The sequence below is a fragment of the Gallinula chloropus genome (assembly GCF_964237585.1).
Source record: "Gallinula chloropus genome assembly, chromosome: 2".
Lineage (NCBI taxonomy): Eukaryota > Metazoa > Chordata > Aves > Gruiformes > Rallidae > Gallinula > Gallinula chloropus.
Genome location: NC_140086.1, coordinates 36,981,522 through 37,233,985, shown reverse-complemented (window position 1 = coordinate 37,233,985; position 252,464 = coordinate 36,981,522). Strand labels below are relative to the sequence as shown.

Sequence of the window (252,464 nt, the reverse complement as noted above, 5' to 3'; positions counted from 1 at the left end):
TTGGTGCAAGGTGGTCAAGCATAGTGGAAAGAGACAGTTTTGATAGATTCCCATAAACACAGTAGTGCTGCACTCCTGAGATCTAACCCTGGCTATCTGGCAAATACCATACAGTTTCCTTTCTTTAAAAAAATCATCTCGCTTTGAACTTTGCAGGTTTATACATACAAAGTGATATACATCTTGATTAAGACTGCATTTTAACACCTATGCCAGCCAGTAAGACACTTGTGATGAGTAGGCAGATGTCAATGTGCTTTTGTGTCAAGGAAGCAATGTGGGAAGGAAATTGGAGAATTAAGAGCCACAGATCTTACCAACACTTGTGGTGAACGGGTTATATAACAGGCAAAGATCACCCACAAATTACTCCTTCCCCTTTACCAAGGGGAAGTTGGAAGAGGTTTGTGTCTAGACAAAGCCACAGAGTCTTTCTCAGGCTGCTGTTGAAAAACATATTTCATGTTCAAGTCCTTTCTCAAGACCGTCCAAAGACAGATTAGGAGCAGCTCTGTAGGAAAATGATCAGCACTCACTTGTTTCTAGCCTGTGACTCTTAGGTGCTCTTAAGTCTCTGCTTGACAAATAGCTATTATTTGAATTGAGCTGCAAATGGATTGTTTTTGGGTTTATATGGCAAGGTTGGGGGGGGGGGCTAAAGGGGTGGCTTCTGTGAGAAGTTTCCCCTAGGTCTGATAGAGCCAGTAGCTACTAGCACAATGATAGACCAACTGCTGGCTAAGCCAATCAGTGATGGTGCTAGTGCCTATGTGATAACACATTTAAGAAGGGAAAAAACAAACAATGGCAGTTGTTTTCTGCCAGAGAGAGGAGTAAGAATGTGAGAAACTCTGTAGACACCAAGGTCAGTGAAGAAGGAGGGAGAGAAGGTGCTCCAGGCACCAGAGCTGAAATTCCCCTGCAATCCCTAGAGAAGACCATGCAGCCCATGGAGGATCACATGCTAGACCAGGTGGAGATATCTGAAGGAGGCTGTAACGTTACCTGTCGGAAGTCTGCTCTGGACCAAGCTCCTGGTAGAACCTGCAGCCTGTGGCGGGACAAGTCCACACCAGAGCAGATTTGTTCTCAGGACTTATGAGCCCATGGGGGACCTACACTGGAGTGGTTTGGTCCTGAAGGGCTGCACCATGTGGAAGGGACCTGTGTTGGAGCAGTTGAACTGCAGCCTGTGGGAAGAACTCACGTTAGAGAAACTTGTTGGGGACTTCCTCCTGTGAGAGGGGTCCCATGGTGGAGCAGGGTAAGTGTTGAGGAGTCCTCCCCCTGAGGAGGAAGGAGCAAGGTCTGATACACTGACCCCAACCCTCATTATCTTTCCCCTATGCTGCTGGGGGTGGTGGGGAGAATAGTTAGAGAAATCAGGTGTGGAATTGAACCTGGGATGGAGGAGTGGAAGAAGGTGTTTTAAGATTTGGTTTTATTTCTCATTATCCTCATCTGTTTTGTTTGCAGAATAAAACAGATTAAGTTTTTTGTGAATTGTCTGTTTTGCTGGTGATGGCAACTGTTGAATGATCCCTCCCTGTCCTTAGCTCAAACTGTGAGCTGTTCATTCTCTCTTCTCTGGTGTGCAGCTGAGGAGGGGAGTGACAGAGCAGCTTTGGTGGGCATCTGGCCTCTAGCTATGGATACACATGTGTGTTCAAACTGAACTTCAGAATCAAAAAGTCCATTGAAATTGGAAGTAGGATGAAGACTCTTTTGGTATTTCCTTGGTCTAGCAGTGGACAGGCTGAACTCTGACACCTTCTGCCCATCTTGTTTACATAAAACAAAATTCACATTGACCCATTAGATAGTGCCTGGCATTTAGAAACAGGATACATCTCTCGAATAAATTCTGTGGAAAAGGTGTAGCAAGCATTTGACAAGGTACCACTAAATCTTCTGGTTAATTTCCAAGCACCTGCACTTAAATCTATTTCCCTTAAATTAGAATGATGACAGAGTGCTTGGCACCTGATTTAGCCTATATATGATGAAGTCCCTGTGTAATTTTAAGCAGAAGGCTGGTTTCAGTTCTGTGTATGTGGTATTTGCTATGTTCAGATGTTTAGTGTGTGAGAAATGAGTTGGTAAAAAGTTGTTCTGAAATTGCACTAGTCACCTCTGGCAACTATTTTTTTCTTGAACAGTATTTAGTAGCCTTGTGACACTGGAAAGAAAATCCTCAAAACCAAAGCAAACAAAATGCCAAAACTACATTACGTTGGAGATCACCTTGTCAGCTGCTCTAAGAACCAAAGAGCACGTGCTGAGGAGGGAGCAGCATCGTGATACTTTTATACCACATTGCTAGCTGTCAAATTAATTTTTGCTAGCTTCTTAAAAAGGTTTGCTGGAGAGTAGAGTACTTGCATTAATCCCCATGCCTTTGGTTTATCTCTTTATGGGAAACTTTTAATGTAACTGAAGTGTCTTAACAGGGTGTTTGGATTACATGAGCAGGACTTTTACAGGGACTGTGGAGCTTTAAAACCAGGAAAAAAGTAGGAATATAAGTGATGTTGGAACAGGATTCACCAGTGTTTCTTGGTTGCATATATATTTTTTTCCCAGAAAAGATGTCACTATCACTGAAGGCAAGGGATTTGCAGAGAAGATGTGAAATGCAATAGCAGAGAAAGGTGGGAATGGAAGAGATCTTTTTTTAATTCAGAGGTCACTAATGTCTTGGCACCTTTGTAATCTTATCTTTGACAGCGATGGAGCCTGCTTCAGCTTTGAAGTGATGAAATATCAGTTTGCTAAGCTGTTCAATCACTTCAAATGATCTGCCAGAGAGAACAGACAGCTATATGTTATCACATGCTGAATGCTTATCACGAAGGAAAAAACAAGCAATCAATGTGTGAGATCCTAGGAATCCTCTTGTGTGAATAGGATGAGTAGGAACCCAAATGAGGAAAAGTTGTCAGACTTGTGCTTCATGTTCTGGTACAGCCAGGGGAACATTGCAATGGCATTACAAATTTGCATTCCTCTGCAGTGCACTGGTTGTCTAGAAAGTTTAGAGTCAATGCATGGAATATTTCCAGATAGGATTATTAATTTGATATGAAAGAAGGCTATGTCTGAGTGAACTCATGGTGATGAAAATAACAGAAAAATTCCACTTTAGGCTGCTTCCAGTGAATTATAACCCAAATTATACATGAAGGCTGAGATTTTCCCCTTAGAAGGAGCCAATTAAACTTGCTTCTTGCTCTGTAATGCGTAATGGGTTATCACTTGACAACTGGAGTATATCTTAACTCTGATATATATGGGAACAATTCTAAGCATCATGGGAATATTTTAAGACAACAGCCATTTTATATTCCTGTAAATACCTCTGCCATTATCATAAAATCACTCAGACCACAGCTAAAAGTTCTTGCATTCCACAGACGATTAATATATGATGTGCACACGCACATCTTGTACTGCCTACTTTGCAGTAAGAGCTATTTTGATTCTGTATCACTTTAAATGCTTCTCATGGAGAAACTTGAAGTGCTTTGAGGAATGTGTGTGTGCATGGTTTGTGGCATCAGGATGTGGTAGCTTGCCATCCTGGCTTGTATAGGTCAGCTTTGGTGAATGAGTGGGATTAGGATCTGGTCAACTATGTTTTAACCAATCTGTAATCACATTATTATAAATGTTTCCATTCAGTTTTGTCATTATGTATAAAGAAGTACTACTGTTTCAAAATAATGACATCCATTTTGGGTTTTAGAATATGCTTAATTTCTTTAGCTATAAGCACTTGCACTAGAAAAATAGTTTTATATATTCTCCAGTATTAAAAACAATTATGTCTCAGGTATTTACCAAAATTGAATTTGGCTAGATCTCAGGTGTCCTCCCAGCTGCTCTATCATTCCCTCCCTCAGCAGAATAGGGAGGGGAGAAAAATAAGATGGAAAAACCCCCTCAAGGGTTGAGATAAGGACAGGGAGAGGATACTCTCCAATTAGCGTAAATGGCAAAACACACTTAATCTGAAAAAAATTTAATTTTTTACTAATTAATTTACTAAAGTAATGAGAAATAAAAGCCTCCCTTTCACAGGAGACAGACTTCTCCAATATGAGTCCTTCCCACAGTCTTAAATAAGTTATTCCAGAGGTGCTACTGCTGTCTCTGGGCTTGGTCTTGGCCAGGTCTATCTTGGAACCAACTGGTGTTGGTTCTGTCAGACATGGGGGAGATGTCTAGCACCTTCTCACAAGAGCTACCCCAGTAGCCCACCTGCTACCAAAACCTCATCATGCAAAACCTATACAACTATGAATAATTATATACCACTAATTATAAAATGGCTACTGAGTGATTCAATTAGCAACATTTCACTTCAGTAGTGTAAAGCATTTTATTAACCACCTTTTCATAGATCATACAATTTCTTTATGTGCATCTCTGACTGGTAATTTCTAAATTGGTTTTTGTTTTTTCCTTCCTCCAAATATATGAGAACTTCCATGCTGTAATCATGATGATCTAAGAATATTAGTTGTATTGTTATACTCTGAGTCAAAATATTAGGATGACTAAGCTATTGCAGCTTAATATGAGATTAATTACTTATTGTGATTTAGTGACAGAGTGGAATAATGGAAACTTGTAGAACCTTACTAAATGAAGGTGTCCAAGTGTGGGTGTCTCTGCAGTGGGGGATCCCACAGAGCCTGCAGTATCCTTGTGGAACTACTGAGTGCAGGCATGCTGTGCTTTTTCTTCCTCCTCTCCTTTGTTTCTTGCCCAAGACTTATGTTTACCTAACAATAGAGTTAATTGGCTTTCTAGTAGCTGGTATCAGGCTGTGTTTGGGACTAAGGATGAGAATCATGTTGATAACACACTGATGTTTTTAGTTGTTAATAAGCAGCATGGGACTTTTCAGCTGGTCACACTGCCCTGTGAACAAGAAGTTGGGAGGGCACACAGCCGGGGCAGCTGACCCAAACTGGCCAAAGGGATATTCCATACCATTTAGTATCATGTTCTGTTTATAACTGGGGGGGGGGAGGGGCTGAGGGGCAGCAGGGGGTCTTGTGCAGCATTGACTTTGGGGTGGTAGCTGAACACCTCCCTGCCAATGAGAAGTGGCAAATGAATTGTTTTGCTTTGCTTGTGCTTTTTGGGCTGAAAGGGTGGGCAGCTGGCGGTCTTGTGCAGTGGCTGGGGATTTCACCTAGCATCAACTTTGGGTGCTGAGAAGCTGTGCTGTTCATCACTTGTTTTGTATATATATTATTAACATGTATTGTTTTTTGTGTGTTCTATTGAACTGTTTCTATTTCAAGGCAAGAGTTCTCTCACTTTCATTGTTCCAGTTCTCTCCCACATCCTGCTGAGGCAGAAATGAGTGAGTGGCTGCATGGTGCTTAATTGCTGGCCAGGGCTAAACCTCAACAATCTCATATGCCTGTAACCAAACACCAGATCTTTTATTAATTTATTAATATGGTGTTCATGTCAAAATAGGTGTTACCTTGTTCCCTAACTCTTGTTGCTGCATTTCCCTGCAGATGTGTTGTGCTGTCAGACCGAAATGGCTGCTGGTTTCAGGGGGTGCCTGGGGAAATAGCAAAATCACAGAGGAAAACTCAGGGACGTCATACCCTGGGGTATATCCAATAAAAAGTGACATCTTTCCCTAGAAACTTCTCCTATATAAAAAAAGATAGTGTTAATAATTCAGAACTAAAATTTTATGGGTCTGCAGAATTAGAGGATTATTTTTGAGCAGTCAAAAATAATATAAAAAGAAAAAATCCCATAAAACCCCTGTTGCTTTTACTCTACGAAGTGCCTCTAAAAGTGTGCTAACTTAAGCCTCTGAAAATGAATAGCCCTAGGTCCAGTGGGACTCCTTTAGAGAAGATGCAGGGTGGCCTTTTAGGCCTTTCATGGCCTAAGAAAACTTCTTTTCACTGCTGAATAACAAGGGAGCTCGGAAACAGTAATGTTTGCAGGATAATTTTAGGTTTCAGGCAATCTCTTTGGATTTCTTCCTGCTGTTTGCAGAGTTTTAATTGCTTTATGGAATAATTTATCTACTAATATCAAGGCCTGAACATCTTGCTAGGAATAGCTCCCTGAGCTGTCTTTAAAAAGATACTCATATAGATGCAGATAATGGTCATTATGGACATAAATCAGTTAGGAACACATTCCAGGTTGGATAGATAATGACCAATTGCCATCCATCTACTGTTTGGAGAGCTGTGTTGAAATGTGCTGGTGATCTTGATTCAGCTGACCATATCAACCCAGCTGCCAACATTGCAAGCCTTGGCCACCACAGAAGCTGCTGCCAGAAGTGGGTTTAAATGGAGGTCACTGTTGGAAGAGGTCACTGCAAGCCAGGGCTGATGGATGTTGATAAGACAGTGTCGGGAGGTTGGTGCCAGTTCTGCTCAAGCTGAACCTTTTTGTGAATTCACAAAGGAGTACAGTCACCAGGGCTGTCATTCACACTCTTGTCTGTGATCCGAACTTGACTAAACATGAAGAGATAGAGAAAAAAAAACTCAACAGATTTAAAAACCCAACAGATTTCTGACAGAGTGTCAGTGCTCTTGTTTCATAACCATCTGGGAACAAGGTGACTTGTCACAAGGGAGGCTTCTGGCAGTGTAGTTGAATCATTGACCTTGTAGAATTAAATGCCTGGAGTATACAATGTAAGCTAGGGTATGTACTAAACTGCAATGCTCCTTGAAAAAACCTAACCTTTATTTATATGCTTTGAGCAAAGTTTTCTTTTTACTTCACACTGTGTGCTGAATCACTGGTATCTCTGGTTGCATAGGATCTAAATCTGTACAGAGTATGTGCAAATGTGCATCGTGCTGTTTTTTAATTTGAATTTCTCTGGTTCTGCTTGAGCACCCTGCTCCAAGTGTTAAAAGAAGTATTAGATATTAATTTTCCCTCTCAACTGAAGCTGAACTAAAACCTTAGAATTTTACATTGTTTCTTTGCTAGATTTTTTCCCCAATACTGCCAAGATTTTTAGATTTAATATTCTAGGAAAAAATAGAGAAAATATTAGCTGTATTGTTGTAATCAGTAACCTCAACCATTCTGTGATTTTTGTGCAATGTGACTGGGCAAAGCTGGAGATGAAGGTTGCTTTACAGTCAAGCTTGTAGCAGCAGCCAGGGAGATATGGGGCTCTTCTGGGCCAAGAGATAAAGGAAGTGTTGGCCTGCGTCTGGCACCAGGTCTCACAGCTCCCACACTCTGCCCTTGTCCTGGGTGGGAGAAAGACAAGGACAATGGGGCCAGAGGGAATAGCCCCTGTGTTGGGCATTGCACTGCACTTCTCTCCCCCAACATCAGTAGAGAGAGTCAGGACACTGTTGTAGTGTTTCTGTGCTCTCTTCTCCCTTGGGAACCTCTACCTAAAGCTGAACCTGTGACTTTGCCATGGCACTTTTCTGTAGAATTCATGTCAGATGCACAGAAAAAAGAATAGATTTGGAAGATGTATGCATGGCTACACAACAGCCTTTAAATAATCTAGCATCTTTTTTTACCACCATGCTTGCTACTAAACATCCCAATCCAGATCACTCACATCTTCAGCTGCTGACCTGTGACTTAGGTAACATGTAAATTTCTCCTACTATTTTTCATGTATAAGCCTCATACAAACATTCTGTTCTTCAAAAATACAACTTTAGAAAACAGGTGCCTCCTCAATGCTCCTATGGGTATTTTTCTGTCTTCTGTCTGAAGACCATGTAGAAATCCCAGAAGTTCTCAGTTTATGGAGAGGAAGAAAGAACTGAGGCATTGGGTGAATAAGAGGGAGCATAGCAAAGAAAGCAGAGAGAACCTACAGAGAGGGCACTTGGGGTCCTGCTGGACACCAAGTTGACCATGAGCCAGCAACATATTCCTGTAACAGAGAATGGTGTCCTGGGCTGCATTAGGAGAGGCATTGCCAGCAAGTGGAGGGAGGTTATCCTTCCCCTCTGCTCAGTACTGGCAAGGCCACACCTAGAGGATTGGGTCTGGGCCTGGGCTTCCCAGTACAAAAGAGACATGAGCATTCTGGAGAGCCCAACAAAGGGCACTTGTGATCAAGGGACTGGAGCATCTCATATGAGGAAAGGCTGTTCAGCCTGGAAAAGCAAAGGCTCAGGAGTCTCTCACCAATTTATATAAATACCTACAGGGAGGGTGCTAAGATGATAGAGCCAGGACTAGAAGCAACAGGCACAAGCTGAAACACAGGAGGTGCCTGCTGAACATCAGGAAATGCTGAGCACTGGCACAGGTTGTCCAGGGAGGTGAGGATACTCAAAAGTTGTCTGGGCAGCTCTATTTATGTAGCCCTGGTTGAGTGGAGGGGTTGGAACCAATGACATCCAGAGGTCCTTTTCAGCTTCAACCATTCTGTGATTCTGTGAACCAGACAGTGTTTAATCTGACTTTAAAAAGCCATCAATATGAACCTTTTTTTTTGCTGATCTAACAATGCTGCCACAAAACTTTCCAGTTAGCATTTTGGAGCAGAGCTGTTTTATGACATGAAATAGAGGATTAGCAACTCAGAGTCTCAGTAAATCTGTAGACCTCATTTCTCTGGTGTGCTTGTTTGTTTCTCTTCACAGAAAATAGCTTAGTCACTGTTTTCCATGTTTTGGCTAACACTTTCCAAATTGCTTGGAGCTCTCATCTGTGCAAAGCACTCTCAAGATTTTTGTCACAGCCTGCTTTTCTCAAAACTCCTGGGAACATCACAAGCTATTCTGATCACTATTCCAGCACTTTTGTGAAATACCCACTTGGAATGCCCTTCACTTCTTCATTTATAGGTGCTGATTTACTGGTACATGTGCAGTTGTTTTTACCCTGCCATATTTTCACCTCGGGGACTTCATATTTCCTTGCAAGGCTGCAGATCTCTATTGCTCTGAGCAGTATTGCCAGACAGCTATGTAGGGCTTGCTTATGTTTACAAGAGAGGATTAACAGTTCTTTAAAAAGAGCCCCATTATTTTTTATCTGTCAGCAGGACATAATATGATCTACATTTTTAATGAAATAAAGAATGTGTTAGTTTTACACAATTACTGTGATTAATATAACCTTCCCTGAAGATGTTCCTACTTTTTCTTGTCAAAAATGAAGTATTAGTTCATTAGCACTAGTGACTATAGCGTTTGAAGAGCAGCTTCCAAGCAGGAGGGCTTTCTTAAAATCAGTGTGAACAGCATTGGTATATACCAGACACTTGGAAGAAGGGGTTGAATTTTTTCAGCTGTGTGATTGAAATGAAAACGATCTACTGCTTTCAGCCATGGCACCTCACCTTGGTGCCATGTTGAACTTGGCAAAAGTTAGTAAATTGTCCTGTGTAGCTCTCAGATCTCATATTTTTTTTTTGTCACAGCCTGCTTTTCTCAAAACTTCTGGGAACATCACATGCTTTTCTGATCTGGTTTTCTACTTGATAGTGCTGTTCTGTGATCTTCGCCTACAGGCTTGAGGTGGGTGCACCTGGCCAGTCCTTGATTTCCTTCAGAGGAAGAGTTTCCTGTCTCTGAAGAAGGTGTTTGCTAACAGGATACTGTTGGAGAAAGGATGAAGATGATGATGTCTGTGTGTCAAAACAGGGTTAAAAAGCAATTATGTGTTCAGTGCTCTACTAAAGCAGCAAACATTGTGATGACTATGTATTTTTTTCTCTCTCTCTCTCCAGTGCTGTGTGGTAGTTGTATGGATATTCTGAGATTTGAATATGTACTGCTGTACTTACCACCTATGCTTCTTTAGTTCTTGCTTTCAGAACCCTCTGGGTCTCAGAACTGATGTTTCTCCTCTTGCCCACAGATAAATGTTCTGGTTGAGATAGTTAACTTACTTTCTAGTAGTTATTCTAGTGCTGTGTATTGGATTTAGTGTGAGAATAATGTTGGTAACACATTGATGTTTTCAGTTGTTGCTAGATAGTTGTAGTGTCTACACTAAATCAAGGACTTCTCAGCTTCCTATGCCCTGCCAGGTGCACAAGGAGCTGATTGAGCACAGCCAGGGCAGCTGAGCCAGACTGGACAAAGGAATATTCCTTAGCACAGAATGTCATGCTCCCTGTAAAACTGGGGAAGTGAGCTGTGATGCAGACCTGCTGATTGGAAAGACTGGGCATTAGGGTGTTTCCCCTACACACCTTTTCACTTGTGGTGAGCAATTGCATTTATGCATCACTCTTATTGTTGTCAACAATGTTACTATCTTCCTTTGTTATCCTGTTAAACTGTCTTTATCTCAACTCATGAGGGTTTTTTCCCCATTCTTTTCCCATGCAAGCAAGCAGCTGCATGGTGTTTGTTACTGCCTGTGGTAGAATAGGCCACCCCATATTCCTTTTGCTCACCCTTTGCCTCTGGGTTTCCCCTCATTCTTCAAGGTCCTCACTGAGAGCATGTCTGGATACTGTTCCTACTCTGTGTGTTCCTTGTCTGCAGAAGATGATTCCAGGATGTGTGTTCCTGAAAGCACACAGGTGATGGGTGTCTTGACCTCTGTGCATGTACCTGAACTGAGACCAAACAGAGCCCTCAGCAGCCACCTGCTGCTATTCCAGAAATGCTTTTAAAGCATGTGGTTGAAGGTGAGTTGGATGGAGTAATAAGATGCTGGTATTTTTGCCTCTGATCAGGATCTTCGTACTACAGTTCTTGGGGAAGGTAAAACAGACACAAATTTGTGTGGCTTTTTCAAAAGGATGAAAAAAAACACATTCCTGATGCAGTGGCTGGCACACCCCTTTCTTGTTTTTACCCACCTGAAATTCAAGTCCCTGCTTCAAAGAACGAATTGCTGACACTTTTAACAAAAGATTGCTTTAACACAGGCAAACCCAGCCTCAGCTGTTTCTGACCATCCAACTGAACTATTCATATTGAATTCTGTTCTTCTCTTGTCTATCCTCTCCAGATTTCAAGCTGACATGATATTAGGCCTGGAAACAATATCTATGGGCAAAACTACTGATACTTGGTAAAGATACAAATAAACCAAATATGTGTGGTAAACTTCATAATAGGTGCTTCCAGCGCCACCTACCATAGAAAGGAAGCAATGCACCATAGAAGAATAAATAACGGCAGATCTTGTTTTCTGCTACTGCCATGGAAATCAGTGGAATCCACAAGTCTGTAAAGCTCTTTATGGAACCTTTCTTGTGCTGAATCCTGCTTTTTTGCTCTGGTTTTACTACTGAGAGAGAGATCAAACAAAACCACCAGTATTCTTGGGCTTGGGCCTCTTGTGCTAATAGGAGAGTAGAGAATAGGCGCAAACCAGAATCTCATCAATGCATGGGTATGAGTCTCAAAGGGAAACAGAAGGCGGCTTTCCTTTCTGAAGCTGACCTACTCAATTTGATTGGATGTCTAGGGAAGGAAAACTTTCCTGTGCTCATTCTGTAGTGTTTCTAGTTGGCTCTAAAAGATGCCCGGATAAAAGGACTGAAAGCTCAAATAGACCTCTGTTGAACTTGAAATTCCCTGAAGTGCATTTCTTTTCTATCACTTCTAAAATCTATAGCTATTTACTTGTAGCTGCTTCTGAAAGTTAGCTGCAGTGTCTGATGCTGATAAAAGGTATAAGAGCGTTCTTGTAAATTAGAAATACTAAAATCTGTCAGCTTGCTCCATAGAGAATTATACTGCATGGGCATGCAAAATTGTCATCCTATCCATCTGTTCTCTGGTGTGTATTTAAAAATGGGCAATGCCACAAAAGCTAACTCTCAAATGAAGCGATTGAAAAGCACTGTGCGTTCTGGTTCCTGGGAGTCAGAAGAAATGATTGCAGGCTCAGCTGGGTAACAGAAGGGCTACAGTTTCCAGAACTGTAGGAAGGATATGCTGCTTGCATGGGACAATCAATAGCCTTGATCTGCCCATAGGTGTTGGCAATGGATAGACTATGGGTAAAATTTTCAGTTTCATTACAGGATTGAACTCTGAATGGTGTTAATATCTCATCGTGGTAGATATTGCCATGCAATGTAACTGTCCATCTCCAGTACAAGCTTGACTTTATTTCTTGTCAAGGTTGTTGGCAAAGATCCCTTGGTTTTAGTCATAGCAGAGTTGACTACATGGATTAAAATCCTAGACTATCAGGATTTGTTTTTCCTGTCAAATGTCCATCTGCCTGTTGGGAGTGCATTGTGAAATGCAGACATTTTGGTAGGGAAGATGTAAAACTAAGTGACCCTGTTGTGAAGTCTTAATTTCAAATACGGTGGAAACCATGTATTATGTTCCTTGATCAGTGGCAGGGCTTGTTCTGTCATACTGTAGTAAACCATGCTAATTAAGAGTTGCTGATCTTTCAGATTTAGTTGTAAATCAGTTAATTGGGGAAGGAGATAAAAGGGAATGTGGATTTTTTTTGACTGGGCTGAATGCATTTATTGAGACAGACACTTAGTCATAAAGTTACAGACTAAAGCACCCTTCTTGTGGCATGCCTTTGGGTACACCCAATTTTGCCTTGAAAAAAATTCAGCCAACTAATAAACCTCAAATTCAGAGATAAATCAGCAACTTAGATTGAATGATTAAAAAAAAAATTCAGGAATTTGTGAATTTCAGGAGCAGACTGAGTTGTAAATAAACTCCTATTTTCACATGGAGTGAACAACAGTGTTCATGCTCAAAGGATTATTTTTTTAGTATATTTGCAGATCTGTCTTGCTCAATGTGTCAGCTGTATTGAAGGGACTCTATTTTCTGCAGCTTGTATAAAATGTTCCTTTTGGTAGCCAAAATTTGGATGTTTTGCCAGGCTTGGTTTAAAATGGTGTATATCATAAATTTACATGAGTTCTACATTATTTGCATTACTTATAAATGACAGTTAAAAACTTCTGTAGAGTTTGATTTCATTTTAAAATACTTGATTCTGAAGTAGCTTAAGGCCTTCATTAATTAAAGTGTTTTTCAATTTTAATGGCTACAAAGAGGAGGATTTGTAGCTGAAATTGTCAAGTTCCACTCAATGAGATATTTTGACATAAAACCCATGAATAGGTATGCACAAAACAGCAGAATCGTGCAGGATGGTAGGGGTTGAAGGGACCTCCAGAGACCAAATCCAAACCCCCCACCCAAGCAGGTTGCATGGTATCATGTCTAGGTGGGTTTTGAGTATCTCCAGAGAAGGAGACTCCACAGGATCTCTGGGCAGCCTGTCCAGGCGCTCTGTCACCCTCAGGGTGAAGTTTTTCCTCATGTTCAGACAGAACTTCCTGTGTTCTAGTTTGAGCCCATTGCCCCTGGTCCTGTCACTGATGATCCATTCTGTCTTCTCCAGGGTAAGCAGACCCAGCTCTCTCAGCCTTTCCTCACAGGAGAGATTCCCTGAAGACAAGAAGAGATGTAATTTCAATTTAAACTATACAAAATGGAAAGCGGCGGTTGTTAATACATTTATCCCCGCTTAATTAAAGATCCGTTCGGGAAATGTACGCCTATGTGAGAATTCCCGCGAATCCACTTCTGTGACCGAATTCAAACGCGTGCAGAGTTTTTACAGGGCCTGGGAAAACAACCGATGCTCTTCCCGAGCTGGGTGTCTCCTTGGGTGTCTTGCCCAGCGAGCCCACGGGAGGGCACTGCGCAGCAAGGGTAGCGGCGGGCGCTGCTACTGATGCTGCTGCTGCTGCAGGCGTCTTACAGCTGCACCCAGACGCACGGGAAGAATAAGGAGTTCCGTCCCCAGCATCTTGACTCAGGTCTGCAAAACTATGATATTTGGTGTAATTTCAGGCTGACACTGTCTTCTGACGGTGGAATTTATTGTTATATTTGGTTTCTGTTTTCACAACTACTGGTTATATGTATTTACTGAGTAGAGGAAGAAAGCTGTGTGTTTGTGCAATTAAATTGATTTAATGCTAATTTATGCACGATGTATTTACATACACGGTTGCAGGGAAGGATAAGAGGTGGTGGAAACAGTCTTTGGTAGTTGAATGTGAGCTGCATGAGCAGACCTGTGCTCTCTCTGCAGTAGAACAGCAGTGGTGGAGAGGGAGCCTTCAGGATGGGCATGTTAAACTTTTAGGGAGAAACATAAATGCTTTTCAGAATCATATCCTCCCTCTGTAAAAAATCCAGCATCAGCCACACAAATGTTACAGAGGAAACAGACTGAAGGATGTGTGTAGTGATCCTGACCAGAAGTGTGTTGTACGCTGAGGAGTCAGTGATCCACAGATCAGTCAACCTGAGCAGCCCAGGGCTGTGCTGTGCTGCACATGTGACTTTGCATTCAGGCTGGTGCTGTGATACCCGAGCCCCTTGGCTTTGTGACAGACTCGGCCGACTCCTTGTGAAAGGAAAGCCTGCTGGCAGTGCCCACTGGGTACCAGGGGCTATGCCACTTGTGAGGCCTTGTCTTTATCTAAAAGAGCAGCAAGAAGTTCTCAGGTGAACACGCTTTTTGTTTGACAGTAGAAATGATGAATAGAGTTGTTTTCTTGCAATAAAATCCTGTAATAGCTTGAATGACCAAAATTTTATGGATGGGGTCTGCATGACACATGGATCAGAGATGCATTCAATGCTGCACCACTTGTAGATGCATGTAAGATTCCCTTTAATTTTCTCTCATTATATTGTTATCTCTTATAAACAGAACTTTAAATGATACCTTATAGAGGCTGAGTGCCTTTCTTACTGTGCTTGTAAGAGACCAGCATGTCCTGGTGCGAAACAAAGTCTCAGGTGACTCTCAAGGTGAGAGACTGGCTGTACTGGCTGGACTTTCTGAATATCCTCAGCCTTACCAAGCACCAGAACTTTGAAAGGTATGGCTAGACTCTTTGACAGCTCTTTGGGGTGCTTATTACAGAATGATGTTGCTCCAGGGTACTAGGCTAATTTCTTTATTTTTGCTGGTTTGTGACAGAACTGAAGACATAAATATTACAGCTTCTATACATCACGACTTGAGAAGGAAGTGTTTAGCTCCAGGTGTCTTTTTTAGTCACAAAAGGACTGTATAGGGCTTGGGGTCAGCATAGAACTGAATTGTTGCTATGAAGTACTTCTGCAATTTTTCCATAGAAATGGCCTCCTTTAATTAGAACAAGATCCTCTGAAAGCTTTAGTAGAATTAATTGAAATTGGGAAAGAATGAATGACCTTACTAAAAAACAAAAGTAAGTTTTTCTTTGATTTTTTTTTGACCCAAAAGACAACAGTAGGCTTGTAGTTGAGAAGTTTACTTTTATAGCTTCTTTGAAGGTTCTTATATTAATAAGGATGATATTATTAATAATGTAATATATGAATAATATAATGATTAGATTAATAATACTTGGTAATTTTATATTTATTTCCAAGATTAGTTTTAATTCACTTTAATCTCTGTATAAATAACTGACCAGTAGCTGTTATATGGTGTCAGTCCAGTAGAACTACCTAGCGTATCCAAACTTTTTGCAGGATGAGCAGTTCTGTCAACAGAAGGTGATTAATAAAAAGAAATTATAAATTATGTATGATGCTTCTTTTTCCTTTTCCTCAATAACTTTTCAAGTGACATTAAATGAGTGACATTTTTATCAGCAAAGGAGAAATAAGTTGATTTAAGATGTCCTGGTGAAAATCAGATAAAATAGAAGCTAAAGTAGGGTATTGTATTGTTTGATACATATAGTTTAAGCTACAGACTGTTGATGGAAATAATTCTCCTAATCATTATTGGTGGAGTAAGTAGAATGGCTGGAACATGTTCCAGAAGAAAAATATTTTTTTTGAGTCAATCCTACTTGAAGTGAGTAAAGAAATTAGTGTCTGGGGGAGAATGTGTTCAGGTGCCAGTGTTGTTTTTAATCATGCTTTCTGTTTGAGACACGTCAGGTTAAGACAAAAGAACAGAAGAAACCAAGGCAGATCCTATGTGGAGTCGGGAGCAAGGACAGGACCTGAGAGGAGTGAGACCATAGCCTCTGATGCCTTACTTGTAATAAGTGTCACATCAATGATTATCCAGGCTATCAGGAAGCAATGGTTGAAGAGGAAAAGAATATATCATGGCTGATATGGCTGGAAAAGGTAAATATTTTTTTTTTTATTCAGGCACACTGAGCTTTTTTCAGCTGTTTTGTTCTGTGGTGAAAGGAATAGCACCTCTAGCTAAAAACAAAACCTTCATTACAGCTGTGAACTATTAAGTCCGTTCACTTCTAGGTACAGATTAAGTGAAGAACTTTACTTAAAGGCCTTTGCACTAAATGGTACACAGAAATTTTGTATTGCTTTGTTTTTCTCCAGGTGAAACATCTCTCCCTTCAGATTCATAACACAAATCATTCCTCCAGCAGTTATGCGTGAAAGGGTGTTTTCTATCTCCTTGGATGGAACTGTTCTTCCAGCTATGCAGATCTGTGTGATTCCTTTCTGGACATGGGGAGTGTAGGGGGTTCTGTTGATGGATCTGGAAGTGAATAGTGGTTTAAAACTGCATTCAAATCAGACTCTGCCTGTTATTTTTGTGGTTTGTGATGTAAATTTGAACTTTTTTCGCTTAAGGTAAGAGATGTTGGATTTAATGAAGTCCTAAATCTATATAAGGACCATAGGTGACATGGTATAATATGGTTACAGATGCATATAATAGCTATGGAGTAGCTGAGTCTGCTAGTGCTGGTAGGTGCACAGTCTGGAACTTTATGGCTTATTGGATAAGCTCTGATTATATTGCTGGTGTAATGGATGAATGATAATTGTGGGCTGAGTGAATAATTATGGACTTAAGAAAGATGTGAAGGTAAAGAAAATGTTCTTAATGGGGTTAGCAAAGAACTTGTTGAGTACATTGTGATACCTGTGTTAATAGATAGGCACACCCATTGGCTAATTTTGTATCCTTTACCAAGGGCACCAAACCCCTGAGTTCTCCTTTTAGTGGTGGTGACTAGCAATTCAGCACAGGAAAACAGCCCACCTGGTGAGATCTGAGTCTGACTTGTTTTTGAATTTACCAGGGCTTCATTTCAGAATACTAAGAAAAGTTGTTCAAAGGAAAAAAAAAAAAACAACAAACAAAAAACCCAGGACTGAATAGACAGTAGAATGCCATCTTCTGCCAAAAAAAAATGTTAATTTTACTATTCTTGTAACCAACTAACTTAAAAGTATACAAAAATTAACTAATCTGTTGTGTTCTTTCTAGTTCCTCAGTGCCTTTTCAATAATTAAAGGGCACATGTTGAAAAGGATGATTAACACATGTTATACAGTGAACACCTACAATCACTAAAATTGAGTTTTCTTACAGGTTGGTTGGCCTTCCCTGATTTCATTGATTTTTCCCTCTTTAGAGTCTTCTCTTTTTTTTTTCTTCATGAATTACTTTACCTAAAGATTATTTATAGAAAGCATAAATTTGTAAGACTCACACCACTACTTCCTCTTATTTGAAATTTTAAATAGGAAACTCCAAACTTAACTAATCAAGTGCTTATAAGATACAGGGGAATCAAAACTACTGGAGAATGATATAATTTTCTCCCGTGTTAGTGATGGGGAATCCAATACTTGCCAGCCCTCCACCCTTAAGCCTTTTAGACTTTCCACAAGAGATTTGTTGTTGTTGTTTTGTGTGGGCTTTTTCCTTTTTTTTTCCCTTGAGATGCTGTACTAGAAAACATATTAAAACATTTTTGATTGCTTTCAGAATTAGCAGTTATTCTTTGCTTGGCATAGGAGCTCAATTACTTGGGTGAGCTATACAGTCTGAAAGATATTTTACTGTAAATTAATTGAACATATCTCTTATTCTGCTAATAATTATGTATCTATTTAACTTTACTAATGTGAGTAGTACTTTTAGAAAACAGTAGTGCTACTGTTTGAGACAGAGATAAAACTGTATGGATCCCCAAAGTCAGAGCATCAGTCTCCAGGTGTTCTTTGAACCCAAGACAGTACAGGGCAGTTTAAAACCATAGGTAAAAAGATGACTCCTCCAGCTCAGATGGAAAGCATGCTTCAACAGACAGTCATAGCATGGTTTGGGTTGGAATGGACCTTAAGAATAATCTAGTTCCACACCCTTTGCTATGGGCAGGACCACCTCTCTCACTAGACCAGGCTGCACAAGGCCCCATCCAACCCGGCCTTGAATGCTACATGACATAATACTGTAATATCCAAACAGTGAAGAACTAGCAAGATGGTCTCTGCAAATGGAAGTGTTGGAATAAAAAAATATTTAACTAAATCTCTATGGTTTTTGAAACTTAAGAATGTCCTTGAGCTATAGAAGTACAATTTGGAATTTTCCCATCAGGGGTCACAGACTCCTTCAGGTGTCTCCACCTGCTCCAGTGTGGAGTCCTCTATGGGCTGCAGGTGGAATCTCTATTCCCCATCATTTTCCATGGGCTTCAGGGGTACAGGCTTTCCTACCATGGTCTCAAGGGATTGCAGGGAAATGTCTGCCTCAGTGTCTGAAGCACCTCCTCCTCCTCTTTCTTCATTGACCTGGGTGTCTGCAGGGTTGTTCCTCTTGTATTTTATCCCTCTTCTCTCTGGCTGCACTTGCTCTGCTCCTGGTGGTTTTTTTCTCATTCTTAACTATGTTATCCCAGAGGTGTTATCACCATTGCTGATGGGCTCGACCTTGGCCAGCAGTGGGTCCATCTTGCAGCCCTCTGCCATTGGTTCTGTTGGACAAGGGAGAAACTTCTAGCAAGTTCTCACAGAAACCACCTCTGTAGCCCCCCCTGCTACCAAAAGCTTGCCATGCATATTCTATACACCCTCCTAGTGTGATGGGAGAGAAATGCAGAATGGCAGAGGCGAGAAGATGACTCATAAGTTGAGATAAAGACAGTTTAATAAGGGGGGTGGGGAGGGTGGAAGGAGAAAAGAAAAATACCCCAAGCTAAGTAAAAGCAATCTCTCATCACACAGACTGATGCCCAGACAGTTCCTGAGCAACAGCCACTTTGGAAAAACTCCCTCTCAGTTTTATTGCTGAGCATGACATCATATGGTGAGGAATAGCTCTGTGGTCAGTTGGGGTCATCTGTCTTAGCTGTGTCCCCTCTCAGCCTCTTGCCCATCCCCAGTCCACTTGTTGAGGGACAGTGAGAAAAGGAGATAACTCTGATCCTCTGTGAGCACTGCTCAGCAATAGCTAAAGCATGGTTTGTTATCAACACTGTTTTGGTCACAAATCTAAAACACAGCACCATACATGTAGCTGTGTGATATTTAACTCCATCCCAGCCTGACCCAGTACTCCTGTAAAAGCTGACAGCTGTCAATGCTTCAGATCCTGTGCATTTATGTGTTTGAGGACTCTATGACCTAGCCATTTAAAAAGAAAATAAATGAGATATGAGCTCATGGTTTTATTTTGCTTTTATGTTGAAAACTTGACTGTTATCTGTCATGAAAAATGTGGACTTAGGGTGTTATCTAAAGATTACAGGTAATGTCTACTTCTACTTGCTCTTCAGCTGTTTCTGCTATCAATTTACATTTATACACAACTAAGGGTTTTTTTGTGAGGAAAAAAATGCTTATTTGTTATTTAGGTATTTAAAATGTTTTAGTCATCAGTTTGGAAATGTAACCAAAACAAATACATTTTTTTTTTTTTAAATAGATGGTTCATTTCCCAGATTAGACAACACTGGAAGATCTATAAATACACTGGATGTGTCTATTCCTCTACTGGGAAATCAAATAATGCTAAGATAAATTTTGAAGAGCTGTGATGACTATGACTGATACCTAAAATGCTGTGAGTTAAGTTCCTACACAGTGTAAAGCAGTCCAGAGAGAGGCGTCATCACCACTTCACTTGTTTTCAATACTTAAAATGCCCTCAAGTGTTATTCTGTCCTAATCACAGTTGCTACGACAATATTACAATACTGGCAGTGGATCGACTACATTTAAGACATATTTTCCAGTGGCATATCAATGAGCTCTTGTTCCTTCAGTTGTGTACCACAAAATGACTCAACTTGTTCTGTGATATACTCAAACGTTTCTCATGAACATTTTTCATAGTTCTCATGTATTTTTAGTTTTGTGAAATTCACTGGTAATCATGACAACTGTTTCTGCTTCAGCTCTACTCTTTTGTCACTTTCTGGCACCACATTAGAATCTCTGGGCTTCCACTTCCCCAAACTTTTTGTGCATACAAGGGAGTCATATTTAAATTTTTTAATAAGCAGAAAAATAATTACATTATAAGAAGTGCTGTTTGCCAGCTAACTGATAAATGACAAGGGGAGGGGGAAAAAAAATAAAAGGCTGTATAGCAATGGAACAGAGAATAATTCTTCTGCTCTCTGCCATGTGAAAACTTCTTTACCATAAGGGTGACTGAGCACTGGCTCAGGTTGCCTAGAGAAGTCGTGGAATCTCCATCCTTGGAGGTATTCTAAAGCTACCTGGACATGGTCCTGGGCAACCAGCCCTAAGTGGCTCTGCTTGAGCAGAAGCAGGCAGACCAGATGACCTCCAGGGTTACCTTCCCACCTCAGCCATTCTGTAATTCCGTAAATGAAAATATATTCACCTCTACACACAACCCAACTCCAAACTAAAGAAAAAACTCCCATCAAAATGAAAATTAGTGTATTCAGCATAACTCTGTGATAAAATAGACCATACTTCTATAGCATTACAATACAGACCAATTTACATAATTTTAAATTGTGTAGCACTTCAATGTTGTAGTTGAATTTTGTTTCTCCTCTAGAAATATACTTAAGATACGTAAATGTGAGTTATGCAGGCAAAATCCATGGCCTCTGGAACCATTGCAAAGATTTATCTTGACAAAGCCTTAAGAAAACTCCCAGTTGCTAATCTGCCATGGCTTAACCCAGCTGGCAGTTAAAACAACCACACAGCCATTTGTTTACTCCCCCTCCACAGCAGAGGAAACCCCTCACTGAGAGGGTTGTCAAGCACTGGAACAGGCTGCCTGGGGGACTGCTTGAGTCACCATCCACAGAAGTATTGAGAGACATGTAGATGTGGTGCTTAGGGACATGGTTGAGTGGTTGGATGTGGCAGTGTTAGGTTAATCGTTGGACTCAATCTTAAAAGTCTTTTCCAACCTAAATTATTTTACGGTTCTGAGGGTTGTGTGACTGGGTCCTTAGTGACTTTAAAGAATGATGTTTAGGCATGTCACAAAAGTATTGATTTAGAAGTTTTATGTTTCTTTCTTTAGTATAGTTTGAGCTATTTTTATTTTGCTTGATTTACTATTTTAAATAAAAATTGAGATCTGGAGGATGCTCTGCGTCTGTATGAACTGATATTCCTGTTTTCTTCTGTTTTCTTTGCATGTGAACAACAGTAATGCACAGAATGGCTATGGTGCGTGCAGCCAAAAGGGAAAAGTAAGACATTTACCTTTGTTTATAAACACAAGGTACAATCACATTTTTAGAATGGTAAATTGTTACTATTTTAGCAGATGTATGACTGGCAGGAGAAGTAGCAATTATGAAAAAAAAAATTCTAGAAGATGAAATATGGGTAACAGCAAAGTAGAGTGACCGGTGAAATTAGGCTGGGAAAAAGGTGATAAAGAAAAAGAAATTATCACTGCAAGGCAAAAAAGCTCTTGGAGATAAGCAGTCATTTAATGAACCTTTCAAGTCAAGCAGTCTTACACATGTTGTGTGTTACTTTAAGCTTCTCAATGGTTTCTGTTAATTGCTGTGATCTGGACTAGTGCTGTTAAGCACTCACAGATTACTCAGCGCAGAATAAAGATTGCTTTTCAAGAAAATGCAGACCCACCCACGAAAAACACACTGCAGTGGCAGCATCACTGATGTTTTGAATAGTTCAGGAACAGATACAGAAAGGTATGGAGAGGGAGTCTGCAGTTGAGTCTGGTGACCTCTAGGCAGGGTCATGGTGCTGGGGCCAGGTTGGGGCCAAGCTGGGAGTCAGGATCAGGTCTGGTTAGGAGAACAAGGATCAGACATGGCTGAGCAGTGCCATGGGGATGGGCAGAGACCAGGCTGGGATGTTAGTGCACAGCTGGGCCTGGCTCGGTGGAGCCCATGGCCAGGTGGAGCTGTGGAATGCTGCAGCTACATCACTGGAGCAGGGGCTGATGGCCCCAGAGAGCTGACATGGGGTACTGAGCTGTGGGCAAGGCCAGCGGAGACTCAGGGAGACAGGTCAAGGCTTTTAGGACTGTTAAGTGCCCCCAGGGCCCTGACAAAGTATCTCTGTCCTCATACTTGACGGAAAATGTATCTGTTTGAATAGTCAACCTGAAGTTGCTGTCTGTTAATTTTTTAAGATTTAAATTGCAAAGTAGCGTCCTCATTATGAGTTTTTACAAAGGCAGCCACACAGATTCACAGAACAGCTGAGGTGGAAAGGGACTTTGGAGGTCCTTGGGTCCAGCCCCCTGCCTGGACAGGACCACCCAGAGCCAGCTGCCCAAGACTGTGTCCAGACACCTAATAACCAGAAGAGGATACTATACCTTTCTTGCCTCCAAATAAAAAAAATGGATGGGTTTTTTTTTTGCCTCAGGAATCCTGTGCTCACTAAAATAACTAACTGGGCTGTTTCAAGCCATAAGACAGCCCTCAGGCTGCATTTCAGGCACTGATTTTATTCACTGTCGCCTTTGTAATCTCTAATTGATACAGGTATTGATTTGCTGCTGTATATATGATTTTTTTTTCTCTGGAATATGTTATATTCCACATATATTTTTATTCTTTAAATTATTATCACAGCTGCTTTTATTATGTACATGCATTTTTAGGTGAAGACACCAGGCACTACTTTATTCTAAAGGCTGATAATTGCTCTCATAGTCAAGTTCCTTCAGAAAAAGTTTTTTCTCTGGTTATTTTAGACTGAGAAATTGTTCAGGTAGGTGATGTACCGTTAAGTCACACAGCTGCTGTGTCGTGTTTAGTTTTTGAGATACTGTGGGGTTTGTGTTTAGAAGTGCTGCAGTTAACATGGTTAAATTTTAGGTGAAAATCAGAGCAAGTGTATTTAGGGATGCTGGGGCAGTTTGGGTGCAGGTTAAGTGAAGTTTTGAGGTTTTGCAGGAAACAGCAGGGTGAGACTTCTGAGACGCTGAGGGGGTAGGTACTGCATGTGTTCACTTGGGGAGAAGTGTCAAGGGGGTGCTGGAGATGGGGTATGGCTGTTACAGGAGTCAAAGGGCAGTCATTGGCAAGATAGATTCCAGTTGGAGAATTTATTGCCAGCTGACATTTAATTACTGATGTGGGTATTAAGAAAGAAAATAAACATTGAAAGACTTGGCAAAAATACCTTTTATTTCATTTTCTGAGGCTTAACTTCACTCCAGATACCTCTCTCTCCATCTTCCTTGTCTCCCCTTGTTATGCTCTGTGGTGATGGGTGGCACAAGCCATTGGGGTCAGTGTGGAGGAGTTTTCTTCTGCTGCTCCTTGTTTCTTTTCTTTTGCTGCTTCCTTCTTACATTTTTCCTCTGCTCCATGTTGGCCTTATCCATGGGACTGCAGTGCATTGTTGGCTCATGTTAATCTTGTCCATTAGAGAATTCCCTGGCCCTTCCCTGCAAAGCTGTCTTCTAGCTGGTTGGCTGCCAGTGTGTACAGATGAGTAGAGCTAATTGTTCCCTGATACAGGACTTCACATTCTCTTTTTTTGAACATCATGGGTTCTTTACCTTTTTCTTCAGCCTGTTGAGGTCTTTCTGAATGGTAGCCCAATGATCTTGGATATCAACAACTCCTCCTGATTTTATGTTGTATGTGAACTTGCTGAGGCTGCACCTGTGTCCCATCATCCAGATCATTAATGAAGCGGTTGAACAGTATTAGAATCATAGAATGCTTTGGGTTGGAAGGGACCTCAAAGCCCATCTAATTCCAACCTCCCTGCAATGGCCAGGGACACCCCTCGCTAGATCAGCCTCCCCAAAGCCTCATCCAACCTGGCCTTGAACGCTGCCAGGGATGGGGCTTCCACAACCTCTTTGGGCAACCCTTGTAGTAAAGAATTTCTTCCCAGCATCTAATCTAAACCTATGTTCTTTCAGCTTGAAGCCATTACCCCTTGTACTGTCACTACATTCCCTGGTGAACAGTCCCACTCCCACTTTCCTCTAGGATCCTTTAGTTACCCCCTAGTAACTTCCCACCACCTGGACTTCGTGCCAATGATCAAAACCCTCTGATCAACTCTGGCAATTCACAGAATCACTGAATGGCTGAGGTGGGAAAGGACCTCTGGAGGTCATCAGGTCCAATCCTCCTGCTCAAGTAAGGCCATCTAGAGCTGGTTGCCCAGTACCGTGTCCAGATGACTCTTGTAAATCTCTAAGAAGGGAGATTCCACAACCTCCCTAGGCAACCCATTTCAGTGCTCACTCATCCTCACAGTGAGAAAATGTGTTTCCTGATGTTCAGAGGGAACCTCCTGTGTGTCAGTCTGTGCCTATCGCCTCTGGTCCTGGTACTGGGCACCACTGAAAAGAGCCTGACTCCCATCTTCTTTAGAGTCCCCCTGTATGTGTGTGTATACTCTGATGAGATCATAGAATTGCAGAATTTTAGGGGTTGGAAGGGACCTCCAGAGATCATCAATCCAACTCCCCTGCCAAAGCAAGTTCCCTAGGACAGGTCACACAAGTAGGCATCCAGATGGGTCTTGAATATCTCCAGAGAAGGAGACTCCACAACCCCTCTGGGCAGCCTGTCCCAGGGCTCTGTCACCTTCACCATGAAGAAGCAGTTCTGCATATTGGAGCAGAACTTACAGTGCTCCAACTTGAGGCCACTATCCCTTGTCCTGTCCCCACAGACCACTGAAAAAAGGGTGACCATTTCTCTTTGTGTCCCACACTTCAGATATTCATAAACATTAATAAGATCCCCTCTCGGTCTTCTTTTCTCAAGGCTGAACAGTGCCAGCTCACTCAGCCTTTCCTTGTAGGGAAGATGCTCCAGGCCCTTAATCATCTTTGTGGCCCTCTGCTGGACTCTTCCCAGAAGAAAGGATCTTCCCCCCTTCCCAGTCCACACCTTCTTTTCTTCAGGCTATAGAGTTTCAGCCTAGTCTAAACAGTCCTAGATATGTATAGTAATGATTCAAGATAAAGACCCAAATGTGTCATGGTATGCAAATCTGCGGTAACTTGCTGGGGCAGCAGATCTTACAACTGTGCTACTGTTGTACATGAACTCCTTTGTAAAGTAGAAATAAAATTTTATTTATTGTAGGTATTTGAAAAATAATGGATAAATATTGCGAAAACTTTTTTACTCTAACAAATTCTGTTGTCTGAGAAGGGAAAAATACTTCCAGCTTACCATGGCAGCAAATTTGTTTCTTTTTTCTGTGGAAGGTACTTTGTGGAAATGCCACAAGGTATTTTTGAGATGAAGTGAGCAAGGAAGCATGAGTTACAAAGGCCTATGAAAACATAACAGCTGCCAAACTCCACCCTCCCCCAACCCACCTATGTTGATTTGAGGGTTAGTGGTATGCAGGTGTGTAAATGGAGCTAATAGCTGGTATGAACCCAGAAGGGCATGCAGTGGAATGACTTCATGGTGCTTACATAACAAATTAGTGGTGCACTCCAGATTCAGTTCTTAGTTTACTGCTTCCTGGCCGGTGTGCCATGTGTCTTCGCCAGTATAGTGAAACTTTTAAAAAACATTTTCTTAAATTGCGATTTCATGTTGTTGACAGAATGTGTTTGTGTGCTGTTGAGCTGCACAAACATTTCTGCAGTTCCTCCCAGCTTTCACGGACCACCTGTACAGGAAACTTTCTAGATTCCAAACAATGTCATAGCAGCTAAGTGGGAATTCTTACTGTGGAAAATAAAAACGCTACTTCCACAGGAAATTCCCCATCATCCATTCCCATGGCTGCCTTACAGCACTTATTGCTACACAGCCTTTATGGATGGCCATAAATGGTTGCTGTTCCAAACCGAAGTTTTATTCAAATTACTGATTTTTCAGCACTCATAAATCAGTGTGCTGTCACTGGCCGGCACGTTTATATCCTGCCTCTAGTAAGCTTTTGTCTCTGAGCGGCATTATACCGCTGCTGACCTTTAACACTTCTGTTAGCCATAGAATGATGCTAAACTTAGCTAATAACCAAGAGGAGATTAATATTGAGACACTGCTTGGCTCTCTTTCAGGTTGTATTGCTTCTTGGCAGAATAAACGTGTTTTAAAATCAGCAGAGTCAGCAAGTCCTGCATTCGCTCCATGAGGAGAAGTTATTCAGTGACGGATGTCACACTGGACTGAGTATAAGAACAAGAGTTTAGCCAGCAGATTGAGGGAAGTCATTCTTCCCCTGTGTGCAGCACTTCAGAGACTGCTGCTGGAGCACTGTACCCATTTATGGGCTCCCCAGTACCAAAGAGACACTGATATATTGGAATGAGCCCAGCAGAGAGCCAACAGGAAGCTTATACGGCGGGACAACATGATATATGAGGAGGGGTTGAGGAAACCACATGGGTTTGTTCAACCTTTAGTAGAGCAGGTGGTGGTGGTGCTGCTCTCTAGCTCTCTAAGCAGCAAGGTCTACAGATATGTAGCCAGAATCTTCTCAAATTCATACAGTGGAAGGATGATGGGCAACAGCCACAAGTTGTAACATGGAAAATACTGACTCTATAAGGGAAAGAAACCCCACAGGAACAGTGAAATACTGGAGCAGTTTGCCCAGAGTAGTAGATATTAAAAACTTGATTGCATAACCTGCTTGAACTGTACTTTCTTTGAGTAGGATGTATGATCTACAAGTGCTCCAGAGGTCACTTCCACCTGTATGATTGGTTATATGTTACTGTAACAGTTCTTGTACTTCCTTCTATACTCCTGGTATAGGGACTGGGCAAAAGGGATTTTAGAGCTGTAGATAAAAACAAGCAAGTTAGAGGAAACCTGTCTCTCTTACTTGGCTAGATCCAGAGCTGGTTATTATCCAGTCCCATGGTGCATGGAAAAGAGATAGAATCTCAGTGTTTAGATTTAGCTGGCCAAAGTATTTCTTAAACGCTTGTATTATTAGTTGTAAAAAATTAAATTTTGTCATAGTCTCAAAGGGCTGCAATTACCTTGTCCCAAAACGAAGGACTGTTGTTTTCTTAACCAGTTTCTGCCTGAAGTGCAAGGGCTGTTGCTTTGACTATCCTTCTTCCATTATGACTAACAATATTACCATGTTGGTACACGATTTTTTTTTAATCCCAATTTTATCAGGTAACAGCACAGGCCTTTTTCTCTTAAAAGAAAGGTAAGAGAGTAAGCGCCGACTAGATCCCAGTCATGTTGTTTAACGCCTGAGTGGTAGTCACTTGCACCAAGATCAGGCAAAAGCCTACATAGAAGAGTTTTCTAAAAAAATAAACACAGTAGTCTCAGAAGTGTGTTGGGAGTGCAGAAAACTGGGGAAAAGTGGAAAAACTTATGGTTTTGTGTATCAGTGGCTTTGAAGGAACATAGAATCATAGAATGTGTTAGGTTGGAAGGGGCCTTTAAAGTCCAAGCCCCCTGCAGTAATCAGGGACATCTCTACTAGGTCAGGTTGCTCAGAGCCCCATCAAGCCTGACACTGAATATATCCATGATGGGGTCTCCTCTACCTCTCTGGGCAACTTGTGCCAGAGATCTACCACCCTCATATTGAAAAACTCTTTTCTAACATCTAACCTAAATCTACCTTTTTCTAATTTAAAACCATTATCCCTTCATCCCTTGTGAACAGTTCTTCCCCAGCTTTCTTACAGGCACCTTTAAGGTACTGAAAGACTGCTATAAGGTTTCCCTGGAGCCTCCTCCAAACTGAACAACCCCAACTTTCTCAGCCTATCTTGAGGTGCTCCAGCCCTTTGATAGTTTTTGTGGCCCTCCTCTGGATGTGTTCCAACAGGTCCATGTCCTTCTTGTGTTGAGGGCTCCAAAGCTGGACACATTATTCCAGGTGAGGTCTCACCAGAGCAGAGTAGAGGGGCAGAATCACCTGCTGGCCACACTTCTTTTGATGCAGCCCAGGATGCGGTTGGCCTTCTGGGCTGCAGATGCATATTGCTGGCTCATCTTTGGCTTTTCATCCATGTGTACCCCCAAGACAAGTTCCTCAGAGCTGATTTCCAGCACATGATCTCCTAGACTGTACTGATAATGAGGATTTTCCTAACCTAGGTGCAGGACCCTGCACTTGGCTTTGTTGAACCTCATGAGGTTCACCTGAGCCCACATTTCCAGCCTGTCCAAGGAGGACAGCTGTGATTATTGATAGGCTGAGATCCTTCTACCCCCAATATGACCTGGATTTGTAGTGACACATACAAACAAACTGTGGGGTAAAAAGTGAAGAAACTTTGGAGTTTGGTCAGTATGACTAGATCTAGATGTTTATGTTAAACTCAGGTAGAAGTTAGCATAAAATGGAATATTTTGTCTTTCTACTGTATAAAATTTGGTTCGTATTTATACCTTAGATCTTAATTTTTGCAAGTAAATTGAAGTTTTTAAAGTGATATATCAAAATGTTTGTGTTATGGAAACAAAGTCCTGGCAGACAGAGGAGCTGAATGAAGAAGTTTGGCTTTTTTTTAAAAAAAAAAACTATACAGCCTTGTTCAATTGGTCTTGCTGAAAGAAATTTGTTCTGGTATAGTTGACATTTTATAGCTCACTAGGGGCAAATGATATGAATTTATTGATAATGTAATATATGTTATTATGATAGGTAGAAGTGAAAGGGAAGGTTGAAGAGAAAGTGACTCAGAGGAAATTATTGTGCTTTATTTAAGTATTGTACAAACATTTAATATCAATGTGTAACCCTTTTATGATTGAAGAACAAAGTATATTTATGAAGGAATCTGTGTGTTGTTTAGTTCATAGAATTTTTGACAGTGATTTTCTCTTTTGTTTCTAACATTTTCTGTCCAAGCTTCTCAGAGAAGAAAAGTCTATTAGGAACACCATGTGAAATAGCAACATTTCTGCCTCCCAATAACTGCTACAAGTCCAGCGTTTGTTCTTTTTCACATACACAGTTAAAATAAATGGGTGATAGTTCAAGTAGTGTTAGGCTGCTAGTCCATATTTCATTTGAGTCTTTAATGGTCAGTGAAATTAATGGAATTATGGTGATTTATGTCAGCTGATGATATAACCTTGTGTCATGTTGTTTCGTGGTTAAAGCACGTGGCTTGGACTGCAGAGACTAGGCTTGTTCCCTGTTTGGACAATTGAACAGAGACTATCAGGACATGCAAACTGTAATTTGTAAAATAGCTTGCTATAAAGAAGTAAGTTGCCACAGTGGTAAACATGCCGTTCAGATTTTTAAAGAACCTGCTTTTACACATGGAATGGTTTCAGTCCTCCATACAAAAACCTTCTACCAAACGAATGCTGTAATCCTGCACTGTACTTGGTTATGCTTTTTGGGCATTTCTAGCCTTACTCTGCTTTTCTGGTAATAATCTCTAATAGAAAAAAAAAAAAGATTTTTAAAGGATTCATTTTGGCAGAAGCTTCATCTTCTGACAGTACCAATCCTACCTAAAGAAGAACATATTTAGATTTCTCTGTAGAAGTTATCATTCTTTCAGTTCCTTAATAAAGAAAGTGCGTCAAACATAATAAAATTCAAATTAATTTTTCAGTTTAGTTTAAAGTTTATCTTTTCTTCATTGGCAGGTCTTGCAAGAACCCCTAATTCAGAACGGTTTCAAAATACTCCTCTCTCTGATGATGTGTTCTCCGAAGGGTTGGAAACATGAAATATCAGCTTTGGGTATCATCAGTGTTAAAACCTCTGGAGTATAATGGCAGTTTGGTCTGCACTTTCAACTTTAACTGGTGAACTCAGTATCTCTCTCAGCTGTTTTTTATTATCTATGCATGTTGTTGCGGGGCAAAAGAAACTAGGAGAAAAAAGAGAAGCTCAGCTGCCATTTACCTTATAGCACATCATAACTTGAACAGTCTGTATTTACTCTTGCTTTGGCAGAGACAAAGAGATATAGTACAAGTATCAGTTACTTAAAGCAGAATGGAAATCCTGAGGCTGGTCAAATGCTGTTTCGTTTATGCCCATGTTACCAATGTGCTTTTTGTTCTGGTTACAAGTATGTATAGCTTGCTTCTGGACATCTGCTTGATGTTACCTCTCCTTGCCTGCTCCCCACTCTCCCACTCAAACACATTTGCGACATAAATAATTTCCGACAAAGTAGGAATTGAGGGTTTTCTTTTTATTTGTGTGGTTTGTTTTGTTTTGTTTGGTTGTTTTTTTTTTAATTGGGCTTTTATTTGATTGATACTTAAGGCTCCTGTAAGACTTCATCCAGCAATTAAACTATTACAATTTTATATCTCGCTTTAACCACTCATGCTGGAAACCTATTGATGAGTTACTGTCTTCTGATTAACTATAAACAAACAAACATGCTATTGTCTTTGGAGAACTCACTGTACCTCAATTATTGTTTCTCCTGAAAGCTCATAATTAGGTTCTTATTATTACAAGATTGATTTTCTTTTTACCTTAAAGTAAACTCAATGGAAATTCATTACACATTTCTTTATATCGAGTTTTGTTTTCCTTTGTCATCCAACAGTCAAAGAAGTGGTTATTTTTCTGTCACTGTTTTGAGATTAAGCCCTGCTCCTCACTCTCTGGTTTGTTTTTCTGCAGAACTCCATTGAGCAGATCAAAAAGGTGCTTTAATTGATCAGGTATGGTTTCTTTCCCATGAAGAATCTACAGTGACAAAAACCTGGCTAGCAATATGGAAGACCTCACATTCTCTGTTGTTAATTTGTTTTATTTCTCACTAAGATGTGGGAGGTTTTTTGAGATTACTGTCATAAATGACATTCAGCTTACTCCAGTTCACATGGTTTAGAATTAATTTTGATTCAGTTTCCTATCAGCTTTTATAAAAGTTACTAAATGCCTTGTGTGAAGATACTATAATCAGATGTTCTCTTTAAACAGAGGTGGGGTAATTGTCCACAGCTGTCCATTGTGTTCTTCTGTTTAGGTACTACAAAAGGTGATGGTTTAGTTTAGGTAACTTACATCAAGGTACACTAAGCTAGTGTTGAACCTCACAGAGACCATTTTCACTTTGTCATGCTGGTTTTGTGTAAGGTCTGTTTCTTCCTCAGCTGATAAGAGTTTCCTGAGGAGACCTTGCCATGCATTTGTGTTAGCTGATGCTCTTTCAATACCGATTTAAATTAAAAATGTATGTGAACTAATGGTGTTCCTGACTTGAGGTTCTGGAGATGTACTAGCTCATGCTTGATAGCCTTCTCAAATAAACCCATCTGTAGTGAGCACTTGCTGTTACAAGACTCTGATGCCTTCTTGCTGCAGGATTTCTTAAAAGTACAGTTGATTCTCATGGGGAAAATCAAATGCACTCCTTTAAGTGAACTACAAGTCATCCCTTTTCTTAACAGTTATATCATGTTAGATTTATTTTTGAATAAACCAGGTTTGGATCATGCAGCAGTTCTTTACATGCTCAGTAAAGCTGAATGTTAAGGTTTTGTTTGCTGCAAACATTTGCTGTGTCCCTTGTGCTGCTGGGAATAAAATGGCTGGAAGCCGTGCAGCTAGATATGCACCACTATTAGAGGCTTCTGAAAAAAACGTGTTGTGAGAGTGTGGAAAGTAATATTGTGGCAGTTTGGGGTTAAAAGGTCTGGTTCCTTGAGGGGGGACACCAGCTGGTCTTCAGAATACCTGCTGAAATCTTTTGATTACATGAGCTCACTGTCAATGTTATGTTGATACTACATTGCCTCCACAACTTAAAGTGCTTGGGACCAGTTAAATGTTGTTGTGGTTCAAGTACCTCCATCTGCCTTCAAAAATGCCATAAAGGAAGATTACAGAATTGATTCTTTTGGTCCATCCTGTACAAATAATGACTTCTCTTTAAAACCTGTGACTGCAAAGCTGGTCTTGTGTAAACTCTGTGGTGAATGAGCACACAGCAAAGTGTCAAAAGGGAGCTCCTTGATTTAATCACCCTCAAACACTTACTTCATAGCAGTTTACAGCTAGTCTAGTACTTATTAACCTTTTCATTGCTCAGTATGGTATTAAAATCACTTGTAAACAAACTGGTTTTTTTCCAGTGAACATTTTTAGTGTTGTTCATTGATCATGTTTCTTGGATGGGTGTCTGAAGAATTTTTTATGTGGTTTTGTTGTTTGGTTTTTTAAAATTTCTGTGAAATTCTGGTAGTGAAGATTGCAACAGGAAAATAGCTAGTGCTAGCTTTGATAGCCATTTCTGCATTGCACAGACCGCTAAGCTTAGAATGAGAGAAATAACTGCATTATCAGTATCACCTGGAGAAAAGGGACCCCCAGTACAGTTTTCTACAAGGAGTAGAAATGGCTGGTTTATGTTAGTCTGTCCCTGTTTTTCTTACTTGAGGAAGGGTAACCTAGGAGAGAGAAAAGCCTTCAGTGGTGGCAAGCAGCCCGCAAAGTAAGCTGTCCTATGTGGTGTTACAGCTTCAGAAAAGTATTTCAGTTTTCTCTGAAATTAAGACAATTTGAAATTCCCAGCTGGACTGAAGAGTCCTTCACAGTGCTGTGATACAAGATAACATGTCCTCCTGAATGTTTGATTTCATTCACATGAGATACTGGAGCTGTCTTACACTGATAGCCATTGTTCAGTAGCAACACAGAAGCACATCCATGTGGTTTTCCCATAGACAATGCAAGTGTCATGGCAGATCGTTGAAGTTTAATTATTAGATCTGTCATACATAAGGGGTTTAATATCTAGAAACACGTGCCAGGTCATCAGATAGGACTACAAAGATGAATAAGGGAATGGAAGATCTTACATATGAGAAGGGGCTGAGAAAGCTTAATGGGATAGAATGAAAGGGGAGCCAGACTCTTCTCGGTAGTGCCTGCTGACAGGACAAGAGGAAATGGGCACACATTAAAGCCCATGAACTTCTGTTTGATCACAAGGCAAGGATTTTTTGTTTTCCTTTTTTTTTGGTTTTTGTTTTGTTTTGTTTTTTACTGTAGAACATTAGTCAAACACTGGCACTGGTTTCCCAGAGAGGCTGTGGAGTCTCTGTCTGTGCAAATACTCAAAACCTGGCTGGACAGCCTGTCCTGTTGCCTTGGGCAGAATGCTGTAGGTGACCCTGCTTGACAGGAGGGTTGATCTTGAGAGGTCCTATCCATTCTCAGTGATGTGGGTTTGTGAATAGGACAAAAGTTGTGTGGTGCCATATTTTTTCAACAGGACTCTATTTATTCAAACCTGGGCCTGAAGTACTCTTGGAATAAAATAGTTCTTGTTGCTTTCCAAAGTTAGAGCATCCTATGGGGACAATATGGGTTTTGCAGTTTCTCCAAACCTGTGGCTTTTTTCATAGGGAGCAAGAATTGCTGTCTTTCACATGCTGACATATTCAATACACTTTTACATGACTTGTTTCTGTATTTAAGACAGGTAGTACTATCTAATAGTCAAGTTCCCTGATACATCACAGTGTAAAATCTGCTCTTTAGTTGCTTATTTTTTCTTTTAGGCTGAAATTTTTCATCTTCTGTATATGCTCTACCTTTCTTTTGTTTTATACTTTATTTCCCCCCTAATTTTGGTGTAGTGAAAACTACAATTGCAGCAATTCAGCTTTTTCCTGAATCTGGGGGAAAAGAGTAATTTGTCCTTGTCTTTAGTACTTCAAGTAGGTTGTCAGGAAAATTGGCTAAGCTTGTATGCACGTATGTTTTTCATAGATTGTGTCTGGTACTTAGAACTACTTTTCCTATCATTGCACATCTGTTGTGGGCTTTGCTGGGTTCAGTGGCCTTAAGTGAGTCATAAAAACCTCTTCTATGCTGTCAGTAATGCTTTTGCTGGCCCAAATCGCTGGAGTTGCCTGCCTGAATGAAGAAGCAAGAGTCAGTTGTGTGAGGGCAGCAGGAGTGTAAACAGAGACAAGAATCACTTCATCTTTAAGGTCTCCTGGCATAAGATGATGACCGTGTGAAGGGAAGGGATTCTTACTGCTATAGATGATGGGGAAGTAAAAGTAAGCTGGTCTTCTTGCTTCTTTTAGCCTTCACCTTGGTCTGTGAGTGTGCATATGGGTTGTGACAACTAAAGGCATGTGGCTGAAGCCAATAGCAAAGGGGAATCCTGAAATCAGAAACTGTAGCAGTCCCTTTTTTCTGCTCTCCTAAAAGAAAGGGTGCTGGCTCACAGAACGTGTAACTACTTGGCGGCATCTGGCCATGCCTGCCTGAGAAAGGGCATCCACATGCATTCAGGAGCAGGAAAGCTATAGTTTGGTGTTCTGGTCCAGTGTCCTTGGATCCCCCAGTGCTGTTTATTGCTGAGGAAACGTCATCATAGGGTTCAATGGATCAGTTACCCCCCCACCACCCTTGGTGCTAGTCTAAGCAAGTGTGAAGCCCTTAACCTCCTCCATAGGATCAGGGCAGATACCACTTTTGGTTCCGTGCCTCACCAGTGAAATCCACCTGAGACGGTGAAGTTTTGAGCTAATCATCAGACATATCATCTATTTTAGACAGCTTTTCTATGGAAATGAGCTTCAGTGATTGAACTGTGTTGGTTTTTCTGCCCCAGTCTGTTTTCAACCCATCAGTCCATTCGAAACAGATTTGTCAGGGGATTTGATCGTTAAAAACATGAAGTTCTGATTTTCATGAAAATTAGCGTCTGCTTTTGGAATGGACTAGTGTCCCATCAAAGAAAGAGCTACAGGGAGGTCAGTAGGCAAGCTCGCAGGCTAGTCTGCCCATGCATAAATGGCCAAGCAGGATACGTGTAGCAGAACTGGTCCCACCTTCTTGCTTAGGTTTTACTTGAGGGAGCTGTGTGTTTGGGAAGGGGCGGATGAAGGGACATAGGACTCATTAAAGAAACAGGCTTTTTTATTTCTGCTCTTTCAGAAACATCTTGTGGGAACTGTATTTTCAATTTCCTAGAAGATGTCTGAAGCGGACAGCTCAATGATGTCTAGTTACCAAAACACAAATGACTTTGCTTATTTTCTCCCAGTAAGGGCTCTTCTCACTGCCTCAGTTTGTCCTGCAGCTGTAAAAGAGTTTTACACTCTGGATTTCAATTTATTCCTTCCTTATAGGATGTTGCAGGTTTAGAAAGATATGGAATCTTTAGGTTGAAGACCTGGATTTTCTTTCCAGTCACAGATCAAAGAGCTAACCAGAGAAATCTCTAGCTTTCAACAGTGGTCTCAAAATTCCCATAGTAATGCCCTAACATTTTCAAGAAGCTGGTTCCTCTTGTATAAGTAGCTATATAGTACTTTTTGGGTTTTTTCTTTTTGCCAACTGTTTGTAAAGGTTACTGAATTCCTTTTTTACCCTTTTAGTGTATCATGCAAATCTGAACTTCCTCTGCAGACAGGAAAACTGGGGGGGTTTATAGCATCTCACTTCAATAAACAAACCAACCTTGGAAAAAACCCCAATCTTGGCAAAACTTTGTCGTTCCTACTGTAGAATGTACCATTTGTACCTGCTTAGTACACATGTGTGTGTGTTCAGAAGGGTATCAAAGCACCTCTCCGTAACGCACATCAGTCGCGATACACGTCGTGATGTACGCCTCGTGGGAAGGTGTGGAAGGAGAAGTTGGAATGGCTCTTTTGTTGACGATTAAACCAAAACAAAAACAACTGCTGGTTCCCTGGCCGGCCAGCTTGCTGGGACATTTTTATAATTCTTGTGCTCTGTTGTTGGAGATCTCCAATTAGCCTCAAACCGGAGCTCGCAGCTTGTGTGTGAAACAGGCAGCTGCTGGCACGCAATCTTCCCTGAAGTTGTTTCCTTTCCTTTTTCCTGAGATTTAGCGAAGGGGGGGGGGGGGGAAGGGGGGGGGGGAGGAAGGGGGTTGGAGTCACATGGATACAAAGCTTTTGATTAATGTCCAAGTCTGTGCTGCTGCGGAGGCTTTCCACCCTCTCAGCTAACAGGGCGAGCTGGGAACCAGTGACCGCTCGTTTCCTTCAGGCTGTGTCCCCTTCCTGACGGGAAAGGAGAACGCACCGGGGTGGCTCCTCGCCTCCGGACCTCGGGCCGCTGCTGGAGCTGGGTGAGAAGAGGCTGGAGCTGCTGTGAGGCTGGGGATCGGCCGGACCCCGGTCCCGCTATGTAACTTAGCGGGGTCTTTTGTTGTCCTTGTCCGCAGTGCCGCCGGGGCGCTCAGGCAGTGCTGCCTGCAGCCGGGAAAGGCGCCGGGCTGGGAGCACCGCTCCTCCTCGCTGCACCATGACAGAGGAAAGCAAAGGGGAAGGCAAAGGGGAAAGCGGGAAGGATTTGGAGAAGCAGCTTCGTCTGCGCGTCTGCGTCCTCAACGAGCTGCTCAAGACCGAGCGGGACTACGTGGGCACGCTGGAGTTCCTGGTGTCGGTGAGCAGAGGGGTGCTGAGCGGGAGGGGCGTCGTCTCTCCTCGCCCGCCGTCCCCGCGGGGCCGCGCTCACCCGGCTCCGGAGAGCCGGCGCCCACCGCGGGGCGCGGGGCGGGCTGCCGGCGGCAGGACGGCGGCACTCGCAGCCAAGAGCGGGTTTTCCGCCCCGAGCGCCCTTGCTCAGAAGGGAGGGAGAGTAACAGGTTTTGAAATGGCTGGAGACGCGTTGTATCTTTCCCCCTGCTCCCCAGCCGCCCTCCTCAGAGACCCTGCACCGGTGAACTCACTTCATCACGGTTGATCTCACTTCTCGGGGCACGGAGGCGAAGGGGGGGTAACGTGTTTGGGTTGAGGTCTGCGTTGGGTGTGGGAGCTTGCGGTCCTTACAGGGCCCCGCAGTTCCACTACTTGCCATACCCCGTGAAACACGGCGGTGCAGAGGGGTAAGGGGTGGACGCAGGGGGTGCTGGTGTGCAGCAGCTGCTTGGCATTAAAGCCACATGTGGCATTCACTCCTGTCTTGTGACACAGGGTCAGCTGGGAAGGTAGCGCGTTCTGGGGAAGGCTGTGTTGCAGCACTTCTAGCTTCCCTCTACGTCTATCGCTGCTGATAGGATTACTTGTGCCGGGTAATACCCTAATCAGAAAGCCAGGACTGTTCAGTCTCTCAAAGCCAAAGGGACAAATTACTACAGAGTGGACAGTGTTTAATTTCCTCACGGTACCTGTAGCATCGCTGCTGAGATACATATGTCCAAATCAGCTGCTTAGGTTTGCAAAAGATTTCACAGTAGCCCCTTCTTACTTTTCTCTCCTCTCCTGTCCTGTTGAAGAGGGGAAATCCTTCAAACTGCAAACTTCCTGCCCTGCTGCCTTGAGATCTGTGAACTTTCTGCTTATTATCATGAAAGAGGAAATTCTCAACTTGGCTGTGACAGGGAGAATAAAAGCACGGACACTGGAGTGAAATAAGATATATGGAGTAGCTTATTTTCTCCATATGTTTGTCCTCAGCAGAACCATGAAAAATGGTAAATGGTCCAGTGTGTTTTCTTCTTCTTTTTTTTTTTTTTTTAAAGAGTTTAACATGCATGTTTGAGACAGTGGCTGTGCGATTGTGTTTTACTTGCTTCCATTTAACAGTCAGATTTTATCTATTGTAAAAAAGATATCTCTCCTAAGGGAATGTTTTTCAATACTTTATCGTAAGCCTCAAATCTGGTGTATGTCAGAGTCTTAGATAATTTCACAAATTTAAAGAACTGGTAATATCCTTCACCCCTATGATTTAAGGCATAACAGACATTGTTGTTCAATCAGTTATTGCTCAGCTCCTTCTTAAGAGCAGACTCTGTACATATTTCAAGTTGTATTCTAGTACTGAATTCAGTAATAAGTCTTTTTGCAGTTTGGGTTGAGGTAATCCAAATAAATCATATGGAGAAAGGGAAGAGCACTGGAGTTAAATACCTGGTTCTGCATCAAAGTTTTTGTATTTGTTAATGGTTGTGAACTGGGTTCAGGTGATGGTTCAGAGACATAAATGCTTCACAGGGAAATATAATTTGTTTTAATTGTACCTCAGCCTTGATTTGAGGAAACAACTTCTGAGCTTCCCTTTGGCCTACCTGCTAGGACTGCTGTGGAGAAAAACTGTGGTGGTGGATTTATGAGGGCCATGGGCCTAGGGACAGTATGGAGACCATTACATTTATTTCACAAAGGCAATCAAAACCATCATTGTACTTGTTCCTATGATTACTTTTTTATCAGGAGGCTATAACCTCTCATTTAGGTGTCCTATGCTTATGGTTCCCTTTCTTTTTCATAATACCATTATCAGTCCCAGGACTAGCTCTTCTGGGAGACACCATTCCAGTTTACTCTGTTTCACATCATGAGGTGGTCTTGGGGCACACAGCCTGGGTTCCTTTTGAATGGAACGGAACTTGGAGGTTTTCTGTAGGAGCACATTGGCTGCCAGTGAGCGTGCAGTTCCTGAGACTAGACTAGAGCTAATCTAAAGTAAACCTCACCAACCAAAATCATGAGGTCCCAGCACTGACTATTTCATTGACTAAACCCTATGCTATTTTCTAGGACATCTTGTTAAAGTAGAGGGAGCCTGAAGGGTTAAAGGTCCAATAAAAGTTAAGAGTTAGGCTTTCGGGTCACCTCATCACCTTCAGTGGAGCTCTCTGTGATAGAAACCATGTTTCATTTGTGACTGAGAAGCTGAAGCCATTCGTAGTCTTCTCAAGGGTTTGCATGGAGTACCTGCATTGTTCACTGTAGTTAATAGGAACAGAGTATTCTGTTAGGAAAACAAACCAACAACCCTGTGGTTTCAGGCATAGAGCCTGCTGCTTCTCCAAGGTTACAGAATGTAATCTCTTATCATGTCTATTATTCATATGGAAGAGGATATCAGCTCTTGGGTAGTAGTGATGGGCACAAGACCTAACTTTTTACCCATTTGGATGATTTCCAGTTTGTGTATATGCTCTGTTGAGGAGGCAGTTTAATTACAGAAAAAATCAGTCTTCTTCAATCAATTGTTCTTGTGTAGGAAAGGGGCAGTGTGTAAGTGGGATTTGTGTGGAAGTGTAGTGCACATCATGCCACGCCTAACTCATCGTCCCGAATACTTCATGATATCTTGCAAAGTCAATAGGTTATGTCTACAAGCACTTTGGCAGGCACAAGGGAGAGCGTATAATACAAACAAGCGTGAAAGTAAAGCGTGGGACTGGAAGAGGAAACCCCAGTTACTGATGCGGTTGTGTTGGGGAAAAGGGGCTTTGCCTGGTACACCTTGTTGCTGGCTGCAGAAATGAAGAGATTACGAGGAGGACGTGACCTTGCTGGTGTGTGTCAACATGGGAAATGTTCTGCTGGTTTCCCGACACTGGCAACATGTATATTAGATGTTAGATTTATTTAGGTTCTTCAGTTTACATTGGCATTAAAGAGCTCATTGAGGACAAATTTCTGTATGGTTATTTAATGTATATTTGTTCCCCGACTCGCCTGCAATTCTCCATTCTACAGAAAACTACAAATGGAGTTTTCCATGAACTACAATATGAATTGTCTATTACAAACTATTGATAGCTTACTGGCTAAATTAGGAGTTAGTATATTTTTCCTGCTGGGTGATCTCTGTGGTGATAATATCATCTCCTATGGCAAAATCTTTGTTTTCTAGTAAAAGATACATGAAAGGATAGAGGAGACTTTCTCTTTTCTTTTTTTTTTTTTTTTTTTTTTTTTTACAAAAATGTACTTTCTGGAGGGGAGAAACAGCAAACATTGGTGAATATTTACTCTGTCTAAAATAATTAGGCGTCATGCAACTGTGTAACTGAATAGTTAATATTACTTTTAAGTGTTCATGGTAAAGATTTTTTAAAAAAATAAATTATGACTTTATCAATATGTACCTTACCTATTTCATTCTTTACAGCAGATGGCAAAGTGTGTATATTTGCTATGCTCTGTGTAACATTTCCTATTTAGTCTATAAGCACAATTAGCTAGCTAGCGTAAAATCACATAAACTTTTTCAAGATTTTCATTGGTCCATGATTTTATGCTGGGGAATGTATTTGATTTAATGAATATTTTCAAAAACATTTTTTCTTAAATTTCTTAATGTCTTTATATAAGTTTTCATTTACTATATAAATCAGGATATTCACCTGAACTCTCAACATACACCAGTAGTAAAGAGACCAGTAAAACTGTGAATAGAAGTTGGTGAGAAATTAAAAAGCATTTAATAGTAAAGAGTTGCCAAAAAATGGCTGATCTAATTTGTCACCTTGTAACTTGGCATAAGGCTTAGTTTTTATGATTGTGCTTTATGCTGTTTGGCCAGTAAAGGTAAACCAAACTGTGAAGGGATTCAGGACATGGATAAACTGCAGGGAACTAGGATAGGTACAATAGTAGGTAAATATATGTATATAAAATTATATAAATGTGTATAGATATTTTTGAGAAATAAATTTTACTTTGCAATAGAAATTGGAAATGTAATAGATCCACTACAGTTAGTACTTCAGGGGATATCCGTTGAAGTAGAGTTTATTTTTCTGTGACAGGGATTGTTTTTCTGCTGCAGTTCTGTGTTCTGGCAAATTGTATGTTGATGGGAATAGAAGCAGATGTTGGCATTTTTGTAAACCTTCCAAAACCCCACAGCCTCAGCTGGGGTGACTAGTAAGGTCCTCAAGCAGCTGGGGGAACCCACATCACCCCTAGTTTATTATGTAGACCATGGTATGGTTTACAGAGCCTCTTCTGTGAATATATATACATTTCTGCCAGTTATCTCTCAAACCTCAGTTTAGTTCCATTAGATCCTACTGCACTATCTCCTCCCTTCTCGTCTGCTTGCACTAAAGTGAAAGAAGAGTTTGTTTTCTTTAAGCTTGTGCCCTGCTAAGAGAAGCTGAATCCTTGCTTTTCAATGGGAGTAAAGAGGTTTTGTTCTTTGAGGTTTATTGCCCAGCCTTCTCAATGGCAGCGAGTCCTCAGGGCCTGTATTGCCCTGCCACACTGACCCGTTCCTTTCTTTTGGCTCAGCAGGTATCTCTCTGATTACTGAGCAGGCTAATTAGTTGGACAGGTGATCAATAGTAATTGAGATTCTAGGTAGTCTTTAGTCAAATTCAGTGTTAACTAACCCTGACTGGCAATAGAGGTTTGTGTCCTGGATTGAAACTCCTTGAATGGTTTCCCTAGATGATGAAATTAGGAGGTGAGCCTTTCACAAAAGAACCATTTTTAAATTATCTTTTGTGGCTGTAGTTTGATAACAACGTGTGTGTGCTGTGTGTATGTGTATACATCGTAGACAGTCTCAAGTTGGAAAGGAACCACAAGGATCATCGAGTTCAACTCCCTAAATATGTTACACATATATTGCAGTGATGATTAGTGACTTTGTAATGGTTTGCATAATTGCATTTATATTTAATAGAAGGGATTTAAATGAATGGAAGGGAAGGGTTTTAGCTGGCTGCAATTTTTGATAAGGTTCTGTGATTTCCTTTCTCTTCAGGAAAAGAAAAACAACATTCTATGGCTACTTCATCATAAAAAGTCAAAAGGAAGTGCAAACACAATTACCATAGAAAGTCAATATCTTTTCCATTCACCTCCAATTTCTGCTGTTTTTAGCTTGGTTCGGTGTTACAAAAAGCCCCCGTGAATGTGGAATTCTATTCTTTTTTGACTTTGCCTGACTGTATCAATAGCACCACCTGTGGTCTTTATCAGAGAAAGGGTGACTGCTTAAAAGATGTTTATGTCTTTGTAACCCTCACCCCCAAGGTTGAATGCTTGCTTTATGGAATGGATTAGCAAGAGGGATTATTCACATCTCTACCAGCTAAGCACAGAGTTCATGCAAGGTGTGACAATGGCAAAAAGAGTTTTTCAGAAGGATTTTAAAGCACACATCTTACCTTGTTTGGAAGCATAGGGAATTATACTGTCTTACACCCTAGACGGATGTTTTGTACTTTTCAATGGGTTTGGTCTTACTGCTCTCAGATGCACTCAGACTGTATTGTGAAAAGCTGCTCATTAAGAAGAAATGTGGTTTGTTTCGCTGTTCAGTGAAAAGGGTAAAATACTGAAAGGAGGAATCATTGTTTCATAGCGTTTAAGAAACTTTTCCCAAAACTGATTGTAGACTAAGATGAACTGTGCTGAAGACCATGGTATACTTAGGGGTGTTGTACAACGTCTTATCTGTATTTATAAATAGCATTGTATTTGCAGTGCTCCAGATATTCATTTGCTCTGTCTTACACCTCAAGCCTAACTCTTCTGCCACATATACTTCACAACTTTGTAATGTGAGCTGCTAATTGAGAAGAGACTACTTGGTGGGGGACCATCAATCAATATGTTCAGACTCAAGTTATCCCAAGCAGCCTAATGGTGTTGAGTAGAATGCCCTTTGCAGTGCTTTCCAATTTTTATGTAAACATATTTTTAAACCCTCTTTAGTAGCAATTTTTGTCACCATTTGAAACCACCAAGGGTTTTGAAACTCTTCTTCCAAGACTGGTTTATATTTTTGGATTGTATTTTGGGTTACCACGAAGAACAATTTTGTCGAAGAAAATAGAGTGAAAGTTAGTAACAGTATTACACTATAGGAGGAACTGAGAAGTTCTTTGCATTGGAAACCAAAAGGAACTGTATTTTGGCCAAAATAAACAAATCCAAACTGGCTATAGTTGACCTAAGATACTGGTGGGGGCAACCAGCCGGACTGTAGCAGGCTATAACTATATGTCTGTATGTTAAGTATATGTCCCTGTTTGGAATGGAATTGGGCTGTCCATAAATGAAATATAGGCTTCAGTAAGATAATAATTTAGAGTAATAGCTACAACAATTTAGGCTCTACCTTTTTACACAGGTATCTTGAATAACTTTGTGTGCTTATGTACTCGTGTATGTTCTTTTTCAGGAATTTTGTTTAACTGTTTTTACTTGAATTCTAAATTATGTGCATATTCAGTGTTCTGTGTTGAACTGAGCAGGATTTGGTGTCCTTAGTGAATAGATTGTGTGATTTACTTTGGGACTCCTGAGCGAGCTTGGGGACAGGCTACTCGGGAGGAATGTAAAGACACACAGGAATGGAGATAGTAACATCTACACTCAGCTGGCATTGAAATTGAGGATGTGAAGAGCAACAGAAAGAACTTGGTAAGTACATTGGTAGCAAAAGGAAAGCTACAGAGAATGTGTGCCCACTGCTCAGTGGGACAGGGAGCCATGGGGGCCATAGAAGAGACTGAGGTACTCCATGCTTTTTTGACTGGAGTTTTCACCACAGGCCTCTCAAAGCTTACTTGGAAAATTTTATGAGAATGTGGCATTACCTACAGTAGAAGGAGGCACAATTACAAAGTTCTGAAGACAATAGGATATACACCAGAGACGAGGTGGGGTGCTTCTGAGGAAGCTGGCTGATACCAATATGAAGCCTGTCTGCTATCTTATTATTTACCTTGATTTAACCAGTGTCTTTGGCATGATCTGACATATTATCTTTATATCTAGATCTCATCAGTTTGTACTGGATAAATAGGCAGCAAGGTGACTAGGAAATTGGTGGATCTGTTAGACCCAAGGGACAGTTATCAACAGCGCAAAGTACAAGTAGTGACCAGTTAGTGGTGTCCCTCAAGAACAGTACTGTAGCATGTCTTCAGTAAAGTTCTGGATTACTGGTGGAACAGTAAGGTGTACTTTGAGTGGTAAGAGGGATCTCAACAAGTACTGATGGGACCCTCATGAAGTTCAGTGAAGGTAAACGTAGAGTCGTGCATGTGGGATGGAATAACCCTGTGTACCAGTACAGGCTGGGGTCTAGAAAGCAGCTTGTAGAGAGGGTTCTGGGAGTGCTTGTGGACAAGAGCTGATACTTGAGTCAACATGGCACTCTTGCAGCGCAGAAACAATCAGCTTGCAGAAACAATCAGACTGTTTTAGCAAGGTTGTCGCCAGTAGGTCAAGCAAAATTACTCTTTGCCATCTGCTTTACAGTTGTGAGAATTTGTGACTCAATTTTTGGGCTCCCTAGATAAATTTAGCTACTGGAGCAGGTCTAGTGAAAGGTCCAGCAAGATGAGGAGGGGCCTGGAGCATACTGCTGAAAAGAGAGAACGAGGTTTCTGCAACCTTAAGAGAAGGCTCAGTGGAGTTTTTATTATTGTCTACAAATCCCTGATGGGTAGATATGGAAAGATGGAATATACTCAGAGGTGCAGACTGGAATAAGGAGATGTAATGGAAAATGGGAAATTCCAACTCAGTATAAGAGGAAAAATATTACCATGAGGATGGTAAAAGACTGAAGTATGTTGCCCAGGGCTGTGAAGAATCTTTATTTTGTTCAACACAAGACGGGGCAACCTGTTCTAGTTGATACTGGCTTGCTCAAGCAGTGGGGCTAGATGACACCTTGAGATCCCTTCTAACCTACATGACTCATTAATTTTGATATTTATTGGTATGATGGGGAAATAGATAACTGTCTTGACTTTTCAGCTTTCAAGGAGAGCAGATTTTTCAGGATTGCATTGCTACTTTGTTTCCTTTATCTTCTGAAATAGCAGTGCAGATGGCCAGGCTATACTGTTCAGCAAACAAATATTCAAAATCCAAGAGGAAACTCAGATTTTTTTTTTTTCAAGAGTATTATATTTACTCAGGAAACAGATAACCTGGCACTCCTGTAATATTTTCTGTTCAGAGATCTCTCAGTGCATTGCTGTCATTAATAAATCAAATCTGAGTAGTTTTACAAATGGGAACCTGAGAGTCAGATCTTGATTTTTGGGTCCCAGTGGAAGCATGTGGCAGAGCCAGAAATATAATCTGATGTCTTGATTCCCAGTTCAGTACTCTGACAGCAAATCAGCCCTTTCCCTTTATATATAATTGATGTTAGAAGAATCGTTGTCTACTTAATATGCCTGAGAAACTGCAAGGATCATTCTTCAAAGCCAGCTTCATTTTGTGCAAGCTTTATTGCTCCTGTGATTCTCTCACAGACTGTTCACAGCTGAATTTATCCTGTTGTAGGAACAGAACTGAGATATTAGGGATTGACATTTATTTTAGGTCCTGTGAGACCTCCTGATTCTCCATTGTGCTTTTGGCAGCCTGGCTGCTAAGTCATCTGGCATACCTCATGAGCTTTCAAGTTCAAGGCTGAAAAGCATGAGTTTAGTGTCGGGGAAAAGACTGCTCTCAGGCTGTTTAAATGGAGTAACTCTTCGAGTGAGGATGAATGTGTTGCTACATGTTGACCTAACAATCCTGGCCACCTTATGCCTAAATCAAACATGATGCGAGAGAAGAGCATCAATGGAGACAAGTCTCAGAAAATAACTTGTTGCCCTGCTGAGTATCTGTGTTAGGGACGTGTTATAGGCGATCCCAGCAGGAATCTGGTCATGTATGGGAGAGCTGAGTTGCTTGAGGTGTATACACAGTGTCTTCTGTGATATTTAGAGATAAGATCTTAAGAGCTCCATCAGGAATATAAACCAATTTGAATAATATGGATTAGGCAAGAGCAATCAGCTGGCAGGATGAACAGAAAAGGAGAAACAGGCTGCAGACAGGGAGAATATCTAGGCTGGGAAGTTATCCATGAGATTTATGCAGTTAATTCTCATTGTAGCTGGTTAGGTATGAGCTGGGTCATAGGAAATTCTCTGTACTTGGGACTTCGGCCTCTTGGTAGATAATAAGGTTGTCTTTATTTACATCACAAAAAGCAATTGAGAAAATATAATTGGGTAGTGGCTGGCCAGAGCTTACAGGCTGGCCAGGTCTTCTTGGCTGAGGGACAGTGGCTAGTGTCATGTACTCAGCAGTTGGAGGAACAAATCTGAAGGTGACACGTGGAATATATGTCTGTGACCTGTGAGTCCCTGTCTGAAAATGGCTGGGCATAGCTAATGAAATGCAAACCAGAAAGGCTAAACCAGAAAAGTTTTCTCACTTGGGCTGGAATTGTGTTTATACTTGTTATAAATGTCAATTTTTTTTGAAAAACTTAATTTCTTATCCTTACTAACTTAATGGAGTTGTGCTTACAGGTAGCCTTCAGAAACATGTCTCTTGGGGCTTATCTAGGAAGAGTTTACTGGCAAGCAGTGAAGGGCGAGTTCGGTAGCCAAGTATATGTTTTAGAAAGACTGCCTCCTGATTGGCACAAACTGGTGAAGTAGGTGAGACACTTTCAGACATGTCCAGTGGTGAACCCTTTATAATCTGTATTTGTGTCCTCACTGCCCTTCACCCCCAAAAGCATGATAGTTCAAAAAGTGTATCTAAAACAAAGGTGGTTTTATGTTACTACTCAGGTAAAAATTCCAGATTGGGAATTGTTAAACACTGATTACTAGGTAACAGCATGAAAGTGAAATACCCCTGAAATAGCAAATTAGTTTGTATGTTCTTTAACAAAAGATAACATAAGAATCATCAACTTCCCATTTTATGTTACTCAAACAGGGTAGAAAGTACTAGATTAAAAATGGAAGAATGCTAAACAAGATTTCTATTCCCTGGCCCTTTATACTCTTTCAGGATGTTCTCAGGTTCTTCTGTAAACTTAATTGTCCATGTTTTTAATCCCTATGGTGACATTTTGGAAGAAAAAAAAAAAGGAGGGGGGGAGGGAGAGGGCACTAAAACCACAAAGCTATAAAGTGGAAATGATGAACTATATAACAAAGTGATTGATCTCTGGGATGCTATGAATTTGTGTAACCAGACTGGAAAATCACTTCATTTTATTGTTTAGTATGTGCTAAGTTACCTTGCCCAAGGAATTTAAGCATATGGTGTATCCAGATGCCTAGATGAAATAGCATATATGACAGGATGCTTTGAGACAACATCCTCGGATTCTGTAGTGTGAGCGTGGTAAAGAGACTTAGCTGTCAGGGTCATGGAGGCATTTGGGACTTAAACAGATGTGGAAGCAACCGATGCTCTGCATTGTATAAGATGCTTAAAACAATACCAAAGCCTTACAAAGTGGAGGGGAGGGAAGGGAAAGTGGCACATACCAGTAGAGTTAGTGTTCTGTCTCTTGTAAAATGTTCACTGCTGGTTAGTTGCTATTTATCATTTTATTGTCTGTGGGAGAGAGTTATTTTGCAGAAGCCATATAAAGCAGGCAGACAATGAATGTGTCCTGATTCACAGAATGCCTTTGTAAAAATGGCCACCTTAAACTTACAATAATAGCTGCTTCCTTCCTACTCATGTCTGCTGATTTTTTTTGTTGTTGTTTCTGAAAGCTTATAAAATACCGCTGAGAAATGAACTTGCAGTAGAAGATAAAGACCTAAAATGAGGTGTTGAAAGGAACCTGTGAATTGCTGTGATAGATTTAATAATAGGTCTATCACAGTATTTTTTTTTATTTTATTTTTTTTCGTAATGGTGGTTAGTAGCGTTAGGTAAGGAGGGTTTATCCTTCCCAGCTTCAGGCATCAGTGGTTTTGGAGCTCTCTGTACTGGTGATTGTGGATGTAGGGCCTGCATGCAAACTAAGTAATCTCGGAGTTTGCCTACTTTATTTTTGTACAGTGTGTATTTTTTTAGCACCAGTAATTTCTGAATGTGCTTCCCACAAAATAATTCCTTTTGCTCATTTCAAGTGTCCTGCCTGAAAAATTCACGGAGCACTTGCGTCACTATTTTTCTTGTTTAAAGTCCAAGTCTAATTATTCCTGTTATGAAAGCTCTTTCATACTTGTGATCAGTTTTCAGACTCCTTTGGGATGAATTCTTCTGGTGTCAGTGTCATTGTTCTTCAACCTGGTTTCACGTCTTTAGCATGACAGTTTTCAAAGGGTGAAAATTAAAGCCCTCAGATGTGTGTAATAGATGTTTGAGGTACTGAATTATGATTTTTCTTCTGCCAGAGATGATAGAGAATTCTGCTTATCTTTCTATTGCAAAGTGTAGTTAGCACCTTACTTAGGCCCCGCTTTCCTGTCTTTATTGGAAGTGGTATTTTTAGAGGTTGGGGAAAATGCTTGAAGTATGAGCTGCAGCTGCAGTTTGCTCCTCCTTCTTACCATTCTGTTCTGCGGTGTGAAGTGGTGTATGTGGAAAAGGTGCGGAAAGAGTGAAATAGGAGGGGGAAATGAAGAGAAACATTCATGAGCAAGAGAAAAAAGGAAAAGGGAATGGTTACTGGTTCTAAGAAGCACCCCCCTTCCCTTTGAAGTATGTGATGAGATTTCCTCATTCTGTAGTATTTGTGTTAATAGGACAAGCATCAATGGCTTTTGCAGTGTTAAATTAGGTACCACTTGTTGGTCCCACAAGTTATCTGTGGTGGGTGGTTGAAGCGTGTGTAGCTAGCAATAATGTAGAAATGTGGTTTCATAAATACCTTCAAATACAGTTAGCTTGAGGTGTGAGAATGCTGCTACCTTTGCATTTGGTTCTTGTCTACTGATTTTCATTAATTTAAGGATAAAATGTGAAGTTTCAATAATTAATGAGAGGTAATTGGGAATTTCGTTACTGAAGGGAGCAAAACGTGGGTTCTCTTTAGTTGATCTCAGGCTTCCCAGTAAAAAAGACTCATGGGGTTTTATGCTGATGCAACTGATATCACACTTTACAAGTTTCAAGTTGTAGATTGCTTCACAACATTGGAAATACTCTTGGCAGAATTGAGATCTTTCTGTGGGTTAGAATTACAGAGACCTCTTAAATAGAAGAATCGCATCAGCTATTTTCCCGAAGTTGAGAGGTTCATTTTCAAATAAGATGATGATTTTATAGTTCAGCTACACAATACAATATGTAACTACCATTGATATTAATATTAGAATTAATTAATAGAAATGACAAAATCAGTTGGATACCGTTACCATATTTAAATACATTGTGATATACCTGGAAGCATTCTTAATGTGGGCAGAAGCAGGATAGCAACAACATTTTTCTTTTTTCTTTTATTTACTTTATGGTTACTCTTCATTCATTTATCTCTCTGACACTGTGTGAGATCCTGTTTATTAAGAATAATGCCTGGAAGTTGGCAGTTATATTCCGTATGAGAGTGTTAATTTCTTCCCATATGCTACAAGGTTGTCCTGACAGGAAATAAAGGGACTTTTTCCCATGTTTAGTTATACGGGGCTTCTACAATAGTCAGACCGGACAGAAACAATGGGAAGGAAAGTTTCCTGTTTTCTGCAGATATCGAAGAGGTCTTTGGACCCAAGGAAAGCAAAGCTAGCTTCAGTCTCAGTGTGAGTGCACAAAAAACAGGTTTTCACTAGCGTATGAAGGTGCTGTGATCTCTGTTGAAAAGCAGTGATTTACTCACTGAGTTGTTTTACAGGGAATCCACTGTCCGTTCTACCTGCCTTGATTACATTTCAGTACTTGCATTTAGACATAGTAAATTGAAGTAGAGAAAGCTTAAATTTCCCTCTTTGTAAACACTCCAATATATTGTGCTGTGGTTAGAATGCTCTTGGGTGGCTGATGAAATAAAATTATATTAAATAAGCCTCACATTTGTGTGCCTGCTACAGGCCTGGCTCTGGCATCCTAAGAAGGGAATCAGAGAAGAATATGACTATGGTAGACTCAGAAGCTCTTCAGGATAATCAGGATTTGAACGTAAAAAAAAAAAGTACACACCCCTTCCCTTTTGCTTTGGTTATATGGTTATGGCCTACTGTGCTTGGACAAAAATTGGGGAAAGCTGTTGAATCAAGGTCTCAGCAATTAGTGTTGAAATTTTAATGTGAAGCTGAGGGTAAATTACACTGATACTGCTACAATATAAGCTTTCACTTTTCCATATGTAAGAAAAGACAAAGGGTTTGATCCTCACAAAAAACCCCACCACAAAACCGCTCTAAGACAAGATGCAGTCTGAGTTTGTAAGAAATTGCTTGGCTTTAAATTTCAAATACATATATTACAGCTCGTTCCTGAGAGTTGGGGGAGATGACCTTCATCCATGATTAAAGTTTATTTTAGTTGAAATACAGGAAAATAAAGCTTAACAAGAGCTGTAGTACTGGTACAATTGATTCACCATTTTGTTCTGTAGACCAAATGAAGAAACTTTTGCCAATTATTATTATTTTAAAACCTAATTCTATTTTAAAATTTATCATCTCCTACGCTATCAGTTTTTAAATAAATAGGTTGACTAGTTAGTACTCAATCTTGGTAAGTTCTTAACTTAGACCTGTAATGCAGTTTTAAGTGTACAAATCAGTGAAACGTGTTCCAAAACAGTTTTCCAAATTTGTTCGAAGGACACTTCTCTGATTATTTTGATAATGGGATCCTTTCAGATACTTTCTTGGATCTGAATCAAAATTTTCAGGTGAAGTGGTAAAAAAGAATTGCCTTTTATCTTCAGAGGCTTCTCCTATTTCAATGTTAAACCTATTTGGTATACAAGTGCTACTTTACAACAGTTCTCAATGGCAGTGTTACATAAAATACTCGGTTCTTCTGACATTTAAACTGATTTTATGTATGTTACTGTATGGGATGTGTGAGTAAGTGTTGTTTTCTGCTGGCAATTGCTGTATCATTAAAAACGAAGTTAATTTGGGCATCTTGTGAGAAATGCATGCTGGAAATATACTGGTTTAATTAGGTTTTGTCTTCCAGCACAGAAAGAAGCAATGAATTTTTTGCACTTTTAACTTTTATTAATAAAAAAATAATTAATAGATAGATTTGGACTAAATGGTATTACAATATTAAAAAATACAATAAAGTTTGATCACCACGGCTACTATTACGCATTTGCGTATTGTACATCTTTGTACTGAAAGATTGCCCATACTTACTTGCCAAATACAATTGGCTTTTCACTGCAAGAACTATTAAATGTAAAACAGGATTTTGGCCAAACGTGTTTTTGTGTCTAAGTGGTTTGTTCTTTGTATGCTGTTGTCTGTCTTCATGTGCCATGGCTATAAAGGCTGTAATGGCTATTCCATTCCAGTTCCTGTGGTTTTGCAGCCACTGCACACCTGGGCTAACACAGTTCCTGACTTTCCCATTTGTTTTTAAACTTTTTAATTGCACATAGTAAACATTTCTCATATGCTGGGTAGTAGCAACAGAATAAAGCATTCACTGTAGTTATCCCATGGACATCCCAAATGCATTTACCAAATGGTTATGGACCCTTTATTCTCACATATTCTTCTTCAGATTTTATTTCCTTTTTTTCTTGTGGGAAACTCTGGAGTTCTTGCTAGATAAGGACTTAAGAGATAGGTGTAACATTCAGTGGCATTAGAGTGTCTGCAACTTTACTGTGAATATTTGCATCTTGAGTATTCCTGTTGCTGTACAAAGTCTTGTACAGTGAAAGATTTGAGGGTTTTTTCTGGTAATGAAAAATGTAAATGAACTGCAGACTTGCCACATGCAACCAAACTTTAAATTCAGTTCAGTTCTGTGATTTTGAGAGAAAATGAATTATAACTGGTGCAAAGAGAAAATTAGAATAATAGTTTTAGCCTCTAAAAAGCCCCCGCTAATAAAATAAACTTTAGATGATTACTGCCTTTCTGAATTTTCAGTTAGGTGGGTGCTATCAAATCTCGACCATCTATGTAAAGGCTTTCAATATCACTTTATAATTTGGTTTCTACTTCAGTAGGCTGTCATACAGAGATATATGTAGCCCGCTGTTCCAAGTATGTCTCTAATTCTAACTTGCTTGCATCTCAAAATGTTATGTGGCTTGTAAAACCATGATGAGGCATGACCAGACCTCATGTATGAGTAAAGCTGTTTATGATATTTTAATTGTTACAGAAACATATTACTGAAACAAATTCTAAACTATGTTTTCTCCCTTTATTTTATGTCAGTTGTATATTACATGCATAATTTCTTCTCTGGAAGTTTGTCTTTTTTTTTTTTTTTCTTTTTTTTCTGTTCGTTGGGGTTTTTTTAAAGAGCTTTGTCAGTCTGTGCAGTTTAATAACTTCTCATTGATATTTGAATACAGGTCCCAGATTTTGTATCCATGGAAAAAGTTGATATATTATAATTTTTATCCTTTTCATTAAAAGTGTACGAAAAATTGTTCCAAAAGCACTGCTGACCAATGGTAACTAATCTATTTGAGCTTGGGAGCTAAAGGCAGTGCTTCAAAATATTTACGGGCTATGGCCAATCTTGGAAGAATGTTCTCCAATAAGTGGTGTCAAAAGCTTTTAAAATCCCTATGAAATCCCTAGCTGGTATTTCCACAGTGGGCATCAGCCTGTCGTTGCTGGTTGTGACACGTCTGACCAACTGTAGGGGCATGTGTGCAGGCTGCGTCTGGGGTACGGAGGAAGAAAAGTCAGCACTCCAGGTGAATCTTCTCTTTCTAGGGGATGATTAATATCCTGTTAAAAAAAAAAAGATAATTAGCATAAATGATGATGTAGCTTGATGCCATGCCCAGGCCAAGACAAAGACCTGAGGAACCAGGCTGGTGGTTAAGGTTCAGATTCTCCTCAGTTCTCTGAAGAGAATGAGTTTGCAGATTGAAAATGGTTTGTCTGCCAGTGTTCATGCTACTCCCAGGTGTTCACACGGGGACAGAATTTAGGCAAAGCACTTCATCTCAACCTCGGGGTGCACTTACACTTGGTAATTTCATTTTATTTTTTTTTTTTAATGCTCTTTTATGGACTGCTGTTCAGGACTTTGCCACCTGGCCTTAGTGAATTATAATCTGCTGCTCTTGCCCCACAGAGGCTCTGATTTTTACATTAAAAAGTCTATGTCTGTCTTTCCCCTTAATAAAAAAGGGAAGTGATAAGTACTGTGGTGAGGCAAGAATGAAAATATGTTTAGATTGCCCCTAATTTTCTGTAAACAAACTTACGCACAATAAACTAAATTTGTATGCTCATGCTTAATGTAAGTCCTGTTAACTGGAAATCACAAACCTTAGATTCTGGGGTGAGGTAGGGAAAGGACTCCTGATCCCATATCTGTCCAATATCAGGTTTATTTCCAGGTTCTGTTTAGACAGAGGGATACAAAGTAATGCTAAATCAGAATAACAGAAGAATTATGGTTGTGTAATATGCAGATATGCAGATATGGACAGGGGTCCGTCCTAACTTGAGGCATCTACTAGAGATGCCTGTTTTAGGAGTTGTTTATCTAGGTGATTAATGGAGGAAGAGAAATTGCCTCAAGAATTAATTCAGAGCACCTTGGTTAGGAGGCTTTCTGTCTCTTTCTTTCAGTCAGTTACCATGTTAAATTAAATACTCCTAAACGCTGACCAACAGATTTTTCCTTTGTATGATCCATTTTTCTTTATTGGTGTTACTGGAACAGCCAAGAGTGCCATCAGGTTTGTCTGTAACTTTTCAGCTTTAGATTTCCTTTGAAAATTGTTCTTATTCCTTTATTCCTTCCTGTCCCTAGTATGGATAAAAGATGTCAGTCTCTATCACCTCTCTTTGGAAACCGCAAGTATGAATTCCTTAAGTGACCATGAATAAAATACTTAACTTTCCAGAAGTGTACTTAGTGTCTCTGTTTCTAAAGACTTTTATGGGAGCTACTGTACATACTTCTAGCTCAAAAAAATCACCAAGTAAACATTATCTTGGAACTGTAGTGATGAGGTGCTTTGTTTTAGTGTAACTAAATATTTACTTTGAAAGTCCGAATTTACATTGGCCAAAAGGACTTTTAATGTGTATTGTAGACTGTGTATGTTAGTAACAGCGCTGAGTAACACAGGATAGGTAAATGGTCTCAAAAATGCCACAGTTATTCTGAGATTTGGATGTTGCTTATGGTACAGTCAGGCTTTCATTATGTGGAACAACTGGAATGCAAACCATGCTATTCCTGTCAGCCGTGCCACTTCTTGCTGCGGGTGGGTACTCTAGTGATGGGCATCTGGATTCGCTGCGGCAACTGTTAGCCCTGCTAATAACAAATTGCAGATAAGGAGACTTGAGTGTCTGGAATTTTATTTCCTCAGCTCAAGCATTTTCATAATGGTGGGTAACTTTAAGTGTGAACCTGTGCCTATGGCCTCTGGAAGCTTTCTATAGGTCTCCTGGGTTTGGTTAGGGAAATAGCACGAAGGGTAAATTTAGCTGTCTAATAGTGATGTGTGTGAAATACTGAACCTCTGCCTACTTCTGTCCAAGCTAGATTGGTCTGCTGTAGTGCAAGAAGACAGGATGTGAACAGCTGATGGGCTGTCCTGTTAAAAAAGGATAACTGGTATGAGTAGCCATCAGTACTGCTGGGACAAAGAGCAACAGGCTGTGGGAATGCGGTGGACATGAATCTCTTTTGGAAACAGATAAAGGAGAAGGCTCGTTAATTTAAAGGTACTACAGGGAAAACATAGCAATGGGATAAGAGAAAACATGGTCCTTCAGGTGATAACAATAGCTTACATATAAACTGTATAGGGTGTGGTGGTGTTCAGTGATACGTATTCTGTGTTAGCCAAAGGTAGCTAGATAGATAGTGCTTTATTAATTTTATTTTAATAAAACCCCACTCATATGATCTTGGGATATAATATTTAAAGTTTTAAAGGTGAAATGAAGTATTTAAAGTTTTTATATTTTAATAATTTTATAGTTTAGAGAAAATAAGATGGTGCTGACTTTTTATAGCACACTGGTAACTTCACTCTGCATGTATTTAAGTACTCAACACAAATGAAAAGCTTATCTATTGTTTTCTGGCCAAGTCAGTAAAGGACAGAACATTTGCCTTCAATAAACAGGTTAAAATGCAAGAACAGAGTTCTGTGTGTGTTTGGTCAGGAAACTGGCACCTTCATACTCTGCAGAGCTTTATTAAACATGAGGGGGAGAAGGAGGGAAAGTGGTGGGAGTATTTTCCTAATGTTGGAGAATTGGCTTTTACTCTTCTGTGTGAATCCAGTCAGTTCAACCAAGTGAAAAGCTCGGAAGCACTCAGTGGAGGCTAATTAGAAGCCTCCACCATTGCTGCCCACAGAATCTGTTTGCACTCAGTGTTCTTGGCACCCTGCACATCGCTGCTCTGATTTCACTCTTCATCTACTACCGCTGTGCAGCCTCTGAGCTTATTACAGACCAGAGCCACTGGCCTGAGCAGGATTTTCTGAGCAGTTACATCTCTGATAGCTTGGATCCTTTTGGTGCCAAACCTTAAAGCTGAATTGAGAGAGACACTCAATGAACGTGTCAGTAAATGCAGGATCAGGGAGAAGGAGCATAAAAGCAGAAATCAAGAGAATCAGGAGTAGAAATGGCAGCGAGGAATGACAGGCAGGAAAAGCCAATAAATTGTAAGCAGAAATCAATGCATAAGAACACTTGAGTGCACTCTGCAATAAATCTTGGACTGAAATTCTGGGTTCACAGGTCTTTCTGCTTGTACCTTGGCTGTTTGGAAGTAGTTATGAAACACTAGAAAAGTGCAACTTTATGCTCTATTAAGCTCTGAGGAATACTTAATCTAGTATTATTATCAGTTAGTTACCAGTTTGTCTACTGAAGTAGTAGAGATTTCTGCTGTGAATGTAAAGGCTAATGACTTATGCAGAGGTATCACTTTACATGGCAGAATGTATGTTTTTCAGTTTAGCCCCCCACCCCCCCAAATGATTACTGGAGGTTAGCATACTTCACTGCTCACGTTAAGTGAGTTGGACAGAGAGGGGCAGGGCAAGATCAGCTTTTGCTTCAGTGCCAGTGGCTGTTGGCCACTGATGTTCTGCTCCCTCATACAACTTTTTCTTTTTTTTTTTCTTCTTGTTATAGGATCTACTTGGTGTTGTAGATAATTTGTAATTTGTGCAGCAGTGTTATGAGATCAAGGACAACTAGGCCAGGCCCAGCTCTTTCACTTAGGCAAAATATGAATTCTGACTCTGCTTCCTGCCATGATTGTCTCTGCTTGACCAATCCCAATCTTTTGTAACAGCAAGGGAATATGTTTTATCCAGGATCTGTCATGGGACATGGAATGGGGGCGAGCACAGAAGTCCATTGTTTTTATCCTCTGTATCACAGAATCACAGAACAGTAGGGCTTAGAAGGGACCTTTGGAGATTAAATAGTGCAACCCCTTGATAAAGCAGGATTACCTAGAGCAGGTTGTGCAGGATTGCAGCCATGTGGGGTTTTGAATATCTCCAGAGAAGGAGACTCCAAAGCCCCTCTGCGTAGCCTGTCCCAGTGCTCTGTCACCCTCAAGTAGAGTGGTTTGGGTTGGAAGGGACCTCAGAGATCATCTAGTTCCAGCTCCCAGTTACTATTACTGTGGGTTACTTGAGGTGCACTAGAGTATTCTTTCCTAGTAAAATGAGATGCTTTTTTCAAGTAGTTCAGCAAAGTGGAAGTGTTCAATAATGAAAAATGCAAAAGCCCAAGGGTTTAGTAATATTTACTATTTGAATGGAAACCTATCTGCATAAATTGTTTGGGCAGAGATGTAAAAAGAACTTTTCTCTGGGAACAGGAAAACTTGGATAGTGTATCAAAAAGTTTCAGAAAACTTAAGCAATAAGCTTGAATTACGTGCTAGGAAGTTTAGAAAATTAATATTTTTAAATGACGGAAAACCACTAATATTATTCTATGGAAAATGGTGGTATTTTATATTTTACTGTTTTAAGTATATCTATTTAAAATTGTTTTGAGAAGTGTATTACTGAAATGGTTCTAAGTAGTATGTGAGCATAGTTAAAGGCTATAGATGAGAGCTAAGAAATGCACATCTGCAACAGACATTGCGTTTGGTCTTTGAAATTTTTAATAGCCTGTTCTCCAAGTCTTAAGTCAATTAAACACATTACTCGATGGCAGCTGGTTCTGTATCCAGATTCAGCAATATTTTATATTTAAAATTTAGCATGCTCTGAACTGTTTTGTTTAAGTGGGACATCTATCACTAATTTTGAAACAAATATGCAACTCCATTAGCCTAAATGGATTTTGCATTATTTTGTATCTCCTGAAAAGTCACCGGCTGCAGTACTTTAATCAAAAACATCTGGCAGTTCTTTGGAGTGAACAGAAGAATAGGGACCGTCCTGTTAGAGTACTTGTATGGTAATAAAGTTTTTTTGGTTTGTTTGGTTTTTCCCCTTGATCAGTGTGTCCTGACACAAAAACAAAGTCAAACCTGTATGGGCAGCGGGATGCAGAGTCTCTGGGGTCAGAAGAGACTTAAGAAAAGTATGCAGAGAGGTCAGAGATCAGTTTAGGGGCCTATTTATCAAGGGACTGACTGAGTCAGGAGGATTGCCTCGCCATCAGTTCACAAGTTGATTCAGAAACCAGGAGTGAATGCCGCAGGATGGAAAGCGCAGCTGAGATCTCTCAAGTGGGCGCATTGATGGCACTGAATGCCTTTCTGGGTCACAGTTGTCTCACCAGCAAAGGGTTGGATCCCTGTTTCCCCGGCAAAGGGAAGGGCGAAGGGCCCAGCTCGGGGTGGGGGGGAGGAGGGCATGTGGCTCACGCCGAATCATTCACAAGCACAAGCATGGCAGAGGGCCCAGACTCTTCATAGAAGTCCTGCGCAGCGGCTTTCAGTCTAAATTCATGCCACTGATTAGATGCAAAAGTTTCTTTTCATTCATAGCAGCCAATTCGTTCCAGCGAGCAGAGAAACATAACATAAAGTATAGAAAACACAGCAAGCGGTTGCCAATTTCTAGGCAGATTAAAACCTTTTTTCTGTAGCTGAAGTATGCTTTCCATGTAGGTTTCCCTCATCATGACTTGTTTTCAAGTTAAACACAATAGCAGAGTGAGCTCTAGTAAGCATTTGGTATGCTTTGAAACTTTGCTGCCTAGCTAATTAATGTGATTTCGGTTTGGAGGATGGGCGGTGATGCTGTTGCTCTTGTTTTTCTGAAGAAGAAAACCTCTATGGAGAATTCTGAATAAAGCTGTAACGATTGGTGTGACTGTAATCAGCTTTTTGTCAGGGTTTTTAATCTTGAAAACTATCTGTACCTGTTTTCACATGTAACGTTTTTATGTATGTCTCTAATTAGAACGGTATAATTTTTAATTTGTGGGTTGGTTGTTCCACTCCCTCTCCCCCCCCTCCCCCAGTTATGTTAATGACTGAAAACTGTTAATTGAAAGACAAAACTGTTTCCAGTAAGGACAAAGAATTCTGTGGGTAGCTGAAAAAATAGCAAAAAAAATCATTCCCACTTATTAGCTATTAAAACTTAAAAGATGAAAGTAGTCTCTGTGACTTAGAAAATGAATTTGCTTACCAGCTCTTGAAATATGTGGAGTAAATAACCTTCTGCTGTACTGCCATAGCGTTGCGTGGTTTGAATAGCTCTGCAGAGCTAGACTTCCAAGCAGAATTTTTCCCTATTGTTACTCAGGTGCCCAAGTAACAGCCACTCTTCCAAACACACTGTCTTTTTCTAGACTTGGAGCTTGTTCTGCATGATCAGTGTGATGCATACAGTCAATTACAGGGTTAGTTTATGTCTCAGTTGTTTTTAAAAATTAAATTGAAGGCACAATTAGTTCATTTTTTGGGTATGGAATGAGCTTGGACCATCCTACTGGCTGGTAGGTAGAGGGTCCAAGAACTTCTTCCAAACCTCATGGTCAGAAACGTTCCAGTAATGGTACAGTTTTGGTTCAGTGTATGAGAAAAAAAAAAAGAATTAAAGCTGATGATGAACCAGAATAAAAGATTTTAGTGATCTAAATTCATAAGATGAACTTAGTACTGTCGTGCCCAATCATTACTAGGTCTGACCAGAATAAAAAGTGTTTGTTTGTTTATTATTGCCATCTGAGGGCATTTTTCACCCTCTGTATTGCACTAGGCTCTCTGCAGTTTATGATACTTAAAAATGGAAATAAGTCTTTGCAACTGAAGTATTTGTGCAACTAGTTCATTTAGCCCTTAAACACATTCAGCTGCACTAAAGCACAATCGAGAGGTGGTATTTAAATGATTTGCACCCAATAGAAAAGATATTCAAGAAAATAGGAGCCTGAAAAGTGTATGAAAACAAAACTGGTTACAACAGTGTCCTGGATGATGATGATTAGAGTAATATTTCTGCCTTATTTTTCAAGTGGTAAGAAGCGTTCTCATTGTTAGTGGGACCCAATTAAAAATAATTATGCTCTGGCATTTTCCTTTCTGATACAATTTGGGTTGCAGTGATTTTCTGTTCTCTCCCTTGAAGTTTAGGGTATGAATCAGAGTTTTGCTGGGTTTTTTTCTGGATGTGATGTGCTAAAGATGTCTCCAACATGTTAATATATTTGAAATGCAAAGCATTATACCTCACGTTCTGTGTCTTGAAGGTCAGAGATTTCAGCAACCATGTACGTTGACATATGGAGCTCAGAATGTTAGTAAAATTACTTGAGTTCAATATCCATATGAAATCCAACAGGCAGTTGCAGAATTTCACCATTTTCATATTTAAAAAAATATGAGCTCCGTAAAGCCAGAATCATTTGAGGATTTTTTCCATTGCTTCATTACACCCAAATAATTATGTCCTTTGTTTCATTTCTGCATAGTTTGACAGGTATAAATGTAAGTTAAAAGAAAACAGATTCTGATGCGACTTTTTCTTTTTCCTCATAATGCATCAAAAAGATACAAAGCTTTCTTCCAGTGCTGCACAGACTACCTGGCTTCTTACCTATAGACTGGGGAACAAAAATGCCTGTTTTCAGTATTTGTAAAAACTCTGAACCCCTGAAATGCTTATTGAGTGGAACACACAGAATTTGACAAAGAGACTGTATTGATTGTCCTTGATGGCAACACTGTATTTCTTATTTTATTAAAGGAATAGTGTCATTCCTTATGCTTAATTTCATTGCTTCTGAATGAAGCCTACGTTTTTTTGAAAACGGTCAAGAGAGTCTAAGACTGTAGAACTGAAATTCAACGTGAATTAGAGATAAGATCCATGAGATGCCTGACATTTTGAACTGGAAGACTTTCAGACATATGTGTCTTATCTAAACAAAGTTAACAAATGACTCCTCCAGGTCTCCCATACTCTGCAGTTGGTGTAATTAGGAGTGCAGTCTGTTCCTGATCTTTATGCTCTCTGCAAGCACCAAGCCTTGGTGCCCTGAGATACAGGCTGCATTGCAATGATATTTCCAGACAAACCAAAGCTCTCAACTGTTTCTCTTTCATCCTACCTCACATCATTGTAAACACCTAGGAAAACAGAGGAAAGTCTAGGGATGCTGAAAAGCTTAAATATGCTGAAACTTTATTTTGCTTCTACAATTTATTAAAAAAAAATGTCACATGGGAAGCTGTATTTCAAATACCTTATTTAGGTTATACTAAGAAGTAATTAAATTGCAGAAATCTGTTGTAATGATGTGCAGATGCCCTTAAGTTTATCCTGTACTATCCAGTACAAGAGTAGGATGATCACAATAAAGTATTGTGTTCTTTGGGCTTTAAGTTGATTTTAAATGACAAAAAACTCTGGTGGCTGTCATAGTGTTGTTACCAAACAAAATCTGGCAATAGTAGGGGTGTGTTCATTGAATTTATGTTGTTGTTCTACGTCACTGTTTTTCTATCAGATGACAGTCCAGTCAGAGAGGCAAAGACTGGGAAAAGTTTTGATTCTTCAAACTTTAAGGATTTAAAGCAATGCACACCAGCAAAAGTATTTCTGTAATGAGATACGCTAATAAATTCACTTGGAAAAGAACTCAAAGGAATTAATATTTTATATTTAAAAGATCAGTTCATGCTGCAATAAATGAAGGAAGTCCATATTTATGGTTAAACTTAATAATCCTTGGAATTTGGTCCGTAGGCAGAATATTAACATTTGTAAGTATTTATTTCCTGTCCTAATCTTTCTGTAACTGCTCTTACAGATTTTTTGACTGAAAGTGCTCTTAAATATATTGCTCAGTGGCTGAATTCCTCCACATGTTTCCTTAAATTGAGTTCAGGGCATGTGTGGTATGTGTTCAACTCTGAAATTTCTGACTTATATCTGCGTACTAATTAACAATTAACTCTAGATACTGAAAATGATAGTGACTTTAGGAAACAAGATGTTTACATAGTAGGTGTTGATGAAAATGCTCTTTAAACAAATTCGCTGTTATAAATTTCCTCAGCTCTGAGGTGGTAATACTTTTTTTCTCTAGCTTGTAAGGCAGTATGGAAATGTTAGTTTTAATAAGAAGCAATTAAATCTTTGCAGCACCATCTTCTTGTGTCAGCTGGTGGGCTCTCCTGTAAAGGAGTATATCAGAGATAATACCATATAATACCATATAGCAAAAGACTATGTAGATATCAGAAGGAAGATGGAACTACTAGTACTTAAGAATATGTTAAGTGGTATAAAAAGTCTAAGACCCAAAGCAGCTGCTGTTAGCTTCAGACTTTAAGGATCATCTATTGTAAGCCAATAGAATTGTTTGTTGGAAAAGACCGTTACAAGTCCACCACTAAACCATGTCCCTAAGCACCACATCTACAGGTCTTTTCAATACCTCTGGGGGTGGTGATGTAACCCATTCCCTGGGCAGCCTGTACCAGTGCTTGACAGTGGTTTTGATGAAGAATTTTTTTCCTAATATACAATCTAAACCTCACCTGGCACAACTGGAGGCTGTTTCTTCTTGTATCACTTGCTACTTGGGAGAAGAGACCAATCACCACCTGGCTACAGCCTCCTTTCAGAGAGTTGTAGAGAGCAAAAAGGTCTCCCCTCAGCCTCCTTTTCTCCAGGCTAAACAACCCCAGTTCCCTCAGCCGCCCCTTGTAAGACCTGTTCTCTAGACCCTTCACCAGGTTTGTTGCCCTTCTCTGGGAATGCTCCAGTACCTCAATGTCTTTCTTGTTAGTGAAGGTCCCAAACTTGAACACAGTACTCAAGGTGTGGCCTCACCAGAGTCAAGTCCAGGGGGATGATCACTTCCCTAGTCCTGCTGGCTGTGCTGTTTCTGGCATAAGCCAGGATGGCATTGTCTGCCTTGGCCACCTGGGCACACTGCTGGCTCATGTTCAGTCAACAGTCAATGAACATGCCCAGGTCCTTTTCCACCAGGCAGCTTTCTAGCCAGTCTTCCCCAAGCCTCTTGCACTGCACAGGGTTGTTATGTCCTAAGCACAGGACTCTGCACTTGGCCTTGTTGAACATCATCCCATTGGTCTCAGCCCATAGATCCAGCCTGTCCAGATCCCCTTGAAGAGCCTCCCTGCCCTCAGGCAGATCAACATTTCCTCCCAGCTTAGTGTCATCTGCAAACTTATTGAGGGAAAGAATAAAAGGACTGACGTGGTGCCTGGCTCTCATCGTGGAGTGTCTGTCAGCAGTTCCTGTTAGAATTCAAACCTAAACCATCTACGCTTTGACCTCAGGGCGGTGGATTTCTGCATTGTGTGGGAAAGCAAATGATGACTCTTCCTGTTACAAAGGCAGCTATTTCTCGTAACGTTCTTACCTGCAGTGTTGTCTGTAGGGTAAATAGATGTACTTCATTTTTCTTTAGTTTTTTTAACTCCCTTAAAGCAAGGAAACCTCTTCACATCTCAGCTTCATTTACCATTGCAATAGATGATGGCTCTTCTGGACACCTGGAGGGAATAGTTCATAGGAAGAGGATATGCTTCAGCAATAGTATCAGAAATACTTCTCTTGGTTACTGTCTCCAAAAAGGGTTATTTCACAGCCTCTTGACATTAGGAATGGGTGGAGACAAATGAAAGGAGAAAATAAAAGGGCGGAAGTTAATATATCTTGTTACGTCAAATACATTATGTGTGGGACAAAATCATTCCTGTGATTATTTTCTTTTTAGATTTACAGAATTTCTGTCTTGGCCATATCGATGTGTTAAATGTAAGCCACGGTGGGCTGGTGTCTGTAGGACTGCCACATGTAAATTCAGGAAGGGCCCGTCATACTGCCAAGTTAACTGATAGCATGGTTAAGGTTTATAATTCTGTGACCTTTTTTTAAACTATGGCTTTTCAGTGTAAGTCAGTAAGTATGCATTAAAAAACCCAACAATGATCTCTCCAAGCTAATGACTTAGGAATTGCTCTAGCTCAAATCCTTGCTTTGAAATCTTCATTTCTAAAGCAAAAATCTTGATACAAAAATTCGCTTTAAAACCTCACAGAAAAAAAGCCTGGGATATTTAATTTTTCTGGGTTTTTTATGCAGTTCAAAGAAAAAAGTTGGCAATTGGTAGGAAGTGGACTGGAAAGTTTTGCATTTTGGACTTACTACAAATTTTGTAACAAACACATACATCGAAAACAGACAGACACAACTTAACTCTGGTGCAAGAATTAAGGGACTTCTTCCAGCACTTTATATGGGCACACTTAAACACAAATTTTAAAAGAAGGTTTCAAAGCTGTATGCTTCTGAAAAACTTGGAACGCAATGGAAATTCAATGTGTAGATCAGTTGTAAAAGTATTTCCTAAAAAATACTCTTCTAGGAGAGTAAGAGTGCCCTCGGGCTTTTAGCCCTATGCAAATTGTTGTGTCAGGGACGTTATCAAGAATGTCTTTCCATTCCACTTCCACAAACGATGTGACTAACATTTGTTGTAGAACTTTGCTTTTTTCATCTTTTTTTTGGGGGGGAGGGGAGGGGTAGGGGATGACAGTGGGAACCATGTGCACTTGAGTGTTTTGTTTCAGGATGGTTATAGTGGGGTTTTTTGTTTAAATACTTTGGTTGCCGTGTTTTTTTTAAGGGAAGACAAAACTAACATGTTCTGCAGTTGAAGCAGAAGGTGACTGAGACAGTGATGTGCCTTTTTCCTGTAAGAACATTAGGGAATATTTCTTGTACCACCACTGACTAAGCTGCTTCATTTACTATTAATTAATTAGACCATTTGCAGAGAGCTGCATGAAGCCTAGGGAGCAGAAACATCCAACATAATGATGATGCTGAAGTTTCACTATCTTTTACATCACCAAGGCCCTGTTTGTGTGGTTTTTTTTAAGTCATACTAAAATTTTGTGGAGAAAGGGAATAGATGTTGATGTTTCCAGTTTACTTTGCTGCAGTGTTGTGTCCGAATTCTGCACTACTTCCTGCCAGGGTACATTTACAGTTACGTAGGTCTCTTATGGGAATACAGACCTTAATAAGTATTCCAGCTGAACATAAGTGGATTTAATGAATTAGATGGCTTTACTCCTCTCAGTTTTGGTTGTCGTTTGTGGAAACTAAGTATTTTAATTCTGTCTTTTCAGAACTCGCTTTTCTTTGCCAAGCATGCCAGTCATACATACGTGTAAGTTGTGCTTTGTTGCAAATGTGTGGTAGCATCTCTTTTTCGCTTCTAGCTTCTACAGCTACCATGTACAAAAAAAAGTTATTTGATGTTGCAGGTTGTGGAAGTTACAGTGTGTTGGGAAGTGCTTCCATACACCTGGATAACTGTACCGCAGCTACACAGGCATAATTACTGTTCTCCAGATACTGAGAAGCTGATGGTTTTATGGTTTTCCACTTGTGATGCTGATAATATTTTAATTTTTTTAAAGTAAATTAATGGGAGAGGGAGAAAAAAGCTGCAGTAAACACCAACTATGTACAATGTGTCTGTCAGGTTTAACCTGGCAGGCAGCAAAAACAACCACACAGCCATTCACTCACTTTCCTCCCTCGGTGGGATGGGGGAGAGACTTGGAAGAAAAAAGGTGAAACTCATGGGTTGAGATAAAGACAGTTTAGTAGTACTGAAAAGGAAGATGATGCTAATGCTGATACTGCTACTAATGAACAACAAAACAAGTGATGCACAGCACAACCACTCACTACCTGAAACTGATGCTCATCCTAAAATACCAAACACAACCTGACACCAGCTACTGGAAAGAAAATGAACTCTATCACTACCAAAAAACAGGACAGTGTGGAAACATCTGTAGTACTGACAGAATGCTTCTTGGGGTCCATTCAGAATGGAAACCACAGAGCTCTTTTCTGTCTTTGATGGACACCTTGAAGAGCTCTTTGTGTTGCCCCATCCCCACTGCCTGGACAGCAGTGTTGTCCTGGCTGGTGTAACAGAACCCAGGGAAAACATCCTGCATCGAGCACAGCTTCAGATTCAGTCCTCTGGGACTGTGGACGTGTTTCTGAAAGCACTGTTTGTAACTAAGTCATGTAAGGATTCTTTTTTTTCACAGGAGTAGGAATCTCCTGTTTAAGATGTAGCCTGGATATTCTATAAGCCCCAATCCAGAATTCCACATTTCTGCAAACGTAATTAACTAATGCAGGAGAGGACATAGGAGCACTAATTCCCTGATGTTGCCTCACTAGCACTGGGTGTGCAGTAGTGGGGCACAGTAAGGAGACTGCCCTTGAGACTGTCTCAGTCTGGAATTAGCTACCACCCTCTTACCTTTGAGGTCTCTGACTTAATGCTCAGAGAGGAATGTTCCTCTACCATGAAGAAAATAAAGGTTTGAGTTCCTGCTTACATTAGCACATCCTTATTGTTCTGGTTGCTTTCTCCAGCTTTCTTCTGTGAGTGATGTTGAGCGAAGTGACCTTCGGGGCTTTGTTTCCGCAGAACTTAGAAGAAAGTGTTGGGCTTTGGAAGTTCCTACAGTCTGACTGTGTTGTGGTAGGGGAAAAAAGAGGCAGGAACATACCACTGGTGTCAAGTTAAATTAATACACTCTATGACAAGTGGTTCTTTTTCCAAAATACAACATTAAATTCTGTGGAGAGACAGTTCTTTTTACTTCCCAAATACCTAATCAACCAGCCCTTTGTGAGCTTTTGAGACTCTGATCTGACATGTTCATCATGCAGTCCTACAGATAAGCAAAGAAATAAGAGTAAAATGTCGATGCTGGATTTTGCTTTGCATTGGCTTCAACTGAAAGTTCAGGTCGAAGAATAAGTTTCAGTGAGAGCATCTATCAATTAGAGAAATAGCTTGATCATGAGGTTCTAACCCACTATAAACCCAGCCAGATTCTTGGAATCATCTAAGTAGAAAAAAAATATATGGCCATTTAAATAAATTTCTTAAAAAAAAACATGTACCGTTCTGTCTGTGCACAACGGAGATGAAAATATTCAGGCAAAATCCAGCATTGGCATTTTACTTTATTTTTTGCTTAGAATAGCCTAGTTATAGACCATAAAGGTAGCACACTTTAAATGGGTAGCATGACATATTTATGGAAAGATATGTAGCTGAATTCAGTTATTTTCCCCTGAGATTCATCCCATACTGTAAGAACTATAGGAGTAGGACTAGACCATACAGGAAAATGTGTCAGTTGTTAAAGTGTCCAAACAAGGGAACAAACCTGCTACCTACAATGTCAGCAATGCCACAAAACCAAGAACCAGTAACCCAGAACTGAATATCCCCTCGGTTACACATCTCTTTAATAATATCCTGACTGATTTCACTTGAAGGGCTTCTGTGTGTGAGACAGTGCATGTGTAAATCTGTACAATGCAAGAGTCTAGCCTCCACATACTGTGGTTTAGCCAGTGAGAGGTTACTCCACATTGTAACAGAGTTGGTTATTTCAGACTAGGTAACAAGGGCTTTTATACTGTGATTCTCCTGTCCCATGTATCAGGCTTTGCTCTGCTCCTCTGTACTCTTTTCTTCTTTGGAAAGCTCATTCAAACAGTGATGAGGAAGTCTATAGAGATAAAAGAATTCTAAAGAAAGTGATTATTTCTTGGATTTAAATAACTGACTAGGCAGGAAATGTGCTGTGGCCTCCTGAAGCCTTACTCATTGTTACTCAGATACCTGTCTTTCTGACACGTCTCAGGTCACTTTTAAGTTGCTGGAAACCCCGTTGTTATTTTGTGCTTAGAATGTGTTGATTTTATTTACTGTCGTAGTGGATCTGGCAGCAGTTGATATATTTGACTTTCTATCAGTTTTTGTGAGTGTGAAGCCTTCTAGCAAAGTACTTTGAAGTGATAGCCTTGGATGCATACTCTGAGGCACAGTGAAAAGTTGGCTTTTAGCAAAGTCTGATTCAAGTTACTTATAAAGTGGTCAATAAACAAATCTGTCAACTCGGGATAAACAGTGCAAAAACTGATGAACTGATGAATTTTAAAGACATTTTCAAAGTCATTTTTCCATCAAAATCAGTGACTGGGCACATAGAACTTTTTCTGAGAGCAAGAGTTGGTTCATGAAAGTAAAGCAGAAGCAGGTCCTCCTTCTAATCAAAGATGTTGCAGTTTTGCACTCACTCCAACCAGAGGCAAACAGTAAAGCTGGAGATGGTTTCCCATGGTCAAAAATTAATCCATTGGCATTCATGGGGATTGCAAAGCACTTACATAGTCTAAACACAGGAGCTGGGAGGATTGTGTCTACTTGGCTTCTCTGTAGTGCCCAGGAATCTTAGAAACTAGACACATCAGACCTTTGTGCAGATTTTCACAGCACTGGGAATTGTGAGATCGAATAGCCTGAAGGAACTGCTGATAATTTTCTTCTGGTGATCACGAGAGCTTTCACATGAACATTTCACCCACTGGTCCAGTACTGTGAGTCAGGCTGATTCTGTTAGTTTATCTGAATTGTGCAAATTCTACTACTTGATCTAAAAAAAGTTTTAAGTAGCCCACAGCTCAGCAACCTGGCTATGTACAAATTGCCAGGAGCACCTCTCTCAAAACCAGCTCTATGCACTGGCTTCCCACTGCATATAGAGGATGTTTTGGAGTTTAAGAAGCCTCCATCTGCCCGTTCTATGCTATATTGTCTGATCCAGTGGAAAACCAGTGATCCAGTTGATCACTGAGAAAGAGGCTTTGGGACACAAGATGTGAACTTTGGGAGCTTGATCTAGATCATGGAACTAATGGAAAAAAACGTAGAAAGAAAAGTGCTCCTTACAGAAGCACGAGCAGAATTTTGCTTCAGTTTCTCCATTATGTAGGACACAAACAAACCAGGGCAAATGCAATAAGCAAGCAGGTCCTTTGTTCTCCCTTGGAGGCGGGCGGGGGGAAGCATGCATTCAGTTCCAATAAATACTGACCACTTCAGGAAGAAGAGTGATTTGTATTGTGTTTTCTCAGAGGATTCTCTGATATGTTAGTCTGGAAGGACCATGTAAGAATCTGATTACATAGGAGTGGGAGGCCCATGTCAGTGGGCCCATCCTTGCTCTTTAATTTGAGAAATTTCCAGATCTCTGCATGCTGCGCATGTGATGGGTGCAAGACTGACAGCATTGCAGAGACATGTGCAAAGTGTGTTCAGAAACTGTTTGGATTCACAGTGTGCTGTGAAGTTCTGTAACCCAGAAGTTTTCATGAGCAAAAGAAATGTAACAAAAATGGGCATTGTGGGAGAATATGGCTGTACAATTATAATATTCTTGCCCATTTGCTGAATGGGACCAGGCTATGAAATCTTTTCAAATTGATGTCTGGTTTTGGAAGAGAAAATAAAAATACAGAATATTGTGGGGTATTTACAGAATGCTTTCGCAAACATAGTCAAGATAGTAGGTAGACATAGTCACATATGGGGACCTGTGGGGCTCTCAGTATAGTCACTGAGATAGTAGGTAGATATATAGGTAGATACTTGTGCAAAGCCATGCTAATAAATGTTACCTGTTTACAAACCAGCTATGTGACAGACAGGTTATGTACTTTTGATTAACTTCTCCATCTCATCTAGCTGCTAATCTGACCCTTTTGTTGCCATAGCCCCTGAAAAATGGTCCATGGCCAAGGCCCCTTTCTGTATGAAAATGCACAGTCCTATGCTACATAAATACCACACAACCAGGAAAACTACATTGGCCATTAAATCCTCTGTGCATTGTCTTGCAAAGCTTGCTGAAGTATTAAGCTGGTTGGGTGAAGCTCAGACAAGAGCGGCTCTGTCTTCACTGGGGATTTGGGTTCAGTCTGCCCCACCTTTGCTGCACATGGAGACTTCTTTTTTTAATTTGTCTGTCAGACTTTTTTATTTGAGTGTGATCTGTTTGCTCTAAGTGTGATCTCGGCATCTTACAAGTGTTGCCTATTTCAGAGCAGCTATTGCAGTTCAGAAGGATGCTGTGGTTTTGGGGCCTCCACCCTCTGTTCCTTAGGTGAACTCTGATCTTTCAAAATAGACAGGAAATGGTGCTCTTTTCCTTTGGTTCGTTTCTTTAGATGACAATGAGAAAGAAGTATCCTTGCTGCTTAAAAGAATAGTTGAAAAACAATATGTGGATGTCACCCATCCCTTCAGAAAATGAGACAAGCCTTTTGGTGCTTCCAGAAGGGATCCTGTGTCTATGAGTTCCCCCGCAGCTATCAAGTACTGGAAAATTCCACCTTCTTGTATGAAAGCACTGTGTACTGAAAACTTGCCAAATTAACACTAAATGGAGGATAGATGGTTGCACTCAGATTGTTGCTGCCAACAGCTCGATGTCCAAGTGGAGATCAGTGACAAGTGGTGTTCCTCAGGGGTTGGTATTGGGACCAGTGCTGTTTAACATCTTTGTTGGAGATGTGGACAGTGGGATTGAGTGTATCCTCAGCAAGGTAGCCAATGATGCCAAGCTGTGTTGTGCAGTTGAGACACTGGAGGAAAAAATGCCATCCTGAAGGACCCTGACAGGCTTGAGAGGTGGGCCTGCAAGACCTGCATGATGTTCATCAATGCCATGTGCAAGGTCCTACACGAGTCAGACTGCTCTTTTTAGTTGTTACTAGGCAGTTGTAGTATCTACACTAAGTCAAGGGCTTTTCAGCGTTTCATGCCAGGTGAATAAGAAAGGAGTGAGTCAAGAGGATGGCCACAAAGATAATCAGAGGGCTGGAACACCTCTACTGTGAAGACAGGCTTAGAGAGTGGGGCGTGTTCAGGCTGGAGACGAGAAGGCTCTGGGGAGACATTACAGCAGTCTTCCAGAAGCTAAAAGGGCCTACAGGAAAGCTGGAGAGGCGCTGTTTACAGGCAATGTTGTGATAGGACAATGGCTTCAAGCTGAAGGAGTGTAGGTTTAGGTTAAACATTAGGAAGAAATTGTGAGGGTGGTGAGGCCCTGGCACAGGCTGCCCAGAGAAGCTGTGGCTGCCCCCTCCCTGGCAGTGTTCAAGGCCAGGTTGGATGGGGCTTTGGGCAACCTGATCTAGTGGGGGGGGGGTGTCCCTGCCCAACCCAAACCATTTTATGATTCTATCATTTCCAGAAGGGTTTTCTTTTATAAGCCACATTATATTTTTCTATTATACGTGACCAGGATGCTGTCCATTCAGGATTTGAAAGGAAGGCATGCAGGTCTGTCTTATCAGACTTCTTTGAAATTTTATTTCTATTTAGTGTTCTTTGTTCTGGATGCTGCATTTCTTTACACAGAGAGTAAAATGCGCTGTGTGCTGCTTGTGCTTTGTAGATAATGGCAGAGACTACAAAGGAGAGAAGGAAATGGTCCATAATACCAGTTTCGGTTTTCTCTCATTTGAACATTTGAAGTCATGTTATTCAGCTGATTTATTTGTAAGGGAGCTCGGTTTTCTGTGATGGTTACTGTATTTCAATAGTTGCTGCTTTTGAGTTGGTCATCGAGAGAAGGCTTATGGAAAGAATTAAATCTCTATCAGTGATTCTTTAGGTGTTGTGTGGTAAGGTAAATCCCATTATCCTAAATTTAGAATGGAAGCGTCAGTAAACTATTTAAATAATAGGAAAATACCCATTATGTAGCAAGTAGTGTCCCGTGTTGTTCATCAAAGAGTTATTGTGTCTCTTGTGGCAGAAATGGTTGTGGCAATCAATGTTAGGGCTGAGTCTGTGGTTTTGTGATTTTCTTCTGCAGACTTGTTGATGGTAATAGTGGTGAAGTACTTATATTAGTGGAAAGAAAATTCCATATAACTGTTAAAAATAAGATTAAAATCTAATGTACCATCTGGAGAATAGAGGCTTAATTGCAAACTTTGATTTTTTTAAAATTTTTTTTTTGACCCACAATGGTTCTCTCTTTAAATGACAATGGATCTTGGAATCACAGAAATACAGAACAGTAGGGGTTGGTTGGAAGGGACCACAGATAATCTAGTCTAACCCCTCTGCTAAAGCAGGGCCATCTAGAGCAGGTTGCATAGGATTGCAGACATACGGGGTTTTGAGTACCTTCAGAGGAGACTCCACAGCCTCTCTGGGCAGCCTGTCCCAGTGCTCTGTCACCTTCAAACTATTGTTTTTCTCTTATTAAGATGGAACTTCCTGTGTTTGTGTCTGTGCCTGTTGCCCCTTGTGTTGTCACTGGACACCACCAAAAAGTCTGGCTCCATCTACTCTTTAGACAGAAGTATTGGTAAGATCCCATCTCAGTCTTCTCCAGGCTAAACAGACCCAACTCTCTCAGCCTTTCCTCATAGGAGAGATGCTCCAGTCCCTTCATCATCTTTGCAGCCCTCCACTGGACTCTCTCCAGTAGTTCCCTGTCTTTCCTGAACTGGGAAGCCCAGAACAGTGTATTGATAAATATGTTGAATAAAACTGGACCCAGCACTGGCCCCTTGGTCACACCACTGGTTACAGGCCTCCAACTAGACTGTGCCACTTATCACAACCCTCTGAATTTTGCCATTCAGCCAGTTCTCTGTCCACCTCGCTATTCACTCATCTAACTCACACTTCCTAAACTTACCTTTGATGATGTTATGGGAGTGTCAAAACCCCTACTGAAGTTGAAGTAGACAACATCCACTGCCCTTCCCTCATCGACCCAGCCAGTCAGTGGTGCATTTCTTTTTTCCTTTTTGAAGACTGGTGTGACACTGGCTTTCTGTCAGACCTCAGGCAGCTCTCCTGTTCTCTATGACCCTTCAAAGATGATGGAGAGTAGCATAGCAATAACATCTGCCAGGTCCCTGAGCACTCAGGTGTGCATCCTGTTAGGGCCTTTGTTTTTCTGGGTGTCTGCCTAAATGAGATCTCATCAACCAGGAGAAAGTCTTCCTTTTTCCAGACTTTCTCTCTTACCTCCAGGCAAGGGTATCCCAACGGCTGGCCTTAGCAGTAAAGACCAAAGCGAAGAAGGCATTCAGTAACTCCACCTTCTCTTTGCTTTCCATTACAAAGACACCTGTCTCATTCAGCAGCAGGCTCAAATTTTCCTTTTGCTGCTGATGTACCTGAAGAAGCTGTTGTTGTCCTTGACATGCCTTGACAGATTTAATTCTTAGTGGTCCTTAGCTTTCCTCATTACATTCCTACATACTCTGACAGCATTCCTATATTCCCTTTTTCCACATTCTGTAAACTTCCTCCTTTTCTTTCAGTTTTTCCAGCAGCTTCTTGCTCATCCATGTAGGTCTCCTGGCTCCTTTGCAGGAGTACATTTTCCCTTATAGGCTTCTCAGTGCTTTACAAGAACCTCCTGGACTGTGCGTGCCTGACTGTGTTGCCTTTCTAGCAAACGTTATGGTGGTTGATGTCCCCCATGAGAACCACAGCCTGCAACCATGAGGCTACTTCCAGCTATCTGTAGAAGGCCTCATCAAGTTCCTCTTCCTGATCAGGTGGCCTGTAGTAAACACACACAACAGTGTCACCTGTATTACCCTGCCCCTAAATTCTTACCCATAAGCTCTAGACTTGTTCGATATCTGACCCTAGGCAGAGCTTGATACATTCCAGTTGCTCTCTCACATAGTGAGCAACTCTACCACCTCGCCTTGGTGGCCTGACTTTCCTAAAAAGTATGTAGCCATCCATGACAGCATTCCAGTCACGCAAGCTATCCCACCATGTCTCTGTGTTTGCAATATGATCATGGCCCTGAGACCGCACACAGACCAATAGTTCTTCCTGTTTATTCCCCATGTTGTGTGTGTTGGTGTACAAGCATTTCACAGAGGTAACTGAGCATGCAGGTTTCCCTGGGGGGGTGCAAGAGGGCCACAGCCATACACACCCTTGAGGTGACTTGCGTTCAGTTTCTTGTCTTGGAAGGCAGCAAAAGAAAAGAACATTTTTTACTGCTTTGGCTGCCCACAGTTGGATGTGATGGTGTGAGCATTGCCACTTTGGACCTTTTCCCCCCCACCCTGAAGTCCTCCAGTTGAAAGCCTGTTTCACCAAGTTGAACACCCTGCTGCCAAATGTTCCCTTGCCTCTTCTAGACAGGTGGCTCCCATTCCTCCCTGCCATTGTTACTAAATATTTCTGTTGTATTTGGTCAGTAAATATCCTGTATATTTAGGATGCCTTTCATGTAGGTGTGTTTTTGTTACCCTTCTGTAGTCAAATAAGCCACTGGTCTACTCATTTCTACAGACTGGAGGGAAGATGTGAAGCCGTTTCTGCCCTACAGCATTCCTTACAGCATCTCTGGGATGAGAAACAGTTTGGAGTACAGGCAGTGAGACTCCAGTGCTTGCCCAGTTTGGAGGATGTGAGCTGAAGGAACAGGAACGTGGTATCAAGCCAAATTACAGTCAGCAAACAGGATGATAAACTTCCTGCAAGCTTGTAGTTTACTGCTCAAATTGATAAAACAATGATAAGTTGGTTTGTGCATTTTTTAGCTCCTCTTTTTAGTTAGAGCAATAGATTCAGCAGTATACATACTACTGCACCACCATTCAGTTGCTGGCATTTGTTTTCTAACAAACATAACTGTTTTAGTTGTATATTTTATTCCTCTACTTAATTTCAGTCCCTTGCAAACTTGAAAAGTCAAGACTAGCACTTAGTTCCATAATTCAGTCAAGCATATTTTAAGGATGTGGGCTGCTGCTGCTATGTAATTGGCCATACTATTTTAAGATGGAAGGTGAAGGTCAAATCTCTTGGGAATGATGGTTTTGTTTGTCTATAGAGATAGCATCCCTTCTGTAAATCATTGCACTGCAGTCTTCACAGTAGAAGAGGCTAGAAACAATATTTTGAAATGAAACCCCGTCTCTTCTAAAAAAAAAAAAAACACCAACAAAAAAAGCTTGTGGAAAGTTTCAAACTCTGTGGATTTGGCAGCTTTTCCTCTGTACTTATCCCAGTTTCTTTCACATGCCACTGGAAAAAATCAAAGTCTAGCAATTAGTAACTTTTTAACAGGCAGTTTGGGGAAAGTAAGATTAAGCCTGAAAGGCCAAGCAATCTACTTTTCTTTTTGCTTCCTTCTGACAGAATTTCAGCTTGTTAGTGTAGTGTCTGCTTCATTTGTGTGTGAAGTATTTATTCCTCCTCTGAGCTTGTACTTCCTAATTTGAAGTGAACTTGGATTCCCACATATTTTGCTTCTTTTTCCCTTCATTTTTGGTATAATTGTAAGCACTGCCCATCTAGAATGACACTAGTAGGAAACATCTTGCCCTGCCCTTGCTGCCTCACTTGCATCCCTACTGTTGGTTCTTCCTATGGGAAGCATCTAAGGAAGAAGGATGATGGAAAGGTTTGTACCAAGATCATGTCATGAAGACTATCAAATTTGATCTTCGTGTCAGCTCTCCTCCTAAAGCTGCTCCCTAGCCATGGTATTCCTTCTGAAGCTATTTTGCCTGTATTTTCAAGCTATGTCTACCAATACATTTATGCAGCACCATGTCACAGATGGATGGGTCATGTCCAAAACAGCTGGACCCTGTTCCTTAAAAAGGGAAAAGTCAGACTTTGTAGTTGAGGAGCAGCACCTTATTGTAGGTGACAGTGGCTTTTATTGCCCAGAAGCTGTGTCTGTGCATGGCTCACCGGCTGCAAGTTCAATGGTGTGAACTTTATTGCCCAGGTAAGGCAAACTATAGTGGATGTGAGTAAAACTTGCAGAGTCATCATTTCCTCACTCAGAGGAAGGACTGCAGAATCCAAAAATATCGAAGATGCTAGAAAACAATACTTCATTTATGGTGTCTTCATTTCCTGGTCCCACTGACACCATGGTTCCATTCTTAGAAGTCTGGTATCTGGTGTTTTTAATGGTTTTTAAATTTTTTTGTTGTTGTTGAGCTCTTTAACTGAAAGCATTTTCCACACAGCAAACTCCTAAATGAAAATGTTCCATATCCTTGTGTACCCTTATGTAGAAAGATTCTGTGAGACTTCAGTTTGTGTGATCAATGGGAGTGTCTTGGTAAGGAGCAGTATGCCCCGGTATGAGGAGTGCTGCAGGTTGCAGTTGTCACCAATGTGCTCTGCTGGTACTTGTCTGATGGTGCAGGTAGTTTGGTAAGAAGGATTATTTGACTGGTATTATGACAGCTGAATATTCTAATTTTTTAACTTAAATTGTGCTCTTAAAAACTGTCTCTGTGGACTGATTTGGGGTGTTGGTTTTTCTTGTACTATTTTTTACAAATTTAATATCTAAAATATCCCCAAATCCTCTCTGCTTCAGATGAAGCATGCTTTAAAGCTTTTGATTATAACATAAAAGAATGAGTCTCTTATTTCAGGAAAAGGTAGTAATAAGCTCTCTCATCTTAAGGTCCCGGCATTCAAACAAAAAATTTCATTAAGGCGGCAATGAAAATTGTACTGTAATCAGGTTTTGTCTTCTGTTCCCTTATAAAAATTAATGAAAGGAGCAAGAACAGCCATCTTTGTGTTCCTGAAGAACACATGCTTCACAGACTGTTCAGTGAAATCGTGCAATTATGCTGGGAACTCATCAAAGCCAAAGACAAGCCATAGACCTACATAAGACCTAAAAAAAAAAAGGAGTTCAGCTCTTGAATAAGGAAGGGAGAAAGGAGAAAAGAAAGGACCAGTGAGAGAAGGAAACCTGTGCAAGTGTGTGGAGTTATTCCTCTGCAGCATGCATGTAGAATCCAGGTCCATAATTCTTGAAATTATGAATATATTTGACAGTAAGGCAGTCCAGCTAATGTAGATAAATTCAAATGGCATGGCTTTATTCCTGCAGCTCTGTTCAGGATGTGAATGTGCTCCGTTTATTTTTCTAAAATCATGTCCTTGGTGACCATTGTGTCCTCCAAAATATGAAACCTCTTTGAATTATGTAAAGTGAGATTAGCATGTAAATATCCTGTGATATAATTAATGTTCAGCAGATGGCTAGATGGTAGCATAAATAAAAAAAAGACAGCTAAATTTTTTTATCATATACTCTTTCTGATAGTTATTAAGCCAATAAAGAAATAAAAGATGAGCTGTTCTTTTAATTTGTACAGTTGAAGCATCTCATGAAGCAAATATAAGCCAGAAAAAATATTGTTGATGATTACATTTCCATGGAAATTTTCTTGAAACCATATAGGCAGATAAAAATTCATGAGACCAGTTCATGGTAGGCAATAGGAGATTTTAAGTGTGTTTTGTTTCTTTGAAGCTGTGTGTAAAAGGAAATCATTTAAATTTTGGTATGAGTGTACTCTTGTTGGAATGCAGTTAAGACAACTAACTGGCATCTAGTCTTCAGAAGCCAGTAATTTCCTCATTTACTGATTTTATTCTTTATATTTAAGAACTGGTTTGAAGTAAAATATCAGTTTTTCAAGCAAGTTTCGAAGTCTTATGTAATTATAATTATTCTTTTTTCATGGATGATAGAAGAAATGGATTTCTTTTTCCCAACACGTGAACATATTTGTTTGTAAAAAGGGAGTTTAAAGTCACAAATCATCTAAGTATATATGCTATTAAATAGTTTAAAAAATAAAAGGATAATAATTAATTGCTTTATAGTTTTTCAAGCTGAATTGTAAGTCCATTTCATGTCAGAATATCTTCGGTGGAGAATCAATCCTGGTTGTAGTTCAGTTCTTTAACACTGCAATAAGATCCAGTTGTATGGGGTCATTTCACTGAATGTCTGTGACTGGCATTTCCTGGTTTGGGATGAGGGAGGCATTCCTACCACACTGCTACATTTCATATAAAATTTGATTTTAAAAGTGTGAAAACTAGGAGTGAAAGTAGGAGTTTTGAGTTTAAACAAATATTGAAGATTCCAAGTTATTTTATACGAGTGCAGTAAGACTGTGTTTGTCTGACGATGACATTTTGTACTACATGATGGTACGGCAAGAATGGGTATAATTCTCTCTGTAAATTGTTCTTTTACATATGTATGCATATATGAGCAGGCATGTGTCTCTGTTTTCTGAAATACCCACCACTACCACTAATATTATTTTCAACAATAATCTGTCACTACATTTACTGCTGGATAGAGAAACAGCTGAAATGGCTTTCTGACCTATTTACAATGGGATCCGGTACTCTGTGTTTGAATTCTTTTGTGAGGAAGATCCAATTGTCGATTGATTTTTTGAGAACTTCATGGTCTTAGAAAATGGTGGGGGAAAAAAGAAATTTAAAACTGCTAGCCCATGCCATTTTACCCAGGCAGGCATATACGGCTTCTGCTTGGTCTCTCTGAATGTATATTTATATAAATTCAATCTGAATTTAAATATGCCATTGAACATTTGCATCACAAAGTAACTGCTCTACATGTCTGCTTATAACGACAATTGCTGTTAAGATAATCTGCTGTGAGAATGCTTCTCTTGGTCCAAAGTGTGGGATATATCATCTTGTACTTCAAATTAAGGATCAAATTCATAGCGATGCTTCAGCTACTCTGTCCATGGGGGGGCCCTTTAAGGACCATTCTGGCTGCTTTGGCTATTCTCATACATCGTTTCTTTGAATTGAATTGATTTATAGTCAATGCTGCACATATAAGGCCAGTGGAAAGGTTGCCAGTTAGTATTCTCTTGGAGTTCAAATAAACTCTGGCTTATTGTACATGAAATTCTAAGTCTTTTTTCCTCTGTGATTTCCAGAACATGAAAGCACATGAATGCAGCCGAGTTGCTTGAGCATGTGAAAACTGCTTTAGGGACATTATTTCAAACGAATCTGAGAATGCAAATGTTAGTATTCTTAAAAGTAGTGGACTCGTTATGTGTATATTTTGCCATTTTCTGTCAGGGTCAACTGTGTTTGGGCTAACTGTAAAAGTGTGGATTCACTTTGATTTTTGTTGTATTTCTTGGGAGCACACTCTCTCCATGATGCATTTTTTGTTTACCCTAGCTATTGCTGGCAGTAGTAAAGCTTTGCTTTTGGTCTGGGATTATTGGCTGTTTTCGAGGCCTTTCTGTGACTTAGGGTTTGTTTGTATGTAATAATTCTGCAGTACTGTCTGTGTTGCTAAACTAGTGGCTCAAATGAGTTCGGAAGCCAAGAGCATCTTAATTCTCTGTGAAATAAGTAATTTAAAGTAGCACAGTTTTCTTAAAACCTTATTTTGCCTTGAAGATAAATGTTGTTTCACAATGCGTTTAAATAGCAACATTGTCATAGTAGAGACCTGGATTTCTTTTGATTATGCAGGGTCACGGGTTGGTGTGTTTTTAGGAGATGCCACAGTATATGTCATTGTCTGGGAGTTTTTCCAAAATAAGACTATTAGTAGGGCTTGGAAATGTGACACATGACTGTTGCATGAAATGAGGCACCATTGCATACGATCCGGTTAACTTTGTACCATTTGGTTATCCCAGGACATATATAACTGTCAGTTAGGGATGCACATCCCAGATGTAAGAGAGGTTTCCCTGTGTAGGGAAGTGTTCTGATTTCTACTGATCAGAGAAGAACTTAAGTGGGATGTTTCTGCTTTCTTTTCTGCGATCAGGAGGGCGTTTTTTTGAAGTGCTGTACTCACTACAGTTTCCCTGTAGGCTTTGTGAAGAGCTGAAAATGGGATAGAAAAGCGCTGCTTCGTGCTCTTCCCTGCTTCATGTTTTTCTTGGCATAAGTGTGCAAATACAAATGGCAGCCAGAATTGGCACTGAACAGGGTTTGAGAAGTACACTTTATTTATACAGCTCTGGCAATAAAAATTGTAGATCTCTCAAACACTCTTAATTCCTAATTAACATCTAACCACATTAAACATTAAATGAGCTCATAACTAAGGACTCTGCAATCCAATACTGGGGAAAAGTGCTATGTGATGAAAACTGGGCATGTATAGAGGGTTTGGTGGGCTTCCCTTATGGTCACCTGTCAGTAGTTTCATGTTGTCTCAATTTATAGGTAAAACAGTTGGGTTCTTTTTAATTAGCTGCCCTAATCATTGAGGACTTAATATTTCATTTTCATTGGTATTGAGCCAACTTTCCTCCCTTATTCAGACGTAGTAGGAATTAAGCTTTAGATTTCAATCCTGAAAGTGGAGATGTGATGTGTTATTTCAGGTTTCTTTCTCATAATTGATGATAAAGATTATGTCTCTCTTAATTCTGGTGGTTATTTTTGAGTGAGAAATGACTCAAAGTTGTTTTCAAACATGTTAATAAATTTTGGAAAGATAAAGAGGGGAGAAGATGAGTCGATAATGACTTTGTAATATTTTTGCAATTTCTAACATTTCTCAAATTGAGAAATATTCTTTCTAAAATATTCTTTCTAAAATATTCTTTCTAAAATATTCTTTCAAAGGGGTCATTTGTGACAAATGTATTACTCACCTTGATCATTTTACACTTTCTGAAACTCATGAGCTGCTAAAGAAACATAATTTGATGTGTAGAATTAGAAAGTTGTCACAGAAATATTTTGCAAGTGATGAAGTTTTCCAAGTCAGTGTTAAACTTAAAAAAAAACCACAAAAAATTTAGAAAAATCATCTCAAAAATTAAAGGAAAAATCAAGATTTTTATCTTATTTGAATAAACAGATGTGTCTGTGTAAAAGAAGCAGAAACTATAGTATGAAGAATAATGTTTCAAACGTATGAATTGTTTTCTAATGATGATTGCAGTTTAATGGGAACATACTGTTACTTCCACATCTACAATTGCTCAGAGATTTCCTAGTTTTTTGTTTTGATTTGCTGGTAGTGAACACAGCTGAATTCACTGAGATTTCCCAGTCAGAACCCAGTGTTCTGTAAATTCTGGAAACTGCTGACTTTTTTGAGAGGTAAAGTTTGTTTGTAGGCGTCATTTGTTTTCCATTCCCACTTGAGATCCAAGATCAGCTGTATGATTAGCAGTATGTTATTCACTTCGTAACATGTGCCAACAAAACCATAAGATGTATGACCAGAGGGAATTCCACATACATGTGAACATTTTTCAATCCAGAGTATCTTCTTTGTTATCAGGAAACCTTCAAAATACAATGAAGATTAATCCTGTACCTTCACAAACAGGCTGGAAACATTTTATTTATTGGTATACATTCCTCTTGTTTGGTTTATCTGTTGCAATCCCAGCAGTCTGTTCAGAAATTCACATGGGGCTTTTCCCCTTAGCCTTCCAGAAACTCTCTGTTGGTGATGGTGAGACCTGATTCTAACCTGTTTGCATTTTTCATGGGATAAATCCCCAGATACCAGCAACCCATGCTACATCAGGCATTTGCAAAAAAATTTTAGGCAGAGTCTGCTTTCGGCTCAGCTTGCAGATAGGCGTTCAGCCCTTATGCCAATGGATGGCCTTTCTCTAAAGCTCTAGTTCAGCTGTATTTTACCCAAGAAGAAAATGTAGATGATATTCTAGCAGCTTTCTGCACGTGGCCTCAGATCGCAGCGGCGTGTGTGAGCCAGCCTGACATACAGCCCCTGATTTGGCAATGCACTCTGACATGATGTAAACTGCAAGTGTGTGAGTAACTCCGTTGTTATTCATCAGCCAAACTTGTATTGACCACCAAGAGCAGAGCTAGTTTCCCAAAATGAAGATGTTAGATATGGGTGGCAGGGTTCTTGACATCTGGGAAGAAGAGGGAACAGATATCTTCCGATTTGGGCCAGGAAAAGGTTGTACTAAATCTTTTTGAGAATGGCTTCAGTACAAGGAAGAGGGTGGAGACATCTGACTTCCCGCCTGGCTGCAGGGAACTGGACTTTTGACTATAAATCTCTTGCTTTCATCTGCTGTGGAGCTGATAGGAAGGAGGGGTTCAGAAGTGAAAGCACAGTCATAGCTCAGGTGATTTCAGAGGTGGAGGAAATCAGTTTAGGGGGCACTTCTGTGTTAAAGGAGGAAACTTGAGCGAAGACTCTCAGTTTACAATGAAAGGATGAACAAGATGAGAGGTTAAAAAGTTGAAAAATAATGTCAGTGAGTAAAGAAATGCAGAAAAGGTGAGCGAGGTAGAGTGCAGGGTGAGGAAAGGTTTTCTTGCTCTTTTCTTGCAAGTTTTCTGATAATGGCAGAGGAAAACTTTAGAAGAAAGTAAAAAAAAATGACATGATGGAGAAAGATTTAAGATTATCCAAAATGTGGAAGTGTATTAATCATGTATAAGGAGATTATGAAGATACATGTTTCTTCAATGCTGTAATTTTTGTGTGTGTGTGTGTTTACTTCAGAGTTCGTGTTTATTTTAAGGAAAGAAGCCAGGGATGCTCTTTGAGGCAGACTGATGCCCCTCTGGGTCAGATGAACAGAAAAGGGAATAGTTTGGTTAGTCGTGAAAGGAAATTAGCGCTAGGATGGAAAGTATTGCAGATGTGGTCCATCTATTCCCCTGTCTTTACAGGCAGCGGGATCTGAAGCCAGCTTTGAAAGTGATTCATCCAGTCCTGCAGGCAAGATGGGAGAAACAGGTGGTGCCTCAGCTGGTGAATTACTGGAGAGGGAAGAAGCGGCTTTTGTTCAGTAGCAGAAGCCAGCCCGAGCTGCTACCGCCACTGCTGCTGGCACAGGTTAATGGGAAGAGGAGGGTAAACCCACAGAGCTTACCACAGCTGCTATTGAAATGGGGGGGTTTGTAGCAAAATCAAGCAAAAGTACTTCAACAAAGTGTTCTTCTGGGACCTGGAATATGACATACATTAATTACTGCGGGCAAAAACTCTCCAACTGATGTGCAAAATACTACCTCAATGTTTATGAGCTGAATTAGCCACGATAAGAAAATACATTTGGCTAGTCATCTATAATCTCAAGCAGTTTTCTTCCCAAGTATAGGTCTCTGTTTTCTCTTTAGGATCATTTTAAATACTGTGAAAAGAGAAAAGCATGTATCAGCATCCAGATGCCAATAGATACACACTAAGAACATAATGAGAAAACACACAAAGAGCAGAAGTATTTCAGCTTTGTGTTTCTGGAAGAGAGAGTAGAAGAGAAGCCTATTATCATAGACACTTTTAAAAATCATAATCTATGAATATTTTCCTTGTTGTGGGGTTCTTTTAGGTTGTCTTTTGACAGTGTAAAAAACAAATGTTACTGAGTTTTCATTTACATCTTGCTAGCCTTATTCATCAGGCTTTGATATGGTAGCTTAGGCTCTTCAATTGAACCGGTTTTCCTAAAGTGAAAATACACAGGAAATGACCTTATTAAAAATATGTATGTTTTTGCAGTCCACATTGGTTTTGTTTATGACAGCACAGATTTAAGACTAGAAACAATGTTGAAATAAGTCTGAGGGGGGAAATAAATAAATTCGTTTTTTTAAATGAGAAAAAATATTTCTTTCTATGCTGACAAATAGAGGATGACTGCTTTCAGAAAAATATTTACATATATTTTGCGATCCAGGTGCTCTGACATAATTTCAGAACTTCACTTCTTATCTGTCGAGAAGGGAAAAACTCTTTGTGCCCTGGGAATCTTCTGCAGGCAGACTTCTTTTGTCTTCTCTGGTTTCATTCCAGATGTCAGAGAAGTCATTTGTGCTGTTGGCAGCTTCTTGTGTTATCTGTAGTGGTGGTGTTTTTCTTTTTCTTTTTTTTTTTTTTTTCTTTCAACAACACAGAGCAACTATGGAGAAAAAAACCCCACCCCAGCCCTCACCAAACAACCCGACAACGCCACTTTTATTTTGGTAAGACCTGAAGTAAAAGCCCCATAACAGGAACTCAGTGTGCGTTCTCTGTGAGGCACACTGCCTCCCAAAATGGCAGCAGATCAACAGGCAGGCAAACATGTTAGCGTTTATTCGGCATGATGAACAGATTTCTTTTATAATTCTTTTTGGATTTTCAGTCTTTGTGTTTGAATTTTAAGCCCTGGTGTTTCCTATGGTGTGCTACAGCAGTGTGAGCCAAAGGGTAGAAGACTTAGGACAGGGACTGGTACAGAAAGTATGTCAAAATATTCTACAGGTAATAAGTACACAACCATGAAAAAAAGAAGGATTTAGTTGTCTTCATTGATTAGTATGGAATCTTTTCCAAATGTTCTGTGTAATTCATTGCCACGTTTCTCTAAGGTAGAGGTGAATTATCCTCCTCCTTATCAGTGTGGCCCAAACACCCTGAATCCCAGCCAGAAACAGTTTTTATGTTCCCAGTAGGACCCGAGTGGAGTTAGGGAACTTTACCCTAAACTGTTATCTTACATATTTTACACATAGCTGCACCCCGTTCCAAAAAGCTCAGTAGGTACCCCATGTTTTGGTCTGCAAGTTTAGAAGTTTGACAAATTTGGTTGGAATGAGGTGATCTTTGAGGTCCCTTCAAACCCAAATCAGTCTGTGATTTTTGATTCTCCAAAACAGCTTTACATTGGTCATTTAGATGCCATTTTGTGCTAACAAAGTGCTTGAAGAAGTTGAGGTTTATAATTTGAATTTCAAACATTGTGGAGGCACTTGCTCCTCAAGTGTTTCAGAGAGATCTCTTTTTGGTTCTAAATTTAGGACATCTGCAAGAGTCTGGCTGGCAGGCAGTGCTGGGGCAGGGGATCTCCGTTTGCAGTGTTGCAATCCCTGTACCATAGCAGTGTAGCTAAAATGCTGGTAGCGTGAGATAAAAATTTGGAAGATGATGTTATGTTTAAACCATATGGCTTTCCCATTACTTGAGCAAAATAGGGATTGAAGGTAAGTTAAGGGAAACTCTGGAATTCACTTAAGAAGCTTTGGGAAAGTTGACGATCACCATCTAGGTGACGATGGTCTGGAATCCTGGAGTGCATAGAGATCTGTGTAACTCCCTGTGCGTGATGTTGGGCTAAGAATCATCTACACTGATGTAGATAAATCCTGAAGTAACCTCAGCAAGACGTGCAGTATACAACAGGAAACAAAGATGAGTCATGATTTACTGACATGTGTGCGTGATAAATGAAATTGCATTAAGTTTGAGCTGATTTTTTGCTTTGGTTGGTTGGGTTTTGTGTGGTTTGTGGATTTTTTTTTGTTGTTGTTGTTTGGTTTGTTGTTTTTTTTTGGGGGGGGGGGGGGAGTGTGCACAGCCCAGTAGCAGGGGCTATTTAGGTGTGCCTGTGCAACTTGTAATTCTTTGCTTCTTTGGGTAATGTGGTGCTCAGTAATGAGTCTGGACTTTTGAGCAGCAGACTTGAAGTTAGGGTGGAATTTTTAGAAACAACTCAGTGCTATTTCAGAGGACATTCTGACTTTTTTTGTGTGTTTGCTTCTTTAGTGAACATAAATTGACTGACATGTCCATTTCACATTTCTTTCATTTTTTATAGGTGTGTTTTTTCTGTGGTTCACACTAGTTTATGTAGTTTTGTCTTCAGAAGCTTCCATAAACTTTTGTGTTAGCTCAGCAGCTGTCAACTCCTGAGTAGTTTCTGGGCATCCTTGTATACTTTCCTTTTAAGGTCTTGTTATTTCTATGTATGTTGTAGTCCTCCTAAAGCTGTGTCTACAGATGACCTGTTTTTTCTTTTTTTAACAATTTTTGAAGAACTTTCCTTCATTGTCCTCAGTTGATGTTCAAATAGTTCTGGAGTCTTTTAAATAGACATCTCTGCCTCAGACCTACTGTGTGTCATAGAAGTTCAGAAATGTTTATCTTTCCTTAGTCAGGGTGCTGGATTAAGGTTATTTACACTGCAAAAACAATTACTTCTCTATCCTCCTGCCTGATGACGGCTGTCTGATGTCCCCAGCAAAGTCCCAAAGCAGAGGGGTTGTGTGTATGGAGTGAGCAGTGTCCCTGCGGTCCACAGAGGAAGTTGTTGAGGGCATTTGGCATCAGGAAAATATGGGGAGAAGCCAGCAGTTTCACCATTGTTTTGCATTGCTCACTGCACAGCAGCTGAAGACCCCAAGGATGGGTCTTGATGTGGTAGGTGACCAAGCTAGACAGCTTTATCCCTACCTGCACTCTCCCAAATTCTCTTTCACTGCTTTTCTATTCCAACTACTTGGAGATATGTGTGTTTTCATGGTGCTCTCAGGTAGGCGCTTTGCAAGATTCAAATGGTCACATCCATTGCTTTGTAGGGCATAGTGTTTGTTACAAGTCTTTCAGGAAGCAGTCTGCATCGAAGGGCACAACAGGTGTAAAGTCTTTGGGAAAACCTGGTATTGTCACTATACTACCTCTGCACTATGAGTACAGCAAACTAACATACAGGCCTGTGCCAAGTTGCTGGAAGGAGCCAAAGTCATCCTAGGCCTCCCTACCTTCATTAGCAACTTATGTCTGGGTTCTGTGAGAGGTTGGATTTTCCTGGATTGAGTTTCTGATAACCTCTGCAGATGCAGGGTCTGGAATAGCGCCGCCTGAACAAATGAGGACTCTGTTTATTGCAGCTGATGTATACTCTTCTTGACCTCATGGCTTTTGGTTAGTGTCTTGAATCACTTGAGTATAACTAATGCCTCAGCTCCCATATCGTTTTCTGTTTTGCCTTCAGCCAGCTGAATGTTCACCTTCCTTCACAGTTACAGGAAACGAAGATCTTCTGGGATAACATGAGAGCAGATGAGCAGTATGTTTGGTCTACAGGGAAATAATGTGAACAGAGAGATTACAGATAGTAAAAATAGACATGAGTTTCAGAGGTAGTTTTTGTGATTCCCCTCCGCCCCCAATTCTAAAGTGTATTTAATACTGTTGGCTGGTTTAGCGAAAACTTTCAGAAATTAATTTAGTCATATAATTAAACAGGCTTTCACTCAGTGTGGGGTTGGTTGTGTGTTCTTCAGGCAATGTGCACAGTAGATTTGCCATAACCCCATGGATGTTTGCAGCAAGGAAGGCTATTAAAGGGCTGTTGTCCACCAACAGTTAACTGCTGCAGATGAATTAATGGCTTTTTTTTGCCATCAATAAAACATTAGAAAAAAAGCATAAATAGTCAGGAAAAAGGAGGGTTTAAAGAAGTAGAAAATCTACTTCACTGTAAATATGCTGGCAATATTCCAGACTTAATTCTGTTTATGTCCTGGATAACTAGATTTGTTTCTTTGGTAATAAAAAATATGTAATGCCAGCTCCATAGTAGTCTTCAGCAGAGAAAGGATCACTGCTTGGGAATGAAAATGTTTAAATCCTAGCAGAGAGAGAAAAAAAAAAGGGGGGGGGAATGCTGTGACTGCTATCTTTCCACACAGGGGTTATTTATTGCCTCTTTTATGGAATTTGCACCACAGTAGAATTTAGATGAGTTTGTGTACAGTGTACAATGCACAGTGACTTGGAGCTAAATGGTTATGAAAGACATGACATTTGTGCACTTGTGGTGCCAGTTTTTAATAACTAAAGAATATGCGTGGCTGTGTGAAGAATTATCAGTGTAAGATTTCAGTCTACATTCTGTAGATATTTTCAGAACATATCCAAGTCTTTGTAATGGAATGAATTAATAAAAATTAATTATGTCCTTTGTACCTGAAATGTGATGTATTGCTTTTTGGAATGACTTTTCTTCTTGTTTCCAGTTCTCGAATGTGAAATATAAAACTTACTCTTTCGGTATTTCATTAGTGGCATTACTAACTTCTCATTTGATCCCCAAGGATGAGGTTCTTAGGGAGGGAAGAATGAACATTTTCATTAAGCAAAGCCAGGTGCAGCTGACTGTTGTTTAAGCCAATTTACAATAGGTTTGATTATTAATACGTCAGAAATCTCACTTGCGGTTTCTATGGTAAAAGTCACGTTTCATAATAGTATCTCCCAACAAGCTTTTATTTAGAAAGTAGGGTCTTATTGCAGCTTGCCATGTAGTGAGTTTGTGCAGTGCTAGAGCAAGAGTTTGAAAATGACTCACTTTGCTCTTGCTTGATTGTAATATGAGTGCAGGGTGAAAGTTGTACTTCGGAGAATTTTCTGTTTCTCAGCTTCATTAATATTTCACTGTTTAACTCTTTAACACTGTAGTGAGGGATTTATGTCATGTTAGGATAACAGGACTACTAAATGCTTTATAAATAAAATACTTGTTTTGGATTCCAAATAATACTCTGATGTGACTCTGTATCCAAAGCATAAGAAATTTGGGAAACAAATTCTAAGCATAAAATGCCAAAAGTTGTTTGTAGCTTCCTGAAATAACTTGTCCCTTAAATTTGTCTTGTGTCATGCAGGCTTTCCTTCACCGAATGATCCAACATGCTACAGCCAAAGTGGATAAAAATGTCACGGAAGAGACAGTTAAGGTCAGTTTCCTAATTGCATATTTCTTCTGTTTTGTGTCTGATGTTTTATTTATGTATGTTTTATTTTTTTTGCAGATGTTGTTTTCAAATATTGAAGATATTCTTGTGGTTCACAAAAACTTCCTGTCCCTGGTGGAGGAGTGCTTACAGCCAGAGCCTAATGCGCAGCATGAAGTTGGAACCTGCTTTCTTCATTACGTATGCTATCTTTTTATTGCAGCCTTATTTTACCTTTTTCCCTTATTAATTGTCTTTATTAGTTCCTGTCATGAGGACAAAATATGCCTTGATTATATAGTTTGAGGTCATCTCTTTATTACACTAAAAAAAAAAATAGAAGAGAAGGGAGGGGAATGAATAAAGAACTTATCAGATGGGCCAGCTTCTGTTGTTTCATCATTTTTTTATTCGCCAAGCTAAAAACGGAGCCTGCAGCATGGGTGAGGCTGGTGCCTATACATAAAATGGACGTACACAGAGCAGGGCTGTATGAAACTTTATTCCTCTTTGATGCTAAGCAAAATTTTGAATATTTAACAAAGAACTGTATATGCTGGCTAACATATCTCCCTAGTTATGGTCTGTGAAGATATTTTACTTTTCAGAACCTCCATAAGTATGTTTGTATGTCCTGTAGTAATTGTTTTCAAGTTGTATTAGTTTTCTTGTTGGAGCAAAACAAGGATGACGGTATTACAGAGTGCTCTGCAAAATCAGGACAAGTTACTTTGCTTTCAGTTGTTGGCCTAACAAAAAGTCTAGGTGTTATTGGTTAAAATCCCATTTGTTTGTTAAGTCTTTGTTTATTCATTGTGGGAGAAGAAAATTATTAATGGCTCCTGGAAACATTTTACAGAAGTTGAGTAACATCAGTTTTTGACTGCAGAATTCTAGATCATATTTGCAAACAAGTGGTTGCAGACAAAATAAGCTATGATGTCTGCAAATAAGCCACTCATTTTGCATTTTCTTCCTGTTTGGGTTTTTTTTTTTAAATTCTGTGTTTTGATCAAAGGACTGGGAAGCCTTCCATATGAGGAAAGGCTGAGAGAACTGGGGTTGCTTAGCCCTGAGAATATGAAGCTTAGGGGGAGACCTTATCACTATCTTCCAGTATCTAAGGGGTGGCTACAAAGAAGATGGAGACTCCCTTTTTACAAAGAGTTACGTGGAAAATTTAAGGGGCAGTGGGTAAAAGTTACTCCTGGGGAGGTTCCTATTGGACACAGGAGGAACATTTTTCATGATGAGAACAAAGAGCCATTGGAATAATCTCCCTAGGGAAGCATTGGATGCCCCAACATTGGACACTGAAGATTTGGCAGTACATGTTGCTGGGCCATCTTGTCTAGACCGTGCTTTTGCCAATAAAGGTTGGACCAGATGATCCTTGAGCTCCCTTCCAAACTGGTATTATATGATTTTATGTTTGAAATTCCCAAGTGATGCTTCCAGACTGTTCATAATTGTAATTTGAGACTGGACCTTAATAAACGTGGGAGGAAGTCTTCCAAAATGAAGACTATATTAGTTATTCAGCTTTGAAAAGTGTCCATTCTGTGTTTTATTAATTAGACATTTTAGAAAATTTCAAAATGGCAAGTGAAGAACAATATATTTCTTTGTTTCTGCAGAAGGAGAAATTCCGTATCTATGATGAATACTGCAGTAACCATGAGAAGGCACAGAAAGTTCTGCTTGACCTTAACAAAATAAGAACAGTGCGGACATTTCTTTTGGTAAATAAACTTTCAATTGGTGCTCTAACTTCATATTTTTTGACCAGGCAATGAATTGTTAGCACTGTTATCTCCACCATGCAACAACTACAAGCAAACCTGCAAGTGGTTAGCAGGCAGTTTCAGCTGGGGGTGGTGTGTCCAGAGGAAGGGGTTGCGTACATCGTATTTTCAATGCTGCACTTGGATCCCTGCATAATGATACAGCATTGGGCAGCGTGCCTTGAACTTGCTGGCCAAGAGACAAGAGTGTAAATCCAGCTGTGCCTCTAGAAAAAAAAAAAGGATAGGGTAAGGTATATGAGGAGGGGCAGCGAAAGAATTTAGAGAAGGGAAGCTGAAGGACTCATCAGAACTTCTGAAGAGAAGGTCCATGTTCTGGTTCTGTAGCCATGTCTGTGCCAAAAAGAAAAATGTTTCGTTATGGGTGATAGAGTAGCCATCCTGATCTTAGATGCTGATTTAATCTGAGGTCAAAAGAAACAGCTGCACAGTTACAATTTACAAGACAAATAAGGAGGGGGTTTAAAATGTTAAGTATGACAGTCCTCATGATTTTCCCACAGCAAAACTGGTTTCCATGTAAATACCGAGTTTCCTAATAGTTCACATTAGTTCACATCAGTATGGAATGATTTTTGTGTTTTCCTTCATGGTGTCCTGTTATAACTCTGAAATGTGGGGCCTACTATGTTGTAGCTTAAATGCCCTCAGGTAGGATTTCAAATTTCAGCATGATCAGATCTGATTATTGCATTCTAGGACTAGAGAGTAAATGACACTATCAGCAAAGTATTATGGATATGGTTTAAAAAACCACATGATGCCAATGCTGACAATATTAGAAATTTTATTTAATTTTAATAATTATTTTTAGCACACAGTAGGCTTTCACTACTTCTGTTTATGGAGTTCTTGGGGAAGCTGTCCTATTGCAGCTCACTAAATTTTTGACAGATACTGGGTCTGACTCCCGTCCTAGCTGCATTTTCTTACAGCCAAGTTAAAGAGCAGTAGGAGGTACTGGGTGACATGATGCTCCATCTTCCTTTTTGCTAAGAATGTCTTATTTTGGCAGTGTTCCATTCATAGTTAAGAACAGTTTCAGAGTTGTCCTATTTTTCCTCAGTGTTCAACATAGTATCCCTCACCTTGCCCCAGGCTTGAGGAGCTGCACACGTGATTCTTGTATTGGGAGCAGCATGTCCGGACTCTATAAGAAAGGGTGAATGCTGACTACAGAGACAAAAAAGCGAAATATTCCAGTGAATGATTGCAGAGAGCTAGTTTTGTGAGGAAAGGAAGCCAGATTTGCAGTGTCAGTTCATGATGTGTTTGCGTCATGTACCCCTGGGTGCAGGAACTCAACTTCCACATTTTCTGTGGGTTCCTCATAGATGCAGGACATGTCTGTAGAATACGTGGCAGCAGCCTAACCTAGAGACCAGGAGGTCTGTCTGTTTGATTTGAAAGTACAGTTGAAGACTTCTAGCCAGACAGTTCAGGTCATTAGGGATGTGATTATCTGTAAATAATCGGGAGCTGAAAACAAACTTTTGATCCTTTAAGTATAGAGAAGGTCATTATATAAACATGTAGTCTGCATTGCCATTGTTTTGCTTGGTTTTTATCAGTAAAGCTTTTTTTGTGGGCAGATTAAGCGAGATCCTTTAGGGTAAAGAATCCTTTAGGATCACACAGAAGCTGGTTAACCATGAGTACAAAGCAGAGACCTAAGAATGGGTGTAGAGATCCCCCTGCTCATGAGGCATGTGCATCATGAATTATGCGCTGAGTGGCCACCCAGTTGTGTAGTCTCTGTTCCATCAACAATGTGTCTCCACCTAGATTTGTGGCCTGCGTCAGCATACCATCTGGCTGGGTTCAACTACTTCTGTTTAGTGTTCTCAGTTTAGGCATCTTGCTCTTTGAAGCTGTAGATTATCTCCTACCATTGCATCAGTTCCTTCTGATCTCTCTGTAAAATTATTTCCAGCATTGCTTTAGGTCTTTATGTACTTACACTTTAATTCCTGGAATTTCAAATATTTGCTGCGATGTCCCTTGCATACTTTGTTATCTCAAATAGCCCTTACTTGTTTTTCTGTCTCAGCTGCTTTTTCATGGATGCTTCCACCCAGTATCTCACGTATTCTCTGTTTCCATAGTTGAATGTCATTATGAAAACTCGCATGTTCTTTAGTCCATGACTTAAGGATATTTTATTCATTGCGTATCATGTTTAAATATAGAAGCATGCATGTAAACAGAAGGCTCTGCGTGTGAGCTATTAGGATGGCCATATTCAAACTTTCTGAAGAATCCTTGATGCTGCTTAACTGTCACGAAGACACATTCCGAAAACAAGAGCACCTGTAGTAGTCACCCTGAATTAATTTTAGTTTTGATCATTGATGTGTGAAAGCATGCTTTTAGCATTTTATTTACTGTATTTTAAAACTTTAAGAAAAGGCCACGCTTAATCAGACTGTCTGACAAAGATACCTGCGTAACACCATTGCAGCTTCTTTGTCACGTATGATGATAGTCAGTTTACCTGCCTATGCACGTGTTCAAGCCTCTTCTTTTAATGCTCTTGCAACCCCTGGTTATCACATATATGTACATATAGCATCTACATCTAAGATATACGTATATAATTTGTGTGTAGACTGTAGAACCATAGCATCTACTGAGTTGGAAGGGACCTGTGGCTTAGCCAGTGTTGCTGTGTGCTCTTGTTGTTATTTCTGATAATTTTCTTGGGATTTTTTGCTAAATTCTGAAACTGTTGAAACTCTAGAATTGCATGCTCCTTGGAGGACGCAAGAACACGGATGTACCATTGGAGGGATATCTAGTGACGCCGATACAGAGAATATGCAAGTATCCCCTTCTTTTGAAGGTACTTACAAGATTTTTATCTAGGACTATCCGCTTCTATGTAAAACCGGTTGCTAAGTGTATTTCAGAACCACAGGAACAATCTCTCTGCCCTGTGAATAATCTCTTTATTAGTTATTGGACCCAGACTTGCTCTCATTAAAGCCAGTGGCAAGTCTTCTGACATCAGTATTAAAAGGACTGAGGAGTTTGGCTGGGTCAAGATGATTAGCTCCCTTCTGTATCTGTCTTAAGGTTGCCTCTCCATTGATGAATGGAAGTGGCCTTTTAAGAGAGTTTAATGAGACTGATTTCAGCTGGATTTGACCATGTGCTTGCTTACAATGCTTGGGATAGCTGAGTTTGTTAGTGACATGCTTTGATGATTCTAATTTACCATCACCAAACTGTAAATGGAAAATATTTATGAAAAAGATTAGTAAGAAAAACTGTAGAGTAAGATGCTGCAGGTGGTTCTGTACACATTTGTTTATTCTGCTCTTACTGTTACAACTTAAAACTTAATGAAAAATATTAAATGTGCTGGGAAACATTAGATATTCAAACCTCTGAGTAACTGAAATTTTTTGCGTGTTAGGAAATAAAATAATATAATCATCAGAAAAGTAAATATTTAAAATTAATTTATTCTTAACAAAATAAGGTTTGATATTGTTTATTGTTTCTAACTGTGAGAGAAAAGCCAGGGGAGATTCTGCTCTAGAAGCTATTTGAAACCTGATTATTGGACAGAATTTTTCACAATGCCTATGTGAGTTCAGATCTGAAACATTGCCAGTTATGAGGCATATGCATCTCACTCAGCTAACATAAAAACCTAAAACTAATAATGATCAAGTGAAAGGTTTTTAAAACAAGTTAAACAGTATAATAATTGCCATGAGGTTTGTCATCCTAGATACCTGTGGGTTTGCAGTTCCCTCGGCCTATTCTAAAATTATTTTTGTGTTCTGCTTTTTGAATGAAGTATCTATGGACAAAGCAAGGGAAAATGACTAATGAATTACTTCAGGGACACATTGAAATAAATGCATTAATGATAAATTTAAATACAGGATGTGGTGCCAGCAGGGTTAGGGCTCTGGGAGGAATGTACCCACGCCTCAGTCAGGGTGTGCACCAAATGCTGTCCACAGTCGGTCCAGCTGTAAATGGGTGGTTGGTAGTTTGAGATGGGAAATCTCAAATGAATACTGGCAACTCCACTTTTGTTTTTTAGCATGGCTGCCATTACCAGTAACCATCTGAAATCAGTGAGTCACCGAAGCTATTGTTCGGTGCTCTGGTGTACCGCAGTAGATTAAACAATGATGTGGAGCTAAAGGAACATGGGTTTTGCCCAGAGTTGCAGGAAAGGCAGGTGTTAATTTTGACGTCAGTATGCTAACATTATTAAACAGAGTTGTTATCCTTGCTGTTGAAAAGTTCCATCCTGTGGAATATATAAAAAAATCCCCCAAACCCAAAGCAAACAAAACCCAAAGGTCAACGTGAAGAAACATTGTTGGGAAGACAAAATGTCTGAAATGCAAATTTTTTGCTAAGTAGTGAGTATTTTTATTGTTTGTAATTTATTATTGAGTTTTAGCACCCTAGTAGGACACAATGCTGGAGGGTTTATTACTTTTCCACCTAGTAAAAGAAAAGTCTGGCTACTTTTTGATTTTGTATGCTAGTCAATTTAAGCCTCTTGTAATGCACATTTAGAGATCAAAGACCGGCTTCTTTTTTTCTTTTTTAAAAATGTTTAAATAGGAGTTACTGAAGCGGACTCCAAGGAAGCACAGCGACTACGCGGCACTAATGGAAGCCCTCCAGGCCATGAAAGCTGTCTGTTCCAACATAAACGAGGCCAAGAGACAAATGGAAAAATTAGAGTTTTTGGAAGAATGGCAGTCTCATGTGGAAGGATGGGAGGTACTGTCATAAGATTTGTCGCTTTCTATATTGAGGAGGGAGTAATGGTTTTCAACAAGCATGTACTGAACTGGTTTTGTGATTCTGAGGTACTGCAAACTCTTCAATTCTGTGAAATCATAGCTATTATTTTGGATTTATCCCATAAATGAAGTGTTGTCCATGACTAAATACTGCTGTATGAAATAACAGACTTCAAGGAAAGATAGCAAATGTTTAGTGTTTGACATACATGTTGATGTAAATTACCAATATTCTATGTATGCACACAAGACTTCTATAAATCCTAATTTAACTGCTGCTCAGATTTTACTGTTGCCAGTGTCAGCCTAACAGCATTTCGTCTGGTTGAAAAAAAAAATTGGTAATTACTATTTTTATGCACTGAATCCATTAGTTTTTGTCAGCAAACGGAAGAACTTTAATCCTTTAGTTTGGTGTAGAAATTAGATGTCTGTTCCTGAGTTAGTTTTCATTGGTACCCATAAAAGCTGCCCTTTCCCTTAGATAACAACAAGATAAATCAAAATCTTCCTTTTGTATTGTTTTGAGCACTATAACTATTTTATATGGAAAGATAAATATAGGTACAGGTGTATCTTTAAATTGCCTTGGCTGTTTAGTATCAGTATTGCTGAACTGTCTGCACTGAAGTGGGAGGGAATTACAAGTGAAGTCCCAGTAAAAAAAAATAAAGCAAGTAAGGTAAACATTTAAAAAAAAAAAAAGGCATTCTGAATCTATTACACAGGGGTTGTTAAGGCATGAATTCCAACAAGGAAGTAGTTCTTTGTTGTTTTGAATACTTTACTCTTCCTGAGAAAGCTGTTTAAGAACTAGAGGAAGAGATTTTATCCTTTTAAAGCTTTGTGGAAGGCTTTCTGGCTGGAAAAGGAAGCAAGAAAAATGTATTTTTGCACGTTAGTCTGATAGACCGAGACCCAATCTTTCAGCTATGTAGTAGGAAATGGCCTTTGGATGGTACAGAGAAAAGGTTGGGGATGCTGATGGGACACTGAATCAGAGAAAGCTTTGAAATAGACCTGCCTGAACTTTAACTGACAGAGATCCTCAAGAAGTCTGACAAGTAAAGACTAGAATATTGACTAGAATACTAGTTTTTTAAGGAGATAATTCATAGTAATAGATAAAACAGCAGAAACAAACAAAATGTTTGTATACAGCTCTGTTCACTCCCCACATCTGGTGTTACCACACATGCTGTTTTTTGAACTTGCTGTGCCTAAGGCTGTGCTCTGCTTCTGCAGCAGTGGGTTCAGTCTCCCCTTGCCTTCCAGGAGGCTTCGACAGAACCAGCCACGATCTGAAAGGAGCATAAAAATGACACTGAACAAAGAACCCTCTAAATATTGCCTGTGACACAACAGTTATTTCCTGTCTGCTCCACATCAAATCTCCTGATCTGTTGATTTACACAAACCTGTGGTTTGTTGTAAAAATCAAGTACTGTGGGAAGATTTGATTCGTTCTGAATGTGGATTAAGCATTCAGAATGTGGATTTTACCTTAATCAAATTTCTTTTTCCGTGTTTCTTCAGTTGTGGGATTTGAAATGTATTGCTTACGGTATTTTTCCTTTTCCTGTGTAGCAGCATTTTCAAGAACTGCTCTTCCATTTTTGTAATCAAGAGTAGGTATAATTTAGAGCAGAGAAATCCTTTTCTGCCAGAATTCAGGGCACTGTAGTCTTTTGGTACAAGACTGTCATTATAACACATTCTGCAAAATTCACTGCGACTCATGAGAAGAAAATTTAGAAGAAATAAGCACAAAACTGTATAATTGCTGGTCTGTATTCAGACAAACCTTTCTATGTGTAGTTGTAATCCTAAATCTTAAATAAGTTAAAAAAAAATCACTAATGGCAAGTGACAGGGAGTGTGTACACATACCATGATATTGTTTGCAGGATTTTGAAAAAGAAAGGACTATTTAGATAAACTAAATTTATAAGTGTTGGAATTGAGAGGAGGTCTAGGTGACATAATGCTTTACAAATGAAGCAACTATCTTAACAGCTGCTTGTTTACAGTAGATGAAAATAAGTTTCTTTTTGTAATTAGCTGGAACTTGCTGTCATCAGCAGTAACTTGAAAAGATATATGTGAACACTAAAATGCATTAGATATGCTTGTGTAATAAATTCATGATAGAGGCAATAGCAAGTTAAGTGCTTACGTTGTTAAATATTTTATGGCAAGGAAATTTGTTAAATAATCCTTATTGCTTATTACCAACTTCATTCCTCCTATTATTTCCACTTTTCAATTAAGTCTTTTACTGCCCTAAAGTGATCAAAATTCTACTTGCTCTTAGTTCCTGAGTTCTATATTTGTCAAATGCATCTTAATGAACACACTCAAGTGTATTATTAACTCAAGGTGTTATTAGTCATGTAAGTTGGCTAATAACTGTTTGCAAACTTAGCCTGAAAAGGGAATCCCCTGTCCTGCATTAAGTTTCTTCTGAATCCCTAGTAAAACATAGAGTAGTAAATATGTTTGATGTTGAAAATATATGAACAAGCAAAGATAACAATAAGGAAGGGTAACAATATGGACAGGAGCATGCAAAACCTTACACTCTCTGTGCTCAGATTGTATTCCATGAACCATAATTTCATAGAACCACAGACTGGTTTGGGTTGGAAGTACCCTTCAAGACTATCTTCTTCCAACCCTCTGTCACGGACAGGGACTCCCCCGACTAGACTAGGCTGCCCAAAGCCCAATCCAACCTGGGCTTGACCACTGCCAGGGAGGGGGCAGCCACAGCTTCTCTGGGCAGCCTGTGCCAGGGCCTCACTGCCCTCAGAGGGAAGAATTTCTTCCTAATGTTTAACCTAAACCTACCCTCCTTCAGTTTAAAGCCATTACCCCTTGTCCTATCACTACATTCCCTTGTAAACAGTCCCTTGCCAGCTTTTGTGTAGGCCACTTTAGGTACTGGAAGACTCCTCTAATGTCCCCCAGTGCCTTCTCTTCTCCAGGCTGGAGAACGCCAGCTCTCTCAGGCTGTCTTCATAGGACAGGTGCTCCAACTGTCTCATTATTTTTGAGATCCTCCTCTGGACTTGCTCCAAGAGGTCAGTGCCTTTCTTGTAGTCAGGCCCCCAGGACATAGTACTCCAGGCTGGGTCTCGCCAGAGCAAAGTAGAAGGGGTGAGTCACCTTCCTCAATTTGCTGATCATGCTGGTTTTGGTGCAACCCAGGATACAGTGGGCTTTCTGAGCTGCTAGTGCACATTTCCTTCCAGCCGTGGGTTTTATCTTCCCTCCATCTCCCCACCTCCTGGTTCATTTTTAGGATTTCATTTGTGTTTGAACTCTGAAATACTGCCATTGTCTTAAAATAGTTTGTGTTCAGTAGACTTATGTGGTGTTTATTGTAGTGTAGCTGATCAGATTTGATGTTATCATACAGCCACCACAGGGTGCCCAATCTGGCCAAATTGCTGTGATCTTAATATATGCATCCCTCTCAAACCTAATATACAGTTATTCCTTGAAATTATAAGAATGACAGAGCATGTATTAGAGCTAACAGTATTTTGAGTGATTCACAACAACTACAAAAAAATTCTGAATGCAATGTATGAGAGTGGATTTAATTAAATAAACATCTGGTTTTCTGCATTGCCTAAAAATAAGGAGGCAAACTTGTTGGAGATTTCCTTCCAGAAGGAAATGCTTAGCACATTGCTTGGCCCTAACTAGAAGGAAAGGGGAAAAAATAAAGACTATTTTTAGAACCTGATCAAAGCATGATTTGAATTCCTATACTTAAGTGTCATATAACAAAGCTTGTATTTATTATGATAAAAATACAGATTCATGGAAAAAATGGAACATCTGTTTCAAGAAAGAAAATTTTGAGTATAATGACTTTCTCACTTAATTTCCTAAGTGGTTAAATTTTTTGGCCTGAACTCAGTACTTGTGTAGGTGGCTGTCTCAGCTGGAGAATGGCTCAGCAGCTGAAGGAGTCTGTCAGTAATATTTGCGTGGAAGTTTCAGTGAGAGAAGAAAAAATAAAATTCTTGCATTTGTTGTAAGCTGGAAACCAAACAACCCAGTCTGAGTCACAGGCCACCGTAGTTACAATAGCATGGGCTATTCTGTTCCTTTCCATTTCTCCATATCATCAAGTAGTATTTTAATAGAGACTTCTGGTTTAAACTACAGGATTTTAGCCATTTCCCCTATTTTTTTTCTGTTTCCTATACCCATATGGAAGTTCTGAAGAGTAAGTTAATGTCTGTAATGTCTGATTTTTTTTCACTGGTAACATGCTGGCCACTGAATCAGTATGGTCAGACCTCCTTGTTTGACTGGAATTTGCCCAGAATGTAACAAATAAACCCAACAAATGTCGCTTCTCTTTTCCAGGTAGAAAAGGTAAATTTTTAATGTCAGTGGTGGGTATTTAATGATTTAAGGAAGAGGGGAATATTGGTTTTAATTTCTTGCATGTAGCGTCTCTCCTTCCAGGGCCTTTTAAATGCATTTATTTTGTGATGCGGTCATAGTAGCCCACATTTCAGACCCCTTGTCTGAGCTGTTGCCTTAGTGGAATGACAGGTGATGGACTGGCAGCCCAGCGTTATTAGGAGCTAGAGTTATCTAAATACCCTGCAAGCTCAGAGATCTTATGGGGTTTTAATTTCCACACCAGCTATCCTGAAACACTGGAGAGTCCTGGCCCTGGTGCTACCTACCCACAGGAAAGGATTGCTCTACAATGAAATGTTGGGAGTCTGCAATGACTCTGTAGGACAGGTGGAGGAAAAACCAGTCTGGAATCACAGTATAAGTCTGCTTTGCAGGTCAGTTTTTTCCAAGTGAACCCTTTAGAGGTTTTGTTGGAAGATGATCAAAACAGGTTTATTTCTACAATACATGGCATTTTCAAATGGACATATTACAAAGATACTGGTTTGGCTGAAAATACCCAATCAGCTCTAATTGCAGATCCTTTAAATATATAGAAACATGAAGTGTAGCGGAGTTGTAGTGATTTTACATTTAGGTTGAGCAAGTCCATGATCTTCCCTTGCAAGTACTGAGTGTAAATGTATGTATTCATGAAAACTTTGAAATAGTAAATTACTTTTCAGCTTCAAATTGTTCGTATTTGCCATTTCCCTGGTAGTTTCAATCCAGACATCTAGTAAAAATATTTTTGCATTAGATAGATTTGGTAATATTTGTTCCAAAAGCATTGCTTGTAGGTAGTGTAGTTCAGTTGTAGCTGTGCAGTAGGTAGCCTCACCTGCTTCTGGGTCAGTGGTGACCTCTTGTCCGTTGCTGTAGCCTTCAACCTTCCCCCGTGGGAGGGGCAACTTGTAGTTGGGTAAATTAATTATCCTACTGGGCAGGCTTGATATCAACTGTATGGCGTTCCTGATGTAATCCTATGTGGAGGCCCAAGGTGCAGCTACATCCCTCATGAAAATGTCGTTATAGTTGTCGGTCTTCCTTTCAATTGCATGGTGGATGTGGCAGTGCTTGTGTGCTCTCTGCTTTATCCTTCTTTGGGCATGTTTTTCATCCCTAAGGGATGTGGTGGAGAGGAATGCCCACCCCAGATGTAGAGACAGCCCTACTTTCACACAATATGCCCTTCCTCTTTTGTCTCTTTCAACTCCATGCCCACCCAAATATTAGGAACAGGCTGACCCTAACAATGTTATATGGGCAAGGGATTTTTCTGCACTGGTAGTGTTATATAGGACAGCCAGCAGTGATTTTTGATCCTGTTACCTTATTCCCTTGGACTTCAGCAAATAAAACAGCAATAACAAAATTCACTGACCTGCGGCCACACCAGTGTGGGTTGTGATCTTGTCAAAAGGCATCCGATAAGTGAAGTTAACAGTGTTCTGTATTTGGACAGGAGGTCTCAAAGGGAAAAAAATATCTTTAGAATGGACTTTTTTCATCATCTAGCAGTTTATATTAGAAAAGGAGGAAAATGAAGAGGAAAACAATAGCAAGGAGTAATAATGTGATAAAGATAATACTCAACGTCATTGCAACGTTGAACTTGAGTCATCAATGAGGCAAATCTTGGTAATTCAGGTAACCTGAATAATATACATTTACAATACTTAAAAAATGTGGTGTTTTATGATGTCATAATCACACAGTAGCAGATCTTGCTAGGGCTGTTGGTAGAAGGTTGTATTTTTCTACAGTCAAAATGAAATTTTTCAATAAAAAGAGACAAAATGTTTTCATAAAACCCTCCTATGAAAAAATACACACTTTTGTAGAGAGTGGAAAATGCTGATACAGTTTTGAAGCCTTAGGCTGAACTCTTTTTTGTCTTTCCAATGAAAAATAACAGTTTTCCAGCAAAGCTGAAGTTTTCTGTAAAAACAAAGCAAAAAACCTTTAAAAAGTATCCAGCCTTTTGAAATGCAAATTGTTCACAAGTACTATTCCTGCAAATTTTAAAAGCAGCATAAGGTATAGGTTACTCTTTTTAATAAACAAAAGTGATGAAATAGAAAGGAAAATCGAGCTGCTTTTTTTTTTTTTGTAGTTAAGTGCAGCCATAATTTATGCTTAATTTATATTAGTGACCATTCTTCTAACGTGTTTCAGTGTTTGGTTTCAAAGTGCAAAATTAGCATGCCAGCTCCTGGTCCTTATTCTGTCTTTGGAAGGGCAGTACTGTCTAATGGCTATAGATGACATTCATTTTTGGCTCATTTGATCCTAAATGGAAACAAGAGCAATTAGTTAATACTGATACTGAAGCAGCATTATTTAGAGACCTGAATTGTGTTCCAGTGTGATGGTTGTGCAATCTCACTTACCATCTCTATAAACAGACTGTGTTGTCCTTAGAACAGTGTCTGAGCCATTGCTCAATATTCAGTGCTGTGACGTAGAATGAATGAATGGCAAGAGGAGAACAGAACCTAGGATTGCTTCTTGGATCTTAATTGAATGCATTTTTCTTTGGGCTACTGTGGTTAGATCAAGAGGAAGTAACTGCAGCTCTCGCAGGCACAAGTTATTCAGAACATGTGTAGATGAAAGTCCTGTTTTCTGCAGGTTTTCCAAGCTCAGTGTTGCCTGCCTGGAGTTAGGAAACTCCTTGAGCTATGGGTGTGTATGCTCAGTGCGGGCAGCACACATAATTATCCATAAGATCGCATGGCTGGATGCATATAGCACATGGACAGGAGCTCTGTCCCTGAGGAGCATGTTTTTTTATAACAGCAGAATACCTCGGAATTCAAAGCAGGCCTCCTTGGGAGGTAAATTTCTCTTTATAAGGCTTTCTCTTTATATGACTTTACAAATGCCATGACTTTTTCACAGACATATTTTTGGGAAAAAGTTATCCTTTGTTAAATTTGCTTCCTTTTCATTAAGCTGTATGAAAATGTAGGCCTTCTTTTTGCATGCAAGAATGATCTGCCTTGAAGCAAAAGTGAGGCATGGGAAGTTTCATCCCAAATATTTACAGCTTAGCAAAATTCTGATCTCTTCAGACTGTGTTAGGAGGAAGCATAGGAGGTCTTATTTGCACGTGCTGCTATTAGCTTTGCTTGAGTTTTAAATCTGGCTAGTTTTTTATTTTGATTTTGGGTTTTGGTTAATTTAGTGTAGAAGTATATACACCTTTAATGATGTTCGGGTTCCAAATTGCTTTAGATACCAAGTTGCTCTTGACAAAGATTGTGTCTTGTGGAGCCCCATTTTCAGATGTTTCTGGCTAAATAGTATAGTTACTGAATATAAAAGTTACTGTATAAAGTTGGCCTGAATTTTCAGGAGAGATCTTATGCACAGATGTAAAATAATCTGGAAACTTTAGTGATCAAACTTTATCCATTCAATAAAAGCCTCCAGTTAGTGGCAATACTAAATAAATACAAAGCAGGTGTTAAGCATCATTAGGAATTATAATTTAATTACAGTGTAATAACTTACTAAAAGTTTTATTCTTGCTGTTTCTAGAGAATCATTATGGTTGTGAGTTTGTGTAAAAAATTTTCCTTAGTTGTTGCAGAATTGTTAATTGTTGTATCACGGAATATAAAATAATCTCTTTCCAATTGATTTTAGGGGTCGAACATCACAGATACGTGCACAGAAATGCTGCGAAGTGGACTACTACTGAAAATTTCAGCAGGAAATATCCAAGAGAGGATATTTTTTCTTTTTGATAACCTTTTGGTCTACTGCAAAAAAAAGCACAGGTAAACGATTAATTTATACTTTCAAAAATAATGTATTTTTCTCACAGTAGAACTAATCCTGTCTGTAGTTTCATAAGAATATTTGAATACCATCAAAGTGTTTACTGCAGTTAATTGCAATATAAAAGTCAAAATTTTTAGAGGAGAACTATCATCCAAAGAGAATTCATGCAAACATTGGGAAAAAAATATACAAATGCAGAATCCAAATTTTGAAGTGCAGGGAGAAAGAATCCATTTTGTCAGTCTTCCACAACAGGTGGTATGTGATGGACTCACTCTTGTAGGAAGGGTAAACAGACCGAGGTTTTAATTCAAACAAGTTGCTGTTGTAGCTTATGCTATAAATAATTCTCTACTAGCCTTGTATTTCTAATCAGGGGAAACTGCCAAGAATCTGCTGCTGACTGCATTGCAAGGAGCAATTCCTTAGTTCACCAACAAGCTTCTGCAGTAAATGTTCAGTGCTCTCTGCTTCTGAGAAATAAGAATTCTCCTACATGCAAACATCCCTCTTGAAACTGCTTAGGTTTGTCTCTTTGATACAGAAACTGGTTTTGAGTAGCCACTGAATACATATTACTAGATAAATCCTTGATAGATTTATAGATACATGATAGAGCTTGAGTATAGCCTCTAATAGCACTGCCAAATACCATTACCTTTGCCTCTGCACACTGGTGGATGGCGTCAGAGGAAACTCCACCATCGACCTCAGTGACCAGCCAAGGAAACTGTCTGCAGCTGCTGAAACTGTTGCTTCATAAATCCATGTTCTACTGTCATCACCACAGCCGTGTCCATCAGATCAGTGGGAGTGCTGTAAGATTTTCAAGGGTTGTTCCAGATTCGATAGCCAACTTTCATCCTGTTTTTCCAGATGTCTTTTAACAGTGCCCTGGATTGCCTGTAGCATCCAGGTGAAAGATGCCTTTCTCTGTACCTGTAATATCGATTTGTTTTGACCAGTGCTCTGGCTTGGTGGTGGTTGTGTCCCTGTTAAAGGATGGATCCTGGCCCAGCTGCTTTTGAAGATTGCACATGTGAGGAAGCTCAAACACAATGTATACTTGGTGCATCTGGGTGAAGGGAGCTGGCCATGCAGCCCATCGTGTGGGAGCACCCTGTAGGTGTCTACCCTGTAGGATAAAAAGACTGATTGGGCAGCCTGATGCTGTAATGATTTCCGCATCCTCCATTGCTTTAGGTGTGCCTGAGGAACAGCTTGTGCTCTACTACCTGTTCACGACAGGGGTGGATGAGAGGGAAGGAAATAAGAGTTGGGTAATAGAGACCAGAACTAATGTCTATGTGTTGTGTATACATATATACATATGAGGTATACATATATATATATGAGGTTATAACTATATATATATATACACAACTACAGCCAGCAATAGCATATGGAAATTCCTGCATAAAAATGCTTGCATCTGAGATCAATTTTGGAATTGAAGCTTTACAATCTTATTAGCAACCCTTATTTGCTGTTGCGTATAGCTTATGAATGGTATTTCACAGATGAGTTTTTGCCCAGGAAACCTCATTCAAAAGTATTGCTTTCAATATTTAAAGTTACCTTTCCAAATAAGTTTAAAGGCCTATTGATTTTGCCGTACTTAAGAACAGGCGGCATGGGGGGATGGCTGGCCCTTTTCTCTCCTCCTGTGCTAATTATAGAGAAGAGATTGTCCACCTGTAGGAGTTGGACTTGATGATCCTACGGTTTCCTTCCAACTCAGTATATTCTATGAGTCTGTGATTGTACTCAGCACTCGTGAGGCCACACTTTGTGAGCGCTGCATTCAGTTTCAGGCTACTCACTTTGACAAAGTCACTGATGTGCTGGCGTGTGTCCAGATAAGAGCAGTCAAGCTGGTGATGGGTCTAGGCAACAAGTCAAGCTATGACTGGCTGAGGGAACTGGGGTTTTTTGGCCTTGATAAAAGGAGGCTGACGGGAGACTTTATCACTCTCTCTACAACTCTCTGAAAGGAGTTTGTATTCAGGTGGGGGTTGGTCTCTTCCAGTGATAGGACAAGAAGAAATGACCTCTAGTTGCACCAGGGCAGGATAGTTTGGATATTAGGAAACATTTCTTCACCAAACTGGTTGTCAGGCACTGGAACAGGCTGCCCAGAGAAGCGGTTGAGCCACCATCCCTGGAGGTATTTAAAAGAAATGTAGATGTGGTGCTTAGGGACAAGGTTTAGTGGTGAACTTGGCAGTGTTAGGTTAAAGGTTGGATTTGAAGATCTTAAGGTTCTTTGCCAACTTAAATGATTCTTAAATCTAACTTGTGGTTAGATTCACTGTAGAATAGAGCTTCTTGCTTAACCAATAAGTGGGCAAGATCACAGTCATCAGTATGTGTCGAAAGTGAAAGTAGTGCAAAGTAGCCATGGACCTTGTTGAAGAGAGTCTTACAAGAACTTCTCTATATTGTAAAGATGCTGAGCTTGTTCTGCAAGAATCTTATTTAGACTGGACTGGAAATGCTGTTTGTTTCCAGTGGGTTACTGCTGAAGAAGATGCTGTCTGATTCTGAGGGAAGTTTAAAAATCATCTTTGTCAACGCATATTGTTTTCTCCTATAGATTACTCTTTTAACAGGGAAGCATTTGCATGTGAGAAGATAGGTCATTTATATTAACTAGCTCTAGTGAATCAGTCCTTTGTTTCTAAGTTTCATCTCTTTCTTAGGTTGCAGAACTTCTGGAACAGTTGAGTATGTGCAATTTAAGAACCTTATGATTATATCTAGTGCTGAACATTAAATGTATTTCAAGGATATCCTCCTGCAACTGCTCAGTTTCATTTCTACATCTTCATTTATGTAGATTGGTTAAATGTAAACTCATACTTTTTTAAACATTTATAATTATTGCTCTATTTTGTTGTCTGGCGATTGCAATTAAATTTCTGATTACATAATGTCTTTTCACCTGTCCACCACTAAACTGCATATTTTTGTAAACATGTTCTAGCTAATGTGCACTGAAACACATGAAAGGCCTGATTTCTTTAGTTTTGAGCAATCTTGTCCCACGTGTCAGGTACTGTGGTGATATTTCCACAGACATAAGAGTAACTCTATTTAAACCATTGTTTCAGAGTATATGGCGGGAAATTAATTGATTGTACGACAGCAAGATACTTTGATTATTGATCAGCAAGTACATCAAGAGAATGAATGTTGCTCACAGGAGGCTTATAATTTGGAAATTTTAAAAAAATTGGCCTATTTTTATTATATGAGATATTTTAAGTAATTTTTAAGCATTGGTTTGCTGCAGGGTTGTATGAAAGTGGATTGCTGAATTTGGGTTCATAGGTACAAAAGCCATTAGAGTTATTAGATTTACCTCACTTTGGAGAGAAAAAATATGTGATGCCAAACCTTTATGCTTGCTGCTGGATTTTTGTTGCTTTTGTTTTTCTAATACGTTATTCAGATTTTGAATAAGAAACAGTATAGTAGAGTTACTCATCAGATAGTAATGGTTATGGGGCAGGTCATTTTCTGAAGATCACTACCTCTCTGTAGTGAGTGAAGGTCAGAATTCAGATGATCGTTAATTCTCAGGAACTGACCTTTGTTTGATATATAGTATAAATTATCATTACAGGCAAAAATGAACAGAAAGTTATCCCTGTCTTATGTGAGGTGGGAAAATCTGCCTAGTACTGGGATTCTCAGAGGGCTTTGACTTCACTGGGAACAGGGTTATAGGAATGCAAAGTGCTTTTGGAATATATCACTGTGAAACTGTTAAAAAAATCCAGCAACTCTTAATTATAATTCTTGGTTAACCCTTATGTAAGGAAGAAAAAATGTCATCTTCACTCTTCCACACATAAATCCCATTTATGAGGCTAATGTGTATAGGTCAAGATTTATATCCAAACCTGTCCTTATTTCATATTTCCGTCATCCCACCCTTGTGTTGAATTTCTTGGCTAGCTTAAGGAGGCAATGTCAGATAGGAGGAAAGATCTACCCAATGCAGTGTTTTTGCTTTGATGGCAGACTGGAGCATGCATATACCAAAGTGTTGGAACAGAGCTTTTATAGAGGGAGACTTTCCCAATAAACTCTCATGTCAGCCAGCAATTTGCAGCTTACTCTTACCGGAGTAAGAGGTAGCATCTTTGCATTAGCATCAAGTGGTGTCCCATTCAGCAATGATTTCTGCAATTCATTTGCACATCTGTGAATGTCTTGTGATTCTTAGAGTAATCTTTAAAGTCTTTAAATGCTGCATGTACAGATAGCAGTGCAGAAACACATAAAAAGGTGGCAGATTACATGCTTATTTCCTCTTCTTTTGTCAGACGATTGAAGAACAGCAAAGCATCCACAGATGGCCACCGTTACCTTTTCCGGGGCAGAATAAACACAGAAGTGATGGAAGTAGAGAATGTAGATGATGGAACAGGTGAGTGTATTTGTATTGGTCGTACTTCTTTCAGCAGTACTTCGAGGTGCTGAAATCACATGCAGCTTCAATATTCCTTTGAGAATGGAGGGTACTTGGATAGAAGATGATGCCTCTTTAAAAGCTCTATGTGTTGATATCAAAACTCTGCTGCTGTGCTGTGATACATTGTTACTTTCACACATTATTAGCTGGGTGGTCTTATATTACTGTTTTACACTAACATGAATAGAGTAATAAAATAAGGTGACATTTATTGCTCAACTGAAATCCTGTATTTAACTTCACTTTACAGCATTCCAGCACTCTTAAAGAGGTTATCCCTATCCTGTGATAGATTTGTAAAACCAAACGTAAAAGTTACCTCTGTTGGAATGAAACCTCAAATTCTATGAATGCTGAGATTATAACATAACTGTTTAAGAAAAAAGGAAGGTGTTATTAATGCCTTTAGGGATATAATCCATATGATTGCTTGAAATTTTTTGACATTCATTAGAATAGTGAAAACCCAAAATATTCCAGCAAACGTCAATTTTTGGTTTAGAAACTTGAGTTTAACCTTTGAGCATAACAATATTATTTCCTTTCAATTAATAGAGAAAACCTGAAACATTTTGGACTTTTAATGTAAAACTGAAAAAGGAAATGTTATGGGAAAGTTGCACTGGCATTGCATATATGTAGGTCTGGTGGAAATTTCTGAGTTATGTATTACTTCTGCCCTACATCTACTATGGATTCCAAACATTTCCTTTCTAAAATGGTGCATTAATGCCAAGGAATTTATGTCTTAAGTAAGCTTCATAGAAGTCTTTCACAGAAGTTAAATATTTCTTTAAAATTCTTTTTTTTTTAATCTTGCGTTCCTTGTTTTTAAAATAGCTTACTCACTTCTTGTTTTAAGCAGTAGGTTTGGAGAACAGTTTTACTATTCCTATTGCAACCAGCTAGTTTGTTGGAAGGCTGTTGTATTTCTCCTCCATCTCTTTTTAAGTCTTTCAACCTTTTGTCATGTTTTTTAAGTTTTTATTACTTTTTGTATCCTTTGGAATTTTGGGTGTGTTACCCCCCAGTTTGTTTGCATCTTTTGCATTATGGTGTCCAGAGCTGAAACTTGGCTGGTGCCAAGTAGTTTAAATTTAGTACTTTAGTGCTGCACGTGGGATGTCTATCTGATCCCAGGTTGGTTTGGATTTTCTAAGAGCATTATTTTAAAGATTTTTTTGGTTTGTGTCCAGTTTGTGTGCCTTTCCCATTATCCATATTGATGGATACACGATTGTGAATTTCAATAAACCTTATTGATTTGAATGTAATTTATCCAATACTCTGTTTCTTCACTTTCCCTTTTCTGGTTTGTATTACTGCCCAGTTGTTTATCTGTATGAAATCTCAGTTAGTGACTTGTTTATGCAAAAGAGTTGAGTCTTTCAGTCTTCTGTCATGTATTATTTGACTGCCTTTCATTTGTTTTCCTTCTTTATATATGCTTTAGAAATAAAATACAGTTTTACTGTTTCCACTATGTAATTTTCTAAGGTGGCATCTCTTTACTTATAACTTTTGATGTTACTGTGGCCACAGAGGCTTATACACACTATGTTCCTCCTGATGAGTATTCCAGCTTTTTTCTTTCACTGGTTCCAGTCCCACATATTGCCAAGCTTTGAGTGTTGGCTTTAGCAAATATTTCTTCCTTTCTTTCTCCTTCCATGTCTCTTCTATGTTTCTCAAATTTCTCAAAGCTTGTTCTAGCTATCCAGTCCATGATCTCTGTCACACTGTCCATTTTCCTTCCTGCCCCTTTGTTTTCTTCCTCAATGAATCTTCAAGTATAATTTAGCTAAGCACAAATTGTCTTCCTATCCACTCCAGACACCAGTAGTCTAATTTCCTCCAGCCACAGGAAGTTTTGCTACCATCCCCATTTCCTATAGCCTCACACACAATACTGGAGGCTATCATGCTTCCTTCCCACTTGATCTCCTGAGCTGTATCAAATCTTGCCACTGTTATATATGCAACATTTCTACACTGTTCTGACACATTGGCTTATAATTTAGTTACTTTGATTTCTAGATTCTTGTTACCTGCTTTTTATTTCCATATACCCATGTACCCTGCCTTCACCATTTCAATTTGTCCAATATCCTAAAATAATCTTTCCTTGTAATTACTGATTACCCCTCCTTTCTGTGGTTCTCTTTGAAATGTGGAAATGCCTGTTATTTGCCTGACCTGTGGCACCTTTCTGCCCTTTTCTTGCCATCCCCTTGCCCTTTTTTTCTTTTAAAACTCTTTTCTGTCTTGTAGTCAGAAGTGTATTCTGTCTCCTCACACTGATACTTTTTTCTTTCACTTAGATCATGATGTCTTTCTTTAACCTTCCTCTGTGTGAGCTTCTGTAAAGTTCTCCTTTGCTGTACTCAGATGTCTTGTATCTCTTCCCCTGTAGTCAGCCACATTTGAACTGTAACCTGGTACTATTCTGCCTTGTTTTTTTTGTCTCATCTCATTCCCACGTGTAGTAATTTGGGTGTCTGAGCCTCATGGACATTATCTTTGCATGTGGGGTTTTTGATATTGTATTATTTTATTCTCCTTAATCACCTACTACCTCTTGCTTTCTATAATTATTAGAATGAATGTTCTGAGTGCAAAGTGATTATGTTTTCGTATCTATGCGTGACTCTTGTGCATTCTTCATGGGTCTCTTTGTAGGCATTAAAGACTTTTGAATCTAGATGATACTTTGTCAGTTTTTTATGGTAGAATTTGGGATCCTCTGCTCCCTTTGTATAATAACCATAGGGCTCCAGGGAACAGGGTAACTGAGAGTGTTTGTTCTTGGTGTTGATAGATGTAAGTGGTCCTCATGGGGAACTTCAACCCTCTACAAGAAGTAGAGGTGCCATACTGGGCCTTGTTCTCACCAGTAAGGAGGGGTTGGTAGGGAATGTGAAGCTCAAGGGCAGCTTTGGCTGCCATGACCATGAAATGGTGATGTTCAAGATCCTTGGGGCAGCAAGGAGGGTGCATAGCAAGCTCACTGCCCTGGCCTTCAGGAGAGAGCAGGCTTTAGCTTCTTCAGGGATCTGCTTGATAGAGTACCATGGGACAAAACGATGTAGGAAAGATGGGCCTGAGAAAGCTGCTTAGTATTCAAGGATCACCTCCAAGCTCAGGAGTGGTGCATCTCAACAAAGAGGAAGTCGAGCAAAAATGCAGAGACCTGTGTGGATGAACAAGTAGCTCCTGAGCAAACACAAATGCAAAAAGGAAGCCTGCAGAGGTTGGAAGCAAGGACAGGTAGTGTGGAAGGAGAAATTGTCTGTGCAGCCAGGAATCAGGTTAAGAAAACTAAAGCTTTTTTTAAAAAATCTGGCCAGAGGTATCAAGGGCAACAAGAAAAGCTCCTATAGGTATATTAGTGATAAAAAGAAGACTAGGTCCTGCACATGGGTCAGCACAATCCCGAGCACAACTACAAGCTGGGTGGAGAATGGATGGAGAGCAGCCCTGAGCAGAAGGACTTGGGGGTATTGGTGGACGACAAGCTCAACCTTACCTCGCAATGTGTGCTTGCAGCCCAGAAAGCCAGCTGTATCCTGGACTGTGTCAAAAACAGTGTGGTCAGCAGGTTATGGGAGGTGATTATGCCTCTTCCCTCTGCTCTTGTGAGACCTCCAGGTCTGAGGTTCCCTGTACAAGAAAGACATGGACCTCTTAGAGTGAATCTAGAGGAAGGCCACAAAGATGACAGAGGGCTGGAGCATCTCTCCTATGAAGACAGTCTGAGAGAGCTTGATTCTTCAGCGTGGAGAAGAGAAGGCTCCAGGGAGCCATTATTGCAGTCTTCCAGAACCTAAAGGGGCCTGCAGGAAAGCTGGTGAGGGACTGTTTTTCAGGGACTGTGGTGATAGGACAAGGGATAATGGCTTTAAGGTGAAGGAGAGTAGTTTTAGATCGTTTTAGGTTAGGCAATAGGAAGAAATGCTTCCCTGTGAGGGTGGTGAGACACTGGAACAAGTTGCCCAGAGAAGCTGTGGCTGCCCCCTCCCTGGCAGTGTTCAAGGCCAGGTTGGATGGGGCTTTGGGCAACCTGGTCTAGCAGAGGGTGTCCCTACCCATAGCAAGGGGTTGGAACTTTAAGGTCACTTCCAACTCAAACCATTCAGTGGTTCTATGAAATAGGAAAACAGATTCCCATTGTGACTTATTGTCATGTTAATGACATTCCTATAGAAGTTAACAAAGCTTTTTCTGAAAAGCAGTTTATCTCTGATGAAATTAGGCCTTGGCTGAACAGTACAGTTGGTATAAGCTTTCTGTTTTATTTCAGCGTCATGAAGCACTCTGCCTTTTTTTTTTTTACTACCCTTATTAAAGTGGAATACATGCTACTTTTCTGGGCAGACTATTTATGTGCTTAAAACAATGTAGCTACACAGCCACTTGCAAATATTAGAAAGGTGGTTATATTGTTGGGATGATGGTTGATTTTTTTTTTCTGTATTCAGTTTTAAAAATCAGTTTTGAGAGAAGAGGATATTTCTAAAGGCATTTACCAGCCATTAAATAAACATTCTTTAATTTATGAAGACAAGCACTTGAGACTTAGGAAATATCAGATTTATGGTTGCTTATACTGTCTTAGTTATGTTGCTTGTTGTCTTTAAATGAGGCATGAAATAGAAAAAACACTACATGATAATAGTAACCAGAGACTGCATCAGAAAGTATACAGAGCAGGAAGGGAATTGATATTGTGCAGCAATTATTTCTTTGGCCTTTCTGGGCATTGGTGCTCCTAAGAATCTAAAGTCTGGGGAAACTTAGTACTTCAGATATTTCTGTTTGCTTTTTTAAAGGAAGAAAAATATTACATTATATGTGACTCTAACAATTCGCTGCTTGAGCATCTCTCAAAGGTTTGAGTCCTGAATTTTGACCAGTATATTACAGTTCAAAGCTTTAATGCATTACCGTGCATCATTAGAAGATGATGTCATCTTTCATCGCCTTTTCTTGGGAAGTTCATGGCTTAATGATTTGTTAAGCATACTTCTTCAGACTTTTCATGGTGCAACTTAAAGTCTCATTTTCTCTTTCCTTCTGTAACCATTATGTCAGGTTTGCAAATCATTTGTTTAGCCTGACTGGCAGCTGTGATTGCCTTGATGTGAGGAGTGTGCGTATCTCCAGGGCAGCTGCCCAGTCAGAACATACATAACTCCTGCCTGTCCAGCCAGGTTGTCTGCGGGTCTTGAGCAGATTTTGTCCAATACCCAGTTAAAAAACGTTGTGAATTTGTATGGGATGCTAGCATAGGGCTGGAATGCTTTTCAGGAAACTGTAGGCATGGGTTCATTGTGGAGAACAAGTTGCTTCTTGGAAGCCTGAGAGGACTGTAGTCATGAGGAACAGAAGAGAAAGCAGGGGTGTTGCAGTTAAAGGCTGAGGTTGTAGTCATGCTGGGTACCACTGGACTGGGTTACTATTGCAAAATTGGGTAATAACTCCTCTATCTGGACTCATTGCCATCCGTATACATTAGGCAGTCTTAGTACCTAGCTAGGTGATTGGGCTTTTCACAGAATTCAGTGAGTTTGTAGTGGCATGAGGAAAATGTGCTTTTGGCCCTGCAAATATGGATCTTTGGATGCCAAGGAGACTGCATGTTTAAAATGTCAGCTCTACCTCGAGATATTCAAATGGCTGGGTGAGCCACTTTTTTTTTTTTCTGAATTAAACTAGTAATTTGATACCAAATTTCTCCCCAAAGTGAATTGTGAGTATCTAAATCCATTTGTGAGTCTGAGCCAGCATTTAAAAAATTTTTTTGGCCATGCATTAGAGTTCATATTTCCCTACACAATATGGGTGTTGTGATAATAGATACACAGGAACAAAGACCGCAAGAGAAACATCACCCTGTAGTTTTATATGTATTAATCTCTAACTTCATAAATAAACAAAAAGGTGCAGCTAGTGCCATATTGCAAGGTTTGTAAGTATATGCCTAAATAATACAAAGGGACCTTAACCTTCCTTCCTCCAGTAGACTCCCCCTTCCGAAGGGCTGCAGTCTGTCAGCTGAGAGCTTCTGTCTGAGGCTTCTCTCTTTCCCCTGACTTTCGATTCTGATGTTCTGACAGAGCGTGAATGATTTGATAGCTAGTTTTCAAGCAACAGTGCTTATAAAAGGACAAAGGTTATGAGTAAAAAGATGATAAATAGGTAAGTGGTATAAACATTACATTGGAAAAATAACATTTTTTCTCCCCGTCATACACTTGCTTGTGCTTTCTTGCATACTTTGAGTACAAGAAAGTTTTGTTGGTTTAGAAATCAGCCACCAGTCTCATGATTCTCTACTAGCTCCTGACATTTTCCAGCCCAGCATACAAAACTTGGCTGCTTTCCATCTAATTAAAATGCAGAGTTATTGAAAGGATACTAGCATGTCTGCTGAGACTTATGATAAATCTTAGTAAGCATTTCAGCAAGGGTTTCAGTTTCAGAAAATCCCATATCATCATACAAAACAAGGCTGAATTATGAAAAAGTGTGTACTAAGTAAAAAGCTTTATAGTTGTTGTAGTTCAGGGCTTGCCCTAGGACTTTCTTGTCTCTTATTGTAAGTTCACGGTGAGAGAATGTTTACCTTGGATTTTTTAATATTTTATACAGTCGCTGTCTAGTTCTGTTTTTAATGTGTATTTTATGCAAAAATTCTATTTGTTATCATGGGACAAGTTGCCTCACGAGTTTCTCAACAGGAAATGCATGTAATCCTAAGTGAAGGATATTCAAGGGTGTTAGTTTTGGAGAGGAAGTCTGTTTTGCTAATTTCTGAAGATGATTTATGGCCCTGCATGTTATAATCAAATGTTTTGTAAGTAAAGACAGAGTAATAAGCAATAAATTGTCTGCTTCTCATAGCATAGCAGTTTACATATTAAGAGTCAGAAGTTCAAGATATCTAAGATCAGCAATTGTTACCTCTCTCTCCCATAATGAGCACTCTGAACATAGGCTTGTTAGGAACATATTTTAAAATATTTGGTTAGTGTGTTATAGTAAACAATGTATTATATTTAATTTTATGTAAACAAGGAAATGTATATATATTTCTTTATTCAGATTAAAAAAGATACATCAAATAAATACAATTTGCTTACTCTTCAAATTGAAACTGTATTTTCCCCCTGTAAATTTAGTAATTTTTGATTTAATAGTAAATCATTCAATCATCACAGCAGCTCCAAGTAATTTAATGGGCAAAACCATAATGCTGCTTTTTAAGGAGTTATTTATTACAGATTAGCACAAACAAAAGTACTTCCAAAAAGCACCTTGATTTGTTCTTTTCATAGGACTCTGCATGTTATAACTGTTGAGTTTATACCTTCTTCTGTATGCTAGGCAATTCTGTTACATTTTTAAAAGGACGTTATTTGCTAAAAGGTAAAAATACTGCTTATTAACTTATAATATAGTTCACAAGTGGCACAGACAACTTCAAATTTGTTTTTTATTCTTGTGTATTACTTGATCTTTATCTATACTGATAAGAGGTCTTAATAATTATAAGAACTATTACTTTAGAGTGGTTGTTTGTTAAGCCATTTTATCTATTCCCAGCTGACTATCACAGCAGCGGCCACACGGTTATTAATGGCTGGAAGATCCACAACACAGCAAAAAACAAATGGTTTGTATGCATGGCAAAAACCCCTGAAGAGAAGCAAGAATGGCTGGAAGCTATTTTGAAAGAACGAGAGAGAAGAAAAGGTAGGTTAATAAACCTCCATGTGTTGCTTTACCAAAACCCGTACTGGGTTTTTTATGGTTTTTTGGTTTGTTTTTTTTTCTTAATGTTGAGATATAAAGCAAAACCAGCTGCTGGGGAAACTTGTAGTGTCAGATTCAGCTGAAGGTTTATGAATACCAGCTTGGAAAAAATAAATCAAACTTGTACCAGGAAGGGCATATAGGCTTGCATCATGTATGCTGGTAGTGAAAGGTGTTTTGGAAACGGCCTGATGTTTTTAATCTATCATTTTACAATTTATCTTCAACCATTATAAATTGTAGTAATTTCATTGAGCCCTATATGCTATTATTGTTTGTGGTATATGAAGGTCTATCTTAAATGCCTTGTGGGATTTGTATGCATTGATTCCCTTTCGTGACTAGACATTTGAATCACTGACGTGAGCAAGTTTTCTATGTTGGATCTCCATGCAGGTGATCCACCATGAAATGGTACAGAATATATGCACAATCCTAACTTTGACGTATTTTCCCCTCCCCAAGAAATCACTATTGACAAGCAAGTATCTTTTTGAATAACTGAATTAAGCTGGAAGAATGCTCAGATGAAATGCAATCCTGATCTCAGATGTGACCACAAATAACTACACATGTTCAAGATGAACCCAGCACAAAAGTAAAACCAGAGAAAGATGATGCATCACTATTTTTATAGAAACAGAACAGAATCATGAGGTTGGAAAAGAACTTTGAGATCATCAAGTCCAAGCGTACCTATTCTCTACTAAACTTAAGTACCTCATCTACCCATCCTTTAAATACATCCAGGGCTGGTTACTCAACCACTTCCCTGGGCAGCCTGTTCCAATGCCCAATAACCCTTTTGGTGAAGAACTTTTTCTTAATGTCTAATCTGAACCTGTCCTGGTGCAGCTTGAGTCCATTCCCCCTTGTCCTATCACCTGTCACTTGTGTGAAGAGACCAACACCCATCTCTCTACAACCTCCTTTCAGGTAACTGTAGGCAGTGATAGGGTCTCTGTTCAACCTCCTCTTCTCCAGGCTAAACAACTGCAGCTCCCTCAGCTATTCCTCATATGATTTGCTCTCCAGCCCCTTCACCAGCCTGGCTGTCCTTCTCTGGACGCACTCTAGGACCTCGATGTCTGTCTTGTAGTGAGCGGCCCAGAACTGGACACAGTACTTGAGGTGTGGGCTCACCAATGCCGAGAACAGGAGCACAATCACTTAGCAGGATCTGCTGGCCATGCTGTTTCTGATACAAACCAAGATGCAATTGGCCTTCCTGGCCACCTGGGCAGACTGCAGTCAGCAGTAAACTAGCATCCTCAGGTCCATCTCCACCAGACAGTTTTCTAGCTACTCTTCCCCAAGCCTGTAGTGCAGCACAGAGTTGCTATGTCCCAAGTGCAGGACTCTACACTTGGCCTTGCTGAACCTCATCCTGTTGTTCTCAGCCCATAGATCCAGCCTGTCCAGATCCCTCTGAAGAGCCTCCCTACCCTCAAGCAAATTGACACTTCCTCCCAGCTTAGTGTCATCTGCAAATTTACTGAGGGAACCATTTGATCCCTTCATCCAGGTCATTGATAAAGATATTGAATAGAACTTGACCCAGGACTGTGCCCTTGGGAACACCACTTGTGACTGGCATCCAGCTGGATTTAGCTCCATTTACCACAACTCTGTGGGCCTGTCCTTCCAGCCAGACTATTACCCAGCAGAGGCTGCATCCATCCAGGCCAGTGGTAGCCAGTTTCTCAAGCAGAATGCTGTGAGAAACTGTGTCAAAAGCTTTGCTGAAGTCAAATACACTACATCCACAGCCTTTCCCTCAAGCACTAAGCAGGTCACCTCGTTACAGAAAGTGATCAGGTCAGTTTGGCAGGACTGGTTTGAGTTGGAAGGGCCCTTCAAGATCATCTAGTTCCAACCCCCCTGCCATGGGCCAGGCTGTCCAAAACCCCATACAGTCTGGCCTTGAACACTTTCGGGGATGGGGGCAGCCACAGCTTCCCTGGGCAACTTGTTCCAGTGCCTCACTGCCCTCATAGGGAAGACTTTTTTTCCTTCTGTCTAATCTAAATCTACCCTCTTTTAGGTTAAAGCCATTACCCCTCGTGCTATTGTTACATGCCCTTGTAAACAGTTCCTTGCCAGCTTTCTCGCAGGCTCCCTTTTGGTAACTGGAAGGACGCAGTAGGGTCTCCACAGAGCCTACTCTTCTTCAGGCTGAAAAACCCCAACTTTCTCAGCCTGTCTTCATAGGAGAGGTGCTCCAGCCCTCTGATTGTCTTAGTGGCCTTCCACTGGGCTCACTCTAAGAGGTCCATGTTTTTTTTGTATGGGGGACACCAGAGGTGGATGCATTACTCCAGGTGGAGTGTCACAACAGCAGAGTAGAGGGGCAGAATCACCTCATGCTGGTTTTGATGCAGCCCAGGATACAGTTGGCTTTCTGGGTTGCAAGTGCATATTGCCATGTTGAGCTTCTCATCCATCAACATCTCCAAGTCCATCTGCTCAGGGCTGCTTTCAGTCAATTCTCTGCACAGCCTGCAGTTGTGCTTGGGATTGTGCCAACCCATGTGCAGGACCGTGCACTTGGCCTTGTTGAACATGTAGTTCTCACAGGCCCAACTCTCAAAGCAATTTTGTCTCCTTCTGTATATGGCATTGACTGAAACTGGCTAAAAATATTCTTACCAAATTCCACTCCACTGTTAAGTTTCTTGGCTCCCTGACACTCCTGATACCTTTAGGTAAGAAATAGAAAGAGTAAGTGACAGTATTTTATGTTGATTTATTCCTAATATTTGATAGTATTACGCAGCTGGTAGTAGAGGTGAGTTTGAGCTCAAGCTTGCCAACCTTGAGGTTTGAGCTGGCCTTCCCAAAGTCAAGCCATGACCTAGGATTTTATCATCCTTTGACTTGGGGATTAGTCAAATCGTGGTGTTTGCAGTGGATTTATTAAGGAGACAACCACAAAAGAAAGAGGACAGTGGGAGAGATGATTTGGTACACACTTAGACTCAGTTTGCAACACAATCTTCAAAAGTATTTTGACTATCTCTGCTGGTCTCTTAACTTAGAAATTTATTCCTCTCCTCTTGCACAGTGATTTTTTTCAATGTGTCTGTATAAACCCCTCTCACAAAGCAGGATGCATCAACTTAATTGCAGGCAGGTTGCCAAATGACTTGGGAACCAAACAGCTATCTTTTCAGAATTCAAATACTGAATCTAAATGTAGCTATAAACACTTTCCCATTCACTGTGAATATAAAGATGCTTTAATTGTATGTTTACTTAGTAGGACATGGAGCCTGTGTGTCTGTGTGTCTCTGTGTGTGTGTGTGTGTATATATATATATATACACACACATATATAGGCAATTACATTGAAGTCTGAGTTACTGCACATGTGGGAACAGTGTTTTATCTTGTTTCTAAGTCTGAGAAAAACTAAATCAATGAACACACATCCCAGATCTCTTGGCCTGGGAGTGAGGCTCATGTGAATGACTCCCTCCTTCTTGTGTTGCTCATGCCTGTGCAATTCTTTGTAAGGATGCTGTAGACCCCACATCTCACACAGAATAGCAGATCTCAGTGATCTGCAGGCTAGTGAACACAGCATGTGGAGCAGGAGTGAGGCATGGAAATGCAGCTTGTGCCGTGTGGCTGGGGCTTGCTGGGCTGTTCACGTCGAAGACTCAGAAATTCATTGTACTTATAAGAAACTCAACCTATACTTTTTTTAAAAAAACCCATGTAGCAGAAGCAAAGCAAAAGGGAGAGAACACACTGAACGAAATACGTTAGCAGACATTTCAGCAGTTGCAATTAAATTATCAACTAGGACCACTTCATAGATTGTATTTTCTTACTGGGAAAAAATCAAGCTGAATTGGAAACTTTTTGCTAGGATGTCTTTCTGTCAGTTGTGGGGCTTTCCTGTAACCACCCCAGGCATCCAGCAAGTTAGAAATGTATTTAAAAGGAGACCATCTTTAAGGCTGATGATGCTGGTTTTAACAGTCAGTACAAATAGAAAAATCAACATCGTATAGGCTCTAAATGTAGTATTTTGGTTAAATTTTCTTTTCCTGGGAATAAATCAGGTTTTATCTGTTTGTGTGTCATCACCACTGTCTTGTTTATGGATAATAGGAGATGCTCGTGTTTCTGTTTCCAGTACCATTATTAGCTTTTTCTCAAGAGAGGTACATTTTTTTCTGGCTATATTTTTCAGAATTAAAGAAGTGGTAGCCTGTTACTCAGATATAATACGTACAGTTACAGTCTTAAAAATGTGAGAATCTGAACAGAAACTGAGAACACACACATAAGACATTCCAGAAATGTGGAGTTTGTTCGGAATTAATAATTGCTTATGGAGAAAGCACGTGGGATATAAAGGTCTGCCATTCCTTGGAAGCACCAGCTTCTGTGAGTGGCCAGTAGGATGCACAGTTCAACAAAAGCTGGATTTGATCATCTGTTAGTCAGAAAAGATAATAATTGTCTTAGGAAAAGAAGCAGGAAAAATATATCACAGAATCACAAGGTTGGAAGAGACCTTTGAAGATCATCAAGTCCAACCATTCCCATCCTATGCTAAACCATATCCCTAAGGACCTCATCAACCCTTTATTTGAACACATCCAGGGAAGGTGACTCAACCACCTCCCTGGGCAGCCTGTTCCAGGCCCTGACAACTCTTTCAGTAAAAATTTTTTTTCTCATATCCAATCTAAACCTGCCCTGGCACAGCTTCATGCCATTTCCCCTTGTCCTATCTCCTGTCACCTGGCTGAAAAGACCATCGCCCACCTCTCTACAACCTCCCTTCAGGTAGTTGTAGGTGGTGATAAGGTCTCCCCTCAGCCTCCTCTTCTCCAGGCTAAACATCCCCAGCTCCCTCAGCCGTTCCTCATATGATTTGCCCTCCAGCCCCTTCACCAGCCTGGTTGCCCTTCTCTGCACTTGCTTAAGGATCTCAATGTCCTTTTTATGGTGGGGACCCCAGAACTGCACACAGTACTCAAGGTGTGGCCTTACCAGTGCTGAGTACAGGGGCACAATTACCTCCCTAGACCTACTGGCCATACTGTTCTTGATACAAGCCAAGATACCATTGGCCTTCTTGGCCGCCCGGGCACACTGCTGGCTCATATTCAGCCTGCAGTCAACCAACACCCCCAGGTCCTTCTCTTCCTGACAGCACTCCAGCCAGTCTGCCCCAAGCCTGTAGCACTGCATGGGGTTGTTATGTCCCATGTGCAGCACTGTGCACTTGGCCATGTTAAACTTCACCCTGTTGGTCTCAGCCCATCGGTCCAGTCTGTTCAGATCCCTCTGAAGAGCCTCCCTACCCTCAGGCAGATCAACACATCCTCCTAGTTTAGTGTCATCTGCAAACTTACTGAGGGAGCATTCAATCCCTTCATCAAGGTCATTGATAAAGATGTTGAATAAGACTGGACCCAGGACTGAGCCCTGGGGGACGCCACTCGTGACCGGTCTCCAGCTGGATCTGGTTCCATTCACCACCACCCTTTGGGCCCGTCCATCCAGCCAGTTTTTAACCCAGCTGGGCGTCCACCTGTCCAGGCCAGTGGCAGCCAGTTTCTCAATCAGAATGCTGTGAGAAACCGTGTCAAAGGCTTTACTGAAGTCCAGGTAGACCACATCCAGAGCCTTCCCCCTTGTCCATTAAGCGGGTCACCTTGTCATAGAAGGTGATCAGGTTAGTTTGACAGCATCTACCTTTTGTAAACCCATGTTGACTAGGCCTGATCCCCTGGCCATCACGCATGTGCTGCATGATAGTTCCCAAGATGACCCTCTCCATGATCTTCCCAGGGACTGAAGTCAGACTGACAGGCCTGTAGTTCCCAGTACGAAATATCGAATTAATGCTCTTGATGGTTTTTGGGTGTTGAGAATATTCTGAAGCAAATAAAAATTGAGTTATTTAAATCTTTTGTGGAAAAGGGGTGAATTAACCTTTTGTGAAACTAACAAATATGTAATATATAACTAGTTACAGATCATTGGAAATTTGAAAAAGATTCCTTTATGTGAAAACATTTTATTATCAATTGGTAAGGGCAAAAACAAGGCTGTTTTCTTTTAAACTTGTGAAGACATATCTCCTCTCCTGCAAATGTCCATATACTGAAGTCTGAAAATCACAGTGTTAGTATTTATTACTACAATATCAATGGTGATGTCGGTGTATGTGTACATTTTCAGTAACAATTTAACTTCACTATGAGGAAATTACAGATAAAATTTGCTTATCCTTTATGAATATTTGATGTTCATAGATGAATCATGGTTCTGAGAAAAATAACGGAAAACAATGCCTTTAGTATTTTTGTATGTAAAATATTGATGTTGCTTCTCCATTTTGGGGAAGCTATTGAAATATAATGGCAATATCACTTAATAAAATTTTAATGCATTTTTGGCAGGTTTAAAATTGGGCATGGAACAAGACACTTGGGTGATGATCTCTGAGCAAGGAGAAAGACTGTACAAAATGATGTGCAAACAAGGGAATCTCATCAAAGACAGGAAGAGGAAATTAACAACTTTCCCAAAATGCTTTCTTGGAAGGTATTATATGCATTTTGTAGCATAAATTTTAACCGTCTAAAAAGACAATTTAAATCTTCTTTGGGATTTTGCGGAAACCACGTTTTATTTGTAATGTCTGTTAGGTCTTTTTTTCCTCAGATAATTTAGCCAAAATGGAAATGCATCTGTCTGAAATTTATGGATGTGTATTTGTATTCTGAAGTAGCTTTTTTAAGGCACAAGGCATCAAAGGCATGGTGAAAGTATGAAAATGTGTAAAATAAAATAGTTTCTTTAAAGAAATTAATTCCAACCTGTTAAATTTTTTCTCTGAAATGCCCATCTTAGACTATCAGATTTGCTTTATTTGACTTTAAAAGTCTGTCTCTGAAACTGCTTCCATCCTCCTCTTGTCTGAATGTCAGATACAGAGTTTACATGTTTTTTTTCATGTTTCAAATGCAGTTTATATGTTTAAATATCCATGCATTATTGTTAGGAGGATCCTTAGAATGTTGTGTTTTACCTCTGGCTTAAGAATTCTAGATGGGAGGGGAGAAAGCAATAGATACCCAGAAATGTGTATAGAACAACAACAACAAAAGTGTATGTAAGACGGTTAAGTATGGGAAGTACTTTTATTAAATACGATGAGTGTTTTACAGAAGCACACTATGGTGATGTGTTTGGGACATGATATCAATGTTTCACTGCCTCACTACACTGTTCTTTTGGTTTGTAACACACATGCAAATATCTTGCAAGCTATAAATTTGATGTGTCTGGATTGCATCAGGTTTATTGTGAAATAAACCGGGTGTTTCCTGTTCTTGCACTATATACTTTGTGTATATGCTGAGCAGGTTTGTTTTTCTGACACATCTCAGAAGTAACAGGCTTACTGTTCTATTGTACTGTGATTGTTTTCTGCATTCATGACAAATTGCCCCTAGGCAGGTGCACTAGGTATGCTTAGGCTTACATGTGGCTTTTCAACTTCAGGAAATACCTCAAATGGTGGAAATAAAATAGAATCGAATCATTTCAGTTGGAAGAGACCTACAAGCGTCATCTAGTCCAACTGCCTGAACAGGGCTAAGCAAAAGTTACAGCAAGTTGTTAAGGGTATTGTCCAAGTGCCTCTTGAACACTGACACATTTGAGGCATTGACCATATCTCTAGGAAGTCTGTTCCAGGGTTTGACTGTTCTCTCTATAAAAAGTTCTTCCCAATGTCCAGTCTAAACCTCTCCTGGTGCACCTTTGAACCGTTACTATGCATCCTATCACTGAATCCCAGGGAGAAAAGCCCGGCACCTCCCTCTCTTCTTCACCTCCTCAGGAAGCTGTAGAGTGCAATGAAGTTGCCCCTCAGCCTCCTTTTCTCCAAACTAGAGAAGCCCCAAGTCTTTAGCCATTCATCACAGGACATGCCTTCCAGCCCTTACACCAGGTTTGTTGCCCTCCTCTGACACATTCAGCGACCTTCACATCCTTCTTAAATGGTGGGGCCCAGAACTGCACGCTGTGTTCAGGGCAGTGCTGCACCAGCACTGAATACAGTGGGATAATCACCTGTTTTGACTGGCTGGTTATGTTGTGTTTGGTGCGCCCAGGGATGTGGGTTGTCCTTTTTTGCTTTTATAAGTCAACACTGCTAACTCATACTGAGCTGCTGTGAACCAGCAACCCAGTTCCCTTTCTGCAGGACCGCTCTCCAGCCTCTCCTCTCCCAGTTTTTACACCTGCCAAGTATTACTCCATCCCACATGCAGAATCCAACATATTGACTTGTTAAATTTCATGCCATTAATGATTACCCAGTGATCCAATCTATCTAGATGCCTCTGCAAGGCATCTTGTCCCTCAAGAGAGTTGTCTGCCCCTCCCAGTTGGGTGCCATCAGCAAACTTGCTAATGGTGCACCATGTACAAAGGTAAAACTTTTGAACAGAAAAGACATCTTAAGGGAAAATATAGATATTTAGGTTGAAATAATAAAAAATAGTTTAAATTAGTAGGGATTTTTAAAGATGGGAAAAGATTGAAGATCATTAAGCTTAAGAATCAGTAGGCTAGTAGAAACACTTGTAACTGAGAGGGAAATGTAATAGATGTGGTGGCATGACATTTAAAGTGGTTTTTTTGTATCTGTTTTCAATTCAGTGAATTTGTGTCCTGGTTGTTGGAAATTGGAGAGATACACAAATCCGAAGAAGGTGTTCATCTTGGCCAGGCTTTATTAGAGAATGGCATTATCCATCATGGTAAATATAATTAGTTTTAATTTACTTGTTTTCAAGGTAATTGTTGTAATTAGAGCGGAGTTAATTTTGTTTGACAAAAAGATGGTCTTGTTAACGTAAGACAGCTTGTTGAATCTGCACTATATCCTTGCAGAGACCTGACAGGGCACTGTCTATGCTTACCAGATTTACTGTGAGAGGTTCCATTGATTTAGTCAGATTACATCTATGCTCTTGGGATCACAACATTGCGAACAGGGATCTAGAGAAACATATTCTCTAATAAGGAAAAATAAATTCTGGGGATCAGAGGACTGCAGACTGCTTTTAAGGATTTAAGCCTTTTGTTAAGGTCAGGCTTTTAGGGGTAAGTGTTCAACTAAGCATTGTAGAAGAGAGTGAGTCACAGTTGGCGGTTGATAAATGCGCCTGCTCATCTGTTAGGTATTACAAGTAGAGCTGGTGGAATCCAACCTAGAACCCAACAGTTTAATCTTGGGAATTTTAAGGCCTTATTTTCACTTCTTTGTGTAGTTAATAAAAGTGCTATTTTTATCTTGAAGCTTTCAAATATCAGTGTTTAACTCGTTCTGGAGAGAAGTATTTGAAGGTTCAGTGTTTGAGCCAATTATGAAGGTTTGATTTCTGGAGGTAACTTGATTTGGCAATATTTTTCTCTTGTCAGAGCAAGTCCTCATCTCTTTCCCTTTTACAAGGTGTTGTCCAATGGGATTGTGTAAGCGAACTGGACACACTTCTGGTTTTGAAGGCATGTTTGGCTTGTAATAGGTACAGTCACTTAAAAACAAATAATAGTGAAATAATTATGAAGTTAGCTACTGTTCCAGTGTAGATGCAAGGGTGTGAATTTCGATGGAATTGTTGATGTTATACATTTTAATACTAAGATACGTCAGCAAGCAATACATTTAATACTTTATCAGTTCTTTGCCACAATATTTTCAGTGCCCTTGTCTGGAAAGAAAGTGGGAGTAACAGAGTGCCACTTAGTGGTGTGCATTTTAAACATACACAGAGTAAGGGGAAAACATTCAAGCTCTTCATCAGTAGTCTGTAGTCTTTAATTCTTTAATGTCAGTCTACATGACTTTTTTCCACCATCATTCAAATGTCAGATGCTATTATGTTTACTACACACAGAGAATTGTTTTCAATGGAATGATTCTGTTGCCAAAGATTCTTTTCTTGATCTTATAATTTATATCCCAAATACATTCATAGACACTCTCAATACAGAGTTAAATGAATATTGTGTAATTTCATGAGATAAAAGGGTAATTATATTAGAGCATAGAAATGTTAGCCAGACATGCTGCTTTGAATAGTGGATCCAGCTGTGGTTCAGTGAAAATAGAATTCTTAAAATAAAGTTGAATGAACCATCTGTTTTCACAGAGGGAGCGAGGGAGAAGGAAAGTTTGGCTGCTATTCACATTGCAAAAGTTGTAGAGGGCTTTGTTAGACTTTGCATATTCACTGTGCTGGGCTTCATTCTAGCAATGCCAGACCCATGTTGTGATGGGCATTGTTTTACATCCTGCTGTGTGAAGTCTTGCAAGTTGAAAAGCTATGGGTTTCCCTTGTGTTGATGTTTTGTTGTGTTTTTCCCCCCTTCTGTCCAGTTCTGCAAAAGGAAAAAAATCTGTTTGCACTATTTTAAATCTACCTGGTGGCATTCTGTAATATGTGAAATGACTTCTGTCAGCCAATGGGCTGAGATATTTTGTCCAGTCACTTGCTGCTGCTGATTGGAGATGGAAGCTTCTTAAGGCAGTAATGAGCTTTGTAGTCACAAAAATAATCTGAATATCAGATAGTTTTAAAAACAATAGGTATTTATGTGGTTGTGCAGTTTCCTGGAATGATGTGCTGATCTGAGTCAAAAATTGCCATGCCAAAAAAATTAATGACCAGTTTACACCTGGATCAGTTTCCTTTTCCTAGTGCATGGCACATAAATACTCCAACACAAGTACAGGTTCATTGTTTGGTCTGACATACAAAACAATTTGGCCTTGCAAATGTAGAGCTGATTCTAGTAAAAGTAAAGCTATAAAATACTTATAAAACTAAGTATTTTCAGTTTTTTTTAAGGTTTCCATATTAGTATAGTAGCTGATAAATCATCTATCCTTCCTCTTGAATAGAACAAGCCAAGCCACATCTACAGCGTAGAAAACAGCTCCCTCAAAAACCAAATAGTAATGTACAGCTTCCCTCCCAGCATTCCCTGGAGCTATTTTACACTATACTGTAGTCAGAAGCATCCTAGTCTGCTTTCCAGAGCTTATGATGTGCCAGCTCTGTGGACCTGTTCCCTTAGTTTCTGGTGGACTGTGTGTAAGTAGGGGCTGCAAGGACAGAGCAGTGCTTGTGTTCCTCAGAGGGCAGAGCCTCATCATGGGCATGCAAGGATGGAAAAGTGCTTTATAGTTCTGATTCCCTACCTGTGCATCTCTAACGGTGAGGAACAATTTGGCTTTAAGCAATACTGTCCTGATGGTGTTTTCTTCTATTTTCTGTAGCTGATGGGTTTAAAAACTTAATGTTGATCTAGTGTAGTATATTTTTTCTCCAACAGTAGGAAATGATTTTTAATCATAGAACCAGAAGGTAATTTTTTTTTTCTGAGTTAAATAGTCACAATCAATTAAAATTCATTTAGATACTTAGTCTAGGCATTGTATGTGAAAATTTTGTAGTCTGTGCTTGATATATTGAGAAGCAATGATACGTAAAAGACCTTAGAGGTTAGTTTGGATAATCACCTTAGCATGAAGCATCAGTTCAGGGCAATTGGAGTAGTATCCTGAGCTTTACTATTAGTAGATATATCAAATATGGGAGTAGAAGTTATTTGCTCTTGCACATGACGCTGGTGAAACCACTTAATATATGAAGTCCAGTTTTTATGTCCATGTATCAAATGATGTGTGCTGGTACTGAAGAGCTTGAAGGGACATGAAAAATGATGCAGACAGAAGGCACTTTACTGGACAAAGTTTATGGTGCCTAACTAAATTTTTTGAAGAGAATAAGGGATGATGGCTTAATCACTTAGTAGGAAGGCAAGCGCAGAAGAATTACCTAACACTGTCAGGTCTGTTACACTGATTAATGAAGACATTACAGTAGCCTCCTTTACTAGTTTATGACATGCAAATTTAGTTTCAAAATGAAAGCTTACATCTGCAAGCAAAACAGTAATTAATACAAGCCGTTTATCCTAGGGTGATGGTAGTGCTGTCCTCAGCCATCAAATGAATCCGGTGTTTTTCACAAAGTACTGTTCCCAGGAGAAGTTTTGTATCATGATATAATTGTTTTGACAAAACACTTGACTTTTTTTGTTGGAAACTTGTGAAACTCTGGAAATCTATGTTAAGATCATTTTTCATGGATCTTTGGAGAAATGGATTATTAACACCTTCATAATGATCGTCTCTTACTCTGAAGACCTCCAGCTGGCTGCATAAGACGAAGATGTTCCCTTGGCCTTTCCTCTGCATTACAAGACTGGTCATATGTGTTTTAAAGGGTTCATACCTTTCTTGACTCATCTGAGATTGGCCTCTGCAAAAATTAGAATAGAGAATAATGTGGAAAAATAATATGAACAGTTGCAAAAGAAGCTTTATTTGGCTACTTGGTTGATAATCTTTACAAAAAACATTGAAGACTAGAACAGATTTAAGTACCTAAATTTTGAGGCTGTTCCTTGCCTGTTTGTCTTGCTTATTCTTTGTTCTGTGACTTGAAGTTGTTTAGTTTCTTCTGGACTACTTAAACTGTAAGAAATATTGTCACTAGCGACATAGGAACTGAGGGCAGATGATCTAATTGGCCTTCTTACCCTCTGTCTGAAATCTACCTATTGCTGTGTAATGAGCTGTTATTAGAAGAAATTATGTTCTCTTGTTGATTTCTTCAGGAAGTTACCTAACAACACATTGCTTTTTAAATTTAGTTACAGATAAGCACCAATTCAAACCTGAACACATGCTATACAGATTCCGATATGATGATGGGACATACTACCCCAGAAATGAGATGCAGGATGTGATCTCTAAGGTACAGAATAGTTGCCATTATTAGGTAGACTGCTGCAGAAATGGTGACTGTGCTTGAAAAATAATGTAAAATATTATGCTGTGGTGAATAACATTCTCTCATACTTGACTCAAATTAAGTTTTCCATTTTTAAGGGAAGATTTTGGCTTGTTGTTACACATTTTAAATACAAAATCAACATGTTTTTCTTTTTTAGTTATTTTTATTATTTAATGGTTTCATATGCATTGCCTGTGCTTCTGGGTGATTCTGAAGCTGGTGTTCTAGTCTATTGTATTTTTCAGTCCATTTTAATAGATACAAAGCTATATGTGGAAACTTGTTTTTAGTTGTCTCTTAAATGCGAATGCCTTTTATCAGAGCCTTAACAAGGCAGTAAGTCTGCATTCACCTAGATGTTTAAACACAGGTAGGCAGTGCTATCCATCTACACTACTGAGCACACAGAATGTTTAAACAAAGTTGTCTTAAAACTCATTAATATTTAAAATTTTAATGATTTTGAGAAGATTTTGGGTGTTGCAGTACAGTGTCATTCACGTTTCTGCTGGCATTTTTTAATTTAGGGTATATATACAAAAAACATATAGCAGAGGCACAGCAAAGCAGGATGGAATCTCATTTGACATAACTTTTAATTGTTATACATGATTTTCTTCCATGTTATAAACATAATTCTTTGCAGTCTCCTAAGGAATACTAATGTGATTTTTTTTTTAAATAATATTTTCTGATGGTAATTTCTTGAACTCCTCCAAATGCTTTGTTTTTTTGGGTTTTTTTATTGCAAATGTTTCCAATCTTTGAATTGCTTTAGATTTTTTTTAAGGTTTACATGTTCATTATAATTTCAATTTGTAAGTAAAGTATTGATGTATATAATACAATGGACACATAGATGTTGGAGTGAGTCCAGAGGAAGAGGCACAAAGATGATCAGAGGGCTGTAGCACCTCTCCTATGAAGACAGGCTGATAGAGTTGGGGTTCTTGAGAAGGCTGCTGTGAGGTCTCCACGGAGCATTCCTGTACCTGAAGTGGCCTACAGGAAAGCTGGATAGGAACTCTTTAAAGGGACTGTTTTGATAGGACAAGGAGAAATGGCTTTAACCTAAAAGAGGGTAGATTTATATGAGACATTAGGGAAAAATTCTTCACTATGAGGGGGGTGAGGCATTAGCACAGGCTGCCCAGAGAAACTGTGGCTGCCCCCTCCCAGGCAGTGTCCAAGGCCAGATTGGATGGGGCTTTGTGCAACCTGGTCTAGTGGGGGGTGTCCCTGCTCATAGCAGAGGGGTTGATACTTAAGGTCCCTTCCAACTGAGCCTGGTCTATAACTCTATGCATTGCAATGTTTTTTACTTTAATGACTCACATTACATGTAGAATACAAACCAGTGATTAGGAAAACATTAATACATGGAAATACTGCCTTATTTTTCAGGCTTTGTGTACTTTTCTTTCAAAATACTGTACCTTTTGAATTTTTTAATACTATGTTAAAATGAATCCTTTCTGTGTGTAGCTCTGATTAGATTGGAAATGTTTTCTATCTTTTAATATATTAATCAATATTATTGTCTGGAAATAGTAATTTTTGAAGGATGAAATATACAATAATTTAAACAGACCATGTAAACGAAATATATTTAGAACATACAGGCTTTTTTACTGCCTCTGATTCTCTTACATTCTCTGTGGTGTGAACGTGAGGTTAACTAACCTTATCTTTATCTTTAACAGGGTGTACGACTGTACTGTCGCCTTCACAGTCTGTTTACCCCAGTAATTAGGTGAGTCCAATTGGGAAATCCTTAGAGAACCATTCAGCAGAAGTATAAAATTTGAAGGTACTGTATTTGAATGTAGGAACATAACCCATCCTTTCAAGATATGTCTCTTGGGAGGTATCAAACAAGATTGAAGGGCTATCAAGACAAAAAGCATAACTGAATCATTAAATGACTGGAAACTGTTCAATTTGACCTTTTTTTACAGACCTGTTGAGACTTTTAGGTCCTGGTGGATATGCTTATATGCTTACTGTATATATTAATACACTTCACTAACACCCCGGTACTGCATTTGGAGAGTTCTAGCTGTCACAAAACAACTGCCTTTATACTCCACTGACAGTATCACCTAAGTAAGATTCAGTCAGTCTCCTCCTTCCTATCTACACTAAAAGAGGTAACTCCTGAACCATTACAAAACGCTCAATTCAGGCTTGCACTAACTTATTTAAAAATACAGGTCTTTTTCTGTTAGAGTCTTTTGAGCTTTGAGCTTTTTTTTTTTTTTTTTTTTTTTTTTAATTGGCTTTGTTTTGTTTTGGAAAGGGATAAAGATTATCACTTGAGATCCTACAAATCTGTGGTCATGGCTAACAAACTCATAGACTGGTTGATTGCACAGGTAAGTATGCACTTTTGGATTTATGTACATTTTGCATTTAAATTCTAATTTGAAAGTGATGTATTAAATAGAATAACATGCAAACACTTTGTGTAAGGGTTATTAGAACAGTGTGTGTAAGTGTAATCCTCTTAAACTAGTAAAGCAACAGAAATCAGCCGTCAGCAGCCATGCTGTTCATCCCTTTTGTGCTTATCTTCCTCATTTGCAACTGAACTTTAAATGTTTTAATGAGACTTAGCTTTGTGATTCAGGATGTAACATTGTTCATGGCTTAAAATGAAATGGATAGGCTCTGAAAACCTCCAAATTACTAACTAGATGGATAAAAGTCAATACCAATTTGCTGTCATCCATTCTGTTTTATTTTAAACAAACTAGGAACAAGAACAGGGTATTCATTCAGCATACACCAATTTTATAAAATAACAGTTAAAAACTTTGATGCTTCTAGATTATGTTTAATTTTTATGGACTATGCAGTGTTACTAAAATGTTTATGTATTTATTTGTAACTAGAAAGAGTTATACCGTATAAAAGTCTTTTCCAACCCAAAGTATTCTGTGATTCTGTAATTGTATTATTCTATGATAAACATGTCTGTACTGTTTTATGTGTATGTTATAAATGTATAAATAAAAGTGTCAATGGTAAATAGAATCTCTAAGCATTGCCAGCCCTGTGAGGTTATGCCATTGTGCATAGGATCCATTTTCCTGCTATATTAAAATATATTTTAAAAAAAGTGCTATGGTTTAACAGGGGGATTGCCGGACAAGGGAGGAAGCTATGATATTCGGTGTGGCTCTTTGTGATAACGGGTTTATGCACCATGGTAAGTAAATATGTTCTTTACAAGGTACACTTACCTTTTGTTTAATGCTGTCTGCATAGTTGGGAGGAAATATAGGGGCTGGTAAAGATATTACAGAAGGGATAGGAAGTAGTTTCATTGTACTGCTGAAGAAACCTGTGCTACAATCTTCTATTGTATACTCTGAAAATTATTTTCAGTCAATTCTATAGAATGCACCAAATCCTCTAAAAGATTGGGTGGGGGGCAGTTTTATTAAGCGCTTTGGAAGAGATTTCTTAAGCAGGTAATGCATGTTTGCACAGATGAGACAATAAACATTTAGGAAATATGTAGGAAAGGAAGGAGACTTTTTAGCGGAATGAGTAATGTGTGGAGGAGCACGACTTTAAAAAAGTGAACTGGTGCCAATAGGAGAAAGTGGATTGTAGAAAAATGAGAAAATCATCAGGACAGCAGTGAACAAAGAAGGGAGAGGAGAGCAGAGATACGTGCAGTACAAAAATGAGGTGAGCAAGGTCACATTTAATACCATCAGAGGGAAGATTTCAGTGAAAGGATTGAAGCAGTAGGTCATTTACTGAAATGAAAAGAGGAAGAAATTATTTTCTCATGAGCTTGTTTAGAGAAGGAGGGAGAATTAACTTCCTCTCTGGCACTGTTCATTCTTCTTCCTTTGGCTTTTAAACATACAGACTGCATCTGTCTGCTGTTCTGGTTGCTTCCACATCCCCACCCAACCCATTTGTAATACTGAACCTGGCACGCTTCACTACCTGGTGAGTGCCAGAACTTGGTGGTGAGCATCTCCAGGAGAACTCTTCAAAATTGTGTTTTTAAATCCTTCTTAGGAAAAACCCTAGTGCTTGGCAGTTTCACTGAACCATTTCAGGCTAATGTGTCTTCCTCAGCTTGGTGGAATCCAGATGTTGTTGAAAGCGAGATTAGTGATACCTATCTGTAATGGATCCAAATAAAAATAGTTGTTTATGTTTTCCTTGGATACACACAAAAATATTTTGCTAGCATTTAATATGTGCATGCATGTTCAGTATTTTATCATTCATAAAAGACATGATGTTCAAAAGTTCAAAAGAATAAAAGGATTAATATGTGTGGTTTTGCTCTGTACAGTGTTAGAGAAAAGTGAATTTAAAGATGAACCCCTGCTGTTCCGTTTTTATGCGGATGAAGAAATGGAAGGGTCAAATATGAAGCACAGGCTCATGAAACATGATCTAAAAGTAGTGGAAAATGTCATAGCCAAGTCATTACTGGTGAGTGAAACCCAATGATTGCATGCTTTGATGACCCAAAAAAATCGGTTATAGTGACAATAAATTAACACTGTGTATTGTTATTTAATGGGGATATATTTTAGCTCTTCTTAATGACTTTATGAATAACATTTCGAACAATTTTATTTTTCAGATTAAATCTAATGAAGGCACCTATGGTTTTGGTTTAGAAGATAAAAATAAGGTGCCAATTATTAAAGTGGTGGAGAAAGGATCAAACGCTGAGGTATCAAGTATTATACATTATCTTCCCTGTTTTATTCTCTTGATCACAGGTGTATATTTTGTACGAAAATCTATAGCAGTTGAAGGTAACAATGACAACTTTCCAAGAAAGCAGTGGTTATGATTTTTTTTTAATATTGTTTTACCTGTTATCAACATCAGCAATCATTTTCTGCTCAGATAAATTGTCACATTGAGTGGTGATATAAAATTTATCATTTTGGCTTTATACATTTTATTGTATTCCAGGGATGACATTAATTAAGAGCAGAATAAAATTTTTTGGTACAATATGCAACTAGTATAAAGCTAGTCTGAGAGTTGACCTTGATATATTTCATGATAAAGGATGTATCACGGTTTGGATAAAGTCTAGAATTTGAGAATCTGAATGAATATATCACAGCCTTTCTGTTTGCTGGCATTGCTTTAGGTGCTCTTTGGGTAAATCCATATTCTACTGAGCTGCATAGGAGTCTCTGTATATGTAAAGATAAGGAATAAGAGTCTTCCACAAGAGAAAAGATTTCAACCTAGATATCACACCTTTCTATATCTCATGGTGGAATAGAAATTTAAGATAAAAATAGTTACAGCAAGTCAATAACATAATAGAGACACAGAGCTATATATATATACAGGGTGATTTCTCGCATTCAGGTTCTGCCATGAGCTCAGATGATGCCCAGGCTTAGTCAGTGTCCTGAGCTGCTCTGTGTATTCCTGCCATCCAGCTGATTACAGTTAATTGTTATTAGACTGAAGTTAACTATGCAGTTTGCCTTGCCATACCTTTGGCTCAAAGGCCATGAAACATTTAAGATTTTTTGTTTTGGAACTTAAATATTCACTTACTGAAATATGAATCAGATCTTTCCTTATGAAAAGAAAATTTAGTTAATTTGGAGAATGGTGTATGGACAAATTAGGTAAAATAAAAAAAAAACCCCAAAAAACTGTCTCCATGAAAACTGATGTGCAAATTATTACAAATACTGATACTGTAATACTGTCATAAAACCTTGGTTAAGACTAGGTCTTGTATTTAGGTCCCTTCAGAATGAGTGTTTAATGTACCCTTCATCTCAATTTAAACCAGTTCTAGAAGTGTTTTGTGGTGGAAGTCTTTTGTGCATGGTATGTAAAGGAGGCATAAACAGCATAAAGGAAATGTGCATGTCGTTATTCCTGTTGGGGTTGCATACCAGAAGAAGAAAGCATGATGTTAGTGGTTATAAAAGGCAAACATGTACACAACTGTTATTGTTTTCTAGATGGCAGGCTTAGAAGTTGGGAAAAAAATCTTTGCCATTAACGGTGACCTGGTTTTTCTGCGACCCTTCAGTGAAGTGGATTGCTTCCTGAAAGCATGTTTAAACAGCAGAAAGCCCCTGCGGGTTCTTGTGAGCACTAAACCACGGGAGTAAGTTCTCATTCCTTTGGGGGAATTTTTTACAAACTACAGTCGAAGTGAATTTTAAAAGACCAGTGAAACTTCAGGCAGCACTGCTGTAAAGTTATTTTAAATGCTGTATCTAATCTGACTTTGGAAAGTGAAGCAATTTGATCTGCTTTGAATTTATTGCGTTTGTCAGTGGGCAGAAGCGAAACACAAGTGCTTTAGATCATCAGCTCTACCTCTTAAAATATGTGCGGGAACTGCTAGTTTAAATGAAGTTCTCTTGACTGTGTGGACAGTTTTGATTGCTTATCTCTCACTGTGTTTATTAAAGAAGTTCCTCTGGGGATTATTTGCTGGGTTGGTAGATGTCAGATTCTGTGATCTAATGGCCCCCTTTAGCGTGTGTGCTCGTTGTGTAAACAGCAGGAGCAAGTAAACAGCTTCCCTTCGGGTACATTTTTGTACACAGTGTTGACCATTCCTACCTGAGTGCAATGTGGTGCCTAATGGCTGGATTCAGTAAGTATGTAAACAAGCAGAGGTCTATTAATAAAGTTAATGGAATTGTTACTAATTTATACATACCAAAGATAAAGGAGAGTAGGAAATGGTGGTCAGGAGTAATGTTGATCAAATTTGGCAGCAAAAGGAGGAACTATCATCTGTTACCTGACAGCACAAGCAGAGTGCCTTAAAAAAGGCTCTGGTTCAGCAGTAGAATGGAGACGTATTTCTCCTGTTAATAAGTGGAGGTGTCTCAAGAGTTACAGTGACACCCAGAAGGAGGAAAGAGAAAACATGGCATAAAGATCATAACCTGGATTGACAGTCCAAAAACCCTACCCCAAACAAACAAACAAACAAAAACAGCAACAAAAAAATTCAGTAGATGATAGGTTTTGTAGCAAGCACAAAAGGCGTGTCTTGGCCTTTCTTTAATGTAGAACTTTGTTTAATTTGTGACACAATTTCCCACTGAAAATTTGGGTAAGTTTCAAGGTAATGGAGTGAATGGAGGGTTCAGAGGAGTTAAAGAATATGTTCCTCAGAGCTGCCTGCTTTTTGTCCGAAGCTTCTGCTAGTAAAACTGTGTTAGCAGAAGAGACTGTTGTCTCCTAAATTCTTAGTCTAAACTGCCAGTGATGGTCTTCCATAGCTCATTAGCATGTTCAAAAACATTTTCCTAATGAAACAATATAGATTGTATCAACCTTACTTAGTGTATAAGAATACTTAATGTTGCTACACAGAGGAAAATATGTCAAATGAAAATTTATTAAACTCAGGAATATTCTAATGGTTTTAAAAAAAAAATTAGAAATTTCAGTGTGTTTTGGATCTTACATTGATAATCATCTCCAAATAATAAACATTACCTATACCAGAAAAAAGAGGAATGTACAAGAAATGATTTAACGATATTATTCAAAACTACATGTAAATCAAGTTTATTACAGTCTAAATATATTTTTGAAATCACTTTTCAGCATAATTTTGAATTTGTCTGCTTTTGCACTGGCAAATGGAGCTCCGGGCAAACATCCCTTAAATTTTAATGGATCTGGCTCTGGAAGTAAAGGCTGCAAAGTTCAATCAGCGCAGTGTGTTATGCATGACCTAACTAGCTCTGATAAGGGCTAGTGCAGCTGTGCTGCTTTTCCTGGAACCTGAGCTGACACCATGTGGATATGCTAGCTTACTTTGGGTGAGCTCAGGGGTTCATTTTAAAGAGCAGATGTGAATTTTGGTTGGCAGAACTGTGTTTTTGCTGGTTATGTTTGTCAGTAGGTTTATTACCGTCACACTCAGATTAAGTGGGCATGTAGCACAATGTGCTTGCAAGTTATATGAACAGAAGTAGATGATTTTTGCTTTGCAAACCTCAGTACTTTGCATCGCTGCTCAGAAAAACTGCAACAAAATATTTTTTCAATAAAACTCACCTAACAGACGCTTAAATGCTAGGAAATTGCAGTATGTATCTGGTCTCTTCAGCCTTCTGCAGCTCATCTGACAAAGCCTGCCCAGGGCTTTCAGTGTTGCAGTGCTGTGGCAACTTCCTCAAATCACAGAACCTGTGGGAGGAATTTCCACGTTATGATGATGCTTTGGTTAAAATCAGAGTATTAAATTTCCCTGCAAAACAGTATTGGCTAGCTCAGATTGTTTTTGGTAGCTCAGCTTGCACTTATTTCTGATGTCAGTGGTGCACAGTATTGGGAATACAAGTGGTGCTGAATCTGAAGTAGTGAATGGAAAGAGTGTAGTCTTCCACCCTTGTTGCTGTGATTTATCTTAAATAACAAAATGCTCCCTTTTGCTGCATTTATATTGAATCTTTGCTTGTATCAGGACAGTGAAGATTCCTGACTCTGCAGATGGACTTGGATTCCAAATCCGGGGCTTTGGTCCATCGGTTGTCCATGCTGTTGGGAGAGGTAAGCTGTTGAGGTTGGACTCAATGATCTCTTGAGGTATCTTCCAACCCCTAAAATTCTGTGATTCTTTAAGAGCAGTCAGTGGTAGTAGTAAAACCTACATTTAATATCTAAATGGCATGATTGAGATAAATAAAAATTAGGTCTAGTGATTCACCTTAGATTTTATCCACACCCCCTCCCCCACCCCACCATGTAAAAAAGTATATTAAATAAAATCAAATGAGATTATTTTGTGATTTTACACCTCTTAAACTTTGGATAGATTTTCTGTCTTCTTTTTGTGTGTGCATGTATTTATACAAGTGTAGGAAAGTTAAGTTAATGCCATGCATTCTTTATGGACTAAGGAACAGCTGATGAATTCACCTTCTCCAGTGAATGGGTGTTAGGTACCACTCACATCCTGTGCTTTAATTTGTTAGGTGGCCATGTGGTACTGCAGTGTTTTGAAAAAAATTCACAGAAAATGCAATTTTCACAAATCTTTTCAAGGCTTCTAGTGACCTAGCTTGTTTTAGTAATTGCAGGTGTTTCATCTGTTTTGTGATGTGATTGTCAGATGCTTGCCATCCTAACTCAATAGGTTCTTGACTGGCGCACTGGGAATGAAAGATGTTGAAACATTTTTTGTTGCTGTTGCATGTAGTCAATGTTAGAGCCAACTAACACTTGTGTTTTCAGCTATTGTGGGGCATTTGTGTTCTTTTTTCTCCCCTCTTCCCTTTGTGATTGAGGAATTTAATGCAAACTGATCTGCAAAGCAGCCAGATTTGAACAGAGCTCAGTTACTTTTTTTCTAGTCTGCGGTGCCAGAAATTAAATTTTCAAGAGAAAGTCTAATAAACTACAGGCTGTGGATCTGATGTGATAATTATTTCTGCACCTGGATCTTGATTCAGCTGCCTATCCTTATTCATTAAGCACCTACTTTATTCCAATTAGCCTCAACAATTTGTAAGTGCTTGCTTGTGTGGTTTGCTAAACCTGAAAGATTGTAAGCATATGTTTAGATACTGAATTGGGACCCTGGGTTTATTGAAGAGAGGATTTTTTTTTTTTTAGATACATTTATTAAGGCCGATTTAAATGTTTATTTTTAAATCCTTTTTGGGGGGGATTATTGCAGTAGCTGGTAATGATGTAATTTCCAAAGACTTTCTTTGATGTTAGATTTTAAAATGTAGCTATCATGTAATGTAGTAGTAGCTAAAATGAGGGAAATCCAACTATATTCTTTTAAGTTATTTCCTTTTCAGATGTGCTCAGTTGACAAGTCATGATATGGATTTTCTGTTTGTCAGCCCTGCAAGTCCAGTCCAGCCTTTTTCTTTCATAGCAGCTAGCTCCTGCACCTCAGCCTTGCAGTCTCTAGGCAATAGATTTTTGATTTTTTTCCTGGCACCTTTGTGGCAGTATCAAGAGAGACAGAGAGAGGCAAACAGAGAGTTCAGGTAGCTGGAACTAAGGTCATACTCCAGCAGGTTGTCTTTCAGGAGCAGGCCTGAGTCACACTGAAAAGACCTGGAGACAGCTGCTATTTTTGTAGTACCCATTCAGTGAATAGAAGATTTTCCCAAGGTGGTTATTCCGTTGTGAAAATAAATCACCGAACCATATATTTGATGTTGCTCAAAGAGGATGTTTTGGGGGTTTTTTTTGTGTGGAAGTTTTCCCCTCAAAAATAATTAAATCTGAGATCTCCTACTTGATTATCTTTGGGCATTTTGATTGAAGCTATAAGGAGGCAGTCTGTTATAATTGAATTGGTTAAAGAGATTAAAATAAGAGCAAGATCTGTGGAAATGTCTTCGGATAGTTCACCTAATATTCAACAAGAAGCTATGTGCTTTGGTACTTCCAATGAATTGTCAGAAAGCTTCTGTTTTGTGTGTAAAATAGACACGCCTGAAGTAGTCAAGAAGCTCATAAGCTTGGGGCTTATAAAAGAATTCAGAATAAAAGTGGTCTAAATTCTAATTAGTGAGTTTTAAGCTAGAGCCTTTTTATCCTTTTAAAATTCTTTAACAGAAATTTCCCCATTTTCATATTGTTAATCAACATTCGTTGTATAAAACAGCCTTTAGAAAATTATAGTCTCTTTTTATGGAATCATCTGCTGGGGTACTCCATTTTCTTGGAGTCCAGCTGACTGGAGAAGCACCCTGTGGCCAGGCAAAGTGTTTAGGAACTGATGAGAGCAGATTGTGGTTTAAAAAAATGAGCTTTTGGACTGTGAGCCTTAAAGGAGAGCTTTAGGAAAAGAGTTCTGTTAACTGTGTGGGTTTTTTTTAACAGGGACGGTAGCAGCTGCGGCAGGTCTCCACCCGGGCCAATGCATAATCAAAGTGAATGGAATCAATGTCAGCAAAGAGACTCATGCAAGTGTTATTGCTCACGTCACGGCGTGCAGGAAGTACCGGCGGCCAATGCAGGTAGGTCTTACTTGGTCACGTTGCAGATTTTCTTCTGATTTTTTTTGTGGTCACAGGAAACAGTGTGGTGTTTATCTCTGTCCTCCTATCTGTTGTGTTTGAGTGGGAAGAGGGGAAAGGAGGGATGAATAAAAGTGAAGGGTAGCAAGTCGAATTATAACAGCTAAAGGCTGCTCAATATATTGCTGATTTTCAAGATCTATTTAATTTCTGCACTGAAATCTAAGCTTATAGTTAACATTTTTTTTCATATGGTATTTTCAAAGGATTGTTTCAGGTGCTTCTGTAGTTCTATACAGAAAGCATGAGATATATCCTCATCATGGTGAGGAAGACTTTACACAGCTCACTGCCTGCCCAGTAGCAGGACAGTGCAATGCAAAAAGCTGATCTTCATCCAGAATTTTGTAACACTTCAGCACATGGAGAGCAAAGTGCACATATTCCATCTGTAAACGTCTCTGTATTCCCATTACATTCCAATCTTGGGAATAGACATACATTCAAGTACTCAATATTTCCCCTTTTTTAATATAAGCATGCAATTTTGGTTATCATCATCACGTTGTTTTAGCAGAAAATCTCAGGCTTCCAAGACACAAATTTAAGGAGGAAACCCCAAATCAGCTGGATTCCAGAATATATTTTATTTAAATTGCTGCGAATTTTTTTTAGAAACTGTAAACCAATATCACTAATTAATTTCACAATCTCACAGCGCACGTTAATCAAGAAGAAAAATCCAATTAAAATCAAGCTAAACCCTTCTCCCACACCAACTGCATAGATATAAGAATTATAAGAGTTAGTTAGACCTCTGCCATGCAAATACAGTGTTTATAAAAATGTTTGTCTGGATATTTCTGTTTAAACTTGCAGTACAGAATTGAAGTTGTTGCGTAGCATGCCAAGATCAATCTCACCTGTTCTTTCAAGGAAGATGCACTCTGCACAAGGCAGTCTCTTTACCAATAGCAGCAAAATTGGCTAGCATGAAAGATAAATTAAATCCTTTATAGCAGGTCTGTTCTCTCCCTGTGTAACTGTGGAGTTCCTATAGAGATTGGTGACATTCAGAGAGGACTGATTAATGTTGGATGGCATGAGTGCCTTGCCATGCAAAGTTACTGATTTTTTTTAACCACTCGTGTAATATGTTGGAGTACATAACTGTTTTTCCTATACAGAGTAGTTATTTAAATCTTAAATTCAGCAAATAACAAATAACTAAAATCCCTGGGAATAACAAGAAAAACTTCTTACGGGATGTAGTACTATCAAATGCTACAGGAGAGCTGTCTAGACCGAAATAACAGGCAGTATTCCCATTGGTGTCAAGACAGCTAAAATTTCATTTCCTATTCAGAAATTAGGGGTTTTAATTATTTGGGAAATGACTATGGATTTCTTCTGTTTTGTAAGTATAGTGTATTAGCCTATCATTTAATTAACATGAATTTTGCAGGCTCTCTTGTGGTTGGCAATTGCATAATTGAAAGGGGATCTTTTTCTGTTTCCTGTACGTGCTGCTTCTCAGGGTGAGGAGTCTTCCTGCTTGCCTGGAGCATGAAGTTTCATTTCAGATTCTTGCAGTGTGAATTACTGTGTAACTTCTCTTGAACAATGTTTATGTTCTTTATGTCTTGTCTGGATAGAGGAAATGAAAAGCAGATTTTACTTCTTGGAATTAGCAGTTTCTTTGCAGTTATGCTAATCACGGTGTATGTGACAGATGTATGCTTAGTTTGTGCCTCTGAAATGCCTTTGGAGAACATTGCTCCAAATCCTGTTGTGTTGTATCTTGTGTTCACTTTTGAAAGAGGGACTTCCAGTTCTTCCATAGTAAGTTCAAATAATGTAGGAACCCTTTGATGTGATGTATATCTCCTATTAGAGGTTGGCATGGTAGTTTTAATGCTGCCAAGCAAACCCATGACTCCACAAATAAACAGCCAGCTTTCAGGTGTACCTGCAAAGAATAGTGGGTTTCAGAAGTGTTGCACTTGATCAGCTTGTGCATGGGTATCTTCCAAGAATCAGCAAAGACCTCTCAAAATTAAGCTTCCTTATTAAAATATTTCAGTGCCATTGAGTGAAAAAGGAAGGCATGGGTGAATCTAAGAAACCAAGAGACAAATAGTACATTAATCATATGAAGAATTTAGTTATCTATGATTAATGGGATAAAGATAGCAGCTAAATATTGTACATTAGCAAAGCAGAATCGTGTGCACTTGGCATTTTGCATGCAAATTGTAACATCCAGCTTAAACTTTTGCTATCCTTGCTTAACTTTGAATCCTCCTGCAAACTTCTTTGTAAAATCTATGAATTCAGGTTAGTTATAACCATGTCATTTATTCTGCTGTAGCTGTTGGAGAAGAAGTGTTTCAGTGACTGTCCAGCTTCTTTTGTAAGGGGAAGAGTAGTCTGGAGATGCCATACTTGATAGGTCTTTCCACAAGGATGTGATGGGCATGTGGCTAAGTGAGGGGGAAGAACTAGGTGTAAGACACACACATGGCTTCTTCATAGGTTGTGTGACCAAGCTACCATTCATGGGCTTGCATGTCAGTCAGATCAAATCATGGACTTTTGGGGCCTGAGATTTTGTCTTTTTTGGGGTTTTCTCCCTAATCTGGGGGAAAAATACATCTAATGAGATAGCTGTAGCAAAGGGAAATATGAGTAATGAAAATTGTAGTGTATATTCTTATCACCAGGGATACACGGGTGATAGAATAACTGGACATACTATCTCTTTGGTTGGTATTCCATAATAATTGCCAGCATATTTGTGGATATTGAGCAAATTTAGCAAGGCGAAAAACAGTTCTCTTTATTTTTTTCACTATTTCTTGTCTCAAATACTTTGCAGTCTGCAGTTTGATTTGAAATGTCTTAAATTATTTTTGGCAGAGACATGAAACTGATGGATGTCATGTTGTCACAGATTTCATACTGCCTCATGACAGTATACTCTGAAATAAAAAATAAGTTGACAAAATGCTTCAGATGGTTTTAGACAAAGCCAAAATTCTCTGTAATTTTGAAAATATTATTTTGAACTTGAAGCTCAGAAGGCAATAAAGTTGGTAATAGGGAACCAAAGCAACTATTTCATGTTGGAGAGCAGTGAAATAAGTTGCTATCAGTTGCAACTGCAAAGCTTTTCCTAGCTGTTTTATTTTTGGTTGTTTTTTTAGCAAGATTCTATACAGTGGGTTTACAACAGCATTGAAAGTGCACAGGAAGATCTTCAGAAAACAAACACCAAGCCCTCTGGAGATGATGGAGGAGATGCCTTTGACTGCAAAGTGGAAGGTATGTGATGCTCGTTTTGATTTTGTTGTTGCTTAGAACATGGGTGTAGTAGCAAGGAAAATACAGGCTTATTTTCAGAGAGGAGATTGCAAGCAGACTGTAAGACATGTTTTACATATGGATTTGATTTTTTATGTTCTAAAGATGTAAATTTGACATGCTGTTTCCTGAAAATTATTTTATTTCCCATTTTGAGAAAAAGCTTGTGTGAATACTTTAGGGAAAATCTGTTCAATTTTCATTCATAGGATGTATAAACCTAGGAATTAGATGTTATTTTTTCACCACTAGTAATCATTTGAGGTTAAATTAGATGCATTAGTCACTACTGCATCAGAAATAACAAATCGGCCATCCTTCAGATTATTTTCAGGTAACTAACAGATAAAGGTGCATTCATATGCATCATGGAAATTAGAGACAGTTAACATGTGGACTGTATGTTCTCTGGGTAACTTCTGATATTTTGGTTTCATTTCTGAATGTTGACACTTTTAAATGATCATTTTCTTCTAGCCTGCTTAGAAGTTCTCAGTTTTCCCTTTTTTTTTGGTTGCATTTTTTATGTTTCTGGATTGTAAAACAGTTGGATTAGTCCCCTTCAATAACTGTTTGTGATTACTGGGACTCGTCTGTTCGCTTTAGAAATCTGGTGTTTTAGCATCCATACACCTAGTGGTACTGTGGTTTTGAACCATTCAACTGGTAGCTGGGGTTTTTGATGAACATTTTTAAGTAGAGCGATCAGAGCATACCAGTTTCTTCAACATTTGCCTGTGTTAACTTGCTTAATGGCCAACTCTCCTCAGCTGATTTGTGTTATTTTCTTTATTCTAGAGGTAATAGACAAATTTAACACAATGGCAATAATTGATGGGAAGAAAGATCATGTGAGCCTGACTGTTGACAATGTTCACCTGGAGTATGGAGTGGTTTATGAGTATGACAGCACAGCTGGAATTAAGTGCCATGTGTTAGAAAAAATGATTGAACCAAAGGGATTTTTCAGCTTGACTGCAAAGGTATGCAGCATTTTTTGTATGTATTAATTCTTACTATGCTCAATACCAGTGGAGCAACATCTGTCTTCTTCTTGTTCTTAGTATTGTGCGTATTTCATTTAGTATCTTATAACTAGTCACTTTTATCCCTCTGACATTTTGGAGGCTGATTGTGTACTTGGGAAGCAAGCTAAAGCATGGGGTGGTTCTAAATCGAGCCTCTAAACTGAAAAAATCTTAAAGAACATTAAAGTTTTCCATTCCTTCTGCACCCCTCCCTTTGGTCTTAGTTCTCAAATAAACCTTCAAAGAAAGTCAAAGACTCACTGAACTACCAAAACTTGGTGAACGTAGGCTGTAGTTTCCAAAGTTTATTTATTCTCATCAGAATTGCACATGCAACTTTTAAAATCTGTTTCAGTAAAAGGAGCAGCACATCTGTCTTTTCTGTGTCTGAAACTAAAACAAGGGTGCAAATCTACAAGTGCACACATTAGCAAAACCACAGAGGAAGAAAAAAACAAGTGCAGCTTTTGGTTTACTTTGGAGTTTTTATTTTTTGAATATTTACAGATGGCAAAATCTGTTTTTGCTGTGAATGGGATGTGAATTTTTTTATATATAGCTGGTATTTTCTAGGTTAGATAGACAAATAATGTAGTGATGCAGCTCTTTTACTAAGTTTGGTTTTATCTTTCCACACACATAGGCAGGCTAACAGTACACTTAATAAAAATATGAAACCCCAAATTTTTTGTGACTGTATTTCTGTGACTTGATTTTTCCTGTTGATCTTTCCATCAGAAGTGTAAACCAAAATACTGGTCTTTTACTGAAATGACTGAGGCGTTAGTACATGTTTCTTTTCCCAGTCTTCCCTTTGCAGCAGGTCAGGTTGACAGAGGAGCAACTTCTGGCACCAACATCCTAAGATTTACTTGAGCTTGTCTAGTCAATGCTTCAAGTCATTGGTCCAAAATATGTTAATTCTGCTGTGTTTAGAACTTAATATAAAATGTTTATGGTATTATTTCCTAACTGCTTAAGAAATGTTCATCAGGGAATGTAAAAAATTTTAGTAGACATCATAGGCTTTCCTTAATGCCTTCCGCTGGGGAACTGAGAAAAACCTGAAATCTCCCAGGATCCAGTCAGAATCTGTGACATCTTGAAAAGTTCAGGTTTTCCACTCCAGAATTTCTACACATTGTTATTTTTTTTTCTAAATTCCTTGTTCAAGCTTGGAAATTGTACATTACATTTGTGGTGATAGAAAATATCTTAATATATGGCAGTAGAAATAAATTAGACACATAAGTCCCATCATGGATTAATACTGTATCATTTGTCCAGACTTCTGGATATCTTTAAAATGTGAGCCTTTTCTTATTTAGGTGCCTTAATCCTTAGTTTGGGTTTCTTTGTTAGTTTTTTTTGAGCTTATCTTCAGACTTGAACCCAACTGGGTTCCGTAACACCGTGAATTTCTATGCCTGAAATGTAACTCTAACTCAAAAAAGGGGACATATATACTACCCTCATCTCTTCAACATGTTGTTTTGGTTCTTTTTTTTTTTTTTCCAGTTTTCTATCACCATCATTTGCTGGTGCTGTTTCCATCATAGCAAAACTTCAGCCTTTGCTGGACAATACAGCTTATCCTCTTCCATGTTTCTTGTTGATAGATGCAAAATATAAAAGAGAATAACACTCAGTTTTCTTGTATGCTTTTTCAATATGTTGTTAGTGCTTAAACTGCCAGACCAAAGTTTTGCTACAAGTAATGAATTAATTCATCAGCTTTGCATAATATGTGCTGTTCAAGAAAATACAGCAGATAATGTATTTCAGAAGAGCCATAGTGGTTACATTAGTAGGAAATTAGTAGTAAATCCATTATGAGACAGTGTCACGAGAAGGCAAATAGAAGTACTTATTGTGGGTATAACTTTTGCAAGGGCTAGATTTAAAGAAGCGTCTTTTCTTCCCAAGTTTCCTTAATTGTTGCTATGTAGCACCTGAGATGTTAAAAGGCAACTGATTGTCAGGCTTTTCAGCTTTAATTATAAGGAGTGATAAGAAAGGGGTTAAGTAAGGGGCTATCTTAGTCATCTGATTTCATAACTTACTGCTCTTGTTTTTATTATCTTAGATTCTTGAAGCACTGGCAAAAAGCGATGAACATTTTGTGCAGAATTGCAACAGCCTCAATTCCTTAAATGAAGTGATCCCCACTGAGCTTCAAAGTAAATTCAGTGTCATTTGCAGTGAAAAAATTGAGCATATCTACCGAAGAATCTCGAGTTATAAAAAGGTATGACCAGCACGTCCTAAGTTTGGTAATATTTGTCTTTTAAGGGAAAAACAGGGGAATGTGGTACTGTGTGAATAGCTTTTCAAAATGTCTAATGCAACAACAAAAATATGGTTAAAAGTTTAGCTATTTTGAGGCATCAATGCCTAAACTGAGTAATTGCATATATTGTTTTCCAACCAGGCTCTTTACTATCCCTTTTTTTAGACTCTGGGTAGATTGTATCCTTTCTTGTTTGCTGTGTTCAGTTGTAGATTCAATCAACTGCATATTTCCTGTGAAAGGCCCAGCATTCTTGTAAAGTGCCTTAAACCAATACTCCAGTGAATTTGCAGATGTTAACCAAAAATGAAGCAATAAAAGCAGAATTGTATTCTTCCTTCTCATGCATCTTAATTTTAAATACCAAACTGATACCCTTTTATTCATCTTTGGTGCCCTTCAGATTGGTATGCCTTTTTCTAGCTTGACTTTTGATAGTAATAGTTCTGTAAATTGCTAGATTAACTTGTGTTAGTAAAACATTATGGCATGGAAGAAGGGAGAAGGTGCTGACTTTCATACACTTGAGATCTAAATTAATGAGTATTGAATGAATAAATAACCCTGAGTATGACCTCTAGTTCAAGATATCTTTAAAAAATATTCATTACTTTTAACATTAATGACAGTGTATTTAGAATTCAACTAACGTACAGGTGGTTTATACTTCTCCTATAGCCAAAGAATTTGCACTAGATGTACAGTCTCTTTACAGAACACCAAGACAATAAATGAAATTTTATTGTGTTATGCTGCATATGAAATGAACGGCCTTGGGGAAGTTTTCATAGTGCTTAGCTGTCTAGAAGCAGATACTGCTGAGACAAACTGCACTTTCAAGCTCATCTGCTCAAAAAATCAGTAGTTTCACAGTTATAGCTTTTAATGACAATTAGTAATGCAATGAATTTCAGGAATAGACATGTCGTTTTCTTGGCAAGGTAAAGGTAACCATAGTTACAGGAGACTTTCTGAGCCCGGCTTGGTTCCTGGTTTCACTGTGAAAGTTTGAATTCTATAAATAGAAATCCTGTAGATTTCTGCAGTTCCTACTATTATTATTATTATCAGAACATTTTGCTCATAATAGACCTCAAGTCCAGTGCCATGAGTCCCAGATGTTTCTCAACACATATATGAAAAGAATTCTGGGCCTGACTTATGACCTGATTAAATCATAGCCAGGCATTTGGTCTCTCTGGAGCAGGATGTGTGGGAGATTGAGATGTGAAATATGTACTGCTTGCAGGAACATTTTCATCGTTGAATGTCCTTAGTGCCCTTCTTAACTGTGAGTACATTCTTCAGCTTCGAACAATTCCATAATTGGATTTCTTGTAACCTTCCAGATCTTGTTCTGATACAGAGATTTAAATATAATTAATCAGTCAAATGTTCATCATGCTGAAGTAATAGGACAGCAAAATAAACAGAAATTTAAATCCCATCAGAAAAACCTGTTGTTATTCAGAAGGGCCATACCTTTGTTCAACAGAAGTGGGCTAGAACTTGGCTAGATTGAATCGGTACTGACATGTATTAGGGAAGGAACTTTGCAAGATAACTTTGAAAATTCTTGCACATGAGCTGTGTTCCATAGATGAGGAAGGTCAGTGCAGTATTTTGACTGGAGAGGTACTGTGGTTAAAATAACCAGGGACTTGGAACTGGATAGATCTCTTCCATGGAAAAAAAAAAAATCTCCCCTAACAACAAATGGCACAGTGAAAAGGACACATGTTAACAGAAATCCTACCTTTGACTCTCAAGTCGCTTTTCCAGTGGGGGAACTTGATTTCACAACTTCTGTGGTTCTGATGTAGATGTATTTTCTAAGTGTCCAAATTTAGTACAGTTCAGTCTTACCCATTTTTGGGTTGACACCATCTCATTTTAAAAACCAAATAACTCTACCCCTGTTCAAGAATGTGCTTTCAAAATTTCATGTGTTACAGTGAAGGAGATGAGGCTAAGCACTATATTAGAATTAGATGTAAAACAGAGGGGAAAAAACTGTTCATCATTGCTGAGGTGATTTATGGGGGAGAGAAGAGGTGGTGAACTAGCAAAGTCTGTAAAATAACGGTGTTTGCAATTTTTGTGTGCTAATGTTTATCAGCCTCACAGAATCACTCAAAATCACAGAATGGCTGAGGCTGGAAGGGACCTCTGAAGGTCTTGTGAAATTCTGCTGCTCAAGCAGGGCTACCTGTTCAGGACGATGTCGAGATGGCTTTTGAGTATCTCTAAGGAAGAAGTTCCTATAACCTCCTTGGACAACCTGTGAAAGAGCTTAGTCACCTTCACAGGGAAAGAGTGTTTCCTGATGTTCAGAGGCAACCTCCTGTGTTTTGGTTTGAGTGCGTTGCCTTTGGTCCTGTCTTGGGCATCACTGAAAAGAGCCTGGCTCTGTCCTCATTACAGCCTCCCTTCAAGTATTTATATACATTGTTGAGAAGCCCCTGAGCCTTCTCTAGGCTGAACTGTCCCAGGTCTTTCAACCTTTACTTACAGGAGAGATGCTTCAGTCTCTTAATTGCTTATCTGGATTCTTTTCAGAATGCCTCTCTTGTACTAGGGAGCCCAGACCTGGATCCAGCCCTTCAACTGTGGCCTTATCATTGCTGGCTGTATTAAAGGGGCAGGATCACCTCCCTCCACCTGCTGGCAGTGCTGCTCCTGATGCAGCCCAGAAAACCGTTAGGGAAGATTTAATGCTTCATGAAAGGGAAATTGACAATTAATAGCTTCCAATTCTTTCTTTATTATAACTTCATGCAGAAATTTCAGAAATTTTTGCAAGACATGGGTTTTAAAACATCTATGTCACCAGTTGTTTATAAATGTCATGTGCAGTACAGCACTGGATCATAGAGCATTTCCAGACTTTCTCCCCAGAAAGACACTTAATTTTTGATTATGCGCCAAGGAATATAAATTCTATCTTTTTACAAGGCTATTTACATTGGTAAATATAATTTACTTCAAAACCAACTCCTCAAAAATATGAAATGAAAAATATTTTTTTATTTCTCATGTAGAGAAGGGTAGAAATTATGATGTCAAGGCATCTAAAGTCAAGGATGCCTGAAATGTTTTACAATTTTGTTTTCTAGTCAGGTACACAAGTTTTGTCTGCCAAGTGCTGACACATCAAAAGCTGTTAATCAAAATTTTGTTTTCTTTCTCACTTCTAGTTTTCAAGAGTATTGAAAAACAGAGCTTGGCCTACTTTCAAACAAGCTAAGTCAAAGATTTCACCACTTCACAGCAGTGATTTCTGTCCAACCAATTGCCATATCAATGTGATGGAAGTGTCTTACCCTAAAACCTCAACTTCCCTTGGTAGTGCCTTTGGTGTGCAGTTAGACAGCAGAAAACATTCTTCCCATGAAAAGGAAAATAAAAATACCGATCAAGGTAAGTCAGTTGAGCTTGAATGAACTACTTCCAGTGCTTCTGATACAGAGCCTCAAAAGGTAACTGGTTTAAGTTTATGTCCAAATAGTGAAATTAAGGACAAGCCTTTATGAAATACCCCTATTTTCAATACTTAGGTGTATCTTAAAGCATAATAAAAGCTCGTCATAATTTCACAATAACTTTTTCCCTAAGTAGCTTGACTTTGGTAGACAAAATAAAATGCAAAATGAAATTGAAGTTTCAATGTCTGTTAGGTATTTTACTAACTTCAAAATGTATATTGAAAAAAAGATAATTATGTAACCTCTTCGGATTATTCACAGGTAAATTGAATCCCATGATTTATGTCCAGCATACCATTACTACTATGGCTGCACCTTCAGGACAGTCTCTTGGCCAGCAAGAAGGCCATGGTCTGAGGTACCTCTTAAAAGAAGAAGATTTAGAAACACAAGATGTCTATCAGAAATTGCTGTTCAAATTGCAAGCTGCACTGAAAGAGGTGGAAACTTGTGTCTGTCAAATAGACGAGTAAGTAAATGTTACCATCTGGAGTTGCCTTTCATTTTTCATTTTTCCATTGAAGATACCAATAAATCTGTGTATCCTTCCTGTGTTGTGTAGGAACAATGTTGACTTCAGATAGAATTGAAATAATGCAAAGTGTTTAAGTGTAGGTATTGCTGTATTTTGGTTTTTTTCCCCACTTTAGTTTATAGCTTTTCTTTAGAATTTGGAAAGGCTAATTATTTTGAGGTGAGAGAAATATTGGGCCCAGATGTCATCTAAAATTACACTGGGAATGGAAACATAGCACAAGATAGAAAAGTAGCTTTTTATTGAACTCTTCAGATATTGCTGAATAGTTATGAAGATTAATTTTCACCCATGGGAAGATAATTAGTTTGTTAGATATTTTTTCAAAACCAAACTGGCCTGAATGGAGAACTCTGGAGTCATTAGGACGCTTCACTTAAATTTGGGAGACCCAGTCTCTCTCATCACAGTTTGTCCTAATTCAGGACATGGATTTAAAACTTGCTTTTCCATTTGTGAGGTGCATGGGTTGACTTCTAGGTTATTTGCTATTGTGGGATGAGAGTGAAAAAGGATATGTAATGCAAATTTCAAAAATTACTCATTTTAGAAACATAAATCAACAACTTCTTGAGTTTAAAACCCAGTCTTTCATGATCTCCAGTTTGGAAAAGTGGTATATCATTGCTTCTCCAGTTGTTTTGAAGACCATACAATGATTTGTCATTTTGTAATTGTTTCAGAATGGGACTTTTTTTGTACTGTTCTAGCAATAATATAGTGCAATAGTTAGACAGTAGTAAGTAATTGTAGTGTATTACATACTGCAATAGGAATGAAACTAAGAGTCGCCTCTTTTTTTTTCAAAGAAAATTTCGTTTTCTGTGCCTAATCATGCAAAGATGAAGTTGGTTAATTAAGATAACTTTAGTGATTGGGTGCACTTAAAAATGACCATAAAGCCTGTGTTGTCCCTCTTCCTCAAGGAAGTCAGAAAATTATATATGGAAGTTCAGTCAGTATTTCAGGAAGTTCCAGTTACCGGAATGGCACACCTTTCCTTTCCACTCCCTCGAGCCTGTGATGCAAAAGCACAGGAACTTCTGAGCCTTTCTTTTTTACACATGTGTATGGAAGTACACACAGACACATATATTGTGCGTGTACAGGTATTTTGAGTGTCATTTGCTTGTGACAGTAAACACCAGGGTTCACTTTTTTCATTCATAAATGGCCTGTACACTGACCTCATAGGAGATCTTGCAAGAGGTGCACAGATTTATTTATTTTTTTAGCAAAATTTACCTTTTGGTATTTCTAAGACTTGATACTTTTTGTGCTTTATTCCTTGCACTCTGTGAGAGGTCTGCCACTGTGTCACTGCGGAGGAAAGCAGTTCTACACAGGAAACAGGATAGAATAGCCAGAGACCTACTTAAAAAAGCTGAAGAGGGAAGCCAGGACTGTCTGGGTGTCAGCAGTTCAGCACAACGTCATGTGTTATATTAGAATGTAGTTACAGCTAATAATCAACTCTTGACAGAAAAGTGAGGACCACTAAGAAACAAAAGGTAGAGTAATAAGATAGGATAGTCAAGCAGCTGTGCTTTAGAGATATTAATACTTCAGCAGCTGGAAGGACATGGTTGAACATACCAGTCCATGAACTGTATAACAATTGTAGATTTTCTGTTTTCTCTAGCAACACAGGAACAATAAAATTTATGTCTTTACTGTATTGCTTATTATTAGTAGCAATCCTCATTATGACAATTTTCTAAGGACAGAAAATACCGACACTGTATCACAGTTTTAAATTTATATGATATTGAATGCCCGTGCCCTGCGTTGAGTTCAAGAATGGTCTCTCTCTCAACTCCCAAAATCTTGGGGTGTGTTTTATCTGCCCAACCTCTCCTATGTGTCAGTGAATGAAGCCAAAGTGAAAAACATGTTTCACCTGAAGAGCACATCTGTGAGAGCTTGTGGATTATAGGAAGGGAATGTCTAACAGAAGTTTGTGTGCGGTCCTAACATTATCTTCATATTAACTTTTGTTACTGATGAGATTGGGTTGTGTAAGAAATGCAGTACTGATGGAGAGACACACACACAATAGATGTACAACCACCCTTCTGCAGCCCCTCAAAGTTCCACTGATTCCTTATTCAAATAGTTTAATAATATTCTAGTACTTCTTTAGTACCATTGCCAGATACCCACTGTTGATGCTAGGTGTTACACAGAAATAAGCCTTCCTTCAAGTTGTTTTCTGTATGGTGACACTGCTGGGTTTTTTTGTTCACAAGCACTCAAAGTACTCCCACGATCCCAGCTGTTTTTTGGAAAGATGTCTGTTGGGAGTATACAAGAGGCTTGGAAGTTTTCCTAGGCTCTGAGGAGTGAGGAAAAGTCAAAGCAGCTCACAGGTTGCATAGGTTTTTGTTACTGCTTCTGGCTATCCATTTTTAATGCCTTGACTGACCATAGCAGGTTTTGTTTGTTTCTGACATACTTTTGAGATTGTGTTGATTTGTGTTGCATATAGGATTAATTCCACATGAGGATTTTTTTGGTTGAGATTTAAATCTGTTTAATGGAAATTTTCTTCATAGTTACAGAGACATTTTAGCTGTTGGTTACTACTTGTTCACATGTTTTTCCTCTGGGAGATAGATGTCTAAGGTAATTCTGTTTGGGGTAGACCTGTCTCCAAAGAAAATATAATGTGCATGTGCTGCATTTAAAAAAAGCCCCCTCAAACATACAACAACCCTCCCCTGAAAAAAACCCAAAACCCCCCTAAAAAAAAAAAAGGTCTATTTAAACATAATTATTGGAGGGGTTTTTTGCATCCAGGTTTGGGGTTTTGTCTTTGGACTCCCTGAATTGGGTTTCTAAGAGTACTTTAGTGACCTCAGGAACTACCAGCTCCAGAACTCTTATCCAAAGTTCCAGCTTTCGTTCATGGTAGTTCAGCAAAAAAAATTTCCTTAGAAAAAGAGCCTGCCTGCTGAGACAAAATGAAAAGCTCCCTTAGGAAAATCTCCAGCTACCTTCATCAGTCTTTTACTGAAATCTTGGCAGCAGTGACTAAACAGTCACATAAAAGAAGGGGATATAATAGTCTGTCTGTGTCTTGACAAATAATTACTAGGGGAAGATATTTTCAGGAGCTGAAATTGCAGTTCATTATGTGTGTTTCTTACTCTTGATTATTTTCTCACAACAACAAATCCACAAGAACTTACAAGAATGGATCTGCCCAAAGCCCATTTCTGTTTTCTTAGAAGTGGATGATAACACAGGAAAAAGCAGAAGTATAGATTAATTCTTCTCCTTATCTCATCTTCTGTCAGGCAGTGCTGTAAGGTCTTACTGAAATGGACCCTTTGTTTTAAGAGCACTGTTAGAATGATTTGCCATGAATTTCTCTAACCTCTTTTTGAACCACTTTTTGTATTTAGAAAATAAGTTTTTACAAGTATGGAGAACTGAGTTTCTAAGGTCTACGTTTTCATATCACCTTTTAGCACATGTTCAAGAACATGTATGTTCTAGCAGGTAGATCAAAACTGAATGCTGCTGTAAATTACAGGCCCTTGTCTTTCCTCCCATACTTATGGAATCCTGTTAATGGGTGTCTTTATTGGGAAGAAATGAGTAGTGATTTCACACTGATAGGAAGTATCAGGGCATCATGTATCCAAAAAGATGTTGTAGTGGATGAGTGGGTTTAAAGTCTGATAAAATTATATCTTTTGTATAGTCTTTCTACATTTTAATTGCAGTTCAGATTAGTTCCTTTTCCTTTGTGTAGGATAAGCATCTGTCCATCTCTTGTTAGCTCTTAGCCAAAGTAAGTTACGCAAAAATGATGATAGGATTTTCTAAAAAGCTTTACTTATCAGGAAATTATTTGTGTTTACTCAGAAACGTTATAGTTGAACAGATTGTCTGTGTGTTGCATGCAGAAAATCACTGCTCTGAGTCCAGAAACTCGAACTTTCAAGAGTACTTTAGGATCAGGTTGTTTTCTGGTGGAATATCTTTGTCGAAAGAGTAGCGAAACTGATAGCTCAGTACTAATGTAACTGCAAGTGAACAAACTTAAGTTCATTACTTCAGCTGGCACAGCCCCCCAAAATTAAGATGGAGCTCTAAACCACTTAAAATCAGAATTTCCCCCTTGTGTAAAGTAACAATACAAATATGTATGGTGAGAGATAGGGGTAAAGGAAGGAATTCTGAATGCTACCGTTGAATAACTATCAGGGTAGCATTTTTGTTCACAAAAGATATGCATCTTCTGTAGTTTCCCTTCAGAAGTAAATAATTCTGTGTAAGAAAAAGATGTAACATATGTTTGAATAATACCACGTATTTGGTAGAAAGTTTCCCAGCTGACAATTCTGACAGTTCCTGCAATAAATTGCTGTTACTGTGTCTAAGTACTTTACAGGAAAAATGCAGTGTCTTCAGATTTCAGGTAGTTAGAAGGTAGTTTTTGCAAGAAAAAATGCTGCCTTTCAAATTAAAATATTAGTTAGAAAATGTCATTCAAACGTTGTGTTTGAGTAATGGGAATTAAAGGACAATTGCCCATGATAGCTGTTCTAATCTTGAAAGTAAATTAGAACATCTCAATAGGAATTAATCACCCAAGAACATGTATCTTTTGCTTCCAGTATTTGTGCGTGTTCTAAATGTAGCAGTCTGCACTGTTCTCTGTTCTTGACTGAATGTCACTTCTGTGCTCATCACAGAAGCTTGTAGATTAATTATCAGTTTTACTACTGGTAATGGCTTAGATGCTTGGATGTCAGGAGATATACAGATACGTAACTAAAGCTTCTTAAAAATGCCTTAATAAAATAGCTTGTGATACTGGCTGGCACGTCTGATAAAGTAGTAATTGAGAAAATACATACTTTTCACAAAGATATAGTTTCTTTGGTTTGTTTTCTTGCTGTGTGCTGAGGAGTACACAGTTCATGTTTAAAAATAGTTATGTTAATACAAAATTTGACCCCAAGTGTTTAAGAGTGTGCTGCATTTCTTCCCCAGATGGACTCATTGCATTGAGCAGTTATTCTAATGGCTTTTGCTGTTAACACTCTTTAAGAGCAGAATGTGTCCCTTTCTTCCCTTACTCAATAGATATGGACTTAATTAAGATGTTGCCTTCACGTATTCTAGAATAGTAGTTGGAGGGCATTGACAAGAAATGTTATCTTCTTGTTACCTCGCTTTTGGAAAACATTAATTGATTTTTTTTCCCTTCTTTTTTGTCTCACAGCCTTCTTTCTTCAATAACATATTCTCCCAAATCAGAACGTAAAACACCTGAACCCTTGATACCAGCTGACAGTGATAATGAAAAGGGTGAAAGGAATGGGAAGAAAGTCTGTTTCAGTGTGACAGGTGATGAGCAAGAAGATTCTGGTCATGATACCATCAGCAATAGGGATTCTTACAGGTAACCTCTCTAATAATATTTTATTTATCAACTGAATCAAAGCTGTGGGTTTGTAGACTGTCGGGTGGCTAGGAAGACTACTAGATTATAGTGATTCGGACATTTCTAACAGGAATAACTGTCATCAAATGTGTTACAAGGTATGTAAAATAAACTCTTCTGTGAATACAGATTAGTTATTAGATCCTGGCATCCCTAAACTTTATAGGATATCCCAGCCAGAGCTGTAAAGCTTTACTTTAGATTGCCTATTTTATGATAAACACAAATATTTTCTGTTATTATATTCCCCTGCAACAAACCAAATGTCTGCTGTGGAAAGCAACATGCCACCACTCTTGCTGATGAAAAAAAATAATCTCTTTCCTAACGTATATTCCTCACCTTCTTGCACTCTAAATATCATAGCCTCATCTCTCTAGAACTCATAATGCATCGCTTTTGCTGTGAATGAAAATACAAAGAATTTTGGAAAGGAAGAGAGAATTGTTTAACTCCGTGATATAAAGTCTGAATTAAAATTTTAACTGCAAGTAAACTCAGAGTTCATTATTTCTTCATTATCAAGGTTCATTATTATGCTCAGATAGCAGAATCTCAGTAGGGTTATAATTTTTCTGCAGAACCCTGTGTTGCTGAGATCTCTTCCATAAGCTAATATTTGATGACTGCAGCATGGTAGATAGGGACTCTGTCAGAGTAAAAATATTGTGCATTTAAATAGAAATAAATGTAGATACAGTTTGCAGATATTAAGTCCATCTTGTTCTAACCATGCTGAACACACCAGCAAAGTGCTGTTCCAGCTGAAGCATTTGATGAGTTTCAGTATGGCCATTGTGTCAAATCGACTGTGTGGGAGCTGCTCCAGTGGCCTGTGCTTGCTCCAGTTGGGAAGTTCCCCACATGGGACAAGATTTGTGTAGGGAGAAAGAAGGTGTGACTTAGGACATGAGTGTCACTTGGTTTAAAATAGTTTCTTTGTTCTCATCACAGTCATTTATAGTCCATTTTGGCTTGTTTAGGAATGATAAAATCTAGGCTTTCATATGCATAATAATAATAAAATCTGAGAGTTTAAAACAGTTGTTGGAGTGACATTGGAAATTTTTTACTTTGCTGAAATAATTCTATTAGGCAGTAGTTAAAATCTCCAGATCTCATTATGTTGCTGTGGTTATTATTAGAACTAGTAGGCTAATTTCAGCTGTTAATGCTCTCATTTTGTGGTGTAGGGTCTCATTCTAAACTTTACGTTCCAACACAATGAAAATGCAGAAAGATACGGCTAACACATCTAACCTGTTTCTCATTTGTCTGTGTTTTATTTTCTCATGCTTTGCACAATCCAGTTTTAAATAACATTCATATTCCCTTTGGAGACCTTAATAAGTGAATAGAATTAGTTAGAAAACATTTCTTAATATCCAGCCAGAAATTCTTAATACTCCTTGGGACCATTCACCCTCTGTTAGGAACATGTTGTTACTGATGTCTTTTCACCTACTTAATGGATATGATTGTAATTATAATATATTGCTTCATTTAGCAGTTTTCCCCAATGCCTTACCTGACTGGCTGCAGGTCCAAAACATATACCTTAGCCAGGAAATGTGAGTCAGCATGCCAAAACTAGTAAAAGATCATTTATGTGTTTACAAAAATAAAGAAAACAAGTAGGGAGCATATGGGTGCATGTATAACTATAGCCCTGTTTATGAAATACAGATATATGTGTGTCTCAGTGAATGAGTACACCTAATTCATAAACTGAATCCAGTTAGGTGCAACGTCCAATTTAGGTGCACGTCTACATTATCTTATATTCACTTCATTTATTAAGACTGCCTTTTCTGGTTAATCACTTAAACATCTATTCCATTGAAGCTAAACAATCTTCTGAAGACTTTGAATTCAAATTTGTCTTCATAAGATTTTTAGTACAGAGGGGTATGTTTTACTATTTCTGATGCAGAAGTAGATATGTTCTCCATCTATTTTCTGTACAGAACAATTTATATTTGAGAGAAATAAGTGGAAAAACACATTTGCATTTTAATCTGCAAATCTCCTTACTAGACTAATGTGGGTGACGTTTTGTATGCATAGAAGTTTTCACTGAAGTCGCAGATGTAAATTTCTATACATCTCTCACAGAATGAACGGCTGGAGGAGGTGGGCTGTAAACTATATTTTGGCTGGCAGGGAAAAATGGTTTGCACTTTGAGTTTTGGTTCTACTCAAATGGATCAAATCACTTCTAAACCCATTATGGACTCTAGTTTGCAAACCATAAACCAGAGAATTTCCTCATTTGTATTAGCTGTGGACTAAGAGTAAGGAATTTAACTGTGGAGTTATTAAAACATTTCTGGCCATGGTTTCAAAAACTGTCACTTTTGTAAGAAAAGTTGGTTGTTTTGTGTTGAAAGTGTGTATTATCATTCTGCAAGTACCTGTTCACATACAAGGTGAAGGGAGACAATTGAATCATCTATTTTGGGAATCTGGTCGTCAGAATCCTACCGGGATTGCAAATTGTATGATAGCCTAAGTATAGGGATCTTTATTGTTGGTAAAGAATTGTACAGACCATCTCATAATTAAATTCAAGACAGGAAAAGGTGAAGAATTTCTGTAACTTTGATACAAAACCTGCATTAAAGGACATGACTTTGTTTGGTTTTGTGTTTTTTTTCCAAGCGATTGCAACAGCAATAGGAACTCCATTGCCTCGTTCACCAGCGTTTGTAGCAGTCAGTGCAGTTCTTATTTTCACAGTGATGAAATGGATTCAGGTATGTTTAGAAAACTCAGCTATGAACCTGTCATCTGCTCCTTTCACTCAGTTTTATTCTTTTCATTTGCCTGGCAGTTTTGTTGTTTTTATTTTAAAAATTGCACCCTCCTCAGTAATAGAAGTGTGTCATTGTGCTTCTGCCTATCTAGTGCTGCACTCGAGTCCTTCTGTGAAAGAAAAGCAACATTCCAGCATCTCTCTGGATAGTTTGGTTTAGTTAGAGCTCCTAGAGTCACTGCTTTTAACCACTTTCGTGCCCTGACCTTGACAGTGAGTTATGATGCACAGAGTAAGGAGCATTTTAGGTGATTGTGGAATGCTCTCCCAGCCTACGTCAGCACCCGGATAGCAGGATATGTCTGTGTATGTTTGTAGGAAGGAATGTGAGACCACATAGAAGCACATTCTTGTTTATGCTGTGACAAATTAAATTTAAATAAATACAGCTGCTAATAGGAATGAGATGGGATTTAACTGCGTGGCATACAAGGTCATATACTTGGGGACTAATGATAAAAAATATTTGCTCTAAACTGGGAGCTTATACTTGGGAATGATTTAGGAAGAGAAAGAATTGGGCATACTAGTTGAGTATGAGCCACCAGTGAGACTTGCCCATAGAGAAGCCAAATTGTACTGCTGGCTGTACCAGGAGAGGTCTTTTCAGTTGGGACAGGAAAGTATTAATGACATTATGCAAGGTATATGAGATGGCTTTGTGAATAACGCAGTTCTAGGCAGCTACTTTCCTCGGATGATACATGCTTACAGACCTGAGCAGATACAGAGGAAGAGGATGAAGGATGTAAAGAACTGTTAATAGAAGAGGAGACCTGGGGTCTGTATCTTCAACTTAAGGTATAAATGAGTATGTCTGTGCTAACCAAGCGCAGATACAGTGTCTGAGTTGATAAATCCTGCTACTCAGTGAAACTTCCACTCTCCTAATGACTTAATTTTAGTTCCAAAGCTAACCTGGTTAACTCCAGATGAGGGCTCTTTAGTACCATGCTCCATCTGTTGCAATTAAAATCCTGTGAAGGGTTGTAACTACTGGCTGTAAGGACATCTAAAGGAGCTAAAAAAAAATCAAGGAGAGAAAAGTGCTATTTAAGTGTTTCACTGACATAAGAAAAATGAGTCTAGATTGACCATGAATAAATTTAGATTATAAATTATCAGGTGGCTACTTCTTATCTGTCACTGCAACTGCAAGGAGGAAAAACAGTTTTAAGCTCAATTTTTCACAGCTTTTGAAAGAGTTCAGGTTTCATCACCGTTGTCTGAGAGAGTGAGTGACTGAGGTCTGTGACCTAGGAGAGTCCTTCTCTTTTATACTCTCTTAGGACATGATGCAGTATGTTCTACATATCAAATACAGGATTCAGATGCTGTATTATTGTTGAATTACTAAAATCTCAGAACCATTTAATTAGGAAAAACATTAAGATTGTAAATTGTCTCTAGAAGTTTTATGATTAATGTATTTTGATGGCTTTGTGGTCTGCTACGTTTAGTTCATACTACTTAGCCATTTAGGCTGGTGATAAAGATGCTCTCCAGCACAGAACTGCATATTCTGGTCACAGAATGGCTGAGGTTGGAAGCAACCTCTTGAGATCATCCATCCCTGTCCCTTGCTTGAGCACGGTCATCTAGAGCAGGTTGACCAGGACTGTGTCCAGTTGGGTTTTGAATATGATCCTTTCTACTAAGAGCTATTTCAGTGTTGTTAGGTGACTGCTTAATGTGAAATTGGTAGGGAGAATGGTTGCATGCTGTAGGATTCTGGATAACACACCACACATTAGTGTTTCTGTGCATAGAAGCCCAGTGACTGTAATTCTGAAAGCCTAAGCATCAGTGTGTGGGCAAAGCAGATTATCCAAGCAAGAAAGATTTTGGAAAATGCGCTGAAACTTCTAAACAGTTTTTAATTTTAAAATATTTTTCAGGTGATGAGCTTCCTATAAGTGTTCGAATCTCTCATGATAAACAGGACAAGCTGCATAGCTGTTTGGAGCATCTTTTTGGTCAAGTATGAGATTATTTTTCTTGGCTTGTATCCATATGTCCGTGTTTCAGCTAAGATGCCTGTAGCAAATACTTCTTTTTCTTTTTACTTTTGCTTTCCACTATTTACTGGGATGGTATGTATTTACTCATTCTCCTTCCATTTTCTGTAAATAGTTCAAAACTGCAAATTAAACAGGTCCTTGGATTTTATCTGCCATTCCTTAGCTAGTGCTTTAACTAGAGCCATTAGGTAAGAAAGAATCCAAAGCTTCTTTTCTGTTGTCCATATTTTTAAAAAAACTTCTAATTGTCATTGTAAAAAAAACATCTTTCTCACAGAACCTTGATCCCAACAGGTCGATTCAATTGTCAACCTTCTGAAAGGACCAGCTGTGATGAGGGCCTTCGAGCAGACAAAATACTTTACACCGGGTCGAGGCCTTCAAGGTAACGTTTAAGGCTATGAGAATGAAAAGGCAGCTTGAAGGTTATATAGTATGGCTATCTACTCCTTGAGCTGCATGCTAAAGAACTGATTTTGCTTAATCTCAGTGTGCTCTGCAGTAGTTTATTATTCAAATTATTAAGTAGATCTTATTCTTTGTTGAAAACTGTCTCCTTACACATTTTTGCATAATGTATGAAAGAATTTCAGGTTTGTTGGAAAGTCAGCTGTAAATTGTAGACTGAACTGACTGTAAAATTGCTGAGGTTTTTGAAGGAAGAAGCAAGATTTTTATATTGTAGGTGGGGTGGTTTTTTGCCTCAACTACCGAAGCCACTTCTGATATATTTTATTATTAATGCCAGATTGCGAGGGGGTTTTGTAGATACTTTAATTGTGACACTGATTTATAATTTATTTACAAATACAAACTTCTAGTCACAGTAGTAATTATGGCAAATATATACTTATATAAGTACTGTGGATTGTTTAAAAAAAACAAACCCTGCATATAATTTCAGATACTCTGCTAACACTCACACAGCTACTTAAGTCTAAGTGTATAAATAAGTATATGGTATAACCATAGGATTGTGATGAAAAATGCAAAGGACTTCTTTCAGTGAACTGATTTTATTGATCCTGCTTATGTCTTTTGGAAAAGAATACTAATTTTAGATGGCCAGAAGGTGGATCTTTGGCTTTTATAAATCACCAAAATCCCTCTGAAGTCAACAGAGTATAATTGCTGTGCACCAGTTATCTGGTTTTACAAAGCCTGAAGTACTTCCCCCCCCCCCCCCCCCCGAATCTGCATGGGAGACCACATAACCTCTTTACATCTTTATTTTGTTTTTCTTTCTCTTGTTTTTATGCAGGGGTTGGGACTTTGTGTTTTTGTTTCTTATTTTGGGACCAAGATAATGGGCATGAACCTAGAGCAGTTCTGCTCTCTTGTGTTTCTCAGTGTTTCAGAATGAGTACCTGTCAGACTCACACAACAAAACATTATTCTTCCAATGGTATAATAGGTAGTTGTTCAGTTAGACACAAGATACAGGCAAGACAGGTAGTTCATTCTTGATCTGCACCATCTTCATGAACTGCACAAGGAACACCTCAATGATTTGAAAGATAAAATAGGTTAAGCAGCAGTAAGTAATTTTGTTTTAAGATTAATTTTCTGATTGAATTAATTTTGGCTCTAAAAGTTTCATGGTCCTGCTTACTCCACGGAGACAGGGACCTTCCAGTTTAGAAACCTGGTTTAGAAAGAATCATGTTGGGGAATGCTGCTCTCCCTCTCCTTAGACCTGTTACCCTTGCTTTAAATAGACTTAAATAAGTTGACACCTCTTTGAGCTGTGAAAACATTTAGGAAGCAGTAATGTCTAAGCAGAAAAATGCTATTTTTGTCCTTGCATAGAGTTTCAGCAGGAAATTGAACCGAAGCTTAACTGTCCAAAGAGGCTAAGACTCCACATCAAGCAAGACCCTTGGAACCTCCCCAGCAGCGTCCGGAGTCTTGCCCAGAATATCAGAAAATTTGTTGAAGGTTAGTAAGATCAGCATGACCATAAATAAATATGTCATTAACAATAGAGGGCCTGGGGAAGGGAATGGAAAAATACATCTGCTTCATGTTGCTGTTAGGCAAGGTTTGCTGAACACTGTGCAGTCTATGTGAAATGCCTGAATTTCAGGAGGTTTTGTGTTCTTAGTTCTCTGAGTTATGTCATGCTCACCCTATTGGCTTCATACACTGAGGAGAAAACTGTTTCTTCTGGCAAGTGAAAGTAAATGAACCAAGTACTACATGTCCTGTGTTACTTGAGTTGCAACTGAAGTCCAGTTGACTTGATTGGTTTGTCACAAAACTTCGTGGGACTGATACACCAAAATGTGGCTTTCCTTGAAAGAAAACTCCAATTTTTTTACAGTTTTAAGTGGAAAGAAGACTCTGCAGAAATATTGTGTCTTATATCTTTCTCTTATCTGACATTGAGCTGGAATCGTGCTCTCTCTATATAAAGTCATGCTCCCTTTTCAGCCATGAAGGCAAACCTGTTACAGAATAACAGAACCACAGACTGATTTGGGTTGGAAGGGTCCTCAAAGACCATCTAGTTCCATCCCCCCTGACATGGGCAGGGACACCCTCTGCTAGACCGTGTTGCCCAAATCCCTATCCAACCTGGCCTCGAACACACAAGTTATCTGAGCAACCTGTACCAGTGTCTCACCACTCTCCCAGTGAAGAATTTCCTCCTAATACCTAATCTAAATCTACCTTCTTTAAGTTTAAACCCATCACCCCTCATCCTATCACTACACTCTGTGATACAGTTGCTCTCCAGCTTTCCTGTAGGCCCCTTTAGCTAGGGGGGCTGCAAGGCTTCCATAATGTCTTCTTGGAGTCTTCTCCAGGCTGAAGAACCCTAACTCTCTCAGCCTGTCTTCACAGGAGAGGTGCTTCAGCCCTCTGACCATAGTTGTGGCCCTCCTCTGGACTTACTCGAACAGTTAAGTATCTTTCCTGTACAGAGGACCCTAGAGCTGGACACAGTACTCCGGGTTGTGTCTCACCAGAGCTGAGTAGAAGAGGAGAATCAGTCACCTCTCTTGGTCTGGTCATACTGGTTTTGATGCAGCCCAGGATACAGTTGGCTTTCTGGTCTGCAAGAATACATTGCCAGCTCCTGTTGAGCTTCTCATGCACTAATACTCTCAAGTCCCTCTGCTCAGGGCTGCTTTAGATCCATCTCTGCCTACCCTGTAGTTGTGTTGGGGATTGTGCCAACCTATGTGCAGGACCTTGCATTTGGTCTTGCTGAACTTCATGCAGTTTGCATGGGCCCACCTCTTAAGCCTGTCAAAGTTCCTCTGGGTGGCATCCCTTCCCTCCAGTGTGTCCACTGCATCACACAGTACAGTGTCATTGGCAAATTTGCTGAGGGTGCACTCAATCCCACTGCCCATATCACCAACAAAAACATTTAACAGCAGCAGTCCCAATAACAAGTCCTGAAGAATACCACTTGTCACTTGGATATCAGGCCATTGACAAGCCTTTGAGTGTGACCGTCCAATTAATTCCTTATCCACTGAGTGGTCCGTCTGTCAAATCCATATCTCCAATTTAGAGACAGTTTCAAATGCACTCTTTTGCTGGTTTTCACTTACCTATCACAAGTGGTCTTATCAATTCTCCTCCTGTACCTCCCTCCCATCACTGCCTAAAGGTTACCTAGTACTCTGCTCATCTTTACCACCAAGTGACAAGATGAGCTGGGGTTTTCTGTGCCGTCTTCTTAACAAAATGCGTAGGTTTACTTGTAAGATGATCATCTTGTGGTTTTCCCCATCATTCTTTATATATTTCTATTCTCCTGTAGGTACTGTTGTTTGTTTGGTTTTTTTTTTTTCTTTAATTCCTATTGCACCACCCCCCAAACTGGTATCTCTAGTACTTGTTCCTGAGGAGTGCTCTGGAAAATCATGATCTGCATCTTCATCATAATTTTGCTTTCCCTGTGGGACCAATGAGTTGGTGGGATGTAAAGGATAACTGAAAGCCCAGATTCTTGTCGCTTCTCTGGCACAAATAACATGAATGTGAAATAGGAGAATGGAAGTGAATAATTGCCTCTCAAGACTTAGTTTCCAAGACATGTCTGGGCAGGTATATGTAATTTGGTGTTGAATAGATTCAAGACAGAAATGTACCCCTCAGGCAGTTTTGGGAGACTGCTGTGATTTAGACAGGCTTAGGCCTGTATGAATTAAACTTGAGACATAACCAGCAGCTGGACCTAACTGAAATCAGATGAGCACAAACCAATGTTAAAAATGCTTTAGCAGCTAGATATTCCCTTCATATCTTCATTTCTTGTTTTCTCCTTTCCAGTCTTGCCATTATGCAGTGTTCACAAATGGTCAGGGTACCTAGAAGAGCCACTGGTAGTGCCCTGAGCTATTTCTGGCTGAAAACCTATATATTGACGCATAGCACAGCAATTTGCCTCCCTGTTTTCCATGGGTTTTGCCTGATTCAGAAAAATGCAAAGGATGTCCCTTATTTTGACTGCTTATTTGGGCTTATAAGAAGTAGTTGAACAAAATCTTGGGATTTTAGAAGAATCTTCATGATTTTTTATAAGTAAAAGGCAGGGGTTTTTAACAGTTGAGGAAAGGAGATCTATTTGTCTCTTCTAGCAGGTTCTAGAGGAAGCAGTCAGAGGAGACCACAGATATAACTTAGAAAAACTTTGCTGTAATTAAAGTCTCCAATTGTTATAAGCATACTTAACCATTATTGATGAATACTAAAGTAAGGATGCATCTCGTTATTGAAAACCAACTCGTTTTTATTTGCATAAAAATATCAGGCCATTGTAATATTTTTCTTGTTCTGTTGCATTTTAGGATGTGTTGTATTAGGTTAGACTGATCAGTGCTTTAAATTAGGAGACATGGAAGCCCCACAAAAATTAGATGTTTTCAGTCCTAGATCTTAAGATTCTTTAATTTGTTTTGTTTAACATGTAGAAGAAACAGGATAACTCATGAATATGATCACTCTTGTCTGTCAATTTTCTTTTTATTAGTATTGGAATTGAGAGAAGAGGTTTTTGGTTTTTTTAAAATATATGATGGTTGGCACAGATTAAAAAAAAAACCAAAATCAAACAAAATCCCCTGAAAAAAACCCCAAACTTTCCTTGACACTAAGGTTAAAACATATATGGAGATTGTTTTGTCTAGTTTCATTTGTTTGCCATATAATTAAAGAAGTTCTCTATGGTTACAGTAAAAAAGCAGCCCCAGAAGACTAATCAAGATAGTATTTAAGAGTTCTCTGGAATAGTATGCAGATTCTAGGAGGATTTATCTGGAGTTAAGAAACTTAGGAAAATAAGAAATTTCTTGGAATGACTGGGCCTACTAAATTGTTAAACCAGGAAAGATAAAACCAAGTTGTTGGCACATGCAGATCTTTGAAGCTTGGAGTGCTTGATTTTGGTGCAGGAGAGAGCAGTAATCAGGGCAGGAATTCAGTGGCCACTGAATAGAGAAAGAATGATGTGGGTACAGGATTTTGGATGTACATGATATATGTAACAGGAGAATGGGAAAGCACAAGAGGAAAAGCTGAGTGTTGACACTTGTGTGGGGACCAGGAAAAGCAAGAAGATGGGTGGAGAGAAAGGGACCCTTCAGAAGGAAAGGAAAGCCAAAACTGGCCTTAGCAATGGAAAGGTGTAAAGAGAATAAAGAGGAGGAGAAATTTCTAAAGTTGCTTTTTCCAAAGGAAAAAAAAAAAAGAATTTTTTTTTGGTCAAAAGAATGGATGTTTTGGAACAAGTCAAATTTCTGAGTCACATAACTGCATGAGGAAGTGCAGATGTTTTCCTAGCATAGTAATTTTAAGTTGAAATAGGAAATACTATGAAATTGAGAAAATTCATATCTATTTTAACCTAAATTAGGAGTGAAGGAGCCTGTCAGCCATAAAAGGTATAAAAATGTATTTCAACTTAACTCATAAATCACGCAGTGCAAAATCTCAATCTTACTTCAAATATGTTTACAGGCCTGGTGGTTGGTGGCCTGTGGTAGGGGTGTTGGAACTCTATGATCCTTGGGGTCCCTTCCAACTCAGACCATTCTATGATTCTATGATATTTTCAGATATGAGGAACAAATTAAAATCTAGCGTTTGCTGGCAAAGATCAGAGGAGCAGAATAGGATAATTTAAGAAAAAAGTATAAAAGAATGTTTAAGAATAAAAGAAGTTGAAGGCATCTTGCATTATAAATCGTATAATCTAAAGAGAAATTGCTAGGTAGTTATTCCCCTCCATACGCCATGTAGCAAGAAGTGGTGAAAACTTCCATAGCATTTGGAATTTTTTGAAAAGCAAGTGTTTGACATCCAAGGTTCACTTCTAACCCCAGGTAAGTCTCTACTTATACAAATAACCTAAAAATACTCTCTTGCCTGTGGGTTTATTTTGAAAGGGAGAAGACTTATAGCGAAGATAAAGGAGAGTTGCAGTGTCCTGTAATTTTCTCATAAGCAGGAAATCATTATTTATAGTTACCTCAAATGCTTTATGAATTCAGACATCCAAGAAATCTCATCTCAAACAAGCTGCAAATAATAGCTTCAATGTATCTAAATTCTTCAGGTACAAGTTTTATTTCCCTATATCGTATTTTCAGTTACTAAGCTATATTCAGACTCCAAGATGCCGAGTTATTAATCTCTGTAAGTTTTTTGTCAAAGACAGTATGCTAAGGCAAAGACCTATCACCAGGCAATTTTCAAGAATAAGCAGTAATTTTGAGTGTTTTGATGCTTGTATTTGAGATACTGTGGGCATGCATTTCAGAAGTGTAGGCGCTGCTAGTTCTTTTCACAATATGTGTACAGCATGGATGAAGGTCAGGCTTGAAAGATTTTCTTCTTTGTTTTAAGCATGGCTACCTTTGGGGAAGATTCTGGCTCTTCACAGACCTGTTCAAGTACACACAGAATCCAGACTATGCTGTTGACACAGTCAACCCTAATGTCAGTTCCGTCATCTGAGCTGTATTCAAATTTCAAATGATTCAACTTTCAAACCTGTTAGGTCAGTTTTAGAAGTGGGCAACATAGTCCCACATTGTCCTATTGTTGAGGAAGCCCAGATCAGCTCTGCTGATCCACTGAACCAGGCTTGGAATAGTTCTGCACAGAAAAATGGATGTTTGAAAGAAAGGTTGCACATGCAGTAGCAGGGTTACTACAGGTAGTTACTGTTGGGCAGCTGATCTGCTGGAATTTTGATACTCTATAAGGTTATGGCAGATGTTTTATGTATCTGTTCCTTGCAGTGGTGGTTAACATGTTCAGATTTGTGCTCTGGTACATTGTAGAGGGTAAGAGTCAGTTTCTTCAGCCTACAAACTTTGTGAAGGCCCCCTCTTCCAAAAAACCCAAAAAAAGAGGAAAAAATGTCCTACAGTGTAAAGAGATGCAAACCCATTTTTTTTTTTCAGTCAAATAGGACTTTTTTTTTAGTCTGTACATTTTTACTTCATAGATTGTTAAATGAAAATAATTATTTGAAGCAAAATAAAATTCTGAAGGCTTAGAATAGAGTGAAAAAGCTGTTGTGTTTTTCCTGGATGATTTGTTACACAGTGAAATGAGGATGAATTGAGATTTTTATGTATGGAATGAAAGTGGGAAAAGAAAAAAGAAAGGATTGGGGTAGTGTTGGAATCAGTGAAAACCGGTCTTGTTTTTCAGTTTAAGAGTGGAATTCTTCATATGTGGATCTGCACTGACCAGCTGGGACGCATGCACTCTTAAGATAGCAGTTGCCTCTTCATTTCTCTTTTTCAGTGTTGGTGCTTTTGATTATTACCAATTTTATCTAGTCATATGTAAAATTAGGTTGAGACTCATCATACTTTTGCAGTTTTCATTCATGATTGCATAAATGAGAAGTTGGAATTAAGACGGTGAAACTGTGAATGTGTTATTATGTTGGTGAAAACGCTTTTAACCATAATCTCAATTTATTTTTTTTTTTCTTTAAGAGGTGAAGGCACGAATACTCTTGGCACTTCTTGAGTATACAGGTAATTTTCCTTGTTTTGAAAAGGGGGGAAGTGAACAAGGATGGTTCGAGGTGTTTTTGCTTTTGGGCTGAATACTGTGTCTAGAGCAAGGGGAAAAATCTCAGATAGAATAACCTGATAATCAGCAACTTTACCCCGTGTTTACAGTGAGGATTCCTGAGGAATACAGCAATTCCAAAGACATTTCTAACAAACACCACACGTTCTTTTTCTTTTTTTTTCTTTTTAATGCAGAATACCTTCTTTGGTCACTTACTTTGGATCTGGACAGATGAAGTTACTATAAATCTCTCAGCTTCTCAATACATCTGCTGTCTGTTTTCTTTTGGGCTTTTTCCTATTTGCTGGTTTTTTTTTTTTAATTTCCTCTTCATTCCTACCTATTTCCAGGTGTATCTTACTATTCTAACCCATAACTTTTCTTCTTTTCTTTTACCTTTTTGTGGAGAATACCTGTTTTTAAGTGCTTCCTTTTTAAAAGGTGTCTGTGTGTTACTCTACAGTCACCCCATACAGCATAGAGCTTCAAATACATAGAGTAGGCATGTGTGTCTGCAAAATAAATTTCAGGAAGTCAGCATTTAGAAAACAATAGTTAATGGCAAAAGATTCTCTACAGTTTGAGGCTATGTGTTTAAGTAAGAAGTCACATTTGACTGTGACTTCTGTTTATTTTAACCAACTGATTATTTTAACCATGAATGTAGTATCATTTCATGATTTTTTTAATGACACACAACAGTGGTTTTATAAAGGGGAATATAACATTTATTTATTGTCAAATTTCTTCCAAATATTGTAAGCTTTGAGTAGTTTCTCGAATGTTTTAAAATAAGATGTAACCTCATAAAATACCCCAGGCTTGATTTTTCTAAAGCAGTTTTCCCTGTGTACGTGGTTTCGTAAGTTTGTACATTCCGTTGTGTATTTGTATAAAAATCTTCCTGTAAAAAGAGCCCAAAATGCTCTTGTGTGCAGTATCATATGTTCAAGTAGTATGAAATGAGCTTTGGAGATGAGGTGTTGGAGACACAGGAGGGCTGCTTCAGAAGCAGGCTGTACAAAGGATGGCACTGATAGTCAGCCACTGTAAGACAAACAGATAAAATTCAGCAAAGCAAGGAATTTGTGTTGGGCTCAAATCCTTGAGTGTTGCTGTAACACTGGGAAGTTTTTGACCACTGAGAAGCTGGTGGGATTTTTGAAGCTGGAAATGGGTGGAGTTTTAAAGATGAAAATTCTGTCTGTACGTGATTCTGCACAACTTGGGAGCTTGGAGAGGGAGAGAGAGGTTAATTTTAATAATCAAAACAAAAAGCAGTGAGTCACAGTGCAGAAGCAGTAGTGATTAGTCCATTTATGGGCAGGATTCCTGAGATCCTGAGAGGCTGGAAAATGGAATCAAAATGATAGTAAAAGAGTGGTCACTATTATCAATAGTCCAAGAAAAGATTGAAGATCTCAGAAGGAAAACAGACAGAATGGAGTTACTTTCAGAAATACTTGGAGTCCGAGAAAAGCATACATATTCTTAGAGTCAGTATTAATTTTGTGCGTACTGAATTATTTCTGCTGACTTATCCAGTCATCTATATTCTTGCCAGCTCCCTAGAGAGCACAGAAAAGGATCTAGGCCTCTTGGAGGCAAAGGAATCTAAAAGTGAGGACAATGATTCTAGGCTTTCCAAAGACCTTGAAATCACCTAATCGTCTTCTCTTGCTCTGACAAAGATTAAGTCTACCTGTACCATTTGTGATTGATGTTTGCCTAACAGCTCATAATGATAAAAATACTCGAAGACCTTCAGAAAAGAGGAGAAGAAAGAAGCACTGAATATTTATCACCACAGTTTTGTGCTTTATTGAGAACATGTTTCCCTTTCTAACTCTTTTGACCTTTAGCTAATCTAATGCCTGTGCCCTCCAGAATAAATTGGTAGGTTAGCTAGTCCCTAATTTAAATCAGCTGCTAATGACTCCGTAGACTTCTACCTGGGGACCTGTCCTGGACTTTTCTGACACCATAAATCTCTGTTCCTTCCTGGGTATGTGGTGCTGCTTTGTCCTTATTTTATAGATTTTTATATTCATATATATATTACATTTGGATAGCTCATGTTCTGGTAGCAGCACTCCTATATGCCCTGTCTGCACTTTACAGCAGGCAGTCCTCATTGTCCCTACCTAGCTCATAGCTGTGGAGTTGACCAGATGATGCAATCGTATTAAGAGCTTCTGACTATCCTTGCTTTCCTATGGAAAGTAAATGCTTTTGTGCCCAGTTTGTTCTCACATTGCAGCAAAGAGATCTGACTGACGCCTGTCACTCTGTAACATCAGAAGAACATAGGATTGAGGTCATTTACATTAAAAGCTACAAAATAAACATGCATTTTTTATGAAGAACTAATTTAAATTCCAGATTTTAAGTAAATTTCTGCATAATTTTAGAATTATAAAATAATATTTTAATGGGAAAAATGGCAGGTTTGCTCGTGGATTACTGTTTACTCAGAATAATGTTAGGCTGTAAACTTGTAATGCATTTAACATAAAAATGATTTGGGTTTTAGAAAAAAAAATTCCAGCCCAGTTCATTTGCTGCTAATTAATCTCCTGCTCTATTTCTGCTTTTCTTCTTTTGGCTTTTACTCATCACAGACAGCGAGATACAACTGAGGCGAGACATGGTCTTCTGTCAGAGCCTAGTGGCCACCGTTTGTGCTTTTTCAGAGCAACTAATGGTGGCCTTAAATCAGATGTTTGACAATAACAAAGAATATGAAATGGAGACGCTGGAAGCCAGCAGAAGGTGGTTGGAACAGATTGCCAGTGCGGGTCTCCTTCTTCATTTCCAGTCCTTGCTCTCACCTAACCTGGTAAGACTCTTCATGTGGAATGCTTGGTTGTGGCCAAGCACTTCTTCACTGAACCAGGAGCACACGGTTAAACAGTCTTAGTTACAATTGTTTTCTGCATCCTTTGTGCTTAGCTGGTTACTTTGTAAGCTGCTATTTGGAAACTTCATGATTTAGATAATTACAGATGGGGAAATGTTTGTTTGTGGTATGGGAAATATGTTTTCTGCAAAGACAGTATGATGTTTGCCTTGAGTTAGCAGGTAGCGACCTTACTCTTGACTCCCCACTGCTATTGTATCTGTTCCCTAGGAGTCTGTACAGTCTGCTCTGTGGCAGTCTTCAACCTCTGGAGCTGCTCACTGAAAATAACTCATTTGGTACACCCTTCTGTATAAAAGTCTACATGAATAGCAGAGTGTTCCTAGTTTCAGAGGTCTTCTTGGCCTGCCTTGCCTGCTTTGACAGCAAATTGCTGACATGTTGACCCCAAAAAACTTTAGAAGCAGAAGAGATCAGTAAAAATAAAGATAATTCTGAATCACATCATAAAGAATTTTTCTGTGGTATTGTTGGAGGGCATTGTCTGGAACAAGTGTGAGTACCTCCCAGGTAGTTGAAGTACCTACGTGGGCTTGTGTGAGGTAGGGTATGTCAGGATGAGGTGTGCAGCTTAAAAATACATAAAGTCAGTGCCTAAGAGAAACACATGAGTATATGAAGAAAGCATAGTTGGGGTTGCTGAGGCTCATGTCTTGAGTTCTGGATGCTTTTTAGCACCGTGCGGCACCAACACGTCCTGGTGCTGGAGTCCTCAGAGTTCAAGAGTAAACGCAATTGGTGCCTGTCTTAGGTTTTAACATGTGCTTAGTTGTCATGTTGTCACAAAATAACTATTGTTTTTACAGCACTGAATACTTCTGTTTTTTTCTTTCAAGATTGTAGAGGTTTCCTTCGTAGTGAAAATAGATGGTACTTTGCTATTTTTACATAACCAGATACCAGCAGCATACGTTCTCAATTTGAAAATAAAATCGGTCTCTTCTGTCTAACTGTTCTTAACCAAGGGAAAAATATTTAAAGGCAACTTTTTCAATACCTTCTCAGCACTATTTTCCTTACAAATGATCCGTGCTATTTTAAACAAGGGTATTTGAAGGAAATTACACTTGTTTTGGCCAGAGTTCAATAAAGAATGAGCAGTTGTGCAAAGATTTCCCATGTCACTGAATGGTTGTCAGACTATTCTGCTGATAAAACTGCTCTCTTCATAGAGACTTCATAAACTGAACCAGGAGACAAAATATTTCTAGTTGCCTTTTTTTTTCCTCCCATAAATACGGGGGGGGATGCTATTTCACTGTATAGATCAGGTAAAATCATGGGAGTTTATTTTTCCTTTCTGTAATTCAGTAAGCTATACTTTATTCTCATTTTATAAGCAGCTAGTTTATTATTCTTTGCCTTCCTACTGTTCAGTTTAGAGGAAGAAAAATGCATGCCTCAGATTTCCATTTTGCTCCTACAAACTTGAGGTGCTAGGGGAGGGTTGAATAAAGAATAGAATTACTTTAAGTGATTATTGATTTCTCCTATAATTGCTCAGCATGTTCAGTTCAAGATAACCATACTTGTAGGTGGTTATTTTCCTTTTCAAAAGTTCGGTAAAGTGTCCTGAGAAGTTATTCATTTAATTCCTGAAGCTTTTTCTTTTTCTTTTTTTGTGAATTAGTTTAGATCTCTGTAGCTATCTCTTTAGCTCAGGAGTACACAAAGTGAACCATAGGTGCAAATCAGAATATTGGCATATCTACATGCTCCGTTTGCATCTAGAGTTTTGTAGGTGAATGTGCAAATCACTCTGAGCTTTACCTGCTCTAAGCTACTGGTTCAATTACTGGTGGTTAGAGTGGACATGATGAACTGTCATCTAGTGTTTATAGATGAAATGCTAAAGTTAAGACATTTTTGAAATAAAATTGTGCAAAAGAAGAATTTGTTTTTCACATTTCCCCTCTGTTAATTTATATGCTAGACCTGGTGTCAAGACAAGCTGTTGAAGTCTGGTGTCTTACATAAAAATAATTACAGCGTTGTTTGATTAAAAGTCATGAGAAGTAATGGTAGCTATAAATTACCTATTAATTTACTATGCAAAATGATATAATTAATTTTAATAATCTTGGACTAGTAGTAAAAGGGAAAGTGCCAATAGAAAAAAAGATACATTATCTAGAAGTTAATTAGGTTATGCACTGCATCAGTAAAATACTGTGCAATATTCTGTATTTACTTTTATGTCGAGCTCTTTTATTATTTCTGGTATGGAAAACATCTGTCTGACACCACCATTTCACTTTTTCTTTTGCCTTTTTTAGGCTGATGAGCAAGCCATGCTAGAAGATACATTGGTTGCACTGTTTGACTTGGAAAAAGTTACTTTTTACTTCAGACAATCAGAGCCAGAACCACTAGTTGCCAGTGAGTAATTATAATTAATATCTGGGCTTTACTGTTAAGAAACATTTTCTCTGTTTGTAACATTTTTCTCTCCTAGAACATTACCTCCCACAGCGAATATTATATAATTTGGGATTATGGAGAATTAGTAGATTTGGAGCTCTGCTAATATTCCTAGATTTCTTGAAATGCATCTAACATCAGGCACAACACAGAATCATTATCTGTCAGCAACCTTGGGGGCAGAAGTGTTTGCTTAATCAAATTTTCCGTTGGGAGTATGTGACCCTATTAGGAAAGTCCCTAGAAGATCTAGTGGTCACTGAAGAGTCATGTATAAAATAAGCTTGAAGGTCTTACTGGAGAAATGCAATTGAGATGAGATGGAGAAGAATAAGAACTATTTCATTTTATCATCTGAAAGACAAAGGAGATCTTGGAAATGTTCCTTGAAAGGAGACAGCAAATGCTACTAGAATAGCTTTAGATTGTGCAAGAAATGTCCTCTGAGACCTGCTGGCGCAGATGATCAGAACCCTGAACCCTTCCTCCCAGTACTCGCCCAGCTCTCAATAAGGGGCTGTCTTTGCAGTCTGCTGTTTATACCCTTCACTCATTTTCAGCTACTCCTTTATTAAAATGTTTTCAGCCAGTAGAGACTTTCCTGCAGTGAACTTTGTTTAGTGAGCAAAAAGCCCTCATATTTTCCTAAGTCTCACAACTCCCCAGGGAAGGGAGGAAAGTATGTCTGCTTCACATCAAGTTTTCTTAAACAATTCCCTTGCTGGATCAAGACCACACATGAGAGAACTTCTTCAGTAACCAAAACCAGAAGACACAAAACTCTTCCACAAAGCTGCCTGTACTCCAAAGAATTCAGTAGTGCAGGACTGGTAGTCAGGTGGAAATTAGCCTATATAAACCCATCTTTATTTCTGTATAATTCAAGAAAGGACCTCATTCATAGTGTTTGTTTTAAAAAGAAGACTTGCCAAACCATGTAACAACATGGAACTGGAGTTACAGGAGGGCTCCTGATCGGGAGTTACCCCTTTGCCAGTGTCAAAAACTGTTCACATGGTTGTATCTTCCAGCTGAGGCATCTGTGCTTAAACCAGAGATATATGCAATGTCCATGTGCTCTAGTATTGCAGTAAACTCTGTATTTCACAAAATCATAGACCATTAGGAGTTGGAAGGGACCTCAAAAGATAATCTAATCCAACCTCCCTGACAGAGCAGGATCACCTAGACTAAATCACACAGGAATGTGTCCAGTTGGGTTTTAAATGTCTCCAGAGAAGGAGACTCCACAGCCTCTCTGGTCAGCCTGTTCCAGTGCTTCGCCACCCTCACAGTGAAAATGTTTCTCCTTATATTCACATGGAATTGCCTATGCTCCAGCTTGCACCCATTGCCCCTTATCCTATCGCTGGCCATCACTTAGAAGAAGAGCCTGGCTCCGTCACCCTGACTCTCACCCTTTACATATTTATAAACATTAATAAGGTCACCTCTCAGTCTCATGTTCTCCATGGTAAAGAGGCCCAGCTCCCTCAGCCTTTCGTCATAAGGAAGGTGTTCCACTCCCTTCATCATCTTGGTGGCCCTGTGCTGGACTCTTTCAAGGAGTTCCCTGTCCTCCTTGAACTGAGGGGCCCAGAACTGGACACAATATTCTGGGTGCTGTCTCACCAAGGCAGAGTAGAGGGGGAGAAGGACCTCTCTTGACCTACTAACCCCACCCCTTCTAATACACCCCAGGATGCCATTGCCTTCTTAACCACATTAGTCATCCTGCTGTTCACCAGGACCCCCAGGTCCCTCTTAGCTACGCTGCTCTCCAACAGGCCAGTCCCCAACCTATACTGGTACCTGGGGTTGTTCTTCCCTAGATGCAAGACCCTGCACTTGCCCTTGTTAAATTAAACTTCTCCCCACCCAATTTCCTTTCAATTTAAATGCTGCCACCACAGTCATCCAGACTGTGGTTACAGAAGACAAGCAACTGGCAAATTTGTTTTATGAATCTGCATAATCAATAAAAGAAAGAAAGCAAGCATTTTTCTTATTACTAAAACCAGTGGAAAATGTTTTCTGTTTTGGTACAAAGTAGTTTATGTACACTGTGTAAAAAAAACCCCAACATAATACTATTATTAATGCAAATCACTAGATTTTATTGTTACTGCTTTCAACTTGGAGACTTATGTATGGAAACTGTACTGAAACAGGAAATATACACAAAGCGTAAATGGAATTAAACTGACTTCCTCTGTGAGGTTTAGATGAAGCAAAAATTTGCATCTGTGTTTGCTAATGGTCATTACATGTTAGTAACTGGTGTAATGCACACAGCGTGTGTTGGGGTGTCCCTGTAACTGCAAAATGATACTGCTAGTTGTGCTGAACCCTGATGTATTACAATGGTTAGCTTGTCAAAGTGGAATGAGCCTCAGCCGTCTGGAGGAGGCTGAGGGGAGACCTTATCACCAACTACAACTACCTGAAAGGAGGTTGTAGAGGGGTGGGCGATGGTCTCTTCAACCAGGAGCTAAGACAAGGGGAAATGGCACAAAGCTTCCCCAGGGCAGGTTCAGATTAGATGTTAGGAAAAAATTTTTTACTGAAAGAGTCGTCAGGGCCTGGAACAGGCTGCCCAGGGAGGTGGTTAAGTCACATTCCCTGGCTGTGTTTTAAAAAAGGGTAGATCAGGTACTTAAGGATATAGTTTAGCATAGGATGGGAATGGTTGGACTTGATGATCTTAAAGGTCTCTTCCAACCTTGTGATTCTGTGAAATGCGCTTGTACAGTTTATATATTCTACCATAATGCATTTTTTTTTCTCAATTAAATCCTGATTTTTAGTTATAGTGTGCTGGTAGCTACTATATATATAATTGTGTTCTATCCCACACAAGTCTGAGGAGATGCTGACTCTATATAGATCACACTGACCACATACATGATGCACCTGAGGGAGGCATGTGAAATATGGCTAAAGGTATCCATCCAGTGATTTCAAACTATGTGCTGTACGTAGATGTTACTTCAGACTTATAGGGAACACAAGTAGGATGTTGCCAACTACATTATTTGATTAGTATTTTTGCTGTCACCAAGAGACTGGCAAAGATAACAGCCACTGTGTTTCTGTTTATCTAATTCCTGGTAATGGACAGGCCACAGGCGAACTCAGCAACACTGAGGATAATGTAAAATTCTGTACATATTAGTCTTGTGTCTGCAGTGATTTTTGTCTAACTGTGTGAATTTTGGTGCAACAGTTTTTAGAAAAGGACATGTTGTTGCTTTTAATGATGTTGTAACACTGACTGTATTCTTAGATGTTCCAATCACATACCAAGCAGAAGGAAGTCGGCAAACCCTAAAAGTTTACTTCTACCTTGATAGTTGCCATTTTGAACAGCTTCCTCAAAGGCTGAAGAATGGAGGAGGATTTAAAATCCACCCAGTACTTTTTTCACAAGGTAACTTGACTTTGCATTTCACCTCCCCCAATTCTTTTATGTATTATTTAACCCTTAAAACACTACTCAGTCACCCTGATTTAAATCCTTTGTAACTATAAGGGCACAATGGTTATATTTAAATATGTTGTTTAATGTGGGTGTTTATTGCGAACTTTGAATTAAAAAGTGAATTTAAGAAATGCTGAGATTTGTGATACAGAAGTAGAGGCATGGGTATACATCTCTAAGCTTGTGCCTGTTAACGTGATTCCAACACCAGAGAATAAAACATCTTTCATCAGTATTGTTTTGTTCTTTGTAGACATTAGTGGACAATAGTCACACCATGAAACTTGCCTTTAAAAGTGTTTTGCGTTCCAAATGCTGCCATAATTATTCCCGTTACTTCAGATTTAAGGACTAAATTGTTATCCCCTGAGAATTTTGTCTCTCTAAAATGTTACGAAGACTTAAATAACGTTTTCAGGCTTTTGTAGTTGTGACACTGCCGGCGTTACCGAAGTGATGAATGGTGGCGCTGATGCTCAGACTGTTCATAAATTGCAGGCAGCCTGCGTTAGCTGCAGCGTCATTACAGTCCTCAGGAGCGTGGATTTTGATTCACTGAAACAGTGAGTGCGAGGTGCTGATTGCCTTGAGCTGCCTTTGATTTCAGAGGGAGCTGCAAGTACCCTGTGCCTTGCGAAAGGCGTGGAACAGGCAGAAGTCAGACATACAAATGAGGGTTTTGAGGAGGGTTCGCTCCGTGATTGGTAAGGAGGATGTAAAAAGAAACAGCAAAGACAAATGAAGAAATAGTCAAACTTCCTGTAAACTTAAAACATGCAGGGTTTTTACAAATAAGATGCCTGAAGTCTAAAATTTGTTAATTTTTAAAGAAACTAATTAAGACAGACTGGCAGATTTCTTTTGTGCAGGTTGATTTCAGTTATAGGGGAGAATGAGAACACTGAGCAGGAGATGCTTTCAGTGACCAGAAAAAAAGGCACATGAAAGGGAACAGAAAATGCCTTGGTTCAGACAAAGCCCTGGAAATACTTTTTTTTAATTTTTATTTTTATTTTTGGATTGACGAGGAGATACATATCATACCAAATTTCTTTAATTTTCAAGGATTGCCCTCCAAAATAATCTATTAAGACTCCAAGAATAAGAAGTCCTGGATAGGAAGTTAAAATCCAGTGTTTAAATTTTTTTTTCTCATTAATGAATGAATTGGGATTCCGTTTTTTTTTTTTTTTTTCATTTCCTATGAGGTTTGACTGAGGTGCTGTCAAACTGACCAGTAGATCCCTATCTTTGACTGAAATTTATTAGCCATAGCTATAGAAATCTTCTGTAAGTTCCTCTATGAAGTGAATTCTTGCTGTTTCCCATATAAAATAGAATGGTTTATGATATTTTCAGTTAGAACATTAAAAATATCATGTTTTTGAATACTTTATCAAAGGCACAATACCTCATCAAAGTCAGTGCACACCAGTCTGTTTATCCCTGTGTTGCTCTATTCTGTGTTGAGCAGCTCCGTGCCTGAAATTATGAGTCTATATATTTGCAGGATTGAGACTGTATAGACTTCTAAAAGTTTTTAAAGGCTTACCCAGGATGTATTATATATCACTCCACTTGTAAAACAGTTTTGTGCAACCATATACTCATGTGTACACATTCAAAAGGGTCCTGATTTGAAGGACTGGGATCTGAGAATGTTGAGATCCTGACCTTGGTGTTCACATTTCTCTATTTCCTGTGTTAGAATTGAAATCTCAGCAATAAATAACTAAAAGGCATTTTATTTAAAATGAAAATAAATATATTTAAATTGCTACTTGGTTTCTTATTTCAGGTTTTATTAATTTTTTAGGTTTTCCATATTATCCTAGAAAAATTCAGATTGAAAGGGACCTCAAAAGGTCACTGCTCATTGCAGTGTCAGCTGTGTGACATCAGACTAGGTTGCTTGGATCTTTATTGAGTAGGAACTTAAAAACACCCAAGGACAGAAACTGCACAACCTCTTGGGTAACCTGTTCCTCTACTTGACTGCACTAATGGTGAAAAGGTGTTTTCTTCCTTTTGCGTTGTTGCCAGAGACCATTCCAGGCTCATATTCATTCAGCTTGCTGTCTAACATGACCCCAAGGTCGTTTTCAGCAAAGCTGCTCTTTAAACTCTACTTTCCCAGGTTCAGGACTTGGCATTTGTCCTTGTTCAGTTTCACAAGGTTCCTCCAGCCTGTCTAGGTCCCTCTTTAGGTAGTCCTCCATTTAAGTATATCCACTGCTTCTCCCAATTTGGTATCAGGTACAGACCTGACCTCCCTCCTCTGGGTCAGTGACAATGATGTTGAACGATGTAGATCCCGTGGTATTCTGCTAGTAGTGGGCCCCTTGGTAGACCATGTCCCAGTAGTTACTAGCCTTTGAGCCTACCCATCCTTCCAGGATCATTCAATTGTCAGTGCATTCAGACCATAATATCCACATATTTATAAGGAAAGCTTCCTTAAAGAATAGTTTTCTAATATAATAGGTAAAGAAATGTTAAACTGTTCAAGAAGGAGAGAGCCAAAGCCCGCACTCTGGGGTTCCCTGCCAGCACCCATGAACGTGGCCCACGCAGTGCCTGAAGAGGCAGAACAGTGTGCTCCAGCCAGTCCCAACAGACGACTGAGGTTCCTGGTTGGGTAATTAATTGGAGAAAACCAACTTTATGCCAGTGACATAAGCAATATGGATTATCAACTCTGTGTTACCATGCTATTATAAATGGAGTTCAGTGGATATTTTTGTTTGGGTTTTCTGGTGTGACTTAACACCAGGGAAGTTAAGAAGCAAATCTGACAGTTGAAATTTAATATTTTTCATACAGAAGTGGAATTACAGTCTCTGAAAGCACAGAAGGGGAGTGTAATTTGCATGTTCTTTCACAATGAATGAATTATTTATTAACTGGTCATATTAAGGAGTACAAGCAGAATTAATATTCTCTGCGCAGCTGAAGATGTAGGACGGCAGCATGTTTCCATCAGAACTCTGCTTATTGCTTGCATTTTTGATAGCGTGATTAATTCTTGGAATGTGTATGGATTATTAAAGTGGCAATATTCCTAATTGTAAAATCTTTAATGCATCTCCTCAAAAAAAAAAAAAAGAGCATTTTGTGTTACAGTAAGTTTAACCTCTTAATATGAAGATCTTGATTTTTCCACTCCAAATTTCCTTGAGAACTTTCCAAACATTTGATTTGACTTGCCTAAACAAAAGGTCAAACTCCCCCAGCCCCTTTATTTCAGACACTTAAGGAAATGTTCTTTTTTGCTTTTTTTTTTCCTTCTGGTGTGAAAACTGTTGCTAAGAAGAGCATCCCAAATTGGAATGGTAGTGCATTCATTTTTTCCTCCTTTTAATTTCTGTTCAGCGATCATATGAGAAGGACGTATGATACTTCCTTTAATGAAAGTCTTTGCTTAGTTGTGGAGTTCTTGCAGCAATATTCATCCTTGTTGTGGTCAAGTGAATACAACAAAGGTAGACATAGTCAAGTATTTGACTTTAGAACCTTAACTTGATCCATCAGTAGGAGCTTATTTTCAGAGATCAAGAGAAGTCCAGAAAGAAGCTTTCACTTTATCAACAGGAATGACTAGAGGTTGAAGGGCTGCATGTCTTCCAAAACCAGGCTTCATAAGAAGTTGTTAGGTCTCCCTCTGTGAAAGTCACTGATACATTAATCCTTTCTTTCTTCTACCCCAGCTCATTCTGCTGTTTTCTTCTGGGATATATTAGAACTAAAAAACACATTTACATTCACAGGGCAGGAGTACTTTAATTAGAGCAATGAAAATCCAACTAGTGCTCTCCTTTATATTTTCCACAGGGCAAGAAATATAATTTTTCTTGCAAATGAAATCTTAGAGAGATCTGTACAAATTTGATGACATACGGAAACAGCTCAGCAATCCACAGTGGGGTCACAGTCTCAAGGTTAAAAAGTAATTCACTATTGTGTGAACAAAGCTATAAAGAAGGCGAATACTAAATATTTAATACTGATTTTTCTCTTCTCCGATATCTCTCTTTTCACAGCATTGGAGAGCATGGAAGGATATTATTACAGAGACAGTGTCTCAGTGGAAGAATTTCAAGCTCAGATTAATGCAGCCTCACTAGAGAAAGTCAAGCAGTACAACCAGAAACTACGGTAGGTAATAAAACAACATTCCTGAAATTAGTGTACTAAGTTCTGCTTTTCAACTCAGTTTCTATGACACATCTTTAAACTGAAGTGCATTGCATGGTGGGGTTGTTTTTTTTTGGTGTGTGGTTAAATAAGGTCCAAGATTCATGGTTCTGGCTTTTTTTTTTTTAAATTTCTGCACTCTTACTTTAAAAAAACCCGTGGTTTTCCCATGAAAGGTACAGCTTTAATTGCTTCCAGGTTCTTATGCTAATGCATATAGAAAAGGAAACGTCTCCGTGATCACAGTATCAGTAAAACTTAATCAGCTAAAATTTATGATTTTGCAGACCAACTTTACATTAATTTCTGCAGAATAGGACTTAAAAAAATAGTGTTGTTTTCCTCAAAGCTGAGCATTTTCCTCCCTGCCCCAACCATAATAAATGGACTATAAACATTTTTGGATATGAGTTACAGAGTACATCCTTGCCAGTATAGGTAAAGATTATGCAACTGTGACTTTCAGTAGACATTTCACTAAGAAGTTACATATAAAGACAGAATTTTTGGTATACAAAGTAATATATTAGTTATCAAGTCAAATAATGATGTGTATGTAGACTGCTCTCTCTATCTGTGATAAACACCTGTTTGAGTACACTTAGTTGCACATAAGTTGAAGAAAAAGGACTGTAGTAAAATCACATCTATTCAGTTTTAAAATTATGGAATCTGATGCTAACACCATCATTTCACTGGAAATGATGTTAGCTTTTAAAAGCAGCAGAGGAGTTAAAAAAAAGAACAAAACACTTAGAGGACAGTGGAGAGGAGGAAAAAGGACAAACGAGGGTTTCTTTTTCCAGTTCCTTCACTTTTTTCATCCAACCCTGTCTTTGGAAGGTTTTCTTCATGGATTTTGCAGAATTGTTTCTCTGTGTTATCAAAGCAGTGGACTTTCTAGATTCTCTTTTAATCTAAGCAGTACTGTAGCAAAAGTTATTTTAAAGACAGTTGTATTCAGCTAGTACTGTATATTTTTTTTTCTGACATCTGTGTCAGTGCACTTTTAAGTTAATGAGAACTGTAGTAATTATTTAGTCTGTTTTCCACCTTCTTGTATTAGTACTTCCTATTTGGGGGAAAAAGCTCCTCCTGAGTATTTACGTGACAGGGCTTATGTTATAAATCAGTGTTACAGAAAGCTTTGCTCATGTCAGTGTTTGGCCTAGATGAAGTCAGCCAGTGTTGGAAAGATATTTCTATCAGCTGGACGAGGCAAGACTTTTTGTGCTGTTTTTTCTATGAATAGGACCAATTTAGCCCCCGTGAAATCCTTAAAAGAAGTTCTTCCTGACTTTATGATCTAATGTTCCCTGACCTTGCTTACCTCGGGTGTTAGGACCTCCATTCATGCTGTGGCTCTAATGAGGTACATTCCTCTTACGCTGTTGTGACTCACAGCTCAGAGCAGTTGCTAACCTCCAAAGCTTTGTTTTGCAATAAGTTATTATGAAAAAGTTAGCATTCAACAAAAGTTACCAGTAGCAGCTCTGTCCAGTCACAACAGTAGGAAAATTTTGGACTTTTTTTCAGACATCCGATGTCTGATGAGAACATTCAGTAATTGATTTTTTTGTTTGCTTTCTGGTGAACTCTACCCATTTCTTAAATGAGGCACAAACAGCTTCAGGAATTCACTGACATAATGTGAAGAGGAAAAACAGAAAAGCAGATGCTTCGTTCTTGTTCTGCCATTTGCTAGCCTGTGTAGGTGTTTGGCCAGGAGAATCTAATAAAGTAACTACAGCAGTGAAAGATATTAACATTTGGATAATTGCTCTAAAGAAGAACAAAAAAGTCAAATTGAATACTCCCTGGAAACATACTCAAGTGCAATAATACTACTGTTAACTTTTCACATGGAAGCAATCCTCTGTGCAGAACTACCTGATCTGTAATGAAATAAGTCATCCAGGACACAATCTATAAACCATTCTTTCTGGAGAGAGAAATGCGTTGCTTGCTTGTGAAATGACCATCTGATGATGACCTTATGCAGCGGGAAGCAAATGGGGGCAATAGCAAAGGAGAAAGTAGTGGGAGAAGAGGATGGGAACTAGCGGGAATGAAACCATCGGTTGGCAGTGATGCTGACACGGCAGCCAAGTCATCTGTTGATGAGACCTCTTGATACAAGTTCAGCTTCTCTTATTCCTGACGTTTTTAGATAAAAATACTCTAATAATATGAAACAGATGAGACCAGTTTGTTATGTATGGTCACTCTTACAGAGATGGTGGCCTAACTTGGGATGTATGCAAGGAGGACAGTAAAAGTGAAAGTGAGTAGTACCTTTGCTCAGCTGCCTCTTAATTTCTTGAGGTAAAGTCTTGTTAAAAAAAAAATAAATTTTTGAGGATTGTGGAATCTTTGGGGTGACAAATCTGATACTGACATGAGGCTTAAAAAATTAATGTAGAGATTATCTATTTAAATGAATGAAAAATATATCAGTAATTTTTTAGTAGATAACAAGGAGGATAACCTTTATCCATCATATAAAAAGAAAAAGCAGAATCCTTGGTTTTATTGCAAAATTAATGCATAACTATGGAACTGTGACCAGCTTTTCCACAGTATCAGAAGTGATACAATAAATCCAGGTGCAAAATTGTCCTTCTTGATGCTGATTTGAGCATCATAAGGGCTTCTGTCTTTCATGGTTCTTGCTTTGGGGCTTTTGCAAATACTACCTCAACTATGAAATAGTAATGCTAAGATTATAATTTTTATGAGAATGCATGAAAGACAGTTGAAAATTGGTTATACAATTTCATGCTTATGTGGAATGGAGCGAAGTCCCTCCATCTTCTGCAACAGACTTAACCCTAGCTATTTGAATCTAATTAATAATATAGTGAAACTTTTATTCTAAGTCCAGCTAAAATTGAAGTTTTCTGCAATTCCTGAGGCAACATCCTGTATCCCAGCAATATGTAGGAACTCCTTTATCAGAATAGAGATGTTACTAAAAAAGAAAAAACAACCCAACAAATCCACAACAACCAGTATCTAGTTTATGAAATTTCTGAAAGTGCCAGGAAATCTTCAGCATCTGGCCCACAATTATTCTTAATCCTGCTGGATTTCTTTTTTACAGTCAGCCAGATTGCACTTATTTTTATAGTTCAGCAATGCTGTTTCTCTGACACTGACAAGGGAAAGAAAGTTATGCTCACATTCTGTTTGCAAGTTGAGCTGGTGCTAGTAGCTGCCAGCCAAGTAAATTTAACCTCATCAAATTGTTTGCTAATGAGAAACATGCAGTATAACTGAGTCGAAGTAATTAGGTCAGCAAAGATTTTAAAGATCTTTATTACTATGTGTTTGATAGCTCAGCAGTTGTCTTCTAATTTAGAAGAGGACCAGAAGGAAACTGTGTCTCTGACCTGTACAGAAGCTGATGTTGAGTGAGCTCTTTCTGTATTTTCCAGCTTCCTACAACTTTTCCTCATCTTCCCCTTTTGTTACTCCTTGCCACATGAATAGGCTTATTCCACCCTGAATAAGTTTTTTAGCTTTTACAGGTACCAGGGACTGTTTTGCTTCAACAGTGCAGGGCACAATACCGTTTGAATCCATAACGACTACAAATGCTGAAGGGAATAATAAAAACCCACAAATGCACTATATTTACTTGAGCTGCTTTGTCAGTTTAAGTATTTTCCTGCAAATTTGAATCATGTAATTATAAAAACATGAGGGTAAACTTTGTCATTTTTGAAGCATTACTGCTTTGAGAATTATTTAGTTAAAATACATTCTGTCCTTTGAATATGATTTTTATATTAGGTAAAGGTCTCTTTCCTGCAGAATGTCATTCTCTATAGTAATTAGTACATTACATAGAAATAAATCTTATGGTCATTATTGGGTGCAATGCAGGCCTGTTGGAAGCCGGGGCAGGCTAGCTGAATGGCCGTAACTCTGCCGGTCCTTGGACCAAGTAGTGACTTTAAGATAAAACAATTAGCTGGATGTGAGAACAGTTTTTATGCCCTGAGAAATCAGGTTTTGAATTAGCTTCCTGCAAAGATCAACTTGATTTTTAAAACAGACTTTGAGTTTTGGAATGGTAACCTTGTAATGTTTGTCCAAGTTATCAGAGGATTGGAGTTGAAGGCCCAGGATGGGACTTTCAGTCAACACCAGTAAGGAAGACATTTTATCAGATTAGTCTTTTCTTCTTTTTTTTTTGCGAAGGTTTTTTTTTGTTTGGTTTGGTTTGTTTTGGGTTTTTTTTTTTGTCTATGAATTCTCTTTCTGGAGAAAAATTGGATCCCTCCTGTGACATTCTATTAAAGTGCAATTTCCTGCAGGTACTCCTCGTTAGCTTCTTAATCAGAACAGTCCAGGCACATTTGGGATTTTTCCTGGACATGTCTGTGCACAAGGGATGTATCTCAAAGGCAGAGAGGGTGTCCAGGGTACAGATCTTTCAGTGGGGTGCAGGATTGTGGCTGTACCAAGTATGCTTCTGCCTTTTGTGTCTTTGCAGGAAGATTTGCTGCACATTGTTGACTGCAAGAACAAACTGGTGGAATATAGGTGCTTAAAACTGTCTATGCAGATAATATTGATTTGATGAGAAAGTGAAGTCACTGGCTTTTAGATGTGTAGCATGTTTAATGCTCCTTCAGCAGCTGTGTTTGCATTGAGACATCTAAACACCTTAAAAAAATGGTTCCCAGTGTTATGGTGGCTTGGATTGGGAATATGCAGAGGGAAATAAGCAAAATATTTGGTGAAGGTGAGGTTTGGAGAGCTTTACTTTCCCATAACATTTCTATTATCCCCAGCATGGCACTTTCTTGTGACACTCCTGACTACATGACCCAGTTCTTTACTCCAAAGATAGGATCATGCTGTGGGAAAGACAGCTGAGGATTGCTATCCATCCTTGCCACTGGTGTGGGTGCTAATTACCACTGTGTCGTAATTAACTTGCCTGTGCATCAGTAGACAAAGAAGGTCTGGAAAAAATGTTCCTTCCTTCCTGCCTCCCATTCTGTGTGATTTGGAAGTATTCTTTGAAGTCAGCTGTGTCCAGGGTTATTGGCAGCTACTTTTGTAGCCTGTTGTACAGGCGGAATAGAAGAAAAGTTAAACTAAGCAGTAAAGGAAAAAGGCCATTTTTCGTGGTTTTTTTTTCCCCCCTGTGTTACTGCTTTTTTGGTTATCATTTTAGGAGGTGAATGCAAGTCTGTTACGCTAAGGAAGCAATTATAATCAGTGAATCTAATGACAAATGATTTAGCTAACTACCCTCATTACATTGAACATCTGATTACGCCGAATGTGATATTATTCATTTTAAAGTGTTTCATTTACATTGTAACTTCAAACAGTTTCTCTGTCTGAAGCCTCCTGTATTTATTTTATGACATAAGCAGCCCTCCACAGAATGATAGCAAACTTAATTTACTTCTTTATTTGGGGATGTTGTAATCCATTAGGTTTTCATGTTGTTGGGTTTTCTTGTTTCTCTTAATTTTTAAAAAGACATGAAAAGGAAACAGCTTCTGCCCCTAGAATTTATGCAAGCATGGAACAAAATCTGTCTGAGGAATATAACATCTTTTTTATTTATACACAGACGTACACATGCACAGCAGCCTCTCAAGCTGCAGGCTTCTTGGCAGGCTGAGGCTTTCCGTATCCTGTATAATTTAGTCAAGGCAGAAAATAGATGTGATGGCACTCATGGCTTCAGGCTGAACTAAAATTCTGTAATAGTTGCTTTGATATACATGAGATACAATGACATAAAGGACATCGCCACTTAGAGGTAGTTAATTACTATGGAAGAAAGAGTGTATCTGTCTCTGGACCAAACTGATGGGTCCTCAAGATAATACCTGTGTTATCACACAGACAAGATCATATCTCAGTTCCTGTGATAAATGCATTAAAATCCATCTTAAAACTGGCAAATTTATTCCCCCACTGTTTCCAGTGGAAAGCTTTTCCAAACCATGTGGTTAAGCAGTTTATGCTGTTCTTGTACTGCTGCTGTCCTGTGATTTTACTCTTACTCTCCTTTCCCTCATGTCTATCCACTTCAGCAAGCCACATGTTAATGAGCAACATTATCTATTTGTGTCATTACCATCAAAAAAAGAGTAACCTGAGGAGAGTTACAGGGCTCAGAGAATGATTCTGGGGCGGTATTTTCTTTTTGGTGCAGTGGGGTATTTATACAGCAGGTGAAAAACTGTTTCCCTGTTTTCAGTACTAGATATTTGATACATTGCTTTGTGTTTATAAAGCAACAGTGAAACTGGGTTGTAATGCTATATACTCCAATTTATCATGTAATTCATATGACTATAAAAATTGGAAATCTAATGCCTTTTAAATTTTTAAGATGTGGTTCCAAATGAACTAGACGCTCGTGGCTGAGCTCTCTCTAAATGCAAAATCTTTATGAAGGAGAGATTAAAAATTAAGCATTCACTCTGAAGGGCATAACAAGGAAATAATAGCTAAATTTGTCTCCTGATGAACTTAATGAGAAGCATTTTAGGTAGAACAGAAATTAAGATTCATTGCATTTAAGTGAAGCAAGACCAGAGAGAGAATAGAGAGATCTTGGACAAAGTAAATTAAATTTGTCTAGCTGGTCTAAAAGATACTGCCAGCTGGCTTGTATTTAACTACTATTTTTTTTCCCCTCTTCCAGTGGTATGTTCTTTCTGTAGTGTAAATTCATTGTTTCTTCAGACTGTTGACAAAGTATGATCAGTTCTTATTATAGGTAGTGTTCTGAAATTGAAAATGACGTGTCTTCATGTATCATATATGCTGAGCCTTTGTTCACAGAGGTGGACATCTGGTTTATTCTGCTTTCTTTATCCTCTGCAAATGCAGAGAACTTGTATCCACAGTGATCAGAGGTGGAGCCTCTTTCACTCCTGCAGTAGACACTCTGACCACCCAATAACTCTTTGGCATGTTTTCTTATTTAACAGTGTATTCCATGTCTGGAATATCAGGAGCCAAAAAGGAGACATCTACTGTCTGAAAGGCAAATGTGGAAGCAATTAGTTAGGACTAATAAAGGGTTCAGTGTGGATTTGGCTGTTTGGATAATGATTGGAGAAGCAGGAAAGCAGCTGTAACTGGTTCGTGGCCCAAGAATGTCCTTTTCACATTGTATATAGGGTGGTTTTAAGTGATCTTGGAAGTAGGTAGATATGCTGGAGACTAGAACCCTGGAAAAATAGGGGTTAAAGTGTATCATGTGAAAAGTGGGAAGTGTTACATAAAGCAAATGGCATTTTTTCCCATTTTTGTCATACATGACTTTCCAGCATCACATGTCTGTGATTCCCTGGTTGAGAGTTTTTAAAGGTTTGGTAGTAGGGCTGTGATGTGCCTGCTGGGATAGAAGGGCTTTGCAAGCATCCTCCTTAGTTTGTACCTCAGATACATGTACTCATGGTTAACAATTTCTCAACATGTTCTCTTCACAGACTGGGCAGAGTTTAAATTGGTGGCAGACCAGTAGTTTAGCTAGGTACTGCAGGCTTGCAAGAAAACAAGGAGCACTGTGAAGAATAACTTACTCTGTTTGTTATGAATTCTGTTTTCTAGGGTTGAAAGTCTGCGCACCAGCTATGCTCCCAGTCCACTGCTCCCATTCCACTAAAGCAGCCAGTTGCCAAGAAAACCCTTGTTTCATTTCTTGAAATTTTCTTTACAGCCATCCCCACTTTTAGGTACTTCTGTGCATTGCTAATTATTTTCAACTTTTCTCTGTGTATTTTGCTTGCCTATTACACTCACATGCTCCTCTTCATGGACTTTGTTGCTTCCCACAGTTCTGTTTGCTTACATTTAAGTAGAGGCTGACAAAAGTTGGTTTGTCCATTTGTGCTCAGAGTAAATCAGGAATAACAGAATCATTTAGGTCAGAAAAGAACCTTAATATCATCAAATCCAACCATTAACCTAACACTGCCAAGTCCACCACTAAACTATGTCCCTAAGTGCCACATCTACATGTCTCTCCAGTACCTCCAGGAATGGTGGGTGACTCAACCACTTCCCTAGGCAGCCTGTTCCAATGACTGACAACACTTTTGGTGAAGAAATGTTTCCTAATATCCAACCTAAACCTTCCCTGGCACAACTTTGGCCATTTCCTCTTGTCCTGTCACTTGTTACTTGGGGGAAGAGACTGACACCCATCTGGCTACAACCTCCTTGTTCAGGGAGTTGCAGAGTGATAAGGAATCCTGTCTGCTTCCTTTTCTCCAGGCTAAACAACCCCAGTTCCCTCAGTTGCTCCTTGTAAGACCTCACCAGCTTTGTCTCCCTTCTTCTGACACACTCCAGCCCCTCCGTGTCTTTTTTATAGTGAGGGGCCCAAAACTGAACACGGTACTCAGGGTGCAGCCTCACCAGTGCCAAGTACAAAGGAAGAGCTTACTGAGTTGTTCACACATGAAATGGGAGTTACCCATGGTGAATTCAGAGCCATGTGGTGATAAAATTTTCTGTTCTGCACTTCAGTTTGCATGGCAGTTTCTAAAGGTCAGAATATTACTATGTGTGCTCTTGGAGAATTTAAAATCCTATACTGTCACGAAGATTTTCTCTTGTTATATTTAAATCTTTCTCTAACTACTGATGACACCATACATAGGATTATATCACTGCCAGAGGTGTCAGCAGTTAATAAGCACTAGGTCTTTTTATGGTCTGGGAGGGTAATTTGTCAAACTTACCATTTAGTGGAAAGAACACATCAACCGCTTCTAGATTTATTTGTTGTATGACAAATAGTTTTCTGCAATGGCTACTTTGTACTACAGAAACAGTTGAACTTATATATATATATATATATAAACGTATTTCCAAATGTGTGTGTATACAGTTACAGTACATGTGCTATACACATGCTCACCTATATAGTTTACCAACAGATGGCAGAACACAGAATTGTTATTAAAGAAATACAAAATGATGTGTGCATATATATACAGATACACAGCCATATTATTTGTCTGTGCCATGAATACATGCATGGTATTTTGAGCTGAGGAGTTAGGGACACTAACACTTCCTGACACTGCACTTCTGTACTGATGTATCCTTTGCTGTGCTGTTGACCATGCTTATCTACATGATCTTGAATATCTTGTGACCAAGGTATCGAAAAATCAAGTAGAACTAAAACATATTTCCATTCTTCTGTTGAACACAGTATGAATTTATATGTGTGCCACAGTGATGAAGAAAACATAAAAGATTAAATTCTTCTCTGCTATAACAGCAAAGCAAAACCTTTCTAGAGCAGAACCCCTGGCTTACCTTTATTTATTGCCATAAACCAATTGCCTGCTCCCTCCCTGCTCCCCTCACTCCAGTTACTTCTTTACTATCCTTGTATTTTGAATAAAAGATGATCAATGTCTAGGATTAGCCTGCGGGCTTCCTGGAACAACACACTGAGAGTAAGACCAGAAACGTGGCTTTGATTGAATTATTTGCATGCACAGAGTTACTCAGGAATATGTGTCTCCACAGGTTTGAAGTCTCCTTAGGGTTCAGTTTTCAATATTTCAAATTTTCAGGATTTACATGTCTGACTCAATTTTGGACAGTACCCCGTAAAATGCATCAGTAAGAAAACATCAGTACTTCTGCATCTCCTTTGTACTCAAGTTCTGGGAAAACATCTAGGCAAAGCATTCATCTTGTGATAGATTTTTCTTTTTGAACCCTAAGATGTTTGCCACATCATTCCAGTCTGTTTTCCCTGAGATATTTGTCCCATTATTTGACATGCTTATGCAGGGATATCTTACAGAAGTGGTAGACAGCAACAATCCCCTGTAGTTTTAATGTCTGGTGGTTTTTCTACCTTCTTTTAAAAGAAAGACTTTTCTGCTACAGCTTAGAGAAATTGTAAGGCTTTCAGAAGCAAAAGCAGCATCACATTTGCAGACAAAGAGCTATGATTTCATTCTTGTTCATTTCAAATGGATTAGAAAATAGTGTCCAAATTGGGCACCATGCCAAGATTGCCATTAACTTTTCCCATAAAATATGATTAAGGACCTTAACAAGCATTTAGTAATTAAGTGAAGTGCTTTGGAAATTTATATGCTGTCCACAGTTTGTCATGTTCTGTAAAATACTGAAGACAGTTTTTATGAAAAGCAATAAAAATAAAGCACTTGAGAAACATCTGGGAGTGTTATCTGATGGGGAGGGGGGATAGTTTCATTTGTAACAGGATATTTTTATGTTTAAAATTAATGTTGTGTAGAGTTGATTTTTGTTTGTTCTGTAGGTTAATGAATAATTGACTGAATTAATGGAGTAATTCCTATAATTGTATATCCCATTCTAGGGTCCGTGTTGCTTCACTTTGTACCCTGAGTTGCTTATTTTCCATGTACTCCATTAATGTGTGTACTGCTCTATATTTGGTTTGTGGTTTCATTTAATGCAGCTGAATTTGCTGAAATAACAGTCCAAAGAGAATGGGAGTGCTGAACAGACCAAATGAAGCAGCTTTTCCTGTGGAATGGCAGGGAAAAAAACAGCATAGGCTTTCAGTCTGATAACATTCAGTGGATGGCAGGGTGAGGCTTTGTTTTTTAGCTTTGCAACCAAAGAAGATGGCTGGTCTCTTGCTGCTGAGGTAGCTTTTATGTGCTCTGGCCGCTCAGAGTGATTTATGAGTAATTTTCTCTGCAAAACTCTTTTCCTTCCAATAGTCTCCAGCTTCCTTTGACACAGAGTACATTCTGGATCATGCAACGGGCTTAATGGAATAACAGAACTAGATGAGCTTTGCTGTACTTTCTGAAGGAATTAATTCAAACCTTAAATTTAGGAGAGGATGCTTTTCAAATCTTCATAAGTATGGGAAGCAAAATCTACTAGAATTAAGGTGGTGTTTTTTTTTTTTTTAATCAGCTGAGTTATTACAGATTATTGATGAATAAAGGCTATTCAAATCTGCAGTCTGCACACCTACCCTGCAAATATGTAACAGTATGAATAACTTATCTCCTGGATAAAGTCATAAAAAAGGGTGGAGAGTGATTTTTATCCTACCCTGCAAATACGTAACAGTATGAATAACTTATCTCATGGATAAAGCCATAAAAAAGGGTGGAGGGTGATTTTTATCCATGTGTGTTATATGAATCAGTGTTTTAATGTCTGGACGATCCAGGTGATCCTATTTCAGAGTTAGGATCCAAGGATGTATTCTTCTCAGTTTATTTTTGTATGTTATTGCAACTGAAATTTGATTCCCACACTCCATGGTTCCATCCTGGGTCATGGCTCAGGTATGACCTTTAGTCAGGTCTGCTGCTTGTGCACAGGCAATGCAGCTGGGTCTAGTGACACTTTCTGGTTTGCACTGGAGAATCTTCTTCCCCCCCACCCCTCCCATCCCACCCCCATTCCATATATCAGTGAAGCTTTTTTCTTGTTTCGCTTTATTTTAACCTTGGCCAGAATTGCTGCAGTGATAGCTGTTGCTTATTTCTTGCTGGATGCCTCATCCAGGCAGGGAAGTCCACAAGGTGTTTCTATTTTCAGGTGCCCTGGCAGGTTTTTGGAGCTTTTCAACCAGCAGAATGAGATTTGTGATCAGAAAATCATAGAATAGTTTGGGTTGGAAGGGACCTTGAAAGATCATGTGGTCCAACCTCCCCGCCATGAGCAGAGACAAAATATTTTTATTTTCTTTCTTAAACAGTGCTGCAGAGGCAGAGTAACGTGGTGTTATCACAGAGATATGTAAGAGATTTTCTCTGCCTCTGAGAAGTTTAATGATCTGTGGTGAGCAATTAATTTGCTTATAAGGTACAATGAAAAAATAACAATGAATTCCTCTAGGGTTCCTGAGTTGAAGGAGACAGGAGAAATGCTCCATGCTTCCCAGGTGCTCTTTGCTCTTTCTTACTGGTATTGAATAAGAGAAGTTTTCCTGTTTCAGGAATCCCAGAATCACAGAATTGTAGGGGTTGGAAGGGACCTCCAGAGATCATAGAGTCCAACCCTCTGCTAGAGCAGGTTCCCTAGGACAGATAGTACAGGTAGGCATCCAGACAGGTCTTGAATATCTTCAGAGAAGGAGACTCCACAGCCCCTCTCAGCAGCCTGTCCCAGGGCTCTGTCACCCTCACTGTGAAAAAGTTCTTCCGCATATTGTTGTGGAACTTCCTGTGCTCCAACATGAGGCCATTGCCCCTTGTCCTGTCTCCCACAGACCACTGAAAAGCGGGTGGCCATTTCCCTTTGTCTCCCACACTTCAGATATTTATACACATTAATCAGATCCCCTCTCAGTCTTCTAAGGAGAGAAGGATACAATGGAAGCCCTCTGTACAAAATGTCAATCTCCTTTGTGCCACACAGAAATGAGCCGAGCTTTGTCTTTCAAAAGAATGTGTGTTGCATTTGCCCCTTTTAAAGAAACTTTTTTTGGGATTCTGCACTGGTAAGTGAAAGGTTATGGAAGGAGCCGGGAGAATGTGGGTAGATGTCCTTCAGGACACTGTACCTAAGGCTGATGCAGTATGCGTGTTTTCTGTGTCACATTTGTGTTGTGCAGGTAAATGGCACTTTCTTTTGGCTTTTCCTTTCACTCACTGATTCGTTTGCAGAGAAGTTTGCAGCAAGTGTAAAGAAAGGCGGCGTGATTTTTGTCTGTGCACACACATGCATGAGTACGCAGGATGCAAAGGCCGTTTTTGCTTGGATGATGCATGTTTGCCCTTTGTAGGATTTTTGTTTTTTTGTTTCTTTTTGTATTGTGAGCCTGTGTGTGTGTTTCCTCTGTCAGTACTGTGTTTCGTGTTTGGGATTCTGGGTTTATATTATTGCAGTTTCATACAGCCAATACAAATAAAGCTTGTAGTGCACCAGGCTCAGGCACTCTCTGTGCCATGTTTCCCAAAGTCACTATTATAACCTCAACAGTTGCCACAAACCTTCTCCTAGATAGCTGTGGTGAAAATCACTTTCACATGCATTTTTTCTACTAACTAAATAACATTTTGCATTGTACTGTCAAAGGGCAGGGGGACTGGTTTTGTCTCCAGAAGAAAAAATGTTACGTATTACTTTAAAAGAAAGAGTGATAGCGCCTATTTACCCCTGTGTTTTTCCTCAGTCCTCTATTAGCATGAAGTTAAAATGTTTTTTAAAAAATGCCAGCCTTAGGATGGTGTCTAAGAATAGTCTCTTACATACTTTTGTTCAGGAGTTGAAACAATTAACATTTTTGCCTTATTCTGTTTGTTGTTTCAGGGCATTCTACCTGGACAAGTCAAACTTGCCTCCAAATTCAACATCTAAAGCAGCTTATATAGATAAGGTAAATAAAGATGTTAAGAGCCTAATTAAACTTTGCATGTTTCACACTGTCTTCTTGTAATCCTTTCCTGAAACTTTCTTAATTCAGTATAAAAATTGAATTATTTAAAGCTGGGGGTGGAAGCACAAGGAAAGGAGAAGCTCTCTTGCAGCATTTTGTCCCACCTGTTGTGTTTTAGGGGTACATGATGCTATGTGGTTCCATATCAAAAGGTGTGACTGGAGTGCATCTGTGTACTTGAGAAAGGAAACCGTAGCTTCCCATTTTCCCTGTGCTTTCAGAGCAATGCAGTTACTCCAGGAGTGTGGTGGAAGGGTAGGGTGAGGGGAGAGCAGGTGCAGGCAGAAATTCCTCATTCTGAAAACTGGAAGCGCTTTTCCAAATTAAATGCTACTTCAGCATCCTGCTCAGAAAGCTTTCTTCTGAATCTCCTCATTAAGGCCTTCTTCAATGCCTTCATCTGTCTCTTAAACCTCTGTGAGTGAGAGATCCCACGTGCTATGAAAATTCATTTAGTGCTCTCTCCTATTGTTAATGCCCGTATTCCTAGGGTCTTCCTTATGCTGACTGGAAAAGTAATTGAGCAACTGTGGCTTGAGAAATGCAGAGATCATTAGCTAAGCCCTATGATAGACTAAAATTTTATGTTGATATCATCGTGCATGGGCCTTACCAGGAGGATGGTTCCTGTTTTTTGGATACATTCTGGTCTGCCCGGGAAAGCAGGAGGACATGTGCCTGTACCTCTCCTTCCCTGCTGAGCCAGCAACTTTACTTTCTAAGCTGTCTCAGGTGCAGCAGGAGACACTTAGCTACATGTGCAGTACTTGTTACCCCTAAACCCATTCCTTATCTATTTCAGTGGAAAATTCAAGGGGAGGATAAAAACAGCTCATAATCCTGGTCTGACCAAGGGATGCTGGGTTAAGCTAATGCATATATTTTGCAATTGGAGCAAGCTACGTGTGAGTGCATGATCTCAGCTTGTGGCTGTGACCTTTGTTGTGTTCTCCGTAGCTCTGCATTAGTAGTGGCACCAGTTTAAATCAATTTAAATGGAAACAAGTTAAACCAATAGGACCTAAATCAAGTGAAATCTATTTGTGGCCAGGTTTAAGCATGGTGGTTGTTGTAATTGCTTTACTTGACCTGTATGCTTTCCAAAGAAGTAACTAACCTTCATATAGGAAAGTGAGGCTGCTATTTCCCTAATTACTTAAAATTGTCTTTAGGGTATTAATCTGTCTTTCCAAAGATGTATTCTTTGAGTAGCAGGCAGGGATTGGTGGAAACTTGTTTCTGAAATAAAGAGAATAGAGAGTTTGGAATTACGGGGTCTGCAAAACTGTCATATGAATGTCTCCCTTACACAGAGCACCATAAGATGATGATTTTCATTGCTAGACCACTCTTGAAGGTTGCTCTTCCGAGAGCAGCCTTCCACTTGACACTGCCTTCTTTCCTAGGTGGATCATTATTTTCCATACAGTAATGCCAAAGCTATTTTAAGTCCCTCTACAAAGTTGATGGCTCTTGTTTTGTACTATGCTTTTATCACTTCTGTTCATTTTTCTTTTCTGTGGTTTTAGTCAGGATTAGGAACTAGACATTTGCATAAATAAAGGACAGCGTTGTCTTAATCATAAGCTGATATTCTCAATGAGTCAATTAACCAATCTTGACACATATGTACGGCTGTAGGTTGCTTCTTTGGCTTCCCTTCTTTGCCAGTACCACTAATGGAGATGGTACTGATGGGTCCACTGACGTGAAAAACACTTCTGTAGGCAGGACTGGTCATGAAAGAGTCGGTGATGGTAAGAATTTGAAGTCTGAAAAAAGCTGTTGTAGGTCACGTAACAGAAAGCCATGTACTCTCTATTCATGTTACGGTATTTGGCTTTGGCTTTCTCAGCCAGCCCTGCTGTTCCATCTGCCTCTGTGATGACCTGCTCTAGAAGAGAACTTCATGTGCTCTCAGTAGCAAATATTTAAACCTCTCTCTCTTCCTCCCTTACAGCTGATGAGGCCTCTCAATTGCTTGGATGAACTTTACCGACTGATAGGGTCCTTTATCCGATCCAAGCGCACGGCTGCCTGCGCATACACTGCCTGCAGTGCTTCCGGGGTTGGATTGCTGTCAGTGTCTTCTGAACTCTGTAGCCGGCTTGGAGCTTGTCACATCATTATGTGCAACAGTGGAGTTCACCGGTATGACAATTTCTTTCCTCCCCTTTTTTTTCAGTCAGTCATTCAGTCATTGCAGGTTGGAGACTGCTGCTTTTTATCTACAGAGAAGTTTTGCACTAAATATCTAACATCTGACACTAAATATCTAATATATTTGGAAGATTTCTAGTGAAATTCTAGTATTTTGTTTGCAGCGATGGACAGAGATGAGCGGCGTGATTTTATTTAGTGCAGTTGTGCTGGATTCTTCCTCATTCAAATCAGAAAAAAAGCAGAATTCTTAATTGCTAAATCAGAAGAAGGAAGGTTTTCTAGGTGAATAACATGTACTATATTTAACTCTTAAAATACAGGCCAGAAATGCTGAAATTTGTATCTGCTCTGTAAGCTGGGGTGTGAGGAGAATCGTAGTAGAGCAGGTTTCAAGGAGAAAAAATGCAAAATAATGCATTTTTGCAGGTGTGCCTGTGATAACCAGTTCAGCCTATAGAACAGTTGGTGTCATTAATACATTAATTAAAAAATGAACTGAGCTATAATCAACTGATCAGTGTGAAGAGATTTTAATAAGCATATGCATTTATGACAATAGCGTTAATATAGCACGCTCTAGTACTTTATAATATTCATCAAAGGCAGCAATGTGTTTGTGTTCCAGATGGGCAGGTTACAGTTTTTTGTGCATTATAGCAAAAAAGAAGGTGCAAAAACTACAATTGGAGAGGAGGGAAAATCCCCCTCAAACAAAATCCTAAACACATCAAAGAATCTGGTGATAAATACCTGCTTGTTTTACATGAATGCCTAACTGTAGAGTACAGGTGGCATATGTTAAATGTATTCCCATTTGTTTCAGGTGTATGAAAATCCTTATTTTGGCAGACTTAGTTACTGGTACATTGTGTTTGAATGAGCATTACTTTCTCCTCGTTTTAAGTAACATCCTTTCTTTAAAAGAGCTTTCAGGAGGAAAAAATAAAAAGGCAACATAGCTGCAATGCAGATTCTCAGGCATGAGAAACAGGAAAAGCTCCATATCTAGCCAATGCAATCAAGTTGTATAAAAACATTGCTTGCCATTTCTTTTAACAGAGTTTACATCAGACTATTTGTATTACTCTCTGTCACTGGTACAAGCATATAGAACCCACTGAATACTGTACTTGATTTTAGGCAGTAACAGAAAAAGGCTGTATTATTTAACACTAGTCACTATGTCAAATGAAGATGGAAATACTATATAGCAAGGACTGACATGAAGTTATTTCAGAAGACAGTGGCACTACATAACTTTTCTCTGGCTCTTTATCTTGGTTTCAGTTTCATGTCTTATGTGATCACAAAAGACTTTGGGCTTAATTCTGCCATTTTTTAATAAAGCTGAAAAAGACTGCCTCTGGGTTTTATTATGATTTTGTAGATCAAATTCTGAATTTGCCAGTATTTTTCAGCCAAAAATTCTTACAGCTTAAGAATAAGCTCTGAGTGACTTTAATAGCCTCAACAAACTATTACCCCACAGTGTGTTGGTCACAAGTTATTCAGAATAATTTAGTGACTGAATAAGAAGCTGCATGCCTGATTCTGAGCGTAAGCTCTTCTTAGATGAAAATAACATCAAATTTCTGCTCAGAACTAAGGTTAATTCAAAGGTATAAACTATTAAATGTCTATTTAAGTATATTTAAACCCCACAAAATATTAGAAAATCAAAATATTAGAAAACCAACATATTAGATGTGGAGACTGTATTAGGAGCAACAGGAATGGGGTTTAACTGTGTTATGTGTGGGTTTCCATTTATATGTTACATGATTCAAGATCAGCTATTTAAGGAAAGGTGCAAGGGTGCTTTTCTCTAAAGCATGACTCGTTCTGCTTTACAGTGTGTCCGTCTGAGCTTTTGTACAAGATGCTCTTACCTCACTTGTGCATTAGTACTGCCTTTGTGCCTGCCATCTGTTCAGGGAAAGAAACATCCAACTCCTGGCATTTTCAGAGACATTTTAAGATAGGCCCTCCAGGAAAAAGGAATGCATTACTTGAGATTTTATAGGTACTAAAGGATTTTTGCCGTGAATTTCCAAAAGCTAAGAAGAAAACTCATGTGCTTAGAGATTAGAATGGATTCTTGTTCTATTATTATTTGAAATGGTAGAAGTTGAAGTGGTTTTTTTCAACAAGTTTCCTGAAGTTATTGTGCACACAAACTGGATGGATAAAGGTGTTTTTCCTTAGAATTTGAAGTTACGTGAAATCACTTTGTGTGCTGTTTTCTCTAGGCCCCCTCTCTGCAGTCCAGCACTAAGTAGGCTCTGCTTCCTTTTGCATTCTGAAATTGCCTTTTCCCAGATAGAAAGCTTGTTTTGTCTCCAGCTAGTTGGCTTGCTGGCTGAATTTTGTTCCCAACATTTCCGCTGCTAAATTCGGCTTTTTTTTTTTTTTTTTTTTTTTGGGGAACCTGCTGTCCTTGCTGCTCTGCAGAGTGAACCTGTCTTGCAGCACCATGAACTGCTGTGAGGAGGACAGAAGAGTGAGATGCTGGATCTGATAGAGTCCCATAGACATAGATCATTTTGCATGTTGCTTGCAATCTTGAAGGCTTAATTCTGCCGTTTGTTGGGATATTATTTAATCAGGGCAGGTAATCTTGAGAAAGAATGCTCTTAAAGTTGTTAGTTATTAAGAATTTGTCTACTGATTTTCTGTAAGAGGTGACATTTATATCTGGTTGTATTCAGCAGTGTATCTGTCCTTCTGTGTTCTTAGAAACTAAATGCTGTGAAGTCCTTGATTGAGATCAGTTGCAGAAATCCATGTTTTGTAGGTTCAGACTAAGGACTCATGACTTTTTTAATGCTATTATATGGATGTTAAATGAGTTAAAAACTGGTGTTATCTACAGAAGCTACTAGGCAAGCAGATGGGGAAAACATGTGAATTGTCTGTTGTGATTTAACCCCAGCCAGCAACTAAGCTCCACACAGCTGCTCGCTCATCCCTTGTGGGGTGGGTCAGAGTATCAGTAGAGTGAAAATGAGAAAACACATGGGTTAAAATAATGCCAGTTGAATAGGTAAAACAAAAGCCACACACATGAGCAAAGCAGGACAACAAATTCAATCATTACTTTCCATGGGCGGGCAGGTGTTCAGCCATCACCAGGAAAGCAAAGGTCCATCATGTGAAACAGTTACTTGGGAAGACAAACATCATCACTCCCAATTTCCCCTTCTTCCTTCTTCTTTCTCTGTCTTTGTATGCTGAGCATGATGTCATATGGTATTGAATATCCCTTAGATCAGTTGGGGTCAGCTGTTCTGGTTGAGTCCTCTCCCAATTCCTTGTGCATCCCCAGCCTCCTCACTGGTGGGGTGGGGTGAGAAGCAGAAAAGGCCTTGGCACTGTGTAAGCTCTGCTCAGCAGTAACAAACACATCCCTGTGTTACCAACACTGTTTTCAGCGCAAATCCAAAACTCAGCCCCATACTAACTACTGTGAAGAACACTAACTCTATCCCAACCCAGCACTTTGTCCTTGCAGGTTAAACTCAGAAAGTATGTTCTTCACTTACCGGCCTTGCCAGCTTAAAAATGAAGTATATTCAACTCAGAGCAAGGTTTCTGTATGCTTTCTTGATACAAGAAACAAAACACCTAATTTTAGCCAAATTTCTATGATTGGGAGAATGAGAATCTGTGGAAGAGTATGGGGTGCTCTGCTAGTCAGCATCTTTGTTCTGTTTGTGGGGAGTGGGAACTGAGCAAACCATCAAATTTATCAGAATTCAGATATGTTTAATAGACTCTGAACAAAATATGTGTGAACCTTCCCTCACTCAATTTATCTGTCTTACTGAACTGACCGGAGAGCCCTTTGTGTCTTCTCTCAACCTGGGTGTCATGGGTTGTCAAGGGGCAGGGGGGATTCTGCCACCCCTTCCTCTAACCAGAAGCAAATCCCAGATGGCTTGGGAGGGAGGTGCTCAGTGGCAGTCCGATACAGAAGAGGCCAGGAACTATGAAACAGCAGCTTTGTCTGCTTTGACAGTGATTGCTGATCTCTGGATCAGCAGTGTCTTGGTTTCTGACTTCTCTGTGATCCATATTAAATTGCTTTTTACACCGCACTAGGCTAAAACAGCTTGACAGAGTTCATATTTTCATCCCTGTATCCAAGATAATGCTGGGGATTTTGACTTGCTGGTGATTGCTTTGCTTTGATTTTTATTATGACAATATGTTTACCAATTTACATTAGAGCCTGAAATCCTATATCTATTTCAGACAGCAGTTCTCTTCAAATATATTTTGATAACCAGAAAAACAAGGATGAGGAAAAATAAGTCCTTTTAACCTTCAGTGTCCTAAGTGACATGTGAATACTGTAAACTCCCCTTGGATGATTGTAACTGAACTTGCCTTGTTAATCAATGTCAGGAACAGAGCTCTAAATTAGTCCAAGAAATCAATAGTTTGGCATTTCTATTTTCCCCTTTTTTTTTTATCATCCATAATTATGCTTCTGGCTGCAAATCAGCTGTCACCCTGTAAACACTGTTCTGCTTTCTTTCCTTGTATTTCTTCTGTTTGAAGTTGCAGTTGCTCTGTACAAACGTAGGTGATGAAAGGCACTTTTAAATTTTATTGAATCATGATGTTAGCTCCTGCTTGAGGGAGAAGAGTGAGACTGCACTACACAGACATGTCCCAGCCTCCTCCTATGCCAAAATGAAATTAGGTGCAGCAGCTGCAGTAGTCTATTCAGGGACCATAGGCCTTACAGGCTGAAAGGAATCATATAAAGCATCCAAATGAAACAAATCCCAAGTTTATTTAAAATTTTGCATTTCCTGGAGGCTTGAGAGAAAAAAAGTCATGTATAATCTTGATGAACCCCAGAAAAATCACTGTCTTCTTTTTCTTTTCTGAATTTTAATTTCCTTTCCAGAAAGTCTTTCCTTAGTGTTACCATCCTTCAAGCGGTGGGGTTCTGGCTGAGCAGACCTTCGGCTGAACGATGAGGCAGGGTTTGCCAAGGGTTGATGATGCTGTCTCCTGTAGCTGGCACAGCTCCTGCAGTCCAGCTAAACCTGCTCCATATTCCTCATAGCAAAGCTGATTAACACCATAAGCTATCCATCATGGCCAGCTGCCTTTCTGAGAATCAAATGAAATAAGGTGAAAAATAGGTACTCTGGGTTTATATTTTTAGACATTCTATTGTAAGAATTCATTCTTTTAAATTATTTTAGATTTGCTTTTTTTCTGTAGAAATTTAGTTCTGAGCTCACTGACTGTGTGCTACCCCCCCCTTACAGGTTTGCAGCCGTGTTTAGGCTGGCTACTGGGTCCACAGTAAGAAGGCTTTGTAGGATTGATGGGACTACTTTCAGGAGGCAGGTCAGCACAGGCTGAAGAACTAATCCTTGCTCTTCTCCAGCCTTCTGGTGTAAACTGTACTTTCGGTCCTGTTACCTTCCCATTTAGTCAAGATTCCCTCTGTTTTTTAAAATGGCAGTTTTACTATATCTGTCTACAATTAATGTATTTTTGTCATACCTTCCTGACACACGCATAAACAAACTTTTGGCATAGGAATTTAGGATAACAGAATATTTAATTCTGTGCTGGCTACTATATGAAAATGCTTATGCAATTGTTTAAATACGTGAAAATTTGTCTCGAGGCAAAATGAGACATTTAACACAAATAGGTTGTTTCTCCAGCGATGATCACTTCATTTTGATCTATATTTGCCTTTCCAAGGCAATCTGGTATATTCTTGCTTTGTTAGCTCTAATGCCTATGTGAAGGACTATAGTCTTAGAGTTCTGCATGTTTTAAATTTTGGCCTGCTATTGCATTTAAAAAAGCAGTCTGAAAATGTGGAGTGCACAGAAGTGCATAACATGCACTGAGGCAGATAAGGTGGATCTAAGTTGTTACTAATATGGATTTTAAGGTGTTCTTTTATTTTGATTTGGATTCCTTTTAACATTACGGATGTTTAGTAGCTGGGTTGACACACAACTAGATCACTGTGTTCTGTGGAATCGTCCTCTCACGCTTCAGTTCCTTTGGTATTGCCTTGATCTGCAGTCCAGGTCTTCAGGAGAATCGGATTCTTCCTTACAAAAACTGCTTCATTACAACAAAAACAGAATAGATGCTCTCAAACAATCTAAAATAAAAACCTTATCCAAATCTTTAATTTTTGAAGTGGAAGAGAGCTAAGGGAATAACTTGAGCTATTACAAGGCAGGAACTAAATTGCAATTTTCCAGCAAGATTTACTTGCCTGTTTATGTGGGAGGAAACCTTTAATGTGAAAGGGTTTCTACACAGAACAAGAGATAATGGCCCAAGCTGGGCTTTCAGTTTACTCTAGAATTTTTTGTTTGTTTTTGCAAGTATGACTGGGAATGAGCAAACAAAAGACATGCAATACTTTCAACCTTTTAGAAGTGCTCTTCTTTCATCAAATTAAGAATATTAATGGTGGAAGTGCCTCCTTGCAATGTTTTCAGCTGATTAAAGGTGGCAAGATCTTACAGGAAGAATGTGAAAAAATGCTCTTTGCAGTTGTATAAAGCTGGCAGAAGGTGTACAATGAAAAGTAGAGTTTTTTAATTATATTTGAAAAGCTCTCAGTTTTAAAAAAAAGTTAGATTAGCCACATTTTATTTCTGGAAATAGATTGGATGATAGTAATCTTCCCAATTGCATAAAAAAACCCCATTACCTACTGCATGTTTCATGCTTCTGGATTGAAAATTACAAATATTCAATCTAATAAACCAAATTAAAACTACATTTGTAAACTACAAAAGAAGTAACTAACCAAAGTTAGATCTGAAATATGGCTAATGTGTACTTAAGCTCACAAGACTGATTCTCTAGCCTGCTAAGTTTATGCTGTCTGCTTCAGTCAGAAATCTGCTGGTAGCTTGTGTTTGAAAATACCTGGTAGATCTGGATTTGGTTATCCTGTCATGGGATGGTGGATGTATGTCTGATAAGGAAGTTGGGATATGTTTATTTTGAGGTTTGCACAACTGTATATGTGCAGAGGTGCCTTGTGTGAAGGAAACCTGTGCATGCTGATGCTTAATGGAAAAAAGGCAGAAGTCCCCTTAACCATGGACTATCCAATTCTGGGTGGTCTTGTAGTATCTTCCACAAATAGTTACTTTTTGAAGCATAGTTTATGATCGCTGAACCATCATAATGGAATAAATATATTTCACATGTAGAATAATGGCTTTTTCTATATGTTGGCAAAAATAACACCCATTTTGAACTAACCTGCAGTGCATGGGTTCAGTCCCAGGGTGATTTTAAAGTAGTGATCTTTCCATACTGTGACCATCTTAGCTTCACAAAGGGTCATAAAGGGACTGGACCTAAGTCCTGCTCTCCACTAGAGTTTTATTGCAACTGTAAAATACAATTTTGCGGTCTAATGTATGAACTTCTTGCTCATCTTCTCTCTAATACCTACTGGCTGATCCAACTTCCCTCTCCCTGTGAGATGAAATTTTGTTCAGTGAAGTTTCAGTGTATGGGCACAGAGAATGCAAACTTCAGTTTTACTTGCATGGAGAGATATTTGCACAATGAGAACAGCTTAGAAATTGTGAGACAGTCTTGAATTTGGGCTGTTAGTACCTTTTATGCTTATTTCTTACAGCACTGAACAACACTGTCCCTTCTTTCTTGGGTTTATCATGGCCTATTTTCTTCTTTGCATTACTCATCAGAGTCCTGTACATATTACCCAGCCATCTCTGCTAATCATAAAGAAATACCCCCAAAATTATTACACCAAAATAACTTAAGTTTTTAATTACTGCATACACTGCCAGAAGTAATAGCTGCTTTATAAGGATTAATTTAAATGACAGTACAAACAAATGAATAAGTAATAGTGTAGTTGGTTTGAAAGGTGGTCAGATGTAGGTATGATTAGCTTATGATGTATGGGAAGAAAAGTAATTAAAATAATAACAATGGCATTAAATTACATGTTGAGTAGAAGCTTTAGATTTTAATTAGACTAAGCATACATGCATCCTTTTCCTATTTTTTTCCTCTTGACATAGCCAGAACATAATTAATTTCGACATCTCTGACAGTGGTAACTATGAAACCAATTTGTTTCACCTCATCTTTTCCATTCAGGGTATTTTTCTAAGGGATGTTTTGATGCATCTTTGGATGTAGGATGGCTGGAATCCTAATTGAAACCTGGGAACGTACTGAATGATTTAGATTCTTTTTACTCTGGTAACATAGATATACAGTTTGCTGAGTGGCAGGTCTGTAGGTAGTGTACATGAACTCAAATTATTTTTCCTTTCAGGTGACATTAAACAAGCTGTCACTAAATAATCCTTTTTTTTTTTTTAAATTTCGATCTGTTTTCCTCTTTTACAACTCCATTTTTTAATGTAGTCTATCCAGCTGATTTGCAGCCCTTTAGGAACAATCACATCCAGTCAGAAACAAATGGACTGTTGGTAATAGAAAATGATTTAACCTCTTTTGTTCAGGATGTTCTGATCCAGAAGATGTTTGAAAGTTTTTATTTAATCTTTGCATCAATACTGTCAAGACTGATGGGAGATTGGGGATAGCAGGCAGGGGCTGGGAGCAGCTGCAGCCCCTTCTGTTTCTTGGAAACCAAATGGGTGAAATGAGGAATTTTCAGCCCAGTTGTGCTGGGAAAGCCAAATGTCTGTGCTGCCTTGCTGCTGTAATCTGTCAAGGCAGGGAATTTGTGATTCTAACTGACATAAATTCAGTGATGATGAATTTGGGTCTTTTGTTGTTCTGGCATAAAAGAAGGGATGAGATGAAAAGAGAGGGGGTGAGAACAGATTTTGCTTTGTTTACACAGTAAAATATATGGATTTAGGATTTATGCTTCCAATAACAGAGTGTTATGAGGGCACTTAAGGAGTTTTTTCCCCTAATATTTTTCGTGTTTGGTTTGTCTGGGCTGACGGCATCCAAATGACCAGATACTTTTAGTGGTCAGAACTGCTTCCAGATTGCTTTGTAAACTTTAATACCATCTGCTTACCATCTCTCAAAATGACGGAGAGAGGTGGATTGTTACATATTGCACGTATTTTCTGACGATCTTTGCTACTGAACCTTGCTCAGACCACCAGAGCAGTCTTACTGTATGAGGAATTCCCAGCTTTCATATTGTTTCATGAAACTGTACAAGTTGTATTGACTTAAATTTGCATTTCCTTGATCTCTCTGTGCTTGGCAGCCCTGTTGCTGAGGTACTGTCTGTTACCGCTTTTCCTTGTTAGTATCCAATGTTTCGTGTGTGCATTTGCTTCTTTTACAGCTGGTTTCCAGGGCGGTTTGATTTGTGACAACGGATATGTAGCCATTCAGAAATGGTATTTGAAGAGCTGGGAACATTACAGCGTGTAAATACATGTTTACTAGTGAGTCTGGTCAGCAGCGCTGTGGAAGGTTTATAGATCAGTTTTGTTAAGAGGATGCCATCTCATTGATCCCGTATGCAAGCAAAGTGAAGCTGTTTGAGTGTTGCTGGCTTTTGTATTTACAAAGTAGTTGCCTCATTTCATAATTACATGACAAAAGCCGTGACCAATAATTTTTATTTAATTCTACCATTCATCAGACCTTTGACATGCCATAAGGGAAACACAAAATCTAGCAGTATGAAATTGCATCTCTAATGAAATATATTGAAAGGTAGTCCTGCCGTTGATGCTATTTTAACATTTTTTAACATACATTAATTAATCAAACAGCAGATGTATCTAACCAGCATTACTGTAGGACTTCATCTCAAATATAAAGTATTGTATTAAAGAAGTGTGGTAGTAGTCAACATCATCACTGCTGTCATCTTGAGTGCCCTCACTACTAACTTCTTAGGATACATTATAATATTAACCTTAGAATGATGAAATCTTCAATTTTAGAATGTTATGGGATTATACTGTAGTTGTTGCCCACCTCCATAGTAACCTATTAAAGAAATCTTCATAATGCTGCTTTACTCTTTGTTTCTGCTTCCACCACTCTGGTTATGTCTTTACCGCTTGGCAACCGTCTTTCTGAATCATGGTTGGCATTGACAAAATATAGATGGCTCATAATGTCCACGACCACTAGCCATTGCATCAGGTTTTGGATAGGAAGCAGTCTTTTCCAATCACAAGATGAGTGTTTGCACCTGATTCTTTGATCTGACCTTCACTTAGGAGCTTCTTTAGTTAGTTTAGATTCCTGCGTGCAGAATATGATTTTTTTTTCCTGTGCTTTCAGCCATCTGAGTTCCAGAAAGGTGGATTTATAGGAAATTTAGCTCAGGAACTGGTTGGTTGAAACCTGTCCTAACAGAGAGCCTTTTGACCCTTTTTTGTCAGTTTGGATGACACCTGTAAAATTAGATTTCAGATACTTTTGCTTTTTTTTTTTTCCCTGTTGTCAATAGGACAAAGCTTGCTTTGTGGTTTGGTCTTGAGGATTAAATGTTTAGATTTTGGTGCTGGCAAATATTATGAGTATGTACTTTATTTTGCAATACTTTACCTTTTGAAGACAGGATTAAAACAGCATTTAGAATTTCTAGTCCAATATTTATCCATTAGGCACCTTAATCAAACATATAACACAAGAGATCAATAGATTTTTGCTTCAGGTTAACTCTGAGGTCAGTGTATGCAAGAAACCAGGAATAAAAATTATTTCATTACCAAGGAAAATCAGTTAACTTATAAATTTTTAATGAAAGGCCATTAATAAAGCTACAGATCAAATTTTATATCCTCTACACTCACTACTGTGAAACTTTTTACAGTCCATAAATTTACTTAAGCGGTATTTAAAATGTGTCAGGGTTGGGTTTTTTTCAGTAAGAAAACAAGTGCAGGCACATTTTTCCTCCTACAGATCTTCTGCTCAGCAAGATGAGTGTTTGATTGAAACATATTGTCTGTTCTGTGTGCATAATATAAGCTATGCAGAATCTTTTGGTCAGGATCTTGCCAAAAGGCTACCCAGAAGTATGTTTTAACCATGTGTCTTAGTTTTATTGTTTGAACTTGTAATATGCAGCTTTTGTCAGGTTCTGCTGAGGTAGGATAATTTTCCATACAGCTCATCTTTCTGGTTGAAGAGATTTGATTATTGTAGTACTTTGGTTGTGAACAGAAAAAATCATCAAGCAGAATATCAGTGCAGAATGCAGTCACCTCGTGCATGATAGCAGCCCTCAAATAGGTTGGGCTTTTCAAAAAGTACTTGTTTCTGCTCAGTTTTGTTGCCTTGATCTGAGTTTTTCACAGCTTTGGTCTTGATTGTAGAAGCCATCTATCCATGGTTATTTGGCATGTCCAAAATTACTTTTTCTACTACTTCTTGTCTGTTGTGATGACAGGTTGTCCTACAGCAAGATCTTCAGCTCTGAAACTTTCCTGGTTGCTCTTGACAAAGCAATGTCAGCCTTTTAATTAGGATGTGGTATCAGATCAGTTTTTGTCCTCAAGTGTTTACTTGGAAAAAATTGACAAAGTCGGGTGGGACAGTTTATTTGAAGGAGCTCCCTCCTTATCTATTGTCTTTTTTGAAAGACTTAAAGGTCTCTTAATTTGGGGCTGAACTGCATTAATGTGCCAGGTGAATAACTAAGCTGAATTAACAGCAAGAGGTCGGGATCCTGGTACCAAAGCTAGGGTTGGCATTATGTGGAGGGTGAGAGAGGTGTACAGTAACCACCAGGAATGAGATTTATATGGTTAGAAACAGTTCTTCTCCTCTCTGATGAACTTGCCAACCCAATAGTTGGGTTGTGGGTTTTATTGGTTACTTTTTTAAAACGCCAATAAAACAAGGCAAATGCTTTTGGTTCTAAGTTGTGAGGAATATTGCTTGCACTTAAAGTATTTTTTAATTAAAAAACAGTTTAGTGTTCAGGCTAATGCCTGCATAGGTGGGGAGGGCCAGGGGCCAGGTCCACTATGTAATATTTTTATTAATAATTTTTAAAAAGAGATAATCGACCTAAAAGCAGTTATTTGAAGGAAACCACTGCTAGCAGATAGCTGACTTCTGTGCTCCGTTGCAGCTGCACTCTGAGTGTTACCCTGGAGCAGGCGATCATTCTGGCTCGGAGCCATGGGCTACCTCCTCGCTATATCATGCAAGCTACAGATGTCATGCGCAAGCAGGTAAGATGTTGGCTACAGGGAAGATGTTGGCTGTAGGTAAGAACCTGGTATTTCCTAACAAGACATGTTATCATCAGACAATAATAACTTGACCATTGTCTTTTAAACTCCACCTTAATGTTGTGTAATGTCTGCGTGAGTTTTCTTAGTTTGAGTATTTTGTTGGGTTTTTTTAAATTTATTTTTTTTAATTCTCTTCCTGAAAGGGTTGGTTTCCTTTAAAATAATGGTACAGGCTGTTTTTAGACAGATGCCTGCTTTCTTTGTATGGGTAAGTGGATCATAATTTTTACAGGATTCTGATTTTACCCAGTGATTTTTGTATGGTAACTGCTGTGGTATTGCCTTACATCAGAATAGTCTGTTGAGTAAGACAATCTTTATTTTAATCTATATTATCCATTAAATTAACTTAAGATTGTTAACTACTGTTAATAAAAAGTGACTCATGTACTGAATGAAGGAGAAGTGTAGGAAGGAAGAGGAGAAAGACAGACCTTGGTTCTTACATTCCAGGCAGGATTCCTGAGGACAATGTGCTTATTTCAAAAGTGTTTTTCGGTCTTGGTCATAATAGAATACTAGGATTTAGAGGCTGTTGTGAACAGATAACCACCTCAACATGAACACTTAGTGCTAAGGTATGACAAAAAATGCTGGATTTAAAGGCAATATCAACGGAAAATGGGGGATATACTTCACTGTATTGGCACGTTTCCTATAATATCTTGTTATCAGATAAATGCTTTCAAAAGGATGCTTGGAATCTTGGAAGTAGATCAAAGGAGGAGCACAAACGATCCAGTGGTTGTTAGGCAAGGCTTATGAAGTGAAGATTAAAGACCTCAACCTATTCAGCTGATCAAAGAGAGGTTGAGTGGGAGCTTAATCATTCTGTGCATATGAAACATATATCCCAGCCTGTGGTAGCTTTCAACCTTATGACAAAAGCATAAAGAAGATACAGGATGCACTCAATCTTGAAGTGAAAAAAAGGTAATTAAATATTGGAAGAATTAATCACAGATAAGAGGAGATTCATCATTTCTGGTTTTTAATTTGCATCTAATTTTATTATTTTCATTAATTCTGCTACATATTCTGTGCAGCAATCACAGTTTAGTTATGAAAATGATTAAACTGCTGTACTTTACTTCTAACTTGCCATAGACAAAAATACACATATGCTAGATCAAACCTTTAGTCTGTTAAAGCAGTTCGTATGCTAGATCAAACCTTTAGTCTGTTAAAGCAGTTCGTATGCTAGATCAAACCTTTAGTCTATTAAAGCAGTTCTGTAGATATTCTCAAGCCATAGATTGCAATCAGTTATATGTAAGTGCTGCAGCCTAACGTGGATACATTAATTACTCTCATTCCTTTTCATATCGGACTTTCACTTTATTTGGTGCATTAATTAAGTTTATGTGGTGAATAAATACCCTCAAGATTCTTGAATCAGATCATATAGGTCCACTCAGGAATTACAGCTTTAACTTGATTTGAAAAGAAAGCTACTGCTGTATAAAGATAAGACTTTATGAATAGATTGGTGTGTCTGCCTCTGAAGTTCTAGAAAAAGGCAGATCTGTGTATTGTGCAGTCAAATAACGTGGATATAGAGTTTTCCATATGCCTGCTTGTAGGATGTGTTCTGTCAAAGGGCACATTTTTAATGTACAGTTCTAGACCCTCTTCAAAAATGATGATTCATTTGTGGATCTTCTGCAGTTTATTAAATGAAAATGAAAGTGACTCGCGTGGTTTGAGCAGCTGTAACTGTGCTTGCTCAAATAGAGATGTAGAAAGGCTGCAGTGGGGCTACATTCTCTGAAGTAAAACAGCAGGTGATCAATAGTGATCAATACCACCCACAGACACTGCAAAGAAGTCTGCTAGTATATCAAGCCAGACTTTTTTCACAGATTTTTCCTCTTGCAGGAAACGACTGCAGCATTTAATAGAGTAATAATCTTTTGTTGTAATTTTAAATCAGTCTCGGAGATCTGTAGTAGAAATATAACCCTCCATTAAATTCTAAATGTTTTGGAGTAATTTCAGCAGCACACTCTGGTATTTTCTAGAAACCTGTTCTGGATTTAATGTTTAAATTACCTGTAGGATTAAACTGCATAATGCAGGCCATAAACCTTGTGGGAGGGGGTGGGGACGACACATGCGATGAGGGGGGAGAAAAAGCTAACCTTCTCAGAGTGTGTTGCAGAACATTTAGCTGAGGGCAATACATTTATCTTTTACTTGGCTAAATATAAAATATCCCAACCGAAGGAAATCTTTGTTAGTCCATTTACACCCTGAATCTTTTGTGGAATAAAGAGATCAGCCAGAGGGAGGTGCAAATAAAAGGACATCTGTTCCATCGGTTATTCTGGAGAAGCCAGCAAGGTTACCTCCTAACAGCATCAGCTTTCCACAAGGGGAAATTGTCTCCACTCGGAGCTGATAGCTCTTCAGCTTGGGGCACCAGTGCTGAATAACTGGAGACAACTGAGTGAGTGGATGACCTCAGGAAGTGGGTTCTGTTCTTTTAAATTGAACGCGATTGTGATCATGTTTAACAAGACTGATAATAGCCCCGACTGTACTGCTGGAATGGTTTTCAAAGTAATTACCCTGTCAGTTATGATTAGGTATTGGCAAGCACCTGTTCTGCAAGAACAATGGAAAAGAGACCAACTTGTGAGAGCTGGCGTGAACTTGGGTCTGCGGGATGGTTGTAGTTACGTGGTTTCTGGTTTTCATCTGCTAATCCAGTCTAGACTGATTTTTAAAATAAAACTTTTGACTAGATATCTAAACTGTCCTTCAGTAACTGTATTTGCTTGCATGTGTTTGTTTATGCAAATGTCTGTACCCACAAAATACTATGTAAGGCATCGTGACAGGAGAGTGTCTTCAGGATGCAGCAAAGTGTGGATAGGACAGAGGCCTGGGAAGGGAGCTGCAGTATTGCACAGGGCTCTGAGGAAGAAGGGTAACTATAAAGCTGAAACAGAAAAGTCTAGGAGAGAATTTGTGTTGTCTTTTAAGTGAGTAATCATTTTTCCATGCCTTTTCATGAGTATAATAACAGCACTGCATTTTGAATAATTCTCATAAGAATTGTACTGATTTAGAGCTCTTTGAGCTGGGCATAAAGAGAATCTGTTTTCTTTATGTGACTGGTTCTTGCTATCCTTAAATTAGTGTGTAGCTTGAAAATAAACCTATCATTTTTTTCTCATGACAATGAGAATACTAGTTCATATATAAGAGCCTAGATTGATGGTGGTGTCTCCTCAGAGCTGCCAGCATTTTTCACCACTGCTTTGGCAGTACTGGTATGCGGAGGGAAGCATTCTGGAGCCGTGCAGCACAACTACCCCATGTGCCTACGTGAGACAAACAGTGTCAATATTGACATTGCAGTAGCTTTAAGAATAATATCGGTGAAGTATATATTAACAGTATATTGAAATAGAAATGGTGTAATGGTGCTCAGTGGAGACAATGAGATGTCACATAGCAAGTTGCTAGTAATTCTTGGGGGGGTTTTCCTCCAAAGAAATAAGAATCTGGAGGTTGTAAGGTCTAATTTGTTCTCCTGCTAAACAATACATTACATGGTTGTATAAAAGCATTTGATTTATTATGTGAGCATGATACTAAAATTAATTTGTCTAGTGAGTGATGCAAGTAAAAATAGCCTGGTTTTGTTCTCAGAGGTAGTCACAGCACTGACGTTCAGGATCTACATGTGATTATTTTAGGTAGTTTTCCCATGTACATGCATATTCAGGCTCTCATTTATGTTAATCATACAGTAGTCTGTCTTGGTGGGGGTTTCTTTACTACAATAAAGTTTTAGAAAGTGGCCCTGAGGCAAGGACACTGAAGGTGATGAAGGTCTGGACTCAATGTGCCTAACTTTGTAACTGGATCTCAGCTTTCCTTATGCAATTCCTGACAGATACTTGTCATATTTGTTCTTAAGCTTCCAGTAGTGGAGACTCCTGCAGAGTGCTTCCCAAGTACTTTGTTCCAGAGTTTTCTTAACCTTTTCATTAGGATGTTTTACTCAGTGCCTCATTTGAGTCTGGTTTTTGTCCTTCTTTTTTTTTTCCCTTCGGTTTGTCTCCAGTGTTCTGTCCAGTATGCTGTAGACTTAGACATCAGATTTCACTCCCTTCTTCCTTTATGAAAGTAGACTTTTAGTATTTTGAACGTTTCCAGTGATGGGGCATCAATAACTTCTCTGGACAACCTGTTCCAGTGTTTCACCACCCTCATCATAAAAGAGACCCTTATATTTAGTTTGAATCCTACCTTCTTTTGGCTTAAAATCATTACCGCTTGTCCTTGTTGCTACAGGCCCTACTAAAATGTCTGTCACAACTTGATTTCCCTGATAAACCATCACTTTTGAAGATAGAAGAACATAATTTTATCTGTTCTTTCTTTTTTTGGTTGTATTTTCTTACCTAATCATTCTCCCTGTTCTCCTTGGAACTCTTTTCAAGTTCTTATTAAACAGGGACCTTACAGGACTTCATGATTGAGCAATAAAATGGCAGATGAAATCAGTGTAGATAACTGAAGTGATGAACAAAGAGGAAAATAAGTACACATTCACTGTAACTGACTATGAGGTTGCCATTACAGCTCATGTTCAGGACCTCATGATCCAATAGAAAACTCAGTTCTCAGTAAAGCAAATCAGAAGTTATAATGGTTTATGCAAGAATAGACAACAAAGTAGAAATCACGTAGCCATAAGCCTTCATTTAGAACTATCTGATGTTCTGAAGCCTTTCCATAAAGACATAATGTAATGGAGAAGGTTCAGAGAGGGTCAGTAAAAAATGACTAGTGGTTGGGAGTGGTTTATAGACAGGACAGGCAGACAGACAACATAATCTAGGATTGTTTAGCTTGAAGTGATTTGATAGATGTGGCAAGGATAGGGACTGATCACTGTCCTCACCAGTGCAGAACTGGCAGCTTCGTACCAGGTGAAGACTGGTTCTTCACTCAGCAAGCTAAGATTGTACCTGGATAGTTATTTCTGGGCTCAGGATGACAGGGGAAAGAAGAGAACCACTGAAATCGATCAAATGCATACTCGCATAGGAACAGAGGAAGTATTGAGTGACTAATGATTGAATTCTGGAGGAGTTTCTGGGGAAAGACATATGTTTGTTGTGGTCTGTAGTCATGTTTCTTGCAACTATCTGAGACAAGCTCACTAAGCTAGATGTAAAATCACTTGTGTAAATTCTACCTACAGTTTGGTAGGTACTCCAGTTATTTTCTCTAACAGAAATGTAAGGGCACAGTATTTTTTTTTGTTGCACATGTAGATTTACTTGAACCCTAAGAACTTACCTGTGTGTAACCAGCTAGCTTTTTTCATCCATGATTGGAGCTCACAACAGTGAAGTAATACCTTCTCAATTAACTGCGTACTGGATTTCAGTCAGATGCAAGGTCTAGTCTTACTCTACCTATTGAATCAATGTTTATACCTCATTTTTACATCCTTTGCAGCTGCCATTGCAGCTCTGCTTGGATTGTAAATTAGTTTTCATGTTTCACATCAACCTAAGGTCTCATTGTAAGAATTCTGTGATTGTGTATTTTTGTTCTGTTTTATTTTGTCCTGAATTTAGGTAGCACACAAGGACAAATAAAGGGAGAGTCAGTATGGCAGTGACAAAACAAGTAATTTCCATCTCCTTTAAAATGTGAGAAAACATAAAGAGACTGTAAATCTAACAGATATGCTTCTTTGTGATTAGTAGTTTCCATTAATAAAACTGCACTAGACCTCATAATTTGAAAACAAATTTTACTGAGTTCTTTCATATGTCTTAAGCTAGTTTGTTTGCAGAGAGTCTGCATTTTTCACTCTCAGGGTAACATTGTGCATGTTTTATCAACTTCCTCCTTACTGGATGAGTCAGTGAGACAAATGTACTTTCAGTATTGCTTTTCAAAGGATCAGTTGAGGTACAGAGAGACCAGCTTTTCTAGTTGAGCCTGCTTTAAACAAGGATGTGGACTAAGCAATATTGGGAGGTCAGATTTTCTTTTTTTTTTTTGTGACTCATCTGTGATTTTTCCAGAATTTTTCTAATCCTGATTTAGTGCCTCAAGTTAGGTCATTTTTCTAGATGTAACTAGGAAGTTCTTCATGGGAAATAATCTGTAAAATATTTGTTTGTTCTGAAGTTCATGGCAAATAAGTGACATTTCAGAAGAGGACTTTATTTTCCAAGCCCTTTCTACAAAGAATTGTGACAGATATCAAACAAGTGGAAGCAAGTTGTGTTTTAAATCTTGAATGGTTGTTTTGTTATGTAGTCTTTTATGTTAGTAAGATATATATTTATGCGCTTATTTAATGACAATTGGGAAGATTTTGTCTCTTTTCTGTATATTTCTCTAAGTTGAGAATTTATGAACTGTTTTAACTTGTTCCTCACCTTGAGAGGAGAGTTGTTTTGGGGTATGGAGCGTATGTATTAATTAATTATAATCAATATTTATGTTAATCTAAAAGTGTAGAAAACTTTCTAACTTGTGTTGGAAGAAATGAGGCTATATTTGATTTGGTTTTGTTTGTTTGTTTGTTTGTTTGACAGGGTGCGAGAGTACAAAACACAGCCAAGAATTTAGGAGTGAGGGATCGAACACCTCAGTCTGTCCCAAGGTAACTGACTGTTTGTATCCTTGACTGTGATTTTTGTCAAGTTTGTGCCAAAATGTGTCCTAGCTGCTAAAAGCTAACAATAAACATTGACTTATAGTGCACTAACTGGTAAGATTTGGCTTTTTAATGTACATAAAATCAGTGATGTTCTTAGCCGTATGCTTTTATTTAATCAGTTGCCAAAAATGTAGCACTTTAAAATGAGCCCATTTTTGAAAAATTAAGCCTAGTTCATGTTAATTACGAAAACACCAGAGTAAGTCCTTCATCACTTGTGATGTTTAGTGGTTTTGGGGAAATACTCATAACTAAATCCATAACCCCATTTTAATGAAATGATACTGTGCTGCAGTATCTCAGGCAAATCATGTTCTAGTTGCTTTTAGAGATGATGTAGCCTTTCTTCGTCTCTTTCTGAAACATCCATTAGAGTGAAGAATGCGGCTGTTCTATATTTATCCAGCTTTTTAATACTGTGATGGATTGGAGGTACCTGAAATGTTTCTTAACAAGCACAATACTTAGAAATGAAAGAAACCAAACAACAGTGTTCTTAATTTTATCTGAAACTGGTTTCATAAATCGAACTCTAACATAAACTTTTTTTTACCAATTTAAAACATAATGAGTTTTGTTGACTAACAATAACAAATTGAATGAGGTAAACAGATACGTGGAATACATAACAGACCCACTCAGGTGTTCAGATTTCAGTAAGGAAACAGTGAATTGGTAACACCTGATAGAGGTAGCCGTGTGAATGAGCACATAGTGCTACCCATAACCTCGCAGAAACACCATCTTCTGGGTTCTGATCACTGATATAAAGGAACTTTTTCTTATGCAGTTTTCTCATTTGTAATGAATCATTGCACATTGTTCCATGGCTGTGCTTGATCTGCTTCTAGAAAAGGAGTGTACCTTAAGTGTACAAGGTATGAGTAAATCTGAGTAGTAGCTGCTGTTGAGTTGCTGATTTGCAGCACTTGTTGGGGCATATATGCATCTTGCATGCCCCATAAAGTAGATCAAATAAGATCCAACAAAAGTACTGATTCTAGAGTAAACCCATCAACGATAACATTTCTGCCCTTGCCAGTGGATAAAGGCATCCCTTCTCACAGTAATGATGATTCTAGAGGCAATCCAGGAACAAAATTGCCTGGACAACTCCCTTGCATTGTGGGAATGTAACACCTCATTACAGTAAAAGCTTTTCATATTTCGAATGGTATAGTTTGGGCCTTCAATGGACTCCTCCTTCATGACATAATTCTAGAGACAGCCAAAGAATTGTTGGAAACCAAACTTTTCCCACCTCTGAATGACAGAACAGGTATCTAGATTCAGTTCTTAAAAAGGAAACCTTAGCCACGAGACATTTTTTGGCTTTGCATCAGTTGAGAAAAGATTGCCTCTTCCCAGTTGACACTCCCACAACACAGCAATGAAAAGCCAAAGAAAATCTATGAGATAGCTCCTAGAACATAGAATAGATCCAGCAGGCCTGCCAGTCAGCAGTAACAGCAGTGGCACACACTTATTGACCCCAGTGTTTGGGGCATTTGGTGTACCATTAGAGAGGTAAGTCACGTAGGTCATAATAGTCATCAGCAGGAGTGGTACTTCTGATGTATAAGTAAATGATACTGTGGGTTCTTTGCCTTGAAAGTTAATTTCACCATTACATCTGGTTCCATTTAACATCACTTGACAGTGTTCTCAGCTCTCTGCAGTTGCCAGAGTTTTCTGTCCTTCTGCAGCTGATCTGTTTGTGCTGTCTCAAAAAGTTGTTCCATATACATTGACCCAGAACAGGCTGTTTCTGCTCTGTACTGTCTCCAACCACTATAGCTCCTTAGGGATTTAGGTAGCCTTGTTGTTAGTTTACTTCAGATTTCCCTACATCGCTAGGTCAGAAGACAAGCAATCTTAATGGTTAGCATTTTAACCTGGAGAACACACAGACCTTCATGCTCGGAGCTGAGCTCCTCTGCACACTGTTCCACGGAAATGAGGTTTTGCTAAAACAGCGCCAAGAACGAATGCCACTGCAATTACTTAGCTGAGATTCTGACATTAATTCTATTTGTCTTACGCCAGCTTTGAATATTACTGCTTTATTATACCAGCAGAATCAAATAACTCTCAGACCCCCTGTTTATTTTTCTCTGCATACTTGTCTGTATAAATACCTTCCTCTGTCATCAGTACACAAATATGCGATGTATGTGTATTGGCTTATATGTTGCTCCTAACAAACACCGTGGTGTCTGCACAGCGTGACCTTAAACGATCATGTTTCTGAATCTGCCAGGTGACAATCTGGAAGAGCCCAATGATCTTCAGAGCACATTATGGTGGAGGTTTGAAGGCAGATTTACGATTGCTGTTTGGCTGACAGAGCTGATGCTCCCTCTTCTTACCAACCAGACACACAATATTGCTTAATAATCTCACTTCCAGTGATATTCAGAGAAAAAATATTTAGTCCACAGCTATTAGGTGCTGTAAGTGTCCCATGGGTTTTACCTCCTAAGGGAATTGAAATTGAGGAACAGCTACTATCCTGCCCTACTCATGCGTAGCCACAGGATGGTTTTTGTGACAAGGTGTACTAGATGTTGAAGAAGGTTTCAGTACTCATGGGGTAGCCACACGCACTGTGCCTCACATAATTTCAGCAGCAGGGTGTCATGCCAAGAAGGCACCGGTCCATTGATCTTGAATTGTCTATGGAGTCGAGCCACATGTACAGATTTTTGTTTTCTGTCTTGATTTATAGTGTGATTTTGGAATTTATGGTTAGTCATATAAGTTAATGTGATGTTTAGCTGACAGATTTTCAAAATGTACTTGGAAAACTTAGATAACCTAAGCACCTTAAATATTCCTAGCCCCCAAGTCATTGGATGATTCACCACCCTGCCTGTAGCCAGATCTACCTAGCCTGCTATTTCATTGCTTTAGTATTTCACTATCAGAGATTCTTCATTTTAAGTATTAATGCACATGCTGTGTCACTGTCTCTTCATTTTTGGCTTCTGATGCTTTTTCTCCTTCCCATGCCATACTCAGTCTCTTCTCTGAGACCGAGAGTCTCTGAGAGTCCTTCAACGATACACTTTCCCTGAGGAAAATATGTGATCTCCAAATGAGATCATGTCTGTTGCTGGTTCTAATTGCTGCAGTTGCAGGGGAGGTACTGTAAGCTGGGCGTGCAGAACAGAGCGCCCCATGTCAGAACAATGGCCATTTATTTTCAGTATTCCTAATACTAGAGTAAAGTTTCAAATACTTTCTAATAACCACATCTGTGCCAAAGAGTTTAATAGGAATTCAGAAACCTTTATAAATGGAGTGGCTATTTCAGTCTGTGCTGAGGTTGTCATTTGATACAGATCTTACTGCACTTGACTTCGTGTATCTAGAAACATGGGGGAGGGAGTTTGAAATCTTCATGCTGGCACGTCACGTCTGACATCTGTCTTAAGTTCTTCAAACAGCATCGGCGTTATAGGGAGCTGCATTTGAGTGAGGGCTGACTGTGTCAAAACCAAAATGGAGGCAAGGTATTCACCAGGCAGCTTTTCCAGTTTGGAAATTCAGAGTGATGCCTGGTAGTTGGATGAGTGGGGATGTAGCTTTCTCCAGGATGGGGGCTTCAGTGCGGAAATATGAAAGCTTGACTAAACTGGGATGTCTTTATTAGATTCCGTATAGACGTGTATTTCAGTGATACCAGTTTCAGTGTGAACATTCATACTCATGAATTAGATTTCACTGGATTTATGTCAATGCTGCTAACCTGAATTCAGTGCATCTTGTTTTGCAGTTTGTCATATACTTAGATATACCTGTTTTAATAATGACCAAGCTATCAGCATAATGATTGCTCCCGTGTTTGTCGTTGTCAGGTTATACAAGCTGTGCCAGCCACCACCACCTGTTGGAGAAGAATGAGACCTGCTCCAGAAAATAATCCAGTAGTGGCCTTTAGGATACTGGGACTATATGATGAAAATCTAACTGCACTACAACAGCACGTGCCTGGGGCTTCAATATATAACCCCCTCCCCCCCGCCCTTGACTCAGGATAAAGAAAGAAATACCCTAAATATTCTCTATTGGAATTGGAAAATGACTTCTGAAAAGCATTTCTGGAATTATGCACTCCGGCCTCACTCTAGTACAACAGGAATCTCCCTTGAGAATTTTACACTGGAATCAGATTCATTTGATGTGTCTTGTTCAGCCACACGATAGGTATAGCCAGCAGCTTGAAAACAAGTGTCTTGTTCAGAGAGAATGACTTGGCTTTTACCCTATACAGAAAGCGATCTCGTGGAAGGAATAAAAGCCTTGATAAGCCAGGCTTGATAATGAGTGCCCACTTCACATGGGGCCCTTTGCACTGATAATCCCTTTTCTCCTGATGCTGTCATAATTTCTCAGAACAGTGATGTTGTGTGTTCAGTGATGTAATGTGAGGTTTGCGGGTGGAAAAACTCACCTCGGGATTGTGCCTGATGGCTGCAGGCAGGCCGCTGCTCGCAGCACGTGCTTGCGATCGGCTGGCCTAGCCATGTCTGAAGCAGCCTGTTCTCATGCTCTTTTAGCAGGTATACCTGTATGGTGCACGAGGTGAAGTTTTGCCCTTTTTCAGTTGCTGTTAGAATGAAGAAGAAGGACAAGCCTGATCTTCATCCCTAGTTAGACCAAATTTCAGACTAACGGCTGCCTCACGTTATTGCATCTCTGCATTTCAGAGTTTTCCAGAGTTCTGTGTATTCTAGTACTGCACTGTACTGGCAGATCTGCTTAAGTGAGGACGAGGCAGAGTTGTTATACTTAACTGGAAATGTCCATGGTTTATGTTGAAGCATAGTTTGGGGGTTTGCTGTTTCATTTCCCATGTTTTGTTGGAATTGTTTTGCGTAGCATTTTTGTTCTTTGGAGTGGTAATTGTTACAGATGCATTTTGAAAATTGTACTGAGTATATAAGAGGGCCAAGGGAAGATGCATCTGAGTTTGGCTGTTCTTTTGGCCAAGGTATTTCCAGAGAAAATTCCCCCAATGCAGTTTCACATGTGACATATTACAACAAAAACTATGTTCTAAAACAGTTCTACTTGTAGTAGTAGCTTTGCATTCTATGAGAGTAGGACGTGTACCAGCTGAGTACAATTTACTGTTTGTACAAGAGCAGCCTATAGTTATGCTGTAGCAATCAAACCTCATGACGTAATTTTTGCATATTATCTAATTATTTATAAAATCTTTCACAAATATATTAATCCACAATGAAATATGTAAGAAGTTGAAACAAGCGGTACTCTTGCAAAGAGTACATAGGATATCTAGGGGACTTTTTACTTTTCTCCAAAGGAGGAATTAGAGCTCCTACCTTTTCCAGTATTCTTAGTGTTTTACAGACTTTAACTTTGCTAAGAAAATAAATATTTTTATATATCCACAGATATATATGTCCTCACATATATGTGAGTTTCACTACCTGTATATTTATGCAGCCATATCAATTACTGGTCCAATCTTAAATATAGAATATTTGCCTTAAACTGTGACAAAGACATGCAATAATGAACATTTCAATGACAGTTTCTCCTTTGGGCTTTGAAGTTTACGCTCTTTCATAGTTACTGGAAGCCATGGGGCTATAATCTTTTTGATTAATGAACAAAAAAAACCCCAAAATAAAAAGAAACCCTCCAAGTCTTACTCTTCAGAAACTTACTCTTTTTGTCAAGGATGACCTAATAGTTGTACGTAAGAACGAGTCACGCATGGAGCTGCTGGCCCTGTTTAATGTCACATAAGCTAGAGGACAAAGTCTGTTGCATGCACACACGTTATTGTAACTAGTCATCACCTTTTTTTTTTTTATTGCATGGAAAATGGTAGGAATGCAAATATGCCCAAATAGTCTCCCTGTATAATATGGTAATTGTCTCATTTATTTTATTGTGGAAGCATGGGGTTATAGACTCTTGCAAATACCGAGGGACAAATTCTTCAGCTATTGTTTGCATTGAAATCATCAAGTCTTGGTTTTATGTCTAATTTTTTCTTCTTTATTCTTCCCCCCACTTTAGAGGAAGTTAAAAACAACTTACTTAGTGTCCTGTACTGCAAACTAAAGTACCTGTTTAACCTTGTATCAGAGGGGCTGAAAAATTTAAGCCCTGGTTTTCTGCGATTACAGCTGGCATGTAAAGATAGGATTTCCAAGGGAGATTGGGCATAAATGTCCCACTGACTGCCCATAGAAAGTGGATGCCAAATATCTAAAAATTTCCTTCAAAAGCCAGCGTTTGCCTGAAACACTGCAACTTTCCAAAAGGCTTTCCTTGTCCCTCTGTTCTCAGAGCACACTGCAGAGTCTAACACATCTGGCTTCTGGTAACATTAGGTGGGCCTTTAAGAAGCCCATTCTGAAATGACAAATTTACATATGTTCATTATTGAAGGTATTTGTTTTGTTTGGGATATGTGGAGGATGTCTTTATTCCTTATGCAAGGTGCACTTGCAGAGTAAAAAAAAAAAAAAATCCATTCTCATCACACTGTTTATCCTCTCATAAATTTTTAGACTTACAGATGACAAGAAGAGATGACCAAGAGCGATGATTTACAAGAACTTTAGCACCCATAGCTTGTTAAATCTTTGCTTCCACAGCAACAGATTATGCAGCCTATTTTTGCGACGATGTGTTGTCCTGGTTTAGGAAAAGCATTCTCTGTGTAATTTTTACTTTTCCATCCAAGACAAGTGTAACTCTTCTGGGAATAGATTCAAGGATCTAGCGAAGCACATTCCCAAATGCTGACTACCATGGTTCAGTGGTAGTCTATGAGGGATGTACAGGAGATCTAATGGCTGGGAAGGGAGGGTTAAAGGCCAAGGAACAGCCAGGTTGCTGCAGGGTTCCTGCTTAGAGGAAACTTAGATGGTGCTTTTAAGGTAGAGCTGATGATGTTTGGCTTATTTTTGTAACCGTCATCTATGAATAATGGGATGCTAAACAGTCTTTAATGTATAAAATGAGAATTGATTCACTCTAGTTCCCCAAGTTATGGTATTTCATAACACTTAGTTTCTTTTTAGACTGTAAATGTAAATGAATGCAAAAATGTATGTATTCCAATTTCTCAATGTTAAACATTTCTATGGTTAGGGATGCACATTAACGTAAATATTCCTGCCATCAGCTGAACCAGCCAACCAATTTTATGTCCACTGAGAGAGTTGCAATCTGTAGTGGCTTTTTAGATTTTGCTGGATTTTAGCAAAAGCGTCAGGTTTTCGGGTTGGTTTTTATTTATTTGTTTGCATGCAGTCAGTAGTGGTCAGAGCTGCTCTTCTGCTGGTTTAGAGCCAAAACAATTAAACTTAACTTGAGGAGGATTTATTGTAATCATACTTAATTTCATTTCTTAGCATCCCCTAATGGAAAAAAAATGAACCAGTTTTATTGATCTGTTTTCACCCAGAGAAATTCACAACAAGGAAACAACAGTGCATTTTTGTTTTATTAATTGTCAGATGTAAAGTATATATATATATATATGTGTATTTAAGACAATTGCCTGAATGTGAGTACACACATCATGGTTAAGCATGATGCTCAAGAAAAGGAAAGCATCTTTCATCTATTTTCATTTAAACTGTGAAGTCAGTACCTCTGGTATATATACATACTGTTCTGTACTCTTCACAGTTACTTCATGGATTTGTCTGCCAGCATTTTACGCATCTTTTGCACCATTTTTGCTTAACATTAGGGAAAGAGGAGAGTTTCTGAAGCTAATACATTGCCTTATGTATTTTATCTCTGTACTTGTTGATAAATGCAGGTAGCGCTTTTCTGAATGTACTCCAGCAGTACACTGGCATTGGTAAATTGGATGCACAGTACAGACCTGTCTCAGGATATCTGGATTTTTCATCATTAGGTTTTGAAGATTCTGAACTTGTATTTTTGTATGCTGAGAGTTGTGTAAGGTTTGGTTGTTTGGGTTTTTTTATATATATACTGTATATATCAATCAAGTTTGCCTAAAGAAAATGTATTATTAGCAGTGTGTCCCTTTTCCTGCTAGAAGAGGTGGCTTTATGTTTTCTTGTTATGTGTGTATAAATGAATATACAGCATGCATGGTCATGTAGGTGTTAACACCAGAAAGAAATGTCAGATCGTCCAGTGGCCAGTCAGGTAGTAATTTTTTATGATGTTCTCCAGAAATAACGTCTTCATCCTAGAAATCCTGTAGGGATAGAGTGGAACACCTCCAGTAGTAGAAGTAACTTCTGCTTCAGTTTGAAAGTCCAGTAGTGTGTTCAAAGTTGCTGGGCCATTGCTGCAAATATTTAGATTTGGACTTCCACGGGAATATCCACAACGTTGTCTGTTTGTGTGGAGGTATGTGTGTCCTGTCTGTACCGTGCACCGGGTTTAAAAGACTAAGCAGCCTTACTAACTCCTTAATGCCCTGTATATAGTATACATATTTGGTTATACTCGGGTTACACTTCAAAAATGAATAATTTCTGCATTAAGTATTGCACACGTTTCTCAGACGAAAAATATGTCGTCTGTAACGTCTCATTAAGCACAAGAGAGCATTATTGCTTTGAAATGTTATGTATAAGTACAGCCATACACAGAATCTGTCAGTGAGCTTTTGTTTGAAAGCCGTCAAACTAGCAGCTCTGTGGGTAGTTGAGTTTGTTAGAAGTAACCTTTGGAATTTAATGTTAAATATCCTTGAAACATGGATTTAAATGACTTTTTCCTTTTTGTTTTTTCTTGTAAAGCGCCCGTGTAGCATACTTTGAATCAGTGGCTATATTGATTATGGGTTGAACTAATACTATGTACTTTTAGATGTATGGTTTATTTTTTTAGTCTACATATTAAAGACTGGAATGGTAACAATGTATTACAAAACATCAGACAGCAATAAACCCCTTCATAATCTGGCTGCTGAAAAATCTCTTTATTTGTAAGCAAGAAATAAATTGGGGGGGAAGGGGCTTTTGGGGGTCTATAACTCTTTCAGTATGGCTGCCCAAGGAAATCTCCTGCAGGAGAACAGAAATTAAGCTTCCAGAAATAAACGGTTATAGTAAGACTCTCTACTTGAGAACCTGGGCCCAATCCAGGTGCACTGCTGACAATTAAAGTCTGTGGGCAGTGCGCAGTCATCCCTGGCTGTGGGCAGCTGTGTTTTGTGAAGGCTGGAAGAGGCTCAGGCATGAAAACCTCTTTCTGGTCTCCCAGTACCATTATTTCCCCACAAAGGTCCGAAACAATCCACTGTTTCTGGTGTTCCTTAGTTTGAGGTGCGAAATGGTCATCATCTGTTTACTGCTGTGTACGAAGATAATCATCTGACGAGCCTAATGTGGAGTATTGCACTCTCTGTGCTAAAAAAGCACCTCTAATTGACTGATCCTTTAGAGGGACAGAGAACTGGCTTCTAGCTGCTGTTGGGTTGGGATATCAGGGGTTTGAGGAGTTGCTTTGAATGTTTCTTTCATGGGACTGAAAGCTGATGAAATAGCAGACCTCACTGAGCAGTTGTCTCCATGTGAACAAACTTCTAATTTCTTGTTGTCAGCTGCTAAAAAGAAAATTAACTATCCTAGCCAAACCCAGGACATTTCTACATGGTGGTTGCAACCAAGACCAAGAGGAACAGTGGAGACAGGACGAAAAACAGCTACAATGGTTCTGTAAAATCCTTTTTGCTTTCCATCTTCTGCTGGCAGGGAGGAGGGTGAGGAGGAAAGCATTTCTGTATAACTCAACTTCAAAAGATAGATATTTTTCCTCTGTCCTAGGTATTGCTTTCTCCATAAGTTTGTTATGGAAGGGAACATGGAATTTTGAAGTAGAGAAGCAGAAATGACCAGATGATTTCAAACATAGCTAGCTTTTTTTCACCATCATAGTGAGGGCTGTTTTTTTCAGTGCTCCTCTTTTCTGTGGTCTTGATTGGCTACTGTGAATACATCAGAAACAAAGTCCAAAGGATTGTCTTCTTGATCAGTGTACACAGTGGGAATAAATAGTACTTTAAAACAACTTCTGAGAAATGTATCAGTTACACCAATGTAGCACTTGGGTGTCCAGTAATTTCTCATCTTTCACGAGAGGGTATTTCGTTATCATATGATTTGAAAGTCAAAATATCTGCAAAGGAACTTGCCACACGTACATGTCAGAGGTCATATGCAGCACACTGTGAGTCCATGATTCAAAAATGCTAATGTATCTTTGCCTCACATCAAAGGATGTGTCAGCTAATCTTTGAAAGTTAAGACACTTCCTTTTAAATGTTACTCATAAACATATTTTTACTATGTACTTGATAGATTTTTTTTTTTAATGGGTCATTATGTCATAGAGAAGTAGAGGACATGATGCTCATACTTTGCTTATACAGCTGAAGTAGAATTGCTAACAATTACTTCATTCTTGCTTGCAGAAATCCTAATTCTCTGAAACTGCTTTCCCAGGTAGTAGTTGATGTCTTTACTTCCACCCTCACTCCCCCTCATTTCTGTAAGTTTTCCTCTGTGGAGCTGCCAGGGTCCTGAGGGAACTAAAAAGCCCTAATTTCCCTAAGCATGTTCACCCTTGCACCCACTGGCCGTGGATCTGGGACAGCATTTCAGCTCAAGCCCAAGCAGCTTTTGCCTTGAGCCTCATCTCCTGCGTGAACCTTGAAACCTGTGTTTAGGGGTGGCTTAATCTCTAGTCCTATCTTCTGCTGTTTCTGACTGGACTTTCTGGATGGGCCGTGCCTATGATTAAGTATTTTGCCATGTCTCATCATCCCTGGACTGTCAGCAGATCCTGTTCTTGTCCAGGTCCTGGCAGGGGGAGGCCACCCAGCTGTGTTCATCCACAGGGACCAGCTTGTACTCCTTCAGGGAGAAGACCTGGTCTTACTGCACACTGAGGAACATCCAGTGCTGGTACAGTTTCTGCCATGTCCAAGATCCTACTGGTTTGCATTGTGTTAAAGCAGATTAATGTATTGGAGTGCTGTTGCAGGGGGAAAATGCCTATTTCCAAACACAAGATGGATTGGAGGCTTCTTCCACTGGTTTAAAATTTTGGACTAAGTGTAGTATCCAGAAATGCTCTATAGCCCTAATTTGCCAAAAAAAAAAAAAAAGGATGTGAAAATGCATCTCCAGAGCATGACAGGGGGAGATACTGGTTACTGAGAAGGAGTGCAAGATGAAGCAAGTGCTGCCCAGTGTCAGCACAGCAATGAGATGCTCTGAAGATGTTGAGCTCAGTTTTTCCAAGTGTTTACCACAGTTGGTATCAACCAACTGCATCCTCAAGTGTAAATTCTTACTATTTTGACTTACATCCAGAACATTTTTTTAAAGCTCTAGGGTTTGTCCTTGTTGTTTAGATTTCTTTATCAGGGCTGGGGCGGGCCGGGGGGACGACTTTGACATCTGGAATAAATAATTGGTGGCTTTCCCTATGAAGCATAACAGCCTCTAAAAGTAGGAGGAAATTGTACTGGATATATTCTGGGACCATAATCAAATAAAAGGAACACCAATAGGTTTTGATTCTGCTTTCATTTAAATGAATAACCAAATTTTCATCGACTACAGAGAATGAATCCATAATACTGGGACTATTATGCCAGAACTGGACTAGATTGAATGCTCGTCAACGTGTTTAGTTTACCTAATTAATGAAACTATTCATGTCTCAAGACAGAAAGCTTGACTGGAAATGAGAAGCAGACCACATGTAATCAATGGGGTTTTGTCATCAGCCAGCCATACAGCAGGGCTAATCAAACCAATACAGGGCATGATTGCAAGCGAATGAACATCAGCACTGTGTTAACGAAAGTCAGCGCATCATCGTGGAAGCTAATGACAGAGTATCACTGAGATTAAGACAGAGATAAAGTCTGATTCTGATCAGTGCTCCTCACTCGTGCCACCAATGCTTTTCAAAATGCGTCGAGTGACAGTTGAATTAAAATTCAAGACAAAGTGAAGCTTGATTGAATGTTTAGCAACATGTTAGATGCTGTTCCAAGATGGGAGAACACGTAAAGTTTTTATATACCAAGAAGTTGGTAGGTGTTTGGAATTTTGACAGCACACCCTGAAAAATTGGTAGCTCGGGAAACATAGGGAAATAATTATAACCACGTGCCAATTTAAAAGGACATTTGTGGGCCTCTTACTGACAGAACAGACAGTGGGCTTTCCTTTCTGGACCACTTCCCATGACTTTGAGAGAAAGCATTAGTATTTGACACTGTAGTGAGGGGTTAAACTACGTTATCTGGCTACTCATCACACAACTGTCACAGGGAGAAATAATCTCTTTTAGCCTTAATCCTTATCTTTAAAGAAACACAAATTCAATACCTAATCATAGCTCCTAGATTTATTTATAATGTGAGAAATAATCAGTGTCTCTCTATAGTCCTCCAAAAAAAAAAAGTGTTCAATGGAATTTTAAAACATTTCCCTAACTTTGTGTTCTCTTTCATGAAATAAACTCATTTATCCATGCCTTTCAGCAGAACAGTAGAAGTCACATTGATGTTATGGGCCTGTTGTGCCTTCAACATATCTCTTGAAGGCCATGGTCTGTTTGGAGCTTCCTGCAGGAGCACTTGTCCCGATGGTGAGTAGTTGGGCAAAGGGGGGACTCTGAGAATGGAGGATGGACCAAAGTGTTTTCTGTTGAGATTGTGGTAAAAAAGCACGTTGTTGCCATTGGAACTTAGCTCTGATACAAATGCAACAAAAAATTCAGTTCAGTATAGTGAAAGTAGAATATGAGCCTGTCATGCTCTGTCATATATCTGATCGCTAGAAAAGCAGGAAAACAGATATTCTGTAGCAGTTAGAATAAAAGTGGGACAACCACTTATAACATGTTGGAATGGTAATAAAGTTTGAATGAAAGGGCAGAAAAAACGGTGGAAATCCCTGGATATCCTTAATATTAAAATTTGCTTTAGGCCACATTAGAATTCACATTGAAAAGACTGAGGATGTATCCCTCATTATAATGGGGATTTCAATAAAATGCAAAGGAGGTCAAAATTTTCTTCAAAGAAGTAGAAAAACTGATACAAACCGAGGAACTCATCCTACTGTTCTGCTCTCCAAGTCCTATTTCCCTGTTTCCAGGTACTCACAACCCCTGTGAATGTTCCTGAGAGGAGACACAAAGGCAAGACCAAGAAATAAACCAGTGTGGAAAATGGACTCTGCTCATGTTCAAAGGAAAGAAAATGACAGGTGCCAAAGAGTTTTCAAACATGCTGAGCCACAACCCTTTTCGGTTTGGTTCAGCATTGGTCTGATGTGCTTCATGGAGCTGGGCTGTTGGTGCAGTGCAGAGACAAGCTCTGCTGCATCACTGCAAAACTGTGATATGTGGAAGTAGATCTGCTTTGAAGAAGATGGGAGGGTGAAGTGGAGAAAATGTGATGCCCTTTCCTGTGAGATTTGCTGTTTGGGCCACATATAGGACTGTTCAAATATGCTGATGTGGGATGATTCTATGATTCTATGATTCTATGAAATAAGACTTTGTTTGTCAACTTGGATATAAACAGCCTAGTGAAAAATAATCTGCTACCTGCATCTTGAAGTGACAGTTGTGCAGCGTTTCAGCTACTGGATAGTAGCATGGACATGTGGGAGTACAGACCAGAGATGGTGTTGAGGTTCCTAACTTGCACTTTTGTTAGCCTGGTGCATCTTGTGTAGCTTCAGCAGGAGGAATAAAGAGCTGTTCCTCTTCTTACAGCCAGGTCACTGGTGTGCACTCTTGGCATAGGCATCTTCAACTGTTTTCAGGCAGAGGAGAGTACAGTCTTTAGTTTGGACAAAGCACTTTTGATTACCAGGCAAAAGCACTGGTAGTTACCAGGCAGAACCACTTTTTTCCCAAAAGTTATTCAGGGCTGGGTTATTAGAATATCTATAGAAATTCTGATACACAAACTCATACACCTATATTTAACTATCATCAAGGTATGGATCAAAGGTACTAATTCAGCTTTGGACTTGAATTCTGAAGTGCAACCTGGCTTCTATTCATTTAGTCACTGGTGTCAACAAATGCTAAGCATCTGAGTAGCTCAATCACTTCTGAGGACAGAACTAATTCTCCTGTTCCATTAGCCAGCTCTGATAATTTTACAATGAACACAGTTCTTCTGACTTGCAGAAAGCTAAGTCTTAAATATCTTTTACGAGACATTTGTGAGAACAGTTCTTAGTAATCAATGTCACCTAAGGATGATAGGTATTTGGACACATCATCATGAAGATACCCATCCACTCGTTAAGCTTTCTAAAGCCTAGTCCAAATTATTTCCATAATTAGGAAGTTAGGCATAATTAATTTCCATAATTAGTCAGTTAGGCATCAATACGCTTTTGAAAATCCCACCAGGCTATCATCTGCACCATTTGTAAAGAGAGAGCATTCAAAGTCTCATATAGATGCATGTAAAATGTAAGAGGAAGGGGGTAATGCAGTGTGATAAACTTCCTTCAGAACAGAAGTAGTGAAATACCAATTTCTCTAAATGATCTTTCATTTACGATTTTCCAGCCATTGCAGCAGAGTGCATTTTTTCACACTCACATGAAGTTCCAGTATTTAATATTGTCACAGCAACAGCCTTTCACTTGTAGTTCAATTCACTATGTATTTGTCTAATTTGGCTTGAGTCATTGCTGCGGAGACCTTTCCCCATAACTGCCAATCCCAGTGTATGGCAAGTTATATTTAAATCCTTCCTGGCAAAATGATCGGTTATTCAGAGATTCTGGCTTATATTCAGAGCTTCCTCTTCTCTAACCTCCTTTCCAAATGTCCTTGAATATATAAATGTCTCGGCTAACCACCTAATGACAGGCTTTCTGGCTGGCTCCCACCCACTGCGAACCTTATTACTCATGTTGTATTTGTACCACCACAGCTTCCCAGATCTCAGCTATCCAAAGTTATTTTCAAATTGTGCATAATCTGGAAGATCTGAACTCAAGTAAGAAGTCACTGTCTGGAGTGCATGGGATCTTTTCTGCTTCGACATCTGTAAAACACGAACAATGCTATTCCTTCAACCTTTAAGGTCTTTCTGTTTCTGTTCTCCCTCTATATAAAAAGCATGCAAACACTGCTTACAAGCATTTGGATCCAAGTTTCTGATGCTCTTAATGCCAACAAACCTTTAAAGATATAATGTTTACAATAGCAAAATTCCATAGTCAACTACTTGCCTGCTTGCCTACCTGCTTTGGGACATCCCCAAAACTATGCAAGTCTCTCTTGTTACCTAGTGAAGGATTTGACAGTGAGGTGGTATAGCCAGTTCATCCTCCAGCAGACAGGGAGTCCAGCCCACCTGTGTCTATTGCTTTCACTAGCAGTAAAGCACTCTACACTCTAACATCAAAGTGGAAGAGGAAGATCCGTGTCCTATGGACTTTCTGGAGAACTGATAACTTTTCAAAACCACCAACTGTGAGAGGGAGTGAGGCTTGCAGGAGCAGCTGAACCCTAATTATTTCACCACATAACTACAGATTATTCCTATAATAAGGGCTTGCATGGGCCAGACATGACAAGTCAGCCCCTTGTCACACTCTTCAGGCTAACGATTAGGATGGTATTTATTCTGAAGCTATCAAAAGAGAAGCTATGCAATTTGTGGAGTCTATAATTCTGCTGGTGATAATTAGCTCTGCTTTGCCCTCGATGTTCTAACAAATGGGTCGTTTGCAACAAATTATGTTCAGCAAAAATTCTGTATTCTGTCTACATAGTGAGCAAGATAAGTGAAGTTTTACATCAATGTATCAATTATTGAGTATCTTCTTTCTCTAAGCATACAGAACCGTCTTTTCTCAAGTGCCTCCGAATTACCTAACTCGGTGAGGCAGAGAGCAGCTGAGGAGGAGGGGGAGACAAGTAAGCAAGCTGGAAGGTGAGTGGACTCATTAGATACATTAGATAGAGACCTTGCCCAGTAACATTAATGGCAAAACCTCTTTTGGCCTCAGGTGCCTTTGGAGGAACCTTCATTTGAATGAGAAGATGAGAGAGCTCTCTTGCTTCTACAGATGGTCAGAATGGCAGTACAAAGCCTTTCCAAGCTGAAGTATCATGTTAGGTGGGGGCTGGAGGCTGGGGAGACACACAGAACTTTGTATATTCATTAAAAATACAGACTCTAATGTACATAGCATGGAGGAAAAACAACTATGGAAAAGTAGAGCAACAGCTTCATATTCCATATATTTGTAGATTTGAATAGGCTTTGGATTGTATTCAGGACGTGGTTTTTTTCCTTCACGAAATTTGCTCAGATAATGACATAATTTTATAGTCTTACTATGACTGGGCTAAATTGTATAAATTGTAATTTTGTAATCCTGCAAAAAACAGCACTGAGGCTTTAGCCATTGATATTGCTCAGAAGGTCTATTAACCATACACAGTTGATATGTATTTTGTGGTGTTAATGCTAAAGGGGTTTCTAGGAGCAGGATCACACCTATAGTCATAAGAGAAGAAAATGTGTTTTGGAATTTCTACCATTTTTTGTTGGTGATAAGTAAATTTTCAAAAGCCCTTGAGGATGCTTAATGTGCAGAAGCAGCAAGAAAGGTGTGGTAGAATCTCCTTTTGTAAAACTCAAGAAAACCCCAAAACCCCAAACCTTCTCCCTTAACACTTAGGTAGAAAATTCTGTTTGATTGGATTACAGTAAGCAGAATCAAATGAAGCAGCACAGAAATGAGAAGAAGAGGCAGTTTCTCTGTACTGAATGAAACTTTAATTCTAGAAAGAGGCAGGGCTGATTTAAAAACACATTTTTCCCACGGCAATTTCTGCAATACCAAATAGCTTTATCTCTACTGGACAAAAAATGAGGTTGAGGTTTTTTGGTGGTGTTGTGGTTTGTTTGGTTTGTTTTTTTGGTTTGTTTTTTTTTTTTTTTCTGTGATAGAGAATATATAAAGGCTCTCCTTAGGATAGCAGGGCTATTGACTAAAGAAAATAAAATTGTGTTACTAAATACCTGGGACAGAAATCCCTAAAACAGTATGTGGGACTGGCGTTGATCCTTTGGAGTGAATTCCTGTATTTTTTTGGAAGTATTTAAAATAGTCTATGTAGACATAATACAGAATTTTTGCTGAACGTATTTGGTTGCATGTCATTCCTCTTAGGAAAAAAACTGAAGACAATTTTTTTATTGTTGCCCATTATTTTCAAAATTCCCAACCATGTCTGCTCCTACAGATTCTACTCTCTGTAGGATGTTTCAAAGCTCAAACCTGAAGCTTAAATTAAAACAAACACAGGGATAAAATCTAATTATTGACATTCTCTATTTCAGTAGTTGCAAAAGGAAGTCATTCCAATGGAAGCAGCTGAGCTGTCACATCTCCTTATCCTTAGAGGGGTTTGCAGGGCACTAGCTTAAGTGTCTTGCTACCTATCTCAGAAAAAAACTCACTCAGGACTGGCATTTTATAAGCCATGGAAAAGTTGAAAAATCAGTGTGACTTGCCAATTGAGAAGATCTGTTAAGCTAAAACTGCAAGATGGAAACCACCTCAATTCTTCAAGCTTATCAGGCTCCAATCGGTAGTGTCTTCCTGAGGTGAACATTGTTTAATGGACACTAGAGGTTTGTTCTTTGCAGTAGAGACAGCTATGTGCATCTGAATTAGATTGGTGTTACTGCCTTTGGAAAGGAAAAAGAAAAGAGTCCATTTGGAGCCTCAATAGACTAGAAATTTGCTGGTCCAGTGGTTCCAGAGGCATAAACATCATTGTTTTACGCATTTGCCTCTCGTGAGGTTTGCAGTATAAATGTTAGCAAAGAAGTTTCTTTTTGGCTGCACTGAAACAGAGAAAAAGGGGGTATTTAGTTTAGGGGTATTTAGATGTGTTTGGCTGTGACTGACTCCATAACGCCTCAAGTAACACCAATTTTATTCCACCACTTTGAAATACCAGTGATGTCACTTCTCCAGAATGCCAAGGTGTTTCTTTTGGGTAGAAGTTATGATATGGAACTGAATCTGGATTGCAGCAGGGCCCATGGCCTCTGCCTGGATGCAAAAGTACTGTGCTTGCGTGTATAAACCAAGCACTGTATCAAAAGCTACTTAAACTTTGAGTAAAGAATAATAAGATTTAGGCCTCCGAATTCTTAAGTTACTTTTGAAAACGGGACATGCCAGCTGAGTTGGTGAGTCTCTGCAGGGCTGTATTTTAAGGAGTCTAGAGGAATTTATTATAAGCCTTTATGTTTAGCCCTGTAGCAAAAAGGCTTCCGAGGAAAGGCTTTATGTAGCATGATGGCCACAAATGTAAAACCAACACACAACTATTTGAGGAAGGTTTTTGTGGTGAAATGGGGCACTGTCAAGATCACATCTTGCCTCTGCGTTCTGCTCTGTATAATGTAAAAACCTTGTTGAACGCTCTTACTGTAAAGGCTTCTTTTTTTTTTTGGCGGGCAAGAGATAGAATGTTCTTGGATACTCCAGTATTTTGTTAGATTTGTGACACTGGGAAGACAAAGAAGATTTTGTACTTAAGCAAAATCTGCTGTCATTTGTAAGTTTCCTTTTCTAAAATATTTACATAGTGGTAGAAAAAAATCCAGTGCAAAGTGATACTTTTTTCTTAAGCAACTCTCTAGGCTCCTGAGGTCTTACAGGACAGCTGTGCGTGCTCATTATGACCAGATTTGCAGTACAGAGAAGTAGAATCCTCACTGATTTCACCAAGATCCCTGTGCGTTCGCTGCAGCAGACAGTGTCATCTCAGTGAAACACTGAACATGAAAAAATAAAGCTTATCAGATCATTGAGAGTTCTCAAAATTCAATTGGTAAAGGACGATTTTTTATAGGTAATGTAATTAGACTATTTTTAAAAAAAGAAGCGCAATTGAAGAATAAACCCAAATAAATCCAAATAAAGTTATCAAACAATCACAAAAACTCATTCTCTTGAAAAAAAAAATAGATTTTTCTAGAACAAACCTCAAGAAGCTATTGCATTGATTTCTATAGAGGAAGGCTCCATAGAGAACAGCATGTTGTGTAAAAAAAATCAGTACTTTTTAAAAGTATGTATGTATATACATACGTATTGCCAATCTTAGTTCCAAGCCTTCTACAAACCTTTCATGAAGTAAACTGCCACCTTATATGTTGGACATCAACAATGGGACAGAAGCATACTAGAAAGAAAGTTGGCTCTGTCAAACTTAAAATAAACAATGAAAATACTTTTGTAAAGTGTTTTGCTTTGGTTTGGATTTTGCTTTTTGTTTTTTAATAGCTCAGCATCTTCAAACTTTACTTGACTTCATATGATACTTAAGTGATGGGAGTCTTCAGAGAAGGCTTTGAAAACCTGTACTTTAAGTTTCATACCTGAAGCATTGATGCAAGTCTTATCTTCCAAGGAATGAGCCCACTCCAACCATGCTCACATCAGCTGCAAAACTAGAATACCAGTTTCTTAAGCAGCTGGTACATGAAGCAGTATAGAATATTGTGTGTTTCCAGAAATAAGAATTTTCATATATTCACTTTTCCAGGAACAAGTTGAGAAAAGGATAAGACTTCAGCTCCTGACACATTAATAATCAGGCTCAGGATTGTGAAATTCAGGATGTCCAAGCAGTGGGTAATGGAGATCATCCTGGAACATCCGGTCTGAATTACAGAAGGTATGGGCTTGCTATAGCACAGCAACTGGCCATGGAGGTAATGACTAGCAGAGGAGCTCTTTAAGGAACATGAGGGCAAGAGGTACCTTCCAGTATCTGAAGGGGCCTGCAGGAAATCTTGAGAGGGACTCTTTATCAGGGAGTGTAGTGATAGGACAAGGGGTAAGGGCTTTAAATGAAAAGAGAGTAGATTTAGATTAGATATAAGGAAAAAGATCTTCCCTGTGAGCGTGGTGAGGCACTGGAATAGGTTGCCCAGAGAAGCTGTGGATGCCCCATCCCTGAAAGTGTTCAAGACCAGGTTGGATGGGGCTTTGAGCAACCTGGTCTAGCCACACTTGTCCCGTCCCATGGCAAGGGGTTGGAACTAGATGATCTTTGTGGTCCCTTACAACCCAGGCTGTTCTGTGATTCCAGGTGAGGTGAGGGACATTAGAACAAGTGTAACAATATTTCATTTTGGAGAAGCCATCGCCCTCACATCTCACCTTGCTTACTTAGGGTTGACACTGGGGCCAATGCTATCTGACACGATCATTGATAGGCTAACCAATAGGATGGTTTTTATGGACTTCAGAAATAATGGAGACTATTTTGCCAAGAACATGATTACCCAATTATTACTATTGACTTGAATTGTGTGGTAGATGTGTCAGTGATTTCATTAAACTGTCAAATGAAAGGCAAAGAAAGATAAAGGTTGAACAATTCATCACTTTTGGGTAGAACTATTCAACAACAAAATACAGTAGAAAGGTGAATTATGGTTTGAAACTAACAGCACTTTTTCAATCCTTCTCATATAGCCCTGGACACCTGTATGGGAGTTAAGAGATTTCATTTTCTGTAGTAAAGGGACTTAGAAAAGTCACATGCCATCAAATAGCTGCCTATAGGAGTTATTTGAACCATGAATGTAACATGACTAGGAAGTCAGAACTTCTTTACCTTTTAACAAGTTTCAATCCCAGAACATAGCAAGAAAAGGTTTGTAATTAATCTTTAAGTTTTAAGGCCTGGATGTGAGATGGAGAACAGAATCCTAATATACAGCTTTAAAAGAAGATAATGTATATAAAAATATAAATATTTAAATACTATGGGTTTTCTTTCCACCGATATAAGTAGTGAATGGGGTTTCTCAGGGGAATGCAGAGATGGCAATCTGGATAAAATATAGCCTCCCCATGAGGGCTGGATGACTTTACTTCCTCCCTTTTTGGAATGGTCCTGGTTACTATTGAAAAATTAATAACAGAATACAGAGATAGAGGTGATAAAGAATACATGCTTTCATCCCTACAGTGTAGCAACCAGTGAGAGAACAACAATTCAATGTGATTTAGAGAGCCAAGAATCATTACAGGGAGAAAAATCAAAGAATAATCCTGCTTTCCTAGAACAAAACAGCCATTTTCTTAGCTGTCTGAATATGCTGTAGAAAACTGTACTTCTTTAAAAAAAAAATGTTGGTTTCTCTCGGCACACTTTTTCTCTTAAACCTTTTTAAGAGCTTTTTTTATTGACCAGAAAACACACTTTATTCTTCTTCTTCTTTTTTTTTTTTTTTTTTTTTAAACTAGAACTGAGTTTCATGGATGCTGAATGGTGATTCAAAGAGGATGGGGGTTTTTGTTCCCCCTCCATGTCCTTTGTGTGAGAGAGCTCAAATAATAGAGGAAAACCAACTGAACTTTCAATCCTAATGTGAAGAGCCGGAATAGGACAGGTGTGCAGTCTCTCACACAAATATATTTAGGAATATAGTTGACAAACATATGCCATGAGTGACACAGATGTAGCTGATTTTGTCTTTGGGCCAAAGAATGGCATAAAGGACTTACTGAAAACCTTTCTAGTGCTAGTTGTCAATGTTTTTATGACATTCCAGTGTGAACCTGAGCTTGCACTGACCCACAGACTGACAATGAAACACAGTCAGTGTTCGTTTTGTATCATATGTGCTTTTGCATATCTGCTGGCATCAACAGAAAAAGCTCTTTACTTTGAATGTTTAAAGTCCCATTTTGGAATTGATAGTATCTGGTAATTTAGAACAAACATAAAACTACTTCAAAAGCAACCATTACCATAAAATTTCTATTTTAGACTTGAGCGAAGTTGTTTTGTTTTACTTTTTGTTAATGTGAAGTTATGCAAAATAGTACTAAGCATGAAGATACCCACTTTCAGCTGCTATAAATAAGAATGGAGTTATTGAAATCAATTAAACCATTTATGCCTGTTCCAAAAAGTTATCTGATCATAAGCAATTTGCCACACAACTGTGTGTGCAGTATGGAAGAAAAATTACTGTCTGCAACTGCTTTTGGGCAAGATTCTTGTTATCTTACCTACTAGGATTTTGAGTAAGTTTTTTGTGGTATGTAAGATCTAAATAAAGCAAAATGCAGATTAGAACTAAAGAATAGGAGGTCTACCTCTGCAAAAGCTGGAATCTGAACCAAAAGGAACTGAAAAGGGTATGCTGCACTCTGGAGCAAACACTAATGATAGTTGGCCTAGCCTGTGGAACGTGGCCACTTTTCAAATGAACTGTGCTTTGGTGTTATCTTTTTCAAGGCATTTATAACCAGATATGTAGTCTTGTACTTCTTTAATTCTTCTTCATGCCTTTGACATTATATATGCACACACACACATACGTATGTAAATATACATATGTGTGTGTGTGTATGTATGTATGAAAAATCTTTTAATCTGTCCTGTTCTTTTGCATTTGCTCTCCATTTTTTTTCTTTTCCACTTGCTCTGTTGTTTGCTGAGACCATCTGTGGACTGGTCTCATGTTTCCCCAGATGCAGACCACTCAGCTCCTGTTGACTCTGTGCTCATGAAGCTATTAAGATCTGTAAAGTAAAGTGTATGTATAAATACTTTCAGGAACAAGGTCTCAGTTGTCTCTAGATACCTACATTTAAACGTCTGGATATTGCTTCTATTTGATCTTACAGTTTCTGTCACTTCTATTGCAAGAAGGGTGACCTCATTGCCTGTGTGTTCCTACTGGCTCTGGCTCCCTTATTAGATACTGGAAATACTTACACAGTACATTTTCCAGTGTTTGTGGATTTCCAGTGAATTGTGCTGGGCAATTTCCATCTGTGCACCTTACTGTTTCAACTTGTTCCTCTTTGTCTAGGAGGTTCTAACAATTCTGAATTCTGCAGTAAATCTTTTTCTGACCAAGAAAAATGGTTCCATTTGTCATCACAAATTTTAATTACTGAGTTTTTCCTCTCATTTGCATATATATAGTTTTAGCATGTTCTATGATGTGGAGGTTTTTTCTAAGTATTACTTGCTCTCCAAATGCTACATTTGTTTGGCTTTATTATAAAAAAACCAAAACATTCCAACCCAAAATCGAACTGCCACTACAGGCATTAGTTCTGTTGAAATATGTCATATATGTATATTTATTTTACTAATGTTTTTGATGCATAGAAAGCACTTATCTCTAAATATTTTAAAGCTTTTAAAATTAACCTATATACAGATTAAAAGAAATGCATAAATGCCCAATTAAGTTAAAGAATATAAGTAGTTATGACTTTTGTCCATATTATCTGTTGAAAAATTTCACAAATGAGACATTGAAATTTTTTAGTAGGTATTATGCTAGTAGTTTTCATCCCATTTGATTGAAAAAACCTTTTGAAAAAATGTTGTCTTACAATTTACCCTCCCAATTCTGATAATTTATGAATAATCTTCCACCAAATTTCATATGCTAGTCCTTGTTTTGCTGGTAGAGTTTATACAGTATCCTCTGGCATACCCCTCAAATTCCTACCATAATAGTAATCACATTTTTTTCACCATTCATCAACAATGTTTATACAAGCTGTAAAGCTACAAGTCTTTTAGATAGATTAAAATTCCATTATAAATGTACTGTTTCCTTGTTGTCATGTTATGTTTATTCAACATACCAATTACAATTTTGCAGTGCTTCTGCAGTCAGGTAGCAGATTTCAAATTTATGGACTTGCTCCGTAAAGAAATCATATTTTCTTTAGGAAAACAAGCAAACAACTCTTGCCCACAAAAAACCAAGCAAAAAACCCCAACCAAATGCCCCCAAACCCCATCCCAAAACAAAAATCCAAACAAAACACAACTGCCCCCAAAATGTGCTTTATAAGACCAGTTTTGAACAGTTGGTAAAAAAATTGCAAAGTGACACAAAGGCAGGAACACAGCAAACATAGAATCAGAGTGTAGTTTGGGTTGGAATGGACCTTCAAAGGTAATGCATGCCAACACCCATGCAATGGTCTTCAACTAGATCATGTTGCTCAGAACCCCATCCGACTTGACCTTGAACGATGCCAGGGATGAGGCATCTCCCACCTCTCTGGGCAACTTGTTCCAGTGTTTCACAGTCTCATTGTAAAAATAAACTTATATCCTTCCTTATATCTCCTCTGAGCCTACCCTCTTTTAGTTTATAACCATTACACCTTGGCCTAACACTACAGGCCCTAATAAAAGGTCTGTCCCCATCTTTCTTGTAAGCCCCTTTAAGTACCGAAAGGCTGCAATAAGGTCTCCCTGGAGACTTCTCCAGGCTTGAACAATGCCAACTCACTCAGCTGTCTTCATAGGAGAGGTCTTCCATATTTAAAAGATTATGGAAGTCCAGAAATTTATTTAGAAAACTTTCTGAAGTGGACTGGGGGATTTGGGTCATAGAAATAGGGGAATTGAGGATTTGGGGTAAGGGTGGGTCTCCAACTTCCTCCTCCCTGTGTCAATTTATGGAATTGATTATCACATATAGAAAGCAGACTGGAGGGGTTCTTAGTACTTGAATCTTCAGTGCAGGACAAGTTGAAGCCCTTCGGAGAGTTCTGTGTATCTGGTAGCCATCATTCATTTACATGATTAAAAGGGAAATCCCAATAAACCTTTGGAACAAATTCCACTACCATTATTCATCAGAAAGCATCTTTGACCACAAGTATTCTTGATATGTATCTAAGTGGAGAAGATTTATTATATATGTTAATGGTAATTTCATCACTTGGATAAAACCCTTCTGAAGAAGAAAGTTGAATTTGGTCAGGAGCTGGAATCTGCTTACCTCTACAGCAACCCAGAGTTTTCTAGCTCATTTGGTGTTCACACCAGATTAATCATGAAGTTGTGAACCACTAATTTGATCTACTAAACCTCTTTATGTATTTTGGAAGAGCATGCAAACTTGGTGCAGGCTGACCTAAATTAGTTTGTGTGAGCTGATGAGATGACAGAACAGTAAGAACTACTGTTTGTTTCTACCATCATTAAGAAAAAAAAAGGAGTGAACACAATGACCATATTATACAAAGGAAAGCCATAAGGATTTGCTAATTACATTAAATAAATAAATATTAACATATGCATCTAAATCGCTAAAGATTCCAAAATTAAGTACTCATCTGGAGCAGAAAACTATGACAAATTTTTCATTTAGCTGTTTACTGTGAGGCTGAAAGTTCATGCTGATTGCCAGCTGGAGGAGAGAGAGGAGGGAGATGTAGGGCTGAGTATTTTTCAATCCAGTGATAATTACACCTGTGAAATTTCCTACCGACTGGACAGTTTCTGACACACTCTGTGGAATGAGTATTTAAATGTCCTCATGCATAGACAAAAAGGGTTATTGTTAAAGGTACTGCCTGAAAACTTGGATTTTGGGTCTTTCTCTAATTGAAATTCATGGGTTTTGCATATTTCTACTGCAAATATTAATATATGAGTCCACTGCAGAATTGGGTAGGACAAAGCTAATCCAAGCAAATGGAAGATCTGTATCCTCACCAAGTCTACATAGTTGTATCCAGACTTGTTCTATATTAGCATATATGAAGGGCTAAAACTATGGGGGGGTGTGGAAGGATCACAAACCTCTTTGCAATTTATTAAGCTATTTGGTTGTACCATTGAGGGCAATGAGGATGGCGAAGGGTCTTGACAACAAGTCTTACAAGGAGAGGTTGAAGTCCCTTGGTTTGTTCAGCCTGGAGAAAAGGAGACTGAGGGGACACCTCATCTCAGTCTATGGCCCAATCTGATTTTATTGTAATCACTCATTTCCTAATGTTCCTTCAGCTGCTATCTTTCTTCCTGTGCTTGGCACGCTCCTTGGACTATATCCAAAATGGTCTCTGATCTTATTGTTCGGTAGACCATATGAGAAAATACATCTGATCTTATCCCACAGCTCATCACCACCATTGTATTCCACATAAATTTTCTTAGTCATGCTAGATTTCTTATTTCACCCCACAAACCTAATGGAAATTCTGTAGGACTTATGAATTAATCCTTTTACAGGTCACTTTAATGTCCAAGCAAATCTACAAGGATTGCTTTTCTTGTTCTCAGGGATCGGTGTTAGTTTCATATTAATACATGTTGGCAAATCTTATTCTAGTTGAGCAATAACAGCTATATTTTTGCATCTCCACGCTCCAAAGCAGCTGGAAGATCATCACTTGCCCATTGGTGACTTTATCCTTCCATCCAGGCTGGACACTGAATCACAGAACCGTAGAACAGTTTGGGTTGGAAGGGACTTTAGAGATCATCTAGTTTCCACCCCCCTGCCGTTTAGGAACCCTCTACTAGACCAGGTTGCCCAAAGCCCACACTCTTTACTTGCAATCTGTGTGGATGTAGGGGTGGGCTGGTTTGAAGCCTGTAAAAAGAAATGGTATGTAGTGATGCCCAAGCCATTCCTTTATCTCATGCTCTTGTGTTGCTTCATTTTGAGATGATAGATTCCTTCCTTGCACCCTCACTGAACTTTACTAGTGGTACAGCTTTCTCTGGTGCTGTGTGGGGCTCTTAACTTCATTACCACACTCTCTGCTACTTAATCCTTTGCTTCAAAGTCTGAGGGCAGAATTTCATGTACAGAACATAATGTCGTAATTCAGTAATTTTGATGTATATAAGCTTCCCTTTCAACAGTCCTGTAATTGTATTATATTCTCATAAAATAAACTACAATTACAGTCAATTTCCTGATTTAGCTACTACCCAGACCAATTACATTATATTTGTCTTTAAACATATTGTATACATTTGCATTTTTGATATGTTGTTTTTCAAGCTTCTTGAATGTGAACTGAAACTCAATTACACTCTGTTCTGTACTTGTAAGGAAAATGTCTTCTTGTAGTATTTCTATTTCCTTTCTTTGTCCATCCCATGCTTTATGTGAACATTGAAAGCTACTTTAAAAACACTTTAAGCTACATTTGAGATGTTTTACAAATAATTGTCAGGAGGCAGTTTATCTCCTGCTCTCCTTAGATAATATCCTCATGGGAGGTACGAATTATTTCAAACTCTTTCAGAAACCAGAATCAGATAATTTTGAGATATTATGGGGTTTTTTTATTTATTAAATGAAAATTTGAAGAGGATGTCCAGAAACTATCTAGTTTTTAACTTGAAAGTACTGGTTTAAGATGCAGGATATAATGGGGTGGAGATTTATATTTGAAACATAAGTTTATTCAGATTAGAAACATTAAGAAACTAAAAAGTTAATATTTCTTATTGATAACCCACTTTTAAAATAAGAAGAAAATTTGGTTTCCATGTGAGTTAATTTTTCCATGAGAAAGATCTCTAACTCGTTAGCTTGCACTGGTGTATATCCTACTTGAATTTCTGTTAAAATACAATGTAGTAGTAAACAGCTCATAATTTGGACCAGCCAGTGATAACTCTACAAAGGAAATATATTTCTACCTAGCATCATTACTGTCATGAAACCACAGGGTACCCATTTGTAAATTAAAACTAAGTAATAATTTTGTTGATTCTGGCAAATAAATAATTTGGAGAAAAATTTCATACATTAATACTCTTATAAATGAGGCAGAAAATAAACTTTCCATCATTGCAGGCTATGGATCAGGTAAGAGAGGACACAAACTGTGCATAAGAGCAGTGACTAAAATTGAAATATTCTTGTCAAGAATGGTGGGGGAAAAGGGGATTGAAGGATTTTGAAAATAAGTGCAATTTCAATCTCAGTGCAGAGGCTTCATGATGAAAAAGGACATCTGCAATAAAGTAATTATTTCTATAGAGCTGGTGTTAGATAACTACAATGATTTTTCTGTCCCAACTACAATGGCAATTTCTTGAGGCAAGACAGAAGACTAAATCCTGAGGTACTATTTCTTAATGTCACTGAAACAAAATTGTACTGAAGCTGTTTACCTTCTTTATAATTGAACTGAATCATAGATTTTTCAGCATTAAATGGAATTATCTTTACTACAAATGTTTCAGCGTAGGCAGATGTGAAAGGGAAAACAAAGCCTGAGGTAACAAAACCTGCAATTCCTGTCCTTGGCACCCATTTTGCCATCTGAGGTGAAAGTACTTAGACTAAATCCTGGAATATAGACTTTTTTTCAGTGGCAAGAATGCTTCACATATGGCAAAGAAAGGAGTAGAAGGGAAAGTGGGGTGTGTAAGAGACTTTTACAGACTAGACAGAGTAAGCTCTTCAAAGTAGAAAAAGGGATGCTGATTTTACAGTAGAAATAGTAAACAGTGAACATCTGGATTGTACTGCATGATATACTTATAGGTACCAGAGACCAAAATCCAGTCACCTTTGTTTCTTTTTTCCCCACACTCATATAGAATTTGCAGAGGATCTTTACTAATAAGCAATAAAGGAATAGATAATATGACTATCTATGTTGATAGATAATGTACTAATCTATTTTGAATACCTCTTCATAGCAATCATAAATGATAAATAGGAAGTGAATAAGGGGGAAAAATGAGAAAAACATTTGAGTAAGAGGGGTACAGAATTCTTGAATGGGCTTGTGGATAAATTGTTTAGGAGAATGTTCATTACCAACTTAATCTCCAATAACGACCCTAACTGATTCTCCAAACCATTTGAAATGTCCCTAATACCAGTGTATTTTATCTAAAGCTTAGTAATAGCAGCCAGTGTATATGCTCACAATCTGTTGGCAATACTGACAATGGTGTTATCTTTCTTACATTTTCTGTTTTGAACAGACTGTTCATTCATGCATTCCTTTTTCTCAAGTGCAGCATGTTGCTACTTAAGGAAAAGGCTACAGCAACAAATCTGGCAGATCAATGTATTTCTGTGTTCTGAAAGATAACTTTTCAGAATTCCTTGCAAAGCTTCAGGCTTTCTGTTTGTTTTAACCTTTATCCCTACTGTAGACCTGATACTGATCCCACGAAATTTAGAGACAGAGGCTTCATCTTGCAGATGTGATTCCAAACAACTTGGAACATTTTATCTTATTCTTAGGTACAAGTAGGCAAATGTTTTGTTTACTATGTCATTTTGACAAAACTGCCAGTATGGCATAGAATAGTGAGCTTGATAGATGTCATTTTCTAATGAACCATCACATCTGGCCTACAATCCTTTCCACATTCTCCAGAGAATTGATGTTGTACACTTTATGATTCTAGTACTTTTCTCACTCTCACAATTTAGGCTAGTTATGTAGATACACAGTTCCCTCCCTTAATGGTTTTCCAGTCACTTAGTCCTTGTGCTTCTCTCCATGCTTTTCCAGCTTCTGTACCATTGTTTAGACATCATCAAAAAGTCCTTCCGTGAATTCAGCATTGCATGTATTCACATTTCTTTTCCAATTCCTCCCCTACAGCATTTACCAAAAAGCTTTAACAATCAGATAAATGCAAAACATTTCTTAAACTTATCTTTGATAATGCACTGAAGTCCATAAATTAGAGTCTTTGAAGTCATGTATTAATGCTTACCTGACAATTAGAAAATAGTTCTTGTTGTAAAGAAAGCTACTGTGCTGAATTTCTATAGTGCATTATGAAAAATATAGTATAATTCTACATGGGTCAGTTGGCACAAATATTTTCCCCAAAACAAAACATTCAAGACTCAGTCTATGAATCCAACCGGAACAGGACTGCAGACCGGTTCATGTAAACACACTAACAAGAAGATTTAAAGCAGGTCAGCCAATGATTACCAAAACATTAAAATCTGGACTCCAGAACACTTAAAAATACAGTTAACAGTTAACTGCAATGTTGTTTATAAGCCCTGAATTATCTCTATAATGCAGCCTATACAATTGCATGCTTTATTCTTTAGAGGGGAAGCTGGTACCAACTGGCATTTTTTTTTATAGGTAGAGTTTGGAAATTACATCTCCTGATAAGAACATGACTGAACCTAAAATATTTCTGTTAAACAGACAATACATTCCTTTATTTGCATGGGGGAAAAATCCAGTAAAATAACTCTCTATATCTTTTAATAAAAAAGCACAGGCACATAGGCAACCTAGGCTCAAAATGAGCCTTTCAATTTTGCTACAGAAGATAATCCTTTATTTCAGAACTGTTTAGGACAATGAAGCTTATGAAATGTAAATTGCTTTATCAAGTGCTTGAAAATTAATCCTAGATTTAAAATACATTTTTAAATGTTATTAGGGATGTCATGTTGCTAATAAAAAGCCAGGCTTTTCCCTCTATTTTGGGACATGAGACAAATTCAATTACCTTTTTGCTAATTGTCTGATGCAAATTCTTACTGTAATGCATATTCTTTTAAAGGCTCCAAGTTAATAATTGCTAGTGGGAGACAGCTCTATGGCTAGGATTTGGTGTAGCAGGTGGAAAATGCAACTCCTTTTCAAGGCAGCAGTCCATGAAGTCCTGTGCACATGCTGCTTAAGGAAAATCAGTTGAAAAACTTTGTGAAAGCAAATAGATGCAGAAATGTTAAGACTCCTTTTACTTTCATAGCAGAAATACCAATCTCTCTTTCCAATTAAGCAAATCAGCCATGATGAAGTAACCCTGTGTCCAGCATTTTCCATGAGAATCGAACCCAAGGGGACGGATCCCAAGCCAAGATTTTTTCCCCTTTAGAAAGAATCAGACGTGTGTGTGATAGCTGCAATGCTGCCAAGGACAAGCATTCAATGGCACATTCAGTCCAAGGTCCTTGTCCTCCTCTTCAAGGACTTCCTCTAATTTCACACCCCTCCACATATAAGCTGTAGTCACCTAAGGAGATATTACCGAATATTTGCTAAACTTCCTAGTACAGGAAATTAAATGGGAGCATTGCTAGCCTCCCTCTCACTAAAAAGCAACACATACTTCTTTGCCTAGATTTCTGTGAGAAGATAGCAATCTTTAGGTTAGTAAATTCTCAATTTTTAAGCTCTTGTCCCTTGGTATTGTCTTCAAATCCAGCTCCATTAAGCCTGGAAAAGAAGATACAGAGCCATTGCCAACTCATATATCTTTTACCATTACTCCTTTTATGTCTAGTATTATTTTTTTTTCTGCCTCTAGTTCCTGAAAGCAAATGGCTACAAAGAATCTTTGCTTTCACTATAAAAAAAATTACTAGAGATCACAGATTTGGGGGAGGAGTGGAGGGGAGGGGGGTGGAGAATGAAAGGAAGGGGAAGCCCAGAGACCTTGAAACTGAGAAATTTAAAGGTTTTAAATCTATTTTAAAGTTGATGATTTTGGCTTAGACCCTTCTTAATTTTTTTTGTTTGGGTTTTTTTTTGTTTGTTTTTGTTTTTGTTTTTTTGAAAAGGCTATAACATGCATCTGAAAACCAGTTGGCCTAAACTTCCTTTACATAGATTGGCTTCTGCATTAGTTTGCTCTTTAGCATATTTATGGACATCAGTTACTTTCAGCACGATTCCAGGAAGAGTGTTTCACGGGCAGCTAAGGTTTAACAGCTCTCCTAGGCTGGACTTAGTTATGAGGATCAGCTCTGCTGCCCCCGCCCCCCTCCCTGGCTCCTTGAAAATGTCATGGCAATACACTTTAAATATGTTTATCTTCAATCACTTGACAACTTAACTTACAGGCATGATTTTACCTAAAAACCACGCTGGAACACTTGGTGGTTTGGAGCCCACATGACTTTCCCACTGCAAGTAATAATGCTACAGTTGTCAGCATAAACATTTATAATGATCACGCAGTGGGTATACAAACACATTCCAGGCTTCCAGAGCCTTAAGTACAGCTTGCTGTCTGAGCGCAACTCGCACGCACACACACAGCCCAAGCCCAGCACCAGCCAGAGCTGTCGGCTGGGCCAGGTACCCACCCCACTTGCCCGTGGCTATGCCCCAGCTCCTCCCGCAAAGCCGCTACCAGCGCGGAGCCCTTGCTGGTACAGTGCGACTCTTTATTCCCCTCTAGTGGCTGGTCTGCAAAAATATCAGAGCTACTGGTCACGGGCAAGAAGTAGACCAAGGGCTTGGGCCGTCGGTGTGTGCCAAAGGGTCTTGGCTCAGTCCCCGCGGCCATCCCTGCTACCAGAATGCCAGCAGAGCGCAGGGCAAAAGCCCCCGTGGTCTGGTGGTACCCGAGACGGGAGGGGAGCTGCACAGCTTTTGAAGGCTCGCATTGTTATGCTCTTAGCCGCTAACAAATAATTAAATTAATATTTGTATCCTTCAGAAAGGAGGAATGTGATTATCAGTTGGCGTGGTAAATCTTCCATCTAATTATTTGGGTCCCTGGGTGTTAGTGTAGCTGAATATGAAGATGGCCTATCCATCTTTAGGAGGGAACTGAGAGCGCTGTTAAGCAGGCTGCTGTGCAGTCTTAGCTGGCTTCTTAATAATGCCTGTCTGTAGTCTTTGGTACGGCACTTAGAAACCAAGAAATCTCAGAGTGGATTTGTCCTTGAAACATATTTAATATACGCAGTCAGGTCCTGCTCCATTATCAGTGTGCTCATAAGTTCTGCTACTTTTCCTTTCGCTAATGTATTATGTTTATGTGTAGCCAAACAGAAAGAAAACAACTACAGAAGTGCTAAAAATGGATATAAGCAGCAATAAGGTCTTGGAAGAGTAGTGATGTCTATTAATGATTGGATCAGTAATATGATATTAACTAAATTTTTCAAGAATAGATGGATTTTTCTCTGAATAGCATGAGAAGCGCGTTCTTGAACAAACTATTGGAAGCAGGCAAGTGAACATGATGAATGAAAACAAATTACACAATACATCTCAGAATAAGAGGAGTCAAAGCGGTAGTCACTCATCCTTCTTAAGCACGGTGTGGTTTATGAATCCGGAATTTTTCTGGTGATTTGTTCTTTGTCCTCATTGAGATCCTGCGGATAATGCAAGCTTTTAAGTTCCCAAGGGCGCCTGCCCTGCAGGGAATAGGAAGCATTTTACCACAGAGGCTGTTTGCAGACAAGACCACAATGTATAAAGGCAAAATATTCACAATTTAGGTTGAATTTTCTAGAATAATGATGATGTGAAAGAATCCTTGCTCTTTACAAGTCTGAGCCTAGCCTAGTTATTGAAGTTGTATGGTGCAAGTCGGTGCAAACAGAAAACCATAGAAAGGATCTTCAAGGTTGTCTAAACTCTAGCTGATGCTTGTTGGGATACTATCCTCTGCTGAGCTGGTTTAAAAAAACCCCACCAGACAAAATTAAGTATCCCAAATGATTAGCATGAGCCCTCCAGTGATGTTATTTCTTGTTCCGTATGCTTACCTGGTACCAGATGAGAGGCAAATTGGGTATTTCAGTACAATGAACTGAGATGCTTCAATGTCTTTTGACAACATGCTATCTGAGCAGATCATTTTTAGGGGAATACTAAATAGAAAGCTAGATGGCAACTTTCTAGGTCAGGAACTGCTAGACTTCCATTATTTTAACCAGCTTGAAGCGCTGCAATATTCAGCCTGTGTGTGTGTGTGTGTGTGTGTGAATGTGCTGGTTTAGAAAATTTTACAATAGGGGTTTGTAAAGTTCCAAGGCTATGCTTCAGCAATAAAAAATAATGCCTCATGTATAAAGTGCAGGAACTCAGGGATTTTATTTTCCTGGAGGTAACTTCAATTGCATTTTTTTTCAAAGTACAAGCATACTGTAAGAACTACATTTCTTCAGCTGTTGACTAATGGCTCTCTTACTTCTTCATGAAGTAGATAATGACTTTGCATAGAATAGCAAATTCAATAGAAACAGAGTGCAGTAATGGAAGAAGAAATCTTCGTTATAAAGTTATTATGTTAAAGGAAACATTGACAAAATTGAAAGCTTTATAAGGAAAATATCACCAGGTTTTGATGAATACTATTTCTTTTAATGTGCCTGCTAGTTGGGGTTTTTTTTCCCCTAATTGTTTTTTGAAAGGTTCATTAAGAAATTTCTGATGATTTTTGATAGCTGAAACATAAAGCACTTAATGGCAGCTAGAAAGCCATGTAAAGGTCTGTAATAAATTCATATATTGCCACTATAGATTTCTCTTAGATCTTAATGTCTCTTTTGCACTCCAGATGCCATCTCAAAACATAAACTTCCCACAGAGCATACAGATCAAATTTTAGCCAGCAGGCAGAAAACTGTTGACTTGGCATTGGGTATTTGTGACCCACTGAGTACCTTTACAGACAGCCAAGTCATCAGTTTCCTTTTCTGTGGCAGCTCTGACTCCTGAAGAACACCTTCTTTGCATGTAGAGCCTGGGTATTTGAACTCCAGCAATGATAAATGGGTACTGCAAGTGCCCGTAACTTTGCAAACTCGGTGCTGAGCATTAGGGCTGCTGCAGTCTTACTGCAAAAACAGATGACAGGACTGAAATGATGTAGAATACTACGGAACTACTTAATGGCTCCCTACTCCAGTGAAGTCCTTGAACCAAATAAGTCAAAACAGTATAACCTACCAAAACATGCATGCTCTCCTTTCTAAGAAGCACAAAGGATGAGAAAAGCACCTATATTTTCTGATGGTAATGATGGTAATGAGCAGGGAGCTCAGATATCACAGGTGCTGACAGAGGATAAGAACTGACTGGAGTGTGGTCACAAGCATCTTAAAATTAGCTCTCTTCTTTTGTCCCTCTCCCAGTTTTTTTTGAATCTTACGGGTTTTACTTTGTGTGGTGCACATAATTTCACATCAAATTTAAAATCACTTATCAGTTTTTGATGACTGTGTGCAAATTCTTGCAGTCATTTCTGTTCTTGCAGTTCAGTCCTGAGTGTTACGTAGATATGCATGCTGTTTACGGTTCTTGAAAGAAAAAATATCTACAAAATGAAACAAGAATCACAGCACAGCACAATATATAAAGAGTATGTTTTATTGCTTGGGTTGTAAAGTTATTTAGAGTTCAGTTTTTCATACAGAAACATTGCTGTGAGTAAAATAAATTTATACATGTCCCAGTCAGTAATTTTAATCCAAGATATTTTTTTAAATCTGTAATTCTTAAGTATTAAAATGAAAGTTAAATTTCAAAGACCTGTATTAATACTACTTTTAAAAACTAATTTAAAATATCTTAATTAATTTTTTTAAAAAAAATCCCCTACAGCTGAGAGGTCAGAAGGGACATACCCAAAGCTCTATTCTTATTTGCAAATCACAGGTATTTATTGATAGGTATCTTAGTGGGGATTGTCTTAATTCTAGCAATGTTTTTTTGCTTTCTCAGAAAAAAGAGGGAAAAAAAGCACTAACAGTGAAGTTCTTTTTCCTACTGTATTGTATCACTGAGCCTATGGTCTCTGCAGGAGACACCTGCACTCCGATGCGTCAACACTCAGAGAGCTTTCTGTCAGGGAGCTGCTGGAGACCTTCAGCTAGGAAATTGTAACACAAAGCACTTGGTAAGGAACTGCCTGTGTTCATGTCTCCCTCAAGTGTCTAATCCATATCAAAGGATAACCTGTCAACTAAGTGTTATGGGAGCTCTGGGATTATGAGTGTGTCTGTTTAACAAGCTAATCCTGCATTTGGCCTTGGAAGCCTTCCCAGACACAGTAGGATTGCTTGTGTATCTCCCAAGCCAACTGGAAAGTCTAGATTATATGAGTGAGAATTAAGACAGAGAAAAGAAGGTTGACAGAAATAGGAAGCAAAAATGGCAACAGATACCAGAAGGATCCAGCAGCCCTGGAGATATTAAAAAGCCACCTAGAAACACTCCTGGGCAACCAGTGCTAGGTAACCCTGCTGTATCAGGGGGGTTGGACCACTCCTTTCCAACCTCAACCATTCTGCGACTTGGTGGGAGAAAAAAATGCCCTCACAATACAACCAAAACCCAACCCCCTGAGACTTCTTAACACTGAAAACTTAGGATCTAGCTAATTGCACAGTATGCAACCATAGACAGTTATGGCAGCTTTAAAACCTACTTAAATAAGTTCTCTTTTCTATTTGGATTGATTTTAGTTTTGTTTCTTTCCTTCAGCCCTCTTATTGGCCTACACAGAGCGGGGACAGTTTGCTGGTCCTGGTGCTGTCAGGTCCCAGCAGGTCTGGAAGTAACTGCTGCTTTGAAAAGTCTGGCTATGTAGCACTACAGAAACACACGTTCGCATTTTTGGAGCATGGAAATGAAGGATCATTTTGCAAAGTCAGAGACTTTTATCTGTTGGAGCAGTCTGGGTTCTGGGGAGATTTGTGAAATCTTACAAACATTCTCATCTGATGGGAATCATTGGAGCCACTCTAGAGAACCTGTATCACTGCCAATTAGCCTTATGATTGTATGATCCTCATTAGGCTGATTAAACTAGCTTGGCACTATATTATTTAAGTGGCACCAGGCAAAGCAGCAGTACTTTGCTGGAGATGAGATGCTATAACTCTGAGCTGACATAAATTTTAGAAGACACACACTAAAAGTCCAAATTAAAAAAAAAAGCCATTTTTAGTGGCTACTATGGAAAATAAACACTGTCTCGCTGAGACTGGCATGAACAGTGAAACTGAATGTGTTCCAGCAAAACCATTAGGAATTCTGCAAGTCTTTTGCCTTCCATTACCTAAAGGAACCCTAAAGGAAAGCTGGAGAGGGACCATTTACAAGGGAATGTAGTGATAGGACAAGGGGTAATGGCTTTAACCTAAAAGAGGATAGATTTAGTTTAGACATTAGGAAGAAATTCTTCCCTGTGAGGTTGGTGAGGCCCTGGCACAGGCAGCCTGGGGGCATTGTGGCTGCCCCCTCCCTGGCAGTGTTCAAGGCCAGGTTGGATGGGGATTTGGGCAGCCTGGTCTAGTGGGGGGTGTCCCTGTCCATGGCAGGGGATTGGAACTAGATGGGCTTTGAGGTCCCTTCCAACCCAAACCAGTCTGTGGTTCTGTGATTATATTACAGGGTGCATTGCAAACTCTTTTTAGAGTACACTTACACCTGACCTTCTTCTAGGTAGAGGCATGAGGTTTAGCCCAGCAAGATTGTGAGGCCAAGCAACAGTTAATGACTGCAGAAGCACAACTCACGCTCTTTTGACTCCTGACAACATCATTTTCTTTAACAGTTTCTGAATCAGGAGAGGCTTGTACTCTTGCATTTGCAAAGCACTGCTTGATTGGGAGCTGTCAGCCTGATTCAGCAGATGTTCTGAACATTCCCAATACCTGAGCATTCTTCCGAGCAGTTTTGTGCTTTTAAACCAATTTTATGAAAAAAAAAAAAAAATAGGCTATGCCTTTTTTGCTATTTTGCGGGTTTTGGCTTTTGGTTGGTCGTTTGGTTTGTTTTTTAACAGGTGAACGCTGGTACAGCATCATCAGTTATAGTTGAAGAACAGAAGTGTCACACCC

At 39.0% G+C, this 252,464-nt stretch overlaps 1 protein-coding gene across 1 annotated transcript; it reads left to right on the top strand.

The window, feature by feature from the left end:
* Positions 1 to 36,383: 36,383 nt before the first annotated feature.
* PREX2 (phosphatidylinositol-3,4,5-trisphosphate dependent Rac exchange factor 2) lies at positions 36,384 to 218,941 on the top strand (the record flags this gene model as incomplete). The annotated part of the gene is made up of 40 exons (XM_084260599.1): positions 36,384 to 36,524; positions 87,352 to 87,423; positions 87,499 to 87,621; positions 89,058 to 89,162; positions 91,966 to 92,067; positions 93,822 to 93,983; positions 102,089 to 102,222; positions 106,561 to 106,664; positions 114,315 to 114,464; positions 120,953 to 121,097; positions 123,225 to 123,325; positions 127,293 to 127,396; positions 129,139 to 129,188; positions 129,735 to 129,810; positions 130,574 to 130,646; positions 131,760 to 131,902; positions 132,057 to 132,149; positions 133,423 to 133,571; positions 135,903 to 135,988; positions 138,287 to 138,423; positions 141,630 to 141,747; positions 142,585 to 142,769; positions 144,901 to 145,062; positions 148,302 to 148,524; positions 148,851 to 149,058; positions 154,364 to 154,543; positions 157,247 to 157,341; positions 159,299 to 159,381; positions 159,716 to 159,806; positions 161,231 to 161,359; positions 167,395 to 167,436; positions 170,098 to 170,315; positions 172,673 to 172,775; positions 176,104 to 176,247; positions 180,339 to 180,453; positions 193,783 to 193,849; positions 195,870 to 196,060; positions 208,164 to 208,266; positions 214,911 to 214,978; positions 218,896 to 218,941. 40 exons carry the CDS (start codon positions 36,384 to 36,386, stop codon positions 218,939 to 218,941), a joined length of 4,821 nt encoding a protein of 1,606 aa, XP_084116725.1.
* Between the last annotated feature and the right edge of the window lie 33,523 nt (positions 218,942 to 252,464).